General features: G+C 37.7%; 8 protein-coding genes across 21 annotated transcripts; 5 read left to right on the top strand and 3 right to left on the bottom strand.

Annotated features, from left to right (window-relative positions):
• The first annotated feature begins 7,058 nt into the window (after positions 1-7,058).
• Positions 7,059-40,643, top strand: LOC134534822 (solute carrier family 35 member E2A-like). Of its 2 annotated transcripts, XM_063373435.1 has the most exons (10): positions 7,059-7,510; positions 8,383-8,681; positions 14,633-14,768; positions 17,386-17,501; positions 20,718-20,850; positions 21,677-21,730; positions 22,651-22,854; positions 25,527-25,686; positions 26,605-26,635; positions 40,060-40,643. In XM_063373435.1, coding segments are annotated over exons 2-10 (1,098 nt in total). In that variant the 5' UTR covers positions 7,059-7,510; positions 8,383-8,419; the 3' UTR covers positions 40,062-40,643. The 2 variants fall into 2 exon arrangements, with proteins under 2 accessions (XP_063229505.1, XP_063229504.1); XM_063373434.1 differs by lacking the exon at positions 26,605-26,635.
• An 8,501-nt stretch (positions 40,644-49,144) lies between these two features.
• Positions 49,145-61,182, top strand: LOC134534820 (small ribosomal subunit protein mS22). Its single transcript, XM_063373431.1, has 7 exons — positions 49,145-49,541; positions 53,771-53,928; positions 55,335-55,499; positions 55,883-56,026; positions 56,433-56,662; positions 58,204-58,306; positions 60,729-61,182. The coding sequence occupies exons 1-7, from the start codon at positions 49,322-49,324 to the stop codon at positions 60,849-60,851; spliced, it is 1,143 nt and encodes a 380-aa protein (XP_063229501.1). The 5' UTR covers positions 49,145-49,321; the 3' UTR covers positions 60,852-61,182.
• A 1,937-nt stretch (positions 61,183-63,119) lies between these two features.
• On the bottom strand, positions 63,120-92,812 carry LOC134534819 (phosphatidylinositol N-acetylglucosaminyltransferase subunit A). Of its 2 annotated transcripts, none has more exons than XM_063373429.1 (11): positions 92,649-92,812; positions 91,813-91,969; positions 91,077-91,256; positions 89,919-90,037; positions 89,063-89,178; positions 87,979-88,070; positions 73,023-73,228; positions 69,153-69,238; positions 65,776-65,959; positions 64,920-65,010; positions 63,120-63,430 (listed from the first exon to the last, which is right to left on the bottom strand). In XM_063373429.1, exons 1-11 carry the CDS (start codon positions 92,663-92,665, stop codon positions 63,341-63,343), a joined length of 1,338 nt encoding a protein of 445 aa, XP_063229499.1. In that variant the 5' UTR covers positions 92,666-92,812; the 3' UTR covers positions 63,120-63,340. The 2 variants fall into 2 exon arrangements, with proteins under 2 accessions (XP_063229499.1, XP_063229500.1); XM_063373430.1 differs by lacking the exon at positions 92,649-92,812 and adding an exon at positions 92,219-92,625.
• Positions 92,813-93,041: 229 nt separating this feature from the next.
• On the top strand, positions 93,042-106,843 carry LOC134534821 (general transcription factor IIF subunit 2). Of its 2 annotated transcripts, none has more exons than XM_063373432.1 (8): positions 93,042-93,329; positions 98,215-98,321; positions 99,994-100,067; positions 101,699-101,850; positions 101,937-102,026; positions 102,993-103,117; positions 104,304-104,447; positions 105,283-106,839. In XM_063373432.1, exons 2-8 carry the CDS (start codon positions 98,247-98,249, stop codon positions 105,421-105,423), a joined length of 801 nt encoding a protein of 266 aa, XP_063229502.1. In that variant the 5' UTR covers positions 93,042-93,329; positions 98,215-98,246; the 3' UTR covers positions 105,424-106,839. The 2 variants fall into 2 exon arrangements, with proteins under 2 accessions (XP_063229502.1, XP_063229503.1); XM_063373433.1 differs by having other exon boundaries at positions 93,050-93,329; positions 98,233-98,321; positions 105,283-106,843.
• A 16,270-nt stretch (positions 106,844-123,113) lies between these two features.
• On the bottom strand, positions 123,114-175,961 carry LOC134534818 (protein suppressor of sable). Of its 6 annotated transcripts, none has more exons than XM_063373424.1 (13): positions 175,615-175,961; positions 160,001-160,484; positions 159,558-159,732; positions 158,893-159,182; positions 157,670-157,903; positions 143,016-143,241; positions 141,751-142,018; positions 139,966-140,600; positions 137,312-137,424; positions 135,740-135,853; positions 131,016-131,323; positions 125,491-126,031; positions 123,114-124,219 (listed from the first exon to the last, which is right to left on the bottom strand). In XM_063373424.1, the coding sequence occupies exons 1-13, from the start codon at positions 175,671-175,673 to the stop codon at positions 123,611-123,613; spliced, it is 4,056 nt and encodes a 1,351-aa protein (XP_063229494.1). In that variant the 5' UTR covers positions 175,674-175,961; the 3' UTR covers positions 123,114-123,610. The 6 variants fall into 6 exon arrangements, with proteins under 6 accessions (XP_063229494.1, XP_063229498.1, XP_063229492.1 ...); XM_063373428.1 differs by having other exon boundaries at positions 174,447-175,708; XM_063373422.1 differs by having other exon boundaries at positions 175,016-175,708.
• A 9,115-nt stretch (positions 175,962-185,076) lies between these two features.
• On the top strand, positions 185,077-200,648 carry LOC134534817 (vacuolar protein sorting-associated protein 26B-like). Its single transcript, XM_063373421.1, has 7 exons — positions 185,077-185,252; positions 185,434-185,577; positions 188,869-189,101; positions 191,258-191,422; positions 192,974-193,080; positions 194,335-194,546; positions 196,761-200,648. Exons 1-7 carry the CDS (start codon positions 185,250-185,252, stop codon positions 196,977-196,979), a joined length of 1,083 nt encoding a protein of 360 aa, XP_063229491.1. The 5' UTR covers positions 185,077-185,249; the 3' UTR covers positions 196,980-200,648.
• An 8,614-nt stretch (positions 200,649-209,262) lies between these two features.
• LOC134534816 (uncharacterized) lies at positions 209,263-220,829 on the bottom strand. 3 transcript variants are annotated; one of them, XM_063373418.1, is made up of 4 exons: positions 220,693-220,829; positions 217,730-217,833; positions 215,248-215,431; positions 209,263-209,979 (listed from the first exon to the last, which is right to left on the bottom strand). In XM_063373418.1, exons 1-4 carry the CDS (start codon positions 220,757-220,759, stop codon positions 209,696-209,698), a joined length of 639 nt encoding a protein of 212 aa, XP_063229488.1. In that variant the 5' UTR covers positions 220,760-220,829; the 3' UTR covers positions 209,263-209,695. The 3 variants fall into 3 exon arrangements, with proteins under 3 accessions (XP_063229488.1, XP_063229489.1, XP_063229490.1); XM_063373419.1 differs by having other exon boundaries at positions 215,248-215,413; XM_063373420.1 differs by lacking the exon at positions 220,693-220,829 and adding an exon at positions 220,339-220,686.
• A 248-nt stretch (positions 220,830-221,077) lies between these two features.
• Positions 221,078-269,163, top strand: LOC134534815 (inner nuclear membrane protein Man1). 4 transcript variants are annotated; one of them, XM_063373415.1, is made up of 11 exons: positions 221,078-222,273; positions 225,482-225,629; positions 230,913-231,103; positions 234,676-234,713; positions 240,851-241,018; positions 243,341-243,584; positions 246,927-247,121; positions 249,812-249,962; positions 255,388-255,528; positions 256,410-256,591; positions 265,802-269,163. In XM_063373415.1, the coding sequence occupies exons 1-11, from the start codon at positions 221,181-221,183 to the stop codon at positions 265,936-265,938; spliced, it is 2,688 nt and encodes an 895-aa protein (XP_063229485.1). In that variant the 5' UTR covers positions 221,078-221,180; the 3' UTR covers positions 265,939-269,163. The 4 variants fall into 4 exon arrangements, with proteins under 4 accessions (XP_063229485.1, XP_063229486.1, XP_063229483.1 ...); XM_063373416.1 differs by having other exon boundaries at positions 221,121-222,273; positions 225,464-225,629; positions 265,802-269,157; XM_063373413.1 differs by having other exon boundaries at positions 221,124-222,273; positions 225,464-225,629; positions 240,851-241,072.
• The last annotated feature ends 19,195 nt before the right edge of the window (positions 269,164-288,358 follow it).

The raw sequence follows: 288,358 nt of genomic DNA, 5'->3' as shown, positions 1-288,358 counted from the left end.
GGAAGGAGGACGCTGTACAGTGTCAACCAGAGGGGGACAGCCCCGCCAGCCCCCGTCGTCACCCTAGCGGACCTGCAGAACGAGGTGCCCCCGGAGTACAGGGACATGTTCAATGGGGTACTGGCACAACAAGCGCAGGTGTTCGCCGCCGCGGACATGCTGCGGCGGACCACAGTCACTCAACACGCCATCCCGACACGACCACACGAGCCCCGCTTTGTCAAGCCCTTCGGGTTCGGACCCAGAGAACGAGAGGCGATCCAGACCCAGATCGCGGAGATGTTGCGGGACGGGGTAATCGAACCGAGTGAGTCGCCGTACAATTGCTTGGTGGTAATGGCCAAGAAGAAGGACGGCTCACTCCGGTTCTGCGTAAACTTCAAGCCCATTAACACAGTCACCATCCCCGCCCCTCCACCGATCATCAACATCACTGACGCACTAGCGGGACTGGGGGAGGCAGGCATATTCACCTCACTGGACCTCAAGTCAGGGTACTGGCAGGTACCCGTTCGCCCCGAGGATCGACCGAAGACCGCCTTTACCGCGCCCGACGGCCGCAGGTTCCAGTTCTGCGCCATGCCGTTCGGGCTGATGGACGCCCCCGCGACTTTTCAGACCATGATGGTGCGCGACCTGGATGGGTTCGTGGGCAAGTTTGCCGCGGCCTACCTGGATGACGTCATCATCTGGTCGCTGACGTGGGAGGACCATGCGCATCACCTCGCCATGGTCCTCGAACGGCTGGCCCGCCACGGCCTGACCTGCGCGCCCCGCAAGTTCCATGTCGGCGCGGTGGAGCTTGCCTACCTGGGGCACCTGGTGAGCGCGGACAGGTGCCGGCCTCTGCCAACCCAGCTCGATCTGATCGAGTCCAAGCCTCCCCCACGTACCCTGAAGCAGTTGCAACAGCTGGTGGGGCTGCTCAACTGGCTCAGGAGCTTCATACCCGACTTTGCCATCGTCATCGCCCCCCTGACCGACCTTCTGTCGCCCAAGTACCGGTTCCGGTGGACCCCGGAGGCCGACCACGCCCTGAACGCCGTCAAGCGTCTGTTCCGGGAATGTCACACCCTGGCTCGCCTACAACCTGCAGAGCACATCTACCTGCAGACCGACGCCAGCCAGGAAGGCATGGACGCGGTCCTGTATCAGCTGGGTCCCGACGGGGAGCGGCGCGTCGTGGAATACGCCAGTTCCAAATTTGGGCCGGCGGCGCGCCGCTACCACGTAAACGAGCAGGAGTGTCTGGCGGTCGTGTGGGCCGTGGGACGCTACCGGCACCACCTCGAGGGTCGACCCTTCACATTGCGGACCGACAGCCAGTGCCTAAAGTGGCTGGATTCGGTGCAGGGGCGGAAGTCCAAGTTCACCCGGTGGGCTCTCACCTTACAAACCTTTGACTTCCATGTAGAACACGTGCCGGGTCGGGAGAATCAACTGGCCGACGAGTTGTCCCGCCATCCCGACCCGTGCACGGAGTTCGAGGACGAGGGGACGTGGGAGGAGTTGTTGCCGCCACCCGGAACTTCCCATGAGCAGTCCGAGGGGGGGGAGACAGCCGCCCTGTACGCCATCCAACACACCGCTACACCGGAATTCCCCCAGCCCGACAATCTGGCCCGCCTCGTCCAGGTCGTGCGTCGCGCACAACTGACGGACGCGACGGTGCTCGCCGACGTGGCAGCGTGCGCGGCCGGGCACCGCTCCTTCCAGCGGTGTCTGGACGGCGAACTGCAGACACGCGCCCCTGGTGACATGGAGAGCTGGCGCACATACGTGCCCGCCGCCGCCCGTCCGGCGGTAATGCACTTCTACCACGATCACGATCTGGCGGGGCATCCCGGGGTGGAACAGACCCAGGAGGCGCTGCGACACACCTTCCACTGGCCCGGGGTAGCGCGAGACGTCCGGGAGTACGTCCGGGGCTGTCAGCCGTGCCAACAACGCAAGGCCCGGAGGGCCGACGGGGTAGAACAACAACAGCCCCGCAGGCCCCAGACACCCTTCCACACGCTGGCGTTGGACGTCATGGGACCGTACCCGAGGACACCCAGGGGGAAGCGCTTCCTGGTGGTAGTCACCGACCTATTCACGCGATGGGTAGAGGCGTTTCCGGCGTCGAACGTCCGGGCGCGGACGATCACCAACCTGTTGGAGGGGGAGGTCTACTCCCGGTACGGCTTCCCGAAAGTCCTCCTGACGGACAACGGCAGTCAATTCATGGGCAAGCAATGGCGGGTGGACTGTCGCCGTTGGGGCATCACCCACCATACTACCCCCACGTACCATCCTCGCGCCAACCCTACGGAGAGGAGAAATCAGGACATCAAGGCCCAGCTCCGGCTACGCCTGGGGGATGACCACACTAAGTGGGACGTTCACTTTCCCAAGATCTTGTATTGCCTGAGGCGGCGCGTCAACGCCGTTACCGGCCACTCTCCCGCGGAGCTCGTACAGGGGCAAAACCTGACACTCCCGGGAGAGTGCCGAGTAGCCAACACAGCCACCGAGGACTGGTGGGGAGAGGAGCGGCGGCCCCAGATCGAGGCCATGCGAGAGCAGGCGCGGGAGAGACAGGCCCAGTTCCTCGCCCGCAAAACACCCGCCACCACGCACGCCCCTGTCCCCCTCACACCCGGACAGTGGGTATACGTTCGCCAACACCACCTTTCGGCGGGGGCAAAGAACTTCTGCGCCGGGCTGGCCCCGAAGTGGTCCCTGCCGCGGCAGGTGCTGTGGAAGACGGGGCCGTCCACCTACGCCGTGCGTACCCCGAGCGGACGTCCGGCCAAGGTACATCGGGACGATTTAAGACTGGTAACCACCCCCCCCGACACACCAACCGACGGGACGAGGGGGCGTCACACGAGGGGCCCCGATTCTGCCCCACCCACGGACGTCAACATCCCGACGAGTCCAGTCGCCGTACCCACTGACGTCAACATCCAGACGAGTCCAGTCGCCGTACCCACTGACGTCAACCTCCCGACGAGTCCTGACTCCCGTAACCACCCCGCTACTGACCCCGCCGACATGGGCGAGACCGCACCCATCGTGAGTCACCCGGACGACGAGGCCTACGTACCGGAAGCGGACGAGGAGGACGAGCCGTGGTGGCCACTGGACCTAAACCTGAGCACGTCGACATTCCGTGTAGTGATTGAGGAGCCGGAGGCCGAGACAGGGGACCAGGAGGTAGTGGAGAGGAGGTATCCCCGCCGGAGGCGGCGTCCGGTGCAGCCCACGTGCTGTACAGGAGAACCGTCGGCAGGGGGAGAAAGAGGCGGGACAGCTGGCCCGCAAGCTAGGGCAGACAGGGACACGAGGGGCAGAGGCGAACAGGCCGATACAGGGACGGCCCGGCCCCAGAGGGACCGACGGGCCCCTCCGCACCTAGGTGACTACGTCACCGGCGACCAGGTCAGCAGGGGGGCAAATCGCAACCGGGGGGCCGGGGCCCCCACTCGCACCCACCGGCCCGAGACTGGGCCCCCAGACCCCCGTGGCCGCCTAGGCCGCGCTCGCCAGGCCCCTACACACCTCCGGGACTACTTCCTGGGGACAATGTCAGCACTCACCGGGGGCACACAGCCAGGGACACCCAGCCTCCACAGGGGGGGACCCATATTCATCTGGAGGGACCACACCTTGCCCCAGTGCCATACTCATAGCTTAGCCAGACCCGTGTGCGAACCAGTGCAACGTCAGAGTGCTACGACCCAACGTGTGTAAGGTGTTGAGGCACATAGCGGCCTCGTCGAGGGGGGGGCATTTGACGCCGCCGCCAGTGCTCCCTCTGAGAGCACAGGCCGTTATGTGTCCTCAACACCTGATAAGTGCCGCGCCCCGAACGCGCCCGCGCGCGCAACGTAGTGCAGTGCCCCGAACGGCGTGACGTCAGTCACGGCCTCCTACGTGTGCAAAGCGCCCGGCCGGGTGTGGCACTGCGCAAGGGTATTGTTTCTCAGGCATTTTATAATATAAACAAAAACTAAGAAATCTAAACCATTTAATAATTAATGTTAATTAAATGATCATATGTTACAAGGGTATAATTCACAAAACTGGCCGAAGTCATCTTCCCGCGCTCCGCAGTTTTCCCGCAGAATTTCCCCCCTCCCTGGCCCCGGCGGCCAGGGAGGTTAGTCAGTCGCCATCCAGCACTCGCCCGGGCCGGCAGCCCACGCACGGGGAGCCTTCAATTTTCGCGCCAACACTATGTAACTGCAATAGGTAAATATAGTCCAAACGTTTTATATCAGCTCCCCGGTCGGCCCAAATCGGCCGTTAGCAACCTCACGCGGTCTTTTAATAACATGTATATCCCATCAGGGATTTTTATATTTTACGTAAGCAATTAGGTGACCCGTCGTGGCACCTGCGCCTCACGCTATTACGTCCCACCTCGGGACATAGGTCTTGGCCCACGCAGGGCGGCACTGCGCCAAACGCGACCACAAACATTCGGACGAGCCATCAACTGGGACTTGCCACGGCCACGTGTACGATATCGTTCCAGATTCTCACGTGTCCGTACCCAGCTTAACGTGGCCTTCGCCACCCCGCGGACTATCCGCTCATGCATATCCTCCTGTGCGGGACTAATCGCAGCAATTCAGTGTAACGTGTTTCAATAAGTAAATATTCTCCTGTGCGGGACTAATCGCAGTAATTCAGTGTAATGTGTTTTAATAAGTAAATATTCGCCTGTGCGGGACTACTCGCAGTAATTCAGTGTAACGTGTTTTAATAAGTAATCATTCTCCCGTGCGGGACTAATCGCAATCACTCAGTGTCATATGTTTTCTTAATTAATCTGCGGGACCGATCGTCCTCACGCTTCACGCCACGTCCGTATACTCTCGCAGAGACCCTAGCAGGTTCAGGTGCGCGGAGCTTAGGTCGACGATGAAGCGGCCAGTCACGTGAAGGTGTGACCTGTAGAGTGTGCGACGTAATAAATAACCAAAAGAACTCGTGTGTTTCATTAATAAGGCGTCCTGGGAGGCCATAACAGCCCGGGGAGTCCTTTGTCGCCGCATCCCTGCCTACCGCCACGAGGCCAGGAACCCCCCCCCCCCCCCCCTTGAGATTCAAAATTAACCTACCAGCTTAAATTTACGTAAATTCAGATTAGGCAACGGGGACGGCGTTAGACGAACAACATTTTATAAACTGTTAAAACTTATTTTGGTTTTCAGAACGCAAAGCAAAACAAATGTCATAATTGATAGGGACGACATTTCACTATGGCGAAGAAATTATTTAAGCAAAATTCGTTGTTACCGACAACAAGGACGCAAAATATACTATTTAGATGAAACGTGGGTGAATGAAGGGCATACTACAAACAAGTCTTGGAAAGATTCTACAGTTAAGAAGAGAGAAACTTTTCTCTCAGGACTGTCAACAGGACTAAAAAATCCAACAGGTAAGGGGCAGCACCTTATATTGCTTCATATTGTTAGCGACAGTGGTTTTGTGGAAAACTGTGAGTTAATTCTTCATTCAAAGTAATCCGGCGATTATCATGAAGAGATGAATGTTGACATTTTCCGGGATTGGTTTGAAAAAAAAAAACATTGTCATAATTAGAACAGAACAGTGTCGTTGTTATGGACAATGCATCATATCACAGTGTAAAGTGTGATTGTGTGCCAAATCATTCATGGAGAAAACAAAATATTATCGAGTGGTTACAGTCAAAAAAATATATCCTTCAGTGCAACGTCTGTGAAAGTGGAGTTGCTGAATTTAGTTCATACAGTACGTTCATCTTTTACTGCATATGTGATTGACAACATCGCCGAGAAAACGGAGCACACTGTACTTAGGCTACCGCCGTATCATTGCAACTTGAATCCAATCGAACTCGTGAGGAGTCAGATTAAAGGTTACGTGGCACGTAATAACAGAACATTCAAGCTAAGCGAGGTACGTGATTTGGTAGCCACAGCTTTGTCTCAGATTACTCCAGAGAAGTGGAACGACTGTATTCGGCACGTAATGAAAGAAGAGGAAAGAATGTGGGAATTGGATGGTATCAGTGATATTGTCGTTGACAGTGTTATAGTTCCTCTCGGTGTCAGTGACGACAGTAGTGACGAAGATAGTGGTGGTAGGTCTGATTCAAGTCTGGGAGCGATAGCACCACTGCCAGATGGTGATTAGGTGAGTACCAAATTGTAACACTATCATATTGTTGTCTTACGTTTCAGTGCTATTTTATCGATTATTCAAAAAATAAACATTGTTTGCTTTTGTGTCCTGAACGTTAAGGGCACCATTTTCCTGTTATATTACTTCTCCGATATTTTACTAGCACCGACTGTACTGAAGTGTGTGTTGCAACTAGTGCTTGGCGCGCAAGATGAATTCAGCCTATCACTTGCTGATGCGGCGCAGTGATACGACGGTGTTTGTTTATTTCAAAACTCAGCTAAGCGTGAACGGAGAATAGTTAAATTATTTAGCCTGCGTGCCTAGTAACATGGTGGTGCTGCTGACCCATGCAAGCTAGTCTGGTCAATTTTAACAAATTAGTACCAGCAAAGTCACTAGGACTACTCTAGGTAATGACACTTAAACTGCATTAGCTACTACTTAATATTTGGAATTTATTTTCCCCTGTTCTCTTCCATTTTGTAACCTCTTTACTACGTCCTCAGTTAGTTTCTCCATCCTGGCTTTTTTTTCTAGAGCCCATTATTGCATTTTCTATTTTCCCCTTTAAAACATTAACTCCTCTATACCTAATTATTAATTACCTTCGACTGTGTGTGGGACCACTCAGCAGACTCTGCAGACATACATGTGCTAAGCAATGGCGTATGTCCAAAAGCCTACATCAAGTCTCTCTTCTACCGCTTTACACTTTATTATTAATTTCTCGTGCACCTCCGTTCCCACGTACGTTTGAGTTGAGTCTAACGTTTTGGAATACTTTTTGTTACTTATATGCGTTAATATGTAGGTTCCCGATCATGTGTTTGTAGGAACCAAAATGAATTTTTTAACTTTTCATTAACTCTATAGTAGAATATTATCTTTGTCTCAGCGTTATCAATTACTCATTGGTTATCAAAACGCTTACGTTGATATTTTTTGCGTTTACTTTCTTCAAAATAGTAATAACCAAATTCAAAAGAATCGCAGTGTGTTCTGTACAAAGCAGAGTGATTTAATATTACTTTGTGTTGCCATATCCGTATTTATAACCTTTAAAAGCAGTTAAGGGGATTTGTTTTCAAGAGTACAGTACAACACAATTCACGTGTGAGATCTGTCACTGTACAGAAGTTCGGCAATGGGCTGTTCTCCCACGCCACGGTTAAATACGAAGTTGAGATGGAGGTTCAGTTATCAGTGATGCGTTGGCAGAGTATAAGTACCAGTGGCAGTGGCTGTTCAATTGGTCTTAGTTCGTCATGCAGTAGGTTAGGTGTATTCGACAGTGCAGGAAATTCGCACAGGTGCCACGTATAGGCTCTGAGATTTCTTCAGGATGGTAGGTTGCAGATTCTGCCGTTTTAATACTCTTTTAAACAAATGTTTTTTTTTGTTATATGTACTAAATACTTGACAGTAATCTCTTAAGTAGTTTTAGGAATATTTTTCATTATCTTTCAATATTTACTTGAAATGGAACACAAATCGGTGTAGAAAACAGTTTTGGCTCCGGCCGTAACATACTGACATTGAAGTCCCTGTATTAAAAAAAAAAAAAATCTGTTGGATAACTCTACATTCCTAAGGATCTCTGGAGGACTACATGATCAAGTTGCAGCTAGTATCAAGGAAAAAAGGAATATTGTTACTAATTGCATATCCAGTTTATATCCGTTTTTTAATCAAATATATTTTGGTTGTGGTACAGTTTTGCATTACAAACACATTCAACTAGGTACTTATAATATTTTACTTTAAAAATTAAAAAAAATATCATTGGATATGTTACTCGGAACAATTCCTACCGTGGGGCAATGTTCCTTATTGTGTATCCAGTTCATATCATAGCTTTATACAGTATATCTTCAAGATTAAAAAAATATTTTGGTACTTGTACATTTTCAAATCACAAACACATTCAACTGTGTACTATATTTCAATTTTTTTACATTTAAATACAATTGGTTATGTATCACTGAACGATTGCACCCCGAAACAATGTTCCTCGAAGTTTTATACCTATTTTCGAAATCAAAGATATATATTTGGTAGCTATACAGCTTTGCATCACAAACACATCCAATTCCTTTCTTTGCTTTAATGTTTCATGTTGAGATACAAGTAGGTGCGCATCAAGGAGCAATTAGCGTTCCAGACTGTTGCGTCTTGCCGTAGTGCTCATGCTCGTGTGTGCTGGCCCGCATGTGGCAGGCGATGGCGTAGGGGCAGCCTGGGGCAACGAGCTGAGATGGCCGACGGCCCTCTGGCGTCGTACCTCGGGGGCACGGAGCACGTGTCGGGCACGGACTCCGAGGAGGAGAAGCTCCACGGCAGGGTCGCGGACGGCAGGCCGCTCAAGCCCGACCCGGACAGTGTGCCTCCTTCCAAAGAGGGGCTGCTGAACGTGCGTGCCATGTTCTTCCTGGTGCTGTGGTACCTCTTCAGCGGGTGCACCCTCTTCCTTAACAAGTACATTCTGTCCTTCATGAACGGCGACCCTACTATACTAGGTATGTTGGATACTTTCAGGCTATTTACGAGTGGCGTTCTAAAACTGAACAATGTTTGTCTCTAGATATTTTGAACTCGTTTTATAACACCGATCATATCTTAGCTATTTTTATATGTAGTCATCGTACAAATTTAAACACTTGTCATAGCATACTACCAGCTTGTCTATGCCCTGTGCTTAGTCGGTTATCGCCAAATTGTTGAACCAGTCATTTAACTTCCTCTTTCAGTTCGTTGTCACTTCCATCGTGGTTCCCAGCCAAAATGTCTTTCAATTGAGGGAGCTTGGAGCCAACATTTGCCAACATTCGAGGAACCCACACTGGCACACACTTTTCTGTAGCCCAAATCACCTTTTATTAATTTCATAAAGAAATGTTGGTGAAATTTCAGGAAAGTTTGAATTGAGTCTGTCTATAGAGAAACGTCTATCCTTTTGAATTTTTTATTCTTTAATCCTGGATTTGAGTTCATCAGTCACAACCGATGGTTGGTCCGAGCGTTCTTCATCATGAATATTCTTTCGCCCGCCATTAAACATGATGCACCATTTTTTAACTGAAGCTTCGTTCATCACATAACCATAATCTTCAGGTATCTGTCTGTACATTTCTATAGAGTGGGCTTTTTTTCGCATTCATAAAGCATATAACACTACAAACCTCACACTTTGTGGGATCTAAAATTTTGTCACAGATTTCAGAGTCACACTATAAATAGCAAACCACTAATGTGGCTCGCTTAGCGTCAGACTGGCGCGAATAAATGGGAAGGTCCATCATGTATTTGTAAGGGGGTGTTGGGAGAACTGCGTGGCTCGTTACATCAAAACATTTTTTACTTTTAGAATGATCCTCATATAAACCTCAAGATGAACGTATTTGCAAAACAGGATTCTTTACGTATGGCTAGTGATGGGAAAAAGCGGTGTTATTTTATGCCAATTTCGTTTCAATAAACAGCAATTGTGGTGTTTTGTGTTTTTATAGGAAAACATTTTTTAAAATGATATTTTAAAAAAATAAAATTTTTTACGACTGGTACTTATGACATTTTCTTCAAAAGTTTAAAACACCTTTCAAATTCATTTTTTAACTGTGCTTCCACTTTCTCCCCCAATTTTGGAACATATTTTCTCTCCTAAGGGAACTGGCTGTCGGAAGATCTCCCCCACCCTTTACATTTTTATTAATCCAACCACGTAATTGGGTATTATCTAATTTCTGGAGTGGTATGTTGGCAGATATAAAAGCCTCGGTTTTATCCAAAATAAATGTTTCTCTGTCCTCTCGTACTTTTTCCCCGACTTCTGCGACTTCTTTTAGTGTTGCAAGACGTTTGCTGCCACTGCTTGTGCCCTCTGCACCTAACCTAACTTTCATATGATGCTTGCTAGCAACATGTTTGACAACAGTGTCCCTTCTCTCGTAATCAACTCGGCAATTGCACCATTTGCAGAACAAAATGTTGTTAGAAACGTACAGCCATTCCGATTTAAATTCCGTTGCCCGCGATAAGCAAGATGCTTTAAATTTTGGCATCGCTATATTGGGCCTAGCAGTAAATAAGTCGAAACCTACAAGGATTCTTGTTTTACTTAAACTGCCTGCCCGTGTAAACTTTTGCAAAAGTATAGAATATTAATGAACACAGCAAATTAACACACGTCACGCGTTGTTTTGCTAACGAAAAATTGGTACGTTGGTACTGACGTGTACATTGCTGTACTCGCTGCTAGCGCATTCAATTGTCTTCCATTGTAATCTGGTGTCAACGAAAACAAACGAATATCGAGTTCAGAATTCGGGATGGCGTAATAAATGTTTACAAAAACATTATATAACATTTTTTCGGTACCAGGTATTCGAAAAGAACTAATTAAGCAGCGGAGTAAAGCAATGAAAAATTTAATCAACGGAAAAATTATGTTGTATTCTATTGTGAAGCGAAGGGCAAGGAGTAAGGACTGCTGTGTGTAAACATGGAGGCTGCCGGCTGAATAAGTACTGCAATGGGTAATTTTCTGAATTGATACGCGTAATGTTTCTGGCAAATGGAAAACACTAAAAGACAGCTAAGGTGTTTTAAAATAAGTGGTATTTCCAACCTAATGTGTGAACATCGTATTTTGTGACATCGCGCACATAATCTTTTATAAAGTCGCAAATAATTCATATTTTAACCTTTTTTTTTTTTCCAGAGATTTTCTGAATTTTGTGTTTTATAGTTATAAAAATCTTTTTTCACATTTTTTCGCGAAAATTCGCGGAAAAATCGTTACACCATTTTTTCCCATCTCTACGTATGGCTCTCCAATAGTTTTGGAGAGTATTCATCAGCATATTAAGGTAAGTATTAATGACTTACTTTTAAGTGGTAGTTATGTAGTTACTTACATACAAACCATTTTTTGGATATTGCCATATTTTATTTGAAGACCTCTGTGAACTGGAATTTGCTTGAAAATTTTAATGAATTAAGTTTTTAGATATGGCTAATTTTTCTGTGTTTATGATTAAGGTAATTCTTAAATATATCAGCTTATGGAATAATTATACATTGACATATATATTTACATATATACACAAACACACACACAGATATTATATATGTAAGAAGTACATATATAGAGGTAAGAATCAACTTGCAGATATTTGATGTGCTTTGATAAATTTGTGAATGCTATTGAACTATAATAATTAGCTAAACAAATAGACCATGTTTAAAAATTATGTTGAACCATTTTTCTCAATACTTTTTTGATATTAAGTTATGCCTCACTGCAAACTCAGAGGTAGTAACAAATAAAAAAAGGTTTAGTTTTACATCATGTGAGTTGTGAACTCAATAAATGAAAAAAATAAAATAATAACCTTGCTGATAATATGAAACTACAAAAGCAAGTTAGAAGCATGCATTAGGTGTAATTTAAATAGGACATAGTGACTTGTTTACATTCTGCCGTTTGCTTGTTCCTAGTAAAGAAATACCAGATTCCTCTGTTCTTATGAGATGTATTTGGTTTGTCATGTTTTAAACTCTGAGAACTTGACTCAGCATCATTATGCTAAGTATACATTTAAGGCAATGAACCAGGCATAACTTAATTTTAAATAGTATGTTAGCATTTACCTGTTTTTACATCTTTAACGAACACAACAGAGGTTAAGCCTATCCAGCATCCAAGGACAAAGGTAGACTTCATGAATGTACCGTGGCTCGTTTTCATAGATTTTGTGTATATAATATTTTTTCCTGTTACCAAAAAATTGCTAAAATAAATTTGTGGTTCAGTTAGCATTTTGTACACCACTGCAAATTACGCACAAATCATCATAAAAACGACGTGAAAGGTTGAAGACTTTATTATTTTTCCGTTTGGTTACAGAAATACCAAATGGATGCTAAGTTAAAAAAAATTGAACATTAGCAGGACTGCCAACATTTACCTTTTTTTTTTAATTAATGTTTGCTATCATTTGTAAAACATTAAACTCAAAACATTTTTGTCAATCATAAACTTTTCTGTATTTTGATAGTCACAGTTAATTGTGGAATTTTGTCAACCACCACTGTTTGAAGTTACAATGAAATTAATTTTCCGTGCTCCATACCATGACTGTGTGTATTTCTACTGTCGAGCTACCAAGGCTTGTTTAGTTAATGAGGAAATTTTATTTTTAATTTCTTTGGAATGAAATTTTTAAAAATGCATTGTGTTCCATGTTAGTATGAATATACGGATAAGTTAAAAAAAAGACGAAACATTAAAAGTTGGTATTAAAAAAACGAAGCACTTGGAACAACCACAATACACAAAACAGAGTGCATGTAATTTCACAAATTTAACATAACATAGTATTCAAGTATAACATTTTTAAAAAAATCATGTGAGATTTGTTGTTCATTTTATTTTAAAGCTATGCATGATGACTTCCTCAGCTGTTACGTGACACATGAAATGTTGTGTAACTAATCTTAATCTCACAAATTTTTTTAACCAATGTTCTGGAATTGGAATGAAGTTGGGAATTGAGGTTAGAATCCACATCAGCATCTGAATTGATGAAATGGAGATTTTTTACATGTATAATATAAAATTGAATAAATGGTATTTTTTATTACTAATACCTAATAATAATACTTTATTCTTATTCTGTTTTATTTTCAAAACATGTTATTTTACAGTAGTTCATTTATATTAGTATACCATTAGCACCGTACTGAATGCGGTCAATGATGTTAACATCATTGTAATTTGTGTCTAGGTACCGAGAAAAAAAAATTGTTGCCAATAGTACCATTTGGTTAGAAGTAATAGTACATATACATATCAGACATTAATAAATAAGTCCTCCTCAATCATTGTGTGTTTATTAGCCTGTATGTTTTGATAGTATGTGTAAACTAAGGTGCTCTTATTATTTTGATGTACAGTCAGTAGACTTCCGACAATCTGACACATTTGGGACTTGGCAGGTGCTGAATTACTGAAAAAAGTCGATTTCTGGCAGTATCTCCTGCTATCGGCCTATCGCTAAACACTATGTTGTGGAGCAAATACATCTGTAAGATGGTGATTAGCAGGAAACATTGTACCGAACTATGCAACACACTATAAAATGGGAATTGCTTTCCTGTCGACGTCTGCTGAGTTATGAATTCTGCTGAAGAAACAAGAAGTGCACTGATCACTTCTGAGCAATCCCGAACCGCCCCAAATGCTCTGGACTAATCCCGGGCTGTGCCGAATGCTCCCTTGGCAACGTGCACATTCTTACTTGTGCAGCAGAAACCTTAATTGCAAAACTCAGGTGTCGCAAATGGCGCACCAGAACAGCATGAGGCACGAAACAACTCTACAACAGAGAACGTTGAATTTTTTTTATTTAAAAAAGAACTTCAATCAGACATGAAGATGAATGCAAGTTGAAAGTTAGCCGATGCTAGTGTTTTGTTTTTGCGTGTTGCATAGTTAATTAATGGGTTTTTGATAATTTCTTCATTTAACTTTTTGCAGTTTGAATTTCTTCCTTTCATGCATAGTTAATGAACTCGGCCTTGAGGCGACGGACCTCCATTAGAATAATGAGTGCGAAACCATTGGGTACTGACATTGTGGGATCAAACCCACGATCCTTGCCGCATGAGCTTGACGTGTTGGCGATCACTGCCACTGAGGGACCTCTCGTGGACATTTTGGACACTACAGTCCGCATACTGTCTGATGCCTCTACCACTCGCCTGCTATCTCACAGTGGGGTGATCGCTTGCCAGTGTGTTTCGTGCCAACACACAGTGTATGTGTCACTTTGACCTTCTCTAGTAGGCTTCTGCGAATCCTGTTTTCTCATTCTAATCAAATTTTGACTCTAATATTGAATTATCCACATGTGTTTAATATGTTTCGAATAAAATTTAAACATTAAGTAAAGCTGGAGTAAAAAATTAGTATTGTGTAAAATGCAAGAAAATAAAAAACTGGCTATTGATTTTTTTTTTAAACCAGTATTTTTTTTTTTTAAGTTTGAAAATTGTTTTGTAGATCAGTATATACATGAAAATATTGTTGTTTTGTTTCCAAATCAAATTTATGTAATATGTTGCATATATAAAAAATATATATATGTACTATTTGCAGGAAACAAATCCAAATTTCTCTTTTTTTTAATTTATTTATTAAAAAAGGCAGCTTCAGTAGTGTTACACTCTTTTCTTTTAACATTTTTATGAATGTGTCCCACTTGCTATAGCTTTTTTGGTGATGTATAGGAAAAAAAGTTTTTATGTGAAATGTTGAATAGAATATTAAATTATTTACAGAAATGTAATATTTTTGGAATGGCCACGGAGCCCTAGTCTGTAGTAGAGGCTGTCTTGTGTGTGGCGGTGCCTGCGTGCATGTGTGCGTGTGCCGTGTACACAGGTGTATGTGCACGTGTGTTGGCAGGAGCCTTCCAGATGTTGATGACGACGCTGTGTGGGTTTGTTCAGATGCACTACCCCTGCGGCATGTACAAGCCATCCCAGAGGCTGGCCCGGCCGCCCGGCTTCTACCGCCACATGATCCTCGTGGGCTGCACCAGGTGGGGGCCCGGTGGGCCTGACACTTGAGTCTTTCAATCAGGGGCGTAGCCGGGAGGGGGGGGGGGTTTAAGGGTTCAAACACCCCCCCCCCCTCCCCAGCACCAAATCTTTAAATAGTTTCTTATTCATCACTCAAACAAATTTCATATTAAAATTAATACAATTTTTACCATTACAATATTTAAATTTAAGCACCGAAAACTGCTAAAATAGCACTATTTTACACCTTAAAATCCAAATTTTCACGGGGGAGAACCCCCGGACCCACCGCTTTAATACGGGTGGTGGGGGGGGGGGGGGGGGGGGCATGCTTCTTAACACCCCCCATACACAAATCCTGGCTACGCCACTGCTTTCAATGACCACGGCCAGTTTAAAGTGCTGGGGAAAAAATAACTGGAATACTTATTTAATAAATTAAAAATTTATGCTAGTAAATTTTTTTTATTAATTTTTCTTACTATCAACATTGATATGACATTTAGTTTTTGTTTACAGAATTCTTATGAAATTAATATTTAAGATGCACACAATCGTAATGTAAAAAATAATCACATCCCCATTGGCTAATGTGTTTTAAACAAATTTCAGACAAATTGAAAAGGGGAAAATAACTCTTAGCATATGTTATAAAAAAAAAGTTGAAAATTTCATCAGTGATTTTTGTTTCTGTGCTATATCACCACTTCCTTAACATTATTTTTTAGAAATTTAATCATATTTGTTGTAGAAATTTTTACATACAATAACCATAAATAAAATAACTATATTTATAAATATATATAATTATATATACTTACATAAAAAAATTATAAATATATGTACACCCCAATGTGCAACTCACTGACTTACTCATCCATACAAATACAACCCACTTCCAGACAAGCTAAAAACTCAAAACGTTTGACAGTAGGTAGAGCTTGTCTCGTAACTGATGGGAAAATTCCGATAAGTTATAATTTCTAATTTTTAAACCCCAGGAAAGAAAAAAAAAATCATAAAAAATCTACCAAGCCAGGCCATTGTAGTATAATTACAGAAGAATTGTCATGGCACAAACATTGTTAGAGATTATAGAAAATCATTAAATTAAAAATTTTTGCAACACAATTTTTACACGCTTGTTTTCAGATCGGACCAATGTTTGTTTATTTGTAAGCCATGGCCACAATAATATGTCAACACAGAAAAAAAATTGCTCTCTTGTGTGATTGATATATTTATGTTTGTTGCGGTAAGGTATTGAAAAACAGGGAAGTCCTCATGTTTCAAGCTGTATGTTTTTGCTTCTGCCATGTCTTACAAATCTACCATGCATTTTTCTATGATGATTACGTTGCTACTGAAAGCATGCATGGATTAAAGTTAAGGTTAATTTTACAAGCTATAAATGAAGATGTTGGCCATTTAGTACACTAAAATGTTAAACAATTCACAGCCGATTGCATGTTTCACGTAAATGTGCAACCTTAAGTGAAATTTAAAACAGTTTTTGAAAAAATACCTCTTGAATGATTTACGTTTTTGTGGTTAAAAGAAAATGATTTAGTGACAAGTATCAAGGTTGAACAAAATTAGGGCATTCCCATTTAAGAGTCATCATTTTTTTATAAGAATTATGTTAGCTACATTTAAAATACTGTGAACCTGTTTGAACTTATTAACTGGGGAAAAACAACTCTCGCTACTTTTACGCATCTTGAAATGTTTGAAACAAATTACAAATGATAATAAACAGTGTAGGACTTAAAATAAATGCTATTAAGTTCATTTATAAATGCTGTTTTCCATTTTCACTTATCCATTCTTAAAATTTCCAGTGTTGAAATTTTTTATAATTTCCACATGAGGATGAAAAGCAAGGAACTGTATATTAGTATAAACAATGGATCAACCATCATGTGGGGGTTTTAAGGCGAAGATACCAAACAGCAAAATAGAGATGAGCTTAAAACGCACTTTGGAAAATATGGATTGGACAGTTGTATCAGATTTTGTGAGATCTAAAATTTCAGTCCTATGCCTTATCACAACTACGTCTGTAATACCTTAGTTACAGCCCACTTAGATTTTCTAATTTTTTCTCAAGTGTTTCAATTGTTTTCCTCGCATAACTTATGGTTGCCCTATCAAAATTAATGAGATTTGCAATTGCTGTCCCAATATGATTTATCGTAGCATCATCGGTTATAACAAGTTATAAAATTAGATTTTGTATTTTTTTTTTTTTTTTTTTTTTTTAATTAATCTTGAAATTGTTTCAATGCTTATGCAGCACCTATAATCTTCAAAATTAGCATTTTTAGGCAGTGGAATGTGTGGGTATTTGTGGCAAATATGATGACAGTTTGTCCTATAAATGTGTAAATAAAATTTTTTTAATTATTTTAATAAATATGTAAAACACAGAATATGAATTTCCTAATAAATATACAGTTAGTCTTCTTTTATATATGCAACCAAACACACACACATGTATATATAAAATTGTGTTTGTATTTGAAAGTTTGATGGAAAAAGAGGAAACCCCATTGAAATTACGCAGTTAATTGAGTGAAATGTGTGGAGTGTCGGCCGGAAGTTGTGCTGTGCTGCAACTGTGCGTGTACTGTGCAGATTCATGACGGTGTTCCTGGGGCTGGTCGCGCTCAACTACGTGGCTGTCAGCTTCACGGAGACCATCAAGAGCTCCGCCCCTATTTTCACCGTGCTCATATCCAGATATGTCTTAGGTGAGCCAATTGTGATTTACGGTTAGTTCGAAAACCTCAAAGAAAACAAAACTAATAAAGGTAAAATACCCGCAGACTTATACAGTTTTTATGAGATTATTATGAAAGTTACAAATAAATATGTAAGAAGAATGATAAGTAATAAACACCAATATATACCTATAAATTATATTTTCTAACTATAGTTACTGAAGTTGTTTTAGTATGCTGTTCTAAGTGTAATAATTGCTTTTTAAGAATTTTTTTGCGTTGTCTATTATTGTGTCTATTTCTTCTGTGTGATCTTGAATTTTAAGTTTCTTAAGTGTCCAAGTAAATTACGATATCATTGCACTAGCCCAGAGCTTCTGCTGGTTGATAACTTAAATCCTTGACTCAACACTAAAAAATCCTGAAAAATTATGGAAACTTAAAAAATATATCATGTAGAAAATCCTAGAACTTTAAACTGAAATCATTGTCACCTAAATAAAATAATCATACACCAAAATTTTAACCAGAAGGTGTACCAATAATGCACTCACCTTTGTCACTGGGTTGGCCACAGTAAAAAGGGACATACAAGGTATGGCTATTAAATAACCGGTCTGAAGTCATTACACTTTTTATTCATCACAAATTACAGCAGAAGTTGTATTGCTTTCAATGTACTCCCCTTGGTGATCCCTACACCGCTCCATACAATGTTTCCATTGTTAAAAGCAGTGCTGGAAGTCCTCTTCTGTCAGCAGGTTGAGAACCTCTGTCTACTTTCAAATCTTGTCCCCTTCAGCGCCGACTTGACCTTGGGAAATAGGAAAAAGTCACAGGGGGCAAGGTTGGGCAAGTACAGTGGATGTTCCAACATGGTGATGCCGTATTTTGCAAGGAACGCAATCACAGACAAGGCAGAATGGGCTGGTGCATTGTCTTGGTGAAGGATGCAAGACTTTGTCTTCCACAAATCGGGTCTTCGTCTCACATGCTCACGTAGGGCCATCAGAACCTCAATGTAGAAATTTTGATTGACCATCTGACCTTCGGGTACCCAGTGAACGTACACAATGCCATGAATGTCCAAAAAGACAATCATTATTGCTTTGAATTTGGATTTGCTCATCCTGGCTTTTTTTTTTGCCTTGGCGAGCTTGGGCTCTTCCAATGCATGGATTGCCTCTTTGTTTCGGGATCGTAATTAAAAAAAACACGATTCATCACAAGTAATCACCTTGTCTAACAAATGTGGATTAGTGGCGATGCTGTTTTGGATGTCGGAACAAATGTTTTGTCTTGATTCCTTTTGCTCGGGAGTGATGAGGAGTTTCGTCACCATTTTTGCGCAAACCTACCGCATGTTAAATGATTCTTGCAAAATCTGTCAAACACTTTCTTTGTCAATTCCTGTCATTTCAGCAAGCCCTCGGATGCTCAGACGACGCTCAGCGCGGATTAATTTACCAATTTGTTCAATGTTTTCGTCCGTTTTTGACGTTGAGTGCTGTCCTGGGCGCCGATCGTCTTCGGTCGTTTTACGCCCTTCTTTAAACCATTTAAACCACTCAAAAACTTGTGTGCAGGATAAACATTCATTCCCGTAGACTTCTTTCAACATTGCATAAGCTTCTGTGGCAGTTTTCCCTTGTTTAACAAGAAACTTGAGGTTAACCCGTTCCTCCGTCTGACCACTTGGCATTTTTCCGACGCGTCACTAGTGCGTAGACTAATTCAATCAACTGCTACAGTCATACTGAGCGACCTGCTGGCTTGTCTAGCGAGCTCAGGGTGGGGGAAGGACCATCAGACACAGTCATGTTCAAACATGTCGCGGCACGCTCGCAGTTTGCTGGGAGCAGCATCAGTTCGATTATTTAATAGCCACACCTCGTAGTTGCATATTTTAATATTTAATATTAGATCAGGAAAGATATTAAAAATTGGTATATCAGGCTTTAAAATTATTGTAGACAAATTGCATTGAGGACTTAACAAAACCTTTGGTGTAATACACATGCTCAGACTTAAAAATCGTAAAATTAGTATGAACAAACACGTCTTACAGTAGTATGAAAACTTGCAGCATCGCTGAAGCTTCGTGGAGGTGCTTTGTTCATGTTTTGTGGGGTGCGGTTCTTGGCAGCTATTTAAATATTTACAAGTATGCTTATGCGATGATTGTATTGTACGATTCTCAAGTATTGTACGACTGCCCACAGGCAATGTTGAAAGCTGAGGTGTCCATTTCTTGTACATATTATGGAAGTTTAGCTCCAGCTAGAGTAATTGATTCGTGAGACATATTCAAGGAGTTCATGTTAATTTCTTGGCCTTATTCTTTTATTTTCATATATTTTTATTCAATCAGACTTACGTATGTAATCACGATGTTTCATAATTGGCAGCTCGTGTTTGGTGTGCTATAGAGCCTTAAGTAATCTTGTATCATGGTATACTTAGTCTTTGGTGTTACATTTTGTGAATACATTGTAAATAATTTGAGTCGTAACATAACAAGGACATATATTTACATTAGTGATGCACGTAGGTGCAATGGACATGGCCTAGAGAGAGTTTGTAACATAGGGCTTACTGAAGGTGTTCACTTGGTGCACATTTTTATTCTGTTCTATTGTAACGAATTTTGTTCAAGGTGGTTTTGAAACTTGTAATTTATTTTTGCAAGACATTGTCTCTTTTTGAATATGAGACCTTACTTTTTCTACTATGTTTAAGAAAGTGGAATATTAAAAGAGATCATTTTTGGATTCTTTGTATTCTCTTTATAGTATTTTGCTGCCCTTCTTACAGATGGGGGGGCTTTACTAGGAAGCAAGCTGTTGTGATTAATATCCAAGCAGAACATGTACAGGACACTCTTGGCTATGGGCTTAGGCCCTTGCGTGTTTTGTCATACAGGGTGTAAGGAATGGGCTTGTTGAGACCTGATATCTGTCGGGTTGTGAATGGGCACTTGATCATCTCCCCTCCCTCCTCCACTATGGTCTCAAATTATCATTAAAAAAAAGGTCAAATTTTTTTTCCTCTGCATTAAAATATACATATAGTTGTATGTACAGATGAGTTGCAGTTCACAAAACAATAATTGAAATACAAAAGTTACATTTCCCTGCAACAAGTAATGTGTTTTAATCCTGTGATGGTTTCCGTGACTTGCATCAGTCGGGACTTAATTTTTTTGACAAAATAGTTGAGTGCATACTGTCTGTAATGTTTCAACAGGTGAAGCGACAGGGCTGTACGTGAACCTGTCTCTGATACCGGTCATGACGGGCCTTGCGTTGTGCTCCGCCAACGAACTAAGCTTCAACGTCATTGGCTTCGTCGCTGCCATGGCTACCAACTTCACAGAATGGTATGACTTTTTTGTTTATTCGCTCTAAATTCATAAACACAGTACAGTGCAGCTTGGATAGGTTTTCTGGGCTAGTTATAGTTTCATAATGACAGTTCTTAGTTTTGAATTCAGTATTATGCGGCAAGGTGTAGAATTAAAATCTGTAGGTAAACATATATATCGTTGCTTAACAAACAATACCGCCTGACATTTTTAACGAAATTGACTTTTGGTTCCAATGCATTCTAATGGACGTTTTGCATTCACTGATACAATGTTTACGGCAAAAATCCTAGATATAGCAGCATTATTGCACAAAAATTGAACCGCCTAAATACACAAAACACTAACGGCAGTATGCTCCATGCTAAAGTAATATGAGGACTGTAGTTGGTTGCCCTTGCTTTATAATAAAGAATGTATTCAAAATGTTTTAAAATAAAATTAGCATTACATTAAATAATACAAGTTTAAAAAAAAAAAAAGTTTTTGAACCTTTTGTATAAAGTTACTGAAATAGTAATTAGGCAATATTGTTAAGTAAGAGATGCTAGTATATGGATTGTTTTAATTTATGGTTTAAGTAATATTTATTTAAATATTATAAATAATAGCTGTAACACTTAACTATATGAATCAGTTTAGGATAGCTTCTCTTCATTGCTGTCTTCTTTAGTATAATAATAGCTAATAGGTGATGTGCTACAATTTAAACAGTTCAGTATATATACCATGTGCTTTACTTTCAATATTAATTGCATAAATTGAGGCTTACCTAATAAATGTTTCAGATATGTAGTATGTGTTTGTGTTAATGCCTCATGAACTGTGTGCTTTGTTTCAGTTTTCAGAACGTTTACTCCAAAATGCTTATCAGTGGTGATAAGTTCAAATACACGTGAGTGGCCTACATTAATGAATTTTTTTTTTTTTTACTGCACCTATTTGAAAATGTTTGTGAGAATGAGATTTTTTTTTGTAATAAGTCTTTGCATATCTGTGCATGTGTGAATGGGATTCCATTAAACATAAACGTCAGCTATTTCAAAGGTATATTTATTTGTGTCTTCAGTATTGCACTTACACAGATATGTTCAGAAAAAGACACTTTGTGTGTCAAGTCACTCTCGAGAGTATGTTACTGCTTGTATGCATATATGCATATAATTTACGTGCTAAAAAATTTAATGGATTGAATGTTTCTTCAAAACTTAAATTTCTGTGTTTTAGCAGATATGTTATTTTATACCTGACTAGAGATGTGAATGAAAAAGTTTTTTCTGGAAAAAATATAACACATTTTTTTCTGAATAATTTATATTCTTTCCCGTTACCGACATAAATGTACATAATTTATTAAGATGGTGTGATATATGTTATACAATAATTTATTTTCTGCAGATTGGTAGTTACTGTTTGAACAATTTTTGTACGTATCAGTAAGTAGAGAGTAGCACGGGTAGTACCCAACGCTCAAATGTTAAATTAGCCATTAGGTGATAAAGAAAAAAAAATTTTTAATTTCATTCAATTCGTATAAGATTTCTGTAAAAGTATATGTTGTTGGGAAATGTTCCAGTTTTGCAGAAAATTTCCACCAAAATTCTTTTCCAAAAAAAATATATCTCTATTCCTCACTGTTAAGATCTATATTTAAATTCAGAGCATTCTTAAAAGAATGGAGTTTGAGATTCGGATTTGAGAAAATGTGGATTTCACCCAATAAAGTGGATGATGCGTGACAAGGTGTTAAGATTGTCCGTACTCGTAGGTGACGCGTGGTGCCGGTACCAAAGTGTGCGGGTGTTGTGGCGACAGGCCGGCAGAGCTGCAGTTCTACACCAGCATCGCGTCCATCGTGGTCCAGATCCCGGCCTCGTTGTTCCTGGTGGACTTCATCAACATGCTCGCGGTCGCCAGCCCCGACATGTTCTGCGCGCTCGTCCTGAACGGCGTCTTCTTCCACTTCCAGAGCATCACCGCGTACGTCCTCATGGACTACATCAGTCCGGTCACGCACAGGTGTGTTCAGTAGGGGTCAGCGAAGATTCAAAAAAAATACTTTATGTTTAATTCAACATTTCAAATCAAATAAATGATTTTTGATCTATCGTTACAAACAGATACACCAAGTAAGTGGAACTCACTTTCAGAAAAATAAAATAAAATAAAAGGTAATGCGTATAAAACTAGAAGATTTTGTTAGAAATTTGGATTATATATATATATATATAATATATAATATATATGTATGTATATATATATATATATATATATATATATATATATATATATATATTAGAAATAATCTGTGATTACTATTGATATGTATCAGTTTAATCAACAAGACATTTTTCAAACTTAAAATTTTACTGGTTTAAGAGAATGCATTGTCAGTTTTTATATTTTCTTGCAATTTACACCACTCTATTATGGTTTCATTTTACTGTACTTTGCATAATTATTTTTTTTTATTCCAGTGAAGTGTGTGGGAAAAAAAAGTTTCACTGCATGTTTGAATCCTGTTTGAAAAATATTCAATCTTCAAAAATGATTTGATATTAAATACAAAATTAGATTTTAAAAATTAAAGGATCCGCAGAGGTTGTCTAACGGGAGGGGTATGCGTACACCCTAACTCGGCCGTCTGCTCATATGCATTGCAGTACTGCCAGGTATTTAGGACTTATTGTTGATTTATATACATACTGAAATGTAAATCTTATTTACACTTTTCTGAAAATATTTAGTGTATTTTATCAGTGTTTTTTCACTATAAATATTGTGTATGTAGCCAGTTGGTTGCAAATATAATTCTATAATTTTTATTCTCTTTGTGTATATGGTGAAACTATTTTGGTAACGTGAATGGTTAAAAGTTTTTTCACAATAGTGGAAGGGATGCAAGAAGTAAGCGTTGATTTTTAGTTTTAGGAATTTGTACTTCATTGGGTATCCTTTACATATGTTTTATTGAATGCATAAATGTGAATATAGGTTGGTGTACGTGGATGTTGACAGCACTGGCACTGATCAGATGTATGCGAGTGTCATGTAAGGTTGCATTTCTGAGTGACGTACAGCAATGAATGACAGCACAGCGACTATGCAGTAAAATAAATTGCCACATTTCCCTCGCAGAAAGATAACTTAAAGAGTCTGTGGCTGCAATGCTGAATGATGGGAAAGGTATATGGAGCAGCCGAACAGACAGCTGGCTGTTGCAGAATGGTCTGACTTATTCTTCTTGTTGGTGTTGGGGTGTGTTTTATTTTTCTTGAACCATCTCTCTTAATCTGCCCTACATTTTGGTTTTATTGCAGTTCACTGTAAAATCTCGAAAAATCATATTGCTCAGTAGATTGCAGTGTGGTATGCCTGCGCTAGCGATTGTTCCCTTGTGATTGCTGGCAGACTGCTGTTTAGCCAAGCAATTCAGGATGTGTGTGCTTCAGCACTGGATGACTATTATGATTGGACCTGGCAGTGGACATGTATGTGAAATAAGCCCCGCCAACCCCGAAACACAGACAATGCTACACAATTTCAACACATAGTTTGTCTGGAAAGCTTTTCCCGAAAAGTATATGACCCTATTCATAGCTCATTGTCTTATTGTTTCTTCCTGAACCATATGTAAACATGTCAAGACTCTGGCTGTGGTCATATGACTTGGGGCCGTAAAAATTAACATCTTGCTATAGATTCTATAAAAATATTTTTTGCGAATTTACATATGAAATGCTAACTTTGCTATTTTCCAACATAAATGCTGATTTTCTAAATAGCTGCTTTTTATTTAAAGCCAAATTAGTACAAAATGTTATTCATTTGTAAAGTATCATTCATAAAATGCCACATTAGCTGCTACATATTTGTTGAAGGTTTCAAAATGGTTGTAAAAATATATTGTTCCACACTTAAAAAGAAAAACAACCCAATCTTGTAGACTTTTTGACATGACTCACCTTACATTTGTACTTTTCAGTTTGTCTGAGACAAATGTGCTTGTATTATTACATTATTTTAATGTATATTTATCACTTACACATAACATCATTTCAGTTAGTACACAAACACAACATAACCACCAGCTTTTCAGCATATTATTTTGTCCCATGGTCTCATTGTCGGGGTTTAATATTTTTTCAATTATTTTTCGCTTTTATCAGAGCCGTTTCTGTTTTGTGCTGCCATCTGCGCTTTATGGTGACAATCATTGTTTACAATTCAGGCAGTGAACAGGCGGTGGGTGGAGAAAGAACGTAATTGAAAAATTAATAAAATTATCACGCTTGGCATTAAACAGCACGAAGTATTGCCATGTGGATTTCTAAGGCCGGGTTTATAAACTTCGCAAGAAACGCAATAACGCAAGTAATGCATATTATAAGTGCATTTGCAATATGAGAACATATGAATTTGCTTGTTACCTAGGTTATATGTTTACACATCACTGGCAAGTACTGATAGACTTACTCACTTTTTTTTATACAAAACTAAAATAGTTTTTTTTAAATTGCGACTTTTATAATGTAAATACATATTAAATTTTAAATAAGTTGCATTAAAAATGCTAATTTCACAATAATAGATGTAACGTTTAAAACAGTAGATACTAATTTGTCCAGCCCCTGCGTATTTCTGACTGTGGAAGCAGCGAGCGTTGCTGGAGGTGGACGTGTGTTCCGCAGCGTTGCCAACACGGTGAAGAGGGCGTTCCTCATCTGGCTGTCGGTGCTGCTGTTCGGCAACCCGGTGACGCTGCTGAGCGGCCTGGGCACCAGCGTGGTCATCCTGGGGGTGCTGGCGTACAACAAGGCCCAGGAGTTCGACCGCCTCAAAGTCAGCAAGGTGCGAGTCAGGCTGCAGGGCAGCTCAATTAGAGTGGCGTTCTGGCGAGTTCTTTCTACAATTCATTCTTCCCACATATATCGCCGTCAGCAATCATGTTTTCTGTTCATTTTATTATTTTTTTGGTAATTCTTGTTAAGCGTTATTCAAGTATTTTTATATATACACCTCGTATCAAACATGGAAAAATTGATTACTGACAAATTTAGTGCTACATGATGATAAATTTACTTGCCAATCCTAAGTTTGACTGCATTGTTTTTTTCATTCAATATCAATCCGTGGGGTGTGGTTTGTATTTTGGTAATAACTTTAACAAGTAGGTACGTAAATTTTTCTCATGTCGCTGTGATTTCTTTTTGCACGTTTAAATTATTGTAAACAAGTAGTGCTGGAAATCACTTGTAGCATTTTATTCTTACTCTTCGAGAATATTAACAACCTCGAGTTAAGCTGGTGGGCTTGCGATCTGGATAAATAATCTAATTAATATCTATATAAACAATTGTAGATTGATATTTTTTTAATACTTGATCACAATGAAATGATTAATGTTGTGGTGTTTATGCTGCAACAATTTAATCTGAGGTTTGTTAAAATTGAGTTTAAATTTTTACAGTAAAATCCTGAAATATATGTTTGGAATATCACTGATTGTTAGATCAGATGCCACACAACAGCAATTGTCATGTAAGATGACTTTTCAGCAATATTTTCGAGTGTTACAAACATTTTTGTATTTTCAAAAAAAAAAAAAATAGTTATAAATTTTATTTCAACGTAGATAATTTTAATTATATCATTTGAATTCCATATTTTTTTATACACTTATTATAGTCTCCATTAAATACTTGTGCATGTATCCCTTCATTTATTTTTTTTTTTTTGTTAAAAATGCATATTTATGTTTTTTTGCAGTTATCAAGTCATGACACCTTTAAACTTTCATGTAAGCAAAATTGCATCTTATAGCTTGATTTAGTCCCAAGTGTGGTCTTTTGTCCTGTGTTTACTTTCTGAGCTAGCTCTTAGAGCTTCCTTCTCTTCATTTTGGAGTCGCAGAGTTTGTACAGTTTTGCTTCGTGTCCATTTGTGATACCAGGTGGTATAATAATTTTTATTGTGGTTGGAGTGTGTGTTGCTAATTGCAGTAAAACCTCATCAATGCAAAACAATTTTTAATACAAAAAAATTGGTCACAGTTTTATGAAATAAAAGAATTGCACTCAAATTACTATTTAATTTTTTTTTGCATGATGTTGAAATGCTTTGTTAACATGTTTTTATTATATTAACCTGCATAATTTTTGCATTACTCATGCCAAACTAAATTTGGTCTCAAAAAATATTGACGACCATTCTAAAATAATTGCTCTATGTGTTAATTTCTTTGAAATTGGTTGTTACAAATGGTATGTAATATGTATTTTTTTTAGTCATCACACTCAGAAATCATTTCGACCCAACAACATAACTTTTCTCCGAAATCTCACAACAGGACTAAAGAATTCTAGCAAGCCTGCCAATCTGGTATTTAGCAAGCCCTTACAACTTCCCATATTCTGCTTTAAAAACACACTTAAGTCCTTAGTCTGCTCAAGCAGAAACTGAAGAACTATGCAAGGTAATGGCTTCTTTAAATGAGGTTTTACTGTAACGTGTTTGCGTTAAGACATAACTTCCATGCATTTATTTGTTGAACACACAGGTACCCACTAGCATGGTAACTGTAGTAATGATTTTTATCTTGGCATAGCGAACACATTTGTACTGCGAAATAGACTGGCTTGTTAGCCTCTTTTGTAGGTAATATTAGCGTAGATGCAGATATGCTTGACAGTGTTTAAGGATTATGTCATTGGCTACAAGGGTCTTCTTTTGGATAATGGTACATTTTCTGCAGAAGTGGGTGACTTCATTGAGTTTCTCATCTGTATATTCTGCTGTATTGTGTACATTTACATTGTACATCCCTATAACATTCTGTACTGGTTTAAAGTGGATGCACATGTCTGTAACAATCTTGCAGAGTGCAGTACGAGAGTGGGGCCCTAAGTAGTACTACACATCCAGCTTCAAAACTTTAAAGTTTAAACATCAAAGTTTTTTATATTGCAGTTTTAAATAAAATTTTGATACTTTGTTGGTAGATAAATTTTTAATTATACTATTTTTTAATATTTTATAAGCATTTTAATGTCAGAAAATTAAGTTCATGGTTTTTTTATTGGTACAGACAAGAGTTAACAGTGAATTATGATAAGACTGAAATAACACTAAGTTTGTCATTTCACCACATAAAACAAAAAATTACAGAAAATGAATTTAATCAGTATTATAACAAAGATTACCTCAATCACAAAAATTTAATTTTTTAATGTACCTATTTACTTAAATTAATATAATAATATATGTATATAATGTAAAAGCCATATGGAAATAAAAAAATATATATTTTATTACTTTTGTGATGTTGCATCTAGAATTCATTAATTTTTACATTACTAATGTTGGTACTTTTTTCAAACACAAATGATTTTACTGATTAATTTTTATTTTTAAAAGTAACTACACTAGAGTCCTGTTATAGCGAGGTGTCACGGTTCCGGGTTTGATCCTTGCTATAACTGTGTCCTTGCTATAACCGAATTGGACAAATTTTGGCCCCCAAAAAATAAAAATTAACCGAAAATAACATAAAAATTGTGTTTAAACCTGTATAATTGGAAAATAACAGGTTATATTAACAAAATCTTAATTTCTGTGAGCAGATGTGTGAATTCTCTTTTAAACAATACCCCATAAGTACGGATGCGATCACCGATTGCGTCAAAATAACCAGAATAGAATACCCTACCACGCCACGTAATTATAGCATCTCAGCCCGCGGCCGACGCAGTATTGTCCTGCTATCTATTGTCGACGCGGGCTGTCTGCTGGCGGCCATGTTGGTTCGGGATGTTGCTAACAGGTGGTGCTAGTGTAGCGCGACGATTTAATTCCTTACAAAAAAGCAGGAGTGCGGCAACGCACGTACGCCTCTAACGAAATAGTCGCTGGAAAACTATACTTTTTTCATTTAAAAAAACCTGTCAACTTGTTTTAGAAAATAAATTTGGGATTAAACTCAAACCATCACCACCCCTTTCCCGGACAGATACCCCAACAACTGACCGAAACAAAAGTTACAAGAAAACTGTCCTAGCGATTCGGAAATAAATACGGTAGTGCCTACTAGAGGTGTAAAAGTAACGAAAAAATGTGTACCCGTATGTATTCATTACTATAACAATTAGTACTCGTTACTATCGTTACGTTACTCGTTACTTCTGACACCGCATAACATGCTATGTTATGTTGCAGCAACGAATCCAGTTGTATTGCGTACGGTATGCGTACAGTATGACGTTCCGTAAATAATAATAAATAGAATATAAACAATTAACAATATTTGATAATTAATAGTTTTTGTTAACCAAGAAACAATTAAATCCCATTAGAGCGGTTTTTTAATATTATCTCTTTTAATAACAACCAAAAAAAAAATGTGAAAATACGCGATTATAAAAACAAAAACATACATATTTCTAATTTGTAAAAAATACTTTCTTACGTTGTTTCTGTTCCAATCTCAAACTTTGTCTACACACACAATACCTTTAATAAACAGTAAAAAAAACTTGGACGACAAATTTCCAAATTATTTTTTACTTAATAAACAAACCTCGTTCTTTGTAACGTAAATTCATCTAATATGCGCGCGCATGCGTAAAACATACGAAACATGCGAGTAACGAGATGCAGCCGTGTGTAACGTTTCGTTACTCGTTACTAGATGGCGCACCCATTACTCAGTACCGAATACACACGGTTTGCTACAGATCTAGTGCAGACGGAAGTTTGATGAAAGAAAGGACGGGATTCTATTTTTAAAGCCATGCACTTAGGTGGCGACTGCAAGGCTGAATAATGTGACATGCGTCAACGGCAAGATATCTAGTGGCGATCGAGAGGGGTGGAGATAAAGCAGACAAATAACAAAAGCGCGCTTCAAGCGATAACGCCGTAAATTCCTCAAAAATACCTCGTTATAGCCGTGTTCTCGCTATTACCGTGCTCGCTATAACGAGATTCTACTGTATGTCCTTGATATGCCTATTAAAAATATTTTTGATGAAATAATAATAATAATAAAAACAACAAACATATTAGTGTCATATTTGTTGAATAATATGGTACTTACTAACTAGGGCTGTCTGGTTGTGATTTTGATGGACCGGTTTGGTTCCAGTTTCAGTTATTATAGAGCAGGAAAAAAAATTAGTGCTACACCGAATATGAATGAGGTTAACAATTCAAAAACACAGAAAAGAGGCATATGCTCTGTGCTTTAGCCTAAAACTTTAAAGTACTTTTAAGCTTACCTCAAACCTTGCAATAAGTAGATTATATGTTGATGCTATCAAAATCCTGATGGCGAAGATACATTATAATTTTCTGGTTCAGCATTTTTGGCATTCATTATTAGGTATATGTACATATTTATTTTGTTACAGTTCAAATGTAATTTGTTCTTTATAGTCTACAGTACTTTGTTTTATAATGCAATATTTTTCACTTGCATGGTTTAATTATTATATTGTAATTAGCATTTAATATATGAACAGCCAGAAGTCGTAATATTCCAGCGGGCAAGAAACAGAGCCACCTATATATGAAAGGGGCTGAAAAACTCCATATTGTTTCAACTGTTTGTGACACAACAGTTTGTTTAGTTGTTATTTGAATTTTCATTTTTACTATAGCAGAGATCACACGGAAATATGCATGTAGTAGCTAGTCGCTATGAACTTCAGGAAATCTATTTAAATATACTATGCCTTAAAGATGGCAAAAATTAACTGAACGAAATTATTGTTGGAACTAAGAAGGTTTCTTTCGGTTCCTATCTCTCCCCAAATTCATTGCAACTATACTCATATGACATTGTAACTATATCTTACAACATACATTTTTCGTGCGTTATTACATCGTGCGACATTGGTAACATTGAAAGTTTGTGTTTGTTTACCTTTATCGCATGATAAAAGTATTGTTACGCGAAGTAATATAAACAAAACAAAAATACCCGGAACTGAATTCGATGATTTCAAAAGTCGGTTCCAGGTTGGGTTTTTTAAAGGAACTGAAACGGACAAATCAGGGAATCGCACAGGCTACTATTAACAATAAATAAACAGAATTTAATGAAACAAGACCAGTAACACCAAAAATCTCCTTTATCAGAAATCATATCAGCCTGAAAATAAAACCATAAAATCTAGGCTCTATTTATTGGATAAAATTTGTTTCTATCTTAAAAAAAAGTTTGAATTACTAATAATACTATTCCGAGTGAAAAGAGGATCGAAAAGTATAACCCAATTAATAAAATACAATTTTATTTGTTACTACTACAGTATTTACCCACGAATGGGTCACAGTTTTTATGCCGATTTTTTGTTTAGTGAAATGTATTTCTACCCATATGCAAAATTTTCATTTTGTGTTGAAAATAAAGTAAAATTGCACTGTTAAGGTTGACTACGGTATATGCTTAAATAACTAGCCTGTGTTGGTTTTTAATAATAGGTCACAATAAATATAAATTGTTTAATTAAAATATATCTGCAGTGAGTTTAAATCATCCTGAATTGCTCCATGAAGCTACGTGTGCCGCCTCTTGTGTGGCTACCCAGACGGCGCCCGTCCGGGCAGTCTCTGGGCAAGAGGGGAATCTAAAAATAAACCAGCCAGAAAGAAAGAGAGTGTGAAAGAGGGACAGAGAGTGTGTGTGTGTGTGTGTGTGTTTGAGTGCCTGTGGCCATGCAGCAATGTTTACAGTATTCCCTCCCTATCTCATTGTTGTTAACTGACACCGTTATTATGTCTATCTCGACAGGTTTTTGTGACTCAACTGTGTTTAAATATATTTTTTGCGTGAGATTTCCTACGCTTTCTACTGCAACATTTCATTCATGACAAAACTGCTGTAAAGGGCGTGCTTGTTTTTATTGAAGAAACTGAAAAAAATTTAGCCTTGCAGTCTTTTCTCTCTTGAGGAAAACGGGAAGGAAAACATGGGTTTAAAAATAGCAGTCTTTTCCTTTGTATTTTATGTGAGATAGTGGGGGATGGGGAGGAAGAGTCATAAAGTATGAAGAGGGAGAATAGGAAAGACATCAGTGCCATTTATTACGCGGCAATAAGCTGAGGCAGTTATATGGTGCAACTCATACTCGAGGGCAACCCTTAATGGTAAAAATAATAAATTTTTTGCCCAAAATTAAGGGTGATACCTATATGAAGGGGCGACCCTTCTGCTGGTAAATACGGTATTTACACTATTAATTAGATTATAACACTTGAAATGTCTGTCCACAAATTAATCACTCTTTCGTTTCGTCCACAGTTTACTCTCCGCTCTTGAACTTGGCTTGAAAGCGGCTCTCCCTACTGTTCGTCTCTTAACCTCGCACTTCTGTCCCCACACATTGCCTCGCACTACTCTCTCGTCCGTCGCACACAACACAGTTTCTGATGTTTTCCTCCCCAATGCAACAATCTTCACACAAAGCCTGTCACTCAACATCTTCTTTTGCTGATCAAGAGGTCACTCGCGTTCTTCACTTCACTGCCTCGGAGACTGGTGTCGTTTTTATACCTCTCAGCCCCCTTCAATGCTCTCATCCCTTTGAAGTGTGGCTTCAGGATTGACTTGACACCTGAAGCTCCCAGAAGAGTGGCGTTCTAGTTATGCCACTTCACACAGGTGGGATGCTGGGAACGTGCCGAACCCTTCAAAGTCGCAGAGAGTCCTCCGGTTTCAATAAGAAAGTGCTGTGGAAAGGGTTAGCCGGGGAGAGGGGGTAGGTGGGTAGCATGGCGCTGTGGCTAATCTGATTAGTTGTGCTTCGGTAATGATTAATGGACTGCGCCCCACCCGCGGGCTAACTGGCCAGCTGGTTGGCTAGCCGGGCTGCTGGCCAGCTGGCCTGCCTTGTGGCCTCACCTCTAGAGTACTAGTAACAATATTTTTTTTAAAAAAACCTGTGTCTTGAGTTGTTCAAACTCTAGAACATGGATGTCAGAGATACATAGGAGATTTCACAGTTTTCACATGTTTTTTCACCTATCTCATTTTGTGTACACTCTGAAATGTATTGTTCTGTATATTTCAAAAAATGTTCCCTTAATTTATAAAGAAAAATGCTCACCTGACTTATAAGCTAGCATTTCAGAAATTGCAAGGAGAAAAAACACACACAGAAACCCACATGTCTCTTTTATCCTGCATGTAGGAAATTTTCCTTGATTTTACAATGTTTTTAATGTTCTTTTCATAAATAACAAATTTGTAAAGAACAAATTGATGAGCTGCAAGTTTTTTTATTTCGCTGGGAATATATTTCCGCATTTGGTTTATTTACTTACCATAGCTGTAGGCACAGTCAAAGAATACCGTACTGGCAAACATAATGTATTGATAAAAGTTTTTTTTTTTTTTCCCTAACAAAATAGTTGTCCTAAAATGTAAGTTCTAAAATATGTCCATAAACGATTGTGTGTTAAACATGTGAAGTGCATACTACTTTTTGATTGTACAATCTCTTACTCTTGTTGACTATTTACAGTTCTTCCTACTCAAATTTTTATGACTATGTTAGAATCGAACACATGCGTGAATTGTTACTAGTGATTAATTATAGGGACAGTATGGAAGACAAGTTAGTGGTTGATGTTGTCGAGAAGTGCGGCACTCAGTCTGCAAGTAAATAAGGGTACGCTGAGAAGTTTTTATGCTAATTTTAAATCAATGGTCCTTAAGTATGCCAAAGAAAAGCGTAATGAAGTTACGGTGTTTCAGAAAATACTTTGCGCGATTGGAAGATGATGGATGATAAGTTAAAAATGAAAATCATGGCAGAAAGCTATTCAAAGACTTAAATATGGCTAATATTCAGAAATTAACAAGAGAAGTGATCCAGTTAAGAGCTTTTGAATTGGCAAAAAAATTAATGTTCCACTGTAGGGATTCAAAGCAAGTATTGGCTGGTGGCAGCGCATGATGAGGCGAAATGGTTTTGCATTGAGAACATCGCTTGCTCAACGCTTACCAAACGACTGTGAGGAAGGCTTGATTGCTTATCAGCATTTAATATTAAAAGTGATAAAAGAAAACTACCTTTTAAGCCAAGTTAGAAATGCTGATGATTTTCCTATCTGCTTCGACATGCCAACCAACTGCTCAGTAAATGAGGAGAGTGCAATACTGGATACAAAAAAAATTAAGGGTGACTAATGCTAAGTGTTTTAGCTGGTGGTTCGAAACTGCAACCATTTGTGATTCTACGAAGGAAACTGCCGAAGGAGTTGTAGTTGTTTGTCAAGAAGGGCTGGATGTCAGATGTCAAGAGTGGTTGGTAAAAGTCTGGAATAGGAGAACTGGTGCAGTGCTTCGCAAAAAAGGAATGTTATTACTGGATTCATTCAGGGGACATCCGAGACGGTTTAGAATAAGATTAAGGAGCTTTACAGTGATTTGTGTTGTTATTCCAGGTGGGATGACCAGCCAATTGCAAGTATTGGATGTTGTTAATAAGCCCTTTAAAGATAATCTTCTCAGCTGTACCCTGAATGGTTGCTTAGTGGAACTCACTCACTGACACCTACAGGTAAAATCCAGAAGCCATAAGTGAGTGAATGCTGGAGTGAATATTAGCAGCTTGGAGATCCATCAGTTCAGAATCCATTGTGAGATGATCTTAGAAGTGTTGTGTTACCAATAATCCTGATGGTTCAGGAGATGACATTTTGTAGGTAATTGAAGCCATCAGAGAAGAAAGTGCATCCAGCAGTGAAGAGTACGACCTGCAGTGATGGCAATAATGATAGTGTCTGCGATTGAGTTGTTACCAAGTTTTGCGTTCAAAAATTAAATTTAAAGAAATAGTTTTGTAATTTTGGTGTGTGTAACTTCAAAATAATTTGTGTGTAAATTATGTTTGAAGATGTGTTATAATGTAACCAGCAGGTTCCCAAGTTGTACATTATATTATTTGTAAGTACATGTTTTAAAATATTTTTAGCTCTACTAATTTTTTTTTACTGAATTTTAAACTGAAAAACATTACATCGACTTAAATGCAAGTTGACTTAGATTCGGGATAGTACAGTATTACATTTTGTCACCAATACTTTATTTAGTCTTATGCACATGGTTCTCACCTACTAAAACTTCCTCAAAATAACTTGGGTTGTCATTGTTCTATTGAAAAAGAAATTGCATCTGATAGTTTGTGTGAGTTCCCAATTTTTTTTATTATGGTCTTAAATATATTGAGGGCGTACCGGTGTTACGTTTTGAATTAGTGGTGGAAATAGTGGGCGCCACCACGTGAGTGGGCACGTGGACCCGGCTAGAGGCTCTTACTCAGGGCGTTACGTGGCGAGATATTAGCCCTCCTGATCTCGAATTCAACACCTGTCCCTAACCGAGCCTGCTCTCAGCGTCGGGCACGCTTCTACTTAACCGCAGTGGGCTCTCAGGGCGTCCCACACGCCGCTGACTGGGTTAAGGACCCACGTGGCCCCCCGAACACAAAGACACGTGACTCAATTAAGTTGGTTTTATTTACTTCTACGTTACACGTCCTCATACAATCCTTCCTTGATACTGTTAAAAACGCCCGAAGCATGAATCGGTTTAGTTGAGGAGGCGGACCACACACGTGGCGGCCTCAAACTTTTACGTAAAACACAGGTGGTTAAAAACTCCTGAGAGTATAGAAATTACTAATTAAACAGCCCCACCGACCGAGAGAGGCCCCGAGGATGAAAAGAAAACTATTTGAATTATTTAAATTAACATAACTACTTATCTGTGAGACAACGGTGATGTCCTTGGGGTGTCTGCAGAGACGTCCGCTCTCAGCCGGCTGAAGAAGGAGACTGGGCTGAAACAAGGGCTTGCGGCAGGAAACATGGCGCCCTTCGCGCCCAACACAATTACCGTTAACATCTTAGCTATTGCGTGCTCCGGGTTATTATAGAAAATATCATGAACTCTTTATAAAATTAACATACACACATCCACGAGCAGACCGTCTGTAATAATTACTTACGTGGTAAATTAGTTTGAATAAAGTTATGAGTTAGTTCCGTCGTCGCCCGCTAGGGAGCGTCCTTGTCCGTGCTTGCACGTACTTTATTACACAAAATAGTATATTAATAAAACAAAAGACACTCACTGACTCGTCGTGACACTATTTTAGGGGCGAAAAGAAAGGTTAACAATATTATTAAATTACATTCAGGGGTGCGGCGCACTGCAGCTAAGCGCCCTCTTGCCGGGCGACCAACACACGCACGCACGCACTCGCTAGCGGGAGGTTTGAATATGAACAGAGGGTGGAGGTGTTTGGGCAGTGGCATATCGGGCTCAAAGGGGCCGCAGGCCCGGACGACGTCAATATATAACTTGAATGTTGATGCGCTTGCATGTACAGATCCCTAACAGCTTGTCTACTAGTCACATAATATTTGAGGCTTATGCTTGCTTGTTTTAGCCTTTTACCTTTTAGCATATAAAATTTGTTATAATTTGATTTTTCTTTTCTTCTGTCATTTTTTGACTAAAAATTTAATGTATTTGTACTTCTTAAATTATTATTTATTGTACATGCAGTTGTTGCTAGGTAATTAATTTTTTTTAGCAGCATTTAATAGTTTCTACTACACTTTTTCTTTCATTGACATAATTTTGTGTTGCTTTCAGATATTTTTAGCTTCCATCATTCTTCTAAGAAGTCCATGCCACTTTAAAGATGATTTTATGTTTAATTTCATTAGTGTTTCTATTTCTTTTTTTATATATGGTTTTGTGTAATCGTATATTATATTTATTAGGTTCTGCATCATTTGTGGTTATTTTATTAGTTTTATTTTATTAAGTCATTTTAATCTTAATTATTACTTATTTGAAACTTATTGGCTAGGTTTTAGATGTCTATAAATGTATTTTGTTATTTTAATTGCAATATATTCAGAACCCTAATTCGCCCTCCCCCTCGTGTTGTTGACGTTCGGGAGGCTTCACTCGCAGGCTGGCCAACCCAAGGAAACTAATTGCGCTCGTAGGTAAAGGGGGAGGTACTGAATGTAAACAATACCCGAAAACTAGGGTGAGCTGCTAACATACTAAACGACTTTACAGACACAGCCTGGTTAAAAACCAACAACTATAAGATGTTCAGTTCATAGAAAAGGTCACACAAATAAGTAGACCTAGAATAGGGACAATTAAAGATGCAGAATTATTATTATTCTTTACTCTGTCTTCTAAAAAAATTAAAAAAAGGACTCTAGCTATTAAAGCGGACAGCTTATTCTTTCTCCTGAAGTTCACCACAATCGTTATAAAAGTGAGGAAAATTTAAATCATAGACTGAGGAACAAAGGATATTATATTTAACCAGAATAAAGACTAACTGATGACTTAGTTGCCTGTAAACATTACAGGCGTGACCAACAAAAATGACAAAACAGAAAACTTACTATCTGATACAAAGGCAAACTGACATTTTCAATTTTAATTACGTAAGAGATGTTAATAAACCACTCGTGCCTAGTGACACACAAAAAAAACAACTGACTAAAGGTACTAATTAGTAAGTGATACTCTTTCTGTAACGTAAAATTGATATCGCACCACGGAAATTACTCAAGCTAGCCAGCATACAGCTTTGATTATTATTTAAAAATACTTTTTTTTAACTTTGACTACCAAAAATGTGCAATTAGTTAGGGTTAAATCATGCTCTGCTACTAGATGCACCCTCCCCTTCGTGTTCTCTTAGTTACCCTACAATGGTACTATAGAAAAGAAAAGAAAAAACTGGAAACAGGTGAGGAAAGAAATGACTTAAGTTAAACAACAGAGGTGAACAACAGGGTGAGCACATAAAATTTTATTATTAACACACACACACACACACACACACACACACACAGAGAGAGAGAGAGAGAGAGAGAGCAGGGAAGGTGTGTTAATGTGGATCCTAAGTATAACTAACAAATATAAACACTAAATTTGCTGGTTACTGAGTTGCTATTTTACTCTAGATATTATTCTTGTTTTGGTAATCAGAGGCAGAGTCAGAAGCAGAGGCAGAGAATATCATGAGTTACATGATAACTTTCGCATATTTCAATTTCAAATAATCATAATAATAATACATTTTGTTATGACTTAATAATAATTAATGAAACACAAGTAAATTTGTGAATAATTTTTATTTAGACAATAAATACCATACGTTTAAATGCCTGGCCGGGGTTATTTTTGGTAAATATGATTATTTTTACATGTTTCATTATTCCATAGAACAATTGGTTTTAGAATATTTACAATATTGGTGTCGATTGCATAGAGCTCATCTTTGGCGAAGTGTTTGATGTGGAGAAAGTCCAGAACTGCTGATTGAATAACTTACGCAATATGGATAAAATTTACGTATTTATAGTAGTATTATATGGCTGCTGGCGCTCTGGGAACATAGTTTGGGGCCATCCCGCCGAAGTGACAGCACCCACGCTGCAACAAAGTAATTTAGATGGCTAAGAAGAGGTAGTGGGTAGCTGGGGGCTGAATCCCAACTTGATTGAAGAAAGGAAAGACTTGACCGCGGTAAAGTGGGATCCCACACTGCGAACACAAAGGTTACGCAATGGAGGCAGATTTAGTGAGTTAAATGAGCAAAGGGAAATCGGGAAATAGTAAAGAAGATAAAAAAAAAAAAAATTGGCGCTGGAGTTTCACTTACCATAGAAGGGAAGGCCCGACGATCAGCACATGTAGTTGGTGCAACTGCAGTCGCAGAAGAAACACATGTCTAGCAACCCAAACTAAAGTTTCTACCACACTACCACAGTTTCCGATTGCACTCCTCATACAGAGGGAAACTATCTTGAATCTGGGGCGACTTCATCCCAGTATCACCCAGATTGTTGGATAATTTGGCTCCAGACTGACAGACAAGTCGTGAGAGCCCAGAAGTTCAGACGACAGTCGGGTGTAGACTCTCTCTGGACAAGGGGTAGACCGCATAATTGAAGGGGCCAGAAGGACCATCGTAGCTGAAAAATAAAAGGGCAGGGCTCTAATGGAGGTTGGGAGGAGAAAAACTCATCCGATTGGCCAGTATGTCAAGGAGGGAAGTGGACATAAAAGGAAATTTAAAAAAAAAGTGGTCATTCCCATGTTTAGTAGACGATGGTGCAGACAGATAGTGCTCCAAGGTGTGCTGGTGAGGCATACAGCCGCTCTGGCGGGTCGTACAGAAGTTACCTGCACTTAGTGAGCCAGACATTCCAGAGATGGCATCTAAGTGGTCGCCTGAGAGCTGACACGAGGTGTGGCTTGAGCCCACGGGAGGGGAAATGAAGTTCAGGTTAGACAATAAGGTCAGTGCTCAGTGCTCAGTGCGCCTGGTTCTAGGAAGCACTGCGAAAAGCACAGGTTGCAAGGGGTACGGGAGAAAGCTCTGGCTTAGGGAAAACTGGCCCCTCTGGCGTGTCCTGGCGATGGCGAACAAGATCTGCACGCCTGACTGAAAGTCGCCGACTTCAGCCGACATCTTGAATAGCTCGTGTTCCCAGACGAGTCTGACAAGAGCAGTAACTCTGAGAAGGAGTCTCGGCCAGAGCACGGTGGGCGAGAGATGTTACATCTGAAGATGTGCCCATGAGCAAGGGGAAAATCAATGATCCTTGCTGACCTTACAAGCGACTGCCATATCATGCGCCTAAGGCACTGGAACACAAACGAAAATCAGACCGGCAAAGTTTAAGTTCGATAGTAGAGTAAGGAAAGAAATTTATATTAGCTAGGTAAATCAGATAAATAAAGTATAAAATTAAGGTGAAACCTGAATTGTGCCAAGAGGTTACTGATTTGCGTCACACTAATAAATGTAATAAACGTAATAAACAAGCTGGATCACCATGACTTTGAATGCTTGTAAAACACACAATTCGCTGATACTTCTTAAATTCTTATATTTGATTTTCAATTTAAATATAATGAGGATTATGCCATATTACAACACATTTTTATAACAGAGTAGCATTTTTTCTGTTTCTTTTATTCCTTTGCTCCACGAAACATTGTTGATTGTTTACTTGACTTATAAGGACTTCCATCTCACATTAATTAAGTACTAATTTTTTTGCGAGTTATTTCAGACACATTGGTATTTTTTACTTCTGCCTTTCTTTGTAACAGTTATGAGTGTTCACTTGCAAGGATGTACAATTCTGTTTGTTTTGTTTCAGGAGTCTGGCAATATTTTGACCAAAGCACCAATCAAAGTTAGAAAAGTTTAACAGTATTTGAGCTACGAAGAACAGAAAAAACATTCCTCATGAGGAAAGTGACTCTAAAGCTTCTGAACCTGTATATTGTGTGTACATATTGAGACTGGGAGGGGGGCTACGGGATTTGGTATTTGTGTGAAAAATGTGTGTTTCTGCACTTGTACAGCCATGGTCAGAAAAAGGTGCTTTTGAAGCAGGAAATATATATATATTTTTTTTAAGTCCCACTCAAGTGTGTTCCACTGGTGTTGCTACATGCTGGAGGAGTTAAAACGACCTTGGAGGAAGCAGTTTACACATCACAGTGTAAACTCTCACTATGCTAATATTTTAGTTTACAAGTTTTAAATTATTACTGACCAAATGCCACTTATACCAGATGACCATAGTCTTATACATTTTTTATAAAAATTTATTAAGATACTATTACAGTTATGGATGTATCACTTGATACAAAAGACAGCAAAGTTTTTAACTTAAGTGTGAGTAAGTAAGTGACTTTGTATATAGTGCCATGTGTTATGAAACATTTCAGCAACAATTTCCGTTATGTTTCTTCTCAGCGAGTCCCAATCAGAGGTGAGGTATGCATATTGGAAGCAACTTAACATTACAACACTGTGCAAACATTTACTTAGCATGCTTGAAGCTAGGTTTTGTGCCAAGATGTAGCTTGATACGAGAAAAAATCAAAATGGTGTGGCGTGATCTCACAAAAATAAAAAAAATGTGAGTTTTTTATTCAAAACTTTGACTGCAATTAATAAATCAATAGAGTTAAATGTTACCTGCACTGTATATATATATATATCTATCTTAATATATATATATATATATATATATATATATATATCTTAATATATATATATATATATCTTAATATATATATATATATATATATCTTAATATATATATATCTTAATATATATATATATATATATATATATATATATATTCTTTCCCCAATTTGGTTTTCGCAGACGTGGATTTTAGTTACCTACACTGTATAAACAAACTAAAGGGGTGTGGGGGTTGTAACAAATAAGCTGCAATCCAAATGTGTGCATTTTTACTATAAAAATATGTGGTGTGTGTTGAAGGATTAAGTTGATTTCTTGTATTCATTCCATCACTTCTTGATTATTTAACACAAAGATGTGGTTATCATTTTTCAACCCTTGACAACTTGGCTGTCATACTGACTTTCACCTTTCAACTAATAAAGAGATAAACACTTGGTTGTTGTCACTCGCGATCAAGAGGAACCACGAATAAAAGATCATGTTATTCTGGCATAGTTCATAATGATTGTCAAAGGCTAGAAAAGTTAGTATGTATATTGCTATTGATTTATTTTCTTTCTAATTTACACTTTGGATGCTATTTTATTTAATAATTTTCAACATAAATGTGGTTTTAGGTAATTTCCTAAAAAAAAAATTTGAGCAAATTAATCCAAATTATCATTCATCTGTAAAAAAAAAAAATAGTGTTATAAATTGCCACATAACAGTTATATAATTTTGAAAGTATATGTATAATTTAATTATTTTAATTTATGTCTGTAGCTTAAGACTATTCAGTATTTCAGTTAATACACAAACACAACATGTCCACCATCTTTGCCACAGTTTCTTCTGATCTCGCAGGTGAAAGGTGAATGGTTGGCTAATAAAATAAAAACAGGCTGCACTCCCGTGCAGTTTGCTTTAGTGTGAAGTGAACCACATCCGTACTACAGGTAGGTTCTTAATGTTCCCCCAAATGTTGCACTTGAACCATGTAGTGATTTTATGGTAGTTGTACTCTACACTAGTTTTAATGACCAGCATGGTCCATGATAATTGCCATGTCTCTATGATGCAGCGAAGTTACATGTATCCAAAATAACTTCCAAATATAAGCCCCACCAAGTAATCAAGTTGATTTACCTATTTATTATTCTAAGTAATAATGTTGCCATCATATTCATCTACAAATTTTTTTTATGTAAAATAAGCATTTTTAATTTTTTTTTTTTTTTGTTTCGATCTAGAAAGCATTTTTTAAAAACTTATATAAAGGGTTTATTTGTAGGTATTTGTATGCATATATGAATATTTAGTGTACAAAAATTTAGAATTTAAATATTAATAATTTGCATTAAAACTGCAATAGATCATAATTTTGGAAAAAATACATGCTTGTTTTTCCAGCTCCTAATGATTGTGTGTTATTTCACGGGCTGAACATTGCATATGAACTAAGCGGTTCTTTCATTTAGCGGAACGTTCCTGAGATGATCCTAATTTACTGTATTTCCACCACTTACTTTTTCTGACCATTGCCGTACATAATAGAAATGAAATATACTTTTTATGAATATTTAATTTATTGATACTTTTGATTTTTAAACTTGTGAATTTGTAAATATAAAATGTTGTAATATATGTTTTTGTTCCTCAGTATACATATTATATTATTGACTATTCACGTAAGGTGAGAAACCTGTGATAAATTTTTCTACTAATTACAGTTTTTTTTTGTTTTTATGTTGTGTGCCCCAGACTTTTATTGTTGAAATCTCAATTTTTATCATATACCATTTATTCAAATAAAGTACATTAAGTTTAAATTTTTATGCTTATAAAATAATAACTGCTCAAAGTTAAAATATATATATATATATAGAACGCTCGACACCTGACAGGCAAAGACGAAAAATACTCGCTAACGCGTGAGATAGTAAAAAAGAGAGGTCAAAAAAATGGTTCCGTCTCAAACTTGCACTCTCTAGTCATGACGGAGAGACCCGAGAATTGCCGAAGACCCTTCGTTTGTGTTAAGTTCACACGTAGGCTCGCACGCACACTATCACTTTTACATTTATTACGCTTTGCTACTTTCTCTCCAATATTTCTCGCTCATGTTTACAAATACGAAGATGGACTTGGGAACCTTTTTTTATGTATTTTTTGATTCTCCGCAACTTTTGTTTGAAACTTTTTTCGCTTAAACGCCTAGATTCAGAGAAAAACTGAGTCAAACCAAATTTTAACCCTTTTCTCCAAAAACTTCACGTCCGATTTCAAAGAAATTAACACCATTCGTTTCAGCGTCCTCGAATTACCCTTATATCAAGTTTTCAGGTCTGCTGGTAAAAAATGCTTACTTTGCCTCTTATTGACTGGCCTAATAAGGATATGCATCACATGATCTGTGGTAGTTAAAAATAAATTCACATTAAAAAAATACTTTGTTCAAAATCTATCAAATATAAATACACAAAATGTTCTTTTAATAATTATTGCAATGGAGAAGATTATTTTTATTTGGACGTACACCCTTGCTGGTTAAACTGTATGTTATTGAGGTTTCTCTATGCCATAGAGTGTAAACGACGACGGTATATGTAAAAAAAAAACATGATTTTATTGTTTCTTGTTACATGATAAATAAGCTGTCCATTGTTATACAAAATATAGCTTTGGGAATTAATGTTAGGATATTTTATTCCTTTGAAGTTTTAAAAATATTTAATTCTTTTTTGATTTACAAGACCAAAATTTTTTTTTAAAAAAAATTATTAATACATTGAACATTACAAACAATGGGACAGTAGGTAGATGGTCGCACCGAAACTACCAGCAGATGACTTGTCCTCACAACTCTTCAAGAGCAGGAGCATCGAGGACATGACCCGAGTGACCTGAGGGCATCTTGCCCCCTCGAGCAAACCAACCACCTGCCAAACTGTTTCCAGCAAGCAAAACTTACAAGCAGCCCCGGTACACAACAGGCTATGTACACAACTGTGCATGACACCTATGACTATGTGAACATTTGAATTGTCCATCAACTTGATCTGGTGGCTAGGGTGTCTGGCTGGTGGGCCAAGGGGCACAGGTTAAATTCCCAACCAGAGAGAGGATTTTTAAAACCTTCTGCCTGGGTTCAGGACTGGGTGTTTGTTATGTCCGTTTCACCTTCATTCCATGGAAGGCAATGGTAAACTATCACTATCATCAGGGGTGCCCACAAGGGGGGGGTAACTACGCAGACTGCGTCATTAAAATTTCAGGGGGGGGGAGTGGTTAAAAGACGAGAAAAATGTATATATTATTTACATAATGATAGCTTACAATGTGAAAATACGTTTCTGGTGCTTTGATAATTGAAAGGGATCTTGTAAATCAAATTGGCAACCCCGCACTTTCCTCAACAAAAGCAGTTTGGTATCTGTCGGTTCAGGATGGAAATATTACCTGATATGACCAAATTTATTATTAGAAAATCAGTTTTAATTAATGCAAAATGTGATAAAATATAATACTAAAAAAGTATAATATTATAAAATAATTGAGAAAATGGCATAAAAAATTTCCGGGGGGGGGGGGTACCTCTGCTATCATCCTGCCCTCGCAAGCATAGGGACGTCACTCCTGTCACCATTGTGGCATTGCATGTAGTCACGATACCCATGGGTAAAACAACTCATCATATTCAAATTAATACACAGTGTTGATGCGTGTGTCAATAGGTATATTACATGCTGTACTTAAATAGTATTACAACATTACAGTTATTTTGTTTTTGGTATTTAATGATAATTCTTCAAAAAAATTACTAAACCAATATAGCTTTTTTTTTTTTTTTTAATATTCTGGTTTGTAAGTCATTTGTAATAATAAACCCTTAACCAGTACAAAAAATTGTGCCGCAGCTTATTCACATAGGTTCACTCCAGGTTGCAGGAGTTAAGGGTGCTTTCTGCCTGAGCACACATTCGGTGTGCAAAGCTTCAGTAAAAACAATGTGATTTGAAAACTATTCTATACAGGATGAGCACAAAAGAAGTATACAAATTCAAAAATTCATAAAATCTAAACGGTACAACATACGGGCTTCAAACCTAATATAGTTCATAGAGAATCTCTGGAAGTTTTTTTTGACGTACAGACGCACTTCTTTTGTTGCATACTGCCGCCGCCAGACAGTACTAGCGAAGAAATTGGCTCCTACACCGCAACAGAAGAGCTGGTGTGTCCTGCAGTTAGCAAAAACGGGGTGTGTAACCGCTGTGCAACGAACATTTCGCACACATATTCGTCAAGAACCACCCACCAGAGTATCCATATCAACCTGGTACAAAAACTGTGAAGAGAACGGATGGATTTGCATAGGCAAGAGTCCTGGTCGCCCTCCTGTTCCAGAGCAAGCTGTGGATCGTGTTCGAACTGCATTCCTGCGAAGCCCACAAAAATCAACACATTGCACAAGTCGTGAGCTGCAGATCCCACAAACAACAATTTCCAAAATCTTACGTAAACGCTTGCGCATGAAACCTTACAGATTGCAGATGGTCCAGGCACTCACACCCGCCGATTAGCAGCACGATGGAATTCTGCATCAAAATGTTAGCAAGAATGAAGAATGACTAAAACCTATCAAAGAGGTTAATTTTTAGCGATGAAGCAACTTTTCACACAAACGATAGAGTTAATCATCACAATGTTCGTGTTGGGGGAACACAACACCCCCATGAAACCATCGCACATGAACGAGATTCGGCAAAGGTCAATGTCTTCTGCGCAGTGTCGAGGGAGAAGATTTCAAGCCCCTTCTGTTTCTTGGAGAAGACTGGCACAGGCACTACATACCTCGACATGCTTTCTTTGTTGTTGCTGCCTCAATTGCAAGATGACTCCGACAACTTTACCTTTCAACAAGATGGTGCACCTCCACACTTCCACCTGGCTGTACGGGAACACATCAACACACATCTGCCTGGGCGATGGCTCGGTCGAGCAGGTGCTGGTGATGACGTGTGGTGCAGGTTGCCACCACGATCACCAGACCTAACCCCTTGTGATTTCTTCTTGTGGTGTTTGTCCCGCCCCTAAACAATCCTTGCCACAGCTAAGACAGTGAATTGCAGTTGCGGCAGAGTCCATCACTACCGACATGTTGTGCAGGGTGTGGGATGAGTTCGAATATCGTCTCGACGTTTGCCGTGTGACAAGAGGAGCACACATCGAGTCCTTGTAATATGTTAAAAAAACTTCCAGAGATTCTCTATGAACTATATAAGGTTCGAAGCTTGTATGTTGTACCGTTTAGATTTTATGAATTTTTTATTTTGTATACTTCTTTTGTGCTCACCCTGTATATCTAGTATGGTCTGTTTACAAAAAGCTTTAAGAATTCAAAGCTTTAAGAATTCACTGAAGATCAAAAAGAACTTTTGTTTAAGATTACATTTTTTTAAATGTACTTCTAGAAGAGTATAAATGGCTAAAAGGTGTGTGTTTTTAGGTGTAAAACAACTGGCGCAGATTTTTGAAAGGACTTGAGGGACTTGCATTACACTTTCTTTATTTCTCCACCATATAATGGTAGGTCACCGTTCAAATTTCATAGTTGTCCTACAGAAGATGAGACTATGTGCCAGTTTAGAACCTTGCGCTTAGAGGTGCCTTAAGTAAAATAAAAATCTGAAAAAAAAAATGTTGGTTGTGCGCAATAGGTCTGAATTTAATATGGCTATGTTTCCGGCTCTGGAGATGTGGCAGATGTCTCCAGGGGGTTGTTAGCTTGGCCCAGTGCCAGTTCTGAGAGAGAGCAGCATCCCTTTATGGAGGCGAGTGCATAGACAGTTCGGCCCGTGTATACGCCGAGAACTCTAGTGACGGTAAACGTGACACGAACCCCTCTACCTCTATGTGAATTTAAGTGACTTAAGTATTGTTCGGAATCTCAGGGTAGGTTCGACCTTGTGGCTGGAGGCAGTGGTTCGACACAGTAGGGCCCCCCGAGCTGTTTCGGCCACTCTGGACACCTGAAAAGAACAAGAAAATACAGGCTGATTTCTTATTAATTTATTCAGGCACAGCCCTATACATAGTGCTGTCCGTCCTGGCCGTAACGGTTGTCCCGAAACGAGTCGTTACACGCGCGACCACTTACTCAGTGGCGGCTCACGATTTTACTACCCGGTAAGGTCATTCACTTTGGACACGATGCGATGATTACAAAAACAAACCCTAACATAACACACTAGAATCCTGAGCAAGATTACACTTAACAATTATAATTACTTAGTACACTGGCCTAAGAACGCATAGGCCCGTAACTCCGGCGACGCTACATGAATCTTAGGACTGTCCCAGAAATTGACGCGTTAGTAAGATTGTTACGTGTTGCCTACTGGCTGCCCTATGCGGGCTGAAACTAATTAGCCGATTGGCTAGGATATCGCGTGAAGCGCCGACATACCATCTCGCAGTTCGTACATAGTACTTACGTATCACATCGAACGCTCGTCCTGGAGCACTGAATAATTAGGTGACATACCACTCGGTCAGTCGAGGCCGACCACGGGACTGGAAGAAAAGGTTTACGGAATTATACAACTATTGGAAACTTAATATCAGTGAAAATAAGAAATGCTGGTCCCGTGTCGCGCGGAGGGTGCCGGCCTCTGTAAGCTCCGGAAAGATACTGCCGCTCTCACCTCGTGCGACCCCCCTCCCAAGCCAACCACCCGTGCAAAACGCGTGATTTTCGCGGGAAACTGAACCGGCCAGGTTTTTGACAAGGCGCACGGTGAAACAAAATTTTGGAAAATATAAAATGCTAACAATGAAAATAAAGTGGAAAAATACATAAACATTTGTTGTAATTCGGCGGAGGGATATGCCACAACTGGCCGGTCTCCACCGATGTGGCACTAATTGCCTGGCGTTCGCCATGTTGCACTTCCTATACTCCGGTGCTCGCCCGAGCGCGTTCGGTGCACACGCTTACGTGAGACGATGAGGCATAACGGTCTATGCGACATAGAGGAGCATTGGCGGTCGGCGTCAAACGAAAGAAACAACTTGACGCCGTCCCCGCTGCCTGATTCCTGAATTAATAAATTTAGAATGTGGATTTTTTTTTAACTCGAGGGCGGGGGTCTTTGCCTCGTGGCTGCAGGCAGGGACGCGCCGACAAAGGACCCGCCACCCAGGACGCCGTGATGATTAAGAGAAAACACTTGAGTAAAACTGAATTTATTAACATGTCACATGGTACATGGTGCTGTCACGCAACTGGCAGTATCATCGTCTACCTTTTAATCTCCGCACACGCAGCCCTTGAATGGCTTTTTAGTTTTTTTCTGTCATATAATTACGTGGGCACTATGTTTTGATAGCGATACGCCGCACCCGGCCGGGCGCGTCACACAACACCGCAAGCCAGGATTACTTCCAGTCGTTTTGCGCACTGCCCTAACTCACTCTACACGACATGCGCGGGCGTGTTCGTTGGACACGTCCTAGTCGGGTGTTGAGGAGACACAACGGCCTGCGCGACCAGAGGGAGCACCGACGGGCGGCGTCAAACTCATGGGCTCACGTGTTCGGACCTGTGAACACGCCCCTACAATTGCGGAACACTGCATTTGTCTTCCCAAACCAATTCTGGGAAATGAATCAATAAAAAGGGCTTCAGATAATTTTGAAGGTACCTAGTGTTGGTTTTCATTTTTGCTGTGATGCATTGCATGTGCTATGCTGAGGTAATTGAGACCCTAAAATAACACTTTAGCCCAAAACGAAAGTCCAGTCTCTGCCAGTACCGTAAATAACCCCGTCAGCAGTGCGCCACGCGAGACAAGACTTTAACATGGGAAATTAGTTCTCCCACTCAAAAAAGAAACAATTTTAAAAAGGGAATGAACTATTCTTCAACTGTGGCCTCATATGGCCTGAAGCAATGGCCCCAGAGATGCCACTGCCATGCACACTTCGGTAAGTGATGTCATGCATAACAAACTTTTTTTTAAATCTTTCAGTGATTCTGTATGGATTAAAAATTACATTAAATACCGTAGTTACTTACGCCGTCCGTTCTCCTTACAGAATAAACCTTAACCGGTTGATACTAGAAGTGCAATATCAAGTTTGAACCACAAAATTTATTCTACATATGTATCAAAGCTTTTATTTTTTTTTTTCATGAAAATTGAAACTTTGTTCATAATCTGCACCATGTTGTTTTTACGCCCAAAGCATTGGCTGAAGTGTTTTGTTTACATTGTGGACATTATGACTGTATTTTATATAAGTGACTGTTTAATAAGTGACTTTCTTATTCATACAAACCATTTCCGTAATATTTTGGGCGTTATAATATGGCGATACCAAAGTGAACAAACTAATGCGTTAAAGTATGTTTACTGACAATTTATAACTACATGGATAAAAAGTTCATGTATAATCAGCTACTGGCTAAAATGAATAATCGTGGAAGCCATTGCCGTATTTATTTAAAGTTTTTTTTCGTAATGGCTGTTTATTTATTAAAAATGTTTAGTAAAGTTTTTAATGTATTACCATTACAGGAGCGTCACCTTTTATATCGTCTTAGAACCAATATTAGTTGTTTAAGATTGCTTTGCACCCCATCATGTCAAGGTAAGTTAAGAGACTAGTGGATTTGAATTTCGTACGGAAATCTTACTTAATCTATTGCGAGGAAAGAATATAGGCTTGTAATAGGAATATCGATTAGGATGTAGGATACCCCCAACCCCTTACCTAACTGTTAACATCTCCCCCTTAAGCTGATATTTTTCTCGGCCCGTCCTTACTAAGAATGAGTTTTACCTTATTCCGTTCGACTCCACTCCCTCTAAACACTTCCAGGCCCCCTTCCCCCACATCATTCTGTGGGCCCCGTTGTTGGAAGTCATACTTCCCCCCCCCACCCTCCGTTTTTACTAACAAAGATAAAAAAAATATTTTGGCCTTTATGTATATTGTTTTAGTTATATTAATTTTTAACCTTATCACAGTTATTTTTCAAACACAATTTAAAATTAGTTTTAAGTCAGTGTTTAGATTGTCAACTAAATTTATTCTGAATAATGGCAAATAAATGAGTGTAAGTGTTGTGCACTGTCAACGTGAGTCACATCGGATGGTGGTGGTTTTGTTACTTACAGTTGTAGATTCAAACACGTTCTGTATGCACAGCATATTCAGAATCATATTACTCTGGTGTAATATTGCATCGGTATCTAACTAAAATTAGGCCTAACTAGGGTATATTTAAAATTGTCTAATTTTGTTTTAATTTTTTTCCTTTCCTTTTTGGGCTCCCGAGATCCATGGGCCCCGTTGCCTTAGCAACGATAGCACCGGCACACCGGCCATGTGGGGGCCCTGCACACTTCTCTGTAATCAGTTTTCCAGCTTCCCAGAACCCCTCTACCCAGTGACCGCTTTAGACAGCCTTACCAGTTTTCATACCTTCCCCCTCCTGTGCAGTGTTGCCGATCCAAAAATTTTTGAGTCACTAGGCTCAATATCAAGTCACTAGAAAGTTGCTAAAACTGATACTATTACGAAGGGCGGATCCAGGATATTTTTCTGGGAGGGACACAAGAGGCCAGTCAGTAATTGTCTGAAAAAAGGGGGGGAGGGGGGAGGAAATGCGTGTAAAAAAAAATTAATAAAAATTTGTTGTAATTAAATTTTTATTAAATAACGTATAATGTGCAACAGCATACATATAAAAATGCTAACATATAGTTAAGCATGTTATCATAAAGTACCCTATATTATCATCATTGTAACAAAAGGTAGCAAGTTTTTAAATCAGATTAAACAATAGATGTAAGTTATTCATAGTCGTCTCTTAATAAATCAAATAATTCTTAAGTCCCATGCTCATCTGACAGCGACAGCCGTAGTTGAGGTAGAGGGTTGAACGTCGCTCATAAGCTGATGTTGCAGTTCAACGGATTTAGCACCCTGCGCTGTACCTTTTCCAACTCTTTTATTTCCGTCATCATTTACGGGTCCCAAATTACCGCTGTATACACCATCATTGGCCGCACCAACTTTCTGTTACCTTCTTTCCTGTTCTTTTTAAGGTTGTGTCATTAAGACCTTACGACAAGCTGTACCAGCTTTTCTCATCCTTGGATGCTGTGCTCTTGTCCTAACCAAACATATACTTTGTTTAATACTTTGGTAAAAGTTTCGTATATTGTATCCAAGTCTATCCCTTGATCCTAATGGCATGATCTTGAATACATTGATCCTGTGGTACATGATACTTGCTGTTATAATTCACTAGAGCTAATGATACTGGATACTACAAAAATTGTGATGAAACAGTCAACTATGATCTTATTATCAGATCAAATAAAAATCCAACAATTAATTTTTTTTACTTCCTAACATTAATGTATTATATTATTTTTGTGATGTCCAGGATCTTTCAACATACTATATGAAAACAGCAAGCATCATGGTACAACTGGATGAATTGTACAGGATCATGCTATCAGATTTAAGGGATAAACTTGGATACGTGATACGGAACAATTACCAATACTTTTATTTTCCTCGTAAACCTAACAACCTTGTCTTATTATATTTACGTCAATTACATTTGCCCTCGACCAGCCCTTTAACTTCTCCGGATCACCCTGCAGGCCTGCCTCTTTCCCCACGGTTTCATACATTACGCAGTCATCCACAAATATTTTCAATCAAAGAAGAATATGTAATTCTAAAATTGAGCTAACTTCAGCCCAGGAGAGTTAAGAGAATAAATATAATGCAGGTTGCTTCAGGACTTAGAAAGAGACCCATTACAAAATTTCCTGGATTGAGAGTCTATACTTGCAAGAGGACAAAAGCCTACAAGAAATCTGCGCAACAGGAGCAACAGACATAGAATACAATACATGACAGACCTACAGACTAAAAATGTTACAAGCAGTCTAACAACTCACAAGAGGCACCCACACGTGCAAGAAAGAACTCTGTGCTTCAAGAAATCAAATACAAGTTGCAGAGTACAACTTTTAGCCTGACAGAGCAATCTCGTTAACTCTAAAACAGTAGATTAAGGTATGAACTTAGTGTGTGTTTGACTCGACTCACTGAGGCGCAGAAAACTGTAAAGCTCTTTGTAATTGTGTTGTGCACAATTCATGGCGAGCAAAAATTACTCCTAGCAGGACAAACTTTAGTCTCATGTGCAAGAACAACCAAGCTTGCTTGATGAACCTAACAGAAGAAAAAAAGCATTTCCAAGTTGCTAAGGGAAAAAGATAAATACATTACAAAAAATTTCAACACTTACATTATGTAGATACTCTGTCCTCACACAGCAAATTTACCTCACCCCTATGGTCATCTGAAATTTTCAGTAGACTTGACTTTTACATGATATTAGGTTGAGCTCTGGCAAATGAAGAAAGGCGCTAGTCGTAATGGAAAAAAAAAAAACTCTGTGCATACACGAAGGTTGACAAGTGATGCCAAAACAACAAACAGGAGGAGGTATACTTCCTGCTTTGGGTGGAACAGTCCCACTTTCAGGCCGTCTGCCCTGCTGTCCCCAGCGAGAGCAAATGGCAACGGCGTGGCGGGCAACGTAAGAGAGAACGAGTTCCACGCCTCTCCACTCCCACTCTAATCCACTCCTCTCTCCTTTCCCTTCACTCCCCTTCTAATTTCTTCACTGAGTGAACATTACCTACAATGTTTTGTTTTAGTCGGACAGAGTGTGTGATTGTAACATTACAGAAATGCCTAAACACAGGTGTACCTTCAATATTACTTTGTAAAAACAGTATCCATTTATATAAAACAATGGAGTAGTACAGCAGACGTTACGTGTGAAAATTGTCGTACTGATTTTATTTTTGGACATGGTGGTGCCAGCGATATTGAGAAACATTTAAAACTTGAAAAACACAAGCATATCGATGAAGCTGCTGCTTTTAAATTGAATAAAAGTATCTACGTAGGATGAAGTATAGAATGTGATTGATTTGCTGATTATGCAAGGATTTGTTAGGAGCAGCCAAGATACGGAAGTGTTCAATGAGTTTTCGCGTATTTCCAACTAAGTCACGGCAAAAAATCACAAGCTGGAATGCTGAGAATGTCGCTGCTGAAGACAAGTTCTGGCTCTTATACTAAGTGTCACGCATCTGCGAGCCTGACCGTGGTGGTCAGGAGGTGTGTCTGTCTCATTCAGGATCACCAGTGATTGTAAGGATGAAGAAAGAGTGAAAACAGGCTTTTGATACACCACCTTACCATCTGCAGCATAAAGAACAATTAGCTAGCACCGCAAAGCTCGCAGCTGTGTGGCCTGCAGTAAAGTTTAAACTTGAGGCACCTACTTCCTCATCATCAAAACACCAATGCTGTAAAACATTTAGAAACATAAAATATCACAACATATGAATGTCTTATTGTTTCAAAAATTCAACATGGCTGTAAACATATACTTCTATGATCATGCTTCTGTCTCAGTAATACAATAATATAATAATGCCATTTCACAGCGTAAGAAAATACCCCAGGAAGTGAAAAAAATGTGCTCCTTTTTTTATATAATTACCCTTTTATTGAATGGGAAAATAATTGCAATGCTAGTAATTATTGTAGTGTCAGAATAATGTTTTTCAGTTTTCAGGTGAAAAAAGTTTTTCTTCTATAAAACTTATAAATTGCTGTTTTTATGAAGAACAAACATCATAGCTATAATGTCAAAAATTGTTTGTACATATTTTGAAATAAAAATACCTAAGTTTTGTTGTTTGGTGAGTACCGTCAATGGTGAGGTTGCTGCAGCAGTTCGTGAGCGGGAGATGAAATCGTTGGGGTTGCAGACAGAGATCCAGCGCCCCTGTTCATCAGCCCCGAGGTACAGACGCTCCTGAAGCAGCTCACCCGGGTGGATCTCGGCAAAGTGTTCAGGAAGAGGAGGAACGAGCGGAAGCTGGCACCGCCGCAGTACAAGTTCCTCACCGACGACCAGCTCAAACAAGTGAGCCAGTTGTGAAGCACGCCTCACTTGCTCCTGCTTGAATTCTAATGATGGCATTGCATCGCTATTATTCAGTCTGATGGGTTGGAGAATTTATTTATTCTTGTTTTCTCTTTGTAACAATGCTTGGCTTATGAGGCAAGAATTATTGTCGTTTCCATTTCACTTATACCAAGGTCTGTGCATAGCCAAGGGAAGATACCAGGTTTTTTTTTTTTTATCTGCTCCTCAAAATTCAGGAACGTAGGGCATATTAAAGAACTAAACCAGCGTTACCAAGTGTGAAGAAATTCACATTGACAGTAGGGAAATCTAGGTGGCCAAATGGTTGCTTGAAAATACCAGGTACAAACATGAGCAAAAACTGTGGAACACTGACTGGACTTGGTGGCGCAACATTAAAATTTCAGGCTTGCAATTAGTAGGATCCTAGTCTGTCTATCCTCATAACTGTTTTTTTTATGGTTTTCCTGGATCACTTCAGGCATATAATGGGATGGTTTTCAACATGGCTGATTTCCATGTTTTGTATGGTGTACGTCAGCCTCTATAGTGTGTCTCATGCTTAATTTTGCAGTATGCAGTAAAAAGTGCCCACAGTTGTCAGATTTATACTACCCGGCTGTTTTGCGTAAAAAAAAAAAATCATCTTTGGTATATCATTCTTAATTATGATAAGTTTTAATATTTTTAAAGAATTTTATTGAATGTTGATGTATTTCAGAGACACTAAAATAGTCTCTATTGACAGTATTATTATGTTGTGTTGTTATTCTGAAAGAAAAAATAAATATGTAATTCAATGCCAAACAAATTATAATTTCACAGGAGAAACTATTTTTAGCAGTCGGTCACTATTAATAACACGTCACACCATTAAATTATGTGCAATGCTCTAACAGAGCCTAAATTTCGTAATATTAAATTATGTAAAAAAAAAATGTGTTGAAAAAAATGGTTGAAACCAAGATTGTCTTTCAGTTACATTTCTTTAGAGGTAAAAATTTACTGTAATCAAATAATCTAGCTGTTGACATAATATAACAAGTAGGAAGTGTATTTCCAAGTATGTTCGATTCAAATTTTCCTTTAAAAAATACAATGTTTCAGATACATTAAAAAAAAATTATGATTACCTACATTATAAATATGGGTCTAAAACTGCCCTCCAGTGTAGATCTGGCAACTGAGCACGAACCGAACAAAGAGAGAGTGCTTGTGGCAGAAGTTTTGCATTGGAAAGAGAGGGTAAATGCCCATTTAAATGCGCACTGCAGACTAAGGTTGAGACCCACAGCGTCAGCGAGATGTAAAACCAGATCAGATAGAAGAATGAAATGCAAAGCACTGCCACCCTGGGGGAATGAACCTCTGGCCGAGGGCCGTGTGATGTGCTGTGAGCGCAGGCAGTGAAGGAAGCCCGAGAGAAGGTGGACCGCAAGCTGCAGATGCCTCCGGTCGTGAAGAGCAGCGGTGAGGTCGACGAGGTGTTGTCGCTGGACCCCGAGCTGAAGGGCTACTGCGACACTGCCTTCGTCTTCACGGACATATCCTTCGGCGTGTCCAGCAGGGCAAGTTTCACACGTATGCTACACAAGTTTCATGTCTGAGGTAGGAGATGTTGGAATTGGTCAGGGAAAGTCTGTGAATTTACTTGAAATCCTGGAAAAGTCATGGGAATTTCCTAGCGACAGTAAATTGAGGGGATATTGTCATGCTCCAGTCTGCCTTTAACCAGACTGTGAAATAATATTTTTTTCTTTTATTTTGTGTTTTAGAGCTGACACACACACACTTGAAGTAGCTAATTAAAATTAATTACAATCTTAAGAGAGTGTTGAACATTTTGCTTCCAGATTGAGAGATTATGCTTGTATTTATAATAAATTATTTTTCTCATTTTAATATGACAATAATGCAAAACCTAATGTATGTTATTCTTTTTTCCTTGCAGGATCGCCTAGTTGTGGTGCGGGACCCCGATGGGACATTACGCAAGGCTTCGCGGGAACAAAGGTCACGAATGAATCAACTTTACTTCCCGGTGGGCGGGAGGCAAATGAAGATGCCCAGAATGTTCGAGGAACAGTACCTGAAGGTGTGTTTACAGACTGTAAAATCTGTATCCCCAGTGTAGGATATGGAAGCACTGTTAAATGGCTGTTTTAATTATCATATATGAGCATTTTTCTCAAAATTATTTGAAATTGCATGTTGATAAGCAAGGTTTTTCCACTTTCACACTTGTGGTGAAAATTTATTTTCCAATTTTAATTACTAAAAGGCTGAACTTGTCTCTATATACAAACTGAAAAACTACACTAATTAAGTTAGTATGTATTAAACGAGTAATTCATTTATTGTGATTGATGTCCAGTTGCTCTTTAAAACGGTACCTAGATTTCTGTGAATTTTATTAGTACATGTATTCTAGTACTTGCAGTGCCTGCTATTTGCACCGACCTCTGTGCCCCGCGGTAACCGGACGTGTGGGTTGTTGCCAGTCGCTACTGGAGCAGCACGAGTATGAGTTCGTGCTGGACCGTGCGTGCATCCAGCTGGAGCCGGACGACTCCGAGTTCCACCGCATTGCCGCCACCGCCTACGACCACGTGGACGATCACTGCCAGTACGACGCCCTCCGCTCCACCAGGCACTTTGGGCCCTTGGCGTTCCACCTGGCTTTCCACCGCCGCATCGACAACCTGTTGCTGGACACCATTCAGGCCGGACGGTACAAGTCGTCTTCCTTCCGTGATAAACACTTAAATAGAATACAGATTTTCTTTTATGTGTTAGTCATTAGATATATTTCACAAAAATACATAGTGGGGTTTTGTCATATGAGCTGCAATTAGTGTGAATGAAACCTTTTTATAATTTAATTTAGGGCCGGCCCATATTTTTTCTTCTTTCTGAATATACCTGAGATCTGTTTAAGTTACGTAATTGATATTGTACGTTAATATTTGTGTTAATATCTGTTATAAGTTTCCTACGTATGGAGTAATTATATTCAGACGGAATCACGCCTTGTTTCTGTTCATTTCTAATATCATTGTGAAAACTTAAAGATCCACCCAGCACTTTGGTAATTCATAAATATGGGACATACAGCTAAATTATGTTAAGACATTTTTCAAGGAAAATAGTTCAAAATGAGTTGCTACATAAAAACGAATTTCACTCGAATGACGTACAGTGGAACCTCATTATTACGAGTACCGGATACTACGAGACCTTCGTTGTTACGACAGTTTTGTAATGCGCCGTCAGTTTGACTACGTAAACCATACTAAATTAAACCGGTTATTATTACGAGTGCCTCCTTGTTGGTCCTTTCGTAAGTACGAATGATTTGAATGGCATCTTCATAAAAGGAAAAACGCCGTCAGTTGAAAAAATAACGTTCATGCATTAAATACAGATAGCTGCATGGCTATGCGGGTGCCAGACGGACTGGGTCTTTGGCAGGTATAAGCAATGATCAGGGGAGGAAGGACTGGTGACAAACATGCACTCTCTCTTTCCCTCCCTCTCTCTCTCTTGACGGCACCAGTTGCTTCCCCTCCTAAGTTTGTGGAGGGGTAAATCTAAAAATAGACCAGTCAACACACTTCCTTTCTTCCTTCCCTCATTTCTTTTTCTTTTTTTTACAGCTTCACATAACTTTCTCACTATGACCATGAACGGTGCCGGTCTTTGTATCAGGCCATTTCATTCGCAATTAAATCAAAAACCGTTGTAAATACAAAAAATTCCATAGAGACACTTTCTATTCGTAATTTAATTTGCTACAACATTTACTATACACGTTTTTTTCACTATAATGCACCGTTTTCAAGTTACGGTGTGAAATTAAGACTGTGTGGACGGTCCAGAATCTCCTTGACTTTATTTTTTTTACATTCGGTTATTACGAGTACTTGTTACAAGAATTTTTGCCGCTGATGTCAGCTCTCTTAGTAACGAGGTTCCACTGTACTTAGTTTTTGCACTATTTGTACAGGTATCTTTCTCTCTGAAAATTGGGCTGTATGTTATATGGACAGTTTGATACATATTGCTTTGTTATTTTTATTTTATCACAACTCACTACAAATCCTTGTTTCTAGTAATAAATTCATGGATGAAGTAGTTATAGTGTCTTTGCTTTTAGTTGACAACTCTAGTTTTCAGTGTTTTGCCTAACAATAATTCTTCATCTTTAAAGCATGTATGCTTTATTGTCATTTGGTATTACATACTTGATACACATTTGTTTCTTTTCTCCAGACTTGACGAATCAGCTGCCTTGGTCAAGCTTTTCCACATCCTCCACCCGAAGGAAAAGTCTCAAATGGATGCTCATGGACAACACGACGTAGAGGTTGTCAAGGTACGTGTCGGCTTGGAATGCCGTGTCGCACAAGAATGTATTAAAGATGTGCTGTGCTATGAAGGAATGTTCAGTGTCATTCAGTTTGCATGCGGTGCTGAAAAGAAGGGTGCAAATGGCACAAAAAGAAATTAAGAGCGAGTCTTTCAGTACTTACCAGTGATGTGTAAACATCTTACCTCAGTAACGAGCAAATACTTGTGTTCTCATGTTGCAAATGAACTTGCAGTACAAAACTCGGACACAATATTTAGCGTAGAATTCTTTAAAAATAATGTAGAGCGTGAGAAATATAATGTTTGCTTTTCAAGCACCAAAAGTTCTAGATGTAAATAACACACCTACTTTCTGCAACTGCCGCTAGAATTCACTGCCTGAATCGTAAATATTCCATGCCACCATCACTCGCAGATAGCAGCACGAAACAGACTGAAATTTTAAACTATTTGAAATGGCTCCGATAAAAGCGAAAAAGTCTTGGGGAAAAAAAACCCTAAACCCCGACTTAAAACATGATTTTTGACAAATTTTATTAAAATACTGCCCATCTTGTTAAAATTCATTAAACAGTTTAATAATATAAAGTTTCCTCACATTAAAAAAGGAAATAATATTTTCCAATGATGAAATATGAACAATGTACCTTGAGGTTTGTACCTTGAGGTTAATGAGTGCGCACTGTACCACAAATATTATTATACAGTGGAACCTCGTTACTACTAGAGCTGACAACGGCGGCAAAAATTCTTAAACAATAAGTACTCGTTATAACCGAATATAAAAAATTACAGTCAAGTTAGATTCTGGACTGACCAAAAACAGTCTGGATTTCACACCGTAACTTGAAAACGGTGCACTATAGTGAAAAAACGTGTTGAATTAAAAGTTGTAGCAAATTAAATTACGAATAGAAAATGTCTCTGTGGAATTTTTTGTATCTACAAAGGTTTTTGATTTAATCGCGAATGAAATGGCTTGATACAAAGACCGGCACCGTTCACAGTCACTGAGGAAAGGTATGTGAAGAGGTGGGGGAAAAAAAGGAACGAAGGAAGGAAGGAAGGAAGAAAGAAAGGAAGGGTGCTGGCTGATCTATTTTTAGACTTACCCTTCCACTGACTTAGGAGGGGAAGCAATTGGAGCCGTCAAGAGAAAGAGAGAGCACATTTTGTTTGTCACCAGTCCTTCCTCCCCTGACCGTGGTTTATACCTGCTAAAGAACCCAGTACGTCTGGCGCCCACGCCCACGTAGCCACGCAGCTGTCTGTATTTATTGCGTGCACGTTATTTTTTCAACTGAAGGTGTTTTTCCTTTTTTGAAGATGCCGTTCAAATCACTCGTACTTACGAAAGGGCCAACAAGGAGGCACTCGTAAAAACCGGTTTAATTTAGTATGATTTACGTAGTCAAACTGACGGTGCATTACAAAACTGTCGTAACAACAAAGGTCTCGTAGTATCCCGTACTCGTAATAATGAGGTTCCGCTGTTACTCAGAAAGGAGAATATTTATTATAATCTTTCTAATGCCAGTTTTTTTGGTTATTTTAAAACTAGAGATTACATTTTATTAGATTATTTTATTTCATCAAATATATTATGGGGTAGTTTCACTATCATAAAGTTTCATTTGGCACACCAATACATTTGGTGTGTACCCTGTTTACAAAAGTGACTATATACAGGTTTATGATGCTACAAATGGGTCTGCCATCTTTGTGTCAATTTCCGTTCGTTGACTTGCATTCCATTTTCATGAAATTACTCGTACCAAATGCTGTATACCAAGAGCTATGATGTTTACACATCAAAATATAGAATTATGACATTTCCATATATCTTCCCTTTGTTTTTCCAGACTTAGATTGAGTTTTTCATAAATCATTTTTTACAGCATGGGTGTTGATCGGGGAAGGTGGGTGGGGAGGGTGGTCAGCTCCTCCTTAGAATAAAAAAAAACCTTCTAGGAGGGAGCTTGCTTGTGCTTGCAAAATCGTTACTGTGAAGCATTATTCCATGGGCCCTACCTGGGAATCCTATGGATTTTCGCCCAAGTCTGTTTTCGTAGTGAGCACAGATGGTTGTGCGTTTATAATTAATTACAATAAAAGTACATTAAATATTACAGTTAATTCACCTGTCAACTAAGAGGATTCATAAATAAAGAGCTTAGATTGTATAAATAATTGCATTGAACTTAACAGAAAATTTACAGTTGTACTTGCATGTTGCATATTAATGGAAAGTTTTGTGATCATGTGATTCACAGCTAAGATCACAATCGAGATGTGTTACTGTATTAGAAAAAGAATAACCAAACAATTAATAACCTTAATTATGATGGGAGCAATTGGAATGTTTTTAGAGGTTTACTATGTGTTGGACATTTTCATACAGTAAGCAATTTTTTTGTTTGTTTCAGATGTACATACAAGCAGACGCAGTGAGAAAGAGCAGTCTAGAACTAGCATTGCAGACGTATTTGGATTTAGAAGAGCAGCGACAAAGTGTTAAGGAAAGCATTCAGAGAGCTCATGGCACGTAGATCCCCAGAATGTTTGTGTGAAAAGATTGGACTGTTGCAATTGTTCTTGACCTCTCAAATTCAAACTGTAGTGTTCAAAAGCTACCTACTTCACCAAAGCTCTGTTGGTTATGTGCCACGCACCAGTGGAATACATACCTTTTGTGAGCCTGAATTATAATTCATGGTTTATTTTTTTAATTGAATGTTCTGGACTGTGTTAATTGAAAACATGAAAATAAGGATAGCTCTTATCCATATAAGTAATGTTCCCACCCCCCAAAAAATATGTAATCAGTGTTGTAAGCCTAGTTTGCAGGAAGCAATAAAACAGAAGACTAATTTTTTTTAACTAGTTTTAGCAATTCAAAGTCTGAAAGAGGGAGAATTTCTTTGTCGTTAATTTCAGTGCAAAATGTTACTGTAAATCCCTTGTTACGACCCCCTTATGGTTCCTGGAAATAGAGTCTAGATGGGGGGGGGGGGGGGGGGGGGGGAGGAGGAGGAGGAGGAGGAGGTCATAATAAACATTTTTTAGCACCTAGTCTGTGTTTGGCCTTCTCTGACATAAATTTACAAGTTTTCAGAATTAAATATAAATTCATTTTAATAGCAGATATCTTCCGAAAAGATACACAAGAAAACCGTATCGGACCACAAACTGTCACGAAAACAAGTGAATATAACGGCACAACTGGAATTCTTAATGAGAGCTAAGTCCATTTGACATTGCTTTTATAAGGAAAAGGAAAGAATTTTCATTAAAATTTTAATTTATCAGATGTGGGTAATAACTCTATACCTGGCCGGAGAAGTCAAGGAGGTTTAAGTGTGCGAGCGTGAGAAAGATGGGATTGAAGGGGAGGATGAATCGGAGTCAGCTGCTGCCTTACCCTGGTGATACAGTTAATATTGCAGTGCATCTCTCGTGACTAATATGAGGTGCTGAGAGCTTGAAATTACTGACTTCTGGCAAAGTAACATTTCGGCATTAATGTTGCTTTTAGAATTTTACAATGAGTACATGACAAGTATAAGATGAAAATAAAACCTCAAGGAGCAATCTCCAGTTCTGAAGTGAAACCTCAACAGATAATTATCAAGAAAGTGACAGCTGTGGTGGATGATCATTTGTGTATTTAAAGAAAAAAATCCCACTACTATACACAGGTGAAAATTAATTTAAAATTAACTTCACACAACTATTCTAAAAAATCCTTGCTTGTGGTCTGGTAATTTTTTATGGCAGCTTTTTCACCACACACTCTTTGTCGAAAAAAAAAAAATTCCACGGTTGCAGTAACAGCGCCGTCTAGACCTTGCCAGCTTTTAGGATCTCCTTCATTGTAGAAAAGTCTTCAAGATACTCTTTGTGTATACTTGACTTGTGCTGGATTGTGACCGGCATCATCATCCGCTCAATGAACTCAAACATGGAGTCTGGGGCAAGTTGTTGCTTGTTTTCTCATCACATGGCAGTGTGCAGTCAGAAGAGCACACAGGCACGTAATCAAGGGACTCAGCTGGAACTCTGTCCGCTGTCAGTGGCTCGCCCGGGTCCTCAGGGTTGGAGGCAGCTACGGGGTTGCTCGAATTTCCTGATATTGCAGAGCTTCACCTTATTTGCTGTCCACTTTGGATCACAGTAGGACAGTGAGACGTTCCTTGCTCCTCATTTCACCCTTTCACTCCAAGTGTGTGCTCTTGCTTCAAGTTATATAACATCTCCAATTCGTCAGCATTGTACACATCTTGAGGCTGGTAGCGACTAAGGATGTTTCATCATCATCATCATCATCATCATCATCATCATCATCATCATCATCATCATCATCATCATCATCATCATCATCATCATTTCTTGTATTATTTTTAAACAATTCGCAGGCTGTCAAAAATTATTCACAAAATCAAGTATAAAGAGAAACAAAATCGTAGTCCATAAAATGTGCACATCGCCACCAATTATTTACCAAATCAAACCAAAAAGTTACCAAATCTGAATTCAAAAGGTGCAAATCCAAGTCATGATAAGAGAAGCAAACAGAGAGGGTAGTGTGTCTAAGAGCAACCAATATAACAATGGCTGTCAGGCAGGCAGCCGGCCGGCAGGAATACATACCTGGACCACAGAACCATTATCTATGGAAGGAGGGAGAAGAGGATAGCCAGGGGGAGGGGGTGTTTGCTGCACCAATGCATTACAGTGCTCGCTCCTTCAAACAATTTTTTCTTCTTTTTAATAAAAATTGTTCACGGTTTTTCAATTTGGAATCGTAATAGGAGGTGTTTTTGTAACAATTGGGTTTTATTGTAGAAAATGAAAATCTGACATTAACAAAGTTCAGTCTTTGTAAATTAACACTTCACACCCAAAATGCATGCACTGTGTGCATGCTGGTCTGAGTGAACAAATCTGGTAGTCCGCAGAAAGCTTTGGTATTGTGTACGTGGTACGTGGTGGAAGCACCAAACTTTGGTTAATTGCTGTCACTCAACATACGTGAGCACTATCTTCTGGAGTTGCGATCAGCAGCCTCCGGCCTCGTGTGAGCTAATGCAGTGCTGCTGCCAACATAATTTCTAGCAATGTCAATGTTCTGAAAAAAAAAAAATCACAAATATAAGGTCTCTGTATTATTACTATCCCATACAACTTAAAACTAGTATGTACTTAAAAGCCCCTGCATTTCTATTAATGGACCAGATATATGTTGCCACAAGTACACGTTGATGATGGCTGAACACCAAAGATGTTTTTAATATTTAGAATTGTTATTGTATTTAAATCTACTCTTTGAAGGCAGATTGATTATAGAATGAAATTAAGTAAACTTAAAGAACATTTTATATATGAAAGCATGCTAATTGCTAAAACAATAAACTACTACAATATTATATATTATATGTAACAACTTAATATGGGATTCAAAACCTAATTTAATGTCATTTGTTAATGTTTTGTACACAACTCAGTAATCATAGTAAAAATTATAAGTGAAAAATAATCATAAAAGGTATTAAAAAACCAAAATGGTTGCAAGTTGGCAGTAAAAAAACAAACCTAAGGATTAGTGATGTCAGTTCTTTCTCTCTCTTTCCCCCCCCCCCCCCCCCCCCCCCCAACACCACCCACCCACCCACACACACACACACACACACACACGCGCGCGCGCGGTTTTTGATTATAAGATAACCTCTACACAATTTACAATCACACCAAACATACAGTATGTCCTAATAAATGGTGTGTTTTGTTTGTGGTAAGATTAGGGTACAGTGGAATGCTGATAAGTTATGTTAAACAAATAGTCACCTATCCCCTAGGTAGCACAGTTGCTTCATGTCTCAGATGGCTAAAGTAGCACTGCCCTGACAATTGTTTTTCGCTTCAGTAATAAATTTAGACACACCAATTAAAAAAACTGCTTTAAAATTTAAATATTTGTTAAAATATATTAAATAATAAAGAAATTAATAGCGCAGGAACAACTCACCAAAGCTATTGCAGACTATGTTTTTATTATAATGGGCAGGTTCACTAAGGTCTGTTAAGAGTACATTAACACATGATTGTGTGTTGGCAATGTACGATAGTGTTTCACCAGAAGTACATTGTAACTATGTACTAGGTATTAGTACTTCAAAGTAAAGCTATATGCTTAGGATTAAAAATAAAATAAAAATAGTTTGGCTCCATCTAAATGTTTTGTTGCTTGCCAGTTTCTTGTTAATAGTCAAATGCAGACTTTTCAATCGTAGCAATTTTGATTAACTCACTGGTTGTTTCTGTATACACAATTTTATACACTATTTTACTCTAAGCATATCAATTGTGTAAATGAATTAATTGTTCATTAACAGAATGCCAGAGTCTTGACCAAGTATGAAACAAGAGTTTAGATCTGATTTTTTTTTACTTTTAGAGGGTCTCAATGCTTAATTATTTGGCTGTCACGGTTTGCACAGACAGACTGATTACACTGAAACATTCCGAGTAACCCATCAGTGTTGGTAAAATCAAGGCTTGACTGTATAGCAATGCAATGGATTAAACGTAAATGACTGTTCAGAGAGCATGATATTTACCTGTCGTGGCACAAGCCAGTCAAAGAATCGCAGTAAGAGGTAACACAGCGAGACGACCAACAGGAATGGTGTTGCCCCACTCGATAGATAACTGCAAGAAAGAAGCATGTCACCATATCAACACTTATAATCGTCAAAACATTTTATTTTATGATACAAAAAACAAAATTCAGGGATAAAAAAAAAGCAGTGGTAATGATATGAAACAACAGCTTTAAGTAAAAATTTTGCAGGTTAGTCAAATGGAATAATATTTTCCATTGCCTAGCCATGACTCTGCAAGCCAGCTCAAGCCTGTTTGAGAGAAATACATGGAAATCATAATATTAAAAATACATACCTAATTTACAGCATTATCTCAGATTTATTTTATAATGCCAAAACTTGCAGTACACGTGTATTACGTATTTAATTTAATGACTAGACAAACTAAAGGTCCTGGTTTACGAGTATTGTTGAAAAAATTCATGGCACAGCATTACTATTATTTCACTGCAGCAGTTTGCGTAAAATAATCTGATAATTTTCTCCTGGCAATTAGATGCCCTGGGCCATTTTATTAATACTATACTATAATAGCGTAAAAGAGATAGGATGGATACTATTTATGCCTCGGTGTGCCAATAATTGGAATATCCATTAATATAAATAAAATTTAACAAAAAAAATTATGTAGTTAATCCTAATGTGGCATTATATTTTCCTAATTAACTAAATAATAAAGTTTCAAGTTAGTTTGCAAGTAAAATTTACAAGAAAAAATCCTGAATTTTTTTTCTGTTTCTATGAATTATCATGATAGTAAATAAACCTGTTTGATGGTATTTTTATGCCAACAAACTATTTCATCACTCACTTTTTTAGTTGCATTCCAAGCGTTTTGCCCTGCTCCCGCGAGACACAGTTGTAGACAACTTCCGTGCGCTGAGTGACGTTCTTCCAGCTGTAGAGAGACTTCACCCTGCGATGACACTCGTGAGGGGGAACTGCTCTGCCTGCCTTCAGGTCAGCAATGGCAGTTTCCAGCCCCTGCATCAGTGCTGCCAACATCATCACACCACACTTACATTCCAATTTTTTCTGTACTTTCAGCACTTATTACACTCTCTCTGAACAGCTAGCACTGCTTCTTTAATTTTTGTTTTATTTGTTTGTAATCTCCAGGTCAGCGGCGCATCCAAATGGGGATCAACCATTTTGATAGAAAAAAGTTAGAAAAATCAATACACCAAATAAGATATCTACTAGTTTTTATACCACCTTCAACCAAGGTTTCTATGGGCTTTAAAATTTTCTAGAAAAACATGGTAGTATCCAGTGGCGGATCTAGGATTTTGGTTTGGGAGGGGCTTGACCCAGCTGAGGCTAGGCTTTATAATAGCAAACACTAAAATAGTGGACCCAGATGCTTTTGGAGGGGGCTACTGGTAGTATCCCTTTAGTAATAGCCATTTTCAAATGCACCCCAATGTGAGGTGCTTTTTATGCTTGCCACAACCAAAATTGATGGCCCATAGGCTAGCTTGAGTACGGAGTGAAAGTGTAAGCAAATCATTGTGACAGTCCTATACAAATTGACAATGAATGCATTTGATAGGTTTGAATAGAGTGAAAATTAAAGGCTACAATTTGATTTGATTCCAATTAAAAAGAACTGTTAAATTCATATGTGGCTAGGTGTGGGTGAGAGAGAGAGACAGAGAGCACAAGTGCTAGTGTGTGAGTGCACTAGAGAGAGAGAGAGAGATAGTGAGTGAATGCGTGCATGTGTGTGTGCGCTAGTGCGTGTGTGTATGAAGGGGGCGCACACGCTTGTATCTGGTCGTTGTTCACTGTGTATTATCCACCAGAAATATGTTGTCGTGGGTTGTTAGGTTTTAGGAGTCTTTGCTGTGAGTATGCAACCAGATGTTTTCTACGAGATCCATCCAAGTTTTTTTCTCTCTCTTAGCCACCTGTTTTGAACAAAACTTATCACAGGAGCTGGCATGCCGTGTTTCTGCCCTCTGATCTGAAAACTGTCAACTTTAACACCAGCGCAATCTTTTGATTTTTACCGACACATATTTATCCTAATCAGTACTCCGTCAGTTTCAATCTATTTTGAATGACCTGTTGGGCACTCTTCTCCGTAAAATACTTTAGCTGATAATATGGGTGTTTAGCTAGACTCAACAATGATCCGTTCGTCTGCCAACAAGCCGAGCGATTCACAATCATTTGCACGTCCGTCAAATACTTTTTTATTTTAATTCTGCCAACAGACCAAAAATATTGAATTCTAATGAAAATTTATCTTGTATAGATAAATTATATTACAATCATCAAAGTTAGCACTTAATAAATAATTCAATTCAATTTTTTAGCTCTGATGTTATTTAAATATTTTCAGTTCTTAAAAATATATTCAAACTTTATGTTAATAACATGTAATGGAAGCAACTAAACAAATAAATATACTTAAAAACTGTGCTGTATAAGACAGGAAAGGTCACCCAATAGCAATAGGTATCTTGCTAACATTTTGGATGTTATTTCATCCGGCCATCAAAAGTTAAGGCCAGCATTACAATAGCCCGTCGCCCCCGTCAGTCAATTAGGTACATGACCTACAGCCATTAAGATGACCCAGAATATTCCATCCGTCCGCCTGTCCGTCAAAACCTTGGTTTACTTAATACTTTTGACGAACGGGTGATATTATAACCTCCAAATGTATACATTTTCAGGTTCCAACAAGATGTTTTAAATTCAGTAACAGTTCAGTATAAAGTACTTTAATTATAAAGTATCAAAAAATCTGTTTTTCAGATACGTTGAAAAGAGATTTCACTGTATTCCTGAAAATGCACTTCCTGTGTTTTATAGAAATCAAAAAATGTTTTTAGCTGTCATCTGAGTTATTCACTGAATGATTCAACAATTAGTTCCACTCCAGTGTAGAGTTTTTTTTAAATTAAAAACATCCCCAGAAAGGCAGTGTTATTACTTGATAACGCCTCAACACACCCTCAAAATCTGCAAGACGGAAACATCATTGTGAATATTTTACTGTGAATGTGAAAAGTTTGGTGCAGCCTTTAAATCAAGGAGTTATTGCCTGCTTCAAAAACCATTACCAAGCATTTTTTTTATGAGATTAATGCTACATGATACTAGTACAAACAAATCAATCTGTGTTCCTTAAATCTTAAAAATCATCAACATGAAGCACGTCGTGTACTGGTACGCCCAATCGTGCGTAAAATAAATTCCCAACTCTAGAAAGATGCTCTAATAAAATTTTGACTGAATTTTACCTAAAGAATGAAAATGAAACTGATGACCAAACTCTTTACAGAGTGATTGAAAAAATACAAGGGTTGTGAAGTGATCAACCCAGAAGAAATAGATAAATGAGTAAACAGTGACGAGTCTGAACTAGAGTTCATTGAACGAGACCTTGTCAACATGGTTTTGCCCCAAGTAGGCCCATCAAATTTGATACTTTATAATTAAAGTTCTTTATACTATAAGGATGAGGACGTAGCAGAAAACAGCTATGACGGCACTAACAATAAGATCTTCAATGCCTTGGAAGTAGGTTTATGACTGTTATATTTTTTGTCAAGCTATTGCTTGGATAAAATAGGGTTTAATGTGGTATGTTCTGATATTTTTAGGTTGCCCTGTGATTTGTAATACCTTAGAATTTTAGGCTAAGTACTAAACTTTGAAAGTAAAAAAATTAGTAGGTTTTTTTAAATATTTTTAGGCCGTTTTACGGTGTGTGGAAAGATCACAGAGAGGAAGCCAGGTCTGCTAATGTCTTACTCATGAAATGATGGTGTGACATTGCTACTTGAAAAAGCTGCAAGAAGAAAAAGCAGAGGAAAGACAAGTGTTTTTCTTTTTAAACAATCAAACAATTTACACTACTCTATGTAAATATAATTAAAAATAGATTGTATATGTATTTTGCATATGTACTATAGTGCGTGTTTTGTTAACAAATATTAAACTGAAAATGCCTTAATTTCTATCCTTAAATCTTTAAAAGATTATGTTTTAATTACTATCCAAAATTGTGTTTATCAGAACAGAAACCATCTTCGCCCGCTTTGCTTAGGTTAAGAGAGGTTCTACAGTACTAAATAAATAATATAAAAAAAGAAATTTTAAAAACCAAACGAGAGGCTTCAAACGAAGAGAGAGAGAGGTGCACCACGCCACTTGCCACTTGGAGGTACTCACAGGGCACTTCCGGGTCAGTGAGGTAGATGAGGTCAGGGGGAAGGACTTCCGGGATGCCTCCGACCCGCGTGCTCACCACCTGCAGGCTGGCGACACAGACCACGGCTTGAAGGACATTACCCTGCTACAGCTGTTCGACTAGCATTTCTACTGCGAATGAACTGAGCTGTGATCGCCTCGCGAGGCCACACATCATGAATAAGAGAGTGCTGGTGAGTGAATATATTGTCTCATCAATACATATATGGGTCATGAGAGACGGCGAACGGTATTAACATGCTAATGGACAATGACAAGATCATATGGTGAATTGCGATAAAACCAAAATAACACCTGAAAGCACGTAAAAACATAGCATAACTCCGAAATTCAAGTTAATACACCACAAAGCACCAAAATGCAATTAAAATCATAAAACTAATCACGCATTTTCAACCAAAACTGAACTAATGACAAATACATAATCTTTAAAAATTAAATTCATGAAAGTAACTTATTTAGCATGACATTTGTACCACAATTTAATGAAGTCTTATTAGTTATTCATTTTCACATTACAACTGTAAAGCTTGTCTAGCTTTGGAACATTGGGATAGTTGGCCAGAACCTGGCATGGACTGGGGTTTACGTGAATGGAGCAGTTTAGGTAATCAAGGTAAATGGTATCAGGTACACAGACATTTTATTCAAACATAAAATCATAACATTAGGTTACTGATGAAGTTAAGTTAATACCATTTAAGCAAGGCAAGATACTAAAACCAAAAAACAATGATTATAGACCAAACGGGCTTGTTAATAACAAGCTTCGAAGGTAAGCCGGCTACACCGTAAGCGATCCCATTATACAACGAGCTGTTGACGCGAAGCAAAGGCAGTGGCAAGTATGCAGTTAAATCCAAACATTTTTACATTTTTCAAACTGCTGCAAGGTGCAGTTACAATTAAAAAATAACAGAAAGATGTTATATTCATTACGTTGTACAAAACTACTGCGAAGTGCAGTTACGATTAAGGAAATACTTTACATGATTACGTTTGTCAGAACTACTGCAAAGTGCAGTTACAATTACAGGGGAATTTACATTAATGAGAATTAATCAAATACGTGCGACGACGTCTCAGAGGGAGACAGTTACCAATAAAAAACCACGTTGACAGTGAAGTTACATTAATGCGTTAATTCAAACTAAACAATTTTCAAGGTGGTGGCCGAAAAGGAATTTAGACAAACCAATTTAAGAATAAATGACTCTACATTAAGGTAAGGGCCACCGCCTCACACACAACTCAAACCAACTTACATTTTCCCCTGAGGTCGCACACCCACGTAGTTCTAAACTGAACCTAACCGACTACATGCTCGTAGATTACAACAGCTGACAACCGAGCCTGACTAAAATCAAGAAAGAGGCTCCTGACCAATTTGCAGCTCCTTTTATAACATCGCACCGCAGCGCGCGCATGCGCCAATCAAGGAGGGAGGGGGTGAACAAGTAGACATAGAACAACCACTAGGAGGGGGGGGGGAAAGGAGGGAGAAAGAGGAGGGGAGCGGAGTGCCGGAGGCCGATGCGGCGCGCACAGTTCAAACTGCTACACAACTTTGGAACATTTTTCAAACATAGGAACACTTAACATATTTTTTTTTTGTTCCGTAAAGTTAGACATGCTTATTACAAATCATTATACTGAAAATGTCCATCACGTATCAGTCAAAATGAGACTGTTTTGGAGAAATTAATTACATAGAAAATTTAAGTGTCATATTTGTTCAGTAATATGCTATTTATTTTAATAAACAGATTTCAAAAAATAAAAACAATAACACAGAAATCTGCTGTATTAAAAATGAATACTAGCTTGAAAATAAATATATAAATCTTATCTCTAATAATAGAGAAATGGTGGAATGAATGGGTACGGTTATGGAAGTACCCTAAGAAAACACCCACATCATGGCCAAGTCCACTATGTTTCTTCCACGAGCAAAAAATTGAGTTCGACTCCACTGGAATCAACTGGGAACTAAACCCGACATGCCTTGGTAGGAGGCCAGTGATCTGAACATCAAACCAACCATGGCCCTTTGTAAGTAAGAAATTTCGTCTAACATAAATAGGTAAACCTTTTGTCATTAGTGTAAGAATGGACTGTAATATAAAAATTACAAAAACTAACCCCATGAAAAGTAATGGGTTGAGTGTGGTTCCTACTAATTCTATAGTGTGGCTAATAGCATCACCGCGAAAGGTGATTGATTTAAAGTAAGGCACTGATTCCATTTTTTCAGTTCACACTCTCCTCAACAGTGGTACTAACTCTTAGGACAACTTTGTTGTCACAAAAATTGAAATGACAACACATATCTGTAAGTACTGACAAAGAAGAACATTAATGAGGAGGGATTAACAATGGAAACTGGTACTGTGTCCAAGTTTAAGATAATACATAAAGCTCGAGATAACATATAAATACATTAGATGTGTTCGTAGGAAATATTGAAGTCTTAGGTAGGTTTCAATTTATTTAATTTATAATCATGGTATAAATTATTGTAATGAAAACACATGCAGGTAAATATCGTGAACATCAACATACAGTAAAACCCCCTTGTTATGGCCCCTCTTGGACTGAGTGACTCCCCCCACCTCCACCACTATATGTCAAAATATGCCATTTATCACACCAAGTCCATTTTCAGTCGTTTCTAACATGAGACAAGTTTTCAAACTGAAATATAAATTTATTTTAGTAGTGAAAGTCTTCTGATAAGGAAAAATTCCCAAGAAAAGCATATTGGACCACCTACTGTCACCAAACAAAACATAAACATGGCAATGCATGGAGCAACTGTATTTTTTAACGTGCCCTAAGTGAATTTGACACTGATTTCATAAGGAATATGAAATAAATTTTAATATAAATGTGGGCCTTAACTATAAGCCATGCCAGGGAGGTCACTTTGTTATCACTCCTACAAGCAGGGAAGACATGGAATGTTTGGAAGTATGAGGAGGGGAACGCAGGAGAGGAAAGATGGCAGCCAGGGTGTTCACTGATTGGGAAATAAGAGGTGTTGGGTTTTTGTTATAACGCTATGAAGTGACCCTTTTTGTCAACCAATGAGTTGAATTTTTCAATCTACTACATTGTCTCACTTAGGGCACGTCAAAAGATACAGTTGCTCCATGCATTGCTGTGTTTATGTTTTGTGATCATTACTATGTGTATTTTTTTTTTTTAATTTCTTGTTTATTATTTTATTTTTGTACTATGATGTCTATATTTGGACTTAAGGGGTGGATTCAAAGTCTCTTTGTGATTAAAATTCGAGATTCAGATTCTATAAAATTGGAATTCAGCCCATAGTTTTAGACTATCACAGGGTTCCTGCAGACAGGAAAAAATCAAGGTATTGAAAAGGTGTCTTCAAAACCAGTAATTTTTGATCAATAACGTTTTACTTCAACGTACTATTAAAATGTTAAAACCAGTCAGTACTTAAATCACAAACTCATGTACCTGTTATCATCATTAATTAAATGTAAAAACAATTACTGAAACACCTTTAATAATTTAAAGCACAATCAAATGTCACGGTCATTCACCTGGTCACAATCAATAATACATTGTTTCAAATTTTGATAAAATATAATGGTTTCATATTACAGACTTGAAGCGCTGGTCGCATAGCATTGATGGAAATGATACACAAACTGTGTATGGGAAAAGATTTAACTTGGGGTGTATTTCTAGAGTAATATATTTATGTCATCTTGAAAAACTGATGACCTAACACAACAGAGACAGGGAAAACAGGACAAGCTCCGTGTGATGATGTGAGGGTGCACAGGAGAGAGCACGCACCCGCAGGAAGCGGCCTCGACGATGGCCATGCAGTAGGCCTCGGTGAGCGACGTGTTGAGGAAGATGTGGCCCTGCGCCAGCACGCCGCGCACCTCCGAGTGCTCCAGGGCTCCCAGCAGCACCACGCGGTCCTGCAGCTGGCCTTGCTCACGCACCTCCTCCAGCAGGCCGCGCTTCGGCCCGTCCCCGCCCACCAGGAACTGCACCTGCGCGCGCCAACTCCCTTCGCTGACCGTGGTCGACAGGATCTCTCACTCTTACGGCTTCGTTACAGTCCCGTGAGGACACAAAATAATATTGCGGTTGCCCTTCGAACATTCGCCAAAATAAGTTTCATTCAATTTGTTCCCACATTTCACCAAAAAAAAAAGGTACTGAAAATAATCTAAAATTTAATATAGAACTGAATGCAAAACTACGTACTTGCTGTTCTTATTCATCACTGTAATCAATTTTTTTATGCTGCAGTGCATCATTAAAGGTATGAAGTTGTAAATTTTCCTATTGCAGGGTGTCTACCAAATCCCAAAAGCAAAATTCAGTGACTTTTTGGGGACTTTTTGGGACCTTTTAAAAAAATTTTATGACCAAAAATTTTAATATATATTATGCATTAGACTCTTTTGAAATAGTGTAACAAAAATTTTTCAAAATTTTATGCACTATCATCTAACCTAAATATTCTATATTAGGCTATTTACCGACACTAAAAACAGTTTATACCCTTTTCTTGAGTTTTTTTCAATTCATTCTCTATTTCTAATAATTCTCCTTTTTTCTCTTCAAGCAATTTTTCCTTTTTCATTTCGAGTAATTTGATTTCATGTCCAGCTCTTTTTCTTGCATTTAACACCTCATCCTGTTCGTTATGTTTCCTACTTAGGTCTTCCTTCCATCTTGCTGAGGCATTGCGAAATTACAAAATCATTTTTTTTTTTTAATCTGATGCGCAAGAGAAGAAATGCCATCTGAAAAACCAAATGAATCAATAATCAAAATAGTTAAGTAAAACATATTAGGTAATTGTACTGCAATATAACACAATCTGAATTGTAAGTACTCCCACCCTAGCCCAAAACAAATTAGTCCAAAGTTAAAATACTCACCGGAAGTGAAAAGATATGATCATGAACCAGTGTTTGCGCTACAAGAGATTTCTCTTGAAGATTTTCAACCAAAAAATCTTTGTTAAAAGAGAAACTTCTCTCTACTGCTGCATTTCCATGGAAACAAATCAAGAAGCATTGGAAAAATAGGATTAATTGAACATGTGCATCTTGCATAAATGAGTTGATCAAATTAAAAATGAACTTGTCAAGGCTTTCCTTTTTCCAGTTGAAACATTTTGCAGCTTTCAAAAACCTTGTGAACTCTCTAAGAATAATCTCTCCATCAGCAGGTGCCAACTGATTGTGTGAGATGAGTTCCTGAATGGCAACCTTAGCTCTAAGAACTCTAACCGAGTCTCTAACCATTACTGAAGGAGACAAGCAAGTTGAGCCCAATACAATCCTCTTTCTCAGAGGACTCTTTTCATCAAGTTTGGCATACAATGAGAACAAAAATTTCCTGCAGTCAGCCTTAAATTTCAGGGAGTCAAGATCCTTTGCCTTTTTGGAGACTGAAGGTGGCACCAAAACCTATCTGTATGGAATCAGTATTTCGTAAGATATTCTCATTCTTGAACTTCTTCAACTGAGAAGCGTTTGAAATTTTATCCATCACACTTTGCTTGAAAACCCTTCTCTCTATGTTTTTCATCATAAGAAATAATTCTTGGTGAATGAAAGGAAGAAGAGGATAATTTCTCTAGAAATTTGTCAGAAATTCTTCAAGCTGAAAAATGCAGTTTAGCTTCCAGAACTGAATCTTCTAACAAAAATGTTTTCACAATGCCAAGGTTCTGGGTGTTGGGAGGGTTTTTCTCCATCTCTTTGTCTGTTAGGTATTTTTTTCAGAAATGGAATCATTTCCAGGCATCTCTTGATTACAGATGAGTTTTCAGTCCACCGCACAGCACAAAATTTTTTTGGAAATACTCTGGAACCAGTAATCTGAGAATAAACAGCACGCTGAGATGGATAATTCTAAGTTGATACAATGCTCTAAGAAACTGATTAAGTTGCCAACCAACCTTTGTATGTGCCATTTTGTAGGCACCATTAACTATGTGCAATGAACAAGTACCAATATTCAAAGGTTCCTTTTCAGTATCAACCGTGTAAACAGTTACCCGTTTACAGGTTGATTTTATTATCTCATGTTTATTGTAAATTAATTATTATATTTAAATATGTATTTGTATTATAAGTTGTACCAGCAATCACACTAATAGGGATAGCTAAGGCCAGCCAGCATGTTTAGTCTTTGGAAATTGCAGCAGTTTAATAATTTATTGTCTTCATTTAATTATTCTTTGGACGCCTATTCCTTTTTCTTCAAGCTTTACATGAGTTAAACACAGGTTTAATTACCGTACATTGGATTTTACTACAACTACTGAGTATTTCTTGCTGCTAGTTGCGAGCTCGCTGGTTGCTACAACAATCCTGGGAAGTTGAGGTTGAAAAGGAAGGAATAGAGAGGATTCTAAGACGCCATGTTCGAGAGAAGACGTTTCCCTTGCGATGTGTCGCCAAAAACCTGGTGCCCGCAAAGGAAACAAGAAGATTGTGTCCGCTACAATAGTTAGATACTACAGTGTTAACAGAGTATTCAGATAGGAGAATTCTGAGTTCATCTACCTCAGAATACAGGGTATACGCCTTAACACGACATACGAGGCGTTTCGCGAGTGCTTTCAGCATCGCTACTTCTACATCTGATTCCTGCCATCTCGTGGTGAGAACTTTCCTTGTACCACGTTTTTCAGGACCATTTTGGTGTCGCCGATCCAGTCACTGAGTCGTAGCCTACGGCAGTCGTAGTGGATTAGAACTCTATTGCAGCATCCCTTTCTACAAGTTCCTGCGACCAATCACCAATCTACCCGGAAGTCCAGTGAGGCCGAAGAACATGATCTACCACAATTAGAGCTAGTAGGTACAGGTAGTTTCAAACCTTGAGAATTCAGTAATGACGGTGTAGTATCAAAACTGGACCCGAATTCTTTCATTTCTGGCTTTCTGTATTTGGTAGGTTATTTAAAAGCTGGTACAACGTTAGGAGAATCTGAACCTAATCTTTCTAGTCATACTTATTTAGATCATGAGTTTTCAGTTCAAGTGTTATACATATCTATGTGTTTGAACGTTAATAACAATAATATACATTAATAATTTGAGATTGCGTTAAAATTATTAAATGTTATTAGTTTTGGTACTAACCATACACGGGTACAGCCAACCACCATACTTTGACAGCCAGTTAACATACATTACCCTTAACATACACTACTTCGTAATATCATCTGTAATTACTCAAATATAAGTAACTGTGACGTGTTAGCTGTGTCAAACGCAGTTGTAATAGTCATAGACAGGCACACGTTCGCGTCACAACCGTACTCTTCATGTAACTTTTGAGATCAGAAATCAACTTCAGATTTACATTCGGTCCATCAGTAGATAGTTGAATTAAACAGTCCAGGGAAAGTTTGGCTTCACCAACACACACTAGCACTTTTTCAAGCAAATCTACAGTCGTACAGCGCTCAAGAAAAGCAGATGTTAGGTATCGAGTACATGATATACTGTTTTCTGAATCCCAATATTTAACAACAATGTCCATTTGCTGTTTTTGGCAAATATCATCCAGACTTTCATCAATAGATAGTGCAAAAAAGGGCTTTTCTGTACACTATCAGACAATAATGAAGCAAAATAAGGCCCAAGGCCATACGTGACACTATATGCTACTTTGTCTTTTTGTAATTTCATTTTTGAAGCTATAGTACTATCGGGAAACATAAGTGGAAAAAGGTCCACTGCAGCTGCTCCCGAGCGGGTTGAAGCATGCGTGCATACGCATAGAACAGACCACACTATCTCTGCTTTTGTTGAACTATCACTTACAAGAAAAGTGGAGAGCTTTTGTTCTTGATATCTCTCTCCTGGGATAGTACTACAAGATGTAAGCTGTGAACTGGTGCTAGGTGCTGGCTGAGATGAATCATAACTTGGCATGCTGGGCCCAGGCTCTGATGAACTAGTGGTGGGCCTAACCAGGGTCGCAGGTACCATTGTACAAAAAGAGAGCATTTGCTGCCTGCCCGACTTGTGAACATTAAGAAACTCACAATTTTGTTTTTCCCCCTTTTTTGTGGCATTTAAGGGGCCCGCCTCGTGGCCGATTTTTTCACCGCTCGGGCTCAAGAGTTGTAGTTTTTCCTCCAAGCAGGGTGGCGAGTCGAAGAAACACTGCGCAGTGAGGAGGGCAGCTGGGGAGTGGGGGGGACACAGCTCCGGCCACCTTCCTCTTCCCTTCTTCCTTGACGCGACCTTGAACGCAACGCGGGAGGAGGGGAAAAGACAGACGCAGAGAATGAGAGAATGATAGCAGGCCGTGGTGATAAGGAACGTGTAGCTGGCGACCGCTCGCTTCCCTGTCCACAGCAATGCATATTTGTGTCCTGAATAATCCACACGCTAGGCTATCCCGTACAAGACGCACAGTATAAGCCTATATTACGCCAACAGTTTCCCAAATTATAATGCTCTATCTGCTTATTATAGAAACACAAGTCTTGCAATTTTTAAGATCGATATAATATTACCTAAAAGTACAGACCTATTAAATTACTGGTAACTGAATGATAAAATTTTCTAGCTCTGCTTGAACCAATAAACATGCCCAGTTTAATACATTTTCCTGTCATTAAACTTTAGCGTAGATTTAACTTATATCGGTTTAAAAAAAAACCTTGTTCTAAAGGGGAGTATGTGCAAGTAAAAAAGGTAAACATAATTTCTGATGAAAAAGAATTTTTGGAATTGGTTTTTAAATGACTTTGAAGAAAGCATTTTTTTTTTTAATTTAGTTGATAACCTAATCTGGAACATATGTTTCGTACGTTGGCGTTTCAACTTCTTACACTTCAGAATTTAATCCTCCAGTTATTGTTTGTGAAGGTTAGGACCGCATATTCTTCATTTAAATTAAGCCCATTACACAGCTGCCAAATTTATGCTATACCTTCAATTATACCCATGGGGATAAAAATGAGCAAAAGTTTATCTAGCAGAAGAGAAGAAATAATTAGTTACTCCATTCACACGATACCTAGAATACTAACAGAAAACCTAACAACGCATTTGCCGACAAATCATGCTTTTTGGGCTAGGATAGACATGTTATTGTCCATTCAACCAATTACTGAAAATATATAAAAAATCTCACGGTGTATTTAAAAATAATGTAACCTGGTGGATGAACTTGGTATTTAATCTTCCTGACTTCACTTGCAAAAAATAAAACAAATTTGTGCGGTATTAAAAAAAACCGAGCAATTGTAAAATTAATGAAGTTTGCTCAAATGTAGTTTATTTATTATATATTCATAAGATAACATAAATAAGACAGCTCATTCAACTAATTCACAATATTAAATGTGCTATTTGTATTGTACTAATTCCAAATGGTCCCGATTCACATATTTTATACGTACGTACATACTGATTGGTTACTAACTTATTCTACTACTTAAAATAAATTGTAATTAACAATTTTCGTTAACAAGTGAGACAAATAAACACGCTCAGTTTAATGTAGTAGTTCGCATAGTAAACTGAAATCTGAAGTGAAGGAAAACCATCGCATTTTCGTTTAGACTAACAGGTGTGGGGTTTCTATGATTTGCTAAGTTTATTCAGTAATAATATATGGAGAATAATTTCCTAATAAATTTAGATAATTAATTATTTGTTAAAACTACTTGTATTAAACAATCAAACCAAATGACTAAGCTATAAATTTAATGTTATTATAACAATAGGATAAACAAATAAAATGTTTTAGTAGGTATTTGCTGTAAGCATATTTTTTGAATCAGTAATATTTTATCGAAAAAAAATTATATTCCATTACCTAAGTTGAAAAATAGCGCGCTTTATAGACGCACAACAAAGTCAATGGGAACTTTTGTAGGAGATTATGTATTATCAGTAGAGCAATGCTGTAACTATTTTAGTTTACCAAATATATTTCAGAATACTCCAATACCATAAAATTTAATTTGGGAAACTAATACGTTTCCTAATGTTTGCATAAGTTAATATATACAGGTTTATGTTCTTACACGCGGGTCAATCATCTTGGCAACATTGGCTCGTGGGTAAAGCAGAAAAAATCGAACACGTTCTAGTACGGTTTTAGCTAATATTTTCGGTATGAAAACCTTTATTCCCAGTTACAAACCCCTTGAAAGGTTGCTGAAATGCTACCCACACGGGAGCAGGCGCGCTAACAGAAAATTTTTATGGAAACTGCTAAGGGAATGGGCATCGTAGTGGTCGCAATCATAAATGTATATATATACATTTGATATGTAAATATGTGTATGCATTTACATATATACATATAAAGTGTGTGTGCATATAAAACTAGATTTCTTATTGTTAATTTTTTTTTCACATGTATTGTACAACTGTGGAGTTGTTTAAAAACCAGTGATTTTAAACAAGGGACCTTACAGTACAATAAGTTCAAATTAAATTTAAATCTACCAAATTTAGACCAAAGTATCACTCACTTAGATTTACTACACCTCTAATTTACGTCATAAACAGTAGGAAATCAGTCATGGCATATCTCATTTTTATGATTCATGCTTTGCCCAAATTTATGTTTCATAATGTATGTGGCAGTATTGTTTTGTTGTTTACTACATATTTGACACTCTACAGGTCCCATTTCTGTATGGTTCTAACTGCTACAACGACAAATATAATATGTGGTTACGCTAGATAAATTGTAATTATTTCGTATGCTTTAGCCCGAATCAAAAGGAAAGGAACTTGTGTGTCACTGTCATATTAAAACTTACTTAAGCTTTTCCTATTCAGAATTAAAGTAGTTCAATATTGCTGTATGCAAATTTACTTGCTTACGCAATCCTCCAACATACACTGACTGAATTTCTTCATGGTACTTACAGGCATAGTTTTTTACTGTAACAATATGTAAAGCAATTTCGGTTGCGGACAATCCATTTATACAGAGAGCCAAGATGTTAAACATCAAAAATTACAACTCGATCACAAAACATACCACTCAGTCACACACTTCTTGATAGAGGTGCCTCACGACAGAGGTGTAAGATAGCATAGTTCGAGATTCTCAGCCTGTACCTAATTATTAAGAGCACATCAAACTCGGCATATAGACAGATTTACTTGGAAACAATAAAATAATAATTCAGAATCTAAATTACAAAACATTTCACAGTATTAACTTACGTGACATAGCGTTAGCCTAATAACACTCTCTCCGAGCGACTGGCTCGGCTCGCCGGGCGCAGAGATGCACGACACAGGGCAAAGCACTCAAGGTCAAAATATCTAACGCGCATTATCTGTTTTGTAAAATGGCTGGCAGAAGATAAAAACAAAAATAATATACAGAATGAAGCACCCAGTGAAATACATTTTTTTAAATATAAACATTAATGTTTATTTTCTTATGAATAAAGTACGATTTTTACGATTTTTAGAAGTTGAATAAATGCTCTTAAGTTAGATGAAGTCATTATATTATTTTCAGCGAGAGCATTTTGAAACATTAGGCAGCGCAAGGAGCCCCGATATATTTGTATGCAACTTCGTCATATTTTTTGAATAGCCTACTATGTCACAATAAGTGAAAAAAATAATGGAAATAAGAATGCAATTCGACGATATTATAAGGGTTATATATTTACTAGCTGCAGTACCCGGCTTTGCCCGGGCTGAACACCGGGTGATATATTGTCCGCGAGTTACAGCAAAATGAATAGCGATATGTCCAGTGTGTTGGACATTAAGAAATGATACATAATTACTGTTTGTGTATCTGTGACCTATGATTTTCTGTTTACCCATGGCGATCGGTTGAAAGGTTTAGAAGTTGATGCGCTACAGCGCCATCTAGCGGCGAGTTACAAAAAAAATGGATAGCATAAAAACCTTCTTCATGATAAAAACACTTCGATTTGCCAAATTTCATGGCGATCGGTCAAACGGTGTAAGAGTTTATCGACGTCATACATGCCAACATCCAATTATATATATTCTTATATTTCAAAATTTTAGGGCTTTCACTTTTGCGGAAAGTGGATGTTCAGGACCTCGAATGGTTTGGAACACTCCATCTCGAAAGAAATGATATTTGAAATTCCTGCAATTTTCGAAATTTTGGGGCTTTGTCCCCAGAGGGGGAGTGGTGATTTTGAGGACCCTGAATGGCTGAGAAACAATAAAAATCGAAAGAGAATGATATTTGAATTTTTTTAAATTTTGGGGTTTTGACCCCTGAGGGGGGTGGGTGTGTTGTTGAGGACCACGAATGGCTCGTAAACACTCCAAATCGAAAGAGAATAGGCTTTTGGAAATTTTCCGAAATTTTTTAATTATTGGGTCTTTGACTCCTTGTGGGGGGAGGGTAGTTTGAGGACCCCGAATGGCTTGGAAACACTCCAAATAGTAAAAAAGTATTCTTAAATTTAAGAAATATTTCGAAATTTTGGGGTTTTGCATCCCCCCCCCACTCCCTCAAAATTGGGTGGGAAGTCGACTTTGGGTAAAAGTTCCACCATGCCCCGGACACTTTAGTTCGTAATGACTTAATTTTAATACAATTTCCTCCAATTTTTCGAAATTTTGTGGCTTTCACTTTTGTGGAAGGGAGAGGGGGGGGGGGGGGGGGTGGAGGTTCAAGACCTCGAATGTTTCGAAGCACTCCATCTCGAAAGAATAGATATTTGAAATTCCTAAAATTATCGAAATTTTGGGGCTTTTTCCTAGAGGGGGGGCGGGGTGTTCGAGGACCCTGAATGACTCGAAAACACTTAAAATCTAAAAGAAAAAGATTTTTTAAAAAATTTAAACTTTCGAAATTTTGGGGCTTTAACCACCTGGGGGGGGGGGGGGGGGGTGATGTTGAGGACCCCGAATGGCTCGGGAACACTCCAAAACGAAAGAGATATAAAGGAATATAAGAATGTAGGCATTTACTGTACTCCTATCTACCATAATAACAATATTGACAAATAGAAAAACTTATTACCTACCTATTAATAATTTTCTAAATAAATTAATAAATAACTCTATGTTTAAGAATTTACGTACATACATAATATTAAACTTCAAACTATACAAATATAAATATTAGTAGGCCCTACCAACCTATGAATAAATTTCGAAGAAATTTATAAGTTTACGAATTTATATACCTACTTAATATTAAACTTCAACCTATCCACACAATAAAAACCTAAGAATATTAGTGTAATTAATTTTTTTTATTTGTCATAATACCTAAAATACGTATGTTTCCAAAATAAAACAAAGTATAAATAATGACCAATTTGACAAAAAAAAATTGTACAACTCGAATGACATTGAAAACATACACGTGAAATTTAAAAGAATTATGAGTGCCCTAGGTAGGGAGAAAAAATATAGAAGAAATTAAATTTAATAAATGGGTGCGTGTACTTAGGTACGCGCATGAGAAGTTATACTTCTTTGGCATCATTAAAAAATAGTTTTTAATTGCATGCAAAAATATTGCGTGGAGTCCCTCCGCGCGGAAGAAGTGAAACTTCATAATGTGGAAATGAAAATAGGAAGGGGTAGAAATAGATTTTTAGTGAAATCATATTATATCAAATCAAAATAAAAAAAATAAAGGAAATAAATGTGTAACGATTCATAGATTGATCTTCAGAGAGAGAGAGAGAGAGAGAGAGAGAGAGAGAGAGAGAGAGAGAGAGAGAGAAAGAGATACATATTGAATGACTATAAAACTTACTTTTTTATGAGAGCAGATTTTCATGAAATAAATCATGAAATCATTCAACGATAAAAGCTGTTTATTTAACTAAGCGGACGGGTTCGCCCGAAGGAGAAAATTGACGCGGCAAGACCTCGTGGACATAGAGAAATGACACACACTCACTATTTATGTGTTTATGAAACATGATTTTTTTCTGCAATTTAAATTGTAATATACAAAAACGGTATTGAAAATTGAAACAAATATGGTGACACTACAAACTGTCAAGATATTTATTTTTTTCTTACTCTCTACTTAGTTCCTTACAATAGAAAAACGTAACGTAATGGCTTGAAAGCTATTGCACGGCAGGCATAGAGGAATGACACTAACAGTTTGTATATCTATGACACACATTACATAAAATTAAGATATATTTTTTTAACACGTTTAATTATTTTTTTTTTTAGACAAAATATAGCCTATGTCCATCCCCAGGATATAATCTATCTCCTTGCCAAATTTCATTACGATCCGTTCAGCCGTTCAGCCGGGAAAAGGTAACAAACAAACAGACAGACAGACAGACAGACAGAGTTACTTTCGCATTTATAATATTAGTATTGATGAGAATATTTTAAGGAAAAAATATTAACTAAATATTTTTGACAAAAATATTTTTTTTTGTGAAGACGCGTCGTTGTAGATGGAAAAGAAAGGTCCATTTACAGTTCAAAAATTTTCATTACAAAATTTTAAGTTTTCCGTACCATGAAACAAATAGGGTCGGCGTTACATTCTACATCAGCATACAGTATGTGCGAAAGATTCATCCTTGGATCGTCTTTCATCAGATACACATTCCTAAAATAATTTCATTTCTAGTGATGCATTATTTTTAATTGCACGTTTCCTTTGAATAAGCACAGCAAGTTTAAAAGGAATGTTGCCTCAAATTTACATATATACGTATTACAAAAATTTAACGAACGATTGTTTCGTCAATAGGCCCTACACGTGTTATTATTACATTATAGGAAAGTTTCACAACAAATGCTGATAATCCTTCGATTGTTTAATATTAGTTATATAGAATACGTTATACATAAAACATGTAAAAACGACAGTGTTCATGAATATCATAAATAGAAAAAACCTGATATACGACAACGGGCCGGTTTTATTAAAGCTTTAAAATTGGTATTATCATTAATATCGATATTAAAGAAGGTAACATAAAAAAATCAATTTTAAAATTTGAGATATTTGCTAAATATTTTCATTGCAGGGTTTTAGGTGGTAAATGTTTTTTTGTATAATTCCAAAGCAAAATTTAGGATTGCAGTTAGCGTAGCATCGGTAGGCAACACGTAGTTCATAGTCAGCAGTTCGGAGTCGCCAGTCAAAATTACATAACATGACCAAGGGAGTATTTGATTAAACCACATCATCGCGAAAGATTTTCTGATAGGTGAAAATATTTTGGCAGCTGGCGGTCTGGCAAGTTGTTTCGGGCCGAAGCCCGGCCTAGCCTCACCACCTCCACCTCCTAGGACTGAACCCGTGAGGGTATTCCAGGAGCACTAACTTTTCTTCTTTCATCCTGATGTCACCTGGTCTTAATGGCATCAGGATGTTTGGCCTCGGATGTTCATATGCCATGTTTTTGAATGGTTAAACACCATTCGTTTGCCTCAACCAGAAACAACTTATCCATTCTGTTTGAGCCGCCGTGCCTGCAGCCAGAATATAGCTTTGTCAATTTTATAAAATACTTTGTCAGTTGCATCCATGCAGATTTTAAACACGACGGCTGATGTTAAAACTCTTCAGTCATTCCGCGTGGGATCTCTTGTATGCCATTGCTCCGGCACGGTCTGGCAGTCCGAAATGAAGTTAGATGATATCCCACTGCTCGACTGGCGACTGCTGGACTGCTGTCTGTGGAACAGTTTATCTCCGACTGCCGCCTGCCGGTTGCAAGTTGTCAAACTGCGGACTGCGCATTGTGAATAAGGTCCTAGATGCCGAAACGTCCGGCGTCGCCTCTTCGTAAGCAAAAGAAACTAAAAATTGAACATTTATATCCAAATGGTTTTATTCTGCGGGCTATAATGTCAGGCATGCAGTCCGACTGCCGGGCTCGGGTGCTTGATGAGAATGTGACGTGAGACGAGTGGAACGGTATGTGCACAGACGATAACTTTTTTCCGCAATGCGTAACACGCCAGCGCACAGAGAGGTTTAAGTGACACGAGATATTAGTATAAACACAGCGTCGTTTTTTTCTTATTTTAGCGGCGGCTACACATTACACGTCTCTTAGTAACCTGTGGAATTCGTCAAGGTTTTACAATTAGCAGCGGCGATAATGCAATATGATACTTTTTTTGAACCGCTCTCACGGAGTTCCGTTTGTCAACTGTGAGTCTGAGCTTAGCGAGATTGACACGTGTACGTCTCCGAACGCATACACTTCCAACTTCCAGAACCGCACGTATGTTGCTAGACTCCGACGTTTATGGTTTGAATCACCGGAAAAAAACATAGAAGTGTGTACTAATCGTACGGCCATTAATAACATGCAACAAATGCTATTTATGACTTATTATTCTTGTTTTCTGTATAAAAATTTTCAAATGTGTAGAGGTGTTCCCACTACAAACTATCACAGTCAGCCATGGACAGCCGGCAAAATACTATTTGTTTTAATTGTGACTATAATGACAAGCTTCTATGTCCAAATTAAACTTACACTGTCTGAAATACTGCAATATTTATGCATGTTTGCACACACCGAACAGTTTGTAGCTAATTGCTTTGGGCACCAAATTCTGCTTACCAAATAAGAACCCCCCCCCCCCCCCTCCAAAAAAAAAGGCTCTTCTTATTCTTACGTTCATTCACAATTGAAGTTAAAAAAAATACTTTTTTAAATGTTACGTGAAATTCTTTATTTCAACTTGGCGTTTTTAAAATGGTTAAATGCATATTTTGGTTAAAAGTGTTGATTGCATATAAATTTATACCATTAAAAATATTAATGGCCACATATAAAATAAAATTAATAAATACGTAACTAACAAAGCCATATAAAATCGATTTGAATATATCACTTGTATAATGAAATATTACTTATGCCCAACGATTTGGCGTTTACTTCCTTTAATGGTTTTGTTCTTCTTCCGAGGTGCATTCTGTCGTAACCTTGCCTTATGACCCCGCCTGCAGTCACGCTGAATTCTAATGTCGTTCGGCCTCAACACAACTAACTGTGGAATACGCGTGTACTCAGCCCGGTCTGGTGTCCACAGGCCCGCCCTAGCCGGGGTGAGTATTCAGTCCGGGCAAGCGAAGCACAACTGAAAGAGGACAGGAAGAAAGGCAGCGCGGAGACCCCCCTTCATCCTGCCTCGTCATCCAAGGTCAAGCGGCCGTGGCGGCGCCACATACCGGGAAGAACATTCGCGCAGCACACGTCGTAGAAATCACGGTTTTTCTCAAAATTTTCCGTTGTGACCTAGTGCAAATTATATACGCAGCGAAAGAGAAAGGATTGGTGCACGATCCAAAAGTGGTTTTACGCAATAGTAATGAAAACTGTGAGCTTGGCGTGCCTCTGAAAATACGCTAATTAGGCTTATTCAGTATGAATTTACTAATCGACTATATGTCTGAGACATCTTAAACAACTTTAGGATCATGCCCGGTACCTTAATCTCTTTTATATCCGAAATCGGTAATCGCATGTCAAATAGTTTCGATAAAAACAACTAATTGTTAAACCTCTGCAGCTCACTTTGCACTGCATGTAGGCGGGCCCCTTAATTGCCATAAGTTTAATTTAATAAGTGAGAAACATCCACATATTTTTTGCATAGAGTACAAAAGGCCGAAAACGTATCCTTACCAGCTCTTAGCCACAATTTCCATTCCTCTTCATCCAACCAAGTGTTTTGAAAATGACACTTTCCTGGCATTTTTAACACTGATAAAACATTGCAAAATACCTGCTATAGGTGTGCTAAATATGTCTAACACAGCTTTTTTAACTATTAAAACTTCACATGCAAACACTCAATGCTAATAAAAAATATAACATAAAAACGTTGAAAACACAGTTTTTGTAAACACACGTCCAGAAAATACTTCTAAATCTTATAGAAACACTTGATACTTTTTATCGGTAATCTTTTAGGCAGAAAACTTCAATTAACCAATACATTATATTGTATATCCTTTTGCTGCAAGCATAAAAAAGTTACAGATTAACTGCATAGCCATCATGTATAACACACGCTCGTGACGCCATATTGTCAACAAAACGATACACTACCCATCATGCCGCGTAAAGCGAGACACTTGCATGATGAAACATAATTGATGTTTACTTTCTTTGATTATGGTATTTGTTTACATAAAGAGGGTTAGTTTTCGCTGAAAAGTTGAAAAAAGAATGAAAATTTTAATATAAAATTAAGCTTTAAGGTATGTTAAAAGAAAAAAATACAAAACAAGCACCCGTAGTTGTAAACTGGAAATTATTATTTCTATTACGAATAAAAACGTGACCCATATGGCCACTATCGTGACTTATCCGTGACATCCGTGACCATGTGATCAATTCCGTGACTTTTTTGTGACAACCTGTATTGGAAATTATGATTTTTCTACGGTAAACATTTCACCATCAAATTTGGTACTTGGTATAGAGGAACTGAATTTATTGTAATAAATGATTAAACACTCTACGATCCTGTGCCACCAGTAGAGCAACCACATCACACATCAACCTGAATCACTTAAAAAAAAAAAGAGAGAGAGAGAGAGAGAGAGAGAGAGAGAGAGAGAGAGAGAATTTATAGAAAAATAAAACACCAAAATGCTAAAATTTGACTTATTAAACTCTAGTGGCTCAGTACATATAATAAGATGATGTCCATCCTAGAGCAAAAAAGAATAAGTGACATCCATACACCTCTATCAATTATTCTAGAAGCAAAACTAAAGAATCACCTGGACCATGTGCGCATCACAACTGATTTACCTCCGGGTATCTCGGGCAGATGTCGGCAATGATCTGGGCCATCAGGTCCACACCCTTGCGATACACCAAGCGGCTGACTATCACTACCGTTACTGGGAACACCAAACATGGGTAACAAATTGGTTTCTGCCATCAAAATACAAAAAATATATACATATATTTTAACATACGCAGGACAAATAAACAACAAGACTCCACAACATAGATAAAAGTTTATGTGCTGAATCCTCTTATAAATGAAATAACACCTTATTGCTAGAACTTGACAATAACTTCCGATGGCCAAAATCCAAAATTAACGTATACTTTAATTAAATATACCAATTATTAATTTTATTTATTACAACGGAAGATTAAATTCATAAATATTTTTTTTTTTACTTATACATGGACATTTACAGTTTTTCCTAGTTTACATTTATTCAGAGAATTGTTCCTTGACTTAATACATATGACCAAAGTGGGTTTTCAAGGAAATTCCCTCCGACCCCAAGCTCAGCCAGGAAGCTGACGACATGCTACCTGCACCTGCTCTCGAGCCAAGAGGCTGTTTTGCTTCTACTGGTGCATGCTGTTCATTCTTACCATCGATCATTTTGAAATGTAGGACCAAATAAATATTTCCTTGTATTAAATCCTGTTTCCCTAAACAACCAGTAATATTGCTGATTAATGGATGATTTTGACCTGTCGTCTTGTATTTTTCAACATAATAATGGCACACAGAACCTAATTTGGGCACATTCATGGAATGGTGTAGCTGTCATTACGGCGGTAATTATTCATGGCATGGTGTAGCTGTCATTACAGCAGTAATTATTCAGGTAATGGTGTAGCTGTTATTACAGCAGAAATTATTCATGTAAAAATACCTTGTTATAATTATCAGATTGCCATTAAGTTATTAAAGCTTATAAATATATGACTTATGCCCTAACATGTCATAAATGTGGGTAGAACAGCTCAACATTGAAACCACAGTAAAAAAAAAAATTGTAACTAAATATGTAGGAGACTAATTCTCTTTAACCAGTTCTATCAGCTAGCAAAATAAATGTTTGGTACAGTCCACTGTTGTACTCACTCATGTCCGCGCTCCTCTGTGAAGGATCAGGTGTGAAGACTGCTGTGTCAACAGCATTTGGAATGACAGATACACGTTTGTGCGGCACTCTTGCACGTAGCACCGTGTTCTCTTTGCTGTGCCGTGCAAACAATCGAGAGGGTGGGGAAAAAAAATTAAAAATATTTAGCCTTAACATGAAAATACAGCTGAAAATCAAGTTTTCAATTGTGTCTACGCAAGCTAACAAAATGCAAGGCAAAAAAATTTGAGAAAGTGAACACTCTAAATGTAGCTTAATGCAAGTCGGACTTGAACGACGGTAATTCTGACACTGTTAAAGAAAAATAAGTTGTTCATCAGGTAAGAACGCTGGTACGTAGGTAAGCATTCCTCATGCAAAGTCTCAAAAAACACCTCAAAAATAAGAACATAATCACTTCACTTTAGAAATGAACCGTTGAATAGTAATCACTGCCAAAGAACTTGGAAGGAAAGAACAGGTTCATATTCTGTAAAGTTAGCAGCTCATCAAGAAAGGTAGTTCCTTTACTTAATGAATTACAAAACATTCCATGATTGAAGATGGCACTAAAAATTGGTTTTATTTTCTTTTATATTCTTTAGAATAAGATTTAGCAAAATAGCAACGTTTTATATTTCCAAAAAAGTAACATTTTCACACTTGCTCTATGTATGACTATAAGTCTGCCATTCAGACCTGAGGCATAAGGATAAAGAAATTATAACGTAGGCAGGAACTCCATAACAGTTCACTTAAGAGTGATCCAAGCTCTACCGTCCACTTCCATACTTCACTTACTTTTGCGCTACACTTCTCTACAGCATCGCTTGAGAGGCAGATGCCAGAACTCACCACGTGTGGGAGACACAGATACAGTGGTTGCAGTCCGCCAACGAGATCTCCAGGAACTTGTTTGTGATTATAGCTGATGTGTCCGCGAACCCAAACAGGGAGTGATCAGTGAATACAGTCTGCAAAATAAAAACGGGTTCCCAACATTACAACAGAGAACATACCAACCAAGGACACAACACACTATACTTCCCTTTCTGCTATCAAGTCATGAATCATTTATTGTGACCAAACAAAATTTATATTTACCTGTAGGCCCCAGAAACATATGCATAACGCCTACTGAGATAGTAGTTACAAGAAATTTTATCCGATGATCGGGGACAAAGCAACAAATTTCTAAATAATAAATATATTCCCGTAAAGAATAAACATTTATTTCAGAAAAAATGTTAGAAACTCATTAATAAATATTTCAACAATGTTTATGAAATACTGTACTTTCTGGTATATAAGACAATATATATAAGTTTTCAATAAAAATAATTCTGAAATAAATCTGCAACTTCACATAGGACGATAGATCACTTGGTCTTGGGCATTATAATAGCACAACTTTGCTTCGCCCCGTGCAATATAAAAAATTTTCTGGTGACATGTTATCTGGAATATATGTGAGTGCAGAAAAGCTATAAAAAAAATTATTTTGTACTGCTCACACACTAGATAAAATTCTGACAACCGTGAATGACAATCAGGGAGGATGGTGAGGTCCCTATCATAAAGACAAGAGAAGCGATAGTGTCAGGAACCAATTGCGTAAAAAACAAGACAAGGGCGATTAGTTTTAAAACCATAAAGTACAGCACGACAAATACAGAAAAACGAGTCAGATCGTTATGAATACAGGTCATTCCTTCTCCATCCAAAAGTGACATAGGAACTGTCACATTAGACAACCTGTCCTGTAAGACAAGTAGCAGCTTAAATGTCTTCAAAACTTGCACGAAATACTCAATTTTAATATGTGCAAAATACATTAACCCTTTTAACGCTGTGTTGAAAAAAATCAAGTGGCTGTAACACAGAGTTAGCTAACGTAAGATGCAGACCCTTAAATATTAATTTAAAATAGGTATATGAAGAGGATACCCAACGAATACTGTCACCACACTCCGACCAATAGGAACATTCCCTGCAAGCGACAGGCCTTAGTACCTTCAGCTGCAGCAAGCGTCCAATCACCATGGCCTCGTGTCCCAGCGCAGAAAACGCAGAGTGGCCGTGGACGATCGTGATCCTCTCGCGGATGAAGATGTGACGGATGAGCGGCAGGGAACAGATCATGGTGGGGAGAACGCACTGATTGTAGAACACCATCACCGGCAGATAGAAAACCTGCAAGTCCATCCCAAGCAGTTCTAGCACGTGGGAGACGAGAGCAAACAACACAAATGGTTACGAGAGCAAACAACACAAATGGTTACAAACAAGTATATTTCTTATACATATGACACTTCCACTTGAAGGATAGTGTTGTTATATAAAAAAAAATGCATTTCAATGTAAACTAAACATTACTCAGTTGATTAAACAAAAAGAAATTCAGTTTCTAAATAAATAAATTTTATTTTAAGAAGAAAAACTTTATGCTTTGTGGAATATAGGTATTACTGCAGTACTTATGTTCTCAAACTGAAAAACTTAATAAAATGCCATCTTTCTCAGCTGTATGGATACTAAAGTAACCTCAATTTTGATTTGAGGAAGCAAACAATTTTATTTTCATTATTTTCATAATAAAATATAATAAAAAAAACTGGAAGCTACAAATTTTTTTTATTTAACAGAGATTACTGACGTGACCAGTACACAAACACTCGGTCACTTATTAATTGCTGTGCGAACTTGGCCTGTCGGGAATGTTCACAGGCTGCATCGCAGCGGGAGCCACCTTCAGTCCGTTAGTCATGTAGCGCACCCCGACGCGGTCGCCGTACGAGTGCGTGAGGACCACCACCTTGTGGCCCCGCAGGATGAGGCACTGCGACAGGTTGAAGATGTGCTCCTCCACGCCGCCCATGTTCGGGTAGAAGAAGTCCGACGCCATGCTGCAACAAGCACTTCCGGTGACCGGTACCGGCTGCCGGCCAGGGGCAACACGGGGACACACTTCGTACAAAGAATAACCCCGAGACAGGGTTGTAATACCGAACTTAAATAATTTGAACTATAGTTGAACTATAGCTGTTTCTGAAAACATCTTTGAAGGACCCTTTAGCCTAAATTATTATTGCAGAGTGCTTCTTCAAGGGTTTCAGCCATCTTCTGACTTTTAAAATAGTTATAAGGATCCTTACAGCATTGCTAATGCAGACTTTCATGGCACACATCAATATCACAGACTTGTCTATCTCTACAAATTTGAAGATGTCAGTTATGTAGTCAGCAAATCTGTCCACCCTTTTTGTTATTATATTATTGTCAGTCAATAAACTTTTATGCGTAAGTTACGAAACGGAAAATGCCAGAAACTAGATTGTCAAAAATCTGTAAATGTAAACACTCCTAAAGCGTATTTATTTCTGATACATCAGGCTGTTTCAGCATTGAAAAACGTCTATGTATCATTTCATGGAATGTAACTGATCGTATCCCCAACTGGGAATTAAACCCGTGTCATTTGAACAATCAGTAAGGCGGGTACTTGCATAGAAGGGGGTTTCTTCTGAAAAAACTAAAATCAACAAACGAAATGACTGACGTTTTAAAACAATAAATTAGATTTACCATATACTATGTGGCATCGTGATGGATGAAATAAATTTAAAAAAGTCATCTGATAATGAAGTGTAAATAAAGACTAAAAATTCACCCCACGGAATAATTAATGCAATAAAAAGCTAACTTCCATTTGAGATTGAAAGATTACATCTCGTACCTTACCTAGCGGGAAATGTTCGAACTAAAGCTAAAAAAAAAAGTCCCGTAAATACCATAGTTATACTTACATTATAAAACATAAACATAGACTATAAAAATAATATTAATAAAACAAAAGGAATCTAAAAATGTAATTATTAAACATAAATAAAACTCTTTATTTTGTGATTCTGGTATTACAGGTTTCCAATCTATGGTCTTAACGAACTAACTACTAGTGTACTGTTCTACCAAATTTCGTCTCTGTGCTAACTACAAAGCTCCTGTCATTCGTTTACTTGTTTATATCTGCGTTTTGGTTATGCGAAACGTAAGAACGTATCATTGACGTAATTTTTAACAAGGCATTATTTTTTAGTAACCAATACTTTTCTATTTTATGAGTTTTATTCAGAATGTGCTGCTTGCCAGTAATAAATACACATAATTTAAATACTGAGAATAAGACCACAGTTGTTTCAGTCGTTACGTGACTGATACCTTGAAGGTCCCAGTTCAATACCAGGCACCAGGCCACGTCATACACGGGTGAGTTATGGAAGGGGATGCTTGGATAGTGAAACGACCAGGGAATAATGTTTGTTACTTTATTTTCTTTGCTCATTATTCCACTGTACCCTATGTGATAGGAGGTTGACATGAGAGAACAAATAGATGCCTGCTTCATCGAATTTGAAAATGCATTTGATAAGGTATCACATCTAAAGTTGATACAGAACGTGGTGAAGTCAATGGGGAACTTTATTACCAACAGAAAACAAGTGCTGAAATAAAGGAATTAATTGTCAGAGGAAGGTAAGGTAATACTCGGATATCGGAGCTTTTTAGAACGAAAATAAAAACATAAAATATGGTTTTCACACACTACACACGTCCCTAAATTTACCCTGAAGGGATGATTTCTCAATTCCTACTGGTTCGTAAAATATAACATTTAAAGCTTACATTACAATACCTGTTTTTTCACACTGCCACCACCATTCATTGTTTACCAGTGATCCTGTATATCTTTGTTTAGCACAAATGTAGCCAAATATGGCGAATTAAAATTACACTAATTCCTCCGTTTCATGTATTGAGGTTTATTCCTGGATCCTGAAGGCTTTATCCTGTGGTATATGATACTTGCTGTTTTAGTTCAGTACGTCAAAAGATCTTGATGGCTTGAGCCTGTGGAACATGATGCTAGCCGTTTTAATTCAGTACGTCGGAAGATCCTGTGCGTAAAAAAAAATATTGTCACATAATAATTAATTATGATCATAAGTCAAATAAAAAGGATTAATTTTTTTCATACTTCAATCGTAATTCTTTCTTATAATGCAATTTCTTTCATGTGCAGGTTCTTCCGATGTATGAACTAAAACAGCAAGCAAATGTACCACAGGATCAAACCAACAGGGCCATGCCATCAGAAGCTTTTGATGCACCGAATTAAAACAACAAGCATCATGTACCACAGGATCAAACCAACAGGATCATTTCATCAGGATCAAGCCTTCAAGATTCAGGGATAAACTGGGATATATGAAACACCAGCCATATCAAACACAGAATATACAATGGCTGTAATCAAAGAATTCCTTGGATTGCTGCAAAATTCAACATGTCAGCTACTTCAGTGCACAGCACGTATTCCTCAGGAAATGAATGACGTTAACAATTCTATTCAGATTTTTGCCTCCTTTTAGACTCGTCCTTCACAACGTGATTCAAAATAGTACATACTTTACTTAAATGCAATGTAATAAAACAAGCATTTCGTAATGAAATTACTTATTCTAAGAAAACAACAATTATGAAATATAAGCATTAAAAATTCCTTACAATTGCAATACAGTCATTATTTAAACAAATTTCATTATTACATCATCATTTACATTGATTAAAGTTCTCCAAAAAATAATTTAAAAACCATACAGGTAAACAATGAATGTTGGTGATTGCATGAAGACATGGGTATTGTATTATAAGCTGTAAAATGTTATTTTTTTCACAAAAAATAGGAATTAAGAAACCTTCCTTTCAGGGTTAATTCAGGAACGCCTCAAGTATATGGAAAACATATATTCGTATCTTTTGCAGGTAAACAACAATTATGGCGGCAGCGTAAAAGCACGGGTATTGTAATGTAAAATATAAAAATTATATTTTTTCACAAACTAGTTGGAATTACGAAATCATCCCTTTCGGAGTAAATTTAGGGACGTGTAGTGTGTTAAAAACACGTTTTCCTATTTTTTTTCTTTCCGTTCAAAAAAGTAGTGATATCTGAGTATTATTGAAGCGGTAGAGTTATCTTGGGTGCCACAGGGGAGTGTTTTGGGACCATTACTCGTAAAGATCATGATCGGTGATATAGGAGAAGACTTAATGGAGGACATGCGTCTCTTTGGGGACGACTAGTGGGAAGAAATGGAGCGAAGATTAATTTTGGCAATACCAAGGGTAGTTTGATTAACAAAGTAAACTTTGGTGAATAAGAGGTTCTACTGCTGGAGGTGAAAAGAAGTAGGTGATTAAAAAAGTTACAAATATCTTGGGATGGCTCTGCAAAGGGAATCTGGGGTGGGGGAGCAAGTGGGGAAAGTGGTATTGAAGAGCAGGCAGGCTCCAGGTGGGGAATACGCAGTGTGCTGAAAGGAAGGCTTACACAACCTTTGTGAACCACATGCTGGAGTATGCTGCTGCGGTGTAGGATCCACACGCTGCGATACTCGAGAAGGAACCAGCAGCTAGGGTGAAGGACACGTTATGGATAAGAGGAAGGCAGGGGCGTAGGAACCGGGGGGGGGAGGGGACAGGGGGGACGTGTCCCCCTGAACTTTTTGGGTGGAGGGGACTGTCCCCCCCAACTTTCTCTACCGTGATATTTTTATTTTATAATATTATTCTGCCCAACTTTATTTGTAATTTCTTCACTCATCAAATTTTATCTTAAGGAAACAAAAATAATTTTAACATCGATGTTTCAATGGTTAGAAACAAAAATTGCTTAAAAAGCACTATTTTGCACTTTTAAAATCAAAATTTTCCGGTGGTGGATCTCCCGTCTTAGTAAGAGGGGAATGGGTTTACATGACATCAAAATCATTATTTGTCCCCCTAACTTTATGAACACAGCTACGCCAATGGAGGAAGGACTGCAAAGGGGGAGTATGTAATAAGCCGGTCAGAGAAAATGAGGGAAATGGGGTGGAAGAGTTTTAAAGATGGAAGGTGGGCAGAGAGGTTGGTGAGGACTTACCGAATGCAAAGTGGGGTGGGAGGGTGGGGAAAGCTGGGGAACGGAATACCTAGAAGCAGGAAGCATGCACTCCAGAAATTTCTTAAAGAGTGAGAACAAGAACAGAGAGGGCAAAGAACTCGCTGGTTATGAGAACAATAGGGGATGGAATAGTTTGGATGAGTGAGTATTGGCAAGTAGTGTGATGCACTTTAGAAGGAGAGTTGGAAAAAAGTAGGAAGGTCTGCTTGCCACCAGGCTTGTGCCTAACTGCAGCAACATGATTAATTAATCAAGTGTACATAAGGTCTAGAGATAATGATTTATTAATTCTTATATATCTACTCATCTGAGGTGTTATATCGAAAACTTGTCATACATTAAGTCTTATAATAGGAATTACAAATAATATGTTTAGATGGCTCATCTGAAAATTGGTAACAGCATTTATTGTTTTTTTTATATGTACATAGAAATAGAAATGTCTTGTGGCAAAGTGGCTTTATATACAGAAAACAAATAGTACCTATGGGTAGATTTTTTTTTCTAATATTGCTAGTGCAGCACTGATATCAAGGTTTAATTTGCTTTATAAAGTTATACTGTAGAGAACAATTAATATTTATTTAGGAAAATAAGACTGTGAAGAATAAGTATTTAGTATTGATAAAATTGTGATTGGTTGTTTGTGAAAGCTGTTGACCATTAGATTAAAAAGTATTGAGAATGAACAACATGGGCTCAATGTCAACTTATTATCTAGTGACAGTCGTCAATGGACTAGCATGAATCAACTGAAATTTTGTTTAAAGTAGAAAGAATCACTTAATGTAACATGAAAAATGATTTGCTGTTCAAACGGCTCTTGAGTTGGCATGCTTTGAAGGTGGACCATAGCCCAACATAATAAAATAATAAAACCATTTAGGTAACTGGCAACTTTGCAAATTACTTGATAATTGTCCAAGTAGGTATCTCTGTTATGAAAAAGTATAGACATAAAGGTGTATGTTGATAGAGTCCTGAAAACACGGGCAGTACTTAATTGATTTTTCCTCTTTTTTAACCCTCGCTTGGATTTGCAAAACTCAAACACACTCTTAGCACTAAATCCGTACTGGGTTTTGAGAAATTGAGCAAAGATAGTTTCAAGTCAGAACTTGAGGGGGGAAAGTACAAAATTATTCACAATTAATGCGTGGAAAATGTAAATTTTTGAAAATTGAAGTAATTAAAAACTAGACAAATAATAAAAAATAAAAAATTTAGATTGCTGCACTGAATTGGTATGTACGGTATACAGAATTCAAATATGATGCTACAGGCTTATGCAGTAGGTAATTCATCGATGTGTAGAACTTGCAGAGTAGGACCAATGAACTCCACAAAATGCACAGCCCAACAACAGGCAAAAATTTGTGGCACCGCTAACAACTAATTGTTTAGAGCCACGTATCCATCATGTGGCTGATAGGGTCTCAAGTCTCCACGGCATCAGTAGTGGTTGTTCAGAATCAAGAAAGTCGTAAATTTATTGTAAATGTAATGTGCGCCTTGTAAATTTTTTTTTTGTGTGTTGAATCAGTGAGTTTGACTAAATATTTGTAATAGTCTAGGTAAGTGGTGGCTAACGTTTATACAGTGAGCACCTCTTTAAACATTTTTAGAAATTTTGGGGCCAATTCGAGTCGTATATTCAACAACCTACCACTCGTTACTCCCCCTCACCTTATGTCCCCCTGATTTCATGTGGCAGGAAATGTGGTTTTAAAGAACTTCTAACTGAACTGAATTGAAACAAAATCTCCACTTGGTATTGTGCTTACACCTGATGGTCAGGAGTCCTCCCTTACTTCACTGTTCCCCTCCCTTAAGCATTCTTCTTAAGTCCTTTGCATCCCTCACTGCCAGTATTTCTCTCTCAACACCATTCTACTCTCTCCCTGTCCTCACCAGGAATAGTGTCTCCCTCTTTCCTTTCCTTTCCTTTCCTTTCCTTTCCTTTCCTTTCCTTTCCTTTCGTCTCCACTCCCTCTGGAGCTTCCACTCGTTATTTCCCCTCTGCCCCCCTCCTAGCTCCCAACAGGCCTGCCAACCTTCATACCCTGCTCCTCCCCTATAGCGTTGTGTGACTAAACATAAACAAGCCAATCTGTGTAGCAGTGATGAACATATGTATGCACACAGACTATTTACGGTCTGCAGAAAGAGCGCCAGACATGTCTGCTCCCGTTCCCCACGGAGACAAGGACCTGGACTTGTCAAACGCAAGTCGGGGCGTGTGGCTTGTGAAGGTAAGTGCGGTGTTGCATACTGCAGCATTTTGCATGCCAAAGCTTTGCCAAGGAACAGTTCGTGCGAGTCCCTAATTTCCTCTGTACTACTTAAGGGCCCTGCACACGCACTTTGTGAGTGTTTCACAATGCTTTTTAGCTACTAAGAGACTTTTTTTTTAGTTTTGTTTATTTGTCGATTGTGAAACGTGGGATTTTTTAAAGTTAAAATTTTTGAGATACCTAGTAATAGTTTTAGATATTCATGTATATCTTGTCATTAAAAATCTTTTAAAAGTATTCTTAAAAACTTGTTCATTTAAATTTATGTAAAACAGTACGAACCATGCAAGGTTTTGTGGGTTTGAAACAATTATGAATTGTGCAGTGGTAATGAAACTGTTGTTTTTAGTTTTGATCCGGAAATTATTAATAGGGACTAGAAAAAATAATCATTGGTTCAGTGACCTCCAAGACGGACTCCTGTTCGTTGGCTGCTCACATGAGAAATATGTAAACTGCATTGCCCATGATTCAAATGTTTATTTTGTTGTGGATTGCTCATTGGCTCGAAGCCCAGGCCCACAAGCAGGCCAAAGGTAAATTGTTTTAATGTAAGCCTATAACGAAATTAAATGTGAGTTTTTTTTTTGTCTCTAGTGTGGTTGTTTCCATTGACAGCTTGCTGTATGCCTTTGGTGCTTTTTTACCTTGTCACTGTCTGTCTCATAGTGAGTGAAGTGCATGGTTTTTGCTAAGGATTGGATCCTCAAATACCACAAAATCCGTAGTATTCGAGGGATTCAATGTTGAGGATAAAGATTTGAAGAAAAATATTATATGGAAATAAAGTGAATTAAAAAGTTCAATACTGATAACCTCTGAAGTTTACAAGGTCAAAATGTTTCTTCATGCCTACCCAGTTACCATCCCCCTACATATTGCTCTTTTTTAACATATAATTATATAAATAAAATTGATTCTGGAAACTTAGTTTGTGAAACAAACATTAAAGGTTTGAATGTTTCATCACCGTAGTTAATATTTTTAATTTGTTGTACATTATTTTATTTTTGACCATTGAGACCTAGATTTGGATTCGAGGGGTATATTCAAGATATTCTTTGGGAATAGAATTCGAGATTCGGATTCAAGAAAATTGGGATTTGACTCATCGCTAATTTTTATACAGCTTCCTTATAATGAATGAGTTTTATAAATGCGCCGTACCTCCAGTTAATGTATGAGCATCATCACGCTTCAGGATTCCGCAGTTAACTCTGTCCTGTCAATGTTTTCGTTATATTTAATGCGGCCAGTGTTCTTTGAGTAGTTATTTAAGGCAATATTTTCATTTGGTATATGTTAGTGCAGTTATTATTATTATTATTATTATTTTTTAGTTTGTAGAAGGCTGTGTATTTATTCTGGTCTACTATTAAATTTAAATTTTATTTTGATATTATGAAAATCATCAGTTGACTTTGAAAGGAAATATTATCTGTAAGTACATAGTTATTTTGTTGTATTTTATAATTTTCTTAATGAGGAACATTATACATTTTCTATAAATAAATTCTTAAAATTTTTTGTATTAAATTATGTAAATGTATTTTAGTAAATTTATTCAAGTTGGTGTGTTCTTAATTTAAACACTATTACATTGACCACTCATACCTGCAAATTGTTTCAGGTTCCAAAGTATATTGCAAACAGGTGGGAAAAAGCACCAGGCAACATTGAAGTTGGAAAACTAAAAATAACTAAGTGAGTATTTTGGTTTAAAGTTTTGATGTAATTCTGCCAAAATAAAATTTTACCTATATAATATGTAATATTTTTTTTAATGTCATTCTTTTAGGTACCGTAACATTATGATTTACATCTAATTTTAAATTGTATTGTAGCAACATAAACTTATTAGTTATGTAGCTTCTCTGAAATATTCATAAGGTTGAGCTTGAGCATGATAAAAAGAGTAGATGTTTTGTAAACCAAATGGCTAAAGATAAATCATGACATCCTTTACTTTTAGTAATATTTATATAAGTGGTTTGTGCGAATCTAGAGACCCTAAACAATTCGGTCTCTTAACCATGATCAATTATTTATTCTTACTTAAGTATAATCATTTAGTAGTTTTTAAAACATCCTCACTCTGAAATGATGCTCTTGGCCATCAGGAATCGGAAAGATTCACTATCATTACTTAGATAGACCTTGAAATGAATGGTTAAAGGTTTTATTTTAACTAGATAGCTCTCTTTTCTTTTACTATGGCTTATTGCAGGAAAGAATTTAAATTTAAAAAATTACTTTCTGAATGTAGTACCTAAGTTACTTTTAGTAATTATCGAATTCCAAGCAAAATGACAGAAAGTGTTTCACAAAATGATTATAATTATGAATGAATTTGACATGAGGTAATTTGAGATAAAAAAGGACATAGCAACGTAAGTGGAGCGACTACGGAATGCAAAGTTGTGGGAGTCGGGAGTACCCGGAGAAAATCCACTCGCTAATGGCAATGCACCATGTTTCCCTCTTGTGAAAAATCAAGGTTGGATCATGCCAAGAAAAACTACCATGGCCTCTTGTTAAAAGTATTTTGTGAAGTATAAGCACGTGTGTATAAATTAAATAGCCCAGTAATGCTTTTGAAAAAATATATGTATAATATTTTTGTTTATTATTACTTACTTTGTCCTACAAACCATATTAGTATAAGTACAGCTTTTATATAAAAGGAACCATGCATGACACTAAGAAATCAGATTGTAAAGTTGCATTAAATCTAGCTAGATGGTGGTTAACTCAGTGCATTGCATATGGCAGCACAGGGTACAAGGTGTTTGGTTCTATTTACATAACCAAACTTTATAGATTTCTATGGACTTGGTGTAGGTAACTCAAAAAATAAATATATAAGGTCGCTTGATTTCTTCTATATAAAAGCCGCCCATGTGGTGACTTGCTCCACATATTCTTACATCTGAGCAATTGAATATTTGTATATCACAGAATATGAGATAGTAATAGTTTTAGATATTCATATATATCTTAAGTCATTAAAAATTTTTAAAAGTATTCTTAAAAACTTGTTCATTTAAATTTATGTAAAACAGTATGAACCATACAAGGTTTTGTAGGTCTGAAACAATTATGAATTGTGCAGTGGTAATGAAACTGTTGTTTTTAGTTTTGATCCTGAAATTATTAATAGGGACTAGAAAAAATAATAATTGTTTCAGTGACCTTCAAGACAGACTCCTGTTCGTTGGCTGCTCACATGAGAAATATGTAAACTGCATTGCCCGTGATTCATATTCTATAAAAGAATTTTGTAGTCACACCGTTTGCCGTTAGGTTATTTTTCACTCTCTCACCTGTGTTAACAGGTCGCCGGGCCAGAAGGCGTCCGTGTCGCTCACGCTGTCGGAGTCGGTGCTGTGTCTGAAAGAACCGGGCGAGGAGAGCATCCCCAAGGACCACAGGCTCGATGTCTCCACCGTCACCCACCAGACCCTCGGGGTGTTTTCCCACGTGACCCGTGAGTCGAGCTGTCCCGCCCGGGGAGGCACGCCGCCCGCCCTCGGGAGACACGTGCAGTTGCCCGCTTCGTGTGTTGTGTTGCAGCCGCGTTCAACCCCGAGTCGGTGGTCCCGGAGTCCGAGAAGCTGGCCATGGAAGGGCGTATCGTCCAGAAGCTGGAGTGTCGACCCTACGGTGAGGAACTCTTAACTGGATAGCTCGACAGTGGTTGTGCGGGGACAGAGTTTTGGTTTTGTTCTGCAAAGGGACTATTGGAGTAATGGAGGCAGTAGTTTGAAGTATGATGCTTAATACTTCGTTATAGTGACAAACTTACCTAGTTTTGTTAGAAAAAAATTTGTATGTTGTAATTTTCATATTAAAATAAACATTCAGTTGTGTTAGTTTTAATTTAAAATACAGACTGCATTGATGTTGAGCGGCCTCAGCAAGCTATCATTGATTATGCCGGAATGCCAAGCCTCCCAAAATAACTTTGCTGAAGTAGAACGCTCTCTTTGGCCAGTTGCAGAATCCAGTACGGAAAAATTTGAAAGAAAATCACATCATTTCAGTTACAGAAAACTCATAGCACTGTTAGTGACTAGTGCAGATGTATTCATACTATCTCTTAAGGAATATTGTCTGTGTGTGCTAGGGTGTAGTGTCTGAAAAAATGTGTGGGAATAAATTCCAAAAAAAAAAAGCCTTGTTATCATTGGAGTGTTACACCAGAGACCAATACCAGACAGCTCTACGCTAAAAACACAGGTGAGAGAGTGAAAAATAGCCTAACGGCAAAAGGTGCAACTGCAAAATACTTTTATAGAAAATTGTTAAACTATAATTTCAATTATCTGGTATGAAACATTATTAACTTCTCTCTAAGAAATTTTAAGCAATGAAAGTTTATTTTACCCGAAAAATCTGCAAAGTTAAAAAAAAATGTTTTGCTAAGAGAAAATAATTTTCGTTATGATGTTGGTCCCATATATTTTAAACAGCTACATTTTTCACACTGGACATCCCATCTGCCATCTTTTGGACTGAAGGGTCAGCAACGCTGGGTTTTTTACTGGGAAATGTTGGAGCTGTTGGTACTTGTACCAACCTTGTAAGAGATGAAGGTAGGAGCTGGCTCACAGACGGTGGCTGTTGCAGCGGACAACTGCTACATGAAGCTGAAGCTGGAGTCCATCAAGAAGGCCTCGCTGCCCAACAGGCAGGTCAAGCAGCTGGACAGAATAGTGCAGAACTACAAGCCCGTGTCGGACCACAAGCACAACGTGAGTGGGCTGCATGTACTTGTCCACACTTGGGATTTGTGAAACGTGACGGCCGTATCCTCCCGCTGCCTCGGTTCGTTGTTTCAACCTACACCTGTCTCTCAGTTCATGTGATATTCACCCTACAGCAGGGTCAAGCCGATGAATACATACTAATCTTCCTTCACCTCCCTTGGTCTAGCCCCGCCCAGATGGAAAGATAGCGAGAGGTGTCATCCATCTGGAGTAAACAGAAGAGTTCTTTGTGCCAAAGGTCCCAACACCCCTTATCCCCTCACTTGGTTACAAAGATGATCATTTAAAATAAAAGTATACCTGTGCCTGTGGAAGAATAACACAGGCTCAGTATACTTTTAAAATTTATCTGTCAAAAAAAAAAACACATGGTTGTCTATTACGAATGGTTAATTGCTACCATTTTGCAGCCCTACATCACTTTATACTCAAAAATCAACAAATGTGTGTGTGTATCCACTTTTAACTTTAGTGTGTTGCTACTGACATGTTAGTTTTTCTTAATTGTCATTCTTATTTAATCTTACGCAATTTTTATTGGTGTGCCCAAATTAAATATTGACTCAGAATTAAATTGGCTGTAGACAAAGTGCTTCTCTAGCCATCTAGTGAGATGTAAAGCAACTGAGCTAACTAGTTCAATCATAAGTAGGGCAATCAATAAGTCATATTGAACAAATTAAAAACATACCATTTTTATTATGGCACACTGAATCTTTGGTATGATTATAAATGATGTTATAGTCTTATGGTTAACCAAGAACCAATAAAGTACAACTGTTGCATCACTAGTGGAAGTTAAAAAATGATAAATAATTTTTTTGGGGGTGTGGGAAATTCAAGTACTTTAATAAATCCTATACTGTGAGCCTATATGAATCATGCAACCTGACTAATTTTTGAATTTCTACTTTTGAAAGATGTCAACATTGAAGCTCATTCCGGTTAACATCTTAGTTTTACTAATAAATGATCCTATCTCCCTTCTGAACCTTCATGATAGCTTTGTGTGCAATTGGAGTATGAAGTAATTTTTAAAAACAACTGGCCACAATGATTTCAGTCTGAATTAGTGATTTTGACGGTATGCTGGAAGATATTTAATTTTATTAACAAGTGTAGGTGCAGAAAACTTGCTGTGGGTTCAAAATCATTTTTTGTGCTCTCATAGATTGAGTATGAAGAGAAGAAGAAATCTGAGGGGAAGAAAGCTCGCGATGACAAGGATGCAGTCTTGGAGATGCTATTTGCTGCCTTTGAGAAGCATCAGTATTACAACATCAAGGATCTGGTTATGATAACCAACCAGCCAATTGTAAGTTTTGTACATTAGTCAGTGAACATTGTCTCTTGTGTTCATTATTTAAAATTCTATCACCCTTCACAACTAACTACATAGTAGCAAATTATTTTATTATTAATTACTTTGACAAATTTAAACTGGAGTCAGTGTGTACAAAAATGAGAATTATATTGTTTCTCTTTTTCAGCTACTCTATTGGTTGTTATGAAATGCGTAACTTTGGAGTTTAAGAAGCACAAGCTTAAAAATGTTCGTGGAAGTCACCACATATTTTTAGTGAGAGAATTGAAACTCAAGTAAAAGTTAGCAGTGTGGCACCTATGCTAGTTGCTTTATCTAGTTGCTCTTGTGTGTTACCTCCCAATTAAAAACAAACTCGTGAGGATTGAGGCGAGTTCACGCTAGATTATGAACCCAGCGTTTGCTGTCGACAGATCTAATTTCCTAACATGATTTTGAATCATTACTTAAAAGGGCATTATGACGCTACACCAAAATCTAGTGTTCTAAAATTGGTCTTAAAATAAAACCGTAAAATCTTGTTTCCAACAATTTTAAACATTGTTGGTGTACGACCTGGCTGATACAGTACACCGAAGCTCCTCTTGTTCGACTGCTGGCAGTTTGAATTTGGCACTTTCTACAGAAGAAACTGGCTAAAAAAAAAAAAAAAAAAAAAAAAAGTATCCAGTGTGGAGCAATAATTAAACTAAGCTCTTTTCCAAAACAGCATTTGTGAGTGGCTTAAAAAAAACGAAAACGAAATATTTTTTTAGCTGTAAAATGAATATTGCACTGGTGGTTGGTCGTGTTGGCGGCAGCTGGTGTTGAGTTTGTGTGTGCGCAGGTGTACCTGAAAGAAATCCTGAAGGAAGTGTGCAACTACAACCTGAAGGCACCTTTCAAGAACACGTGGGAGCTGAAGCCAGAGTACCGCCACTACAAGCAGACTCCGGCCGCCTCCACCAGCTCGGCCACCGACAAGTGAAGTCGGCGCGACATACGTGTTTGTACGGCTGTGACACCCGTGCTCAATCACCGTGGTCATGCATCACTGCTAGGGACAAGATTATGGGATGAACTGCGATAAAATCCAAGTAACGCCGGAAAGTGTGTCAATAACACCATTTAACACCAAGGTGCAACTAAAATCATGAAATAAATCAGCATTTGTAATAAAAGAATAATTAACTCTTAAACACAAAAACCAAATTTTTAATATAGTAAATTCATGTAATTTATTTAGCATGATGTTTGGTCCAAAATGTATGTAATAAAATTGGGGAAGGGATTTGAGTTTCAACTGTCATTATTATTATTACCATATTTATGCAGACGATATGCCAAGGGTCGCCCACCATACATCTGTCTACAGTAGAGTACAGCTTATTGGTGCGTTAAAAATACAGCGCTGGTGATGAATGTCAATCCTCTTTTTGTCTGCTTTCTGTGCTACGTTATTACTGTAGGAGGGAGTGAGGCAGCGGCATCCACTTCTTCCCCTTACCCCTACTAATAAAATCAACACCACTAGATGGCACTTACGGAATGCAGACATACAAACCCGTTGGTTTATGCCAGCCCAGCAAGTCGCATAATTCGCCGGCACCATTCTTCGTGCTTTTCACTGCTCAGATATTTTAACTAAACAATTTATACTTACTTGTAAACTACGTATTAAAAATCAACACAGGATAGTTATTTACACACATACTCAAGAGACTCCACAATTATAAAAATTTTTTTTACCCAAATTTATAAATTCAAATAAATCGCACGACACTTTTTTAAACTAAAAACCAGCACAAAATATGCTACCCATATGCGGATAAATACATTAACTCATTTTGCAAACACGCAAATACTTGTTTATTTATTTCTATCATTCCGAGTAGTTAAATATGCAATATATATCAATTAAAAAATAATTTATTTATTAATTTGTGACATGCCCACTAACGGTGGTAAAATTTAATTGTCATTTATGAATAAATAGCATTCCTAAAAAATAAAACCTAAATCTCGTGTTTTAAAAAAAGAAATCAGCCAAATATTTAAACCATATAATCTTGTCCCTAAGTGATGGCAATAGTCGATTGGGTCTTATCATTGGGTTATTCTTTTGAAACCTACATTTCATGTGGTATATGTTTTGTTTGGAATTGTATCGTTAGGAGCAACAACTGAATTTGCATTGGTTTCATGACTGTTCAGGTAATTTTTTACCAACAATTGTTCACTATAAATAAAACAAGTTTTTATGAAAGAACAACTTTTGATTTTATTTAGTGTGTGATCTTTTTAAAATACCCTCCCATTGTTAACACATGGTACTTTGAATAATGATTTGATGTGTGGAGACAGTGTCTGATCTAGATGGCGGCCGTATTATGTTTTGTGTTTGTGCATGTTGCAAATACCATTTTTCTATTCTGCGCTAGGGATGAGTCGGTACCGGTTCTCAGCATTTTAACCGGCACCGGGAACCGCAGATAAAATGTCGGTACCGGTACCGGCAGTATAGCTAAACCCTTTACGAAAATAGTCCTTCACTACAACTTAACTGCAGCATGAAATGGCTCAACTCACGTCCAATTCACGTATGAATTATTTTTTTGGACTTCTGTGGAATAATATTCATCTCTAACTATAAAATAAATTACACGTGATAATATTTAATATTCTCGTCACATCTGTAAACAAAGTACGTTTTACAATGAAAATATAACAGTTGCAGAGATATGAGAATAGAAGACGCCATGTTTGTTTCAATTTGTTTTTAAAATAGGCAGTTAATTGAGTCGTTGACACATAAGTATGGGTGACTGGTGTATAAAGAACAATTTAAAGTGCAAATTCCATAGAATATTTGTTTAATAGAATTAATGATTGATTTAAATTATTCCATAATAATTTTTTGGCATTCTTAAAATTTTATGTTTTTTGTGCAGTGCTTTTGAGTGTAAGTTCACTGCATCTGCAGCCATCTAGCGAAATGGATAGTAACTTTCTCTTTTAGACAAACGGGATTGCTTTGAAAGTGGCACGTCTTTGTTTTTAGTGTTAATAGCGTTGACAAAGATCTCGCGGCCCAAGATAAACATATTGTTTTTAAAGTTTATTTTATTTATTATTATTTTTTAGTAAAGTGGTGTATGGATTTGTAGATGTATTTTATTTGACTGGTCAAACGAAATGCTTGTTGATAAAGTATAATTATTCTGGCCAAATAGAGCAAATTGGGTAAGAAATGGCATCATAAGTGTGGCAGTAATTTACAGTTGACTGTGCAAACAAACTGAATTCAATGTAGGCAATAATTTAGATGGATAATTTTTTATTTTAATTCTTTGAAGTTCACAATCATTGTATTTATTTCCATTATTGTAATATTTTCTTTTTATTCCTATGTTTTAAAGGAGGTTGTATGTAGATTTCTTGAGGTAATTACTAGATTAATATAGTACATTTTAGTTTTATTAAGTGTTCTCTATATTATTTCGAATTTATTTTTTTTATTAATGCATATTACATTTGTAATAGGTTGGTGTGTTTACTGTAGCTTGAAAACTATACTAAACCTTTTAATTTGCTTTGATAGCCTCTTTAAAGACTGAAACATTATGCCAATGCATTTCTTTGTAAGCATACAATAAAAAACATTGCGGACAGAACAATACAAACAAATTATTATTTTCAGTGTTATAAACAGTAAATTGTTTAAGATGTAAGTCTGGATACATGCTTTTTAGTGCTTTTTTTGTAGCCAAAACAATAAATAGTTTATTACTTAAAACACCTCATAAATAATGTGTGAATAATATTTATTTTATTGTTTAAGTCAGAACCGAGGACCGAGAATCGAGAACCGATTTTTAAGAACCGGTACCAAACCGGGAAAAAACAGGAATTGACCCATCACTATTCTGCACATTGTATTATGAAGTTGTGTGGATTAACTTCAATCTTGTGCAATGAATATACAGTAGTCTCCTGCTAATGTGGATTAGATGGGTACGAACTTGACAAAATTTGCCTTAAAAAAATACAACCTACAAATGTGCATTTTGATTTCTGTGTCTGCACTTTCTCATTTCAGCCAACTGAGGATGTCAAAAATTAACAAACCTTGTCCAGATTAACCACATGTATGGATGAGTGGTGTCCAGATCACCACGACTGAGTAAAGTTTAAGTCAAACCGTAGTGTGGTGCAGAGGAAGCATCTGTGTGCTGATAAGTTGGCATTTATTGAAACTTTGCAAATTTTTGGACCAGGAAATAAATAATTTTTTTAATAAGTATATTTTAAAGCCATGAATAATTATTGGAGCCCCCACACTAAAACTGAAATGTGCGGAGGCATACAGTCAAACCTCTCTGCAAAGACCCCTCACGGTTCCCAGGAATAGGGTCGTAATAAAGGGGGGGTCGTAATAGATGTTTTCCGAAATTTTCAGTTGATTTCAACCCCCCCCCCCCCCCCCCCCCCCTTTATTTCCCCCAAACCGCTACTCGCTAAGAAACCAGCCGTACAATGGCAGGATGCTGTCACTCACAATGCTAGATGGCTTTGCTTTAAACCCACTTCAACCTTCATGACTAGTCCGTTGCCCTACAGGTCACCTCTAAAGAAAATATGTCAATAGACAGTTTATTTTTACTGGTTAGTTAACATGTACGTTTTCTGCTTGCCGTAGTTAAATGCACTAGAACACCGATGTCACGAACCCTGGATTTAACGAAGCAGTGATTTTACGAATACATTCTCGGGAACCATCAAAAAATTGGACATTTTGACCAAAATGTGAAAATCAGAAGAAGAAAAATTAAAAAAAAAAAAAAAAAAAATGAAAGATCATTAAAATCTGTTAATTTTAACACACAGCGTATTTTTGGGTCGGCTTTAACCCTTATCCGGAGACGTGGGGTCTCCGTCACCCCAGCAAAACTTTAACTTGCTGCCATCTATATGCAGTTCAAGGCACTTGCTTGTGGTACCATCTACCTTTCGCTTGGATATCACATAGTCTCCTCCTGCAGTGTCAGATTTGTTTACGCTGTCTGGCGCTAGATATCAGGTCGCAAAGATAACTTGGGGTCGAAGTGGCACCACGTCACCAGTTATGTTTCAATCTCAGAAGTGATAAAAACGCTTCTAAACGAACATGTGTATGTGTGGGCGATCCAGATTATGACGAAACTATTTCTAAGTGGTTGAAAGATAATTTTAGTGACTTAAGTGATCAAAGTGTGTGTGGAAAAGCAATGTGTGATGATTGCAGAGCAAACAAATGTGACTTTTCGTACAAATTTAATTTTTTCAAACAATGTTCGGCTAATATATTTTATGTAAAAATGGCATTTTCAAAATATATAAGTATGCGTGTGCTTTCTAGTTAGCTCGATTATATATATTGTTGTGGTTTAAGCATTGGTTATGCAAGGAAAATATTTGGAGGGGAAAAAAGTAATTTCTTTTTTTGGGAAAATTTATCTGTTGTAGATTTTATGAAAAAGTCTTATTATTCATAGAAGTTTCTAGATTTTGTTTTGTCACTATATCTATATTGAATAGCAAATAAAACTTTTAGGCTACCATCTGCTTATTTTTTTTTTAAAAAAGCAATTATTACAAATAGACATTTTTAGATTTATTTGAGCAAGCACCAATGGAAAAAATTGAATTTTATAATTGGTAAATATTTATTTACTAATTTATTTTTTAATTTAATTAATAAGTATAAAAATGCATTAAATAATTTTACATGGAACAAAAATAATTTCTAATCAGTTAACTTCTACAAAACATTTTGGGGTCTGAGGGGCACCACGTCATCAGATATGTCAAATATTTTCACGTCTCCGGCTAAGGGTTAATACTTCTAATAATGTTCATGTAAGAATAACAAAAAAATAATGGGACATTTCCTTTAAAAATACGGCAGCAGTAGCTTGTGCAACGTAAGTGGGAGCGCGAGAATATCGTCTAGACAGGCTGGCGGCAGCACAGGCGGCGGATGCATGACGTCATACGACTTACCTCACCTTCCCTTGTCCAGACTTCAAGTTTCATCCCTCCCAGGCATACAAAGCATCGTGTCTCCTTTGAATATATATACTGTATAGAAGTCGCGAGTGGATAGGATTTACTCTACGTTTTTCAGAAGCTTATGATGAGCAGCTTGGGAACTTCACCGCTGCAGTGCGCTGCCGTAACGCCCTGTATCGTCTTAATTGTTATTTACACGTTAGAGCGCAGCACGGTCGCCCGCTGTCATTCCCCCGCACCCCCCACCTATCATTCACTGCAGCTCAAGGTCGTTCAACAGGAGGGGGAAGGGGTGTTTGAAGAGTTCGACACTTGTCCGCTAGGGACCACCACAAGTCGATGCCCTAGAGATGGTGGCGATTGCGGCGGTGAATTAACCAACTACCTCAAAACCGTATTAGAAATTTTAACCTGGGCTGGCGACTTCTATACAGTATATATATTGTCGCGGGTTGAAATTTCGCAGGGTTGTTGAAATCAAATTTAGGGACTTTACTGACGGGACTCTGGGCTGGCTGCTCTGTTCACTCGTCAGCGCAAGTGGCGTGACCATGTAATTGGGGCACGGGGCCGGCGCGGCGCGCTGCGGGCTTGCAGAATTTTGTTTGTTTGTTTGGCCGCGCGCTGGCGCAGCCACGGGCCGCAGTTACTGGGGCGCGCTGTCGTAACAAGCCGCGCGGTGTGGCCTGCACATTGGGGTAGAGGGGGGGTAGTCTTCCCAGATGTTCTAGTTAGTTGTTTAGTAAATTTGACTTCAATAACGAGCTTTTGTTATGGTAGGCGCGGCAGGGCGCGCGAATTTAAGCGCAAGTGATTGGTGACTCGGGGCTCACTCAGGCGGAGGCTATGCGTCTCACCTGTGGTCACGAGTTGTTAGTTCGTTCGTGATGTAGGAATTCAAGCTTTCGGGCGGAGGCTATGGCCAACGCCAGAGGCCACGAGCCGTTTAATTCGTAATGTAGTTTAAGTTAGGTCATAATGTAGTCATCTTCAAGCTTTCGGGCGGAGGCAATGGCCCTCGTCACTAGTCGTTTAGTTATAATTTTTAAAATGTAATGTTCGTTCGGGAGTTCAAGGGCAGGAGAGGCCCCTACGTTAGTTTTAAGTAATCGATCAAGAAAGGCTTTTCGGAAAATGTGAGTATGGACTTATCTTGGTTTTAATTTTAAGTATTAATTATGATTTGAGGTATTCGGAAGGACTAGGGAAGTGTTTAGTGAAGTTCTCTCATTTTCTCTCTTGTGTAAGGTCGTTCAATCGTTAAGGAAGTAAAGAAGAGTATTGTTTTAAATTTTAATCCCGATGTGTAAATGTTCGTCAATAATGATGTTGATTATTTGACTTTAAGAATAAAATAATTTTAATTTAGTATTATGTTATTTTGCAAAATCTCCTTAGTTCAGCTCTCACCAGACATCCTGTACGGGATGACGAACCTATGATCCTAGGTACAGTAAAGTATTTTATGAAGTTAAGACTAGTTGATGCCAAGCGAGTTGTTTCTATGTAAAGAGCTACGATTCTCGCCCCCCCCCTCTGAAGGTGGATCGTGACAGAAATGGCGGTGGCACCGGCTAGGTGCACGTGACAGAAATGGTGGAGGCGCCGGGTAGGTTCTATTTCTGGAGAGAGAGAGAGGTAGATTTTTATGTTTATTATTAAGTTAGTTTCAGCTTCTGATAGCAGGTTATTAAGAGTTTACTTGAGGAGAGGATTACGGAATTTTAGTCTATAGTGGAGGAAGTCTTTGAGATTTTTTTTTTGACGTAACAGATGATTATTTGAGTATACTTGTAAGGATAAAGTTTATAGTGATAAGTTGTTTTAAGTCGTTGAGTTTATCGGGGATTTTTACGTGAGGAGAATACGTTATAATTTAAATACTTAATAAAGATAATGCAAGTGGTTTAGTTTTATTAAAGTTAATTTAAGATTGTAGGTTAAGAGAATTATAATTTAAAATAAAAATTTTTTGTCGTAAATAGGAATTATTTTCAAGTGAAGTTTGTTTTGTTGTCGTGCGCGTAGGAGACGAGACGTACGAATTAAATCAGTCGAGGGAAGGATAAACGTTAGAAAGGAATTAAAGAGAAAACGAGAGTTTATGTAAAAGAGAGTTATAGAATTTATAGTGATGTTTTGTTTTAATTAGAAAAATGTTGAGAGTTGTTTCAGAACGACACGTCAGTGGACGTGGCAGAATGAACACGTGACGGGGAGGTGCTGAGACCTAGCGGAGAACGGAGGAACCGCAAGCGAGGGTTGGCGCACCTGATGGAATTCGGTGACGTCACGGGCTCATACGGAGACGTGGACGGCCGTGACCTTGTTTTGATCAGCTGTACGGTAACTTAGCGATAAGAAAATAGATTATTGGTTAAATAAATTTAAATTTAAGTGTGTTTTAGAAGAAGAGGAACTTTCAGTATGTAAGTAATTTATTTTAAGAAGTGTATGATGTATAGGCTAGAAGTGTTTCGTTGTAAGTTGTTTATGTTTTTGTTAGTTAAATTCTACCTCGGTTTTAAAAATATTTTTTTGGGATTTGTAAACATTATTAAGGAGGTACACTATAAAATCGATAAGCATTGAGAAAACTGGGAAGGCTAGATTTTGTGTGTAGAGGGAATTTACTCCAAAAGAACAGAGAGACAAAATTAATGTTTTCATTGGGACCCTAAGGTGAGGCGTTGTGTCCCTGGGAAGAAAGGGAATTGTAGCGCAGACCATAGGAGATGGGCTGACTACGGAATTAAGGGTCAGGAGAATCCTGAGAGTTGTGAGTAGTTTGGGGCAGGAGTTCCCCATGGTAGTACCGAAGTGGCTATCCTGTATGGGATAGGGTACCATTTCAATGAAGTTTGTTGGTGGGGTTAGAATCCCTTGTTGTGTAGTGGGCCTATAGCAGATAGGCACTACAGTGAATTTGGTTATTTTGTGAGGTAAATTCCCTGGAGGTTAAGTAAGATTGGATTCAGTTAGGAAGGAGGGAAATGAGAAACATTGCTGTAGAGAGTTAGTGTACTTGCCTAATGTGAAATTGAATTTTACTAAATTAATTTAGGAGAAAGTTTTGTTCGGTAAATAAATAATAATGGAAGATAGCTAGATAATTAATTAATTTTTTTTGAGTAAGGTGTTTTAAGTAATGAAATAAAATAAGGTGAAGTAATTTGAATAATTGGGGAGGAGTTTCTTTAAGAGTTTAGATAATTGTTTTTGAATTTATTGAGATATTCAGCCAGTGAAGTTTGAGTGTGAGAGATACAGTGAGATTTCAAGGAAATTGGTTGTTTATTAATTAGGACGAATGAGATTTTATGATTAAGAGTCAGTAAGCCTAGTTAAAAATTTACGACATGATATTTGTTGACAGTTTACAGTTATTAAGGAGAAAACAGAGTAATCTATTTATTTTTATTTTAATGGTTTGAAGATAAGATTATGAATTTTTTTTGGAAGTTTCTTTGGCATGTTGGAATAATTTTTTTTGATTTTTAGAATTTACAGAGAAAATTTAATTGATTTACATTAGTTTGGAAGTATGGAGGTTTAGTGTTCGATTAGCCCTAACTTGATGGTCGGATCCCAAAAGAATGCCGTAAAACCGATAGCCATTTGAGAGGAATGCGGTAGGCGCTTGTGTAGAGAGGGGTTGTGGGAAAACTCCTTGGGACTGATGGCAGATCAGGGGCCCTAAATAGTGTGTGATGCTGTAAAACCAGTGCAGAGAAAGCCTGGTATGCTTAAATTTTTGGGCACAGGTTATGTAAACCTGGGGTTCCATGGGATTTAGTCATGTTAGCTGCTGTGAGACATTAAGATTTCCAGGCTCCATAGTAAATTCAATGTAAATTTTTGTTTTCTTAAAATAATAAATTTGTTTTTAATTTTTTTTGAGATATTTGATTTGTAACAGTGAATACAGACCCCGAGGAATAAGAGTTGTCATGCTGTGAGAGGAGAAGGTGGTAGGCCTAAAAGGGTACAGGCACCACAGAGGTTATTTGTATTGCATAATTTAAATATAAGGAAACTTGAGAATTTGAAATTTTGTTGTTGGGTTGGACACCCATAAGAAGAGTATAGGCAGACTTTTTATTGTTATGAGATGTCTAATTTAATTGAAAAGAAGAAAGTTTAAAGATGCAAGGTAACATTATTATTGTAATAATTGAAAGAGATTAAGAGGTAGAGAGAAATAGGCAGTTTTTGTTTGTAAGTACTAAAGTTTACATATAGAAATTTAGTAACTAAGAATGAATAATAAGTTAAGTCTAGTGTAAAAGTTTTTTTTAAGTTTGTTAAGTTAAGAGTCACAAGTAAATTTTTTTTTAGAGAGAATGTCTTTGATAGGAAGTATTAGAAACTTATGGGAATTTTAGGGTAACATAAATAATGTAGGTAATGAATAATAAATAGATGGTAGGTCTTAAGTTAGGATTAACATTTGAAGCAGAATTTAATTAAGAAGAAGGAAAATAAATAGGCCTAATGAAAAGAACAAAAAAGGATTTTATGGTAAAGCATTTTTTTTAAGTAATAAACAATGAATAATAATGTTGTTTCAGGGTTATGTGTACTAATAATACAATTTTTTTTTTAGGACCAAAGAACAGGAATTATGTAATTTAAATTAACATGTATTTTTGAAACTGTTACAGATTCCTTAAGATGAGCTGAGCAGCAGTCCAGTTTACAAGATGACAAGAGTTCGAGAGACAAGATACAAGATCACTGAAACAAGAGCCAAGACTGAAGATTCAAGAGAAGAGAAAGCTGGCAGCCATGGACTTACAAGTGGAGATTAATAAGGTCATGTAAAGTTTTATTTTTTTTTATGGAAGACAGTAACTGGAGTTTTTTTTTGTTATAAACATTATTTACAGAACTTTTTAGGTTATAGTAATGTAATGGAACTAGTGAGTTGTGGTAGCTGTCAAAAAGAACTAATACCTTAAGTTTAATTTTTAAAGTTAATTTTCTTAATTTACAGAGGGATTAGTAGTTTTTTTTTAAAACCTTATTTAGGTTGGAATTTCAATACAATAGCTTATTATAAATGTGTACGAACAGTTCAAGTTCACAGTACTGATAGGTAGGTCAGATGATCTTATTGATTTTGATGATTTGTTGTTTTGAGTTGATTTTTAAGTGTTGTGAATTAGACAATGAAATAGTTTTGAAAACTTAAATTATTTCAAGCTAAGAAATAGTAAAGTTAATTGTAACTCAAAGGACACCAGAATTTAATTTTTTTTTAATTAGTAATGTTTGAAAATTTTATACTTTACAAGAAAGGTTATAAACAAACAGATCGGATGGAACAAGGATGCAGTAAATCACAATTTCATTTAGAATTATTGATTAGCTTTTGAGGTTATGAAGTAAAAGTAATTATAATTTAAAAGTTTGAATAAAAAAATGTTTTTTTTTTATTTGTTTGAAATAGAAAGTTTAAAAGTTAATTAGTCATGATCTAGGTGGGTGATGGGGTGGGAATTGGCCACTCTTTTTCCCTATAACCTCCCTAACATGGCCTTCTATTACAACTAACAGAAATAAAGAAGAAGAAAAATGAAGAATTATTAGTTAGAATGTTTCTTTCATGAAGATACCTGATGAACTTTTACTGTTTGGAAGAATAGAAGCAAGGTTAGTCAGATATTTTTACTCAGAAGAAGAAGAAGATAAAGCAGTTTTATGACTCGACAAGCCAGAGATTGGTGTTTCCCCTCTGCGCTTCTATTGACTACGTTGTTTACTCTCATGGGATAGCTGGTTCGGCACCATGGAGAGAGATTGGTGGGCATTGTGGTTGCCCCCAGAAGAAAAGAAGAGTAGAAGAGGTTATGGGTGGGTCATGTGAACTGACCTTCAACCCAGTTACTTCGTGGGGACTATTTGCTGTATAGAGAAGATCAAGACTCAAGAGTTAGGGAAAATCATTGGAGGTCATGTTTCCCTTCCTTAAGTTTTTCCTATCAAATTATTTGCCTGATTAGATTATGCTAAGGGTGGGATACTTTATGTTAGCAGTTGAATTAATTAATTTTATTTTTTTGTGTGTTTGCATCCTTGCCCATCGATTGCAGTTTAGTAGTTAGTTTTGTATTTGTCAGGCGTGATGGTAATGCCTGTTGATGATGTTTCAGAATTGTAATCTGTTCGTGATGAGGATGGCACAACTCCGAAGCAGATGTGGGGAGAAGTTGTGAGCTGCCCTGGAAGCCAGTCCAGTAGCTGTTGGAGTTGAGTGGTGTTTGCTGATGGCCAGCCCAGGGAGCTACTCTTCTCGACAACACTGACTTCGAGGAGTTGCACCAACCTTCACGAGATAAGAGTTTAATTAATTTGAAACACTGATAATTTTGTAAGGACACTTAATTTTTTTTGAAGAACGAAAGAAGTATGGTAATAAACGGAAACCGAAAAAAAAAAAATAATAATAATTATCAAGAATTTGCACATTGTTTAACGAATACTGAGAAACTAAGAACAGTAATTTAATTTGTAAAGAGAGCTTCACTAACAGAACAATTTTTTTAGAATTGAGAACTCGAGCCTCTGAAGGTTCCTGTGAGAACAAACCAGATAAAAGTTTTACATTTAATTTTATGAATACTTGTTGTTTTAAAATAAATCTTATGCAGAATCTAGATGTATGTTCAGACAGCAAGGAACTAAGAAAATTATTATTTTTGTGAAATGAGGAATTTATAGTTATGGTTTAATGGAAAAAGACAATTTGTAATTTTGAGGTAGCTCGATGGGGCTCGAGCTCTGTGAGGGGAGGGTTATGTCGCGGGTTGAAATTTTGCAGGGTTGTTGAAATCAAATTTAGGGACTTTACTGACGGGACTCTGGGCTGGCTGCTCTGTTCACTCGTCAGCGCAAGTGGCGTGACCATGTAATTGGGGCACGGGGCCGGCGCGGCGCGCTGCGGGCTTGCAGAATTTTGTTTGTTTGTTTGGCCGCGCGCTGGCGCAGCCACGGGCCGCAGTTACTGGGGCGCGCTGTCGTAACAAGCCGCGCGGTGTGGCCTGCACATTGGGGTAGAGGGGGGGTAGTCTTCCCAGATGTTCTAGTTAGTTGTTTAGTAAATTTGACTTCAATAACGAGCTTTTGTTATGGTAGGCGCGGCAGGGCGCGCGAATTTAAGCGCAAGTGATTGGTGACTCGGGGCTCACTCAGGCGGAGGCTATGCGTCTCACCTGTGGTCACGAGTTGTTAGTTCGTTCGTGATGTAGGAATTCAAGCTTTCGGGCGGAGGCTATGGCCAACGCCAGAGGCCACGAGCCGTTTAATTCGTAATGTAGTTTAAGTTAGGTCATAATGTAGTCATCTTCAAGCTTTCGGGCGGAGGCAATGGCCCTCGTCACTAGTCGTTTAGTTATAATTTTTAAAATGTAATGTTCGTTCGGGAGTTCAAGGGCAGGAGAGGCCCCTACGTTAGTTTTAAGTAATCGATCAAGAAAGGCTTTTCGGAAAATGTGAGTATGGACTTATCTTGGTTTTAATTTTAAGTATTAATTATGATTTGAGGTATTCGGAAGGACTAGGGAAGTGTTTAGTGAAGTTCTCTCATTTTCTCTCTTGTGTAAGGTCGTTCAATCGTTAAGGAAGTAAAGAAGAGTATTGTTTTAAATTTTAATCCCGATGTGTAAATGTTCGTCAATAATGATGTTGATTATTTGACTTTAAGAATAAAATAATTTTAATTTAGTATTATGTTATTTTGCAAAATCTCCTTAGTTCAGCTCTCACCAGACATCCTGTACGGGATGACGAACCTATGATCCTAGGTACAGTAAAGTATTTTATGAAGTTAAGACTAGTTGATGCCAAGCGAGTTGTTTCTATGTAAAGAGCTACGATTCTCGCCCCCCCCCCCTCTGAAGGTGGATCGTGACAGAAATGGCGGTGGCACCGGCTAGGTGCACGTGACAATATATTCAAAGGTGTCTCTCTCCCCCTCCTCCCACATCATCCTTTGGCATGTGAAACTGTCAAAATCCTTCCTCCCCTTCTCCAAACTGCGTGCAACGAAAGCAAGGTTTGTATAGTCCATTTCTGGTAAAATGAAAAATTTTTAAGGGCCCCCGCGACAGCCATTTACCGTTGTTTTGATACAATTTGTTTGTTAGTTACACAACATTATTTCTGCTGGAAAATCACTGAAACTTCAAAATTTCTTTAATGGAAAAATTTAGCAGGGCCGTAAAAGTATTCATTTTTACCGCTAATGAACTATACCCGCCCTTTCTGCCGGACAACATTCTCGGCGCATGACAAATACATCGTGTGCCACGCACAGCCACGAAAAACCTAGGCGATTTCCAAACTACACTAGATATCCAACTGGAGTCTGTTTACGAAAAGCATTTAAGAATTTGTTAATGCCCAACTGGTTCTATTGAGATAAAATGGCTAAAAGGAATGTTTTCGAAGTTTTAGGTGTAAAAATACCGTTACAAATTTCTTGAAAGTATCAGAGGGAAATGCATTACACCTTTATCTTTATTTTTCCGCCATATGTTACGGTCACCGCTCAAATTTCACAGTTATCTGACGGGAACGAGATGACTGCGCGCCAGTTCAGAGCCTTGCATTTAGAGATTTTACCGCGCTAGAACTACCATTGAGCGTCGCTCTTATCATCCCGCTTCACTAACACACACGCTGACCAGACGGCGCCCTAAAGCTGATTAGAGGAACGCAGTAGCGGATCCAGAGGGGGGGCTAAGGGGCTCAAACCCCCTCCAAAAGCATCTGGGCCCACTAATGTTTTAGTGTTTGCCTTGATAAAGCCTAGCCGCAGCTGGGTCAAGCCCCTCCCAAACCAAAATCCTGGATCCACCACTGAGAGGAAGCATGTAGAAATGCAAGGCAGGAAATTTTTCCAGCTTATCAACCAGGACCCGGGCAAGTCTTGACTATCAAGCTTTTCACATTAAAATATGAGAGACTTGTATTGTGTAATTTCGGTGTTATTTAGCGGTTTTTCTTAAAAATCTTTTTTTCGCATTTTCCATATAAATTTGCGGAAAATTTCGCGATTTCGCGATTCACCATATAATCGTGGCCCTAGTTATTGCTCGCGCGAGAGGCGAGACGTGGAATGTTAGAAGAAAGATAAATGCGAGGGAGACAGACGGCAGCCAGTGTGTTTCCTGTGCGTGGAATAAGAGGCGTAGCCTTTTTTATGCTGGGTGAAGCGACCTTTTTCTATCAACCCACGGGGAAAAGATAATTGCTTGAGCTGTCAAAATAAACATCGCTGCGGCAGTTAAAACAAGTCGAGGCGGGCGTGCATCCAGTCGGTCGCTGTGTATTGTCAACCGATAGTAATCAAAATCAAGAGAAATCCAGCAGGTAGCTTTGCCTTAACTGCATACCACACTAGACACTCGCAAAAAGCTAAACGTAAACACGTTGCCACAAAAACCTTTATATGCACCCTGCCGGCAAAGGGACGTGGATGGGGGTTGTTGAGCGCTGACAGCGGTCGACAGGAAGCACTCGGCAAGAGAAACGCAGTAACACGCTACTCACCACAAGAAACTTATTTTCTGTCTGATTTTCTTTGGATTTTCGGCAATTTTTTCACGGTTCCTCGAAATCGGGTTGTAATAGAGGTGGTCGCAATAAATAAGGTCGCAACAAAAAGGTTTTACTGTATGTATAAATAAGGGTCTGTGCTACCTAGGTGTTAGGTTACTTGTTTGTGGTTGAATGCTGGTAAGTCATATTCATATCGAACAAATAAACACACCATTTATTATGACAATGTAGCTTTGGTGAGACTGTAAATTGACTAGAGTTAATCTAGAACTGAGAACAGGGCCAGTTTTCAAGAACTGATTTACTATTACTAACAACGTAAATTCAAAAGGTGTTTAGAAAAATTAGGTACTTATGTATGTTGATGGTTGAAGTGTAAACCAGACCTCCGAATCTTTATAAAGACATGAAATAATTCAAAATACCTTACCTACTTATGCAAAAACTTTACAGTAAACATGTAATGATCTCATTTTAAGTGTTCTACCCATATGAGGATTTTTTTTTATTAAATACTGTACTTACCTTTGTGTTGATTTCATAAATGGTTATACAATTTATAATTCGCAAAAAAAATAATTGCTACACTACATGTAATTGCAACAGTACTTCATAAACTTGCTATGCATCATGAATAGAGACAAGATTATATAGTGAATTGCAAAAAGCATGTAAATAGACTAACACTTAAGTGAGTTCATACACCATACTATATAGCATCAAAATGCATTATTTAATGGAATTAAGCAGTATTTAATGTTTAAAATTCAAACGTCATATTTCCAGACACAATCTGTACTGAACTGCATGGACCAGAAAATGATTTCATTTCTCTAATTGTGCATCTTTTGTTCTATCACTTCTAACTACAAATGCCAGTGATTTATTTTTGTTCTGAATGTAGCTATTTTAGACAAATTTACTACAAATTACTTTATCATTAAAATGCAGTATAAATATTACACTATGTAGTTGATGGAATAAATATATAAAAAAAATTTGTAAAAATAAAAACACAATTTCAGTTTTAAAAACCAAATCGGACTAAAAATAAAGCCATAAAATCTTGTCTCTAATTATGAATCCTTACACCTTTTTATCACTGCCATTTACTACAACAATAAATTTGTGCATTCCCACTTTAAAAATTCCAACGTTAAAATTAAAATAAAGTGGCTGAGCCAACCCACATAACGTCAGAAGATAAAGAGTTTTCGTGGTTTAAGCAGCATTAAAAAATACAGTAAAACCTTTTTGTTGCGACCCGATTTCGAGGAACCGTAAAAAAATTGCCGAAAATCCGAAGAAAATTGGACAGAAAATAAGTTTCTTGTGGTGAGTAGCGTGTTACTGCGTTTCTCTTGCCGAGTGCTGTACTGGCGTAGGTAGCGCATATCTAAAAATAGATACCACTTCCTGTCGACCGCTGTCAGCGCTTGACAACCCCCATTCCACATCCCTTTGCCGGCAGGGTGCAGATAGAGGTTTTTGTGGCAACTTGTTTACACAGCGACCGACTGGATGCAAGCCCCCCTCACTTGTTTTAACTGCCGTAGCGATGTTTATTTTGACAGCTCAAGCAATTATCTTTTCCCGTGGGTTGACAGAAAAAGGTCGCTTCACCCAGCATAAAAAAAAAAGCTACGCCACTTATTCCCCACGCAGGAAACACACAGGCTGCCGTCTGTCTCCCCCGCATTTATCTTTCTTCTAACATTCTACGTCTCGCCTCTTGCGCTAGCAATAACGAAGCGACCACGCGTTGGGCCATAGGTTGGTGACAGCAGCTTGATTTTATTCGATATGTTCCTTTTCATAGGACCCTTGCTATTAAAATACATTTATATTTAAGTTCGAAAGCTTGTAAATTCCTTGCCAGAGATGACTGAAATCGAACTTGGTGTGAAAAGAGACATATTTTGACCCCTTCCTCACCGCTTTAGTACACCATTCATAATAGCCCAATTTTACGGGAGAAGGGAGGGTGAAATGAGCATTTTATCACTGAAGGTTTTTCAAAGGAAGCGAAGTTGGGGTGTTACAAGGGAGGACACTAGATGGTTTGTGTGGCTGGGAGGGATGAGCTAGCCTTGAAGAATGTGAACAAGGGGAGGGAGGGGTGAGCTTATGCGTCATGAAGCCGCTGCCGCCAGCCAGCCGGGCGAGCTGAGCTTCGTGTGCGCCCACTCGCGTTGCAGAACCTACAGCTGCCATATTTTTAAAGGAAATGTCCCATTATTTTTTTTTGTTATTCTTACATGAACATTATTGGAAGTATTAAGCCAACACAAAAATACGCTGTGTGTTAAAATTAACAGATTTTAAGGTTTTTTTATTTTATTTATTTATTTATTTTTTCTTCACATTTTCGTCAAAAGTCCAATTTTTTGATGGTTCCCGAGAATGTATTCGTAAAATTACTGCTTCGTTAAATCCGGGGTTCGTGACATCGGGGTTCTAGTGTATTTAACTACGGCAAGCAGAAAACATACATGTAAACTAAACAGTAAAAATAAACTGTCTTTTCACATATTTTCTTTAGAGGTGGCCTGTAGGGCGACCGACTTGTCATGAAGGTTGAAGTGGGTTTAAAGCAAAGCCGTCTAGCATTGTGAGTGACAGCATCCTGCCATTGTATGGCTGGTTTCTTGGCGAGTAGTGGTTTGGGAAGGGGTCAGGGAGGGGGAAGGGGGGGGGGGTTGAAATGAACTGAACATTTCGGAAAACATATATTACGACCCCCCCTCTATTACGACCCTATTCCTGGGAACCATGAGGGGTCGTTTCAGAGAGGTTTGACTGTACTATATTTTTTTTTAAATACAACAGTTTAAAAACTAGAATCAAACTTAGTGTGTTTAGTTTGTACAAGGTAATAAATTATTTTAAGATCAGCTAGGGCAAGAATGACTTTTCTAAGGATTCCTATTCCAGAACAAAATTTTCATTGTAGCATGATAATCACAACTCTAAATGTTGATGTTTCTATTCTTACGTATTTTTAACTTTTAATGGATGAACTATGACAATATTGATCTTTTCAAATAAAACAAGACACCAATATAAAGTAAAAAAAATCTATTTAAGATATCACTCTGTACATTTTCAATTACGAAATTTTCAGTCGTGTACAAAGTGATCACTGGAAATACAAAACTCCTAAACAGTAATCATCCAACAACAATACCTACTTTTTTAAATAAAATTACAATTATTCAAATACTACTTTATAATACAACCATAATAGTTTTCTGAATAAAATTATTTCAGACACACATCCGTCAATAACAAGTGAAAGTAAGTATTTCCTCAGTTGCAAGGCACAATGGCAACCGTGTGTACATGTCGGGACACTGTTCCAGCAACTTAACCTTGCAAGCACAAGGTTCTTCCCATACGTAATGTACAAAACGATAAAAAAAAGTATAAACGCACACTGATATAACAAACTATGATCATGGTATAACTTAAAGTTATTTACATGGAATATTGCACATGCCTCGGTACGATCGGTAGGTGCTGCGAACGTCTGCCAGTAGTTCATGCGTGGGGGTGTGGCACTAGGCGGGGGTGGAGTGGTCCGCTCGCCTGCGGCGGTTGCTCGCGTTGCCCCGCCACCTGCGGCGGTTGCCGCGCATGGGGCCCGGCCTGCCCTGGTGCTCCCAGCCGTACATCCTGCGCAGGTCCACGTCCGCGTCGCCACCCTCGTTCTCGTCGTCGTCGTCCTCCTCGAAGCGCGGGGTGGGAGGGGGGCAGAAGCCCATCTGCGGGACGCCCAGGAAGCCCGGCGGCGCGACCCCTAGCAGGCCCGGCGTGGGGCCCGGCCGGGGCAGCATGGAGTCCGGCATCATGCCCGGCATCATCATGGGCGGCTGCGCGGGCATGGGCACGAACATGTCCGGCTGGACGGGAGGGAGCTGCTGTGGCGGCACCTGCTGCTGCTGCATCATCTGCGGCTGTGGTTGCTGCATCTGCTGCATCTGCTGCATGGGGTCCTGACACGGCACGGGCTGCTGCGTGGCGGCACGGGCTCTCCGGGGGTCCACGCGAGACGTCGCGATGACCGGTGCAGCAGGCGTCGGTGCTAACACCGTGGTGGATGTAGCCGCAGCGGGAGGTGGGGATGAAGGTAGCTTGAACAGCTTCCTTAGCCTGGGATCTCGAAACACCTGCAAGGATTAAAACCAATGGAAGTAAATACATATTCAACCATTTATGCCAAAATTATTCACTAAATCGGAAGCACAAATTCAACCTCTTAGAACAGCGCATAATAATTAGAGAATTAGAGGCACTGGAAAATAGTGTTTATAATGGCTGTTCATAGCGTTTATATTTTGCCATATAGCATTTATATAGCTTTAATTTTAATAGACGAAAATTCTTACACGATACTTCTCCCAGTTTATGCGGATGTTGCAAGCTTTGCACATAAGTATGTTAGTGTCACTAACATAGAAATGGTGCGACTTGTATTGCTCTGCACATGAATGCACGGTAACCGATTTTGTCCGTCCCATAATGGTAAAAAAATTTTAAAAAAATTTTTAAATCCAACTGCATTGCACGCAAACGCGATACAGAAAACCGACTTTAATAACCTTAATTTTATTGTGAATAGCAGCACAATATTTTATTTTCACAGATTACCGTTTGTTTTTCGGGTTAGGAAATTAAGAAAACACTAGGTACGTTCAACAAATGAGCGACAAAAGCATAGAGCTACATTACTACCATATTTTTTTCCCGTTAAGTGCTAACGAATTTGACCTAAGTAGATTTTCATAATTTTTTTTTGTAGTTGCCAAATATAAGCTGCGTGTGTTGTAAACTTAAATTAATGCATTCTTATATTTTAGTTGTTATAATTTAACAGTAAATAATTTGATTGCTTGTGTTAATATCACGCACGCACACATTGGCAAAAATGGCCGCTTCAATGATTTCACTTTTTTTCCTGTGAAAATTTCATGCACGTAAATAAACGTCTCTAATCGTTTACATTTGTTTGGGTCGTACGTTACGTTTGTTGTTAAAGTTTCCGCGCGAGCTTGTAAGTATTTAAATTGTGTTTCGTGTTATTTACAAGATTCATAGATCGTTTTGATTGTTTACATGGCTCGCCATTGTCACAGTTTATTAGGTAATCTTCAAACACGGTAAGAAGGTGCATTAAAATAAAGAATGGTCTTTATTGTATGAGGTTAGGCCGTTAATAATAAGGAATGGTTTATTTAAAAATATTAGGAAAACCTAAAATTTACTATAAATGTTAATATTACTTGAAATTTTAATAATTACGTACTTCTAAAAATAGGATTTTAGCGTTTATTCGTCGGTAAACCATTTTGTCGCTTTTATTCGCACCTATATCGTTTTTACGATTTCCCAGTGCCTCTAATAATAATGCATAAGAGGTGAAACATTTACAAGTTCACACCTGTGGATCAGAAGGGTTTATCTTGAGCTTGGAGTAGTCCGGCCTGGGGATGGTGACCGTCGTGACCTTGTAGGGGATCGGCGGGTGAGAGGTGAGGGACGCGTCGATCTCCGTGGCGGGCATGTGCATGGGCACGGGCTTGAACGGCAGCCCCAGCACCTTCCGCAGGTCCACGTCGGACGACAGGCGCAGGTCCGTGTCCCCGTAGTCGTAGGAGGAGGACTGCCTGAGGTCCACGTCGCCCGCGGGAGCCGCCCGCAAGTCCACGTCGCCTGCCATCCGCAGGTCCACGTCCGCCCGCCCCGCCGAGCCGACGCCCAGCGTCTGTGACGGGGAGGTGATGGCGTTGGCGTACACGTTGGGGGCCTCCACCACGCTGCTGCGGCGCGGCCGGTCGTCCGTCGGCCTGGTCGAGCGTGGGTCGGCCCGCCGCCCGTCCGCCGACGAGGGAGACAGCAGTCCCTGGGGCTTGCTCGCTGCGGACCGGCTGCGAGGGTCTCGCAGCAAGCGCGGGTCTCGCACTGCACTCTGAGCGGCAGTTCTGCGACACAGTTACAGATCAACATTAAGTTTGAAAGCTCACACAACTAATCACAATACTCACAGTTTTTAAAATGGTTTTAATAAATACTCTATGGCTAGAGACCTGCAAAATTCGCGGATTCAATCAGTGATAGGCTAGAATTCTAACACATATAACTCTTAGATAATTTTGCTATTGGCTTACTGTTTATCTGGACAAATCTCAACCAGTTATAAACCCTCAACTAAAGAAGGATCGAATCACAGACAAACCAGCTGAGACGACTTACAAGTCGGCAGCCAATGAACTTGCGTTATTTGCCCGAGTGTACAGGGGTATGTGCAGTCTATCCTGAAGGCCATTGAAACCGCGAATTTTGCAGCTCTCTATCTATGGCTGTTACCGAAAAATAATAATGATGTTTCCTTTACCAACTCAGCCTTCAACCAAAGGATTCTTTAATGTTAAGGCTTCATTCGTAGAGAAAGTAAATAGCAGTGTTTATAAAAAAAAATAATTTATAAGCTAATACAACATCAGAGTATCAGCAAACAAATACATTTTCAGTAACTTACAATTGCCATACTATGTACCTTATTTCAGGCAATTTTCAATTTGTATGTGCTTCAATTTATGAACTGACAATAAATATAAACCAGAAAAAGTATAGACTAGTTCATCAGGGCAAGGTAGACACACAATGTGATACTGTTTTAATTGCTTCACAGAGACAGCTTATTAAAAATTCAAGTGCTCGATATTTGTACTACTTAAAAGTCTCCAATCTGTATTAATGTACAAATTTATAACAGCAGCCATTGTGATCTTTCCTTTTAATCTGCTCAATTCATTACCATTGCCAGAGAGGAGAGCTACAACCTCAGTAGCGTCTCACTTAACCAAGTTAATGTCCACAGCTACAACTTCAGATAAGCAAAATCTTGAATAATACAGAAATAATTTTAACATTATCATGGCCCAGTGGTATCATTTTTCAGAGTAACAGTTTTCCAGCTTTTATTCAGTGTGAATTCTTTCGTGTCACTGTATGATATGTTTAACCAGTAAAATTGCATCACTGAGGTTATAATTTTGTTAAGGCTTTTGACAATGGTTAGATCATTTTATAGGTTCTTAAACAAATGTTTAATCAGTCTTCGCTGGGAATGGCACTTAAGGTTTTGCTCGGGATGAAAATGGAACCTCAAACAAAGCTTCGTTGGTTGGGACTCAAGTGAATGTTTTGTCTGGTAACTAAAGGCCCGTCTACAATAGTCCGAACCTGTGTGTGGTCCGTGTCCTTATCCAAATGTGAGTGACGTCACATTGTCTCACCGAAAACTGCCCTGTCCACAATTGTGATGTCCGATGTCCGATGTCCGAATGTTAAGCCTGTGCGAATATCAGTTTTTTAGTTCGAATCGAATTCGAATACGAATACCAAATTATTCTCGAATACGAATATTGAGTTTGAATAATTGTAATGAGAATTGAAATCTCATAAAACATGTTATATCACATCACATTACAATATGATAACAGGTACATATTTACTGATACAATGTATGTAGAATCAAAAAACTGACAGTACTTAAAATTTTAAGGTTCTCCAATTTTATAATTAGTTCGTATTAAAAAGAGTCTTGTCACATCACTACATATTAGCTAATTTAAATTTTTGTGGAGAAACACAAGCTGCTCTACGTTTTCGGGGAGTAGACTCTCTCTCTGGCAACATGGACCTGAAACTTTGGAGGAATTTGTGAACCACCTCAACTCTCTGAGGCCATCAATAAAATTCACATATGAAAAAGAAACCAAAGGTAGCATTCCTTTCCTGGATGTACTAGTCAGCAGAAAAAACAACAGCCTGGAAACAAAAGTATACAGGAAACCTACGCACACAGGCCAATACCTTAATTTTGCATCCAACCATCCCAAAACAACAAAAACTGGCATAATTCACACACTAACCAACCGAGCTGAGATTATTTGTTCTGATGAGAAATCTATTGCGGTTGAACACAATCATATAAAAAAAGAACTCATAGCCAATGGTTACCCTGTCAACACCATCAAACAGCATTTGAAATCCAACAAAACACTCAAATCCACAGAAACTGAGAAACCTGCAGGAACCATAGTTATTCCATATGTTCAAGGGCTTTCAGAAAAAATAAGACGCCTAGGAAATAAATATGGACTTCAAACAGCATTCCGTTCTAAATCTACTATTAAAAGTATTGTTACCAAGGTGAAACCAGCCACAGAAAAATTACAAACTCACAACTGTGTGTATCAAATCCCCTGTGAATGTGGCCACATATACATAGGTGAAACCGGCAGAGCTCTATCCACCCGAATCAAAGAACACAAAAACAACTGCAAGAAGGGTGAAACCCTAAAATCCAGACTTGCTGAACATACATGGGAAAATAGCCACAAAATTCTCTGGGAAGACTCCACACCACTCATACAGGAATCCGATAAAATAAAAAGTAAAATCAAAGAATCAGCCTTCATTATTAGCAATAAAAATATTTTCAGCCAACAGAGCATTGAATTAAAAAATATGTGGATCCCTTTGATAAAGAGAGAAACATCCCTGCAGCACAAAACAATAGCCAATACTCAACCCACCATAACCAATCCGCTTTAACTACATGGTGCACAGCCAATGGGGAGACAGCTCGTCTGTCATTGGCTGAGCAAGATGTAGCCCTTTCTCTGATAAATACCCTCATTTTCCAGCCCCTTCTCAGTCGCACCTGTGTTTTCGTACCATGTGCGTCTCTGCCTGAGGACGGGAGCAGATAGCAGTTCCCGAAACGTCGCTTGTTTCTGTTTAGGTAAAACTATTGTATTTGTTTGTTTTTTCGTTTTGTCATGTTTTTTGTCTCGCTTCAACTGTTGTGCTGAATTATTTTGGGTTTCAATATTTTTGTGTTGTCATCATTTGTGGGGATTTTTTCGTTCTCTTAGTACATTTTTCTTTGTTTTTTCTTTGTTTGCTGACCATATTCCTGTTTCGGAATATTTTGTGGTGTTCATATCCTTGTTGACAACAGCAATTGTTTGCTTAATTTTGTGTGTTTTTTGTATCTTTTTTTGAGTATTTTTATTTTTATTTATTTATTTTATTTATTAGTTTTTCTTCAACAGAATAAAGTTCTTAGCAATGGCGTATGTCCAAAAACTTACATCAAGTCACTCTCTCTTCTACACGTCACAAAGTTGCCAGCTGTTGAGAAAAGTCTCTCACTGCACACTTGTGTGGCAGGTATAGGCAAGTACTTTCTTGCTACCACAGCTATGTTTCAGAAACAAGTGCACCCCTTCTCTGACCAGAAACTGAAAGGATATTCATTCTTTGGGATTAAGGGTGCTGCCAGATATTCGTTTACTTCTCCTTGGATAGTTTCTTCGTAGCTTGCAAGCGTAGACTGAGCTGCTGTTGAAGGTTTCACGTAGGCCCACAGAGATGACTTCTTAATAGGCATTTCACTTGTAGCCTCTCTTGTCTCATTTTTAGTTTCAGCTACTGTGTTCAGCTTACACAGCTTACATACCTCCCTGCACAAATTTTCAACCCATATTTTTTTTTTAATTTTCATCCTCAATTAGTGAATCTTTGAACTGTGGATCTACCATCATAGAAAACACATTTACTTCACAATCTTGGTACACCATGTAACGTGATCGCAAGCGTTTAAGTAAGTTCTTGGCAAGAGTTTTTTTTTTTTTTTGACGCGCGGGACAGGATAATTGCCTGAGCTGTCACTACGCGAGGAATTTGGGAGGGGTGGGAAGGGTATGAAGAGGTGGGGGGGGGAGGGTTGTTTGCCTCCTGCATCCGGTCGTTTACTGTGTATTATCCTATTGAAAAACATTGACGTAGCATGTTAGGCTTTTGGAGTCTTTGCTGTGAGTATGCGGCCAGATGTTTTCCACATGGTCTGTACAATTTTCTTTCTCTTCGCCGTCACGTTCGGAACGAAATTACAGTGCTGACAAACCATGTTTCACCCTCTAATCTGAAAACTGTCACCTATAACGTCCCGGTTGTATGGATTTTACAGACACGTATTTATCTTTATCAGTATGCTGACAGTTCAAATCTATTTTAAACGACCTGACGACATTCTCCTACATAAAATACGTTAGTTATCGCTCCGAATTACTATGTTCAAAGGGGCTTTACGTGGCCAGATGTAGTGGAATAACTCCACATACATAACTCTAAAACATTACGAAAATCCCGCGGAACCTTTGCCCCCGCCCAACGAGAGAAACCTCCGTGATCCCGAAATGTTTCCCGGTTTCAGTGATCCCACTCAGCCTTTTTTGTAAATGACTAAATATTCGTTTTTTCGAAGTGTTAGTATTCGAAATCGAATCGAATACGAATAATAAACTATTCGTTTTGATATTCGAAAATTCGAATATTCGCACAGGCCTACCGAATGTATTGATTTCTTAAGTTGCTACCAGAGCGCAGTAAATGTGCCAAACAAAATGTTTTTGTTTATTGTTTTGATGCTTTGTAGTTTGAGATTGAACTTTTGAAAGTTGTGGGAGTTCAATTTTATATATTTATTCAGTAAGGCAAAGTGGCAAATGTAAATGCTAAAAAATGAACTCATATCACAGCAATCGAACAGCACTAATTTAAAGGTTGTCTTGCTCTTCTTGAATTACAACACCTTCCATTTCCTTCAATAACAAAAACAAACACCACGTTTTCAAACGGGAACCGGAAATTCAAATATCGTGAGTGCTCTGTTCTTTAACTGTGTCCGAAGTACACAGGTTGGGACAAAAAGTTCAAATTGACGAATGTCTTCGGACCAGGTAGGTTCGGACCTTCGCCCACTTGACGCATGATGTCAGAGGGTCACGTGGACCAATCAGTGACGAGTGTCCTTCGGACACAGTTTAGGACATTGCTATTGTAGACTGGCCTTAACAGGTCAAATTCATATAGCAAATAAATGAAACTCACGGCTGCTCGGGACTGATCAGTTTCTGCTCTGGTGCGCTCGGGGCCGCAGGGTCCGACGACAAGCTAGGGGCTTCGCTGTTGTGCGACGGCACGGCCGCAGTCGCGGTGGTGAGAGACTGCGTGGCAGAGCTGCCGGCAGCGGAGGAGGCGTGCCGGATGCTCGACAGCAGCCTGGTGACCGACTCGCTGATGTCGATCTTGGACAAGTCTCCGAGGTTGAGGCCCCCTAGCGCAGGGGCGAGCGGTGCAGGAGAAGTGGCCGGGAGACTTGGCGCCCGTGCTGGGGCCGGCGCAGTCGAACATTGCTGCTGAAGGAAATTAGAAACCTCTCAGTTCACGTTTCATTTACGTACACCAATTTTGTAGATTTATGAGTATGGCAAATCAAAACATGATAAATGGTACACTGTAGTTAGACTGTAGCATAAGTATAAAGTTACTACAGATCGATGCTGTCCTCACCAATAATTAGTAGGGACAATACCAATAATTAAGGACCCCAGAAAATGATAAATAAAACTGGCTCATTTCGGTGTAAAAAAATGACAAAAGCGGTGCAAAAAACCGGTGTAAAAATTAGCAAGCGGTGCAAAAAATCGGGGTAAAAATAAGCAATTAGTAGAGACCCCAAAAAATTGTGAAAAAATTATGCCATTGGCGGTGTAAAAAAAAACTCATAGCCTTACTGCTTCCTTATTTGCCTGGCCAATTTTTGGGACATAAGTTTCTCTAAGAGTGTCGGCTGATGATGGCAAATCCCCTGCACCTAAAATGTATACATAACTTACAATATACAGTACACTCCATATTTAACGCGGTTGTCGGGGGACATAACTTTTACCCGCGTTGTTGCATAACCGCGATGTTTCGATGTGACCAAGGTCAAAAGGCATAAAAAACCGCCTATGTTCTAATAGGTCGGCAAGCACGCCTTTGTGCGGACTTTGCATCCGCAGTTTTCACTAAACACGGGTGAAAAAATAAAAATAATACATTTTAAAGATAAATATTAAATGTTGAATTGTTTTTATTTTTCCGCGTGCCGCGCACAGTTTGTCACACGGCCTACGAGCGCGCCACACGCCGCCATACACACGTGCGGCACACAAGCTGCTGCTGCCAGTCTCATGGTGTTAGCCACAGTATCTGCTTCGTCAGTGTCCGTAACAAAGTAAGTGCAGTGTGTGCGGTTACACACGATTCTGTGGTCAAAGTTTTCTAAAAAGAAAGGCCGTAGTGATACTTCAAACCGAATATGAATCGCAAAGTACCGAGTTTGATTGACAAAATAAAAATTCTAGATTTACTTACAGATAGCGTCTTTTGTAGAAGCAGGCCGCAGATACAGGAAAAAAAACGATTCTAGCATTCGTACAATAAAAAATAAAGAATCGTCTATCGTGTCAAGTGGTTAAACTTTATTATCCATGCTTACAGTAAATTATAAATGGTCACATGTGGGAAACAAAAATTGCGCCAATTTAATTTTAGCGCAATCAGTGACGCCGTATTAAAAACCGTGTTAAACTTTGTCTTTACTTATTTCACCAAACGCTGTGTCGAGTTGCTGAGTGTGTGTGGCTCGGATCGGCAAGTGTTATATTCCCCAGCCTCTGTTTAAAGGTCGGGAGACCGTTACACATAAACATTTCCGGGACTTGTTTACTACCTCACGGCAAAGGTGGTACAGTATGGTTCACGTAAGTATTGGACCACTGGGAATTCCTGGGCAAAGATTAAAAATACGCTAGCCGATTTACTTTACTATTTAATGTTAAAACATTATACCAAAGTAAAAAGATGAACTTGTATAATACAATGAATTACCCAATAATATTACGTCTGTAGGTTTAAGTTGTAACAAAACATTTATATACAGATGTCCAGTAAAGTACCAATTAAGATTCTGGAGTGGAATTTTAAACACCGGACTACCTGATTTGGCCTTGTACGCAGCGACGCTGCTCAGTCAAGTGACTCATGCTCTGCCTGTGTGCTGCGTGAACACATTCCCTCCCCCACTCCCCCTCGTGTTTCTGCCCGCTCTAATCTCTACCTCTCTCCATATTCTCGGCTCGCCTCTCCCTACCCCGCGCTTCCCGACAACCAAGCCTATCCAACATCAATCCCCAGCCGAGTCACGCTGGATGTCGCTGGACGGTGGGCTTTATCAGGTCCCCTGTCCAATGCTTCATTTGTGAGATAAAGCGACGTTAAGAACTAGTGTTTCAGAAAATATCACTGGGCTGGACTGGACCATAATTTGAAAACCCTACAAGATAGAGGAATAATGTACGGAGATATCTTGTTTAGAATTTTACTGCGGACATTTTCTACGCCTAGGCTTTTTTCTGCCCGATGCTTAGTTTGTTAGTTACAACGCAAAATTATTCTAATCGGCTGTCAACCATTTATTCCATTATTATTATTCATTTCTGACTGGGGGACATGGATTGACCCGCGATATACCCGATTCCGCGATCAATCGAGGCGCGATATACCGGGAGTTTACTGTACTTATAAATAGGTAGCATTTATAAGGTTATCGCTGAAAATATTAATGGGCTAATTTATTCAAAACAATTCTTAGCCAAACCTAACCTAACATTTTCTAGATTAGGTACTGCTGGATTACAGAGTCAAACCATCAATCAATCAGTCAAAAATATATTGTGGTGTGCTCACCATTTCACAATGCAATCCATCCTATTTATGTGTTTGTTAATCTGAGGTACTTGCATATTTATTTGAAGTAAAGGTAATCGATAATATTGTAGGCCTACATATGCTTATGAACTTTTATTAGAGGGGGGAAAACATTTCTAAATAAATAAGGCTAACCTTCAACATGGGTGTTACACCATTCCCTCATAGCTGGATGATCAGCTTTTTCCAAAGGAATGTTAACTTAAGTGCTTGTTTGCTTTATTCACGCTGTCGCCTATCGAGATTTGTTTAGACATGGTAGAATGCTTGACAAAATAATTGTCTTTTTTGTTTTGTTTTGTGTGTGTCATTTGCCACATGCTTTTTGCACGTGTCTGCGTGTACAATCAACCCGCACGTTGCAGAACTTGCACATCATAATTTTGTCCTGCTGATCAAAAATATAAAATCATCCGATTTTATCTCTCTTTCGCGATCAAACATTGTCGAAGTTTTCGGCATCTTAGCCACAAATTCAATTGTATCACAAAACTTACAAAATGTGAACGGTAGTTGTAAACACTCATAGATATGTGCACGCAAAAATGACTGCCATCTTAGCTCGATGCGATTAAATTAGGTTAGAAAAATCGACACCAGTGCGCCTTGCGGCAGAAACGACCATTATTCAAAACACGAAAACTGTGGAGTCAATTTGTTATGTTGGTAGTGCGCATATATCGATTGTTGACAATTTTTACATTTTGTTTTCATTTGCGATGGCAATATTTACTGTTTGAAAACAGAGTAATAAAAATACGTGAATTTTAGTAACGTGTCAAAACGAAGATAATATCACGGCACTAGTCTTTCAGTCTATGTTTATTTCACGCCTATGTTTATGATGGCGTAAATAAATAGAACTTACGACATAAGGACATTATTTTGTGTGAAAAAGCGTGAATTTCACGCGAAAATTCGTGAATTTTGCGACTATGTCAAAATCAAAGGAAAGTCGCAAAATTCGTTTAAAGTATCAAATTTTTGCTTTATTTCGTGAATTTCGCGCTTCACCATTTTTCGGGGTCTCTACCAATAATGAACAGCGATAAAACAGAAGTAACATCGAAAAGCCTGTCAATAACACTGAAATGCCAGTTAATACACCATATATGTAGCACCAAAATACCAAATAAGAAGGAAATTAAACAGTACAAATCAACTGAAACTTTATTCAAATTACAAAAAAAAAAGTTTTTAATGTTTCAATTGGTATATTGTTATTTCTGTACAAAGAATGTACCAAAGTTCAAAGATCAGTAAATTGAACCTAATTTGTTTGATTGTGTATTTCTTATTGTATCACTTTTGAACTGCATTCAAATGCTCAGGGATTACATTTTATTGTTCTGAATGTATCTGTTTTAGACAAACTATTACAAATTATTTTAGTGTCATGCATTTTAAAATGACAATATTTTGATGGAATAGGTATTTATAAAACTAAAAACACCACCAAAATCTTGTTTTAAAAGTAAATTTGGACTAGAAATAAAAACCATAAAATCTTATCCCTCCTAATTAATTTAAATGAAATTCTGAAAAACACTGATTCAGATCTCCAAAAAGATCTCACAGAATAAGACAGTACAGTATGATCACCAAAAATATTTGAGCAACCTAATTGATATTATCACATAGTGTCAACTTCTATCTAGAACCTAGAAGTAATCAATAATTCACCAGCCATTTCATTATTGGATTGTGCAGACAAATAAGAAAGTTTTTTTTTTAACTTCAGACATAACGGTGCAATATAGTGGGAGGGAGGACACAAATACCTTGCCATTTTCATTCATTTACTTTCTATTTGTAAATTTTGGTTCCAAATTTCCATTTTTCCTTTTCTCATCATACTAACTAAAATCAGCATTCACATCCAGTATTACACAAAATTTCAACACAAAACCTCTTACTTTCTGAGTACATAATTGCTAGTGTCAGAAAGTTTTCACATTTTACTTCCTAAAATTCTCTGCGCCACGAAACAAGAGCTATGACTGCTGTTCATTAGGTACCTGAGAGGAGAGGTTCTTCAGTACATCTGCGAGACTCGTCTCTTCCTCATCGCTCGAGTACCAGTTCTCTTCCTCCGCTTCCTCTTCCTTATTCTCGTTGTCCTCGCTCTGGTCCTGCAGCAAAGCCATCGACACTATCAGCACAACCCACCCGACACACCACGCAGCACCCAATCAACGATAATCAACTGTGATCACGTACCCGTAGCAGTGCTGGTCCACTACGATTCAAAATGTACGTTACATGCATCAAATTTATAACAAGGTAGTTATGTGTTATGAGTTTAAGCCCACCTCACTGGTCTGTCTGGTTTGTTTTGTTGTTTGTTTGGTAGAGATTTACATTGCACAGTTTGGCAGAGCCTCAAGGCCACGGAAAATTCGTGACATATTACCTACTTCAAAAAACCTAGTTACCAACTCAGTGCTGTAAATTTAAATTATGCCTAGTGTTGGACTCAACCTGCAAGCCTCACATGAGTGCTATAGAAAATGGTTGACCAAAAGCTGCTTCTTGTGTCTTAAATATAATGCAAGCCATAAAATTGTGCAAGATTGAAAAGTTTTCTATAAAATCAAATGTCAAGATCCTAGAACCCATGGGTAGAAAAATATATTTCCATATGTAATATGGTACAAATTTCATTAATTCAAACAGCCAAAGTTGTAGTCCCTTCACAGTTCTATTAACAAAGTTTTAATAAACAGTGAAACTTTGGAAATAAAACCTCAGGATTACCAAAAAACCTATTCTCATTAATTTGAAATACTTTCAAGGAATACATATATCCGAGAATGGTTTTCAGGTACGATAATTAAAAGATTTGTCATGAATGTTGTTTTCAATTAGTTAAAATTACTTCACATAACTCATCAAAAATTAATACAAAAACAAACTATGACCAGAATTTACACAAAGCATGGTTTTTATTTTCATTACAGAATTCAAAGATTGAAGTACATTTTTTATGTTGAAAAATTTAGTGCAGCTATTCAATGAATGCATATACTAATTTGTAATGAAAATGATAAACCCACAGTGTTAGTATTCTCTAGCCATGTTAATAACAAGAAGTCAAAAATTAAAATAAACATAATATGCACATGCAAACTTTGAGTAACATTTAGAATGCCTTGCTTTGAGATTAAAAAAACAGAAATTGAACCCAGCTAATTTTATCAAATTGAGGATGGTCTAGCAGTCAATAAAGGGTAAATAAAGATAGCTACACAATTAACAGAAACTTACACATGTACAAAGACACAAATAAAACAAAAAGAATTTTTTTCTTTGAATGCATACCAGCTTCCATGCAAAGGTTCTTATGTCCATTTTTCAAATTTAATGTCATAGCAAACACTTGAACTAAATAAATACAGTATAACTTTATTATAGAACTGCTCAAGTTAATGATCACATCAAGATAATTTACAGTTATTGGCAATTCTTTACAAAGTGGCTCCACTTTACCCGAACCGTGGGTTTTTCAAGCTAGTGGCAATGATACGGTTGCCTGCGCGAGCATCAGACACAGCGGTGTAGCAGTGTAGCGGTGTGACGCCGACACTCACTTGTGAGCTCTCAGCCTCCCTCTGCTGCTGCTGTATCCTCAGGAACAACTCGCGCTGCTTCTTCGGCAGGTGGACGGGAACACTCGCCCCGTCGCTGTCCGTGCCACTCTCCGCTGGGGGGAACAACACAGCTGTCACCTCACCTCACTTCATTATGCCTTACTGCACCCACTATGATAAACTGGAGTTAACCGGTCGCAAACAATTACCGCATGCACAAGTTGTCATCAAAACATGGTTCGTACTCTCTCGTGCAACCAAAAATTAAGGTGTTTTTACAGATCCCCTTTAATTCATTGCCTCAACCATTATCAAGAGGTAGAATACTATTTGTAAGATCGCAAAATCCATCAATAAAATAATAATGTTAAACAGTTAATGCACAAAAAATAATTCTGTTGGTTAGTTCAATTCTTACTGATAATCCGCTATTGTCCAAAATTAGCTTATTATTATTATTGTAGCCCAAACATTAAATCTGATCACTACTTGCATTTAAGTGATAGTTTCGAAGACAGCAAAACACATCTTTTTAATTTAAAAGTGAAATCCAAAAAAAAAAAAAAAAAAAAAACTACTTCAAAAGTAAACATTCCAATCACATGGTCCAAAATTCACCAATTGTGTTGTGCATGTGTAAAGCGATGTTTGCTGGCAAGTCGGAAACAAAAAATCTTTCAAATACATACCAGCTTTATCCATTACTTACACGTTATCAGTCTCAATTAAGGACTTTTAAGGGCCCTTATTCAATTAAAGACAAATTAAGGAACTTTTTAAAGATATTAGGTGGCGTACAAACCTGCTCAAAATTTACATGAAAAAAATAAACAGTAACAGACTAAACATCAAAATAACGTAAGCATACTTTATAAAATTTGCAATACGTTAATTGACATTTGCACACACATACATGTTTTTTTACTCATAATGCTGAAGTAAGTTTTTGAAGGATCTGCGACTACTCTAGCTAAATGGGTCCTAGGCAATGGGCTAGCACACTTCAGTAGCTACTGGACCACTTGTGGGTTACCTTATCCAAGTACATACATAGTTCTTGCATCGTTATCTCCCTGGAACATCTTTCCCGCCTTTGTGATCCATTAAATTTGCTTACCAATATCTACAAGCATGTGTAGTTTTGAGAAGAGATAAAAGCATTTGGTAAAATTGTTAATAACAACTTAAATGTAAAAAAAATTTCATCAACGAATTGTAATGCTTTTTATCATCACATCATCAATGATTGAAACCATTAAGAACTAGAGATGAGGCAAAAAAAAATCCTCCAATACCATCAAATCCTTAGTAGTTGAAGGATTTGATATTCAAGGAAAAAGATTTGAAGAAAAACATCAAACCAAATAAAGTAAATTAAAAATTCAACTCTGAAGTTTACTAAGTCAATTTTTTTTTTTTCATTATGCCTATCATGATACCATGCCTCAAGATATTGTACTTTTAACAAGTAATTTTATAGTATACATAAAATTACAATATGTATTGATTTTGGACCATAGTTAATATTTTTCATTTATCATACATTATTTTACTTTTAACCCTTGACACCTAGATGCAGATTTGAGGGGTATATTCAAGTTAATCTCTGGGATTCAAATTCGAGATTTGGATTTGATAAAATTGGGATTCGACCCATCACTACGAACTGAACCTAATTTTTTTTTTCTGCCTAGAGTCTGCATCTTCCCACCACTTGGCTGAGCAAAACGACAACTATCACCCTTTTGACACGTGTTGACAATTGCAATTGCCAGCAAAATGTAGATTCCCTCAACACCCTCTGCCTCTTCAAAGACATGGTTTCCACCAACCTTCTCAAAATACGCTTGAATGAATCCTAAACGGTCAAGTCTTGTCTCTGCTGCGTAAGGGGAGGGAGGCAGCACCTCATGCACAGCCAATCGGCACCATGCTATCACCTCAATGGTTACCTCTCCTGTCAGCCGGATACGAGATAAAAAAGGGCCCGTCGCTGTGCTGAACAGTTGCTTTATTTTGAGAGGTAAACTGCTATTGACCACCTGTTTATGAACGTGTCCCCTCCGTGTGTTTACTGGTGTGACCAAGATAAAACTGCAAGACAATCATATGCAGTTACGCATCCAGTTTCGTTTTCCCTTAACTCAGTTGGCACTACAGAGGCAACTGTCAAGAGTGTGTTAAGGGAGTCAACCTTATGCATGCTATGGCAGGGAACCCCTGCTTCATTAAAACCCCTAAACAAAACACAATGAGTTCTTAGCATCCACACCTCCTATGAAACGGGAGCACCCCTTGCAACTTGGCTGCCTTGATGCCATGTAGCCACCGAGACCCCGACGTCATATCAAACACAGGAACCCTCATTCTGAGGAAGGAAGCATCCAAATTGAGTAACAACCATAAGGTATCTCACAATTTTATAATAGACTGAGTTCTCATCAAGTTAATAAGTTTTTAAATAACTTATCTATCAACCAATTGTCTGTGTTTGCAAAATATAACCTAAAACCGTTCCAATTTTCTTTCAACAAACATAATTAGCATTCAGCTAAACATAAAGATTAGAAGCAGCATGCTGAAAGTATGAATATAAATAATGATTCATCTTTACCTAACAATCACAGTATAATAGTATGGAACAGCACCCTTACCTGTGTCCAAAGCTGGGATCTCCTGCTTGATGGACAACTGCGATTGCAGGAACTCTTGCTCAAGGAAATCCTTCCCGGCATCAGGGGACCCGCCGGCTCCCTGGTCATCCTCGGACTGCACGGATCCTTGGTCCGCCAGCAAGCCGGAGTACAGCTGCTCGGTGCCCGGCTCCTGCTTCACCACCGCACTCCCAAACTGGGGCTCCGTCCGGCCGTAGTTGAAGTCCGGCTCCTGCTTCACCGTGGTGCCCCCGAACTGGGACTCCACCCGGCCGTAGTTCGAGTCCGGCTCCTGCTTCACCGCAGTGCCCCCGATTCGGGAATCCACCTGGCCGTAGTTGAACTCAGGCTCCTCCCAGGGACTGTTGCTCCTGGCCTGCGCCTCGTCCTGCAACCGGCTGACAGCGGGGTCCTCCAGTCTCGCTTCCTCCAATTCCCCCTCCCGGACCCGCTCCTTCTCCAGCGCGTTCCTCATCCTGCGCTCCTCCCGCAGACTCCTCCTCAGCCTCTTCTCCTCTCTGGCATTCCTTTTCGATTCCTCCTTCAAGCGCCTCTTCAAGTGGCGCTCTTCCTTGTGGATTCTCCTCAGCTCTGCCTCCTCTCCAGATTCATCCCCACTCCGAACTCGAGATGACCTGCACACAATGTTACAACAGGCCTTTATAAAAACAATTACCTGAAAGCAAATTCAATACAAGCTTAACCCTTGCATTTTAAATTACGTACATGATTATCCTACTGCTCACAGTACCAGAACCCATTTCCTTACATTTAAACTTTCGAATGATTTGTATAATTTGTATAATTCATGTCAGAACCTAAATACACATAAGTAGCCAAAAATAAACAACCTCTTCACTAGTTTTGGAATAAATCAACTGGAAGAAATTATATTCCTGTGGTTGCTTACATAAGTAGCCAAGCTATGCTGGACATCATTGAAGATTAAGATACAAAGAATTTTATACCTCATATTTAATGAAAACTATGTTTACAAAATGTAAGGGAAAATAATTAAAAATGAATATTTTTATGTTGTCTCACAATACCTATATCAATACTTAAGAGTAGACTAAATCTAACTGAAGTAAAATTTTCCAATTTTATACTGAGGCTGGCAACAAGAACTATAATTTTATTATTTGTTTTTAAGTAGCTGTACAAATATATATATTTTTTTTAAAACTGGCAAACAATATTTATTTAAATGAAAAACCAGTAAGTTCATTACGAAGATTTCTTTCTTAATGAAAACACACAACAATAATATAAATTATTCAACATAACGCAGCTATAAATTAAAACCATTGAAACAAAAAAATGCTATACTAAACGGCATTACCAGTAATTATATTTTAATCCCAGTCTGACTTACAAGGCTACGTCAGCTACTCATTACCATCGATTTCGTCCGGATTCACAGTATATGTAGGGCTTCCTATGCCTTTTGTGAAAATAAAACATAAATACAATACATTATGCATTATTTCGGTTCATTTGTCAAGTGAGTATCATAAAAACTGAAAAGCCAAAGATAAAACCTGCAATCCTCGCATTACGAATCCAAACTCTTGACGCAGCACCAACCACTGTTCGGAAATTACGCTAACATTAAAGACTCATTGGCCGAACTGCAACAAAAATTTAATTTCCTATAGCTTTCATTTCTAGTCAAGCCCTACATATACTCAGAATGAGCACAAAATCGGTGATGACGAGTAGCCGAACTCCTATTGTTGGTTTACTTTAGTTGAGCAATAATTCTGTTACAATATGAAAGCTCACCCAGGTTGCTGACTGGAACCGTCGCGCTTTCTCTTCGACTTCTTCTCGGAACTCCGGCGAGACTTTCCGCCGCCCTCCTCATCCAGTGTGCCGGCCCGCAGCACCTCGGGCTCTTGCTCCGCCCCCCCTTCGCCCTCCTCGTCGATGTGCAGGTTGCGGGACTGGTCCGAGGCATCGTCCTGGTCCCACTTGTATGCCTTGCCCGCGTTCGAGAAGGCAGAGTCGGACTTGGGTGACGATGGCATGGGAGTCTGGCAGCCGTCTTGCTCTGCCATCAAACACGGAACACAGTTCACGCCTGTATGTCTGCTGTGATCTGTGCAGCTGGCGCACATGTCAACTATACATGGTCACGACTTCTTCACTTTTTACCTGCTCAGTCTGAGTTCTTCCCTTGTAGATATACAAGGGAGGGAGAGAGCACCGGGTTAAAGCCAGCAAGTAGCATATCTATTATTACTTGCACAATATTGTCTTTAATCTGTCTGTTTGCAGGCTGATTGAAAATAGTGTGATTAAATTCATGAGCATGCATGTGCATATATGCATGTGCTGGATAATATAATTAACAAAAGTGAACTGCTCTCCTTCCAACTCCCAAGTGGATCATCTTTCACTAGAGGACTGCAAGAATTAAGCAAATATTTAATATTCATGAAAAATTTTATAATTGATTCAACATTCCAAATCATATCAATTTTTTTATTATTATTTATTACTAGTAAATCATGCACAAAGTGGGTCTCATTCACAAATTATTAAATAAAAAAAGATAACATGACTTAAAAAGACTTAGGATAAATTTGGATTTGTGTTCTACAACATTATGCATTCTTTTTTTATATCTAACAAATATACTGTGATTAGGATAAAAAATTATTAAAATTTCTCTATTTTTATGTGTACCGTCAGTCGGACGAAAAAAAAAACATTTTTCAAACTTAAAATTTTACTTGTTTAAGAAAAAGTATTGCCAAAATTTTTTACACTTCTCTATTATGGCTTCATTAATTTTTTGTATTTCTTGGACTTCTGTAAAGTGTGAAAAAAATAAGTTTCCCTATACCTTTAGATTTGTTTAGAAAAATATTCAATATTCATGACTAATTTGACATTCAATTAAAAATCTATAGAAGCCTATCTTTCACACAATCGCTACAACAGTGACCTGGCCTTCCCCATCTTGCGGTAGAGTTCCAGCGTTGAGTAGCACATGCTGCTAACCAACCAATGAAATAAAAGTACGTGCTGGTCCCAACCCTCACCTTCATCGTCCGACGGCACAGGCGTCCCGTGAAGGCTCGGGGAATCTCGCCGGGACTTCTCCTCAGCCATAAGCTGCACAGGCAGAGGCACCTCTATCTCGAACAGCGAAGGGATCTTCCTCGAGTCTCCACCCTTCCGATTCTTCTTGAACATCATCGCATTGGCCCCTTCTCGTGACAACCGTGGAAAGTCCCCCAAAATTTCCTTGGGTGCAGTTTCCAAGTGCTACAACACAAAAAAATATAATTTTCTGTTAAAAGGTGGTCTTAAAGTTACGGACAAAAGAATGATAGTCTGTGAAAACAAACAAGACCTTATTACCAAAACTACACAGCACACAGTCATGAACACCCCTTCTAAGACTGTGTTTCCTCAACTATGTAACAACTAAAACTATAAATTACTACTCACAACACAAAACTACTACGCATATTTTTTTATTTAATTATTTTTCCCGTTCACTGCTTCTGTCAGTTAACCTTTGATGTTTTCTGTTTCCTACCTTCTTGCTCCAACCTCTCAATTATGAGGCCGACAGCAATGGCTTTTTTAATACGGGGATCATTAAAATATAAAAAAGAATTTTTTAAGCATATTTATTGGAGCTTTATGAAAATACAAATGAAATGCCTAATTTTTTTACATAGTTTCCTTCAACATAACTACATTGTCTCTGTAGAATAAGTAGCATTTTGATCCCTTCAAGAAAAAAATAAAATGGTTGCGCCAACAGCTAATAGTGCAGGTACTGTTCAATTGCAGTGTTGTCTTCAAATTCGCCCCTCCTAATGCCTCCTTCAGTGGACCAAACATGTGGTAGTCACATGGGGACAAGTCTGGACTGTATGGTGTTGTTCAAGAGGTTGCCAGTGTAATTTAGTGAGTTTATCACGAGTTAAGAGCTGCTGTATGTGGCCGTGTGTTGTGCAGAAAGAGGACATTGCAAATCAATTGTCTGCGTTTTAAGTTGTGATAAGCAGTCTTGGCCTCATCAAGCAGCTGGCAGTAGTAGGCCACATTTATCATCCGTCTCTCATGTAGGAAGTCAAGCAGCGATAGACCCTTTGTGTCCCAAAACACAGTAGCCAAAACTTTTCCGGCTGATAGAAGAGTCTTCGCTTTGATCGGTGGGTGCCCCTCTCTCCAAATTTCCTCCACTCCATACTTGTTCTCTAGGGTATAGTGATGGATACTCGTCACAGGTCACGATACGGTTCAGAAAAACCTCTCCTTCTTACTGAAAATAGTTCAGAAGTCCCTGACAGATGTCTTAACATACATTCTTTTGTGCCTCTGAGAAGACGTGGAACCCACGTGCCAATATTTTTCTGTATCCAAGTGTGTTCAATACGATGGTACGAACACTTCCAACACTTATACAAACCTCAGAGGCAATTTCGGTAACAGCAAAGCGGCAATCGCCTTCCAAAAGCTCAAGCATGGCATGAATATTGTCTTCATCTACGCCGGACGCTGTTTATGGCTTTGATTTTCCACTTTATCACATCACTTGGGTTTTACTCAGAGTAGCATTACCGAACTGTGCTTCTATTCTCTTCACAATTTCACCCCAGTTCACACATTCACTGGCGAGAAAACGAATAACAACGCATTGTGCAACTAAAGCTGCTACTATCATAATGATACTGACATGTCAGACGTGAGTGTGAGGGCCGTGTGCATGCCTATCCCCTCTACATTCACCTGCCATGGTTTCCAGACACGCTGCACCACTAATATCACTGCTTGAGTTGAATGAAAAAAATTCCTGTTTATATTTTAATGACCTTCGTACCTACCAAACCTTAAGATTTTTTTTTTTTTTTTTGCAAAATCTTTCCAACAAAAGAGGCAACTAGTTGTGCAATTTAATTTTTAATCACAGAAACAATAATTATAAATTTTGTGTGGGTTTCAATACGCTCTTTACATAATGCAATGAAATAATGGGAAGATGGTATACAAAATATGGTGAAGCTTGTTCAACCATCACAGCCAGGCAGTGGCTAGAAGATCTGTGTAGTCCAGTCATCTTAGTAAGTTCACCTCGGAATTTGAGATACCCAGCTATAAACGCGTATAAACTTGTATTTTGACATCCTAAAAGTTGTCTCAAAACCTACATAAGGTACGGTGTACGTGACTATTAAAATATAAGGTCAATGGTCACAAAAATTGATTTTTTGCACATTTGTTTGCAAATACTATCTTGTTTCCTATGGGTTTTTCACTATTTGTATTTATTATCAATATTGTAGAGGATTAAATTGCCTACAACTTTTGTTTCAAAATATTTTTTATACGTTGAATCGTTTTCGAGATAGAGCGGAGAGCGCGCGGTTAGAGCATCATTTAAGGTCAACCGATAGTCCCAGTCAAAAACACGCCATATAAAGTTTATTAATTATTGATAAATACATAATTATTAATAATTTTTATTTCTCATTAACTATTACATTATATTTAATAAATATTTTACTCGTATCTATTTTTAATTAAGTATCAATTTATTTAATAACAATTACCTGCCCGTGTAGTTATAGAATTTTTAAGGAAAATACTTCAATTATATTTCAATTCTAACGCAATTTATATCAATAACTTCTTACATAAATAAAAAAAGAAAGAAATTCTTAATTAATGTTTTTATTAAAAAATATAATTCCATACATTTATGATTGTGGAAATTAAAACAAAATTGAATAAAAATTACAAGAACTACAACTTATAATTTTAATTATCTTCTTATCTTTCGACCGCTGTAGTATTTCAAAGGCCTCTTCTTTATCGTCTTCAACAACTTTTGTCTCCAGGTCTTCCATGATTTTGGGGTCAAAGGTTCTGTCTTCATTGACATCGCTCTGATATGGTAAAGCATTGAGACAAGCTTGCCCATTACACTAGCCACAAGCTAAAGAGCACTGCAACCCCGATTTCCTGCATCCACATCGCAAACCACAACCACTCTTGCAGTTGCAGAATATTGTGTCCGGAACTATATTGGGTCCTTATTTCCAGGTATAATTCCCAAGTATAATTTTTAACGTTATGAAAGGATTTAAGAGTTTACGTATTTTAAAGAAGATGTACTTAATTATTTTCTATTTAAAATGTAATTAGTGGGAATGAGAGTATAATTAAAATGTAATTAAAGTTTGTCCCTTAATAAATTTTTTTTTAATTTTAGGAATTGGTTATGTTTTATTAAATATATATTTAATTAATGAAAAAATTATTATATATAATGTAATAGTTAATAAGAAATGGAAATTATTAATAATTATGTATTTATCAATAATTAATAAACATTATATGGTGTGTTTTTGACCGGGATTACTGGTTGACAAATGATGCTCTAACCGCGCACTCTCCGCCCTTATCTCGAAAACAATTCAACGTATAAAAAATGTTTTGAAACAAACGTAGGGAATTTATTCCTCTACAATATTGATAATAAATACAAATAGTGCCGCCGCCCGTCTCTCTGTGGGAGCTGAGGGGGAATATCTAGCGGGTTGCAGTGACGTGTATGTGGATTGAATGTCCGGTGGGCGCCAGGCTAGCCTGAACTAGACCATGAGATGAATCGTGGGTTCTTTCTGCCCCAGCGTGGTCCGCTAGATAAGTCGGCTTACGATGACGACGAACTTACTGTGTTGGTGCTGGATACGCCCTAAGCAATATAGGGGGTTGCATGCCTGGCTGATGGGATTACAAGAACACTGAAATTACACACGGGGACGTTTCTGAGTAACTTTATTAGTCGTTACTCACGAATGACAAGTTACGTTGGTACACGGTACAAGTTCCGGGTTACCCAATGAAAACACTAATTAATTATTACGCTACGATCTAACTCCGCGGCAGTCTTGCGGGTTAAAAGTTCACTGGAGGCGGCCAGTGCCGTATGTTACCATGGGGGGTCGCGTGATGGCGTTACGAAGCTTGGCGTTACAAATTATTCGCTCGTGATACCGGCAGGCATTTGCACGACATGTTAATTAAAAAGTTCACTGGAGACGGCCAGTACCGCAAGTGGAGCCAGTGGCGCAGTTGCACTCGATGCTCTTTAAGCCGGTCGGGATAGTCCCGGATCCGCGGAAAAAGGGCTCGGGGACACGTGGGCAGCTAATAAAAGGAAGTTTTGGGGTAATTACTCACATGGCAGAATGAGTGATCGTTGAATTCAAAGATGATGGCCGCTCACGGAACGTTAGTTGCGCCCCGGGCCTGAGCTTGGAGAAGACTGCCGGAAGATGGCCGCCGCGCGGGGTAGCTTCCGGGCTACCCCCACCACCCCGCGCCGCGCGCCAAGACACTTATATCACCTTACAACTATAAGTTTAAGTAAAAAAATCGTTCCAGGTACTTAATTACAAATTAGTATCTGGAAACTAATTGCTGAGGGCTTGATATATGACAAACTAGCAAGTAACTGTTTGAAAATATAAGTCAGTGGACGACTGTTGTTTACACGTAATTACACTGATGCGCATTGATTAACTAAGTAATTAAAGTGTTGGTGGTGATTGAAATTAACGGGACTGATCATTGTACTTATATTATGTTTATAAGTTATGCATCGAATTAGGTCCCGTGGCGGAGCTCTCACTTGACTCGTCCGGGGTTTGGAGAGGATGCGCTCCGAAAGGGCAACCTGCCACTGATCGGGTGAAACCGGCTTAAGGGTAGCGTCGGTACGACGTCAAACGCCCCCCCCTAGAGAAGCCCGGTTTTGCCGATTAGTCTCCGACGTCACTTGGTATCTTCAGCCAAATACAGCACTTGAACGTGTGCTGCATAGATATGGCGGCGCATGGGGACGCCGCCCCAATCCCTGCGATGTCAGCTGGGCCGGGAGGCGGCGTCGCGATGAACGAAGCGTTGGCGCACGGGGACGCTGCCTCAGTCCCTGCGAAGGCAGCGGGGCCGGGAGGCAACATCGCGGCGCATGGGGACGCCGCCCCAATCCCTGCGATGTCAGCTGGGCCGGGAGGCGGCGTCGCGATGAACGAAGCGGTGGCGCACGGGGACGCTGCCTCAGTCCCTGCGAAGGCAGCGGGGCCGGGAGGCAGCATCGCGGCGCATGGGGACGCCGCCCCAATCCCTGCGATGTCAGCTGGGCCGGGAGGCGGCGTCGCGATGAACGAAGCGTTGGCGCACGGGGACGCTGCCTCAGTCCCTGCGAAGGCAGCGGGGCCGGGAGGCAGCATCGCGGCGCATGGGGACGCCGCCCCAATCCCTGCGATGTCAGCTGGGCCGGGAGGCGGCGTCGCGATGAACGAAGCGGTGGCGCACGGGGACGCTGCCTCAGTCCCTGCGAAGGCAGCGGGGCCGGGAGGCAGCATCGCGGCGCATGGGGACGCCGCCCCAATCCCTGCGATGTCAGCTGGGCCGGGAGGCGGCGTCGCGATGAACGAAGCGTTGGCGCACGGGGACGCTGCCTCAGTCCCTGCGAAGGCAGCGGGGCCGGGAGGCAGCATCGCGGCGCATGGGGACGCCGCCCCAATCCCTGCGATGTCAGCTGGGCCGGGAGGCGGCGTCGCGATGAACGAAGCGGTGGCGCACGGGGACGCTGCCTCAGTCCCTGCGAAGGCAGCGGGGCCGGGAGGCAGCATCGCGGCGCATGGGGACGCCGCCCCAATCCCTGCGATGTCAGCTGGGCCGGGAGGCGGCGTCGCGATGAACGAAGCGGTGGCGCACGGGGACGCTGCCTCAGTCCCTGCGAAGGCAGCGGGGCCGGGAGGCAGCATCGCGGCGCATGGGGACGCCGCCCCAATCCCTGCGATGTCAGCTGGGCCGGGAGGCGGCGTCGCGACGCACGGCTCGCTGTCGTCTAGCACATAGTCCTGGAGCCACGTCGGCGGGTGGCGCTCCCGTCGTGGCCTTCCCGTAGCAATGCTTAGTGGCTCGTCTGGTTCCGTGATGACGGGGTTCGCGTCGGACATGTTCCCGTCAAGGTCCCTGAGCTCCGACGGCGTCGCCTCCGTAATTCGACACTGGCCTGACCAATCCCGGTCCGTTCCCCCTTGTAGGGCCACGTCGTGGGCGATGGAGCTCTCCCGGTTTGGGGAGTGTTCACGTCCGGCGGGTTCGCTGCGGGGCGACGCGACAGTGGCTGCCGGGTCGGGCGGCGGCGTTGCGGCGCCTGGCTCGCCGTCGTCGAGCACATAGTCCTGGAGCCACGTCGGAGGGTGGCGCTCCCGTCGTGGCCTATTCGTGCTCCGGCTGGAATCCCCGTCGGGGCCCATGAAGACCGTGGCCGGGTCGGATGGGGGGGTCCCGGGCGTTGGCGTCCCGGGGCCGGACGTGCCGAGCCGATTGTCCGTGCTGGTTCCCGGGCCGTCGCTTGGGCGTGTCACGCGGACTTCGCCTGTGGGACTCGTCATATTCCCGTCGGGGGCGCGGTCGGGGACACAGCCCCGACGCCGAGCAGGGCGGCGTCGTCTTCGGCGGGGGCGGTCTACTCTCTCGCCAGGCGACCCCTCGCCCCTCTGAGACGCGGGCCCAGCTCCGTGGCCTTCTTCGCCTGCCGTCGTGGGGGCGAAGCAGAGCCTCTTGGGGCGCGTGGTGCCCCGTTGAGCCCCTTGAGGGGTAACGGCCTGGTCCGGGGTTCCATTTGGGTTGGGGTGGGGCTCGTCCGCGGGGCCCATCCCATGCGGCGTCGGGCTCATGGTGGCCGGAGTTGTTTCATCGTCGTCTCGGGGTTCCACTGGGCCGTCGTCATCCGCTCCATCGGGCGGCGGGGCACCCGGTACGGCCGCTAGCCGGAGGTCGTCTCGATGAATTTTCCGGACATGGCGACCACCCAGGTTGATCCGGTACGAGGTCGCTCCCACGCGGCGTTGGACAACGTAGGGCCCCCGCCAACGGGGTGCGAGTCCGGCGCAGTAATTCCGCGGGGCGGTGGACAGCGGGTGGACCCGCACGAACACCAGGTCTCCCGTCCGTAGAGGGGGTGGTGCCCTGGTGGTCTGGGGGGTGATATGTTGGGTATACTGTTCCTGCTGTTGCCGGGCGGCATCATGTTCAGCTGTGCGCCGTTGGTCGCGTTCTCCCCCTCGCTCCTCGGGGTGGGGGACGCCGTGGGTGGCCCACTCGCCGGGCAGAGGGAGGTTGTGGCCCTGTACCATCTCCGCAGGTGTCATGCCGGTGGCGGCGTTCACGCGCCTCCGGACGCAGAAGAGCGCGTCGGCGACGTGGCTGTCCCACTGAGCATGATCGTCCCCGAGGCGGAGTCGTAGCTGGATCTTGAGCTCTTGGTTCCGGCGCTCAGTGGGGTTCGCCCTTGGATGGTAGGAGGGCGTCGTGTGGTGGTCGATGTGGGCCTCACGACACCAGTCCCTCCAACGTGCACCCAGGAACTGGCTGCCGTTGTCCGTCAGTGCGGATTGGGGGTAGCCCCAACGAGGAAGGAACTCGCGGGTCAGTAGGCCGATGATGGTTGCCGCCCGGGAGTTGCCGCAGGGGTAGGCCTCGGTCCACCTGGTGAACATGTCCGTGATGACGATCAGGAACCGTTTGCCACGTGGTGAGCGCGGGTAGGGCCCCATCACGTCGAGGGCGATGGTCTGGAATGGCGTCGACGGTAGGCGGGGTTGTTGTTGTTGCACCCCGTCCCCACGCCGAGCCTTGCGCTGCTGGCAGACCTCGCACCCCTTGATGTATTCACGGACGTCCCGAGCTACCCCGGGCCAGTGGTAGTACTGCCCGATGGCCCGGTGGGTCTGATCTGCCCCCGGATGTCCCGCGAGGTCGTGGTCATGGTGAAACAGCAACACGGCCTCGCGGGCCTCCGGTGGCACGTAGGTCCTCCATGTTCCCGTCGGGTCGGGAGACCTATTCATTATCCTGTCCCCTTGGAGGAGCCAGGTCGTCTGCCCCACTCTCTCGGCCGATTGCCGACGGCGGTGGGCATCAGGAGATCGCTGTTGGGCCTCTAAGACGCGGCGGTCTACGTCGGCGGCCGTGTTCGGAGGCGCGTCGTCCGTGGCCTCGCCTACGATGTTCTGAGCGTAGGCGGGTTGTTGGGCGCCTCGTGCCGTGGCGTAGTCTGGGGGCAGGACGTCTTCCCAGTCGTGGTCATCCACCACCCCTTCGCTGGTGTCGGGTTCACGGGAGAGCAGGTCGGGGAGCTGGTTCTCGACGCCGGGCACGTGCTCAACGACGAAGTCGAAGGACTGTAGGAGCAGTGCCCAGCGGATCAGTTTCCCCTTCCGCCCCTGCATGGTATGCAGCCAGGTGAGGCAGCGGTTGTCCGTGCGGAGCGTAAACGGACGGCCCTCCAGGTGTGGGCGGTACTTCTTAATCGCCCACACGACGGCGAGACATTCCTGTTCGTTGCTGTGGTAGCGTGTTTCGGCTGCCCCAAACTTAGCGCTAGCATAGTCCACTATTTGCCGCTCCCCTTGGTCGTCGACCTGGAACAGTACAGCGCCGGTTCCGAGGGCGCTGGCGTCGGTCTGTAGGACCAAGGGCCGGTCAGGGTCTATGCGCGCTAGTGTGTGGCATCGGGTGAACTCCTGTTTTATCTCGTCGAAGGCCAGTTGGGCGGGCGGGGTCCATCGATAACGAGTCTGGGGCGACAACAAGTCTGTAAGCGGCGCGATCCGTTGCGAAAAATTAGGTATATAGTTTCGCAGCCAGTTGATAAGACCGACGAATTGCTGTAGCCGTTTGCGCGTGCGTGGCACTTCCGCTTCAGCTATCTGCCGGAGATGACCCGGTTGTGGCCTGTTGCCGTCCTCGCTAACTATGTGTCCCAGAAAATCGACTTCGGTCGCCCCAATGTGGCACTTTGCGGGATTAGCGGTCAAGTGATTGGTGGCCAGTCTCTCCATCACCAGCGCCAGATGTCGACAGTGGTCCTCCCACGACTCCGAGAACACGATGACGTCATCTAAGTATGCCAGGGCGAACTCCCCGATGTAGCCCTCCAGGACCCTGGTCATCATGGTCTGGAAGGTGGCTGGGGCGCACTTCAGTCCGAAGGGCATGGCTCGGAACTGGAATCGGCGTCCGTCGGGTACCGTGAACGCCGTTTTTTCCCGGTCCTCGCGCCGTATCGGCACCTGCCAGTAACCGGACTTTAAGTCTAGCGTGCTGAATACACACGCTTTCCCCAGTCCGGCCACGGCGGCCTCGACGCTGATTTGAGGGGGCGGGGCACTAACAGTGACGGCGTTCAGGGGGCGGAAGTCGACGCAGAACCGGTTCGTACCGTCCTTCTTGGAGGCCAGAACGACACAGGAGTTGTAGGCACTGTGTGATGGCTCGATAACGCCGCTCAGTAGCATCTCAGTGACTTGTTCTCGGATGGCTCGCTGTTCGTGGAAACCATAACCTCGTGGTGGGTCGTACACTGGTTGATCAGAGGTGGTCGGGATACGGTGTTCTGCCACCGTGGTGCGTCTCAACGGGCCTGTTGTCATGAAGACGCCCGGTCGTCCCGACAGCACTCGGTTTATGTCGGCCTGGTGTTGTGGAGGGACATTATGACGGATGTCGGCTAACGTCGTGATGGTGCCTTCCGGCACGGGCGTCTGTCCCATAGCGTAAGCCACGTAGCGTTCCGTCCGGCCCAGGTTGAGTCGGGCATGACGTAGCTCAAGCACGGCGTCCTGGTCAATTAACCACGGCATGCCCAGCACGACCTCCTCGTTCAGATCCTGCACTACAATGGCCTTTACCCTGGTGTCGAGCTCCCGTAGGCTTACCTTGATATCCGCGCGGCCGATCATCCGTCCGGTGTGGGCGGTGGTGGCCAGGCGTAGTTCGCCCTGCTCCGGGTGCATTGTGCCAGGCGGCACCAACACAGTAAGTTCGTCGTCATCGTAAGCCGACTTATCTAGCGGACCACGCTGGGGCAGAAAGAACCCACGATTCATCTCATGGTCTAGTTCAGGCTAGCCTGGCGCCCACCGGACATTCAATCCACATACACGTCACTGCAACCCGCTAGATATTCCCCCTCAGCTCCCACAGAGAGACGGGCGGCGGCAAATGGCGCCCAACGTGGGGCAGTTGCACTCGATGCTCTTTAAGCCGGTCGGGATAGTCCCGGATCCGCGGAAAAAGGGCTCGGGGACACGTGGGCAGCTAATAAAAGGAAGTTTTGGGGTAATTACTCACATGGCAGAATGAGTGATCGTTGAATTCAAAGATGATGGCCGCTCACGGAACGTTAGTTGCGCCCCGGGCCTGAGCTTGGAGAAGACTGCCGGAAGATGGCCGCCGCGCGGGGTAGCTTCCGGGCTACCCCCACCACCCCGCGCCGCGCGCCAAGACACTTATATCACCTTACAACTATAAGTTTAAGTAAAAAAATCGTTCCAGGTACTTAATTACAAATTAGTATCTGGAAACTAATTGCTGAGGGCTTGATATATGACAAACTAGCAAGTAACTGTTTGAAAATATAAGTCAGTGGACGACTGTTGTTTACACGTAATTACACTGATGCGCATTGATTAACTAAGTAATTAAAGTGTTGGTGGTGATTGAAATTAACGGGACTGATCATTGTACTTATATTATGTTTATAAGTTATGCATCGAATTAGGTCCCGTGGCGGAGCTCTCACTTGACTCGTCCGGGGTTTGGAGAGGATGCGCTCCGAAAGGGCAACCTGCCACTGATCGGGTGAAACCGGCTTAAGGGTAGCGTCGGTACGACGTCAATAGTAAAAAACCCACAGGAAATGAGATATTTGCAAAAAAAAAAATGCAAGATATTGATTTTTGTGACCTTTGACCTTAGATTTTAATAGTCACGTACACCCTACCATATGTAGGTTTTGAGACAACTTTTAGGATGTCAAAATACAAGTTTATACGAGTTTATAGCTGGGTATCTCAAATTCCGAGATACTTACCTAATTTTGACTAAGATGACTGGACTATGTGATGATGATTCAAGAAAAGTATGTGACATTTTTACATAAGTCCACATACAGAACTCTCATTCAACTCTAAAATACAATTACACACACTTTAAATTCAACACATTATTTGTACAGAGTAAAACTGTTAACACTTAAGTGCTTACTGTCACATTTCATTTATAGTAAAAAAAAAAATCACAATGACATTAATTGAATATGTAGGAACTAATAATGTCAATAATACCAACAACACACACAGCCGAATAACCAACCTATAAAAGCATGGACAAAGTAAAATAAAGCTTAGCACTCAGGCAGATGTGCAACACTAAAAATTTCTCTCTGCATTCATATTATGCAAAACATAAGAGGTTAGCTACAAGCACAGAATGTAAAGAGTCTTAATCAAATATCTATTTTTACCATAAAGCAGAAAAATCTCTATATAAAAAAAATTACAAATTCACACTCAAACAAAACATGCTACACTTCACGAGCGTTCTTATTACCTAATCTACCAATTGCTTTGAAATCTGTGACACTCAATGCCTGATCTTTTTTAAGACCTCTATATTCTCCATGAAGAATGCATTTCTTCTCTTGAGCGAAAGTTTCCAGCAGCTTAACAACATGATGTTTAGCATGAGGACAATGAACCAAGATTATCTATTTTCCAACTTTAATGTGGAAGTCCACGACACCATAAACTTTTCAGCAGCTTACCAGCCTATGCATTGCACGTTGCATTATATTTGCAACTTTTTGCATGGACTTTGTCGATCTAGGAGTAGTTTAGTTTATATGGTTGGTGGATTGCCAACCTACAGGTACAGGTAATATTCTCCAAATATATTTTCCTGGGAGCTTATTTTTTATGCTAATATCACAATACTATCCCCACCCTTTTTGTTCACTGTACACTTTCCTTTCCCCGTCACCCAATAAAAAAATTTTTATTTTATTTTCTGAACAATTTTTTAAACTGTTATCTGAATAAATCTTCATACACATAAATACTTTGCCAAAACTATGTAACTGCAAGGCTTTCCTTCACCCGGAGCAGAAATTATAATTAGAGCCCCCTTCTAACACAGTACCAGCCTCCCTGCACCCTGTAACTGCTAAAAATTTGTATTTTTAATGTGTTTAATCAAAAATTTTCTCCAGGTTCAAAATAAAATATGAATATGACAGTTGTATAAATACATATAGCATTAAATAATTATTATATATCCATATATTATATATCCATAATTAATATGAAGGTTTAGAATTAAATATGAATATGCCAGTTGTATAAAGTCATATAGCATTTTATAATAAACAGAATTTAATTACAATCCATATTCAGCTGAGCAAAATGAATTAATGCTGCATTTTAGAAAAACAATAAGCCAATTCAATTTAAACTATTTGTTTCTTAAAAGTTGTTTTGCAAGAAAAAAGTGAAATTAAAAAAGATCATTCACAAAAATTGTTAGCATGTTCTAATGTCATTAATGTTTTTGATGTTTACATCATTGGTGTCTAAACTTGTTTGATATAGCACTCTATGATCTCTAGCTTGTGGTAATCTTTGTGTCCTCTCGCAGTCAGTGAATTCTACATTTGCTTTTGTCTGCTTCACATATTCTAATCTTTGGCTACTTCTACAGTTCTTATTCTAAAATTTTCCTTCCATCACTAAATTAACCAATGCTGGATGTTCAAATATACATGTCCAATCGTCAAATGTTACCATAAAAATCTGCATTTGCCAACAACTTCTAGCACTGTCTGCTTGATTTTTAATAACTGTATGACAGAATTCTTGGCAATCATTTGGTACAACACATTTAAACAATATTAATAATTTAACCAACTTTAGCAAGATGCCTTTATCAAAAGTTGTATCCTCATGTGAATACCTAATATACATGGTAACTATACTTATGCTAATGTGACAGAATACTGCTCTAAAGAGATAGTGAATCACAGAGTTTTGAATCCAAATGAAACTACATAGTTGAATTGCACATTAACTTTAGAAAGTTCCATAAAGTGATTACCTGAATAAAAAACAGTCATTCATACTATATAAAGTTCATAAACTAAGTGAGTGCAAGACATCAATAATACATTTTATATAATGTGTTGCCAACATACTGTCACCACTCACCACCTATGGCTAGCTCAAAATTAGGTGATGAGTGTACATACAGGTTGGTAGCAGGTCAGGACGTAATTTATACGCTATGTTCAATCTATTAAATGTTTTTATTTTATTCAAGTAAAAATCACATAGGTATTCCGTACAACAGAACACAAAAAAAATTTTAAACTGTACATCCAGAAGGGCGGAAACACGGAGACTCTTATTATGAATTACATTAAATTGCCCAGATAAGTTGCGGACAACAACAGCTGGACAAAACCCTTTGTCGCCTCGCTGTGGGCTTTGCCTGCAACTATGGTCAAAAAAAAATCTAATAAAAATGTCCGGAAAAAAAAAGGTCATTAGGTGTCGCCCAGACCGTAGCCGCAAAGTGATACTTTAATAAGAGAACATTATTATGTTACACAAGCCATCGCCCGACCACAACCTCTCGTCACGGTGCTCGGACAATGACTAAATTACAGCCTTCCTTCCTTTTGTGCGGGCAGTGTCCTGGGCTCGCTGACGTAATTTTCAGCCAATCATGGCGCATAGCAACAGAATCATCCCCGAAATGCTTATTTCTGTTCCCACGACGCAGCGATTTTCTCTCTCTCATACACTCCTATGACTGTGACTCAAACGCCTAGCGTGTGAAACAAAGGCTCGGTCGTGGAAATAACAAAGGAGAATTACGTCAGCTTGCCTTCCCACACAAAGAAGCCAGCAAAAAAAAATTACTTCAAAAATAAACTTATGCATTTTAAAAATAAAAACAATAAACCTGCTGAATTACGTTCACAATAACTTCTAAAAGGAAAAACTTTACATCTAACTTGAAAATTGACAAAATATTTATAACAAATTATTATTACTGGATTGCGTGGGGAAGGCTGTAATCTGGGTTGTTACAATACCCATTCACTGCACCATGTTGTGGACATTGTTGACTCACAACTGCCGACCAAATACACCTTTAGGCACCACTCACACTATGCTGGTGGATGGCAGAGTTTGGCTTGACTATGGAATTTTAAATCTCATGTTTCCTACTCTGTGATAAAATTCAATACTTCACAAACCAACAAAATGCCACACATAACATAACAAAAACAAGACGACAGACAAAAAGAGAAAGAGAAGATAATAGCAGGAAAAGGAAAAGAATATAATGTCTAGACCACTCTCGCTTTACAAACCAACACAATCTTATGAATAGTACTTTGCTGGCAAGCAAGTTGTCGTTTTAATTATGAAGTAACCTAAACCCAATGAATATATAAATTGTTTTAATTTTTTATTTTCACAAATACATTTATACAGAATTTCAGTGCCTGTTGATATCACTGCAGCAATTGAAATTGAAATTAGGTTGTCAGTCATGAAGACAGACACATTTCACTAAAATTCAGAAAATTAAAATTTTTTACAATTAACATAGAGGAAGAGAACATACAGATTTATATTAACAGAATTGTAATTTAAAAACAGATTTTTTTTTAATTTCAAAAACACGAACTCTTTCCTTTCACTGGCCAGAACAAAGCCTAGGGTCGGGATGAAAACGAGAGTGGACCGACCGCAGTAAACTACGCTACGAGTAGCAAAAGGTAAACAAATGGCGGGCGATGCAATACCTTTCCACTGACCTTCAGCAGGACAGCGCGCATGGTCTCTGAGAGGTGTCCGTGGCTGAACTTACAGCGGTCCCCGGCAAAGCACTTCAGCCCCATGTGGTAGAACTTGCAGGGGAAGTCGTTGTGCATGTAGAGGCACTTGTCCTTCTTGGCACAGCAGTTATTCAGGTAGAACTTGCACAGCTCCAGCTTGCGAGGATGGTGTACCTCATGGGAGTAGGGGCAGTCGTCTCCCTGCGAGCAAGGACAGTGTTTTGTTGTGCACAGCCGCCATACATCTCACATCTCTAACTTAGCCAGTACGTCACGATGGACTGGAGGCTGTTTTCATGATATACGTATTTCACAAACGCGTGTGATTCGAGGGGCTCCGGGCAATAGTGGTAAAGAGTCAACAATTTGGCAGCTTCGAGTACACTAGATATTTCACCTCTGAAACATTCAAATTATTATTTGGTACGCTAACTTCAAATGTACAAAATTTTTAACTTGCACTATTATGTTCCAAAGCCCCTCATTTACTTTTATAAAGGTTCCTACAAGGTGGAAATTTTTACCAATCAGATAAAGATGAAAGATGTTCTTAGAGTGATCTAGTTTGTTTTTAAATACCAAAAATTTTCATTAAAATACAAGTCAACATATGTAGTTGTATTAACATTATGGGGATAAACAGGGGCACAACAACTAAATTTCCAGGGGGGGGGGGGGGGGGGGAGGGGGGAAATATACCTTTTTATAATGTATCATCGATCCCCCCTATTGAAGCGGGAGGTCCGGGGATACTCCCCTGGGAAAATTTGTATTTCAAGGAGGAAAATGGTGCTATTTAAGCAGTATTATTATCTAAAAATTGATTACACAGCACTTTCTTTGCCCCCACTACAAGGTTTCAGAGGGGGGGCAAATACCCTTGCCCTCCCCCTTGTTGTTGCGCCCCTGGGGATAAACCTGTATTGAACTAAAAGTACCAATTACTAATACATAACAATTTGATTACTGCATTAATAAATATTTTAAAAAGCTGTGAGTAAAGAACTGTGTGTTAGTTCTATAAGAGAGGCTCTGATACTTCACTTCTTATGCAAAAATTATAGAACTTCTGAAAGAAGTTCAAAAAGACTTGCTTCAAATTTAAATACTTGACTATAAAGTTTAAAGCTGCCACAAGCTCTATGCTACCAAGGACGGTAAGAAATCGAAAATAGCCAGTTATGGTTTACCTTTTGGCATTTTCCTTGCAAGAAGAACACGCACATGTTGTCTCGGCCTTGCTCCTGGTTGCCGCGCATCATGCGCTTGTTGGGCAGCCGCTTTCCCTTCACCGGGTCCCTGCGGACAGGCCGCCTGGTGGGCGCGGCTCCCCGGCCGCGCATGGGCCGCCGCTTGAAGCCGCGGCCCACTCCGCGCCTGGGCGGGCTGCCCTCGCGCCGCCTGTGCGGGGAGAAGTCCCGCCGCTCCTCGCCCTCCGAGTCCTCCTCCCCGTACGAGTCGTACGGCTCGTCGTATCCCCCTGCACGCAGTCGCCAGTGTCGTTAGGTCACCTTGCTCATTTTCACACACCATAACTAAAACTATACAGAAACATCAGCAACTATGACCAGCATATAATAATAGAAGTCGCATTAAAAAATATTCAGCAATGCTCGTGATCTCCTAAAACTATCATCTATTCTTTAAAGCAGTATGAACATACACATACTAATATTAATGTTGCCAACACCAGCAAAGTTTGCGAAGAAATTGACAACGTAAAAGTGGAAAATTAAATTGCAATGGCAAAATATTTGATTGAATGGAAAGAGGGAAAAAAAAACTCTTGCAAAGATAAGAAGTGTTCTATGTTTCAAAACTCTTAATTGATGACCTGTTCGCAAAACCCACTTACCACCTCTTTCATGGTACTGGTACTCATGATAGTCCTGTGCAGGAGACCCACTGCCCTTCATCATGGGAGACGCTCCTCTGACATACAACATTTCCTCATCATCTCCCTCATTCATGTCCACGTCATCACTCCTTCCTGCTTCCTCATGATCTTTCTTGTGGGTCTTCTTCTGTTTCTGCAAGCAAAATGACACATTTGTGCATTGTACGTAGAGAATATAACACTAGCTACTTATGGTAAACATATTCACTATAAAATTTAGCTTCATACGAAAAAGACCAGACACTTTTACTGGATGACCTAGGTGAATGAACACCAAACGTCTTTAGCACTACTGAACCGTGAGCATGCCGAAAGATGGTCACCAAACACGATGCCAGAAAACTCTCTTAAATAATAAAATAATAGGTTCACAAACACAATTTCATAGCAGCAATAGGTACCTTCACGTCTGTCTCCTCATCACTTTTGTACTTCTTTTTCCTCTTCTTCTTCTTGTCCTTCCTGTCGTCCATCTCGTCGTCTTTGGCGGCGCCCCTGCCCGGGTCGGGGGCCTCCGGCCGCGGCTCCGCCCTGACCTGGGACTTCTCCTTCTCCATGGCCGCCCTGATGGCCTTCTCCACGTTGCCCGCCCAGTCGTCCTCCGGCTCGTCCAGCTCCACGGGCCGGCCGCCGCGCGGGAGGGGCAGCCGCAGCCGCTTGCACGCCGGGGGGTCGGGCAGCAGGGGCTCCCGGCGCCTCGGCAAGGGCAGCTCCCGCGTCCTCGGCGTCATCGACGCGTCTATCACCGGTGGCTCCAGCCTCGCGGGGGCAGCCTTCACAGCGGCATCTGGTTTCTGTGCCGGCGCTTTGGTAGCTGTGTCTGCCACTTCATCATCCTCAATTTCTCCGTCTTCAATCTCCCCATCCTCCAGGTCCAAAGCCATTCTAGAAATAAAACATGCCACAAAATGTTCAACTGTCCAAAAAAGAAAAATGATTACAGTAACACTGTCAAATTTCTCATATAAAAGCATTTTTATATATATCATGTGTTCCAAATGTTAGTGACAAAGCAAAACTCTTTAACTGACAAGTATTAAAATTTCAAGTAAATTATAAACCTTACATACAACATGTTATACTGCTAAAACTATACTTCAACACATGCATGCAATAAAGATATAACCAAAAAAATTAGGCCTACAAAAATAGATGAGGGAATATATGTAATATGATATGTATAACATAACGCCAAAACTAAGCTTAATATAGATTTAACGATGCAGATTATCATTTAGATACAGGAAAATTAACTATTAGTATGAACTATGACACAAAATAACTTGGACTGCATTACTGACACTTGAAACCTCCCATCTTTATTCTAGATTGTTAAAATGAACCAAAAGCTTTCATCGAATTTCATGTTTCAGAATTAATTTTCAATATGAACTATAGTTTGTTATCCTTAGGCATATTTTTTTGGGGAAAACCAAATTAATACCTAATAGTATGTACCATAATATCCTAGAACACTGATCTTATTATGTCAAAAAAATCACATTAAGTAATTTGTTAGGTTGTCATTTGTTTTCACATAAAACATTTTACAGAAATTACTGTTTATGATAGAATATCTTATGTTAATATAATGTATGTAACTCTAACCTCCATGGTTAAAACAATGATATTCTATTGTTTCTACAAACTTGTTCTTTAAAATATAATTATAAAATTTTAACTTTTCTGTTAGCTATTTCCTATGCTTTTTTTTTTCAGTTTTTTTTCAACTAGTCTTAAGGTAATACTGATTTTTAAATTTATTATATAAGTTTTCAAAGAAAATATTTAGTTACTGTGCTTTGCAAAAAGAAAATGTACTTCATAGATAACATAACACAAATAAAGTATTTTATTGAAAATTAGCTTTCTGAATAATGTTACCGCACGTGACACTAGAGATGGATAGTATCAATAATAGAGAGGAGCAGTGGCAAATTCTTGACTTATTCAGCAGTTATTTCTTTCTCGACCTTTACTGAGCTATTATAAATGCTATTAATCAAATTACCTGTTCACTTCTAACTAAAGAATATATTTATTGGAAGGTTTTTTTTAATTTATCAAGTGAGTTCATTGCCTATTTGTTAATTTGTTGTTCATACACAATTTTAACCCTTTTAACAGGAAAAAACTTTTAAAATACATTATTAGCTAGTACCTACTGATTTCATGTGATCATTAACATAAATTTATTATTTTATTTGGGAATGGGGGAGCATGTGCTACCAGTGTCTCCCCTTTAGATACAGTATGCCCTTAGAAAGGCATCTGTATAAAGTTTTATATTATTTTGTACTGTAGGTAATCTTGAGTGCTAACATAAAGCTTGATACCAATTCCTAGCCAATACTATAATGCAAAGAGAATGCTTGACGCTTAAGTAAGTGAATGAACCTAATTTTACTGAGACCATGTACAAAAAAAGAGAGGAGGGAGAAGGTCATACGAGCAAAAGAACCACTACTTTTGAGCTATGGGTAAAAGCCACTACTTTGCCCGAAGTAGACTGCACCTCTCAAAGAGGAAGGGGGAAAGCCACAAAACAATGAAAAATTGATTCTCTTTTGGTTTGAAGTGTTATCGAGCCATTCAGGGACATCAAACCTCACCCCCCTCCACCTCTCCGGCAATAATATTATTTGCCCTAGATTTTTAAAAGTTGGGATAATTTAATAAAGGTGATTCTGACTTGCTTCTGAGGCCTTCTGGTAGGTACCATTGAACCCCCAAACTTTTCTGAACTTTAAAAATTTATTTTGTGGCGCAGTTCAAGGAATTCATAAAAAAAATGCATTACACATGAACTAAAAAATAAAAAAATATATATTTACATTTAAGTAATTTGTTCAGCAGCAATAAAATGAACTACAACTCTGAATAATGTAATTTCTTTAATAAGTTTAAAATAAGAACCAAGTAATAAATAAAACAATAATTTTTAATAAAAAAAAAGGTGTGGGGTGTTTGATATCAGTTGTCTTAAACTATCTATCATGAATGACTATTCATTAGGACAGTCATTATGAAAATGAAAGAAGAGAGCATCCCATGCTTTTTTATTCATTAGGATTAATTGTTTTATTTATTACATGATTCTGATTTTAAGCTTATTAAAAATAATTATATTATACAGAGTTGTAGTTGATTTTATCGCTGTTGAACAAATTACTTTAATATAAATATTATTTTTTTTAGTTTTTAGTTCATACAACAAAAAGTGTTTTTTAAAGTTTTTTTAAATAAAATTGTATTCATGTTTATTTTCTGGACAGCGTTAATAAATAGAACTGGTGTATTAGCACTTTTATAAACAAAAAATCGGTCACACAATATTTACAGTCGTATAAGCAAGTGCTGGAAATATTTTTCTTTTTCCCCACATTCCGACCAACAGAGACGTGTAGATGACGGGAAAGAATGCTCGCACAATTAGTGCCTTGTGCGTAGACAAAGAGACATATGATTCGCCCTTATCAGTTAACGGGGCGATAGAAAGAAAGAAAGAAAGAAAGAAAGAAAGAGAGAGAGAGAGAAAATCGACATTTGTGTCACGTCGCTTTTTATCACGCGCTCCGATAAATAGACGCGGTAACGTGACTACTGAAACACGCTTGTTTTCTTCGTAGATTTAAAAAAAAAAATAACTTGATCTACCTTTTGATACATTTATATTGACACATTTACCGTTCGTATGATTACTATTGGTTTTGAGATTTTATAAAGAAACTTCAAAGAGGCCCTTAGACCGTCCTACGAACCGGAAGCGGAGACGGATCACAAACGGAGACTGATCTCACGAAACGGAGTAGCTACAATGGCACGCATGCGGACACCGACCCGTACGGACTAGCTCTGCAATGCCCCGCTCTTCAGTTTACGTAACTAAAATTTTAATTTGTTCTCTTAATATTTAGTCTATATCATGCTTAGTTTTTAATATTCAAATCTTTGATGTAATTGCAGAAAAGTGGTTAAGTGTAAGAGAAGGCGTACCGCCTTAACTTCGCCACCAATAAAGACGATAAACAAACAAACAAACAAACATAATAGGAGCTAAGTATATATGCGCTGCGGTCGCCATATAATTTTTACATTTTAAATACGTTAAAAACTGTTTCAAGTACATTACTATTAGCGTTCTATAATCTGTAAAGTTTTCCAATTCAATTAATTTTTCGCAACCATTAAATTCAACTGCAATTTGTTACGGTTCCGTACACTGTGTAAGCGGTAAAAGTATAGTGAAACGTAAATATCTTGAGATTCCGTGGTCCGTTTCCGTTTTTACGTTCCCGCGTTAACGCGCAACTGGCCAAATGACAGTAGCTCCACGTGAAGTTTTCCGGCGGGTGCACACGGCGGAGAAATCAAGGCCGACAGCTGCGCGGTGAAAACTTTGTGCAGCTGGTGGACCCCAGCAGCAGGCGGGCAGGCGGGCGATCAATGGACCAACCGCCGACCTGGCAACAGCGCGCGGCGCCGACCGACCCGGCTGGCAGCTGGGCTCGCTACGTGCCGTCACGTACGACTGAGGCAGCGTCGCATTTCAGCATTCCACTATCCCGCACCCGCTCTGCAGACTCGAACAACGTTCCGGGAATCTCACTGACACCACATTCACAGTAGAAAGTATTCCAACTGAGTTTCAATAAATGTTTTAAAAATGTATGTTCATTTGTTCGTTGTAAAAAACAATTATTCTAATTAAAAATAAAAAGCTGTTAGAACAGATAAATACCACTCAATCTGTAAACGTATTTCGTCCACAAGACGCTTTTCACCACGTAAATCTTAGTCTTGTGTCACATTATACGTTTCTTCAAGAGAGTTCTTTTTTCTTTCTTTTCTAAATAATCTTTCGGCCGCCTTTCTTAGAATGCGCAACGCATGTCCCTCAAGAACGCACCAAGTAAATACATCAAAATTGAACACGTAAACAAATGGTATAGAATAAACTGTCAACCGCTAAGAGTTCTCAGGCTTTATCATCGTCATCAACATGGCACGAATTCTACTGATCGTGACTCGTGAGATAAGGAACGTCCAGCAATCGAGTTATAAGCCAAAAGACGCTGTTTCGAGTTCCACTAGTATTGGCAGGAAATCCGTTCCTTGTAATAGAAAGTAGTTAATAGTTCACCGACCTATTTATTATTTTTTTTTTTAACGGCCCGTCGGATTCGGAGGAAGATGACGCGAATGCACACACACAGTTGTCTCTTAAAGATCAGAAGAACTTACAGCATCGTATATTTTTTTTTTTATTTCTCACACAAAAACCATATGAAATTGTTATCAAACACTATCCTAAGAACAATCAGTGGCAGAAGGACGCGTGGACCATTCATAGTACTTTCGAGAATCGTCAAAAGAGGCCCTTATTGGCCTCTCTTAAGCTTCACAAATTTCACGACACAGACTATACCGTTGGACTAACGCCACTACTTTTGACTACGAAAACCGGTTTCTCCACGGCATGGAGTCTGCCAGGCCAAGAGAAAGCGCGACACAAATCAGAAAAACAGGGAGTATACACAACGTTTTAATGTCATATTGATTTCTGGCCTCTCGGCAGAAAAAAAACCCTCAAAACGTGCAAATAGCTGTTGTGTGTTATTGTACGCGTAAGTACTAAATTACTTCTATTAAACTTACGTTTACAAATAATTCTTCATTCCCCAAATAACTGTATATATACACACTATTCAAGAAAAGGTGAACGTTTTGACAGCTAAATACTGATAAAATAAACAAAAAAAATATCAATACATGACAAACTAGTAAGGTGATACATTAATAGTTTTCTGTATTACTTTACTATAATCCACTGTCGAAGTGTGAGAGATGTTACTATACCTGTCCAGAGTCTCGCCTTATCTTAAACATAGTGTAATGCCATTAAAAAGTGGCAGACAATGAGGAAAAAAGGACTTCAGGGGCTGAAGACATAAATTTTATAATTGCAACTTACATCGGCTAGAATGAGGGTTTAAAAAAACGCAGCGGCAAATAAGTAAAATTAATGTCCTGTGTGTGTTTTTTTTTTTTTTTTTTTTTTCATTGTTACTAAGCACACAAAAATTCAGACTAAATTTGATGTATCCTGCAAGACATCATATATATATATAAATACAGTAATGTTTTCGCAATAGTACTAGTACGTGCTTTCACTATGCATCTTAAAACTAAGATAAATTCGTACCGTTGGTCGTCCTTACGTCCAGTCGACGAATAGATTTCAGGTGTAATCATGTGTAAGCCTGTTGATTTGAAGACAGTCAGCTCTATCTAATCGCGCAGAGCGAGATAATCAGCGAAGCAACGGCAGTAGAAGTTTGAAACTGGCAACAGGCTCGCTCTAGAAATAAAAGCAGGCTGTTTTTGTGAGCTCGCGGCCTTGCGAAATACAGCACACCGCACGTCTGGCATTATCAGCCACGCAGGGGGGAGGGAGTCCGTGTCTTATTTCCTTATTTGTAAGGTTTCTGTTCAGTGTTTGAGCTGTTACCCTCCAAACCATCCTGCTCCTTTTCCCGTCGTATACAAGCCGAATTGAAATGGAGATTTCCGCGAAAAACTGTGAGAAAAAATGGATCCACGCCCCCTTATCCAAACTTTTTTTTTTCAAGCTTCTAATTGCACCACTGAACATAATTCGAAGAATCGCAAATTTTTGTATGAACTACGTGTATTGATGTGTGTGTTTGTTGAAGCTGTTTATTTTTTTAATTCAAAACGTTCCCTTTTTTTTTTTTTTTTTTTTTTTTTTTTTTTTTTTTTTTTTGTCATTCTGAAAGCATTCAAAACCGTTTAGTTTGACAAACTTGAACAGAAAGCTACTTGTACCTATTTGCAGAAACACCAAATACTATAATTCAAGAGTAAATTTGTGAATAATGCTTTTAAACGTTTAGCAGGTATACAATGACGATACGACTACTCAGATATACTATCTAAAATATTATTTCATCAATGCAAACAATGATTGCAACAATAAAAATAATATTTATCATAATTATTTGAAAAAGGTTTATCATCTATACAACAAACAGTTTTTAGTTCTCATATAATAAACTCATTAGAGTGAAATGATAATCTACCACTTACTGAACATACTTGTACAAAATTATCAATATTAATTAAATTAAACAATAACACCAGATACTCTACAGCCGTACTTCCCCGCCCTTTTTTTCCCCCTTATCGAAAAACGATAGGACCGCCTTGAGAATAGGTACACTTTTTAAAGCACAATGTTTGGGGGGGGGGGGGGGGGGTTTACCGTGCTTTAACAAAGTAAACTATAAAAATCTGTAAAAAAAAAAAAAAAAGGAGAGAGATAAAGAGAGAGAGAGAGAAATCCTTGCTATAGAAATTTGGTGATAGTACACAGAAACTAGCCCGCCGAGAGAAACTAAGGGCCCAGGCACAAATAAATTTGTTCCTTAATGTACAACTTGTCAATACTAAAAAACTAAAGGCTAAAAGTTAACGTGGCCATAATTGTAAACGTAATCTGAAAAAAAAAATTGTTTAGCTTGTAACGTTTCTAATGGATTTTATTAGCAATAGAACTGCAATTGTTGTCTTGCTGTCAGGGAATCCACCAGTACAAAAATTATACATTTTGGAACTAAACCGGTCCTTGGAGCTCGGGCCCCGGGACGGCCTTGCATAGAACATTGTGTGTGTGTTGAGTGTGTATTGCGTGTATTGTGTGTGTATTGTGTGTGTTTTGAGTGTGTGTGTGTGTGTACCCAAGTAGTTTGCGTGCTTTGTAGACAAAACGCGATTAGACAGGGAAAAGGAGGGGGGGGGGGGGGCAAAATCCCAAGGTCATGGTTCCTGGTTCCTGGTTTATTTCGATGGCCCTGACATAACGTTAGTAATTACGGCGAAGCACGCAGGTCTGTTTTATTTTTCATTCGTGGCATCGCAGTCATTAGAGCGTCCGCTCGCCTATTTGGGGCTAACTTTAAAAGCAATGCGATGCATGCTCGTATGCTGCTCTAAACATTGTATTGTACCGGAATTCTCACACCTAAAAAAATGACCGCGAAAACAATCGCGCTAACCAATTTCGACCTTCACACAAATACGATTTGCAGATAAAAACGCGAGAACGATTCTAGTTTTCAGACGAAAGCCAGCTGAATGCTGAGCGCAGAAAGATGCCTTTCATAAGTTGAGCACGAAGCAGTGTGTTTAGAAAGCTGTCGCTCGTTATGGCAACCATAACGTTAAAGAGGCCTCGTGATCCCGATTCTTTGTTGGGCATCGAATCACGGGCCCGCTTAAGAGAGCCCCAGGCGACGGAATGGCGACACTGTTTAGAATTGAGGCTGTAAGTGTAGGAAAAAATAAATTAAAACATTAGATAGTATTTTTTTTTTACTTTTCTTATTTTTGTGAGGCAGCGCTTGGGGCTCGAACCCGCGCTATTTTGATCGCAAATATGTTACTATAATTCAGGGATTAGGGTGAAAAATATTTGTGAGAAACGGGAAATGCTGGTTTGAAACGCTGTGGATGCAGTTCCGATTGTAGCCGAAGCTCTGCTCATCTTTCGGCGGCCCAGGCAGCTCCAGCAATACAGAAACGGGAATGTCAAGGACGAGTGAGAGCGGCTACGTCAGCGTTGGTGATTTATTCTTTATCATTTTCAAGCCGAACGGCCAAGGGTTCCGATCCCTGCCCCTGGCGCGACTCTAGAAAATATTTGTACCGCGAATCGGCATAATAGTACTAGAAGTTGCGTCGCTTCTGTACGTAACGCTGGTCTCACGAACGTTTATGCCGCCGCGGCCGAAACTTCCGCACAGTTTTATTGGCTGAATATTCTTTCGGCAGTTTTTCTTAGAGTGCACCATACAGGTTTATCAACAATTCGGCAAGTAAATGTATCAAAATGGAACATGTAAACATTAATTCTGAAATAAATCGCTCAGTAGAAAACTGACAAACGCTCCGATTCAACAGCAGAATGTGATAACCGGCCTAACTTTTCCAATGTGTGACTCAAGCACCTACTCCAGAATAGTATCGCCGCGATGAATTTCGGGCGAAATGTACCAATGAAGTCTATCCAGCAAATATATTCAAAGTTTCTCAATGCGGAGTACATACGTTACAATATGAAATAAAGACATGAAAATACCTTCCAAAAACGCATTAATAATATTCCCTTCTCCACCCCCACCCCCCTCATTTTTTTTAAAAAGTCGTACGTTCACTATAGTTCTCAATATGATTGCCTCCGTGCTCCGTTTCAGTGTCCAGATAAGAACTCAGTCCCAACTTGTTACCTTATATACATTATTACTTTATATAAAAAAATTGTACAAGCGAGTCATTGTTATTTAAACTAATTCGGTATCCGTTACGGCGGTAAAGGTCACTCTAGCTAAGTGTTTACTTGCGGTAATATGTCATCACGTTGTAAAATGTGTAAAGCAGACTACTGGTACGATAAATTTCGTTCAGTTATTGACATGAAAGACTGTCATATGTATCTTCCCAAATGTTACTATTACTTGGAATGCCTTCAGTGACTCATAATCAAAGCCATTTGTATAGTACTGTGAGGGTTACTGAAATTAATACATTCTATACTTCACTTTCCGTGCAGTTGAAAGCATTTTTTTTTCTCCCATCATTCAAATTATCAGCTATCGGTCACAAATTCAATGGCAAAAGCCATTATTCATTACTACAAAAGGGCCTATCCAGAAAAATGCAAAAAAAAAAAAAAACTTGTATTGAAACGTGTAAAAGAAAAAAAACCTTCGAATAGTCTCGTTCTGAGTCGCATGATATTTTTCTGTAACATCTCTAAAGGCAATATTCCAAGACATTCGGGTAAGGTAGCGAATAAATGCTACCTTGTTGGGATACAACCATAACCTAACTCGCAGACATAGGTGTGCCCAGACATTTCCATTAGGGGGGGGGGGGGGGCGCCTGCTAAATTTTTAAATCAGAAGCTGAATTTAGAATTTTAAATAGCCTAAATACATTCACTCATTGACTTGTTTATATTTTTGTGCAGTATCAACGAGATATGTTTGCTAGTTAATATTTATATCCGTATAATTTTAACAATCTTGAAAATATGTTTTTTTCCATAGACAATGTATAAAGTGTACTTACACATTTCCCCCCCTCGAATTTCCAATAGCTTGGTCCAGATCTACCTTGAAATGAACTTATTTTTAGTGAATGCAAACACAGCAATTCAGACAACAGAACTTTAACAAAACTCTTAAAATTTTTTTTTTGCTTGGCCATTTTAAGGGACCTCATGTTTTAAATAAACTAAGGCGGCTGTATTTCCAGAACGATAAAATGTTTAAAAATATTGTTAATTAGCATGCTGCAACACTGAAACACAGTTTGAGTGTCACAGTGCCAGGAATATACGAATATTAACGAAGGCATTAAAGAAAATGCCGATCTGAGTGATTACATTAGGGGGGGCCATGGCCCACCTGCCCCCCCCCCCTCCCAAGTAGGCACGCCTATGCTCGCAGACCGTATTCCAGAACGTGAATCTGGTATATCACATTCTTAAATATTACTACTTTCAACCTAAACCCTGCAAATCATTTTGCGGGAAAAAAAAACTGAACGGAAATGTGACGATAAAAAAAATTTTCACATTGTTTCCTCACTTCACCTCTCAAACGTTTTTCGCCAATGGATATTGTACCTAATTAATTTCATAACTAATGCAAGGTTTCAATATACACAGGTGAAGCTCACGAATATAGCTTACCTAGTTTGAGTTGTCACAGTTATGTTGCCATACATTAACTACTAGCTGCCCGACCCGGCTTCGCACGGCTATACTAATGGGAAAAAATTAAGCCGCATCTCCCGTTTACAGTAATGGTAAATAAAAAAAATTCAGTGAAAATTTATTACAATCCTGTATAATGTACGGGAGAGAAAATGAATAGCACCGATTGTTTCCCGACTCGTGCACGCAACGTACAACTGATGTACCCGTACTTCGCTACGGCAGGCAGTCTACAGGCAGATCACTCTTGCGCCGCTCATTATAAATGCCCCTCCTTGTGGGTACGCCACTGCCGCGCGATGCCCGTTGCCATGGAGACGCAGAAGGCATGAACAATGCAAAATCCTGTTCTCATTCAGACAAAGTACCCACTGTTGCCTGGTTTTAACCACCCATGGGATCTAATTTTCGGAAAATGTCATCCTGTGTAACATAAGGAACATTACTGTGAAGTTTCAAGTCTGTAAAATATATATACTTGAAAAAAAAAGGGCAATAAAAAAACAAATTAAACACAGAGAGAGGGAAAAAAACAATAAGTATTTAAATACTAATTGAACTCTTATGAGGGTACTGATTGCTTCGTTGTTAATATCACACGGGTGGTTTTTACTTGTATGGGAAAATTAAGAATGATAAGGCATCTAGTGCGTGGCAACAATGTTAATAGGCAATAGGAAATAAACTTCTAGCGCCTGCGGCATGTCAACACACACTTCGTACGTGTACTGCATCTTGTATCTAACCCCCTCCAAGGCATTTGATTCTAAATTGGACTTTTAGTAAGGATCTCTAATGTTATTGATAATATAATATAGCCTATAGCCTTCCTCGATAAATGTACTATCCAACACTGAAAGAATTTTTCAAATCGGACCAGTGGTTCCTGAGATTAGCGCATTCAAACAAACAAACTCTTCAGCTTTATAATATTAGTATAGATTACTGGATCCGCAACTTTGCTACATTCGCACGTATATTTACAAGAAAAGAGATGTAGACCGGGTTTATAAACTACGCAACACGCATCGACCAACCTCCTGCGTTTCGGCCTTCCATATTTGAAGTGAAGGGTTCCGAAAATCTTTGAAGACTCGAAACCAACCCAAATAACCAGCTGGATACGTGATTCGCGCAATGAAAAAAATTTAAACATATCATTAAAAATTTTCTCCTGTTTTACCACTTAAAAGTTGTAGGGTTGGTGGCGACTTGCGTAATTTACAAACCCGGCCTTAGGCTGGATTCACAATAGCGCATAGAAAGGTCGTGTGCATGGGAGATGTCGTGAGCATAGAAGGGAAATGAATATATTTTCTGTTACGGACGCATGGCACAACAATCAATGGGAGAAGTGCAGGAAGCCAATGTTTATTTTTATCAATCATATTGTTGCAAGAAATGTCGAGATATTAAATGCTCAGCTGCTTTCAAAATTAATTATTGCTATTACTTAAGTCACTAGCAAAAATTGTAAATAAAAAATGTGTCGTCTTTAGAATGTTTTAATTTAAAAAAAAATTATATAACTTATATTTTTTTAAATGTTGAAAAACTCAGCTCACAAATTGCTGGTCAGATGTCATGGGATAATAATTTGGTAGTTGATATAGTTACTTACACTGCCAACAGATTTCATTGGCTGAAATTAATAGTAAGATTTCAATCGTGAACCGATTTCGCACAAGTCGTATTCACAGTCGTGTGCGTGGCCTGCTACGCACTCGCTTATGTATTTTTTTATTTGTGAACCCAGCCTTAGTTCTGGAAACAACCAAGAACGTTGCACAAACGCATTAGAGCAAGACTGTCACTACATACAGCACAAGCAGATTGATCTGGTTTTTTTTTTTTTGTGATGTGCAACAATATATTGTCTGCCAGCTTCATGTAAGCCAAAGGCAAAAAAATACTATCCCCATTACTTAAGGTACACATTTTCCAACTCAGCAATTTTAAAATCTAAATACTGTAAACGTTACAATGACCAAACTATGTGTGACATGTGCGAATCGCATTAACTTGCGAAGTTTCCAATTCTCTTAGCTGTACACTCCGTGGTAAACTCACGCAACTCAACCGAGCCTTTCGACGGCTTTTTTTTTCCTCCTAATTTATTCCTAAATGGAAACTTAGTGTAACTCTCGGAACAATTTTGTTTTTCAAAAAACACGATTTTAATTTTACTTTATAGCTTTTAAAACTTCTAATTTCAATAAACGTGTCTACTTTATTTCAGTTCACCATGCGACCGCCCTGTTACGCATGGGCGTTATTACATGTCCAAGGAAACTCATTGTCCTGGTCACATCTGGCATCAAAAAGCTGTCGATTTCCTCTCTCGCCCTCAACGGGTGGAATGAATGAGATGAATTTGAATGTTATGATCGTCGATCTATGTCGTTTCCCCAGACCCGCAAAAAAAAAAAAAAAAAAAAAGAGGCGCTTGTCCGTGGACCAAGCCAGCGCGCAGACGCTCCCAGATGGAAATTTTCCACTCATCTCACATCTCACAGGCGGGCTGGAGTCAAGTTCTCTCTCAAATGTTATCTCCAATGTGTGTACGTGCGTTCATATCACTGGATCAACTTTACTCGAACCCAACCCAAATAACCAGTTCTAATGCTAACTAGACATGCATATCATGTGTGTTATTACGATGGCATTTGCTGGGCACTAATAAGATAATTGCCACAAAACATTCATTGAATTACGGTCAGTTAAACAAATTACTTCCTTGGGCTATTTAGAAATCTTCTGTGTCGATTAATATTGTCATTGGCATAGATTTTCATAATGTATAAATTGTTTTCTTTTATTTTCAAAAAAGGCCTTATATAAATCACAGTTTAAATTGAATGCATACTGCAAATTTACAGCAGCACAAACCGGAGTTTAAATTCTCACAATTAAACCCTTTTTAAGAGATAGTATCGGATTCTGAGGTATTGGCTGCTTGTTTTGCAGTAATCAACAAAATTAATTATATTATCAAGCGAAAAGATTCAACGCAAAATTAAACCTAACTTGTTCATCTCAATAGTCGCAATTTCAATACTTCTGGAGTCTTCCAAAACAAAATAAAATCTTATTTAGATAAAATGAATGCTTCAAATAATTTACACGATTTTTTTACAGTTGTTAGAAAACACGCATCGAAAATAATTGACAGTATTTGTAGAAGAAAAGTATTGAGGATTTCTCACATATTTTACAAGCTAAAAAAAAAAAAAAAAGAGAGACACTGCCACGAAAGCAGCTTTCCTCGCTATTTAGGCGACGATATCGATCGCAAGATTTGAATAACGGATCAGGAGTTCGATGCCATGCTCGCTCCTGTAACTATGCAAATTTCTTCCCGTAATTTTTTTTTGTGAAAAAATCCTCCCCTTACTCTCTATATTTAGTTGTTCCGTCTATATTAAATACACAAATGTTACTACAAACTATGCAAATAATTAATTATAAATAAATTTTTTAAATAATTTTCAGAACTCTTATGAGTTCAGATGAACATTAGAATTAATATTTAAGAAACAATACTCTTCAATGTAAACATCGCCTTGTAGATTCTTAGTTTTAGAACTTTGTTATTTTTCCATACTACGAGCTCATTAGCCTTGGTTATACCAGTTCAATAGTAGTGTGTCACGGCTATTAATATTACGGCAATACCCAACATAACTTAGTATATTTAGGAAACTAAATAGGAATTACAAAATGGTCCATTAGAAATAAACTGCAACACAAAAAAAAGTTTTAAAATAAACTGATTAAAACAACAATATAATTGTGTGTTTTTTTCAGTCATTGTCGCCAAGTAGGCCTACTTTTCTTATGCATAATGAAATTACACAAAAAAAACTATTGTTTCGGGATGGTTTGTGTGGTAACAAGTACCTACATTAAATGTACGGGCATTTAGGAAAATGGGTAGTTGGTTCTTGGTTATTACCGATGCATATCTAGTACTCGTATATTAGTGAAACATTAAAGAACGCCGCGAAGAAATCAAAGTTTCAAGTTTCAAGAAATTAGAAACTTACCTAGTGCAATATTGAAGCGATGGAAAATCTTGCAATTAGTGTCGTCCTGGTCGTCCCAGTTAATTATGTAGGGTGTAATGTATTTTATTCATGAGGGATCACTAAAACCAATCATTTGGTTTGCAGATTCCTTATTAATATAAAGTCGAGTTTTATGGTTTCAACTGCTAATAAAATTTTCTTTCCAAAATATTCATACGGTAACTAAAGTAAAGTAATTAAATACGTTCTACAAAGTGTAACAAAAAAAAATTATATTTCCTAAAATAACCAGGTAATTAGATCTAAAATAAACTGATTTGCCTTATCCAAGTGCGATGTATGAGGCGGGCGAGTCGCACCGTAGGTTAGCGTCGATACTTGCAACGGTTTCTCTTTATCGGTACCATGACGTGCATGCCACGCGCCGCCACCACCCAACAAACAGAATAATAGTTATCGGGACCCAACGTCTGGCATGGTTGGGAGAAAAAATCAATTATCCCAAACGGCGACTACGTATTCGGTACTGCCGCTCAATATCTGCGACGAAGCAATGACAACTCGGTCAACCTTCAAAAAGACATTACCTAGCACGTGCATGCATGTTCCACCTTCCGAGATAAAAATAATTCACATAAGCCTTGGGGAGTTCCATGACGTTGACGCGCGCTCTGACATTGCGTAACCGTTCTAAACTACACAAGATGGCGACCTAACACAATCGCAAGGTTAACGAAACGTTCGCAGCGCTTCCATATCGTGTGAACCTAATTCAATAGTTAGGTCATGCTATAATAAATTCACACATTCGAAAACATATTTGAATAAAATAAGAAACCCTACACCATAAGGCAGAAGCATTGATTAGTGATGTAAAAAGCCTGGAAAAAAATTGGTACGTATGACCGCATTAAAATTATGCAATAAAATATACATTAACAACCAAACATGCATATTAAAACAAATCAAAATTGTGGCTGACGCCATCTTGGAGCTTAATTCACTTTTAACCAATGCTGTCTAGTACCGTTAAAATTACCTTAACTTTGTGCACCAACAAATGCCTTCGCTATCTCGAAAATCCCCCTAATACTAAATATGAATAATCCTATAAAAACAGTCGGAATACAAATACGCTAATAAAAACTCATGTCGCCCTGCTGTTAACAGGGAACGATCATCAAACCTTTGGTCATCTCCAGATAAAATACTTTCCGACGGGGGATTCACACTGTCGAGGGCCATTTTCAACACAAAAGATTTTGTGGGTGTCCGATTTCTGTGCCTCAGTAAAGTCTAACCAATAGTCACTGATTGTGAATTATCACTAGTAATAATTTAAAAGGAAATAATTAATGTATTAAGACTACGCATTATTATCGTATCATGGATCTTCCTTTCGGCTTCTGTTGTCTGCTACTCAAACCCAAGCAACGTATTTCAACTATTCACGTCTTGCACACGAATGGCTGCCTTAGCTGCTTTCGAGCTGGGGGCTGCAACGATATCTGGCGGAGCTTTCCTTCATACCACTCCGCTTCCCTGGGCCAGCTGGTGTAATCCGCAAAACTGACGAAAAAACCCGAACGTAGCCGAAGGTCTACGGAACGAAATAACTGAATACTACAATCCATTTCAAAAACATTTCCATTAAATTAGTTTGAAAATAAAGAATATCATTTATATTTTCAAACAAAATGCAGGTATTAAATCTTAAAACATTATTTTTTTCATTAAAAGTTAATAATATCGTAATTTATACACTTAAATAGCTACTTTTAACAAGTAAACAAATTAGCGTTAGCAATATTATGAACATACACTGCTCGAGAATTCTATATCCGTTTCATTTGCTTCACCTTTTACGTAAACGACTTTCAAGTGACCTCAACCATAATGCGTCACACAACTGTAGCCTCGCACAAGGTCTACAGAAATTCAAAGAGGGACCCTGTAAATTCAGAAATATATTTAATATATTTTAACGTGAAGAAAATAAATTATTTTTAGAAGCGTATTTGTTTTATTTAATGAGTTACGCACAACTCACGGAATTATTTTATTTACAAAATTACATAATTTTGCTTACTTCGTTGAATCCGAAATAACATTTTTAGGCAGTAAATATGACAAATAAGGAATAATTTTAATTTCAATGTCACTTTGTAGTAAAATTTTATAAATAAATAGTGCGTGACTCAGTAGTTAGAATATATGCTGACTTAGTTTTCTGAGACGATGGTTCAAGGAAGATGACGTACGATTGATAGACATTCGCTAATGAGATAATCCGTTACATCCAATCGCCGCCTCGTGATAACTAATTAATTAAATCTTGATACGTAATCTTTCTTTCTGGAGACAATGTGTATACAATTTAATTCCTCGTCCTACAAAATAAGGACTTTCACTATATGAATGCGCAAGTACCTGGACTTTCTATTCTTATCAGCTTCATTAATAACCTCATAGATATGATCAAAACCCATAATGCGGAAGTCAATGATATGCTTTTATAGAATCACTACGTATTGTCCTTCCTTGACAAGCCTTTATCGTAGCCCCCGCAGGACCCGTCGAAAGTCCAATAGTCAAGTTTTTAGCCTATCACTTGGAAAAGGTAGAGGAGGCACCAGTTGAGTTTCGAGTGTTTTTTTAATGCTAAAAATACTATTAAAAAAACACCACATCACGATAACGTCCGCAACAGAAAAAAAAACCAACGTTATAATCTCGTGAACGGCGTGTCTGTTTGACAAAAATTTTTTTTGTAATGGTTTGTGTGGAAATATGAAGGGGAGGTAAATATTAGTTCTCATTAGGTTAGTGGAGGTGATTTTTAATGTCCCCCTGCCTCAAAATAATTTCCGGAAATCAGGTTATTTTTAGGTTTCATTTCAACAGCTTGAGTCAACGGTAGGTAAGGTAACAATCGCAATAAGCAAATGTAATAATCACAATAATCTACCTGTAATGAATATAGTGTATATATGCGTGCCTATTCCATATGATTGAATATTCAGTTATTCGCGTATGCGGTTGTGTTTTATGCATACAAATGGGTTATTTAATTATTTACATATATGTGTGTAGTTGGTCCATAACCGACATTAACTACTGTAAGTAGTTTGACGAAACCTTTATATACACTGTAAAAAAAATTTCTTGTTAGTATTCGCTAAAACTTCTGTACATTTAGCAAGGTATTTGTGGGAGTGAGAGCAAATGCGAGTGATTTGGAACACATCATTAATGTCGTAAAATACCACATCTCAGGTACCTACATATAAAAGGTAGTGAAGGAAGTTCATTGAGGAAGGGATAGAAGATATGACAGGTAGTGTGATATGTCTACGTACAATATTTTTGACGTGACGTCTAATAAATCGATGAACGCAGGTTGCACGCACGAAAAAGTGTCCCGTTGCGCACATTGTCCCGTTACACTGTGTCCCGTTACGCTCATTGTACGCTTGCGCCGATTTCGTCAATGTTTTGTTATGACGTCACATTAAACTATCGTCCGTAAACCGACTTCACAGACAACCAATTTTTTTTTATGTCCTCGCGTTTTTTTTTTAAATTTGTTATACGACTTGTTGAATAAAGAATGGGAAATTAATTGGAAAACAATGGGGCAAGGGAATTAAGAAGGAAGCTGAAAGTTAAGAGAGAACAGCCGGGGGAAAGCACATATGCAAGTGTATAATTTAGTTAAGTTAAAATAAATGGTTTATTATTATTTTTTACAATGATTACGTATTAATTCTTGATTTTTGTGCAGTTTTGTGACTTGTTGGAAATATTTATGGGTGGTACCGGTATTTAATATCATGTCACTGCTAACATTTCGGGAACTTAAACTGATTATCATTAAAAGTAAAATTATGACCGTACCTACTTTGAAATTAAACTTTTAAATTATCAAATAAAAATTCTTCCCGCTTAAAAAAAAAAAAAAAAAAAAAACTGTGCACGGAATCACCCATAGACGAAATATGAAATTGGAGCCGCGCTTATGTGCCGTAAATCATTTGTGGTCCCAATATTAGGTACAAAAAATGCTGCCTCAAAAGGTTGCGCGCTGTGCTAAGAATTGTTTACAACCAAGATGTGTTTGTTTTTCAAAGCTTCTAGTATATATGTGATCGAAGCCTAAAAGTAAGAATAAAAATTTAACATTGATTTTACTATAAAAGTTTTATTGATATCTAATAAGTTTAATTGAGAAATTCAATATCTAAATAGATATATTATATGTCACCATATTGGGATTTAAATATTAGCATCATTTTTCGATACAGATGTATCGTTTAATGTTATGGCTCGACAAATCAAAGGACAGCTTTAGAACCCTATTAAGAAAAATATGCATGGCCTAGTATAAACAATACAACAAATGAAGCTACTTATGTACAATAAAAATAGAATATAATCCCGGGTGTTATATGCAGAAAGTTGTTGCGACCAAATAATACAGTGTGGAAAAACTTGTACCTTGTGTTAATATTAAGGACTAGATTTCAAAATAAAATGCAATAAGTTATAGGTCTGCGGCCACTGTAATTTTGCGAGGCATGTTAATTTCAGCTATATATCAGTCTTAGACTGTTTTGGAAAACAAACTTAATCTACACAATGTTTTTGGCTTCTAATATAAACAATCTATATGGCTAGCCTACAGATAACATCAAGATGGATAGCATGAAACAATTTTAAAAGCAGATTATAGAAAAAGCGGATGGTTTAAATGTGTAAGAGGGTTTTTCCAAAAAGACCTGGGGACGTAGGAAGGGACACATATGAATCTTGGGAGAGTGCATGACTAGAGGATTTTGAATGGTATGGAATACCTTCCAGTTAAAAAGGAATTACAAAAATTGAAGAAAAAGAACAAAAAAATTTTACTTCAAATATTTTTGACATCTTAAAAAATCTTTATCAAAGCTATGAAGTAGCTTATTGGCTGTGAAAGACCTAACTAGAGGGGGGCAGACAGTGCTTGAGCCCCAAGTGCCATATTTGGGGAGGGTGCTAAACTGGCAGAGTTATTTTTACTTAAGATATTTATTTAAATATCTTAATGTTAGAACACAAAACAATGTTGGAGAGTGGATGAATTGATTATACCACATGTATACAGCAAAATTGATCCCAACCACTGGTGCTTCCTCTGGGTACACAAGCCATTATGCCTCATCAACACATCAGCAATGTTTGTGCCACGAACATGCTCCAGCGCGATGCAGTGCATCGAGAGTAGGGATGTGAATGGCTTGCACCACTATCCGTGACAGTCAAGTGTATGTGTTCTTCCACCGATAGTAAATTGTATGTATCTCTCTACCGATTAATAACGGTTGAAAATTACTGGACACAATTGAGATACAGCTTGATGTAACCAAACTCTTTTTAATAAAGAAAGAAGTATTGTTCACCAAGCATTTAGGGTTTGAAACCTAGTCTGAGTCGTCTTCTACTCTTTGTGTGTGGGGACCCCTGGCGGCGTGGCACCTTTTGGGCTGTCGCTATCGTCCACTGCCCAGCGGCCAGGCTGGATGCGTAATGTTGGGGCTAGACATGCTTACATTCATGGGATTATCGCCGCCATCAACCATCACTGTCGTAAGCATTTAAACAGTTGCACCAGCTCCACGGCCAAAACCTTCACTTTCAATTTTGTGTCTGTAGCTTGCACATTTTTTTTTTGTTTTTTCTTGTATACCCGACCACGAGACACAGTGTAGACTTTATCTCTCTGGAACTTTCGCAGTAGGCTGTGTATTGGCCATGTGTAACACATGCATACAGGGTCCCTCTGCCCAGACTTCAAATAGGAAGCTGCAATTCCTCAGGCACAATCTCGTATCGAACATTCAGTGCTCTGTGTTACTATAAAACTGTGAAATTGGTGTATAACTTGTGTTTGGGCTTCGCGTGTGGAACCACAACTTGTAACTTTGATTAGCTGTTTAAACCCAGCTTGTGTGTGTGGTTTGTGTGTTCAGTGTCATTTCTTAAAATGTAAACTGTGTTCTAACTTAAGACATCGACTACTCCATATCGTATCTTTAGTACTTTTTTTTTGTGTCACATGACAGCATGGCTCCATTTTAAGAGGTGTTTAACACATGTCTCTAGTCCAGTGGTTCTTAACCTTTTAGTTATGAGGGACCATTTTACCAAATGTATGTCTTGCCGGGGACCACCTAGTTGGTTTTCCTAAAAACCTAAATTAAGGGTTGTTTGATAAAGAAAACAACCACAATTTTATAATTAGCACTCATTTCTTAATTATTTGGCAAAAATCTAAATTTACAGATTTTAATTTAATGTGATTTTAGTGGCTGCATACTCTTTACTAACTTCTGAATTCTTGGTTCAGTGCTACTCAAAGCTAAACGCATGTCGGCAGTGGCATCCAACCGATTTCGATGCTTGTTTTTAATAATCAGAAGCGTCGAAAATCCCTGCTCGCATAGATACGTCGATGAAAATAAAGTTAGGTAACGTATAGCAATGTCTCGAAGCTTTGGAAAAGAAATTGCTTCTTGGTTCCAATAATCTTCAAGATTTATTCCTGATTCGAATGTATCTTTTAAGTTCGTATCGTGTTGCATTTCAATCACTTCTTCTTGAATTTCATCAGAGACTTCGGAAACGTTGACAATGAAAGGATTCCGGATCAGTTTCTGAATACTTTTGTCCTCACAGTCAGGAAAATAGCGATTGAATTCACTTTTTAAATTAGTCAAATGGATCATCATGTTCTTCTGAATTTCTTCTTTAATATCTGCACCTAGTCCGTCAATAATTTGGTTGAGCGTATCAAAAGCAGAAAAGGTTTTTCTTTCGACCTTATTGATCCATAGCTCGATTTTAGCAATAAATGCCCTGATTTTATCTTCATATGCAAATATGTTGCTCATGCCTTGCAACTTCAAATTTCCTGACCCTTGCAGTTGAAGGTTCGATTTATTTATTTGCGCAAAAAAGTCGACCAAATATGCAAAACGTAGGCTACCTTATATTCGGGCTCGCAGAACTGATCTAGCAACTCTTTGTTTTCCTTGTTAGTTAAGAATACTTGTACTTCCTCTCTTAGTTCGTACAGCCTCCACAGCATGTTTCCTTTGGAAAGCCAACGAACTTCTGTGTGGAAAAGCAGAGTTTCGTGTTCAGAGTTCATGTCAGAACACAACTGTTTGAATAGACGAGTATTGAGTGCGCTCTTTTTAATGAAGTTAACTACTTTTATAGCAGTTTTCAGAGCCATAGTGAAACATTCCGGGAGCGTTTTGGCAGCCAATGCTTGACGGTAAATAACGCAGTGCGTCGTAATTGAGGAGGGATTTTTGGTTTTTATCAATGCTGCAAGACCAGAGCGAGAACCAAGCATAGCAGGAGCACCGTCAGTACAAAACCCGGCAAGCCTTTCCCACATAAGTCCATGTTCCTCCATATATTGACTTATAGCATTCATAACATCTGCACCTTGCGACGTCGTTTTAAGTTCATGAGAAAATAATAACTCTTCTTTAAACATTTTATTGTCCTCCAAAAATCGAATAAATACAAGTAATTGACAGCATTGCGAAACATCGGTAGACTCATCACATTGTAATGCAAAATAAGGGCTGTTTTTAATCTTGTCAATAACTTGGTCTTCAATATCAGTTGACATTTTTTGAATGTGTGACTTAACTGTGTCATTAGAAAGCGGTATTTCACGAATTTTCTTTTGAGCTTCTGCGCCTAAAAGCTCCTCTGCAACTTTGAGCATACAGGGCTTTATTAAAGATTCGCCGATTGTGTGTGCTTTTTTCGATTTCGCAATCAATTTTGAAACTTCAAATGATGCAGATAATGTTTTTTCAGATGTTGAATAATTTGTTCCACTGGGTCCAAGTTTCATTGTTTTAAGATTTGTTAGTTTGCCTTCAAAGAATTCTCGCGAATGGTTACAGAACTTCGGATGCACGGTCTTCAAATGACGTTCCAACTTTGCCGGTTTTAAAGCGTCGTTAGAAAGAACAGTTGCACATAAAACACATTGCGGTCTAGTTTCTCCATTAATTTCTATTGAAGTAAATCCCAGCTTAATATAGTCGTCGTCATATTTTCTTTTTGGTGGCATTTTCCTGAAAATAAAGTTTTAGTGATAATACAGACAGGTATAATCTTATGTATACCTTATGTATTACATGTAGCCTATACCTTATCTTATGGATAATTAAAATGTGTTGTTTTGACAAGCTTTTATTTGTGAGGTCTATGGCCAGCTGTGGGAATGACGGTAAAAGTATCTACTACTCAAGATGTATCAAATGAGCCCAAATACGTCGGTATTATTAAGTAGGTACCTATACTTACATATACATCATAATCTGCTCAATTATACCAAACAATTGCATTGTCACCGAAATGACATTATTATGTATTCCCGACTTTGCCTCTCAATTGGTTGAGAATAACTGCTTTGAAATATTAAGTTGTAATGGTACGATTCCACCAAAATACTGTGCAGCACAGTGCAGCACACCGGTGGAATCGTACCTTAAGGTTTAACCCGAAAAAACAAACAATGCAAGTCAAATAAGGCTCGTTTTTAATTGCTCACTAAAACGGTTAACCTAACCTACAAAAGTACTGAAATGTGCATTATTTTCCGTTTTATAAAAATGATTAAAAACAACAGTAGGTACCTAATAAGAAACCTAGCAGATTTACAATGTGACGAAAATAAAGTAAAATTAGTAATCCGCAATTAGTTAGTTGTGTGGCATACCTAAACCAAAGAAATAGATAATATTTATTTTACTTACCTACGTAGTATTTATATCTGGAGTAGTTATTTACTATAACTACCTTCGTGCACTAAGGAAATTTGCTTTTTGCTGACGAACTTTAAAAATTAAACCAAGTACTGTAGTAGGTAGGTACTCGTCACTCTCTCAAGGCCACGTTACAAATCCCTACCGCTCATTACATCGTCGACGCTACAAGTGACGATCGGCAACCCGCGCCGATAAAACAAAGAACGAATGGAACGAAACCGCCACCCCCCGCCCTCTTGCACCGCATTTCGCCTTCGGACTCGTGCCACGCGCGGCTCGCGTTGTTTCGACTCTACTCATTACGCCACATATTATTAGGATGGCTTCGCGGACCACTTGGAATGCCTCCAGGGACCACCAGTGGTCCGCGGACCACCGGTTAAGAACCACTGCTCTAGTCAGTTATGCCTGTAGGCTATCGGGGAAGTGAGGCGAGTTGATGCTGACAGACAGGAGTCCGTACGCCGGGACGAGCCTATGGTTCTCATGCAATACAGGCTAGGTGTCAGGACAGCACCATGTAAAAGAGCTGTTTTAATTTGTAAAAAATCTAACAACATACCAGATCATCTTTTACTCATTTGAGAACGTGTCGCAAATGGCCTACAGCTTGAGGGTTGGGGGAGCCTCCTGCTGGGAAGGATCTGCTGTCTCTAGCCACGTGGCCGAAAACCTACCCCTGCACTCCGCACACAAATCAGCATCAAATCAACTAGGGAGATAGCCAGACCCTAGTAAAAATATTTATAAACCCTTATTTTTCGCATACTATTAAACTTGTGATACATAAAAAATAAAATGACTACAAATATATCTATTTATTTATCATCTATGTTGAATAAAAAAATAATAATTTGGAACAGTGGAATGAATATGTGGTTGCAATATGAGGTATTGTTGGGAAAGGTTTTGGTTTGGATGGCTTGGAAGAAAAAAAAGTGCCAAAATGAGCTCTTACCCCTGGGTAGACACTAATATAGTTACGTCCCTGTTTTTTGTTCTTTCTACAGTTTTTGTAATTCAAGGGTATTTTAAGGAATATAGAGGGGTGATCGCCCCTATCACTGTACCACAGAACTGTCACCATGTAGAGATTAGTGGAGAAGAGGCAAAGGCACAATGACTGCTTGGGAGGATCCTAAAATGGCACAGGGGAAAGAGGCTGGAGGCTAAAATGTACATTGAATTGGAAAGTTTGATGCCGGAGAATGAGTCTGCAGTATGGGACAGCAGCAAGTTAGTTAATGGGCCTGCAATGGGTTGGTGCGGAGCAAGGGATGGGCCCCGGTTGTTTGTGATTGTTACAGATCTTAGTTTGAGCATGCTGCATGATAGGAAGTGTATATACTGGCTGGCTGGTGTGCTGAGTGGTGAGGGATGATATAGGATGGAGCAAATTGGGGGAAAAAGCTACAGAGGGAGGTTATTTGAAAAACGGAGACCTTATGTGGACACTTTAAAGGTTATGCACTGAGTGGAAGGTGGTAGAAGCAGAATAGGTTCGTGAGTTAAGAAGGTTTTTGCAGTTAATTTAATTGAGGTGAAACATCCTTGCTAAAGCGTTGATGTTTATTACATCCATTAGACCTTTTTGTGTGTCCAAGTTAACATTAAGATAATGGAGAAATCATTCAATACATACAAAATCTTTTCACAAAAACGGTTTTGGTACTCGTTACCATTTTTTTACTCAAATTATTTTGTTTGTAATTTTTGGTTATTTTTCTAAATGTAAGAAAATAAATGTGTTTTTTTTAAATTTTTAAAATAAAAGGAATTTATTTAACGGAAGATAGTGTGGTATGTGTAGTTTGGTACGCCATATTGTAAGAACTTGTGACCGAAAGAATTTTTTGAGGGTGGTAAACTATTTCAGTAGGTATGCTGAAAATAAGGGTAAATAAATCTTCTGCATGAAAATATCGGCATTGTTAATGATAAAAGGCTATATTTTTATGTGAGGAAATTATACCTTAGCATCAAAATGGTAAGTATCAGATTTATATATTATGTAAACAAACCATTGACCCTGCTTTAAATATTTTTTTGCAGTTATCAAATGTGTTATTTACCTTAGAAATGTAATTTGGTTTTGGATACAATGTTCTTCTTGACAAGTATTAATAACCTTTAAACGTTCGATTTTAATCATTGATTTTTCTTGACAGAGTTTCTTCGGATTTGGCCAAAGTGCTGAAATTGACATCGTTTTAGATGGCACGGAAAATAGAAAAATGGCAGATATTAAGTCCGAAGATGGAAAAAAAGAACGTCATTTGTTGTATTACGACGGTGAAACTGTTTCCGGAAAGGTAAGGTAAAATATTGGGTTACATAATAACTCATTTGTAGGTTGGAGAGTGATGGGTGGCGGACTTGTCTGCACAAATGATTACGATAAAAACTACGTCAAATGAGTCGCAATGCTCAAACAACAACGGAACGATGGTTGAGGTATACTTATGATGACCAAAGTAGGCACGAGAAATAGTTGGAGACTTTGGTCAAGGGTCCAGAATGCTATGGCTGTGCTCTGCCATCATCAGTGTTATAAGGGTGGCCACCCACTTGATCGGGAATATTCTAAACATTTTACGAGCATAATTTTCTTGCTATTAGAGTAATTTGGGAAAAACCACTGAATTTTCATAACCCATCGGGAATTACCCACTTGTCTAGCAAGTTGGAAAGAGCAGAGTTGAATACTACATGCTTTGCCTTCAAACTTCTCTTTTGATGCTACATTTGACCATTTTTTTTACTACCTTGTGCTCTGCACTGGTGGTGACAGGATGATAAAGCTGATTACACTACCTGCGGTAGGGCTTCTTTTTTGTTTTTAGTTTTTGCTCACTGTAAACAACTGTAGACTCAACACAGTTTTAAAGGTAAATATAAAGTTTAGCGGTATTTGCGAAAAAAAAAAAGTTAAAAATCCGAAAATATTTTTATTATATTCTCCTTCACTTCCTCTTTTCATTAAACTCGGCGGAGATAAAAAAATTCCAAATACTTTAGGAGATATCGCCGTTCTTATTTTGCAATACAAGACCTGTGCTATCATTCGACCGTCACAATTTTTTTATTTTGCAGTGTGTTCGTGAATGCCTAATTAATTAAAATGGTCGATTAAGTCAGGTCAGTTACATTATAAATACTTTCAAACTAAGTGGACATTAAAAATAATGTGAATTAATTTTAATGGTTGTTTAGTTTTAAAGTATTTATAATGTAACTGACCTGACCAAACAAACCGGGATAAAGGATGAACAGTAGGAACTCGCGTAATTTTTTTTACTTATTACTTGCACAACAATATCCATATCAAATAAAACATTAAAATTTGAAATGTTAAAAACTCACATAAGTTAGAGGTGGGTACAATTCCTTTGCCATTAGTAGAAAATGATGTAGTCGTTCACCTACGTTGCGAAAAAAAAAAAATTCATACTTGTAAACAAGAAACGATAGAAATGCGGCATGAATGCACAGGTATTGTGATGAAAATTAAAAAAATCGATATCTCCTAAAGTAATTGGAGTTTCGTATCTCCGCCGGGTTTAATGAAAAGAGGAAGTGAAAGAGAATAGAATAAAAGTATTTTCGGAATTTTTAAATTTTTTTAACAAATATCGCTCAACTATGAAAATTAAAAAATTCGATATCTCCTAAAGTATTTGGAATTTCTTATCTCCGTCTGGTTTATTGAAAAGAGGAAGTTAAAGAGCATATAATAAAAGTATTTAGGGATTTTTAACATTTTTTTTTCGCAAATACTGCTAAACTACATATTTACCTTTTTAAAAATATGTCTATACCTTGGTATTTGATATGAGATAGAATAAGTAAAGGAACTCAGTTTATGGAAAACCTTAAAATTAGTCTTACACTGAAGACTATATGCTGTTAAATGATGCTGGGGCTATTTTGTTGTTTTTCATTTTCTGTTATTGCTAAAATCTACAAAGATTTTAAGCCAGTTGTGCCTTGTCATATCAAATTATGACTTGAGACACTGCTAACAAGTCTTCAATGGCAACAGTAGACTTGAAGTCTAGAATAGCACATCTCACTTTTAGCAAATTCTACCTACAAAATGTTATTCAATGTAGAATCAAGATTTTTAGTTATTATTTTTTGTTGATTTCATAGAGAAAATTCTGAAAATGTTTTTGAATACTATTGTCCCAGAAAAACAGTTAAGTTTTATAGTGATTACTAACCTAAACTAACCAACCGTTCACACCAATTTACAGTATTTTTAGTGGAGGTAACATAATTTAACAAACCATGCATACAATATAAAAGTATTTTAAATGAAGATAACCTAATGTGACAAACCATTCACAATATTTTACATTATTTTTAATGTAGCTAATATATCCTATCCAGCTGGTTTAAATGGTAAAGACTGGTAAACCTTTTGAAATATCATAATTCTGTATTACATAAATACAAAACAAACTCAAATAGCATTTTCGGAGGTTTTTTTTTTTTTTTTTATTTAGAAAACTAACATTTTTATTTACACCTGTGCTAAAACTTTGTTCAGTGAATATACTAAGTGTACACTGGCCTTAGTCTGAGTTAAGCAACTTAAAAGGTTAGAAATTTGTAGCAGACAGACAGAAATGTTTTCTTGTTTCTTAAATTGTTATGACCTATGTTGACTTCTTGGAAGTGCTGATTAGTGTACAAGTTACATCAATTTGCAGTTATTAAATAAAAAGATTGAAATTAATATGTTTGTTAAATTGTTTTTGCAGAATAGTCATGATAGTGGGCAGAACTACCTGTAGTGCTTGGTCATTTAGTGGGTATGTTGTAGGTGGTTGCAGAAAAGCATAAATAGAACATTTGTACCTAATCTTTTCGGTATGCAGTGAAAGTACTTAAATCCGGCATTTTTGGAATTAAGGTAATGCTGGATTAGCGATTTTTCAGGATTATTGAAAGTCAGTGTAGTTTTAACGGAAATACGGAAGAAAAAATAATATACAGTACAGTGGTATTTAAAAAAAGTTGTAGGAAGAAAAAATACTGTTCTTCTTAAAAAACTCATTACAGAAATATACCTGTGAAATGTAACTCGCTAGAAAACACGAAACATTGTACTGAAATGAAAACGGACAGTAATGATAAACTCTGAGCGAACTAAAAATGCTGGCTGCACAGTGATGCATTCTGGCGACCAACGATAGCAGTCGGAATCCATCCAGAAAAATTTTGAACGCAACTGGCTTTGATAGGTTCCGGAAGCATAAAGACCTTTCACTGTGTATTTTTAGTCGGACATTAACTGACATGTTCCAGGACATTATCACCAGGAGGAAAAACTGATAATTTCACCCTGGTGACTACAAATGGTGTAATATTTTCACTAAGCCATGAAGGTTTGCTTGAACAGTTGCCCAAAGCTATCTCATGTGGTTTGTCGAGCCCAAAAAAAAAAATAAATAAATTCAAACCTTCACTGTGGGCTGTGTGTAATATTTAAAAATAACAGAGTGTGATCCCCCATGCTGCGATGTGCTCCGGTAGTTAAAGCGTGCCAGGCCCGCGTCTGTAACCAGCATGGACCGCAGGTTGCCGCTTGCCTGCAGGTGAACGTGACCCTGAAGAAACCGGGCTCGAAGCTGGAGCACCAGGGCATCAAGATAGAGTTCTTTGGCCAGATCGAGCTGTACTACGACCGCGGCAACCACCACGAGTTCACTTCGCTGGTGAAGGAGCTGGCCCGGCCGGGCGAGCTGTCGCAGAACATATCCTATCCGTTCGAGTTCCTCAACGTGGAGAAGCCCTTCGAGTCGTACACAGGATCCAACGTTAGGCTGAGGTGTGCTTACATGTACTCCAATAAATGAAGGGAGAAAAAAAAAAGGTCATACCATATACTGTAATAGTACGTGGCACAGTGGTAAAGCCTGTGTCACACGGTATAAGGTTTCATTCAGGGCTCCGCTAGAAGCTTCCAACAAAACTGCTAGCCAAGCCTTCATGCTAGCAGGTATGGAAGTTCCTTTGGAAGAAACTATCACACTTGAATTGTGACTGGTGTAGGCATAGCTTGTGCGGATGGTTTTGTATGGTAAATACTTTTTTGATTGTTTAAACATGGATGTTTCTGATGATTGTCGCATAATGTTTGTAATTGTTCACAGCATTTCAAATTAATAATCAAGAACTCTTCAATCCCTTCAAAATAAATGACCATTTTTAACAATAGGGGCATATTACCATTTCATTCTGATTGGATGAAATTTCCACCTTTTTAGAAACCTTCCACTGAAATATGAACACAATCTATTACAAAAACTTCCATGCAAATGGCCAGTGATCTGCTAATTTTTCCTGAGAACCATCCATACCAGCTGCAATGAAAGACCTTCCAAGGAAACTTCGATCGTGTGATAGGGGCTTTGGATACTGGTTTCTTCATCCCAGAGGACCCAGATTCGAATCCTGGATCATCCATTATGATCTCTTTTATTTTTCGTGGTTTCCCCTAAATCTCTCCAAGCAAATTCTTGGCTGAGTCTTTACAGTATCTTCCCCAATATACCTGGTTTGTAGCGAGTGTTTATTGAACATGATTGTCAGTGGCATGTCTGTTTTTGTGAACTACATGTGTGAAATAACAGAGGAAAATGAAACTGACGTTGAAATATGGGTTTGTATTCCTTATTGCCAGAATAACCTATACCTAGTTATTCGGTTACTGCTATTATTACATAATTTTATTTCTGGACCATTGCAAATATTTTTTATTTTTTTTTTGCCAGGAAACCAATGTGTGGGAAAAACCTAATTTTTGGAAATCTATATTCCTCCATTTTAGGAGCAGGTGAAAGTTTTCAAACCATTTTGAATGATTTTAGATGTTTTACCCCTCCATAGCTCTTCATGTGTTGTGTAGTTTTTTTAAAGTAATTATTGAAAGAAGCGCAATGTTGTTACCAGTAAACCTCAACATCATTGTAAATTACCTTGTTAAAAATGAGAACTGATTTTTTTTTTTTAAAAATGGGGTACCAGTACCACCAGTGTACTCCAAAGATCTACTTCTAAAATCTACTTCTAAAATCATGCAGAGGAGTTCAGCTGATAATCTTGTGCCTTGCAGATAATCATTACATGCAAGGCTCAGACCTCAAACCTCTTGGACTACTGTAGGCTTAGTGCAGGACTAATATCTTAGTTTAGTCATCTGGCCATTAAAAAAAAACAACTCATGTTTGAGGGTCTGCAATCATACAGTACAAATTGGTAGCTGAGATGTATGTTAATTGTTGGTATACTTAAGGAGTGAATAACTTAAATGAATTAAAAAACTTTTTGCGGTATTGAGAAAATTAGTTTTCCTACTGTCAAGTTTAATGAAACATTACAGCAACTGGATCTAGATTGAAGATAAACATGATCATGTACACTGTTAGGGTACAGACTCGCCTACAGATATGTTGCTTCTGTATATTTACCAGGAAATCAAAATTTTTTTAATCATAAAGTAGTTTTGTCTTAAGGATTTGACAGGCTGCGTATATGACAGACACTTAAAAAATATGTTAGGAGTGTGCAATATGGTTAATTTCATGGAAACATTAGGGTTATAGAGTTTAATAATTGGATCGTAGGGTGTGGGTACCGAGTTAGTTTGCTGAAGACCGCTTTCAGATAACTCACTTTGGTTTTGGATGGTTTGTCAATTTTGAATGACCAGTTAATGGAATGAAATGTGATTACAAAAGGGAAATGAAAGAGTTTTGCAGGGAGGGGGAGCGAGGTAAAGAGAGTAAATTTAGACACCAGAGTGAGGAGATTGTTTTTTTTGAAAGAAGGAGAATATGCTGGGAAATGGTAGATATGTGGGAAACCTGAGGATCGGTATCATTGAAGGGTGAATCAAATTGGCTTGGCACGAGCGGTGGCAAATTGGTAACAGAAGTCTGTAGGAGCTGAGCAAAGCGTCATCTCCTTGTGGTGGTCTCGCAGGTACTTCCTGCGCGTCACACTGGTGCGCAGGCTGTCGGACATAGTGAAGGAGATGGATCTGGTGGTCCACACGCTGTCCTGCTACCCTGAAATGAACAACAGCATCAAGATGGAGGTCGGGATAGAGGACTGCCTGCACATAGAGTTCGAGTACAACAAGTCCAAGTGAGTTACTCCACGCACTACACTCGGGGGCAATCACAGCACGCACTTGGCGTTCGTGGCCTTGGCTGTAATGTTGCGAGAGCTGAGTTGATCTCTTGTTTACATTAGCATTTTGTAAACAACCTCGTGTAGTTGTCAGTGCTTGTAAACAAACCTCATGTGTGTTGCTTTGAAATGGCCGTTGGGAAATGGGTACAACTGGTAATACCGTAGACTCCCGATTATCTGGGTGCGGGTTGTCTGATGTGCTGATTAACCATGCCATATTTCACTTTCTTAGACCATAAAAAAACAAAAATAATTTTTAACTTATTTCCGCGCGCGCACAATGGCAACGACACTTGTGTAGCATTAAATACAGTGCAATGAATTAGTAATGCAACAAATTAATAATGTGGCAAATTAATAATGGGGCAAATCAATAAACAATATTTCGCTTCTCCCCAATACTATTAGTTTCCTTCATTGCATAATTATTTCCCACGTTGCCCAAGTATTCAGCAAACGTTTACATTCCGCCATCCTGCACGTCAACAGCATCTCTGGAGAGAAAAGCCAGAAGCTTTCAGGACTAGTTTATCTCGCGCCACTAGGATGCGCTAGTGGCAAATCATGGCAGAGATGCATGTAGTAAACAACAGTGTCAGGAATTACGTTAAGAGATTAAATAATCTTTCTAATAATAGAAAATATTAAGTTTGTGCTTTTTAATTCTTATTAGAACTGAAATATCACTCTTATATCAATAACATTATTATTTTGTAACTCTGAAATGTTGGTAGTGCTTACATAGGAAAAAAAAAATTGTTATGCTCAAGCCCTATTATGTAAACAATGCAGTGCATGAATTTTAAAATTTAATTTTAGTTTGTTTAGTCTCTAAATGTTATTCAACATTTATTTAAATGTACTTATGACAGGACAATTTTAATTCATTTATAGTATCTGCAGCCTTGTTAATGTAAATGATTTGTTTAACTGCTATATGTTTAGTTTTCAGGTTGCGAGTTTTATTCATTACCAAAATTTAAAAAAAAAACTTGCCCAGCACAAAAAAAAACACTGAAAACTTGTCAATTTTTAAAACTTTTTTATTATTTAATATTTTAATAAACATATGCATTACCCTACATGTACTCATACATGTAGGGTAATATTTGCACTACATATGGTATGTAAGTTTTTTGATTATATTGGAAATTTATTGTGTGTCTTTGTGCTAAAAAAAAATGTTATGTTGTCTGTGTTAAAGGCGGTGATCTTGTTGATACATGACAGTTTAATATAAGTTTTAAAGTTATTTCTGAGTAACTGAAAAGGATTATGAAATAAATTACAGGTCATATTCAACCAGGCAAAGGAGGCAGTTGTGTAAGCGTAGCAGTTGGTACAGTTTACAAGCAAAGTGTTGAATTTTGATCCTCACTGTTGTAATTGAATTGATACAATTCTTTCAAAGATATATCTAAATTTTGGTTAGTACTCTATAAGGATTTGACATTTATGTTTTGTGTTGTAAATTTCTGTATCATGTTTCCATTTCTTTTGCAGATATCATTTAAAAGATGTGATTGTTGGAAAAATATACTTTTTACTAGTAAGGATAAAAATTAAACACATGGAAATTGCAATTATCAAGAGAGAAACTACAGGATCAGGTAAGGTGGTTTAACAATGTTTGAGGTTTTTTTTTCCCTCTTATACAGCGTGTATGATACACATTATCTCTAGTATTGTACTAGAATCACTTACCTTTATACATTCAAAATTAAAGATCTTCATTACTGTACTTCATAATTTATACAACAGAGCGATCAGCATTGATGAACACATAAAAAAATATATATATATTGCTCACTCTAAAATAGATGTAAAATTTCTGTCTTTCCGAAACATGCCACTTCTGTAATTATAAATTTCAAACTGCCCGATTAATGATTTAATTTTCAAATATTAAGAAAGCTTCTGATGTGTTTAGTGCTGTTTGTTGCTTGGAAAAACTAAACTATATCTTTTATTTTAAGTTTTATCTTACTCAAGTTTTACAGTTACTTGCACTGTACATCACTTCTGGTTTTAATAATGTTGCTTTCGTACATTTTTCAAGAGTTTCTTGTGTAATAAAATGAATAAAAAATTAAACGGTTCAAATGTTAATAAAAATATACTTTGTCAGTAATACCTTATTACCTTATTAGTTCTACAATGTCTGGCCATTTAAAAAATTCAGGGTGAGAAATTTTTATTTGTAATGTATAGATCTAAAATAAAGGTCTCTTAGCTGTGCTTTGGTTAGTTATTCATTAGTAATGCCTCTTCCTATATCTGCTAGGAAAATTTGTATGTATATTTGTTGTATACTTTACTCTACACACAGTGGTTTAAAATAAAAAGTACTGCAATACCCTGGCAGTAAGATAGTGAGTTGTCTTAACTCTGAGACTAAGACTGTTGCGATTAAATTAGCAGTTCTGATAATAAGATAACATTTGAACATTATGTGCTTTGAGGTCGTATAGTGGGAGGTTTTGGCTGCACATAGAGCATAAAAATAATATACCATGACATCATTATACAAATTACAAAATACTTTGCAGCTAGCTTCATTACTACACCCAATCAATTTTGTTTCCAAATACTCGTAGTTTGAAAATGGTAGCAGTGGGGGGTGGGGTTGTGAAAGAAAAAAAAATACTACAAAGTGAAAAGTTTGTATTTGAAGCATGTGGGTGTTGTGCGTTGCTAATAGATGCTATGGAATCTTGTTTTGAACCCTTGTTGATAATTACACTTTTGAGTTGGGGGCTTGCGTTTGTTTATCCTTTTAAGTCTTTATTTCTTTAACGAGTTTCAGTTGTATCTTCTGCAAATGTTTTTGAATGTGCGCCGAAAACGATCTTTCTCGGCGGCAGGCCCCAACACCTTCACGGAGAACGAGACCATCGCCAAGTACGAGATAATGGACGGGGCCCCTGTGAAGGGCGAGAGCATCCCCATCAGGGTGTTCCTGGCGGGGTACGACCTCACCCCCACGATGCGCGACATCAACAAGAAGTTCTCGGTCAGGTACTACCTGAACCTGGTGCTGATGGACGAGGAGGACCGACGATATTTCAAGCAACAGGTCAGTCAGGGGGTAGAGTGTCGGGATGTATCTCTTGTGATTCCGCAGTTTCGTAATTCATTTTGTCATGGATTATATTTGAAATACAGTGAAGTCCCGCTAATCCGAACTAATCGGGCCCGAGACGTGTTTGGATCACCATATTTTCGGGTTAGCAGAATATTTACAGTAATGCAACAGCATGTGGTAAATACATCTCTGTGTGCTTAGTTATAATGTAAAACAGCCTATAACATTTTTTTACAAGAACAAAATGACTAAATATGTTAGTTCTAATTGGGCCAAGACAGCTAAATTTATTTGTAAAATGCCAAATATTAATTTTAAAAAAAATATTTATCATCACCCTAAAATTGTTCAGATTAGTTGGATTTTTGGATTGGTAGGGTTCGGATCTGTGGGACTCAACTGTAATTTTCTTGAGCTGCCAAACTAAAAAAAACTGGTCTAAAACATTAACTGCTAAAAAAAGACCAATTTTTTTCCATTGTTTGCATTTTTTAAAATGACGAGCTCATGATTATTCGGGCATAGATTATTCAGTTTCTGAGTTCATAGATTAGTCATTACTATTTATCAGAGAAAAAAATTCAAAATTTTCAACTAGGAATATGTGTTCGATATTATGTGTGCCCAACATAAATTTATATAAATGCAAAGGTTTGTACTTGAAGTGCTAAACAAATTTGAATTGAAAACAATATTATAAAATGGTATTGTTATTGAGTACAAAATTTCTTGTAATTCTAAACTACTCTAAATTTGAGTAAAATTCTAATTTTAGACCAGCTTGATTTGTAAATAATTAATAAAAAAATTAATTAATCATTTATATGCAGGTTGTATTTTTATAAAAGCTGTTTTATTTTTATTAAAACTTCAGTATTCAACACTTGGATGAAATGTTTAATATTTTTTCCACCAACATAGTGTCATTTTTATTGTGATACAGGCTGTATTTTTAAGTAAACTACCTACTTGTTATTTAAATGCCTGGAACATTTTTTATGAAAAAAAATTAACTTGTATGCATGTATTATAATGATAAAATGACAAAAAAACATGTTGTAAACATACGTGTTCAATGGAGCAATAATTGTAAACAATTTAGTCATCTTTGTTCGTACATTTTGTCACACACTTCATGCTAAGTTTTTTGAATTTTGAACAAGTTTTCAGTGAGTTCAGTTAAGATTACTTTAAATTAATATTTTTTTTTCCTGATGCATTTCAATTTGCATTTCGATGTTGCATATTTTGTTGACTCACATTTTGGCATTATAGCAGTTTTATTGCTTCTGACCATGATATTTTTATATATTTTATTTGGATGCAATATCTCCACAACAGTGACAGACCAGGGATATTGAGAAAGAAATTAGCCACGGTCTCTTGCAGCGGTTCCCAAAAGGTGTTCCGTGGCAGGGTCACAGGGGTTCCGTGAGTCAGGACGAAAGTCATACAGAGCAGCTACAATTATTGTCAAATAACTTTCTTTGAAGGAGTTGAGGTTCCGCCAAAAGAAAAGTCGATCATAGGGTTATCTGGACCGAAAATAAATTGGGAACTGCTGGTCTATTGTAAACCTGAACTCTCAATGATCCGTCCCATTTTACAGTTTCCCATCCGTCCATCAATCACATATGACCTCAAGCCAATCAAAAGGGCCGAAAAATTTCACCTGTTCATCCGTCAAAGGCTTAACCAGGCTATAACTTTCGCCGGATGGTATTACAACCTCCGAAATGCTTGCAAGGTGTTACCGCCAACCTTGGAAGGTTTTGAATTTTGTTTGTCTTCTTCTATTAAATATTTTTAACTGAAGTTTGAACACATTTTAATGTTAGATGGTTGATACAATAATTAAATGAAAAAAAAAAACAAGTTTAAAATATTGCATATGGTAAAACTGAAAATATTGTGAAATATTTTAAGGTTTACAAGAGATTATCATGATGATTTTCAATTTAATTTACTTGCACAAGAGAATTTTTCAACTACCATAGAAGTCTTTTAGTCTGTCGGCAGCATCAAAGTGGGAAAGTGTTTGATGGACGTGCATCATCGTGAATCGCTCGGGGCTCGATGACGGACGGACGGGCGGTCGGATGCAACGGGTCGTTGAGAGTCCAGCTTCAGGAACCATCTCGGACATTGTTCTGGCCGGAGCGGGATCGGAGCCCGCGTGTGACGAGTGCCCGGGCCGTGTCGCAGGAGATCACGCTGTGGCGCAAGGGGGAGAAGACCCGCAAGACGCTGCAGACGTCGTCCGCCACCTCGCCGCAGATGCAGCACATGATGCAGCAGCTCGACGGGGACCGGGACCGGGACCGGGACCGCGAGGAGGACAGGGCCCCGGGGCAGCCCGTCGAGGACATGACGCGCGAGGATGAGGGGCAGGCGGCCGGCGGGGAGGTGATAGGCGGCGAGTGACGCCCGTCCCTGTACGCACGATAGTCCACGCTCCATTCCCGCGGGTCACGCCTCGTGATCGTTCTTACGAAATAGCCGGAGGGAGGATTATTTTCAAAGGTGTGTCGTCACCTTTTTTTTTTTTTCATTTTGTGCAAAAGGATTTTTTTCGTACGGTGTGCACGATGTGTCGGCCATCTTGCTGCTGTCTGTGCACCTGTTTTTTGTGTACAGAATTGCCTGCGGTGTTAAATTAATTCCGCACGGCAGATTTTAAGTACGGTAGTGTGTGTCTGTGAGGTGATGCCGTCTATGGAAAATCGGCAGAGAGACGTGTTTGGTACCGGTTTGCAGTATTGTTTTGTGCAAACGGTTGTGGTAATTTACACTTAAGTAAAATTGTTTCCAAGTAAATGCTTTATTTGTGTTGTTTGTTTTGAAATATCTAATAATTATAGTGATTGTTACCAAATATATCTCGAAAGATTTTGTAATTTATCAAGGACTTAATTTCTCAGTATGTTATAAATCAGTTAAATTTAAAAATAATTATTCCGACTTAAAAAGTAAATTGCATGAATTATTTTGTATATTTATGTTTTAAAACACTTGGATTGTAGTGAAGCGTCTAAAAATTATCTTATATTATAAAATGGTTTTGTCTTGATTCGATGTTACATAAATGCAGTGAACGAACATGTTATAGTGTTCTAACTGGACGATATCTTGCCTCCATGTCATGAACTTAAAAATTTTTTTGTTGAACTTCATGTCTGTACATAACATAAATTTCATACTAAACATAATGACAACATTATCCATTGGTCATCACACAAATTATAAAAAACTAATATAACTTAAAAGTTTATATATTATAATTTAATAAATGAATACACAAATAGAATTATCATTTATTTCTTGATGGGAAATAATTTTGGTGTAGTCATTTTGTTGCAGAGTTGTAGTTTTTGTTCATTAACAGGTAGCCAGTTTTATTCAACACCCATCAGATTTTTTTTTATTTAGCAGTAAACTCTTCTGTATGTATACTGAAATTTTTTATCTATTAATGTAAGGTTGTACTCTTGTTATAACGGAGGGAATAAGTGCTCATATTTATGGAATAAAATGTGCCTACTTGCCACTGTTTGTCACTTCACTGTAAGCAGAAGTAGGCAGACTTTCATACTGTTGGAATATAAACATATGTAACAAGCATTATGTATATTCTAGAGACAGGATTTTATGGTTTAATTTTTGGAATTTGCTGTGTTTAAGTTTTATTTTCTTTAAATATAAATTTAGTGTTTTTATAAACCTTGCAACATAAATAGCCAAGCCAAAATATTTCTTAATAGTGTATCTCTAAAAGCTATGACATTAAATGAAATTCAGACATTTTTTCATGAAATAGTTTCTAATATAAATGTTTGTTATATTTACTTACAAGCAACAGTAATTGGTAATGATGTATGTGTTAAGTATGACCAGGAAGAATCTGTTACAGAGAAGTGCATGTATTACAGTTCCCTTTTAGTATGTAGTGCATACTAAAAATTTCGCATTGATCAAAATTCTTATAATTCAAGGATAACAATTTTGTAGTTATTGTTTCTTTGATTTTACTTTATTTTGTTATTTACTATATATAATGTTATTTGGATTTTGTTTCAGTTTTTCATAAAATCTTGTCTGTTGCTTACTTGGAAGGTGCCACTCGTATGAAGAATTTCTCTTGGAACTGTTTTGGTAAATCTGCGAGTTTAAAAAATTTAACACTGCAAAGTAGATTACACAGAATAAAAGTATGTTAGTTGTTTCAAATCCTAGAGATGTTAACCTGCAACAAAATTGAATACCTCTGTGTCAGTTTTACTGTGTTGATCACAAATTGGGTTTCCCCACAGTCAAACTAAAGCAATTTTTACATCTCATTAATTTTTCCCCGTAAAATATTCTTTATGAACATTATTATAAAACACTGTAATAATATTATAAATTAATTTTATATGATGCAGTGATACAGCGTTGATTCTTCATCGTAAAAATAAACCGGAGATGTTGGACAGCTGATTTAATTTGAAAAATTGACATCTCATGTACTCTGACTTGTAATTGTAGGCAAAAGTGCAGAAATGAAACACATAATTTGCATGAACATGTCTTGCTTGTTTAACCAGCTTGCTCAGGCTTTAAAGAGACAATGTTGAACTATGTGTTGTGGTCTCATGTAGCCTGAGGAAGCACAGTGCGATGCTCATTGGCGCAAAAGTGGGATGTCGTTTTCTCTGCACGTCTTTCCACAAGTAGAGTCTGTGACGGTGCTACTGTCCATTTTTAAAATTAAAAATGCCCTACACAAGTTTTTTTGGATAATATTGCTAGGGTTGTGCAAATATTCAGTAGCATAATGAACGTTACAAAAATAAATAGAGAAAACTTATATTTTATTTTAATAAAGACAGAAATAATAATATTTTTTTTTTGAGAAATGCAATATTTGAGGGCCTAATGACAATTCATTTAGTTTGTATAATATTAATATTTAGTTAACAATTTAAGAGTGTAAGAGAAAAAAAATCAGTATTTTAAAATTAAAATTTCTTTAAAAGAGCACTCATCATTCAATTTCTATAACACTTAGTTTTCTAGTACAGGCCATTTCACAAAGGTTTACAAACCAAATTTTACACTTATTAATGTAGCCATACAATGGGTATTGTTATTTTTGAAATTGGTAATTTTTAAAAAATAATAGACAAGTATTTTTTGAAGATATGATCCAAGATCTCTAATTTAAGAAATTGCATTATTGCATAATAGCATCCAATTAAGTTATTAAGCACTATTACATAGTTTGAATAGAGTTCTGTATGTTAGAGCAGCAAAAAGATAAGATCCCCCCCCCCCCCCTGCCCTTTCATCTCATGTTACTGCATGTTGATAATTTTTTTCAGTGTCTAGATTCAAGAAATGAAGTCATGATGTAAGCAATTATTGTTGGTAGAAATGGGTGCAAACTTTTTAAAATATAATTTCAAAAGAAAAAGTTGATTTTTATTAAGTTGTTTTTTAGTGAGATTTTTAGTTTTTAAGGAAGAATTTAGTTCCAGTAGTGTTCAAATGATCAGATGTACTAATAATATTGTGTATGTTTGATTGTGGAGTAGGTATGTAATGTACATTGAACCTCTTATGTATGTGTGTTTGTTTTTGTAGCATTTAATTTTTTTGAGCAACTGTTTCTAACGTAGGTACCTGTCTGCATCCATTTGTAAAAAAGAAAAGAAAAAGACATTTCAACTCCAGGTAACAATTTTGTAAAGTTAGTGTGTAATATCAATCCATATTCGCCATTTGTATAAAATTGTTTTTCTTTTTTTATACCGATATTTCTCCGTGTATAATTGTATATTTGAAAACGGACCCAGTTATTTTTGTTTACATTGTTTGTGAATATATATATTTCATTATGTATATAGTTACGTGTAACTTGTTTATGATTTGGGCCACCATTATATATTTTTTAAAGCAAATTGAAGGCCATGTGTTTGTGAACGGGAGAAGACTCGTCCCATATGCTGCAGACTACAAACTTATATATTTGTACATGCCATCATGCAATCTTTATTTTTCTTTGAGTGTATCATATCTTTACTAAATATTGTATAGTAAATATTTGTTTTAAAATGGTTTTCTTTGTTACTTAAAGATTGACCAGTTAAATTAAAAAGTAATCCTAGCTGCTGCCAATACACATAATTATGAACATTCATGCAATCTATATATATATTTTTTAAAGTAAAAATAATTTGTGCTAACAAAATCTTAACACACTAAAAACTGCTTTGGTTGACGTGCAAAGATTCTGTTAAATCAAACATAACATTAAAAACACTGAATAGTGAACATTTACATTTCTTCTCAAATAATTAAATGAAAACTACATCAGTAGGCCTATTTTAAACTTACCTAATAATTCACACATTGTTAACTACCTACCAGATACATATTGTGCAAAGGAAAAAAAAAAAAAATGTATTGTAGAACTGAACAGATTCACATTTTGCCAATAAAACTGTTGCCACAGATTCTGAACTTAATACACGGGAATACACATTTTAGGTAAAAAAAATTAAGCTAAAACAAGTAAAAAAATATAATCTCTATGTTAATATGATTTATTTTCATATGGTGAAAATCTCAAACAAACATGTTTTAAATTTTTTTTTAGACCTATGGTACATCATGTTTAACTATAGATTAAAACTACTCTTTTAAACCCACCCTCTTGAAGTTTCTTCACACATACTGCAATTTCCCTACATATTCGCTTTGCACGGTTTATTAATTTTTTTTGCAGATCCTATATTGATTACCATGAAAAATAATTATTTGTATTTTCCTTTAAAAATTTAAATATTTCTGCGTACGGAATTTTACCATTAATAATTGTAGCTGACCTAACCTAACCAACCTTTCACTTTAGTGTTATTTATGTAATATGTGAACAAATTTTTTTAGTTGAATGCTAAATTTTACTATTTGAATTAGAGAATAACGTGTTTTCTCGTATAATCGTCGCACATTTTATTCTAAAATAAAGTTTGAAAAGTAGGGGTGCGTCAATTATGCGAATTTTTTTTTTGTTAGGTAAAGTTATTCATAAAAACAAAACCCGTTAATGGAAAGTACGTTTATTTAAAAAAAGGTGGAGTATACAAGAGCACGCCAAACAATTTATATTAATAATTCATTAAACAAAAACCTTTCTTCAACTTTAAATAGAAAAACCAAAACTCTTAACGTGAACGCAAGCCACTTGAATCTGACGTGAACTAACGTGTTGTAGTACACACTTGCCACGAAAGAATGCGGGCTATCAAATGTAGTTAACTCGGCACCTGACAGAGAGCGTGCGCTGCATCCAATCGGCGAGATATCGATATTCGACTACGTGCGCGCGCTCTATACGGGAAGCAACAAAACCAAACATGAATGATGCGCTGGCTACATTTTCATAAGCGGTACGCTGTGGTAACGCAGACAATCAGATAAAGGAAATACCTTTTAAAAAAGAAAATTTACACGTCAGACAACTTTGTATTTCCGTTATTAAATAAATAAGTGGTAATGAACGAAATTAAATTTTAGATTATACCTACACCGCGGCGACGCAGACGATCAGATAAAGGAAATCACGTTTAAAAACGCTTTTATAAGAAAATTTACACGTCAAACAACTTCATATTTTTCCGTTAATTTATTAAGTAAGTGGTAATGACAGAATAAATATTAGATTTATATTTATACTTTAAAATACATCGTTTTATACGGAAAAGATACCAACACCAAGCGCTCGGCATCTACTAGCGGGACCAAAAACATCATGCGACGTTTATGCGAGAAGTTTTTTTGTCCCAATTTTGACAACCTAAAATATGGTTGCGACAATTACGCGCGTGCGACCTTTATGTGATAAAACACGGTAATTTGATATTCATATTAGATTCAAATTAATATATATATAAGCCTGTATTATATATATATATATATATATATATATATATATATATATATATATATATATATATATATATATATATATATATATATATATAAAAGGGATGGGTTGAGTACACATTTTTATCGATTCCGATACCAGTACCGATTTCTAAATTTCGATTCTCGATTCCGAGTCATTCCAGTTTTCGATTCCTGGTAATTCTGGTCACATAATTAAAACTACTTAAGAATTGAATGCATTACATAATGATAATAACATGTATAAAGGATAATTATAAACTTAGGATGAAATGTTGAGGGTTGTTTTTTTTTTTTTTTTTTAATTACCAGTGAAGAAGCATCTTCACATAAAGTTTGTTTGTTAGTAAGTACTAGGCTGTGCACAAAGAAGTTCAACATTTAGACAGGGTTATTTAACAGGCGATAACGCTGATAACATAACATCTTTGTTCAAAACGGGTTCAAAGGTAGCACTATTTTTTTCTGTGGTACCTTTTGACTTAGTTGGTAACAGTGCTGTAAACAAAAGTTTGTTTTTCTTCAAAGACTTATTTTTTCTGGTAGTAATGTGTGCCGGGATTTCAAATGCTTCATTAAATTGGTTGTAGATTTATAAGTACCGCTCCGTGAAATTTGCGCACTACCATGATATTTGTCATTTTCACTATTGATGCGAAAATGTTCCCAAACTTTAGACATGTTGATACAATATCAGACCATTCGCATTGTAATTTGAAACGACAGTCGGCGAACATTTTTTTACTAACAAACTAGCAAAACACTTGAAAATAGTTTTAGCAAAACAATATTTGTGCCAAATAAATAGCATAAATGCGAAACAATTCACAGTAACCTCAATAGCACGATGGTGAATTACGCCGTAATTCACCGTTGTGCTATTGAGGTTACTGTGAATCGTTTCGTATTTATGCTATTTATTTGGCACAAATATTGTTTTGCTAAAACTATTTTCAAGTGTTTTTCTAGTAATTATTACGGTTTTCCTTTGCAAGAAATAAACACGAGCCTCTGTTGGCGGTATGGCCAGAGAATTCTTTATTATTGATTGTTGCTTTCATTATACAATTTGTCCCGTACGCAACGAATCGATATGTTTCGACTTGACTTTATATTTTATGGCCACCAGAGATTTTGTGGAGGCCATCATCCTTGAATGGCTCACAACTAAAATGGTGACGACACGTGATGTGATCTCGTTTCATAACCGTCACTTTCTTCACAAAAAGCAATGGACTTTTATTAACTGCAAATAAAATTAATAACCCTTTTTACAATTTATTTACGTCTAATACATGAGTGAGGAATAATGTTCTTCGATCGTGGAGTTTTAATTAAAGGTTAAACATGCCCGGTAACATTGTTTTTATTTATTTTTATTCGTATAAAATTAATATTTAATAATAATGAGCATTATTAGGAATTTTATGCGCATACGGCAGGTAAGATATATTAAAATAAGTAAGTAAAGTTCAGACGAAAATATATTACTACTGTATTTTCTTAACTTCACAGATTCCTAACCTACCTTGCCCTTTTTTAGTACCCGATACTGAGTACCCAAATTTTTTAATAATCGGTGGTATCGAGGAATCGGAGAATCGAATCGACCCATCCCTTATATATATATATATATCATACAGGCTTATATTATGCAATAAATAATTGATACCATTTACATACATAGCCATACATTGGCTCATTCTAGAAAACATTTAACTAAATTAGCACTGATTACAGAATCCCTAGATTTTTAATAAGAAACATTCTTAATTTTTAAATGAATGTCTTTTAGTGCCACAAAAAACACCACAAGTGCTAAAATGTCTCAGATTGAATGCTAGTGGCAGGTACACACAGGTACTTAGCAGCAGAAAGACAGTTTCTGTTGTGCAGAAAAAATTTATTTGCATTAACATCTCTAAAACTGATACAGTATTCACAACTGCACAATTGTGTTTTAGTCAACACAAAACAAATATTCTGTTTTCAGTTCATAAACAGGAAATAACCCCCATTTTTTATCTCTTATTTTTTAGCGTGTTTTCATTTGTTTGTTGAGGACCCGTTGCTCGATTTGACATGAATTTACTAATGGAGGCTGGAAAATTTAATTATTAAATATGTAATTATTTAAAATAAGATAATTTAATGTTAGTTACTATGAAATATATTGGTTCACAAAATACAAAGTTTAAAACAAGAATTTTTAATGTGCAAGATTACGAGACTTTGTACATGTTAACAATTCAAGAACGGGAATTCCAATACCAATTAACATGTGTGGTGGCTAAAATTTACGGTACCAAACATTTATACAGAAATTTGTTTCATGGTATCTTTGCACTGGACATAGTAAAAGTAATTTACGTGATGAGCTCTAAAGTATTTTTTTTTTTTTAAATTCAATTTTGAATAATTAATTTAAAAATGTCTGTCACAATATTACGAATGTTTCTTTGGAGTTCAAGCTTTTGTATTATCTGTTATTTGTAGTTGCAGAATGCTCTAAATAAATCAAGTATTTGTTATCTAATTTTAGATTATATTCAAGAATGTTATTAAAACACAGGATGTTTAAAATTGATACGTGTAGCTGGTGCACATAGCTAAGAATTGATGAGAGTTCAAAGTATGTAGTAGTACGGAAAGTGAAAAGGGTACTGGTGAATTTTTAGGTTATGACGGACTCTTTCATTTTCAGTAATATCAGCCAAGAGTTAACAAGTTTGTTGTGAATATGCAGAAATACAGATTTAACTAATTGTTTGCCTGCAAAGTCGGCATCTGCTGATTGGTATTAGCACAGATCTAATATAAAGTTCCACTACCAATATTACTAACTTACTTTATTCTAGCGCAATGGTTTGTCGAAAAATAAATTACTGACCTTGAGGTTAACTAAAACGCCAACATGAAAATTACATGTAATATAGTCATCTATATAAATACACAGTTATGATTATTTTTCTTAACTACAATTACATGGTGAACATTCAAACATTGTTAATAACAAACATAACTAGGTGTTATAGCTATCATTGTGTACCTTTAATCATTATATTTTTTCATGGTAAGATTTCTGAATATTTTATTGGCTTTTTTTTTTTAATTGTAAAATCTTGCTCACCTTGCTGTAGATTTGTTTTACTAGAAGCTGCATTGTAAATTCTGGGGTTCTAGTGTAAATGTTTTTGGGAGGCATTGCAAAATTATATTGGTCAATACACAGCTTTCGATATTTTGGATGTGGTTGAGAAGGTAAATTCTAATTAGGACCCTATTGTGTGCCGCAAATCAGTAAGCTCTTAGCAATATTCAAGGTTTTACCTTAATTTAATTTTTTGTAACTGATTTACCTAGCTAATTAAAATTTCTTTCTTAGTGTACTCTCCAATTTAAACTTTGCTGGACTGGTTTCAGTTTGTGTTACCCAGCATGATGCTACTGATCCAGCAGTCCCAAGTTAATTCAGCAAGTCTCATCATTTTCTCTTTGCTCCTGATCACGGGATTGGACCGTGACTCCGGGCGAGACTCCTTCTCGGAGTTACTGCTCTCGTCAGCGCCTACTGGAGCACGAGCCTTGTAAGATGTCGTCTGAACTAGGCAACTCTGGTGAGGCCTGCAGATCCATTTCACCACCGCCAGAGCACGTTGAAGAGGCTAAGAACGTCAAGTTCCCACTACGCCAGCTCTTCCTCCTGCACCCTCTTGCCCACCTTGTTTTTCGCTGGTGTTCCTGGAACCAGGTGTCTAAGAGCACTGACTCGTTGACTGTCTCTAAATCCAGTTTCTCCGCTGGTGGAACAAAGCCACGCCCCCAAGTGCGCTGCTAGCGCCTCTCGTGCACGACCTGTCGGTGGTCTGTAGTACTAACACTGGGTTGGTTCTTCCCCTTCCCGCCAGGTGGCGACTGCAGCCAGAGCCAGCGCCCACTTTTGCCATCAGCTGGCAGTTTTGGGAACCAGGCTCAGGTATTTTTTTTTTTTGTGAGTCCCTACTATGTAAGGAGCTATGGCCAATATCTTCTCCCATCTCCTCAGCATAGCTCCGCCCCTTTTGGCACCATGGAAGGCACCTTAAATATACGAGCTCCAGCTGGCTCGTTGCTGTTACCTTCCAGTGCGCAAACAAGCTAGTCAAAAACTCGAGCCCCATGACACGGAATTCATGGTTGTACCAAGATAGAGACCAGTCAGTGCCTGTGGTGAGATGTAGTCGCTTTGGCTTGGGAATACTATCCCCTTGTTGTCTTTCCTGTCTCGTAGCGAGCGATTTAGCAATTCCATTCCGCAGTAGTAATTTATTTCGGTACCGCATGTCTGCCTCGGCTGAGCTAACTTGATCTTCATATTCAGTACTCCCAACCAAATTGTTAGTGATTCGCTTTTTTGTTATTTTGGCCTTCTCTTTTCTTTCATGTCTGGACTCACTACGCTTGGTGTCGCTCTTTGCGTAATGTGGGTTCAACTGTAATCCCACCCTCCACCAGAATTTAATCATGGAGAGACCGGCAGACTTACATGTCCGCCGATGCAGGAGCTCTCACAGCATGGTCATTGGTTGGACAGCCCCTCAACTTGATGTCGCCTGCCGACTGGTTAGGCCTTCACTACGTTGTTTTTCCATCATAAATTTCACAGCTGGCAAGGAGATAATTTTACAAGAAAAGGTAAGGAAAGTCATTCTAGCACCTATGTATTTGGTTAAGTTATTATAGAAATAAAGACTTTTAATGTCACTGCGGCCGGCCGACAGCTTTATTAAATATAATTTTTCCAGCTGTTTGTAATTTTCACTTCGTAACTCCCGTGTGTAATGTCAAGTTTAGTTTTATTGCCAACTCAGGGCAATTTTTCTGTTCAAGATTATTTAAACTCGTGCAATGTGCTAGCTGTAAAACTGCAGCAAGTTGTCACTGACATAATTACCTCTCCCAGTGGGTTACCTCTAAAGAACTACTATTCCTGTACTGTATGTTCTCTTAAAATATCATAAAGCCAGTTAGTCCAAGATCCACTGGAACTCTGCAGCCAATGTTTGTAGGAGTTAAGCTAATTTATTTGACACACACTCCACTCTGACTTCAGGTTTTCTGCATATAACTGTGTTTGCTTTACATGGATCAGCACATGCTTCCAGACCTTTTTGTTATCAACGATAAGTTAAAAATATTTACACCCAGAGTGTCACAATTGTAAGCTAAAACACTAATAAAGGCCAAGGAATTACTTTGTCTAAATGCCGTACCACGATGTGGAGGGAGATGAATAGGAGAAAGAGGAAGGTTACCAAAGAAAAAATTGCTAATGCGTGGAATGATATGAGATTAGCGAAGAAGCAAGGTTGATTAGAGGGTTTTTTCTTACCTGGATTTATTTCGGTTTAAATATACAAAAAAAAAAACTTAGGTAGTTTGTCATTTCAAGTACAAGTACGTATGTTTTTTTTTTTGGGACAGCCTGTACTAAGATGTAGCACTGTTAGTGAATTGTAGCCATAATTTTCCAGTGTTAGGCTGCTTGCTGTTTCCTTTGCAACCAGGACCTGGGGGTTAGTAATTGTATTCCCCCCCCCCCCCCCCCCTTCCCACCAAAAAAAAATTAATGTATAACTTTTCAAAAACCACAATTAAAAAAAAAAAAAAAAACTATCTAAACATCTAAAGACTGTCAACATTTCTGTAGTCATAACTGTAAATGTAATCTCTACATATCACAGTGCTACCAAGTATTATGGATTTTCTGTAATTAATACTGATTTTTTATTATGTATTACAAATAATATAAACTTAATTACATGTTGGCTGCATATATATGACAAAATAATTTTGATACAATGAATTTTTTTTTTACATAATTCAGATTATTGCTTGTGTTACAGAAATAAATTCAGACCACAAGGAGAGTCAATAATGTAATCATTCAAATGTTGCAGTACGTAACAAATATAGTTTTCTTTTTTTAAAAAAGTAAAATGGCTTTTAGGAATGTGGTTTTTAAACGATGTAACGGATGGTTTAGCTCATTACTGTCTAAGCTTTAGTATTAGGTGTACCCTTTATCACATTTGCATTACGTGAGTTTTGTTGCTGCCATAAATGTAATTTCTGATAGGTGTGCCTGGAAGTTGGTAGCACTGACATCACATGATTTGTAATGTTTCACTTGAATTCTATTATTAATAATGGTCTTGTATTTATTTATTTATCCTTCTACTGGGGTAAAACAAAGTATTAAAAAATTGGTTGTCTGTAAAGTCGGTTTACGGACGATAGTTTAACGTGACAATGTCATAACAAAACATTGATGAAATGATTCAATTTTATTCATAAAAGTATGCAATCATTTTTATTTTAATAATAAAAGAATAAATACTGGAGATTATACTAGTAATCTGATTTTTAAAATGCAAGAATAATTAACCTTTATTGCCAAAATTGTTGTTGTAATAAGCAATGAAAACCACATTAACTTTTCACTTTATAAACAGTCGACGAAACAGTTCACATGTAGATGACTTGTAATTAATTTTAAAAACTGGCGTTTAGCTATAAAGTTTAAATATAATTATGAACAAGTTTTCATATAAATAAACTGTAATCAAATATCAATCATCAATTATATGAATCACCATAATATTTTAGTCAATTGTAACCTAACCTATTATTACTGCACTCGCAGACAGCGTAACGGAACAATGTGCGTAACGAGACACTTTTTCGTGCGTGCAGCCGGCGTTCATCGATTTATTAGACGTCACGTCAAAAAAAAATCTCGAAACTCAAGAAGCCCTGGTGCCTGGGCCTGGAGATTCTACCCCCTTACCCCTCCCTCTTGACTGCCCTGCTTACAACCCACCCTGTACTGCTTGAGAATAACACACAAAGCTGATTGTCCTGTCAATGCCAACATGTTGCTTGTGCTATTATTATTTTCATATTTAAATACACACGTACTCATTAGTGTGGTACGAGTGAATTATCAGTACATATCACATTGATAACATGAGGGGGGAGGGGGAGAAGTTGTCCACAAACAGTGTTTTATGGATTGTTTCTCGCACAACACAAAATGTTCAGCTAAGCCCTTCTTATCACATGTGCCTTGGCAATCTGCAGCAACCACTTCGAGAGTCCCGATTATTGAACACGAAAATCTGGGCTTGTATTAAATATACTAACTTCACACATCAGTCGTCTTCTCCAGATGAACTGTAGTCGATGCCTAAAGGATTAAGTTGTTTGCACTCTGTGTTTGTGTCCTTGCCTGTTTCCTTTAAGATTGAGTCGAACGTGAGTGGCTGGTCTGCCATTTCTGCATTCACGCCCCCACTGTCGACTGAAACTGTGTCTGTCTGGAGCTCCAATGCAGGTTGGTTCCCCTCGAGGTCTAAAACCGGTATCCTGATTTCGTCGTACTTCTTGGGAACCCCGTCCACGCCTGTCGCTGCGTCAGAGGTCAGCGGTGATGCACCTGGATACAGAACATCCCGCTGTTCAACAAACTGAATGGCTGAATCTACAACCAGGAATGTTGCACCAGTAAGGAAAAACAGTGAAACCCCATTATTAAGGACAGGATTATATGGTGAATTACGGTAAAACCGAAATAACACCAAAAAGAATGTCAAAACACAGCAATGCAAGTTAATACACTATATAGCACCAAATGCAAATTGTCATGGAATTAAGTAGCATTGAAGAAAAACTTAATTAGAATCATAAAAAAAGTAATCTTTTTATGTTTGGAATTCAAGTATTGTCATTTTTAAACAAACAACTGTACCAAAGTGCACAGATCAGAAAATTTAATTTTTTTTTTATTGGGCATCTCTTATTAAATCACTTTTAAACCACAAATGCTCATTAATTTAGTTTTATTGTTCACAATGTATCTGTTTTAGACCAATTTATTTCAAATTATTTTATTGTAAAAATGCAGCATATAAATTTTACCACTATTTCGGTGGAGTAAGTATTACAAAACAGCTTTTATAAAAATAAAAACAATACCACCAAAATCTTTTGTTGTAAACAAAAAATTTCACTAGAAACAAAACCATAAGATCTTGTCTCTACTCATAAAGTACCCAACTTTAAAGGATTAATTTTGATTTTCCTACAAAAAGTTTTAAAATTAGATACAGTTCCGGTTAAAGTTCTTTCTTTATCGAGTACAAAAACATTGGACTTTTTCAGTGTTTCACAATGAGATTTAACTGTAGACTATCACAACCTCAGATAAGCAAAATCTGATAACACTTGCATAATTAGAATATAATCATGTTTTTTGGTAGGTTCAGCGGTATCATTTATCCAGATTTTTTTTGTGTCAAATTTTTCACGTTACTCTATGATTCGCTTAATCAGTACTGAGGTTAATTTTATTAAGGCTTTTGACAATGGTTAGATCATATCCTAAGTGTTTGAGCTAACAAACCTCTGCTAACTGAAGCTTGGTTAGTTGAGGCACTACTGTAATACCTAGATAGTTGATTAGCTTGTTTGTCTCAAAGAGTTTCATGTTGACACGGCCTCGGACTGAGTGAGTGAGTGAGTGAGTGAGTGAGTGAGTGAGTGAGTGAGTGAGTGAGTGAGTGAGTGAGTGCCAACCAGGTGTTAGTAAACTTGAGGGATGTGGAGACCGAGCCCATGACCCTCCCCACACGAAAGCGAAGTGTTTGCGTTCATCTCCAGACACCGAGGACTAAAAATACATCACTGTGTAGTTGAGACATTTTGAATAAAGTAATATACTTTAAGCACATACAAACCATAGAAAAATTTTAAGCTAATAATTATTATTATGCCAAACCATGGTGGAAATTGTTTGGGTTGAAAATAAGAGGTACTGGATGAGTTTGAGAGGAGCATAACACACTGTGATTTCATAACTGACCAAAACGTTAAAGACTGGTGGAGCAACTTGCAATGCAGGAAACGCTGTGGTCGGATGAGAAATGCCGGAAGGGCCTGTGTTCCGTGCAGACCCGGCAGAAGGCGAGAAACTGGACTAAATGTCATTAAGTGTAAAGTCTTTAATCCAGCATTCTATGGTTCGGCGCACACTGTAATCCTGCACCACTTGAACAGCTAGCGTACAGATTGTTTCTTGGGTGGATTCCGGCTGTTGACTTTGGCATCCAATTTGCACTCCCAGCATTTTTAGTTAGCTTAAAGTTTATCATTACTGTTTTCATTTCAGCAATTTTTTTTTCATTTTTTTTTTACCAGGTTACATTTCACTTTTTCACACTTGGTATTACCATGACGTCGGCCGGGCCTACGCCCTCCCTAAGCCCGATGTGCCTCACGCCGTCACCACCCCTCTCCTCCCACCACCACCCTCTATTCAAACCTCCCGCTCGTGCGTGCGTGTGTGCATGTGTTTCTAGCCCGGCAAGAGGGCGCTTAGAAGCAGTGCGGCGACCCCCTAAAGTGTTAAGTTTTAATGTGAATTGTAAAACCTTTTTCATTCATTTTTTTGCCCCAGTGTTTTGTTGCAGTTTACTCATGTATTTCTTTAATTTAAATATTACGTTACTTAAAAAACTACAGACGTTGCCCGGGTGGACTCGAATAGGCACGGACTTGGACGAGGGTAGGAATGTTTTTATATAAATTCTCAATAACTACGTAAATATAATGTACTTTAAATTGCCAGTAGTTTTTATATATTTTTTAATGTTAATATATGATTTACTTAACTTTCGCCGGGGCACGGTATCGCAGAATGTAATAACGGTAATTGTGTTGGCGCGGGGGCGCCATGTTAGTCGAGACGAGCCAGCTCTCGTCCAGTTCATCTTCATCACCGACCGAGAGCAGACGCGCCAACACCCCGGGGATCTCAACCGTTGTAAACCACCGATCAAGTAATTCTGCATCTTTAATTATTTTTAAACCTTTTCGTCTGTCAATCCTCGGGGCAGCTCTAGGTCGGCGGACTGTATTAATAATTAATTATCTCATTCGAGTTTTTATACATTGTGTACTAAGCATACTTTATCGCATGGCCACGTGGGTGGACCATGCATTCACTTAAGTCGGTTCGTGCCTCAGGCTTTTTAACCGTTTAAAGTGTAACGTGCATAGAGGGAGGCGTGTTCGTGGAATTAAATCTGGATATAAGTAAAACCTGAGTGCTTTATTTAACCACGTGGTGAGTGAGCCTACTTAGCCTAGGAGTGTGGCGTGCCCGACGCCTAGAGCGGGCCAGGTCTGGATCTATATAGGGTAGAAAGGGCTGGTAACTCGTCCCCACCTGGGCTACGTCACGCCCTGAGAGCGAGACAGCCGGGTCCACGTGCCCTTACACGTGGTGGCGCCCATTCATAACACCTTAAAGTCACCAGGAACGTGCGCGCAGCCCTCAACCATTAAAACTACATTGATGTTCGATAATCTGTAGTCCCAACCGTGCTGAATACAAAACATTCTCTGTACTCATTGTCATTACGCTTACTGCAGTGTAATGACTGCAACTTATGAATTCTACCGTGCAAAATACAAGCATATAGACCAAACATATTAAAAACATTAGGCATTAAAATTTATTGCCAGCACTCTTTCATGATCATGTAACACACACCATCTTTGGTTGCTCTACTTCTTCTGGATTGCCATCACTGATGACGTGGCGTGTAAAGGTATAACACAAAGTCAGGTTTTTTGGTAACGAAATGTGGAAAATACATAAATCTTACACCTCCATACAACATGAGAAACAATGAGGAAATATATGATTTGAGTCAACATAAGTATTAAGTAAGACAAATAGCAGGTTTAATTTTCTTCAAACTTACATAAACCTTTAGTTTTAGATATTGGAAAATATGGTAATGGACTTTCAGCTCGTTGCAGGACAGAAGATATAAACTGAAGGAATATGTAAGTGAGTAATGGGACACACTGTGTTCTTACTCAAACAAATGCCTTGGTAAAATGATGGCCGCGGGCTAAATACTCTACCATTCAAGTAGGTTATTGAAACATAAAAAAGTTTTTCATTAAAAACATGAATAAAGTAACTACATGCTTGGAGTCTGTGTGTCGGAAGGGGGTAGCTCCTTAAAAATAAATAAAAAAGATGAGCTAGTCAAGAGTAACATTCCACTGATGTGGATTCTCCCTACTACCATAGCTAAGGGCATGGTCCCCAAAGCGACGCCTCGCGGAAGGCAGCTATTGTTTTCTTCTAGCGGGGGCAGGTCAGGGGCGCAGTTCTGCCAAGTTTGAAGGATTTTACGTAATTATTACAGTTTAGTCAGTTATAAAATCACATAATGTTATTTACGACAGAAACAGAGAAAATACGTCTGAATTTCTTGGGCATCAGAGTTTCAATAAATGTAGCTCATGTAACAAGAAGGTAACTTTATTGTAAAGTAATTTAAATATATATAAATCCTGAAACTTATTTTAGGATTTTAAATATTAAGTTCTTTCCAAAACTGTACAATTTTAAATTATTTAACGGATAAGTTGGTTAGTTACTGTACAGGAGCAAGTGCTAATTTTTTTTTGTGGTATTTGGCATAAACTTTTTTAACTTTATTTTATGTGGGTTATGTTGTACGAGTGATGGGTAGGGACAAGCTTATACGGTGGATTGCAATAAAACCGAAATAACACTGCAAAGTATGTCACTACAACATACTGAAATATAACTAAAAACATGAAATCAATCAGAAATATGACAAGACAAAACTTATCTCAAATTACAAAAATGGTATCTATTATTAAGGTGAATTCATTTCATGTAATTTATTAACCATGAATTTTGTAACAAAATGAATTAACTAAATGGACTGCAAAAATTATTGTTACATTGTTTCATCGTGCTTCTATTCTTAGTATGCTAACACATTTTTACATTACTGGCATTCACACATTTTTCAACACAAAAATTTACTGATTAATTAAAATTTTTCTGAGTAGTTATTTCTTTAGAAATGCTTATTCCTAATGATTTTATTGTATAAGTGCATCACGTGTCAGTCTAAACGAGACTATTTTGATAAAATATATTTAAGAAATATTTTAGTTTCATATTTGTTGAATAGGTAATACACTTTTTTTTATGATTAAAGACAATGTATGAAAATAAAAACATAGGGTTGCTGCAAGCTTTCAATTCCAAAATTCCCTGATGTTTACAGTTTTTCCAGATCCGACACAAATTATCCTGCGGCTCATATAGTGTTACCCCTTGGGTAAAAAGACGTATGTGCTTTCAAATGTCTTACCTCAGCAAAATAAATGTCATTTTAGACAGATACACGTGTTTGAATACAATTGTAATAGATTCACCTAAAGCTATCGCATGTAGGCTATTGAACTTGTAGGTAAGCATCCGGAAATTAGTTCAATCCCCTCCCCCCCCTTTTTTTGTGTTTACAGTAAAAAGACTAAGTTTTCAGAAATAGGAAAATCAACAAAAATTTTTCGTGATACGTAAACGTTTGAGGGGCCTGAACATTGGCGGGAATGGTGTTTTTCAGTATATCATTTTGCTGTCAGAAAAAAAAAAAAATTACAGAAATCGTTAGTGCTTTCCCTGACTTTTCCAGGTGTGTCCTGAACATTTTAATTTCCCAGAATTCTCGCTATTTTCCATCTTCTACGCCTGCAGCGACCCTGAGACCGCAACACAGGTATCTCCTGCATGAGGTCTTCTCCCTGACGACGGGGGGTGCACGGCAGGTGCTGATGGCAGCACTGAGGGCGACGCGAGACTCACGCGAGTGCCTCCGCTGGTAGGGCTGCACCGGCGACGCCGGCGGCGCGGCGGCCGGGCCCAGCTTGCGCAGCTTCCTCGCGAAGCTCTTGTACTCCCTCTCCAGGTGCAGCAGCCTCCTGCGGTACTCGCCCACCTTGCCGTCCGTGTAGCAAGGCACCTGCGAGTGCTGGAACAGCCCCGGCAGCTCTTCCCTCCTCAACTTTTACTGATCCCAGCGCCAGGCCGCAGCCGGCATTCGGTGCATCACCGTTATATCACTTTATGTGAGCGAGTTTTCTTTTCAATTAAATTTTAAAAGAAATTTTTCTACTAAAATCTCGGGGAACAGTAGAATTTAACAAGTCAGATGCTTACAAATACTTATTTAAGTAATAATTTTGCTTAAAAAAAAAAAAAAAAAACTTAACATTTTAAATTTTGGATTTTATTTAATTGGTTTTGATTCCTTTTTTTTTTTTTTTTTAAGTCAATTGTGTGATGCTTTCGTTAATAGAATATATACATACACATACACACACACACACACACACACACACACACACACACACACACACACACACACACACACATATATATATATATATATGTTATTTAAGTTATTTAATACATGAAACAAACATGTCAAGTCTGTATGAAAGACATGCTTACAGTAAGTAACATGTGTGTAAACCGGCATTAAATCCAGATTTCTTGCAAACACAATTCCTGTTGCTTCTGTAATGTTGGGCTGGATTTGGGAGGAAAACACATTTATTCTAGTCCGCGCTACAATCCTTCCAAATAAAACTCTCTGTAACATTTTGCATCTAAGTTGTTGTAATTTTCTTAATCTGTCTTCACTAATTTTTTTTTTATATTTTATTTCAATCTCCTTGAAGGAAGGGGTATTGACCCCACGGAAAACACACCCCCCCCCCCCTCCCGGCTACGTCTCTGCCCAGCGTTACCCGGGCTTAACGCAGTGTGCAGAGACTTCAATTAGAGATCTAGTGCAGGTTCTCAAAATCTCAGCGAGATTGATTTCTTCTTGTTTTGAATGTCATGATAGCTACGCAAGTAGACTTTCCTTTGCCTCGAGGCATCAGCTCCCCCCTTTCCACCTTAAAAAAATGCAAATAACTTACCAGCCATGATTTGTTTTTAAATTTGTGTATGTTATATGTAAAATTTTAAGTAAGCATTTTATCAGACCCTGTGTAACCACCAGTGTTTAAAGTGTACGTTTAATTTCACGGCCTTTGTGCAAGAACACCACGCAAACTCACTCTGAGTAATACAGACCACCACTGAATACATAATTATTGATAATGAATAAAATTAAAATATTAGTAGTTTGTGTGCAAAATTTCAAGCTTGGAGTGAATCTGTAAATTTTATTTAGATGGATCAAACATTTTTTTTTAAAAATATATTTAGAACCTTTTATTGCAAAGCTCGAGGGTACACAATAATTTTTGACTGTCTGGTCGGAATGTCTGGAGATGTAATTTCCCTCTAATTTTGAATGTCAGTCTGCAAAATTTAATCAAGAAAAACCAAAATTCTGTATCAAGGGGCGGGAAAGAGTAAATAGGGTAATTTTATGAAAACTCTCATATACAGTGAGATACCTTCCCCTTGTTTTGAAAGTCAAATGTTCAAAATTTTATCAAGCTTGGAGAACTGTAGATATATATTAAAAAAAAAAAAAAAAAAAAAAAAAAAAAAAAAAAAAAAAAAAAAAAAAAAACTTAAAACTAACACACACACATACACTTATTTATACCGTCGCTTGCATTTAATTGTTTGATACTTAAACATTCACAAATTTACTTCATTGCATTTTTGTGTACATTTTAAATAATAAGTACTAAATGTTATACCTTTAGAGTGGATTAAAATCTTATAATTCAGATTTTTACTTGAACATATTGCTTTAATGTAGAACTAACATAATTTCAGATTCTATTTGCGAAGTGAGGGGCCACGTGACAACTGTGTCACTCCCTTTATACGTCCTTGGACAGCTTGCAAGTTTTCCCATTTTCACCCTGGGGACTGGCTTATCGAAAAATTGCTAACTGTTCATTTTGGGGGTCTTTAAAAAGCACTGATTTCTGCTTGCCCGGTGATTGGCTACCCCGACTTTGGAGCCTTGGTTGACGTGAGGTCGGTATACGGGCTGCCTACCGAGATGATCTGGGTTTGATTCCCGTTGCATCCTTGGATTCATGCACATGGTGCGCATTGCCAGAAGGCTCAATTTAACTATGCATTGTAAGGCCTCATTCTCCACCATATTCCTTGCAATGGGGTCTATCTACCACTTTCTGGTACCAATATGGATGCCTCTGCACCCTAGAGTTCACTTACAAAAACTATAATTTTTGCTGTAATTAATTATTTTGACAATAAAATAGCTCAGATAATAATTTTGGTAAATTTTTTAGATTGGGCATAACTTTTTAAATGTGTAACTGTGAATACTGGTTGCGGTACGTACTGTCAAGCAAGATTCCATCTCTTCTTTTATCAACGGTAGCCATTTCCTAATTTCAGCTGCAGTCTTCAGGTGTTCCAGTCTCGGTCTCCTTTCCTTTTCGACTTCTGAAAATTGTTCCAAATGATTGCATCACTACAGACAGGTCACCAGCTATTGTTAGCACCATACTTATCAGGAGCATATGCAGAATTTAAAATTCTTTAATTTTGTTGGTGGAAATGACAGATTTTTAAAATTTTGAAGGAGACATGGATTTATCCCCTCCCCCCTCATCACCCCTTCCGGCAAACTTGCCTGATACCAAACTATAGCCTCATGATTTGTATTTCCTTTCATTTACCTATTTGTGAAATGTTATGAATTTTTAAAGTGTCGACTATTATATACCTGCTAATATTTTGTTAAGCATAATTTATTGTTGAATAGTGTCCAACTATTATATTTATCTGTTGTTTACATTGTGGATGCACAGTAAGCAGTGGCGTAGCCAGGATTTGCGTATGGGGGGTGTTAAGAAGCATGCGCCCCCCCCCCCCCCCCCGTATTAAAGCGGGGGGTCCGGGGGTCCTCCCCCGGGAAAATTTGGATTTTAAGGTGTAAAATAGTGATATTTTAGCAGTTTTCGGTACTTAAATTTAAATATTGTAATGGTAAAAATTTTATTAATTTTAATATGAAATTTGTTTGAGTGATGAATAAGAAATTAATTAAAGATTTGGTGCTAAGGGGGGGGTTCGAACCCCTAAAACCCCCCCCTGGCTACGCCCCTGACAGTAAGTCATTTATTACTATTCAAATCTCTCATTTAAACTAACGAAAATTTGTATACTGGCACACAAGTGGGATGTTAAGAACACAAATTTTTTGTTTTATGAAAGGGATCTTTCAGTATAGCTCGGACAGGTTGCTCAATGAGATAACCTCTACACTGTTCGGCAAACCACTGTATGTAGTGGACCTTATGGTCTGGATGCCTTACAAAACTCCCGAAGTGCACAGTCCTCCCCCAGGTGGCTGGCTGTCATTTTCTCCTCCAGTGATTATAGCTTTATTTTTAAATAATTAACAATTTAAAAAAAATATATTACCTAGGCTGATAAAACATATCCAGATTAAAAAAAAATTAAAAAATATATGTAATTTGAACATGTTTTCAAAAACACTTACAACACTATTTACACACAAACACACACACAGAAGTAGCCTTTGGTGATGCTGCTTCTCACACAGTTGAAATTGCAGGTTTACTTATTTGAGTTATACTTGCAATGGGCTTTCACCCAATGGCAAACAGTCCTCCCCTTTTATCACATAATCCCCCTCCTCTCCAGAGTCATCTTAAGTCCCTTGCATTATTGTATTTCTCCCCCTCAGCACTCCTTCCTCCAGCCCATTCCACTACCTCCCTGACGTTACTAGGAAGGTGTGCCTTCCGCCATTCCCTCGGGAGCTTCCACCCGTGATCCCTCTGCCTCTATTGCCTATCCCTGTGCACCCTAGTTCCTAGCTGTCCCCAGCTCCCCTCTCCACATTTATCACCTTTAATAGACTGACTAACCTTTTCTCCCTCCTGTGTAATGTTTCCCACCCTAACTCCTTAAATATATCAAATGGTCAATGCATTTCCCTCTCTTGCCCTTCCCTGATACTCCACATACACATCACCAAAAATAACTACTGCCTTCACTGTTAGTTTGCAAATTTTTCCCCCAACTTCTATAAAAATAAAAGGGAGGGGGGGAGTTGTGTATATCACTCCCCCCCCCCACATTGAGCAAGGGCTTCGATCACATGCCTTCTTGTAAAATGGGGTCAAATTGTACTTTAAATTTCGAATCTCGGTGGAGTAGCTTCAGCATTGGCAATTGTAGTTTATAGCCAGTGCTGTCACATATTATAAAATTTAAAGAAACTGAAAAATTAAAAATAGAAATATAAAACAAAGTCGCTTCCTGCTGTCTGTCCCTATGTATGCTTAGATCTTTAAAACTAAGCAAAAGATTTTAATGAGTTTTTTTTTATCGAGTGATTCAAGAGGAAGGTTTATGTATAATACATGCATAATGTAGTAGAGAAACACTGATAATTTAAGAGATTTCTAATGTGATGTTGTAAATAAACACATTTTTTTGCACTTACATTGCAAACGTGGGCTGAACCCTACGAGATAGATCAAAATAATGTACTACAGTATTGTACACCTTAAAAAGGTCTACAAAAAAGTCCGCAATGGTATATGTCTATCTCTTAGGGATAACCCACAATCAGTGGCGTAGCCAGGATTTGTGTAAGGGGGGTGTTAAGAAGCAATGCCTCCCCCCGTATTAAAGCGGGGGTTCCGGAGGTCCTTCCCCGGGAAAATTTGGATTATAAGGTGTAAAATAGTGCTATTTTAGCAGTTTTCGGTACTTATTTAAATATTGTAATGGTAACATTTTTATTAATTTTAATATGAAATTTGTTTGAGTGATGAATAAGAAATTAATTAAAGATTTGGTGCTAAGAGGGGGGGGCGGGGGGTTGAACCCCTAACCCCCCCCCCCTCCCTGGCTATGCCCCTGCCCACAATAACCATTTTTATCCTTTACTTTTTGCGAGAAATAATGTACCGGAGATGTATTGATTCCCCGAATTCCTCTGATACCATCGGATTTACCGTTCCAATTTAAACGCCTAAAATTTCCGGTAAATATATCTTTTGCAATGACCATTAATAAATCGCACTGTCAAACTTCAACGTTGCAGGCTTAGATTTCAGCGTTGAGTGTTTTTCACATGGCCAATTATATGTCGCTCTTTCAAGAGTAACCTCTAAAGAAACATGTTTGTATTAAAAAAGCTGTGAACGTTGTATATATAGACATTCTGTAGTATATTTAGTATCAGCATTGCACCCGTGCGAAGCCGGGGCGAGTCGCTAGTTAAAAATAAACGAAAGTGTACATAACTGTTGATCACTTCACCTTTACGAACGTTATGCAACCACCACCTATTGAGTTGACCGTAATTTTTCTCATGATTCCTAGCCATTAAACCATTAATTTAACTATCCAACTTCTTCCCTGACGCACATTCTATTGTCAAATACCCCTATCGCTTTACCACCCCCCCCCCCCCCCCCCCCCCCCCGCCCATTGCCGTTTCAGCATAGATAAATGTCCAATTAGAAATCTTTGCCAAGAAAACTTTCAAAATATACTAATGCAGACTATAACACATGCATTTTTGCTTATATTTATCTTTAAAATTGTTTACTACAGAGTAGAGTTCAGCATTTATTTTCATATTGTTCCATGAACTAACACTTTTTTTCTTATAAGTTGGAACTCTATGATCACCCTATGAGCATGTGCATCATCCAACGACCTAGAGATAAATACATTGCGTGTGTCTTCGAAGGCGTGTGTGTAGTGTAGTATCTTTGGCGTGCAACTGTTGTAAACGGCGGAAAATGGCGGCTGTGAATGTGTTGTCGGACCGTGAATTACGGCGAAGACTTAAAGAATACGGCGTGAATATTGGGCCTGTTACGGACACAACAAGAAAGCTATATGAAAAGAAGCTGGAGAAACTAATCTCGGAAGAGAAAAAGCCAAGTGAGGATCTAGGGTCGGTGAAGGCGACAAGATCGCGAAGAAGCTTGTCGCGCGGGAGCTCAGTTGCTTCCGTAGGTGAGAAAGTTTTGGACCGGTCAAAATCTTCTAGTGCTTCTGCTGACGAGCTTTCAGACGGTGAGTTACGCTCGAAGCTTTTGGAACATGGCGTGGCCGTTGGTCCTGTGACGCCGACGACCAAAGGGGTGTACGTGAGAAAATTACAGAAGCTCGTTGATGAACCAGGGCGAGGGCAGATAAACGGTCCTTGTACATCCGGTAAGACCACCAATCGCCCCAGTCTGTCGCGATTCAGTTCCGAAGAGAGCGATGCTGACGAACCTGCCAGTAAAGCAATGCCTCCCCCTAGCTTCATGTCTCGGTTCCAGACCAAGAACCAGAGCAGGGTGGTGTTGGATGCCAGTAGGGTGTCTCCACAGCCGGATATGACAGACACCAGTGCAGAACCGTCATGGAAGCGGGGGTCACTGTACCCCGACTTGAGTGGCCACAGTACTCTGACCAAAACTGGAGGGATTCTGTCTTCGAGGACAAGTACGTTGGGCAGGACCAGTTCCCGCTTCTCCAGTGGTATCTCGTCTCCGCGACATGAACATTCCAGGAGTGACGGTTTTGACACAGGATCCGACTCAGATGTCCCAGGACCTTCGTACAGTTCTAGCAGGAAACCTGACTATGGATCACAGATTAGTCCACCACGGTCTTCATTTTTAGACAACTTCTCATCATTTACTTCAAGATTCTCATCTACGTTTAGCAAAGGAGGTGCAGATACTGGTTATAGCTCTGCAAAGGATAGACTCTCAACAGCAAGAAGGTTTGGTGTAGACGATGCTTCATCGAGGTCCGTTGGCTCTAGAGATGCAGGAAATTCAGGCTATGCATCGGCGTACACACAGAAGATATCTTCTCAATTGAACAGCCCTCTTGGTAAGATTAAATTTATTTCAAATTCATATATTTTCTATCTGTGGCATTTGCTTCTAAATTACCTTAGTCCACCATCCAGGCAAGCTTCTTAAGGGAGTGTGATAGTCACAATTTAAAATTTGTAATTTTATCGCTCTTAACTCATTTACTATCAATTGGTTAAAAGTATGCTTTCTTTATGATAGAGGGAACATATTTAGTTACATCAGACTGTTAGATATAGAGACTATTGTTAATGAGTTATTTATTAGAGTAGCTTTTTCGAAAGAAGGTAATTGAACTCTGTAATTGGGGGTTATAATATAGGGGAAGGCGCATCTCAGAAAGAAAATAAAAATCTGAAAATACAATATTTTACTTGTTGATATATTTTCTTATTGTTATGTATAATGCAAAACTATAATTTATTTCATTACCTGAGCATTATTTCTTAGTAGCATGTTTATAAAAGAATTTGATTTACACAATGTTTATTTGGAACAAGATGTTTGCATACTGTGAGCAGTTGTAAGCCAGGTAAATATTGAGGATGGTCCAATCAAAACAAAAGCATGTAAAATTTGAAAAATAATTTTTTTTTTTGTAAATGTTTCTTAAAAAACTGCATTTCCTCACAAACTCTATGTAGTTTACCAGAAATCATTGTTTTAATGGTTAGGTTCAGTACAAAAATTCAGTTGTGTTTATAGGTTTATGATTGGTATAAAGTTATTGTAAACATTACCTGTAATGTAAAAAATTGACATAAATTTGTGTTGTGCTTCAGTAGTGTAGCAGAGATTGTTTTCCTTTAAGAGATATTCCTGATCATATTGTCACCACCCTATTGTTTACTAGCTGCAACTTCATCCTGTGGTTCTGCAGAGATTCATATGAACATAGTGTAAACGAGGCTGTGTTAAAAAACAACGGGTTTTTAATGTCAGTACGTTACGGCAGAGGCCAAGCTGTTTTCGTCCCTAATAGGATTTCCATTTCAAGTGAATTTTTTTAAATTAGGGTAGAAAACAGTCTTTTTCCTGGCTGTAATGTACTTACATTAAACATCTCTGTCTTTTTAAAAACAGTCTCTGCTACACTATATTGCTAAGTATCTCCGGAGAAGGATCAAGTTGCAGCTAGTATCAAGTAAACAGTAGGGTGGCGAAAACAGGATCAGGGATAGTTCTCTTTGGAAAACAGTCTCGTCTAAGCTATTAAAGCACAACACAAATTTACATCACTATATTTACATTATAAAAACGTATAATAGAAGAACAGACAAACGATGAAACCGTTCGAAATGTAGTTTAAGTATCCCATTCGAAGTATTATTAATAATAATAATAATATAGTATTGTGTTAAATTAATTTTTTTTAAGTTTTAATAACAAATGGTAGCATTTATTATCAGATACCTTATGTTATTTTTACCTGTAAGCAATTTAATTCTGTGTTGAATTGTTAATGTTATCCTTCCATTTGTACCATATTTGAGTGTGAATGTGAAGCTTAATGTTCACAAACATGTGCTCATACTGGAATAATTTGAAAGTATATTTCATACAATTTTGAGCAGTTTAATGTGAAGGTTTGTAAACATTTTGATTAAATTAATAGAACATTCTTGAAGGTGTATAAGGTTCAATGAGTTTCAGGTTCTGTTTTTTTAAAATCTTTGGTTCAGAAAGTATCATGTCTGAATGTTTATGCAGGAATATTGAAATAATAATCCAGGAAATAATCTAGGAAAAGGGTATATAAAAAAAACTAATAAAAACACATTTTATTCTGGACAGTTTTCTAATTGTTCTGTAAAATGGTATTGAGACAGTAATTAGTTTACCTGTAGTTTTCATGCTTTAATGTTTTGTTAGGTTAGCCACATGTCAAATAATGTAAAAAGTGTGAACAGTTGGTCAAGTTTGATGAGCTACATTAATTATGTATCACTTAGACATTAAATATTTTTTATTATTGTAGCTGACATATCAGATAAACCTAGCTTTTAGCAAGAATCAGCAACACGTGTGAAAATCGAACCTTACTCATTTTTGTAACTTCCTACAGTCTCTCACAACATGCACATTTTAAACAACATGCGAATGTCATGTTCTAAGTATTCAACATGGAGAAAACAGTATCCATCCATGAACCTGCAAACGGGAAAATAAATTATATCAGATAAATAAATAATACAATTATTTCTTTTCCATTTTACAAAATAATTAGAAAATGTCAGGAAGTAAAATAAATGCATTTTCCAATGCACCCCTGTCATAGATGATTACCAGTATTAATTTTATTTGTGAATGCATAATACATAATAGTACATTTTAAAGTGGTTTTACAAATTTTTTCTAGGTTGGTCGGTTTTTAATAGGAAGGCAAGGTTTTTGTAGGGCTTAGTGATTAAAACTTAGTAAAAGGATTGGTTAGGTGAGCCACTTTTAAAGTACGGTAAAATTGTTGAAAATAAATTTAAATTCTTGCAAAAGTTAATTTTTCTTCCCACTGGACCTTGAAAAAAGTGAAAATGTGAAGCTATTTTAATGAATAGTTTTCCTGTACTTCATTTCTCTCTCCACTGTCAAGTTTTTTTAGAATCTAGTGGGAATTGAAAAACATCCTCTGGTGAGTCAGTCGTAAGACAATAAATATGTAGTACTAAAAAAAGTATCTGAAAAGAAAAGAAAAAAAAAATACCTCAAAGCCTCAATTACATACGAGTGAGTTCACTATCTACTCTCCTGCAAATCCACTCTTGATTATGCTCATTAATAGAACTCTCCACTCGCTTCGCTTCAACGAGAGAAGTTGAAGACTTTGGATGTTACCGAATACCTACCTAAAGGATCATTCATGCTTAAAGGTTCCTTGAAAAGTATATCTTACCAGCCATTTTTTGTTGACCTTCCAAATAGTTGCCTGGATTTTTACGGAATCACTAATGCAGTCCTTCGAAAAATGACGATTCACTTGTGTCCTACCACGCATCTTAGTGGGTTTGTAACACTATTGTTTAATAAAAAAAAAGTCTCTCTATCAGTACTCACCAGTAACCTTGGTAACAATTTCATGTGTTCTTTGTGTGGTTGATGTTGCATATAAACTTACAATGTGAAACTCGGACGCAGTTCAATGTTTTCAACATTCACCGTAATGGTGATGGGAAATAAGCTGTAGTAAGTAGCAGAAAATGGCGTTGCAGCTGAGATGCGGGTTCCAGGCGCCTCCACCGGCAGGTACTCTACGGGGAGCGGCAGCCACTACCACCACTCGACCCCCGTCAGCGTGAACGACGTGAAGGAGCGGGACGTCGGCGAGGACTCCAGGGGCGTGCTGGGGTCGCCCAACGGCCTCCACGGCACTCGCAGGTCAGCGTGGCTCCGCGAGCTACCAGAAACCTGGACTGGACTGGTTGAAGGCTCTACGGAACATGCCCACAAGTTTCAAATACAAATTTTTTTTTTGCCTTTTACCTTTGCAAACCAAAATTTTAAATACCTAGGGACAAGATTTTATGATTTTATTTTTAGGACGGTTTTGTTTTTAAAACAGAACATTGCTGCGTTACTGTCTTAATAAAATAATAAAAAAAAAGAAGGAAAAAAAAAAAGGAATTTTCAACAAGAATGAATATTTTGCCCCTTCAAAATATTTTAGTCTCATTTCGACTGACACCTAATGCTCTTATACAGTAAAATCATTAGTAATAAAAATGTTTAGAACAGAACTTCTCAGAAAATTAAAAATAAAAATAAATTGGCAAAATTTTGTGTGTTTAATACATGTAAAGTCATTTATGTAAAAATGTGTTACTAATGTAACAAATGCAAGATCAATCAATATTACATTATTTTTTTTTACAATCCATTTATGTCATACATACTTGTACAAAATTAATGCTAAATTTATTACATTCAATGAATTTACATTTTTGAGTTCCATTATATTAAATGCTGAATAATGTCATGTTTTCTTTAGTTACATTGCTATGCTAAATGGTGTTTTAACTTGCGTTTCGGGGTTTATATTTGTATTGACTTGCTTTGTGGTTTGGTTTTATTGCAATTCACAGTTTAATCTTATATTATAAATACCCCTATTTGTTACTCAAATATACAATCAGTTGGCTTAAAATAAGAGTGTAGCTGCAAATTCGTAATTGTGTTTATACTTTATCTTAGGTTTACAATTTTTAATTATAATAACAATTTCAAGTCGTATATTATTTTTTGAGTTTATTAAAAAAATTAACCACTAATTAGCCAAACAGATTAGAACATTTGTGCGTATCTTTGGTGGTTGCGTGCAATACTTTCTTCGGATCCGTCATATTGTAGAGTATTAGTCATATCCTTGTTTCTTCTGTCATGATGTGTGATTTGTAACGGGGAAACTTAAGTGATGTTCCTTCAAAGATTTTAAAAATTATGGTTTGGTTGCTTAAAAACAAGCAATTAAAGGCTTAGCCAAAGTATGGATAGCAAAAGAGTGGATTATTTGTGTTCTTCAAAAATTTTAAAAATTACGTTTTGGTTGCTTAAAAACACGCAATTAAAGGCTCAGTCAAAGTATAGATAGCATAAGAGTGGATTTTTTGTGTACAAAATTACAGTTTTGCTATCATTAGGGTGAAATGATACCTAACTTTGTTCATTATTCAATATAAATCACCCAGTCCATTAGCATTTTATTAATCTTGGCTACCTATATAGCAAACGTTTTATGAAATGTGAAATGGCAAAACATTATTGTTAGAGCCACGGAAATTTCGTGGATTCATTTAGTCGCAAGCTAGAATGCAAACCTCCACACTGTCGCACTGTGTTAGTGTTTGGACCGCAGTTATCTGTACACGCCCCTCTACGACCGTGAGCCAACGATGACCAGCTAGGAGAGAAGTAAGCGAATCAGGTAGTGCCAAATAACAAGGATAAAAATGTCCTCGCTAAGAAATCAACCAATGGGAAAGTAAACATGGGTCGAGCACACCTATAACTTTGAATTCTATCCTGAGGCCAGAGGAATCCGCGAAATTTCCGGGACTCTAATTATTGTGGAACCTAATTACATGTAATGTAAACAGCAGACGTAGTAGGTAAATAAAAATTGGAAAAAAAAAAAAAGCACCTAGAAAAGGATTGTTGACATGCTTGTAAGGAAAACAATTGACGTGTGTAGAAAAAAATATTTGTGCAAATTGCACTAATTATGTTCTTATTTATGTTGGTAACTATTGGCGTATTGTTTGGTTATTTTTATTTGTCTTAGTAGTAATGCAGTGTTAAAATTGTTAGCCACAGATGTAGGCTCATAATGGTTGAGTGGTCAGATTGCTTATTTCCTAGTAACTGTGAGCTAGTGGGGTTTTCTCATGGTACTTCTGTTTCTGTCGGTGCTCCATTCTCATTTCATTACCCTTCATTGTCTCATGTGACCTCGAAGTAGAAGTGTTAAGCTCTGATTAAGTCATTCGTTAGATAGCCACAGATATATCTTTTTTTTTTTACATAGTACATTAAAGGATCACAACTTTAAAATTCATAATTGGATGTGTGTTATAAAACACCCCAATTGCACTATAAGGATGAACCAATCTAACTGGTGGTTCAAATGATCTTTATTCAAGCTTGCATTTACCAAATTTAGGATTTCATGTAATACAAGTGTTATAAATGCTTTTTTTTTTCTTCTGGCATCGCAATTTTTTCCTATGTAAAAATTATTTGAAATACTTATGGTTTTAGTTATGTCTAATAAGGGCTTTTATTTCATCATACAGTAGACTCCCAACTATTCGGGATAATCACTTGTAAGCGGTCGACTAATAATTGAAAACAAAGAAAAAAAACCTTATATTTTTTTATTCTCGAATATATTAGGCATCTGCGAGCAGAAGATTTTCACTTCGAGTCGAGCTCGAGCGAGTTTGCTAAAATACTCGCGAGTATCGAGTCGAGTTTGAGTTTTTTTTTTTAAGTTTATTGCACATAAATTTACTGTGATGGAGTAATAAAATGTGAGAACTTTTGAGAAAAATATGGAAATAAAAAAAGAAACCATTATCATTGTTAGCCTACTAAATTAAAAAATTCGATATTCCTAAAGTATTTGGAATTTCTTATCTCCGCCGGTTGATTTGAAAAGAGGAAGTGAAAGAGCATAGAATAAAAGTATTTTCAGATTTTTAGCATTTTTTTTTTCGCATATACCGTTACTCTACATATTTACCAAATTGTTTAACCTCAAAATTAGTGTCAAATATCTGTAACTTGTCATTAAGTTTAATCAATTTAAAGTAATAAAAATAGAAGCATTTTACTTAATTCAATTTACACTTGCAAAAAAAACTTACGCACAATAAACCTACATGGAAATTAAAGTCTTTTTCAATGTCCTGTAGTCTGAAATATGTTTACTCATGTCATCAAATGTAGAGCTGTACTGAAGAAGCCGATTTTGCCAATATTTAGTTGAATCGGCATTTCTGCCAACTTCCAATACTCTTGTTAATTTTCGACCGATATTACTGAAAAACGAAAGAGACTGCCATAACCTAAAAATCCACGAGTACCCTTTTCACTTTTCGTAGTAGTACTACATTCTTTCAGATCACATTATTTCTTAGCAACATGTGCCAACCGTACATATCAAGATTTAACATCCTTTTTTTTCAATAATGTTCTTTAATTTTAATATGTCCTAAATAAATACATTACCATCACGGTAAATACACATCTCGGTTATTACGGCAACTATAGTGCAAATGTGGTAACTATCATGCTTCTGCAGTAGTTATGGTATCTACAAAGAATCTTTAGTTCTTTTTATGGTAATTATCTTAAGATAACTATTGGAATTGTACTGTAGTTATGGTACATCATCCATATTTCTTCGTAAGTTGTTGTTCATTTGTATTTTCTTCATATTTATATTTACGTGCGCCATTACTGGCAGGAATTTTCATAAAAATGTTAAACGGGACTTTATATCACACATTTAATGGTGTAAATGATGAGACCCCGGACAATTTAAATGCTTTTTACAGTAAAATGCGGGAAATGTTTCCGCATAAGGCGGGAAATACTTCCGCATAAAGGAGGAAAGTGATACATTAATGCTATGCGGAAAATTATAGAAGTAAAAAAAATTAATCACGGAAATTCGTAAATCCCGGGTACGTAAAAATGATGTGTTCATGTATACGGTCGATCATGTTACATTATAAAGTAAAGGATAATAGTGTTGTAAGACTTTTATTCCGATATAATGAGAGTTTTTTTTCTATAGGTACAGTGCAAGAAAAGCTCGCTCGAATTTCGAGTTGTTGAAAAGCCACGAGCTCGAGTTCGAGTATTACTAAAAAACTCGACTCGAAACTCGAATTTCGAGTACTCGCAGGTGTCTAGAATATATCTAGACAAACAGTGTAACAGTCGCCCATTGAAGTAACGCTGTAATTTGTTCCAGTAAAACAGCACAGTAAATGCAGTTTTTCAATACGATAGTATTTTAATTTTAATTCAAATAATTTTTTTTCCAATCAGGTTAGTGTGCTTTGCAGACACGACCATTTTAATCTACACTACTCTTAAAATATTAAATAACATTTTGAGATTAAACCACCTAAAATTAAATTTAATAATTCACGTACTGCTTTGTTTAGAAAATAAGTCTTTGGCATAACATTCCTATGAAGGCGTTACCAACATTTCTGAGTTACGAAATATGTAATACCTAATGTTTTTGATATAGGAGATATGTCAGTTGTAATAATATTTTTAAAGGATAATCTTAACGCTTTTCTATTAGAAAGATTATTTTACCTGTTAACATAACTCCCGACACTTACTTACTAGATGCGTTTCTGTCATGATTTGCAACTAACGCATCCTAGATGTGAGGTAAACTAGCACTGAAAGCTTCTGGCTTCTCTCTCCAGAGCTTCTGCTGACCCGCCTGACATGCAGGATGGCGGAATATAAACATTGGTTGAAACTATGCCGTCATCGGAAATAAATATACAACAAAGGAAGCGAATATCTATCGAGGAAAGAGCAAAATATTGTTTGATGTTTCATCAATAATTATATGCATTATTAATTTGTTGCATTACTGATTTATTGCATTGGATTTAATTTTAATACAAGAGCACGGATATAAAAAATCAAACAATCAAACAGTCAAAATTGTTTTTATGGTTTAGGGAAGTGAAATATACCACGGTTAACCTGAAAACCGTATAATCCGCACCTGGATAATCGGTAGTCTATTGAAATTACTTTCTGTATGAAATGCGATCTTCAGTTCATTATTAAACAATATACATGAGACAGCAACTACATGAGCTGCTATCTTGTGGTAACAGCACCAACTATTTAATTGCAGGGTCACGATTGATTGTATTGATTTCAAAATGTCCCAACGCATCAATAGAATGCACCTAACATTTCTTTGATGCTGTTGCAGTATTTTGCAAATGTATGAACTTCGGTTCATGCATGTGAAGGTCGCATAGCTGCAGAATTTTTTGGCGCAACTATTAGACGGTTGATCCTCGGGTCATTTTTGGGGCCGAGTCCGTGTGATCTTGGACTGAAGGGCATCAGAATGCAACTGGCAAATTATTTTTTTTCACCCTTGTGTGTCGGCAGCTTTGCATTCACGAGGAAGCCGCGCGAGCTGTCGATGGAGTTCAAGACGGAGGACGTGATGAGGACGTGGTACAACTCGCAGGCCGTGTCGATGGTGCTGCTGTGCCTGGCGCTGCTGTTCTTCGTGGCGCTGGCAGTCGTCTACGTCAGCGTGCACTCGCGCGACGGCGACAGCTTCTTCGACCAGGAAGGTGCGAGCAGGAGTGTTGTCACATGTTAGCTTTCTGCTAAATAGAAAGGCTTTGAATCGTAGTAAGGCTCAGTCTCACTCCATGTTGATTATTTTTTTTTAATCTTGTCAGTACAATTATTTAAGTGTGCTATTTCTGAAATTCCAACACGATACTTCCCTTGCATTGTGTCACGCTTTCATATACACGGATGTATGAGTTATAATTTTGCTTATAACTTGATGTGTTACTAGGTTGATTAAGCAGGACACAGATGTTTTAGTAGATATCTGCGAGTACTCGAAATTCGAGTTTCGAGTCGAGTTTTTTAGTAATACTCGAACTCGAGCTCGTGGCTTTTCAACAACTCGAAATTCGAGCGAGCTTTTATTGCACTGTACCTTTAGAAAAAAAAAGACTCATTATATCGGAATAAAAGTCTTACAACACATTATCCTTTACTTTATAATGTAACATGATCGACCGTATACATGAACACGTCATTTTTACATACCCAGGATTTACGAATTTCAGTGAATAATTTTTTTTAGTTCTATAATTTTCCGCATAGCATTAATGTATCACTTTCCCGCTTTATGCGGAAGCATTTCCCGCATTTTACTGTATAAAGGTTTAAATTGTCCGGGGTCTCATAATTTACGCCATTAAATGTGTGATATAAAGTCCCGTTTAAAATTTTTATGAAAGTTCCTGCCTTAGTAATGGCGCACGTAAATATAAATATGAAGAAAAGACAAATGAACAACAACTTACGAAGAAATATGGATGGTGTACCATAACTACAGTACAAACCCAATAGTTATCTTAAGATAATTACCATAAAAAGAATTAAAGATTCTTTGTAGATACCATAACTACTACAGAAGCATGATAGTTACCACATTTGCACTATAGTTGCCGTAATAACCGAGATGTGTATTTACCGTGATGGTAATGTATTTATTTAGGACATATTAAAATTAAAGAACATTATTGAAAAAAAAAAAGGATGTTAAATCTTGATATGTACGGTTGGCACATGTTGCTAAGAAATAATGCGATCTGAAAGAATGCAGTACTACTACGAAAAGTGAAAAGGGTACTCATGGATTTTTAGGTTATGGCAGTCTCTTTCGTTTTTCAGTAATATGGTCCGAAAATTAACAAGCATATCGGAAGTCAGCAGAAATGCCGATTCAACTAAATATTGGCAAAATCGGCTTCTTCAGTACAGCTCTACATTTGATGACATGAGTAAACATATTTCAGACTACAGGATATTGAAAAAGACTTTAAATTCCATGTAAGTTTATTGTGCGTATGTTTTTTTTGGAAGTGTAAATTGAATTAAGTAAAATGCTTCTATTTTTATTACTTTCAATTGATTAAACTTTAAAATTACAAGTTACAGATATTTGACACTAATTTTGAGGTTAAACAATTTTACTAAAGCTTTCCAGCCACACAGGTTGCCAGTGAGAGACGCTTCTCTTCAGCTGTAAACACCATCTCCAATCGTAGAGCTAATTTAACTCCTGAACGTGCAGAACAAATTATTTTTCTGCATGATAGATTGAAGAACAGAATTTAATACTCTATGACAATCTCGCTCAGAATTTTTGTGCCGAAAAGTGGAAATTTTGAAACAATGTGAATGTACTTTTCAAACAACATGATTTTTGGTGCTCAGTTTGTTGAAGCTCAGTAAGGACTCCAGAAAAATTGACAAGGATGAAATTATTCCAAAGATATGTTACATTTACACAAACATATACTTGTAAACTGTGGTTATGTTAGTTGGATGATATCAGTTACTAATGAACCAATAGAAAAAGGTTAGATTCAATGGCAAAAATGTTTTTTTTCCTAGCAGTGCAAATTATTAATGCACTCTGTAAATAGTTACCCAAAATTAATGAGCCCACTTCATTTTAATACTTTATTCAAACATTATACCTACTAAGTTTAAGGTAAAAATAATTTCCCAAAAGTGTAACTGTACCACAAAAGCTCAAGCTTCAAGAACTTTCAAGTAGGCTCGCTCGAGCTTGGCTCAAAGTAAAATTCTTAGGCTCGCAGACCTGTAATGTAGGTCTATCTATTTAGTAGTCTAACAATGATAATGGTTTCTTTTTTTATTTCCATATTTTTCTCAAAAGTTCTCACATTTTATTACTCCGTCACAGTAAATTTATGTGCAATAAACTTAAAAAAAAAAAAAAAAAAAAAAACCTTGAACTCGACTTCTTACTCGCGAGTATTTTAGCAAGCTCGCTCGAGCTCGACTCGAAGTGAAAATCCTCTGCTCGTAGACCCCTATGTTTTAGTTATTTGATGTTATTTTATGCACTACATTTATTATTTCATTATACCATTAACTTTATGTAATTGATATTAGAGCAATGAATCGTGTTGAGTTCAATCGGACATGCACCGCTGTAAATACGTGCCGGTGAAGCTGAGATGTCAGAACGACATGTCCCGTTCAGGATGCACTGCGACCGCGCCCAGCGGCGTCGACGTGGCGTTAGCATCAGATGACGACCAGGGATCAAAGCACCTGTCTCGATCTGTTTCCTCTTATTTTAAACCTCGAGGAGTGTTTGCCGTCTGAAGTGTCTTGCAGTTCTGCGGCTTGCTGCCCTGGTTTGAGGACTGTCGGCGGGGCTGCTCTTACGATACAGTCTGCTGCCTTGCACTTGCTGCGACAAGACTCCCTGCAGGTGGTTTGCACCTCGAATAATGTCTGTGGCGTAAGCCTCTCATAACATTTTGTTGTTCTGTTACAAATATTTTCAACAGATAATGACTAGGTGTAATAATGGGTGTAAAATGTTGTGCTAGTTTTCTTCATAGTTACCACTTTCACGACCTTTTTACATCCATTTGATTAATTTTGATGAATAGAATATCAATTGAAAATATTGACAGACCATTTAAATAAAAGGGAGGCAGCATGTTAAAATTTCAGTAATTAGCCCTTCGAAGTTATGATAAGAAATAGAAAATGTGAAACAAACCTTAAGGGATATTCACTTACCTGAATAAAACGTAATGCAGTAAAACCATGCTAAAATGTTTCTCATGTGACTTAGTTATACTATTAACAAGGAAAACTTCTGTAAAATGTTAACATTTCATATATTTTGCTGCAAAAACTTTTCAAACTTATTATTTTATTTAAAAAAAAAAACTTTCCTAATGTTATTTTTTATGAGTCATATTATGTGTAATAATTGCGATGAGAGTACAGCTTCTAAAAGTGTATGATTTACAAAGCAGTAGTCATTAATCATTGTTTTTTTCATTTATACAGTCAGCTCACAAATCCTATTCCAAACAGTATGTAGTAGAGCTTAGGGCTCAAATGGTCCATCCTGTTGTCACACCTATGATTTTATGGGTGACTCTGAATGTTGTACATCCTTGTTCTAGTTGTTGATGTAACATTTGTGTTAATTGGTACTTTATTAAATAACGTGTAACCATGTGCTACATTTTATATTTAATTATGTAATCATAAGTCCATATTTTCATGGATTTTTGGACTGTGACTGATTTTGGTTAATATTTTCTAAAATATGTTTTTACAGGTAATAGCTATCCTGTGTGCAAAGATGACAACAGTGTGGTAAGTAATTAGTCTTTTAATAATTTAATAAATTACTTTAGATTGCTAGTAAAATTTAAAATTCTTAAATACTATTGTGTACAAATAGTTTTCATTAACATTAATATACTGTGTAATATGTAACCAGCATTAATCAATAAAATATTCTAGTCAAAAGGTAAACTTCAATAAGAATAATAATTCTGAACTATTGTTACAATCTATGTACTGAATGATGTCAACTATGAAGAGTCGGTTGCGGACTTAAGAATACAAAATCGTGCATTTTTATCACTTAATTATGTATTTCACAATACTTGCAAGCTTTTCAAATGTAAAGTTTCAGAAAATGTATGTATATGTAGACTTCTTAAGTGTTATTTTTAGGTTAAAGTCCTTTTTGAATTTCCATAATTTCATTCAGATAGAAATTAAGATTGGTAATTAGAATTGGAATGGAGCCCTGAATCGAGGGAAATTGTGGAATCGGAGTCGAAGAAATGTGGAATTGACTTATCCTTAGTTATATGGTTAATTGTTTATTTTTATTCATTTATTGGCTGTTAATATTTTTATCTGTTGGGTTACTATCTAAATGTAGGTAAAAATTTACTAGCTTATATAATTTTGTAAAGTCCAACAAACATCTCATAATGGCTGACTTCCTGACCAGTTTTCTCGCCGCCAAGCAATAATGTTTGGTAATTACTGTGCATTTTGATGTTGCATGAAGACATATGTATAAATATTTCACAGCATGCTCAAAAGTTTAAGATAATTTAATCGTATTCATTACTGCAGTAAAATTATTATTTCTTTTACATCTGAACACTGGTATAGATTTACGTTCTCTTTTGATAGTATAAGCTCTAGCAGAATGAATATGTTTATATTTTAAAAATGTAATTTTTTGCTTTCAGTTAATACAATGTCTTCGCTTTTGAGAGTCATGGCTTCAAGATTCATAATTTTCAAGTTGATTAATGCATGCATACATATATAGTTCTGTTGAAAAATTTAAATTGTGCAACAGATTATTTTCTGTTGCAAGTGTAGAGAAATCAGCCATTAAAACTTCAGTGAAGTATAGATTTGCTTCATGTAGTAAGTAGTAATACGGATTTCGTTAATTGCCAGCAAGTGAAAAATTTAGACGTATGGAGGGTGATGTAAAGAACTGTACATCAGCATTGTTGATATCGTTATAGATGACATACATTCCTAGTAAATATATGTAGTGTTAATTTCTTAATTTATTTATGTATCTTTTCTTTTATTACTGAACTTTGAAAACACAATTTTTGTCTTTCATATCCTTGAAATGTTATAAAATTTATAAATCATATATTTATTTGTGGTAACCCTGGCAGGGCATAGAAGGTGCACTTGTATACTAATAATGTAATTACAGTAGAACCTCGATGATACGTTCCCGTTTCATACATTTTCCCGTGTCATACGCCGATTAATTTCGGTCCCGCCGAAAGTACTATATTTACAATGGTTTACTTTCCCGGAACATACACTTATAAAACCATTAATTTCCCGTTTCATACGTTTTTACGAAGCGGAAAAGTCCTAAAATCCACAAAAATTTTTTATATTCCTCCTTATAAACTCAGTTTTAATGCTTTTATTTTGAAAAAGATCATTGTTTACATTTGCAAACGTAAGAAAATAACTATCACACCATAGATATGGATAGTATCAGGAAGACTGTGCACTTTGCTAGTAGCATCTATGGCCAGCACCAAGCGAGACTAGTGGCGCAAACAAGAAATGATCATGAAAATGGTGCACGTGCTTTACCAAGGCACGGATCTCATATTTTGTGCAGTCGTTTATCTTTGAACTGAATATACCCGTTTGTTATTGTTTTTTTACGATTGGATTGTTTTGAATTTTACGTTTCTCAAGTTAAAATTTTATTGAAAATTGTTCTGTTGCATAAAGTTGTTTGTAAAATGTAATAAACAAGCAAAAATTTCTGATTTTTTTTTTTACAATAGCCTAATTTTTTTAATTTCTAATTTAGTCTTGGTGACTTTTCCCCCCCTCCAAGAAAGGACTTCATAACATTTTTTAAGGCCACTGTTTCTCATGTCAGCTTTACTTGATTATGGACTGTATTTTACATTTCTGGTGGTTTTATTATATGTATAATATAATGATGAATTCATATCTTTCATTAATATAATGCAATTATTTACACATATATATATTTATGTTTAATCTGGCACTGTGCTGATATGCTAGATTGGAAAAAAATTTCGTTATTGCCATTCCCTTTTCATACACTTTCCCGCATCATACACCATTTTTGTGCCCTCCGTTGAAAAGTGTATGACAGGGGTTTTACTGTATTTTGGGGTCAAAAACAGAAAATAAAACCTTTAAAAATTCCTAAATTCTTGCATAGGCATGGATATTGCTTTTGCCGAAAGTTAATGTTACTTATCATTTATATCTGGAAGTGATTTTTCTGGTATCCTGTAATGTTATAGAGCAGTAAATAGACTTACCATTATCCAGATAAAAATCTATATAAATAAAAATATAAATGTTTGTTTGAAATCTTAAATCTCCGAAAGTTCTTCACCAATTGATTTGAAATGCTGGGACATTTCATTAAAATACGCACATGTTTTATATACTTAAGTCACACCTGTATCAGGTAAAAAGATTGATAAAAATATAGATCGGTAAAATATATAAATTAATATTTATATGTTAGTCTTCTGTTTTTTGAAGATATAGTTAGGAAGATGTATACAGGGAGATAGAGAGAGGGTGATATACAGATATATAGAGAGACTAGCTGCCCGACCCGGCTTCGCACGGCTATACTAATGGAAATAAATTAAGCCACATCTCCCATTTACAGTAATGGTAAATAAAAAAAAATTCAGTGAAAATTTATTACAATGCTGTATAATGTACCGGAGAGAAAATGAATAGCACCGATGGTTTCCCGATCGTGCACGCAATGTACAACTGATGTACCCGTACTTCGCTATGGCAGTCTACAGGCAGATCACTTTTGCGCCGCTCATTATACATGCCCCTCCTTGTGGGCCAGTTGCCATGGAGACGCAGAACGCATGAACAATGCAAAATCCTGTTCTCATGCAGACAAAGTACCCACTGTTGCCTGGTTTTAACCACCCATGGGATCTAATTTTCGGAAAATGTCATCCTGCGTAACATAATGAACTTTACTGTGAAGTTTCAAGTCTGTAAAATATATAGTATACTTGAAAAAAAGGGCAATTTTTGATATTTAAATTACCCGCAAAATTTCAACGGTGATGAGGACTGCACTAACAATGAAATAGTCGTTGCCATAGAGACGAATGAAGCATCAACAAAGCAACAGCTGTTGCCATGGTGATTTCCTACCAAAAACTGGAAATTTTTATATATGTATAACGCCCCCGAAACTCCCCTTGGGATAAGATTTCCGCAGAATCCGTTCTTAGTGAGCGTCTACATCACAAAATGAGTAACTATGCTAAATTTCAAGTCAATCGGGTTTATAGTTTTAGAGATATAGTGATGAGTGATAGAGGTAGATACAAGTCCTTGTCAGAATTGTAACGGGAGAGGAAAATTATTGATGGTCCGAAAAATAAAAATAAATTAAAAATAATAAAAATAATTCTAGTAAAAGAAAAAAAAAACAAATTGAACACAGAGAGGGAAAAAAAAACAATAGTTTAGGTTTGCGATTTAAAGTGATAAAAAGTATTTAAATACTAATTGAACTCTTATGAGGGTACTGATTGCTTTGTTGTTAATATCACACGGGTGTTTTTTACTTGTATGGGATAATTAAGAATGATAAGGCATCTAGTGCGTGGCAACAATGTTAATAGGCAATAGGAAATAAACTTCTAGCGCCTGCGGCATTGTCAACACACACTTCGTACGTGTACTGCATGTTGTATCTAACACCCTCCAACGCATTTGATTCTAAATTGGACTTTTAGTAAGGATCCCTAATGTTATTGATAATATAATATAGCCTATAGCCCTCCTCGATAAATGTACTATCCAACACTGAAAGAATTTTTCAAATCGGACCAGTAGTTCCTGATATTAGTGCGTTCAAACAAACAAACAAACTCTTCAGCTTTATAATATTAGTTTAGATATAGAGATGTAGGGAGAAGTGGATATGGAAATGGATTGTGATTTTTGTATGTATAGAGGAATATATTGATTAGTGTTGGGCCGATTCCTAAAATATACCGATTCCGATTCCATTTTCGATTCTTAAATTAAAGGGTCGATTCTTCGAATCCGATTCCTTAATTTTTATATAATGACGTTCAACAGAGTAATATACTCAGGAAAAAAAGGTTGTTTATGATTTTAAAAATGTAATTGCGTTATGTTTCATTTTCTGTGCAGAAATTAACATTGTTAAAAATGTTAAAAAACATGTTCATTACCCTCAAGTTACGCTACCTTGAATTTCTAGCACAATTTGGCCTTTTAACCTTGCATATAGTTAGACGAAACACATGTTCAAACACTGCCAATAATCAAAGATGTCTTATGATTTAAATTGGAAATAATGCTATAACTGAACTAACTTTAGATACCTTACATTATCAACTCAGTTTATTTATTGTAAAAAAAGATGGTTTGTACAGTTAGGTTAAGAATTTTATTTTCAAGCACAACTAAACAATTTATCCAAATAATGACAATATAACCTCGTTTTTACATATTTCAAGGACTAGGACGAAAAAAAATAAAGAGGGAAATGTAAAAATAAAACTTTATTATCTCATTACGATGGAAACGATAAGAAACAAATATGCACCACACTAAAATAAATTGTCAGAGATGCCTACTTTTTAATATATTAACTAGAACTTAATTATCTCACTTGGTGAAAAGAATAAATCCATCCAGTCTTGCAGTTCTTCACAACCGTAAAGAGAAAATAAATTTTTGGTTCTTGAGTACGAAAGATCTGTGCATTTTTAAGCATCTCAAAATTTCCACATTTTATGGTGAGATTTTCTTACGCAAAATATTTAAACTCATCAAATAACTGTGTGTTAACATTTAATTCATTTCAGAAAATTATCGGAAACAATTCTGTTAAACTAACACAACTACTATCAAAATATTGTTTATGTTTAGTAAAAAAAATTTACGAACGTTTCAGCAGCAATGTTTGGAAATACAGTTTCGCCAACTGCCTTTCCAAAATATTTCTAATGTAAAACCAGCATCGCTGAACACGCACAAGAACGCCGATTCACAGCAATTTGGTTATAATGCTTTTAAACTTATTTTAATATGGTCACAGTAATCCACTGTGAATTTTGGTAAAATCTCATTAAAAAATTATTTAATTTATAATTCTTTAATGTTTAAAGTGTAGAGATGTGAAACATCTTAATTTTCACGTTCACGTTACCAAAGATTTGGTTCATGGCCGTATGGTTTACCATGGCAGGTAGCACAAACAAAAAATTAGGTTGTTTACAATGGTAAACGTAGCTGCCATGATTAAATAGTTAACATTTAGTAAATAAAATTTACTTTATTTTCTTTAAACATTTATGGTTTTGTCTAATTATTTTTTTAAGTTTTACTATTAAATGCAGTGCTGCTGCAACGTAATTTCCGAAAATGCTTTCGCTTTTAAGTGGGACAGTAGATACGACATTTGTACTGAAGGGAAAATAAATACGTTAATCACCGAAATTGATAAATCTCAGTTCCGTAAAAAAATCTTATTATGTAGTTTAAAAATTATATTAGCATACATTTTAATATTTTCTTACGTTGCGTAGGAGATGTATTTTGCAAACTTATAAACAATGCAGGAATCGGTCATGGTCGATTCCAAAACCATTGTATTCTGAATCCCATGATTATAGTGGAATCGGTGGAACCAACCGATTCCGGAATTGGAATCGACCCATCACTAATATTGATATTAATTGAGAGAGCTAGATTCTTTGTGTATGTGTACCTACTTCGAAAAAATTACAAAAAAGTTGAAAGAGGAATATCAACACATGCTGGGCATTAGCTAGTAAGGAATAAAATCACAGTCATGCAAAATTCAAATCTTGTTCTCTCCCAAGTGCCAACAAAAAAAAACAACAAAAAAACAACTGATCTTCTTCCAGACACCGTGCATCCAGAAAGAGAACCTGCGCAGTGCAGTGCAGCTATCACGCCTGTTGTTGGAAGAGCTGTCGAGACGTGCGGTCGGCGCGCAGTGCCGGTGGAAGTCTGAGCCTCCCGTCATGTCTCAGGAGGAAGCCGTCCTCTGGCTGGACAAGAACCATCTCTCCGTGAGTGCTTCCACTGTCTTGGATGGGGTTGCCAGTATCCCAAAAAATATTAAGGTATTCGTGAACATTTTGATATTCTGTTTGACACGTCAAAACAAATAATTGTTTTGATTGTTCATCACCCATAGATACAGTAAGTAAAATTCATTCACAAAATAAAAAAAATTAAAGAAACTTGAATGAAGCTTAGAAGATTTAAATTTGATTTTTGCAACATTTACTAAAAATACTTTTTATGTGTGACGAATAATCTGTGACTGTAATTAAAACTGATTAAAAAATATATATTTTATTTATTAGTTGGATTAACAAAAAATTCCCAGACTTAAAAATAAAAGTTATAGAAATAAAAAATGAAGTGGCACGGATGTAAGAAACTGGACATATAGAGCTGGGCCGATCACCTATTTTGCCGATCATGCCGATGCCGATCATCTGCTGCCGATCTTGCCGATCTTCTGAGCCGATTAGAGCCTTTCAAGTACCTCTGATTACACGTTGCTTTTGACGGATCACTATAAGCGGTGAAGTATTCCCAGACAAAACTACTTTTCATTGACATGATTACTTAAAAATCACGACATAAATTTCACGGACTAGCGATTATACAGGTAAGCCCGGAAGGTCTTGTCAAGCTTCTCAGACACCAGCGTGCAGCTGGGTTTAGGCCAAGGTCATGTGACGTAACATCTCCCGAGGCTTACTGCGCCTTGGCAGCAGATGGATAAAAATAGTAAACTCCCCATTATTCGTGTTCATTGGGACCCGCCGATGCCCGGATAATTGAAATTCTGTAAAAAAAAATAAATAATAAACCCGGATAATCGGTTAACGGTAAGGGCCGCCTTCGAATTGTTGTCTCGGCTTAAAAAAATACGGCACTGCCTAGCCATTAGTTCACTGTCATTTACAGCAGCCGAAGAGAGAAAGATAAGATCGTGCTGACCTTGTACACATAAATTTTGGGTAGCTCCCCACCCCCCTCCACCCCTTCGACCAGCCGAATGCCAGACAGACACGTCACTCGCCAGGCGCCTGCCGTGCGTTGGCGGGCGGAAAGTAACTCAGCAGCACGTGAAACAACATTCGAACAAACGGGAGACCGGAAGCAGAAGTCAGGACATCTCCCTCAAGTTTAAAGAGTGACAAATGTGACAGTTGAAAAGGGGGGGGGGGGGGGGCGACACAAAGGGTCGGTACAAACAGCGTTGCAGATTTTGGCGGCCCACGTGATGGCTTGCATTGTTTGCCGGCCGCCGGCCCGCGTGACGTTAATTTTAAGCGCTGACAATTTTAGCTTCTCTTTTTTTTCTGCACTTTTAAATCGTCCCGGATTATCCGATTCCCGTATTAGCGCGTCACGGAGTAACGAGGTTCTACTGTGGGAAACAAAACTCTTCATCAACCAGGTTTTTATACAAAAGAAAGTTAAGCTCTATTTCCCGCTAAACAGGATAAGAATATTAATTTCGCTAAACAAAACTTTCAATAGGCCATATTTAGCGAGAAAAAACTAAATAGATGAATTCCCGAAGAGTAGTTGTTTACTAACCACAAAACTACTAGCGCCATTAATCCGTACGAATTCCGTCGCACGACGCGCGTCACTCTAATCTCTGGCGTAACATAACCAACCTAAACAACAGTCGCCATTCGCCATTCCGGTAATATTAACCGTAAATGGTAAACCAATACATAGTTTTCGGTTCGTAAATGATAAATGACTTTGCAAATAGTATAATGGAAAATTATTTTACCGAAAGTACCGTAAATATACGTGGAAATTGATACTTAGGTATGTAACTGTTCAATGTTTATAAAACTTACGGTATTTGTTTACTTTATTGGTATATTTTTTTCGTGTGTGGTTAGTTTGAAATTATTAAATCCTATTATTTTTCGATGAATAATCAAATTTTCTTCCCGAAAAGTACCGTAAACAAACATGGAAAGTTGTTAGGTATAGGTAATTATTCAATGTTATAAGTTTGCAGTAGGAGACCAATGATCGGCTCAAATAATCGGCTACGTTTTGCCGATCATTATGATCGGCAAAATTAACAAAATCGGCCGATTATTACGATCGGGGATCGGCATCGGCCCGGCTCTATGGACATACATCCCAGAGGTTATGGTTCGAAACCTGGCTTTCATGAATTCCCAAATTTTTTCTAGGTCTGTCTTTACTTTTAAATTTCCTGGTGAGTTTTTTTGTGTGTTTACATCTGAAAATGACCTCATTGACAAGTAAAATGAAATAAATACATATACAGAGCCGCTAACAGTTTAGCAGAGAAGTGCAGCGGTATCGCTTGCTTGCAGGACCCACGTGAACTGGATACCATGCTGAAGAACGTGAAGATACTGTACCTGTCGAACCCCCAGTGGGGGGTGGACATAGTTCCCGCCGGCAAGGTGGAGCACCCCGGGATGGACCAGTTGGCGGACCAGCGGAGCCTGCTGACTCTGGGAGGCCTGGTGGTGCGTGACCCACAGCTGCCCCTCGGATGTTACCTCTGGCAGAAGCTGTCCGTCCTAGTCTTCTACGCCGTCATCCTTGCTGGGGGTGAGTTGTCGATAACGTGTTCCCCCCCGAGCAGCCACGAGCAATGAACGTAGCGCGCATGATTAGGTAAAAGTTTTTTGAGTTCGGCTAGAAATTACTGTATTTACCCGAATCTAAGACGACCTCGAATCCAAGACGACCCCCAAACCACAGCCTCATGTTTTCAGGAAAAATATTTTTTATTGTATTAAACACATGCCTACAAATTAGATATAAAATTGAAAATGTGAATGTTACAAAGGATTCCAACCACCACTTTTGAAATACTGTTAACAGTTTATGTACAAACAGAAATAAATACCTATATGGCTGGTACTGTAACTGTTGGAAACTGTTAAGAGTTTCATTATGCTGATGCATGTTTTTGTACAATAAACTAGTCTATAAGATGGGCGCCATCTTGTGCTATAGAACATTCCAAAAACATAGGTCGTAACATGTGCAGCCAATAACTACTGCACAACCCAAAAACATTGACCCCAAAATAGGTATGTTTACCTAAAAATCAGTGTATCTGAATCTAAGGCGACCCCTTTGTTTTGAATTATAAATTATGGTAAACAATGTCGTCTTAGATTCAGGTATATACGGTAATGCTTCTTTTAGTGACAGTAACATTAAATTTGGAATATTACTGCAAAAAAATGCATAGAATAATATTTGTATTACTGTGGATTTTCTGATAAAAATGGACATTGACAAATTTTGGTAAAACATTTTGCTGCAGTGCACAGTACATGTTTCAATTGTAATGGTGGAAGGTTGTACTTGTATGTCGTATCTATAGAGCTGAAATGGAATCATTGAAATTACATAGTTGCGGATAAATGCTACAAACATGTTTATTGGTGACAAATTGCTTTACTATCACGAACCAATGAACTTCTGTAATACCGTAATTTTTTTCATTTTTGTTTTTAAGTATTTGTAAGCCATGACCATAGACTAATATAACGTGAATAAAGTAAAAAGAAGCTATCTTTTGTGAGTGGTATTTTGATTGCTGCAAGAAGATGTACAAGAACATTAAGTTATAATTATTTTGAGCTGTATGTTTTGTGCAGCATGTGCCATATTTTACACAACCAACATTTAAATATGTGATTTTTATATTTTTACTGAAAGAATGTGTGAGTGCAAGTTAAGGTTGTGGGTGCAAGTTAAGGGTGCCATCTGGTCGGGGTGTATGTGTCACGGGAAAACTGTGAAATTTAAGCGGTGTCTGTAACATTATATGGCGGAGAAATGAAGATCAAGGTGTAATGCAAGTCCCTTAAGTGCTTCCATGAATATGTACCGGTTTTTTTTACGTCTACAAATTACTCCGAAAGCATTCCTTTTAGCCATTTTCACTCTTCTGAAAACACTGTTTAAAAACTTAATCAGAAATCAAAAGTACTTTTCGTTTAGCCCTCGGTGAACTCTTAAATACCTTTTGCAATTACTGTAGATCCTACTCTGATATCGTGAGTAGTTTTGAAATCCCGTCGTTCTTCCTGGCCCGGGCAGGTGGTGCCCTTAAGGTTAATTTTAATACAAGTTTGGAATCAATATCTTGGAAGTTTGGCACACTAAAATGTTAAACAATTCACATCCGGCTGCATTTTCCATGTAAATGTGTAACCATGCGTGATGTTTCAAGCAGTGTTCAAACAAATCAAATAAATGATTTTGGTTTTGGTTGTTAAAGAAGGTGACTTAGTGCTCGCATAGCAAGGCTGAATGCAACCTCTGTCAATTCACGTAATAAATAATCATTTAGTCACAACGTATGCAGAAATTTTTAAGTTTTTTAATTACTGGGATTATTCTGTTGAGGGCAGAATTGTGGTGTTCAAAGAATTGTATTACCTGCAATTAGAATGAAAAGTTAGTTCAGGAATATTAATAATATTGTTAAATTGTTTGATTTGTTGGTTGGGTTATGTTAATTTTGTTAAAATTGTGTAAAATCATTTAAACTTTTTTATTTAGGTTAGCTATGTTGGATGATCAAGGAATTTTATTTGTAAAAACATTCAATTTTCAGATATTTTTCTTCAAGGAGTAGTCTTCATTTTAGGAAATTATTCTTACACCTGAACACTCAAATCTATCTAGGGTCCTAGCCCTAACTTTGTCATGCACTTGATCAATTGAGACACTAAAATTATTGTTTTATTTCTTATCTATAGTAGAATGAACATGAATTAAGGTTAATGTTTTAAAATATTCATATGAACAAAATAGTTGGTGCCCATGAAAGGGCATTGGAAATTAAGATGCATCTTTTTTCATAAGTTGTTGTGTTAGCTTCATTAAAAATACTTTATAACTGTTTGACCTTTAGACCTGTGTGAATATTTGAATACGAATACGATTAATAAACTTATCGGATAGTTTCAAAGGCTTATAAATCAAGTCACAATTGATTTAACACCATGTGATACAGTAGCAGCTTACTTGCTGTACATATGTATGATAAAGTAGATGTTGCCACTCAAGAATGAAAATATATGTATAGTAAATGTAAATGATTGTTTAAGATTCCAAATGAAATTTGCTAAATTTTTTTTTAAATTTTGCTGAACTAAAATACAATTTACTTGGCTGCCGTTAACAATGAAAACTCATGAATAACTAGGGTTTAAATATGTAAATATGAAATCATTTAATCACCAATTTGGAAATACAGCATTAAAAATTTTTTAAACGTTTTTCATAAAATAAATTGCAATTGTTTCATGGTATTTTGTGATTCGTGAAGATTTTCTGGATCAATATATGTAGTAGCAGGTTGTAGAAAATAAGGCAAATAGAAACTGAAATGAAAGGTTGGTTAGGTTAAGTTAGTTTAACTACATAATAAGAAAAAAAAATTTATAATTTGCATATTTCAAAAATTATTTTCCTTATAATTATTGTCTCTGATTTGACTTAACCAATCGTTCTCTTTAGTATTATTTTATCTGAATTTTCCAAAAGTTTATTACATGACGTGAAAAAATTTTTTTTAGTAGTATTATAATTCTCATTCTTACTCTTCATATTCAATATTTGTATTCACGAATAATTTGATATTCATATTGTGTATATTCAAATTTAAAAAAAACTGGTATTCGCACAGGCCTACTCATCTGTACCTATCTGTATGATATGATTTATTTGTAAATTGGCTATATTTTCCCGTTAGAATTATAAGATTATAAATAACTATTAAAGTGAGCGTGTGTGTTAAATGCCGTTAAGTGAGAAGAGCCAACTCGACTTGAGGTGTGTGTGTGAGTGAGCATGTCCGGAGTGTGCTTGTGTGCTAAGGGAGGATTGGGGTGAAGGTTATCGGTTGTCCTGCCTGATCGCCAGGGGCGGGGGCGGTGTACGGGGGCAAGGTGGCCGGGACGTGGTACCTGGCCCGCCAGCGGGACCGCCAGAGGGCAGTGCACGACATGGTGCAGCGCGTCCTCACGCTGCTGGAGGCCAACCACCAGCCCGGGAGCCACGGCTTCCTCGCCATCAACCACGTGCGCGACCAGCTCATCCACCCCTGGGACCGCGACAGTGAGTGGTCGTTCGCTGCTGCTGCTGCTTTTGCTGGGCGGGATATCCCTAATTTTGTTTTTGTGTCAGATTTCGAATGCTTTCTGCTGCGACATTTCATTAATGGACAAAACTGCTGTAAAAGGGTTGTGCTTGTTTTTATCGAAAAAACTGACAGAAAAAAAAATTGACAAGGAAAGAGTCTGCGGTCTTCTCTCGGGGAAGAGGACGGTGAAGGGGGAAAATAAAGTATTCTTTTCCTTCGTACTTTGGTTAGATACAGTAGAACCCTGTTATAATGTTCCTGCATATAATGTTTTCCTGCTTATAATGTCATATTTTTAATGTCCCAATATTTCCCCCATAAGGACAATGTATTTATTTCCTGCTTATAACGTTCATAAATAGTGTAATTTCCTGCTAATAATGTTTGCTTTCTAACATTCAATAAATGGGGAAAAAATGTTTTTAAAACCAAATTATTCCGACACTTATGATAAAAATTTTCTTTTATGTATGGTTATGTTTACGATCACTGCCATACAATACATGAAGTTTGTTAAAATACAATTTTATGCAATATACTGAAGGTACACAATGTTTATAGTCACGTGTCAGTTGGCGCCCTTAGTCAACTCTTCTCTTCCTTGCCATTCCAGTGGTTATTCCGATGCACGTACATAGTCCTACGATATTTAAGTTGCCAACCATAGTTAAAAGTGTTTTCTATTGCTTACAAATAATATTTTTTTCCATTCATATGTAGGAATCCCAAAATTAAACATTTTCAGGTGGCGAAGGAGTAGACGTTCTCACTCTTAATGTTGTCATCATGAATCGTGAGACAATTTTACAAAAAAATGTGGCAGTGTATCTTTAAAGACAAAAAAAAATTTAACCATGAAACAAGACGAAGTTGAAAAATTGTTGGCTTGTTTCAGAAAATTCATGTATCAAGTATACTATATTTGGTTTTAACATTAAAGTTGTTTACATAGCTTGGTGAGTCCATTGGTACAAAGCTCGAACATTGTTAAGTGCTAAATTGAGATTTCCTGCTTATAATGTTTTTTTCTTGTGCTCCCTTGAAAAAACATTATAACAGGGTACTACTGTAGTGCAAAGGTGATGGGTGAGGGGGAAGGATGAGCCATATAAAGGATGAAGAGGGGAAAGACAGAAGACAACAGTGCTGACACTTATATAGCGCGACCCATATTTGAGGGCGACTCTTACTGTGAAAATGTTAGATTTTTTTAAACCAAAATTAAGGGTGCGATTGATACGCAGGGGCAACCCTTCTGCGAATAAATACGGTGTATCACCTAGAACGATATTGAATAAAAGAGGCAAAAGAGTACCACTTGTGGAACACCAAAGCATGCTACATGTATTTTGGAATTAAAGGTGTTAGTCGAAACATAAAAATTTCTAACACAATTCATACTTTGATAACAGTGTAAAAAATTTGTGGAATTTTGTAACCTCCTATAGTTCCAGATCTCATCCCTTTTTCTGCATGAATTTTTTTCCCCGCCTAAAATTTTCCCCAACCAAGATTACACATTTTGTCTAGCTCTTATTACAACATTTCTAAAGGGAGAAGAAATTTTCAATCTTATGATTAAAGTAGACCGGTGCGAATATAAATTTTTAGTTTGAATCAAATACAAATAGCAAATTATTTGCGAATACGAACATTGAATTCGAATAGTAATAATGATTATAAAAATCCCACAAAATTTTTTTTTCCTGCATCATGTAACAACTTCTGGAAAATTATTCTAATACTTAAGTGAAAGGTTGGTTAGGTTAATTCAACTGTAATATTTTAATGGAAAATGTCTCTTAAAATATTTAAGTTATGAAATAAAAAATTGTGTTTTTAAATTAAATAGGAATTTTTATTTAAGTATATTATTTGTTACTTTGCCAGATAGAATGATGAGACAGGGCAGAAATGTTATAGTATGGGACAAGGAAAACTCGGTAAATGGGCTGAAGTAAGATTTTGAGAACCCTAAAACCTTCAAGATACAGGAAGGTTCTGCACCACTTGGGTACAGACTCAGATGAAACATGCTGGGGGGGGGGGGGGGGGGGGGGATAACACACGACTCATCGCTCAACGTGTTGTCTGCTGGAACAGGTACATGCCATGCTATGTTAAGAGTTTTCCCGTTTATTAAGTTCAAAAAATTATTCCCTTTAACACTTCCATATATCCCTATGTTAATATTTCCCTTTCATAACGTTTGTCTTTATATATGCTTCCCGCATATAACGTTCAGCATTTGTGGGAAAAAATAAAATAATATGGTTTATCTTTAAGGTTAATTTTAAAAATTTACATATTTCCAAACGTTTAATACCTTATTGGTCCGAATATGAGGCGGCCATTTTTACAGAAACGAGAGATGCTAAAATTGGAAGACGCCTTATTTTCGCACCCTAGACGTCAGCACCGCTAACATTAGTTCCAAGCTGAAAGCTACAGTAGAAACATTGTTAAACAAAATGTTGACAATTTTTTATATTAACTAAAACATCGTTACCTCACACGGGGAAAACGATAAATCCACCCAATATTGCAGTAATTCAATTGTGGGTGGTGACGGCTTTTATAGACATATGATCAAAGGGCTGTACTGTTGCTGTGCTACCACCCTCGCGTGACTGGTGAATGCAAGGCTGTGTGTGAACGCTTGCAGAGCTGGACTGGGTATGGGAGGAGGCCGTCAAGTTCATAGAGAACAAGGAGTCACGGGTGCGCTGCGAGGTCCAGCACGTCGCCGGGGAGGAGTTCCGAGTGTGGCGGTGGCTGCCCCCTTACGGCCGTGGCACCCCGACCTCCACTTCCAGGTGGGTCGAAAACTCACCCCCGAGTGTTTCGTAATGCGATCTCTTCATGAAAGATGGTTCGTGCCACGTATGGTGCAGCACGATCCCTAACTGGATTTTTATTCTAGGGTTGAAAATAGTGATGGGCTGAATTCCAATTTTCTAAAATCCAAATCTCAAATTTGAATTCCAAAAGAGTACATAGAATCCACCCTTCGAAACCAAATCTACTGGTCAAGGGCAAGAAATTAAAATACGTAGTATATGTACAAGAAATAAATATAAATAAAATATGATGAAACAGTCAACCCCTTAAATATTTTTCACTAAGTTACCTTAATAATACATAGTGTAATTTTATTTATATAATTATATGTCAAATGTCAATATCTGGGAAATTGTAATAGGATAAGTATGAAAAAAAAATGGAACTAGTAAATTCCAGACGTCAGTGCTATGATTTTGATTTTACATTTCGTGCAGTATTTTACTTACAATTTTTTCCAATACTTTCCTTACAATCTTTTTCCTTGAATCACAAATCTTTTAATTAATAGAGATGTGAAGGTTCATCCCTAATATTTACATTAGGGATGGGATTTTCGAATCTTGGATTCGTCGAATATACCGAATCCTATGGATTCGAGGATTCGTAGGATCCGAGGTGGGATTCGAGGTGGGATTCGAGGTGGGTTTTTAAGAGTTTTAGGTAGTAATTGATAATTGTAGTGCTGGGCGAAGTTTGAAAATTTCGAACCGAACCGAACCCTTACGTTCGGTTCGGTTCGAAACCTCTTAAAATATATTCGAAAAACCGAACGTTCGTTTAAAAAAAAAATATGTTTTTCTAATTTTCTAACCCCCATTTGAGACCATTCACAAAACAGCTCAACAAAATTCTATTACTTGTAATATTCCGACTTTTATCGCATAATCGTCGCCTCAACAGTTTCAAGCGCAGAAAAAATAAAAATAAAATTATTAATCGTCGCATAACTCGCATAGCATTTTTTCATATGGGCGCGCTTTGTTTTTTGATTACTTTAGAGAATTTTGTATGCATTTGTCGTACTACGTAATATAAACTATCGTACAAATGCCAAAGGTATTGTATATTATACCTTTAACTATAGTGCGTGTATGAGAAGTGTTGTAAAATCACCAAAGATTGCGTACCCCATACGTTAAACTAAAGCGCATGTACGAGAACTCTCGTATTTCGGCTAAACTAACGTGATCAAGTTAACACAAGACAAATGCGGTAGGAAATGATTACGTAAATTACGTATTTTAAATTACTGGGATGTATTTATTTTCTTTGGCCTTTTTGGTTATAACAGTCAGGTAATGAAAATATTAATTTAATCTTGTGTATTAAAAGTACTGGTCCAGTAAATGTTACAGTACGGTACTAAGTTGACTAGCGTAGTCGCGGCAGCCATCATTATTTCTCGTGTTTTCTTTTTTCCGACGCCTTTTTCTATAACCACACTTTTTACGTTACGTTTACAATATTATTGTTCTTGAGGTGATTTGCGATGAGCAGGCTAACGTCGTTTAAGTTTTCCAAATGGAGAAAAGATAATGACGACCCGGATGACCCAGAACCACCCCAAAAAAACCGTCTAAAGTTTCTTCTAACGAGCAGCATTCTTCCAAGAAAACAGCAACTGCAGACAGCGGGTTTTGTAATGTAGATAGGTAACTTAATTCACATTCGCCTTTTTTTGATGTCCTATTAAAAAGTTTTACTTATTAAAAATGTTAGGTTATGTCTACCACAAAAATATGTAGATAGGTAACTTAATTCACATTCGTCTTTTTTTTTTATGCCCTATTAAAAAGTTTTACTTATTAAAAATGTTAGGTTATGTCTACCACAAAAATATGTTATGTGGCCTTATGCTGAATGTTCGTTATCTTTATAATATTTTTTTTAAATGAAGGTTAGTGTACACTTAAAAAGGAATATAGTCTTTTTGAAATTTAGATGTAACTTATTCACGAATTAAAAGTTGGTATATATTTAAGCTAAGCTATATAATGTTTTAATTTTTCATATGGCTGGAGAATCTTTCTTTCTCACCACTCAGTTAAAGACCAAAATGCTGGAACTTCTTCATGAATTAAAAGTTGGTATATATATATATATATATATATATATATAAGCTAAGCTATATAATGTTTTAATTTTACATATGGCTGGAGAACCTTTCTTTCTCACCACTCAGTTAAAGACCAAAATGCTGGTCATCGGTTCATTTTAATTGAAAACAATTATTTCTGTATGAGGTTCGGTTCAGCTCGGTTCGAAACCAGAGAACTGACGTTCGTCCAGCTCTAGAAAATTGTAGGTATACATAAACTATATTATAAAGGTAACGGAAATGGCACAAACATAAGATAAACAATGCATTTTGTCAATTAGCATAACTACTCTATCATTTCCAACTTTCAATAATATAACATTGCAGAAAAAAACGTAACTTTTTTTAAATGGTGTCTGTTATACAAACGTATTTTATTGAAAACATAGGAAGGATTAATTTAACAGAGAATTAGACAGATGCAAACTTACTTGTGTGGTTTTTGAGGTCATTTGTCTCTATTTTATATCAGGTGTATACACTATGCACTTATTTTATAATTTTATAAATACACATGTGATTTTTTTTTTTTTAATACATAGGCCTATGTAATTTTTTAAAATAAATGTGTGATTTTTTTTAATAACATGTGGTGAAGTTTAGTGTGGGACTGGGATTCGAGATTCGATGACAAACACTGAGGATTCAAACAAGGATTCGGATTCGACCAAAATGTGGATTCGTCCCATCCCTAATTTACATGTTAAGGATTTTAGGCCTGTACCAACATCAGCTTTTTAGTTTTAATCAATACAAATACTAAATTGTTTGCAAGTACGAATATAGAATTTGAACATTTAAGAGAGAATTATAATTTTACAAAAAAAAATTCTCATTGTGTAACACACATGTAGAGAAAGAAAAAGGTAAATATGGAGTGTAGTACTTTCTGGGAAAATAGACATTTATTCCTGACGTGAAAGGTGGGTTGCATAGTCAGCTGCAAAAATTATCTGAACATTTTTGTTATAATAATTACCATTTTAGAAAAAAATATGTTACTGTGCAAGTTTTCACTTCAGTTTTTTATTTACCTTATTTACTACCACCAGCTACTCTAAATAATATTCCAGAAAATTTTTTAGAACAGCAAAACACCGCAAAATCATATCAATTTCACGGAAAATTTTTGTGTTAACTATTGTATTTCCAAAGTGGTGATAAAATGAGCTAATATTTATATTATCAATTTCAAATCTAGTTATTCATGTTCTTTTGTTGCTTACGCAGCCCAGAAAAATGTATAATAGTACAGCAATACTACAATATATTTTCTGTTAATTTTCTTTCAAATTCACACCATTATTTACATTTACTTATTTAGTTTCTGAGTTGCAACATCCGTTTCATTATGTATTCGTACAGCAAGTAAGTTTCCACTGTAGTCCATGGTGGTAGATCAGTTGTGAATATCAGTTCATACTCATTATATCGATTTATACACTAAAGTGTTCACTTCTTTTAATGGCCATCACAAAGGAGTGTTTGTGTTTTGTGTTGTGGTCCTTTTTGACTTTTTAAAATGTTTTCCAACTATAAGTATATGTTACAAAGCAAATATAAATAATTTTTTTCCCCGAAGTTTTAAAGTATCCTGTTTTTATAATTGTCACACAATTTTTGCCGCTTCTGTTTTATGTGACATTATAGAAATAAATCCACTAATTTTTTCCTGAGCATTGTTCATGTTTTTGATTATAGTCCTGTTAAAACATTTAAACTGGTTATTTATATACATAACACAAATTACTTAACCTAAACAGCGGTCATTTGTAAATGACAAAACTCATGAGTAGGGATGGTGATTTTTAGTTTTTGCTAAATAGATGCTAAAATATATTTTTTCTGCTATAAAATGCTAAATCTAGACTATTCCGAGATAAATGCGAAATCAAGGTAAAAAACGTAGATTCGTCTTCACTCTACACAATTTATTTACCGATTGTATTTTGTTTCAGTTCAGTATCAAAAGAAACCATCATTTTATGGCGTATTCAGCACAAGTATCTTATTGTCACGTCATTCACAACTACTATTGTTCGTAAATATTGAATGTAGAATGGCCATCCGTGCCTCGCGATTGTAAACAAAGCAAAGAACAACTAGCTGGAAGATTGTCCGTCATCTTGCAGAGTACAAGTTTTTAGGCCACCATATTGCGACATCTCTGCTTCGTTGCACTAACAATTGTAAGTCCCATTTTCTGGCTGTGTTTCACGTGAAAGGCACGTTCTTGTGTAGTCTGTGGAATGTTGCGTGTTTACAAATACGTGCATACTCATGAATGTGTTGTATACTGTTATTTCTCGTGGTAAAAATGGGACGAAACGTCATTTCCATTCGCAATCGCATAAATGAATACAAAAGTGAACAGTTATAGGAAAGTGATACGAATATTTTAATGCGCAATTTTAATTTATGTAATCGCCATCTGGAATGGAAAAAAAAAGATTTACTTGAAAAGCACATTAAATCTGAGTGACATCAGACTGCAAAAAAAAAAAAAATTCACTGAGAAGTCGGTTGAAGAAAAAAAGTCGGTAAAACAGCAAGCAACGGTTTCTTTTTTAAAAATATACTTTTCTTCAGTAATGTAAAATGAGAGAATTGGCTAAATTGTGTTTTTTAAATGCTATAAATCACCATCTCTACTCATGAGTCATGAGGGGTGGTGTGTCTAATACTTGGTACCAATTTAATATTAATTATTTCGAAGTTTAGTATTTGAAGTTGCATCGAATATGAATAATAAAATATTTGTATTCGAAAATTGGAATATTCACACTACACGATAAAAATTATTTTATTTTATCAAAAATTATCCTTTAAATACTAAACAATCAATCTTAACAGCATTGTAGCTAGTGGCAAATACATACATACATTTCTGTGATGGCCAATGTAGGGCTTAATAATGTAGTCCTTTTTAACTACACGTGCCAGTATTTGAATTTCTCTTTCTCAGATATTTTTCTTCAAATCTTTTGAATACTGAGAATATTTTTGGTATTTGAGGATTTCATTCGTCCAATCCTAGTTGAAAAGCAGAATTACAAATGGTTGTTGTGCATAATGTAGAAAACTGCAGGAAGTATTTAGGCTATGAGCTGCGATGAATTCCTTTCAATTTAACGTAGGGCTGCCGACAGATTCTTTTTACAATTCTGGCAAACAGAGATTGTTCATGGACTGTTTAATCGAGAGAGACGTCTCAACTGGGCGGGCCGTAGAGTAGTTTGTGTGAGCCTGGCGCGGGGGAGAGGAGCTCGTAACGCCACGGTGAGCGGCGTGTGTTGCAGCTCCCCGGACCACGGGCAGGCCCTGAAGCAGAACAAGGTTTGGCAAGGGCAGGCGTTCGAGACCATGGAAGGCAGCCCCAACTCCCTGCTCTGCAGCCCCACCCCCTGCCTCAAGATCAGGCACATGTTCGACATCGAGATGTGAGTCTGCTCCCCGTGACACGACGCGGTCAAGCTTGCTTCGTGTTCATTTGCTTGTTGTATCACTGTTCTATCCAGACTTGTTTTTAACAAGTTTCCTCATCTTTAATGCTTATTTTGCTAATTAAACACATTTTAACTAAGCATTAAACTTTTTAATTGGGACAAGATGTAATGATTTTATTTTTAGATCCATTTTTTTTTTTAAAAACAGAGTTTGGTGGTATATTTATACATTATGTTTATTTATTAATATTATGTATTAATAAATTTCTTAGTTCCTTTCTCACCAAAATAGTCTTATTTTGAATGTGCAATAAAACATGGTATAGAACAGAGTTTTACTGTTTAGAGTAAGTATAGGACAAGATGTTTACATGGGTGCTGTTTTGAGTTGTGGATGGTAAAATTTAAAAAATTTTTGTTGGAAAATTCTCTGGAAAAATAAAACCACAGGTTTTTTGGAAAATTTTTCTTTTCCCATTACCAACATAAATTTACATAAATGAATATAGTTAATAAATTTTATTATAAAATTTATTTTCTGTAGATTGGTACATACTGTTTACAACAATTTTTTGTTCCTAGCAGTACTCAGGTTTCAAATGTTAACAAATACCAGTGCAGTGATGTTCTTTTCCCATGAACACATTTAGAGTTGTAGTGGGAAAATTAGAACAGAGTGATGTCAACAGTCAACATGGCTAAGCAAGCTACTGCCATTTGGTGGTATTTTGTGTGGCATGAAAGATAAAATTTTTTTTTTGTTTGTTTAATTTGTGTAAAAAAATTTGATGAAATTTATTTGCGTGTTTCTTTAAAAGTATAAGTCGCTGGAAAATTTTCTGGTTTGCCTAACATGTCCAGCGCTGTGTGTTTAGAGAGTTTGGCGAGGAGTGGCCAGTGCGCATCAGGGACGCTATCTTGGAGAAGTGTGAGGGCGTGAACATCCTCCACATATCGGTGGACCGCCAGTCTCGGGAGGGCTGCGTCTACGTCAAGTGCAGGTCCCCTCAGGACGCCGGCAGGGCGTACCAACTGCTGCATGGCTCCTGGTTTGATGGTGAGCACTAGCCTAGTGCTTCTAGTAGTGATGTATCAATCTGATCGTTAAAGTATTGGAATTGGCAGATATTCTCAATTTTCTCGATTTCCAATATGATTGTTGCTAGGCTTGTACAAAGCTTTAAATAAGCGAATCAGTCTAAGATCTTTTTAATATGTATTTGATTTAGCTTTGCCAAGAAATTTGCTATTAGTTTTATTTATAGAGGATCAGTTTTGATGCAAAGCTTCGCACCTGATGTAAAGCTTCACATTTGTTGCAAAGCTTTAAAATAATGTGAAGCCAAATATTTGCTCATGAAATTATTAGTTTTTTTTTTTGTATTGTATGTTTTGCTTGAATGAAGTTAGTTACTCAAACACAAAATGTGGCGCTCCGTTTACTTTTATGAATGTGCAATGTTAATATTATGCATGGTTATTTTATAAATTTTATTGATTGATGTTATGCATAGGGTCCAGTTGGTTAATCACCTAATCAGTTCCAATATTACAAACATTAAACAATATTTTTTTACTTCGATCTTGTATTTTGCATAATAGGTGTAGAACAGCTTCGCTGAGAACTATACAGTAGACTCAGATTATCCAGGTGCAGGTTATTTGGTTTTCTGGTTAACCATGTATTATTTCACTTTCATAAACCATAAAATCAAAAATAATATTTGACTTTTTATTTCCATGCATGCACAATGGCATCAGCACTTGTGTGGCATTAAAACAATGCAATGAATTAGTAGTGCAACAAATTAATGTGACGAATCAACAAGCAATATTTTGCTTTTCCTCAATACAGTAGAATACCGGTACAACATACCTGACTAAAACGTATTTTTTTTCACTTTCACATATTTTTTTTTCAAATCCCTGCCAGAAATCATATACGTATTTACAATGCAAAATTGTTTCATTTTAAAGTATTGTAATTTTCACTATAATGTTTAAATATCACTTGTAGTGTGGCAAGGATACTCAAAAAATTTACTTAAACTGGTAAATAAATATCCAGCTAAATTATAAATGTTATGGAACAAACAAACAAAAACTATTTAAACAACTACAACGTAACCTCTAACTTCAAAGAAACATCAAAACAAACGTCTGTGTTCAACACATACAACTCAACAGCATTTGATACAAAGGAAGTTAAGTGGAAAGTTTCACGCTAATGCATCGTTTGAAGTCCATGCCAGGTTGTAATTTTTTTGAATTCAGTTTCATGTTACGTTTTTTTAGACGCCGCATTGTATTAGTGCTAATAAAATTAATGGTCCTGGAAATAAAATAATGCATGATACACAGAGAAAACCAAATACTTGATTAAACAAATTGTGCACGCCGATGACTGACATATAATTCAGTTTTAAATTCAACATTGTTACTATAAAGAAATGTAAATAATTTACTCTTTATAGTAGTGTTGGGCCGATTCCTAAAATATACCGATTCCGATTCCATTTTCGATTCTTAAATTGAAGGGTCGATTCTTCGAATCCGATTCAGATTCCTTAATTTTTATCTGACAATGTTCAACAGAGTAATATACTCAGAAAAAAAGGTTGTTTATGATTTTAAAAATGTAATTGCATTGTGTTTCATTTTCTGTGCAGAAATTAACATTATATACAACTTATATAATGTTAAAAAGTATTTTCATTACCATCAAGTTACGCTACCTTGAATTTCTAGCACAATTTGGCCTTTTAACCTTGCATATGGTTAGACAAAACACGTGTTCAAACACTGCCAATAATCAAAGATGTCTTATGGTTATGACGTAAAATGTAAATAATGTTATAACTTAACCAACTTTAGATACCTTACATTATAAACTCAATTAATTGCAAAAAAAGAGGTTTGTACGGTAAGGTTAAGAATTTTATTTTCAAGCACAACTAAATAATGATACAAATAAAATGACAATATAACCTCGTTTATACATATTTCAATGGATCAGGGCGAAAAAAAAATAAAACTTTATTATCTCATTATGATGGATATAACAAGAAACAAATATGCACCACACTAAAATAAAATGTCAGAGATGCTTACGTTTTAATATATTACCTAGAACTTAATTATCTCACTTGGTGAAAAGAATAAATCCATCCAATCTTGTAGTTCTTCACAACCATAAAGAGAAAATAAATTTTCGGTTCTTGAGTAAGAAAGTTCTGTGCATGTTTTAGCATCTCAAAATTTCCACATTTTATGGTGAGATTTTCTTACACAAAATATTTCAACTCTTCAAAAAATCGCGTGTTAACATTTGATTCATTTCAGAAATTTATCGGAAACAATTCTGTTAAACTAACACTACTACTTTCAAAAGATTGTTTATGTTTGGTAATAAAAATTTACGAACGTTTCAGCAGCAATGTTTGGAAATTCAGGTTAGCCAACTGCCTTTCCAAAATATATCTAATGTAAAACGAGCATCGCCGGACGCACAAGAACTCCAATTTATAGCAATTTGGTTATATTGCTTTTAAACTTATTTTAATATGGTCGCAGAAATTCACTGTGAATTTGGGTTAAATTTCATTCAAAAATTATTTCATTTTAATTCTTAAAAGTTTAAGTGCAGAGATGTGAAACATCTTAATTTTCGCGTTCACGTCACCAAAGATTTGGTTCATGTCCGTATGGTTTACCATGGCAGGTAGCACAAACAAAAAATTAGGTTGTTTACAATGGCAAATGTAGCTGCCATGATCAAATAGTTAACGTTTACATTTACGTTTACAACGTTTATTTTACTTTCTGTTTACATTTACATAATTTTCTTTAAACATTTATAGTTTGGTCTAATTATTTTCGAAGGTTTACTATTAAATGCAGTGCTGCTGCAACGTAATTTCCGAAAAATGTTTTCGCTTAAAGCGGGAAAGTGGATACTGCATTTTGTACTGTAGGGAAAATGGCGGTGCAAGTAAATAAATACTTTAATCACCGTAATTTGTAAATCAGTTCCGTAAAAAAAGATTGTATTATGTAGTTTAAAAATTATATTTGCATACATTTTAATATTTTCTTACGTTGCGTAGGAGATGTATTTTGCAAACTTAAAAACAATGCATGAATCGGTCATGGTCGATTCCAAAACCATTGTATTCTGAATCCCACGATTATACTGGAATCGGTGGAACCGACCGATTCCGGAATCGGAATCGACCCATCACTACTTTATAGCGCTCTATTTTACTGGAATGAATTAGGGTGTTGCTTTGAGGGATGGGTGTTCACAGTGTTTGTTTAGATAGTCGGAATAAAAAAATTTCAAGTTTTTTTTTGACATTGCTTTAACTGTTATTTTCGTTTATCTGTTGACCGCTGGCCAGTTTTTACCCCGGATAATTGAGTCTACTGTATTTACGATTCGATTTGACTTTGCAAATATTTTAAACATTCAATTTCGTATTCACTTTGCATCAAAATACTAGTATTCACACGGGCCAAATTGTTGCCAACAGATGACATGCCAAAATGATACCCATCCATTCAGGTGTCACCCATATTTTCTGTTTACCTATTGTCCTGTAGTTGTCTACTCAAATGTTTCTGTAATTTAAGGCTTGTCTTGAATGTTGAGTTTGTTAATTAGTCAAAGAAAGGCATAGTATGTAATGTGTTACGCATATTTTATGTGGTAAAATTACTTTTTTTCATCTACCATAAATTTTTACTATAATTCTATTAAGGTAATGACTTATTACTTAAAAATATAGTATTTCTGGAGACTTGCACACTGTGATTATGTACCAAAAAAAATTTAATTGAATTGGTTTTTTATAGGTTATCATTAGGGATGGTGATTTTTCGTTTTTGCAAAATAGATGCGAAAATATGCTAAATTATATTTTTTCCGCTATAAAATGCGAAATCTAGACTATTCCGAGATAAAGGGGAAATCAAGGTAAAAAACGTAGATTCGTCTTCACTTTACACAATTTATTTACAGATAGTATTTCATTTCAGTTCAGTATCAAAAGAAACCATTATTTTATGGCGTATTCAGCACAAGTATCTTATTGTCACGTCATTCTCAACACTATTTTTCGTAAATATTTAATGAAAAATGGCCATCCGTGCCTCGCGATTGTAAACAAAGCAAAGAACTAGCTGGAAGAGTGTCCGTCATCTTGCAGAGTACAAGTTTTTAGGTCATCATATTGCGATATCTCTGCTTCGCCGCGCACATTTTCTGTCTGTTTTTCACGTGAAAGCCGCGTTCTTGTGTAGTCTAAGGAAGGTGGTGTGTTTACAAATACGTGCATACTCGTGAATATGTTGTATAGTGTATACTGTTATTTCTCGTGGTAAAAATGGGACGAAAAGTAATTTCCATTCGCGATCGCATAAATGAATACAAAAATGAACAGTTCTACGAAAGTGATACGAATATTTTAATGTGCAATTTATGTAATCGCCGTCTGGAGTGGAAAAAAAAAGATGTACTTGAAAAGCACATTAAATCTGAGGGACGTCAGGCTGCAAAAAAAAGATTCACAGAGAAATCGGATGAAGAAAAAAAGTCGGTAAAACGGCAAGCAACGGTTTCTGGCATGATCGAAAACCAAAAGAAGGCAAAAATTGAAAAAACGAGTTTCAATAACATTATTTGTGTACTCTTCATCAACTATGGCCATGAACACAGCTAAAAAAATATTTATTGTAATTTTAAGTATTCAATTTATTGTACTCATAAGTGCTAAAAAGTTGTTTGGAAACCTGCCAAGATAGGCTATCTTTGTAGTTGTGTTACATCTTTATTTATGTGATTGTTAATAATTAATATGTGTATTATTTAATTCTTTTTAAAAATATACTTTTCTTCAGTAATGTAAAATGAGAGAATTGGCTAAATCTTGTTTTTAAAAATGCTACAAAATGCTAAATTTCAAATTCAAAATGATAAATGTTATTATTTTAAATGCTATAAATCACCATCTCTAGTTATCATTATCACAAATGTATAATTTATTGGATCAATTTGTTTTTTCATCCATATAGTCAATCGCTAACTTCTTGGGTGTTTCAATGCCTCAGTGCACTCTAATTGATGTTAGTCAGAGAAGTGATCTGGGCTTGAAAACTAAGTCCCTGCTCAACTGGTTTATTCTAGAAATTGTTTGGTTTAGTTCATTTTAAACTGCAAAGGCATCCACTTGATAAGTTATGGAATGAAAGGCTTTAATAAAAAAAAATTGCTTTGTCAGCAGCCATTTTAGAAACAATATGTATTCTCTTGATTTTTCTTAGTATAGCGGTTGAGCAAAGATGTTTTTATTAATGTTCAAATAAATAATTTTTGCCTTTGAAGTGATTTTCTGCCATTTATTTTTTTTAAATCGGCTTTTTTAAAAACTAACTATGCAGTACTAAATATTTGTTTACCCTATATCAGGATTAACAATGCAGTACTAAAACTTTGTATGGCTTTTATATGTGCTTTCTTTCTGTTTGGAAACTGTGCAGAGGCAAGAATTAGTTTTTTCTATTTAAAATTATTTAAAGAAAATGTAATTTTCAACATTTCAGACCGAATGTTTCTTTCATAGTAATACTTATTTACTTTAAAATATTGCAACTCTAATTGTGGTCCAGGTATTTGATGTAGTTTTAAAATAAATTTATTCATTACTACAGTCAAACCTCATTATTACAAATCTGAAGGGACCATATTTTAGCACTTTGTAATAACGAGGGTTTGTATTAACCAAACTATTGGGATATCATGACAAAAAAAATTGATTGAACTTTAAATGCCTATATTTACAATTATAAAGAAAATTATACACACCGTTGGTAGTATAAGCTGGCTTCACTACATGAATGACAATATGTAAACACTGAAGAAAACAAACACAATGCAACACTTACAGAATAAATCATAATACAAACTTCAATAAACTTGCATTCATGGCACATTATCAATCCAAACATTTGGTTTAAAAAAAACATCAATTCTGGTTTGCACTATCTTTTTCTTATAGGCATTGTTTACCACATTTAACTTTGGTCATATCTACTGCTGCCGACTCCCTACACATAGTTTTGCCAACAAGATTGTTGCGATCCTTAAACCGTTGTAGCCAACCATTGCTGAACTTGAAGTCTGAAATTCCTAACCTCAATGCTAGGTAGTCTGCCTTCTTCTGAATCATAGGTCCAGAAATTGGCAAGTTTGCTGCACACATTTCTTAAAACCACTGCAACAAAATAGCTTCCATTTCTTGATGTTTTGGGCCTTGCATTCTTTTTCTTGTTGATAATCTGCACGAACTCGCAAAAGCCGATTCAATCTTTTCACAATTTTTTAATATTGTCGACAACGACGATTGCGGGATGTTAAATTCTCTCGCCATTTCAGTTTTCGTTTTCTCTCCATTGTCTACTTCTTCGATAATTTTAACTTTAACTTGCAATGTAAGTTCGTTGCGTTTACGTTTCACAGTCATATTACAAAACAACTAACACTCAAAATTGAGGTTAAGATACACGTGCGTGAACAATAGAAAATATCAGAACTTTTTTCCATAGATTGTTTAAACTTCTACGTATGTACACTTCCGACTAATATTAATAAGGTATAGAGTTCTTTCCTTTTCGTTTTCCGTTTACAACATGGCATTATTTCTAATTTAGTTACTAACATCGCCACTAGAGTTGAACTTTTCATCTTGTTTTTCGACCATTTTGTGCTGTAGGATACATACATGTATCTTTGGAGAAGCATTTGTTTACATGACTGTTATGAAGACGATTTACTTTAGACTTCGGCGGTGAAATTCGTATTAACCGTTCACTTATACACGTTAACAGCTACTTGAGGGATCAAAACAACTTCGTAATTCATATTAACCGTATTTCGTATTAAAAGTACTGAATAACATAGGAAATCATACTTTATTTTCCGGGACTGTGAAAGTACTTCGCATAAATGGGAATTTCGTACTAAGCGGATTCGTATTAATGAGGTTTGACTGTACCATGTTAATGTTTGGAACATATTGACTGAAAAAAAAAAAAAAAAACATACCACCTACAATTTTTGTTAGTATGCATCAAGATTAGTACCTTAAAATTGAATTAACATGTGCATGAACAATTTGGAAAAAAAAAGTTATACCTTCTAGTTAAGCCACATATATTAGTATATACAGTAAAACCTCGTATTTACGTTCTCGTTATTTACGTTTTCCCGCAAATAACGTCATTTTATGTAGGTCCGTTTTATTGTACATTAACTTTCGTGTTGCATTTTCCCTGAAATTACACCGCTACGTAACCAAAAAACCCGGAATGTACGTTTCAAAACACGGTAAAAATGTAAATACTCGTCACGTTAGTCATAGATGTGAAAAGTTTGAAGTAGTTCGCCTATTGTCTGTAACCTTTCGTTTTGATGTATCGACAAGTTCTATGGTGCCTCTCCTCTACTAACGTTTTAATCTTTGCTGCCATAGAGAACTTTCGTAGCAGAACCACAAACGGTTTTATTTATGGTGTCATAGAGCACTCTCGTAGCAGAGCATAGTCCGAAGCGCTGAGCTATCGATACTACCGGAAAGCGCTCATACACAGTACGTATATTTAGTAGTGCTGCATTATGTACAGTACATATCTATGATGGCTTTCATTGTTTACATTAGTCAACGTCCGTTTTGGTTAGTACGTGTTTTTTTTATCGTTCACAATATTATTTATGGCAAGATTTTGATTGAAGATGGATAGGTATAAAGTTCCACGAAATACTTTATCTATTGAAGATAAAATTAAAATTATTGAGAAGTTTGACAAGCATGTGGGTACCCGAGTGGTTTTGGCCAAGGAACTGAATATTCCTGTTAGTACTTTAAACACAATAATTAAAAATAGGATTTCAGATTTCTTTAAAAGTGTTGAATTTATACTAGTATGTACACCTATAAAACTGTACTAGAGAAAATTTAATGTAGGCTTTATGTTGCATTGTTTTTTATATTTTATATTTAAGAAAATTATATTTTTGCAGTGCCCTAAATGTGTTGTAAACAACTATTGTTTGTCTTGTAGCACCAGTAAATGCTGATACATTTTTTTAAGCTAAAATTTAGCATTAACTGCCAATAAAAGTGCTTTCCCACAATTTACACTTTCCCGCAATTTACACTTTTTCCTTGGGGTTCCTTGAAAAGTGCAAATAAGGGGTTTTACTGTATAAACTTACGGTGTTTTATCGCACAATGGTCGCACGCGCGTAATAGTCGCAACCATATTTTAAGCTGTCAAAATTGGGATAAAAAAACTTCTTGCGTAAACGTCGCATGATGTTTTTGGTCCCACTAGTAAATGCCGAGCGCTTTGTGTAGGTATCTTATCCGTATGAAACAATGTATTTTAAAGTAGTAATCTAATATTTATTCCGTCATTACCACTTATTTATTTAATTAACGGAAATACGAAGTTGTTTGATGTGTAAATTTTCTTATAAAGACGTTTTTTAACGTTATTTCCTTCATCTGATTGTCTGCGTTGCCGCGGCGTACCGCTTATAAAAATGTAGCCAGCGCATCATTCATGTTTGGTTATGTTGCTTCCCGTATAGAGCGCGCGCACGTAGTCGAATATCGATATCTCGCCGAGTGCATACAACGCGCGCTCTCTGTCAGGTGCCGAGTTAACTACATTTGATAGCCCACATTCTTTCGTGGTAAGTGTGTACTACGACACGTTAGTTCACGTCAGATTCAAGTGGCTTGCGTTCACGTTAGTGTTTTGGTTTTTCTATTTAAAGTTGTAGAAAGGTTTTTATTTAAGGAATTATTAATATAGATTGTTTGGCGTGTTCTTGTATACTCCACCTTTTTTTAAATAAACATACTTTCCATGAACGGGTTTTGTTTTTATGAATACCTTTACCTAACAAAAAAATTTTTTTCCGCATATTTGTCGCACCCCTACTTTTCAAACTTGATTTTATAATAAAATGTACGACGATTATACGAGAAAACACGGTATTATAATAATTGAATCCTATGTGTTTCAGAATTAACATTAATTCTGTGTGATTATTGCTTACTGCTTTGGTTTACAATTTAATTTACAGATGGGTGTTATACTGTGTATTGAAGTGATGGGTGTTGTTTCGGGTTTATCACGATGTTTGGCCCCCGTGCTGTCGCTTGGACGTGGTAGTGACTGAGCAGTGCTCTCGGGCCCGCAGGAAAGCTGGTGACAGTGAAGTACTTGCGCGTGGAGCGCTACCACGACCGATTCCCTGATGCTGCCCGCGCCGTGACGCCGCTCAAGCCATCCAACAACAAGAAGCTGTCGCTGCAGAGTCGGCAGGAGAGCTTCTAACGTCTCCGTCCAGTTAGGAAACCTTTCACGTGTCTTGTCGTGTTCCGTGCATATCGGCCGAGTGGCTTCCGCCGTCATGCGGCGGACGTGCGGATTCGCCTGGCGTTCTCGGTACCGAGTTTCGCCAAGCATCGTGCAGTTTGACGACCGAAAACCTAGGGGACTTGTAAAATTCTTTATGTTGCGAACTCTTCTGCTTGCAAGTTTAGTGTGGTTACAAAATCTCGTGTTTCGGCAGTAAATAAATATTCTTTTCGAATCAAAGCGGCAAGGACCATGATTTTCTTCGCCTTCTAGTAGAACTCTTAGAAAATTTGTGGAAGGTGACATTTAGTACAAACGTGGTACCTGTTAAATAAATTGGCTTGCTCTTGGTTTGCAGGTGGTAATAGTAACAGGCATACAGTTTTTTTTCCAGGATGCATTCTTGTGATGGAACTGCCTGTTAGTTTATTGCGCGCATGCACTCTGCTCTCGAGTACTCTCGCGGGTGCTCGTCCAGTGAAATGTCGAAGCCAAGGGGATTTGACGGCTGCATTGTTTCTGTTAGTGTAGCAGATTGAGCGTTTATAGTAATGGTTGTGGTTACTTGTTTGTGTTTGGCTTTGACATTTGAACGTGTTCATGTTAGCGATAGTGTCAGTCAGTACAATTATTTTTTTTACTAGATTTCATTTGACATTTTGCATTTGGAACTACTTTACTTTGTGGCTTCAATTTTTTGTTTAGCTGGCGTAATTTCCGGCAAGTTTGTTGGCTTGCGGCACGTAGAACCGTAAATAGCAAAAGTGTACGATTGTTGTTATATTTAAGTGATGACACTTTTATTTGAATTTAACTTATGCTAAAGGAGGGTGACTTTTATAATTTGTTACGGTATTAAAATTGATAATAAATGACTGTGGCAATGTTAAGAAATGCTTTATCAACTATTTGGAGATTAGTAGTGGATAATTCCATACCAAATCAACCAATGGGTGTTGCTGACATATTTTATTTTTAATGGTACATTTTATATTTCTATATACATCTGGGAATGCAAAACAATTTTTTAAAATTTTTTATTGTTAGCACTTTTGCTTCTAGCAGCCATTTTGTTTATGCAATTTTCACAGGTTCGCGATAAGTTAAATTTGTTTATTAAGATAACAAATTAAAATAAAAACCATTTTATTCTAAATGAAACCATCTACAAATCATATTATGACCAAAAATTTGTTTATTTTAAGGAAATAACCTAACTAAAATTTAACTAAAAAATTGGGTTTTGATTTTAATAAATGGAAGAACATAGGGTATATTTTTCAAAGAAGGAATCTAAACACAACTTTAGTGTTTTTCTCTTTAAAGGTATAATAGAGCACAATACTTAAGACAATTTTGATACATTTTAAATGTCTCCTTTAGGTTTTACAAGCCATCAGATATTGCTATTTGTCCAAAATGCTGATTTTCAAATAGGTATATCATTAAAATGACTGAACAAAGAAATCTGAAATTTTGACATAATTCCCTTCTAGTAACTTGTAATTAACATTTGCAATTTCATCGTAGTGTTTTGATCAGAAGTATTTTATTTTTAATTTTAGAAATCCAAGAACTATGTAAATGATGCACATTGCAGCAGACGACACCTTAGAGTTAAAACACTGGAAAAACTGGGAAAAGGAGATTAATAAATTAATGTATTGTTTAAAAATAATAAACTTTAAAAAGTTCATAAAGACAATACCTTGATTCATTTTTTTTTAAAGTCAATAGTTTGATGCTTTCGTTAATGGAATACACACACACACACATTAATACATATATGTTAAAAGTCTGCTTGATCATTCAATCCATGTTAGGACACGAAAGAAACGAGTCTACAGGAAAATGATATCTGGCTCAACTCTGCAAACATGTTAAGATGCGAAAGGTGCAAGTGTCTGCAGGCCTACTGCAGTATACTGCTGCACATGTGTTCATTAGCTGTGCTTGTAAGAGGTTGAGAAGTTCGTGCTTTGTAATATAAGGTACTAAAGTGAAGTTCTTTGTTTGGAATTGTGTGCGTGTATTTTCTTTTATAATGTTAAAAAGTAAGTGAAAATGTGTTATTTTGTTGGTTTGTTTGTAAAAGAAGATTGCCATAAAACACATTATCATTTATCATCCATATATGTACTTAAGATATTCTTCAAGTTAGTGATCTACTTCAAATTGAGAAGACACTGATAAAGTCAAGAGTTAATCAAAGTATCATTTCGTTTGTCAATACCACAGAAATAAGTATATAGAAAATACTGTCACATTTTTGGAAAAGCCTGTAGTAATCCACTTCAGAGCCATGAACAGATGGTGAATAAAAGTTTAAGAGAAATTAAACTTGAATGTCTAGAGGAGCCCAAACAATCTACAGTTGATTTGATGCCAGGAAAATCACTTTGTTCATGTTACAACAAAGTATTTAGCTTTGAAGAAAATCCCTCAACAAGTGGCAATGACTTTGTTGCGAACTTAAAAAAGTAACTTTAAATGAAATAAACCATATTTGTTACAAATTTGATATTTTCCCAGCCACAAAAATGATCAAGCTAATTAAGCCCCAGCGGGTCCCCGCTTTCCAAAGATAAGAAGTGAAAATTGCTGATGCTGTAAAAAGAATACACACACAGAAATTGCTTGAATAAAAATAAAATATGTCAGCAACAAGGTATTTTATTTTTGGTTGACTTCATATGTATTGACCCTAGTAGATGTTACTTTTGTCATTTTTGAGCTTTAGTTCTTGCCCAAACCACTTTCCACCCTTTCTCCCACCTTGTAAAGCTGTTGTAATTTTTTTTTTTAGAATAGAAATTGAGATTCAGAATGTTTTTGATTTTTAAAATATGTTATTTAAAGCAGCTTTGCTTGGATATTGCCAGTTATATTTTTTAATTAATGATAATTTTTGAAAATGTATGCTTTTACTTATGGGGAAATACTATAAATTCGTTTAAAGAATTTGATTAGTTTTTAACACAATATGTAACTTAATTGGATGTGGAAGGAATAATAGTTTAATTTTATAATTTTAAAGTTTTTCTGTTTAATATAGTTCTTTAAATATCATTTGTGTGTTATGGATTGTGTTGATACTGTCTTGTACTTTTAAAGAAAAAAATAATTAAAAGCATTGTAACTATTCAAAATAATTATTGTGATATCACAGTTTTTTATAAATAAATTTTGATGTAAACTGCTTTGGTTTTGTTTTGTATTTTGGCTATTCCTTTTATTTTTTTTCCATATTACTAAAGCTCACCAATCTTTGAATTTATTATTAGATATTGTGGGTCGATTATAAAAATATGCCAATTCCAATTATAGTTTTCTTTCATTTCAAATTTGATTCTTTGATTTAGATTTAGATTCTATCGAGGTATATTCTCTTTATAATAATGCTTGTCAAACTATTCCTGATTTGAACACACGGATACAAAAACCTGTTTGTTATTTACAAACTGTAATTATAAATAAATGGCATTTATTTTTACTTACAACTGTTGCAAAATATAAACACTTTATAAAACTGGCACTCTAATTTCACGTAAGTAATTTTTATTTATTTTTATACTGTGATAAAATGTATTTGTTAATTGAATTGAAATAAGGTGAATACCTGTTAAAACAACTGAATTATTAAATATATATATATATATAGTTTCCTTGCTTGCATTAATGCATAATTAATTGATCCCTGTATGACCTGGTACAGGGTTTTCCCCCTGTGTTTATGCAGGTTTTACCTGGAATCAGATTTGATTGATTCTATAGGAATTTTGTTCAGTTAACATATATATATATATATATCTGAATTCCTATGTTAACTGAACAAAATTCCTATAGAATCAATCAAATCTGATTCCAGGTAAAACCTGCATAAACACAGGGGGAAAACCCTGTACCAGGTCATACAGGGATCAATTAATTATGCATTAATGCAAGCAAGGAAACTACTGGACAAGAGGGAAAAGGGTCTAGGTAAGAAGAGTTGGGTGGGGCAGAAAGAATCAAGCATGCAGGGGTTGGGCACTTGGGCCTTGTGGCCCCGCATTAGTATTGTTGGGCACATCTGGGTTGTATTTACCAGGGGTGCATGCATCCCCAGGAGCAGGCGACTTCACTCAGCTCAGCCCAGCCCAGCCCAGCCCAGCCCAGCCCAGCCCAGCCCAGCTTGCCAGGCAGCCACCTTAAAAAAAGAATTGGGCGACTGTAAATATTCCCTTCCCCTAGTGTCAGAGCCGTGGCTAGGTCAACGGAACAGCCTTGGTTCTAGCAATATTTATAGTGTCAGAAGGTGGTAGGCAAGCCATGCAAGCTGGTAAACCCACTGATTCGTCGGCAGCTCGAACTGCGGGCGCACGGGGTTTTAGGCGGCCTGACAAAGCTCCATCTTCCTTCTTGCCGTCAGGAGGCAATTACCTTTCAAGCTAGGGTGGGGTTAAGTCTTCCAGGCGAATGAAGTATCTTGCCATTTCAAACCCTCTTGTCCTCCAAATTCCCCAGGTCGGTTTCAGGTCGCGCTGCCTAGGACTTACCACTGGCTCCAACAAAGCCCCAACTTGAAGGCACCACTGTCTCTTCCTTCAGAGTTCCAATGCATTTCAGCTCTGTTGTGCGCGCAGCATTTCCTAGCTCCGCCAGTTCCAGCCCGCAGTTCTTCTACACTTCGTTACCAGGGCACATCGAGCTACCCTGCGGTGCCTTCGCCGATGAAACTGCTTCCAGCCGTGCATCGATCAGCGTCCAGGCTACCTTTCACCCCGATAGCTGTGAAAAAAACTCCACCAAGCTGGCTAGTGGTCCGTGGACTGCTATTGGTTATTCACAGTGACTCCAGCGAGATTGCAACTTTTGGGCTGGGATTCCCGTATCTGCCACCCTTGGGACGCGGTCGGTAGCAGATGGCACTGCCAAGTCGCTTCCAGGCAGTCCACAAATCACCAACGCACTGCCAGCCTTCGGTAACTCAAAGGGTCGGAGGGCACATCCTGGCCAATAGCCCGTAGGAGAGATGCACGCGCCCCGAGAGACCGCAACCGACACTGTGAACTGTTGAGCGACAAGCTGCATGGCTGTCTCAGCTACTGCAAGGGAAACTAGATGATGTAAGGTTCGTAGTGGTGAAGGCTTCCCGTGCAGTATGTAATGGAGTAGGGAATAAACATCAACGTATTACAGTACACGTAGTATTTATTAACATAACATGACACAGTTGGTAAATTAAATAGAGATTCATTTCTCAAACCCTTCAAAAAGATAATTCGTGATAGTGATATTGCCAGTAATTGGCTGCAGTGGAAGAAGAAATTTAAGTACTACCATGAAGCAGTTGGGCGGAGAGGGTTGGCCGGCATCCCGACAATTAGCACTGTTGATAAACTTAATGGATCATGATTCTGAGGACATTTACGAAAATTTTAAGTTTGGTACGGAAGAACAGCGAGATCTAAAAACAGTGGTTGAGCAAATTTGATGCTTATTTTTGCCCCGATGTAATCTTATGTACAAGTGGCATGTCTTCTTGAATTGCTCACAGAGGGGAGGCCAATCATCTGACTTGTATGTGGCAGAATTGAAGAAGAAATCGGAAAATTGTGAGTTTGGCACAATGCAAGATGACCTTATTAAGGATCGCATTGTATGTGGTATAGCAGACAGTGCGTTATGTCAGTGCTTACTAAAAGATCACGACCTAACATTAGTACCTGCAGGCAATTGACTTCTGCAGAACAGCAGAAATCACAGAAAAACATATGGAAACATTTCAAAATGAAGTAGCGGCAGTGCAAGAGCTATCCTACAAAAGTCGTCGTCCAGTGACAATCCAGCAGTGTGCGCAGGACAACTTAGTCTTCAAACACGGAAACCAGGAGCAGTGGTGTTTCAATGTTCTCGACGCGGAAAAAAAACATGATCAGGTGTGTCCAGCATATTGTGCAAACAATTGCTGTGACACTAATCACTTAGCCGATGAGATGTGTCGCTCTAAGAAGAAGACAATTAGAGAAGTGCTTGAAATGTCCTCGACTTCACCTTTCCCACCTGAAGACATGATTTTTGCTGAAGTTAAGTGCGTTGAATGTGTTGGTTCCGCCGAAACTCCTCCAGCATGTAGTGAACAGGAAAATTTTTGCACTTATTTGGTCTCGGGTAATGGGAATGAGGCAGGATGGATAACCAAGGTTAAGGTAATAAATTATAATTTTATTAAATTCAAGTTGGATACTGGAGCCCAGACTAACCTAATAGCGTAATACCACAGAACATTTTTGATTGGCTTAGAATCAGAGTTAGATAGGTTGATCAAAGAAAAATTATTGTCAAAGTTACAAAACTCACTAAATGGGTTAATTCCCTTGTGATTGCACACAAGGGTGATGATAGTATACAAATTTATTTAGACCCTCAGGATTTGAATGACACGCTGGTGATAGAGCACTATATTTTGCTGACACTGGAGTAAATCACTTCGCAGATGGCAGGTGAAAAGTATATTGGTGTTCAGGATGCTACATATGGGTTTTGGAAAATCAAATTGAATGAATGCAGCACAGATTACTGCACGTTCAATACTCCATGGGGAAAGTACAAATGTTTGCGTTTGCCATATGGTATATGTTCTGCTCCCAAGGTCTTCCACCACAAGTTTGGTTAAGTATTTGAAAGGTTTCCAGGGGTGATAACCTATGTTGATGATATCTGTTGGGGCAGTACCAAGCAGAATACTAATGGCAGTAATGAAGAGCGCTCAAGAAAATTTTGTTAAGATTTAATAAAAAAAGAAATGCAAAATAGGTTTTTAAGCAATTTCACTACATGACACATATTTTCACTGAAACTGGAATCAAACCTGACGATGACAAAATAATTGATATGCAAACCATGGATATTCCTTCTAATAAAAAGGAGGTAGAAAGGTTTTTGGATTTTGTAATGTATTTGTCAAAGTTTGTTCCAAATCTATAACAGGTTAGGGGAGACCCGGGCATGATGGATAGCCTAACTTGATGTGGCTCCATTCTTATGAAACTTTTAGTCATAGAGACTGATAAACTGCTTTATTTATTAACACAATACTTACAAAACTAAATACCACAAAACCATTTAAATGAAAAATGAGAAACTTATTTAATCCACGTAAAAATGAAAGTCAGAAAAAAATCCATCTTGCCCATTACCCCTGGGTAAGATGGATAATGCATTCGGGCAAGATGGATAGTTATTTTACCATGTCACTAAAATTGTCGAATGTTACAAAAACTGTCGCTAGCCTTCTACAATGTCATTCTTGGCATAAATCACAATAGTAGGCTCCAACACCTGTGTAGGATGTACACACTTCATGTGCCTAGTCTTGGCAGTCACCACACTGAATCCACTCTCCTTGTCCAGCAGAGGCTGCATATTTTTCTGTGCAAAAAAACCATCGAGTTTCACGTTCATTTTTTTCTTTTTCTACAAAAAGTTTTTTTTGGTTTTTTTTTTAATTTGCCTTATCAACTTTTTTAGAAGATGCCTTTTTGATTCGTTCTGTCTGTTGTAGACTCTTAAGATAAGAAATTTTTTAGATTTCCTTTTTTGGGGTGCTTGTAAGGATCTCGGATCGCTGACATTTTCTTTTGCGTTTGTCGTTCCGAGTTACATACGGCTTGAGCGGCCGCAACTGAAACGGGCTTGTTTTAGAGGAACATGACTTCATGTCTTCAAAGAACTGCTTGGGTGTGTTTGCAGATCTTGCAACTTGATTCTGGCAACCTGATCATATCAATTTTATCCTGGCAACTTCATCCTGGCAAATTGATCCTTGCTTGGAACTGGTTCGTCAAGAAGATGAGGACGATCTGTGACTTTCGCTGGTGCAAAATCTTCTTCTTCAAAAATGTTTCTGTTGAAAGGCCACAATCCAGTTGATGAAAATCCATGAACAGCATTTTTCGCAGATGCAGATTTTAGAAAAGCTGGAGTGACTAGTCTTGCGATGTCTAGTTGGTTCACAATTCTTCCAGGATGTGCTTTTTGGAATGTGTTTATTTCTTGCTCAAAGAATGTCTTGAAGGGTCCATAAACAGCTCTGTCAGTGGTTGAAGTTTGCCAGTGGTGTGAAGTAGAAAAGAGAGAAACACCACATTGTTCTTCTCAGCAAACTCTAACGCAGGATAGTATTTGTGAGAGATGTGATTGTCCATCAACAAGAGAACCTTATTCTCAGGACTTGGTCTCACCTGTTGGACGAAGTATTGCAGCCATTGTAAGAAAGCTGGCCCATTTATCCACTCATTATCTGTGCAGGTAGCAACAGACCCTGGTGGACTTCCATCAAGAAGTCGGTCAACCATTTTCTTTCTTGCAAATATTAAATATGGTGGAAGGAATTGGCCTGCAGCACTGCAGCATCCTACGATAGTGCTCAAAGTCCCTCGTTCTGAGCTAGAGATTACTCCCACCTGTTTTTTGCCAGTCGGGGCAGAATTTTGGGAGGTCTGATGGTTGTGGTCTGGATTCCTGTCTCGTCCACATTGAACAGTGTTGTTGCATTAATGTTTTGCTCCTCTAATACATCATAACATAAATAGTAAAACCGCAGTTTACTTGTGGCTTGTTGAACCTTCGAGCACGAACCACTGATGTTGGCTCAGGTGTTCTTAAAGTTATGTCTGCATGTCTATGTTTAAAACATTTGAACCAGTCATCTCCTGCGCAACCTTTTTTGAATGGATGTTGAATTTTGTTTGCTTCAGCGAATTCAAAAACTAGTTCCACAAATTATTTTTTTGTTAATCCTAAAAAAACAGAATCCACTTTTAAAATGTATTCTTTCAGTTCCAACTCTTGAACTTTAGTGAAAACCGGCTGATACCTCCCTAAAGACTTCACTGCAGTTCCTTTCTTCAGGTGCCGATGCAAGGTACCATAAGGCACATTGTAGATCTTTGAAGCATTTAGAATAGTTTCACCAGATTCTTGAACAGCTGCGAGGGTAGCTTCCATGTCCTTCTCTTCCCAGCTACCACGATCACTTTTCCTTTTATATGTGTACACCATCTGTAAAATATAAAGTTTCGAATAGGTAAACAATGCTGTGCAAGATGGTTTTAAATTTAATATAGCCACATCAGTATAAAAAAGGGTTCACATTTAGGGCCTACAAACTATTTATGTTCAATTATATAAACAAACTATTAATATTAATATGTATCGGCAGAATTATACTACATTATTAAAAATATTGATAAATCGTTGAAAGATATACCTAAATTGTGCCTTCACATTACACAAATTTGAGAAGTTAAAAAATCCAATATGACAGGAGTTGTTCTACCTTAACTTTTCATTATCCATCTTGCCCAGTAGCATCACTCGGGAACAAAAAATTTCACTAATAAAAACAATGCAAACGGGACTATTGCGACAAAAAGCATTTGAAAGCTTAATAACAAATGAATATTTTACTCAATATCTTTAAAATAAATAGTATAACACTGTGTCAAATATAAAAGCATTTTGATACATGAAAAATACAAACATTTACCTTGATATAATTAAAACTCGTCCCAGTCTTTTGCAAACACAGATATGATGGCGACAACTCTGCTTGTCAATACAGCAGGACAATATCTTTTTACAAAAAAATACTAGTGTTGCTATCTAGAGGAATACCTGAGAAATAAATGAAATCCATTTTGCCCGGGGTGTCCAACTTGCCCGGGTCTCCCCTACTGCTCCTCTCCGGATATTATTGAAGAAATATGTAGACTGGCATTGGGAGCTTGAACTAGTGGCTGCATTCCAAAAGCTAAAGGAATTTTTACGTAGCAGTCAAATTCTAAAGTATTATGATCTGCATAAACCTGTCACTTTGTCGGTGGATGCTTTCCAAGTTGGGTTAGGTGCAGTGTTACTTCAGGACGGTCATCCAGTAGCTTATAAATGTCAATCACACATACTGAATGACGATATGCCCAAATTGAAAAAGAAATGTTGGCTACTGTCTTTAGGGCGGAGCACTTCTATCAGAATATTTGCAACAAGCAAGTAATGATGGAAACAAAATAGGTATGTCTGGTTACAATCTTCAAGAAGCACTTGACCAGCCAGGTTGCATAGGACGAGACTTAGATTGTAACATTATACATTAAATGTAGTGTATAAACCAGGCTTACATATATCTGTACCTGATACTTTGTCTCGAGCACGTACCTACAACTCGTCATGGTCGAATAGAATGTGACGAACTTGAGATGGAGATAGAGCTACAAGTATGTTCAGCTGTGAGGTCCTCCAAGATCACAGACACCAAATTGTTAGAATTACAAAAAATATGCACAGTGAGGACTGTGAACTTCAGAATCTCAGTAAAATGCTTTCAGTAGATTGGCCTGTTAAAATCTCCAGACCTGAAACATTTCTGGACTTACAGGCAGGGCCGGAACTAAGGGGGGGCATGGGATGCATGTGCCCCGGGCGGCAAATATCGGGGGGCGGCAAAATATGAAAAGTGGTTCACTAAAACAAAATGAAACTAGTCATTAAAAAAAGTTTTGAAAGTGTACATATCGCAACCAATAAGTTAGCCAAGAAATTCTATTTAACTTGATTATGCATAATTTGTAAATATATTCGTACTTCAAATGCGTTACTTCACTCTAAGAAACAAGTATTACCATAATTCGTGGTCTGGAGTGAGTAAAACCACTGCAATGAAAGCTGGCATCTCAAGGACCCGTTGCGCGGGTGATCACTTGGCTGAGCAAGATGTAGCCCTTTCTCTGATAAATACCCTCATTTTTCCAGCCCCTACTCAGTCGCACCTGTGTTTTCGTACCATGTGCATCTCTGCCTGAGGACGGGAGCAGATAGCAGTTCCCGAAACGTCGCTTGTTTCTGTTTTGGAAAAACTATTGTGTTTGTTTCGTCTTTTCGTTTTATCGTGTTTTTGTCTCGTTTCAACCATTGTGCTGAATTTTTTTGGGTTCAATATTTTTGTGTCGTCATCATTTGTGGGTTTTTTTCGTTCTCTTAGTACATTTTTCTTTGTTTTTATTTGTTTGTTGACCATATTCCTGTTACGGAATATTTTGTGGTGTTTAATCCTGTTGACAACAGCAATTTTTTGCTTAATTTGTGCTTTTTGTCTTTTGGTTATTTTTACTTATTTATTCATTTTATTTTTTAGTTTTCTTCTACAGAAAAAGTGCTTAGCAATGGCGTATGTCAAAAAAACTTACATCAAGTAATGTTGGAAGTCATTGACAGATTAATTATGGAACTGAGTAACAGGTTTAAGGCTTTGGAGAACATTAACAAAAAGTTTGGATTTTTAAGTGGTGTTCAAATTCATAAAATGGAAGTAGAAGATTTAAATTCAAAGCAGCAGAATTAGGAAACACAGTGCCGATCTTAACAAAGAAGAATTCGTACCTATTTGAAATTGAAAGTTTCAAGCACCATGCATTAACAGTAGACTATGAATTAAAAGATGCTACAGCATCAACAATGTTGAGCCTTAGGCCCCTATATACAAAAATAAATTGGAGGAGGCACATCCTAACACTCTTACTGCTCTGAGAAAGTTTCTCACCATTCCAGTTACAATTGCGTCAGGTGAAAGAAGTTTTAGTAAACTTAAACTTATTAAAAGCTATTTGAGAAGCACGATGGGCCAGCAGAGATTAACAAATCTAAGTATTATATCTATTGAACACAAACGAGCTGCTTTGATCAATTTTGATGATATTATTAACACTTTTGCAGCTAATCATGCTCGAAAAATTAAATTTTGAATTGAATTTCTTTGTATGGTTATCAATACAATATTATACTTAATTCATAATCACATGTTCCTTTAGTAATTTTAGTACTTAATAAACTTATTGGTAAGACATTAATTTTCACTGTTGTGCAAACAATAAACAATAGTTTTATAAAAGTCTATTTCATTATAATAAAAAATGTAATTGTATTAGTTTTCCAATTAGTGTACTTGATAAATAAAAGTTCTCAATTATGTCTAAGTGAATGGTATCATTTCAACCACCGCTTCTAACGAAAAAGGGTATTTTATAATGTTAGTAAGGAGGGGGCGGCAAATTAAGCTTTGCACCCCCTAACGAATCTCCTAGTTCCGGCCATGCTTACAGGGAGGATCTTAGTTGTGTATATGGACTGGTTCTCAAGGGCAATAAGATAGTAATTCCCCCCCCCCCCCCCACATGTATGATACAAGAAATACTGGGTTGTATACATGCTGCTCATCAAGGTACGGAAAAGTGTTGCCGTCGGCCGGGGTCTCGGGTTCCAGTCCCGCGGCGAGTCTAAGGGGCTTGTGGTGTTTTATGGTGTGTTTTTCCGGGAGGACGCCAGGTTAGCTCGTACGTCTAACCAATGGGGTGGGTCGATCGGCCCCAGCGTGCTTCCCTAGACTCGGTGGCTGTATCTTAAGGGTGGTATTAACTGCTAGTAGACAATGGTGACACTCCCTGTTCAGCATAAGGTGGCTGGTGCCTAACTACAGATGTAATACACGCACTGGAACTGAAAACGTGTGGTACACGTATTTATTAACGGACATATTTGGGTAGCCTACACGATATTGCACGACACTACTCTTGGTTGATTATTTGAACATAATTATTGATACACGATATTACACGACACTACTCTTGATTAATTATGATTGTCTCTCCCTAAAACAGTCCGTTAGAGGGGGGAGTTCGTTGGTTGTCCTGGAGTCGGCCAGGTCCGTAAATTGACTGATATTAAGGCGGCCCTGTGGCCCGTGGCCTTAAGGCAGGAATTACGACGGCCGGGTTAAGCCCTGCACCGTAAAAACCGACACGGGGTCGCGTGGGGAATTGACGTTACAAAGGATTTGGTTCATGACTATATTTATCAGAGTGAAGAATCAGTGAGTTACTAAATTGAAGGTTCCCCACGGAACGAACACACGAACACATCCACCCCGGGCCGCGAGCTGATCTGGACTGCCAGAGGGGGTTGTCGCGCGGGGAGGGGGGAGGAAACAGTTCCGCCGCGCACCAAACCACGAGTGAAGAAAAGAAATTACCGTTATTCGGTTTTTAATTGAAAACTTACTTGTTAATTGTACATGACCCTCGTTTAAATATTAATGCTGACATTAGATGTATTATGAAATATTGATTAAAGCTTTAGTTTAAGAAATTGAACAAATATTATTTAAAAAGGTGAGTCAACTGAAAGACTACCGACTAGTTGGTAAAAACCACTGGTTACGTTCATGTTTGTGGGTTTGTTCTGGATATTGCTTCAGCAAATTGTTTCTTACTTAAATTAAGGCTCTAGGCGGCGATGAGAATTAAGGGCGTTCATTAAACACTGTGCCCGGAGGGGGCTAACACTCGTGCTCTAAGACGCACGTTTCTTATCACGTGTTAATTTAAGGGGATGGCTTGATAAGCTTACTCCGTGAATTATTATTGGTTGATTGCATCAGGTGCAGTTCCGTGTCAAAATTTATACACTGGGAGAACTTGCGTATCTACTCCGCCTTTGACCCGGGTTGAGTTTGTGAGGGGTGCGTTCCACCAGCGGGAGCCAATACTGGCGGGTCGAGGCCGGGCTTAACGGCCTCCGGTCGGTACGACGTCAGTGTATTCAGAGAGCACGTGGTTATGTTTGCTGGCCAGGCATCACATCTGATAGTGCAAAATTTGTAGCAAACTGTAACATGTGCAACATGTACCTATCAAAGATTTAAATGTAGACAGCTCCTTCTGCCGCACCCAGTTCCTGATCGACCGTGGCACAAGGTAGGAGTTTGTCGTAGCCCCGGATACCCCCCCGTGGTGCGGGTTGCGTAGTATTCTCAGGGAGGGTTCAGGCCTCGTGGCGGGGGAAATTAACACTATCCGAGCTACAATGATGTTTCGACAGTTTGACCACAAGTATTTATTGAGCCCTTCGCGTAATCTAGGTACATGGGCAATCCGCGGCACAACACCCGTCCCTCCGCGGAGTGAGGCTCGGCTGCACGTGTTTGGGGTTGGGCAGGCGCCAAGTGCGGACTGCACCCCCTGGTTCTTTATGCGACTGATGAACTGTCTCTGCCCCTTCTCTATGATAGTGAAAAACCAATTAAGTTGGAACGCCGTCGCCGGCGATGTGAAGTCCGTCCCGTTGCGGCACGCACGTGTCCGCCGATGCGCGAAATGTCCCGTCTCAACAAAACCAAGAAAATACTTATTTACAATTAAATTAGTTACAATGATGACCGATAGCGTAACGCCCGTGAACGTGAAAGTCCCGATCGCCCTGATCCAGTCTCACCAGTTCTGGATCACGTCTCGCTGCCGCACTCGTCACGCCGGCGCCGTGCGACCGCCTTCCTCGGCCGCCAGATGACTACTGCCCCCTCCTGCCGCGCGTCTGCCTCTCCGCCCGACCTCCCCCCTCTCCGCGACACGTGCAGCGCTCGGAGAGATTCCGGGTGTTGGCCTCGGCTTCGTCGCCCGGTTACAGCAGTTAACATTATACTTTAGAAAGACATATAATTATAATAACAAAAGTTCACGAAAAAAAATAATATATACAAACAATAAAAATGACACGTCCTTGAATATAAAATATGTTTCACACAATACACATTCACTGCACGGGGCAGGGGAGGATTAGGGGTTGGTGCAGCATAACGGACTTTATGAGCAGGGGAGACACCTGGGTCGACGTCAAGTTGATATATTTTTCCTGAATGATAAGGAATATTTACTTGTTGATTACTATTCCAAGTGGGTAAAGCTAAAAAAATCTTAAAAATCAAACAAGTGCTTGTGTAATAAAACATACGAAAGAAATTTTTGCCAGGTTAGGAGTTCCTTTTGAGGTTATGTCAGATGGTGGCAGTAATTTAATGTCTAGTGAGATTAAAACTTTTGCTAGCGAATGGAACTTCGTTCATAAAACCTTCTCACCACACTATACCCAGTCAAATAATATGTCTGAACGACATATCCAGATTGTTGAAAAAAACTCTGAAGAAAACTCTACTGAATGGGAAAGATGTAGTGTGGGTGGGAAACAGAAGTACCTTTAGGTTGGACTGGCTGGCAGCCCGTTGGGAAACGACGGAAGTCGCCCCGAACGAACCAGCACCGCCCGAACTAATGCGGACAGAAATGTCCAAAAGTTCCCGCTCACTTGCTTAGTTGTTTCTTTAAAATCCGCTCAACTCTTCTTCCGGAACCATCCCCTGTTTCCTGTAACCAACCTGCTTGATTATAATGCATGATCTTTTGCATCCCGCGTGTAAGATACCAGGCTTTTCCCTTTGTCTATGCAGGTTTTAAATTGGCACAACTTACCCAGTTTTAGTCTAGGATAGTCAGTAAGGGGAGTTAAGCCATGGCTGGCCAATCCCCTCCTAGCACATGATGCGTGCTACCCCTCCTGCATGGCTATAAGACCTGCACGATAAGCGCCTATAGGCTTCGGTACAAATGCACTTGTCTTCCTTACCTAGATCCCTCCCGAATACTTCTTAGTTTTTAGTTAGGTTAGGTAAAAAAACAAAATTGCTAAACAAGTAACACAATCAGTTAAAAAATGTTTATTGGCTTACATCTCCTCAATATATTTCTACACTATTGAATGATATATGAACAAGACACATTAAAAATAACCAAATGATAAGTTTAATGTAGCTTATTATCGTTGTATTGGCTCAGACACAACATAAACATTTTCAAATTATAGCAATTATCTACATTGGCACAACACAAAACTGCACATGCAGCAGTCTCTCTATAATGGTCCTTAGTTTAATAGAGAGAGAGAAAGAAATGAACAGTTGCTATTCTGATTAAAAAGGATTTATACTATAAAATTATTTAAATTTTTTACCATAAAAATATTAAAATTAAAATATTATTATTACTTTTTAATAATTGTTAAAAAATTTAAACTTAAATCACGCATTAAATAATTTCCAAAATCAGGCACAAAATAGGTATTTATTAATAGTATCAGTCTTTGATAAAAGTTGATTTTCACAAAAATAAATACTAAACATCAATGGCTTGTCATCGAAAAGCATAGCAACATCTGACTATTGAAGTAAAGTATAAGATTTAATTGCATGCTCTACTTTAGTAAAACTAAATTTGTAAAAATAAGTTTTATAAAAAAGTTATGAAAGAAAACTGAAGAAAAAACGGAGTCTTTTGGTGTTTTTATGATTATAACCTTAAAAACTACAATTTATTATTCAAAAGATGGTACATATAGCAAGTTAATTCTAAAATTTAGATAGTAGGTAATAGTTTTGCTGGATTAAACATCAGAAAAATACTGATTTTTTTTCCGTTTACTTAAAATATAATGATCAATATCTTGTTTAAGAGTAGCACATCTAAATTATCGTGAATGGATTATCTTAAGGGGACGTTTATTGTTTAGAACATTTTATATGTTAAGGACTCCATTACAGAATTAAACTCTCGGGAACTTTGAAATAAGAGAAATCTCATATAAATGATATGTTACATGACACTCCTAAAAAAATTCCTTGGTTATTTTTACTATCAGATATGGCGTTATTTAAATGGAGAAACTATTGCATGCAACATTAGATGTTAGCAAGTTTTCTCCTACAACCATTCTGAAAAGACCTGCATGCAGACAAGAAATCGCAACGATAATCTAGGCAATTCCCAGCTTTTCCTATTATCTTAACTGTGCGAACAGTAAGGTTAAACATTTTCACACAGTGAGAGGATGTTTGTGTTTTGAGTATGTTAAGTCGTATCATTAATTTAAATCTAATTTTAGTGTATATTAAAATCCTGAATATGTTGTGTATTCATATTGCACATTTTAAATTTTTTTTTTTTTTAACAATACATTTGAATCTCAATGGTTACCATTTAGTACATTTCTGGGCACTGTGGACTAGGCAGATGTAAAGTAAACCGGAAACATATTGCGGTTCCATAATCCATTTCCGTTTTTACGTTCCCGCATCATTGTGAAAAGCACCCAAATGACCTAACTTATCACTCTGTCAAATATTTGTTTCCAACTATATTTGACAATATAGTTGTAAGCATATCATTTGATGGAAAATGGCTTCTAATTTACCCTATCAATTAAATTTGGACCAATAACTTAAAACGTTTTTAATTATGTTTAATTATGTAACACAAGTTTAAAATTGTTTGAGCTATCTCAAAGTTTTCAATTTTAATCTCATTTAGAAATTAAGCAATGCTTCAAAGTGCTGGATGGAATTTTCGAAATTGCTATTCTATTTGTGCAATTGAAATTTTTTTAAACATAAATAAATCTAATTCTCACTAATTTTCGTTTATTAAAAAAATAAAAAGTAGATGATTTTTAAAGTTATGGAAAAAATGATTCTCAATTTACAATATTGTTTTTTGCACACGACATCCATAAGAACGTTATTTTAGTAATTCCACATTAAAAATTTATAGTTCTATCGCCGATGAGTTCTTCACCATTTTAAAATTCGTTGTGAAAGAAACGGATACCATTACCTACTGTTTTCGCTACACACGATTTTGATTGGCTGATTGCATTAAACATTTAATTAATTTTTGAACCCATTCTATATGTGAAATATTTTATGGAAACTCAAGTCATCTAACATGTCAAAAAACATGGTTGTGTTAGTGACGTTATCAGTGACACGAAAATTGATCAATGCATTTATGCTTCACTATCCATCTGCCACTTCTTGAATGCATGTACTTATATGTAAAATGGAGAACAATGAAATTGAATTTAACGGCTACGAAATATTAATTAATTAGAAAATTTATTGATATTAGAAAGTAACACTGTCAGGTTTTTATATATTGTTACGATTTATAATGTGGGGAGAACTGGTTTCATAAGGGAAAACCCAACTAAGTTTTATTGCATTTTTATTAATTACTAAAATTTACATTAATAATAAATAATTCTACTTAAAAATGTCCGACCACAAATTACTGGCCCTTAAAATTGTTTATTCTCAAGTCACTCAATGGCTGTCAAGTTCCGCAGTTCGCACTCCTCACTGGAGCTAGACTCAACAGTGGTTCGCCCCTTACCACGCGCCTGTCCACACACGCAGTTTCGCGCCACTCAGTCGCACTCTCTAGATCCCGTCGCTCCGCATCGCACCACTCTCGAGGAGGGTCTGTCACCCTCTTCGCCGATGTCGCACTTCCCTTCACTCGCGGAACTCCTAGAACTCTCGGAACTCGTCTAGGACTCTGTCACCGGTACTCGTCGCGAAACTCACGTGGCACCCGTCGCGGAAGTGCCGCAGAAGCCGGTGTCGCTGCTTAACAACCTGAGGGTCGTCTTTCCAGAACCGACGAGTGCGGCTGTGACAAGTCGCGTCATCCCGGGCCGACCCGACGCCCGAACAGTCCAGAAGGGCGGCGTTTGTTCGCGCCACTCCGCGCGGCGGCCCGCAGAATTCCCAAGGCCGCTCAGCGATAGATAACAGCGCCTAGGATGGACGATGCGCGGGGTGAGGAGGGAGCGACGACCTTTGTAATCCGGCCAGGCGCGCGTGGCATGCCTTACGTCAGCGGACGGCACGTGACGTCAGTGGCCGTGCGGGGCCGCCAGCCAGCTCCGAACCTGGCATCGCGGTCTGGTCTCTCGCGTTCGTAACAATATGTAATCAAACACAAAAAAAATGATGGAACCTTAAATGTTCTTCCTATACTGAAACAATCTTTAACTTATTTTAAAACAAACATGGTTACAACCGAAGCCAAATACTCGGCCTGTATTGGCGGCATAGAGTAATGTAAATGGAAGGGCCAAAAATCGCCATGCTAATTAATCCGTACGGGTCCGTGCCCGCATGGATGTCTTTGTAGACTTTCCATTTTGTGGGAATAATTGCCATTTACGTGATTCATCTCTGCTTCTGAGTCATTGTAGAATGGGCCTTAAAACAAGCGAGTTTCCTAGTGACTTAAGACCTTGATCATTTTTTTTACAATGTGCGCGACTTCACTCGACGAATGGAAAACAAAATGGAGCTAAGCAACAGTGCAGTGCCGTTGTTTTTACGTGAAAACTTCAGATTCATATAGTAGTCGCTTTTCGGGGGTGTGAAAGGAAAAACTGTCGAATTGTGTACAGCGTCGTCGTTCACCGTTTATGCCAAGTCCACTTTACGACGTTCCCGAAACCGATGCGGGGGTTTGGGCGCTTGGACATTATGTCCGCATTGGTTTTGGGGGGCGCTGGTTTTTTTTCGGGGGCAGCATTTGTCCTTTACTCCAGGTTGCCAGCCAGCCTATGCTAAGAATAAGAATGAGAAAGTGTACTTAGCCTAATAAGTAATTCTAATCGTGAACTGCTATTGTTTGCTCATTTGTGTTTTGGTAGGTTATTTAATTTAATTTATAGTAATGTATTGTGTTGGGTGCGTGTTTGTGACACTATTACGTAATTATAGCTGACATTCAAAATTTCATGCCTTCAGAAACACTACCGGTACTGAAGGCGAGGCCAGACAGGCGGGCTATGCTAATCGGACATAGAGAGTCAGCCCTAACACAAGCGGAGAGCCCCCGAAGGCCAATCATACACCTGAGTGCTTCGGGCCATTTGAATAAGCATCATGTTTGGTTACTGCATGGTAGGATAGTCTAGTTGTTGTGCATAGTATATTGCAATTAATTGTATGTATTTTGCCACAGTTTGACTATCGCAAAGTGTACGGTTATTTTAAGTGTTGAAACGAATGTTTTTACGAAAATATTATATTTGTGTTTGGAAGCAAAACCTAATGGGAAGATTTCTCTGACTACTTGACTGAGCTGGCGCGGGAAGGCCAACTAGTTTTGTTTGGGAGGAGTCACGCTGTGATTGGCCGGCCTGCTCAGCCAATCACGCGCGGCTACGGGTGCCGATGCGCGAGGATTGAATTTCGGGTGTTTATATTTCTGTTCTACGTCTGGATCATAATTTCCCAGAGAGGAAACATGTGGGTTTAAACTCTTTATGCATTCGTCATAAATAAAAGTTTGTGTGGTTTTAATGTCGAAGTCTTGCAAAGTCTCCGAATTAGTTTCGCGATGCAGTGCTTCTACTGGGCTTTATTGTGGGACATCTGTAACTATTCGAATGCATCTATTCTGAATTCGCTGCAGTTTTAATAAGTGAGCTTTAGCTGCAGTTGCACAGATAGGGGGTGCATAAATTATTACTGTGCGGATGAGAGCTTTGTGGAGCAGTAAACCAATTTGTACTGTGCTGCCGCGTCGCCGACTCATTACTGGGTATAGTGTGCTCATTCTACCCTGAGCTTGTCTGCTCTGGGTGTCAATATGGTGACGCCATAATAATTTCCTATCCACGTGGACGCCTAGGTATTTCACCACGTCTTTGTGGGGGATTAGCTCGTCAAATAGATTTATTTGCGACCTGCGATCTGGGGGCGGGAGGTTTGTGCGAGTAAACACAATCGCTTCTGACTTGATGGTTGTGTTTACTTTTAATTCGCCAAGTTGTGCACCACTGCTGGAATAACGACTTTCGACACAGTGCTTAGGAGGCTTATTTGTCTGTAGTTTTGGGGCAATGCTCTGTCTTTGCCCGGCTTGTGGAATACTATTACTTTAGCTTCCTTCCACTGGGAGTGGAAAATACTTAGTCCGAACATTGCGTTTATGCATTCAGCTAAAATATTCTAGGGCTTCGTCTGGGAGTTGTTTGAGGACAACAGCTTGTAATGCTGTCGTTACCAGAGCTTTTTCGCGGCTTCATTTTTTTCTGATAGCTCGCCTGATTTCCTGTGTTTGGGTTGGCAGAGGCTCAGAGACTGTGGGCTGTCGCAGTTTTACCCGAAGTTCGAGGTTAATCTGCGCTGTAAACTGCCTGTCGCAAGGCTGTATGTTGGGCTGGAAGACAGTTTCTAAGGCGTCTGCGAAAACTTGTGCGTTGTCGCAGGGCTGATAAACTAATCCATTATTGGTTTGGAGGGGCAGTTTTTTTTTCCAGATTTATTCAAAAATTGCCTTGTTGTAGGCGCTACTGTCCTGGATTTTGAATCACGCAATTTTTTCTTCCCATTGGCTGCTTCGCCATTAAAAAAATCTGATTAAATCAAACTTAATTTACGATATTGGCAATGATTAATAAACATACCTTGAACTACGTTCTCTTATTCGAAGTTCTCTGAAATATCACCTATTAAATCGTGAGTATTTATTAAAAAAAAATACAAAGTTATGAATCCACTAAATTAGTATTAGAAAGATCATATAAATGTAAGTTATTAAAATATTTTGAATTTCTAATTTGCAATAAAACATATCGGAATGAGTTTGGTTTTATTTGATGAAAGGATATTGCCATATTTAATCAATCTGTAGCTCTGATTTTTCACATAGGCACCCCTGCGAGAAAAGAGTAGAAGTGTGAAATATTTGAGAATTTTGTTTAAGTAATACTAAACAATTTAAGAATAAACTGATACATTCGAAAAATATAATAAGCTTACTTTTAATACACATTTTAAATAAAAATGCGATTGTTTAAAAAAATCTTAAAATAATGTAAGTAATAATAATAACGTAAAATTATTTAATTATTTAAAGCATAAATACAACCCAAATAAATAAAAGTGTAAGTGTAAACGATGGCATAAGCTTAATTAAACGAAATACGTGCGTGTTTATCTTATTTTTTAAATTTTGCTCTCTCATGTGATTTCGTCAAGGCAAAATATATCCTTGAACATACTAAACGGGAAATAAAATCAGATACTTAAGCTATACTAAAACTAAAAAATCACTTACGCATAACCACTTTAGAAAATGTAATTCTTAAGCGTTTTTGTTATGAATCAAAACTTTTGTACACTTGACAATTTATTTTGTCCATTTCTTATTAAAACGTTATGAAATTAAACACATAATTTTCTTAGAACGGTAAAATTTCAGCAATTGCACAAGTAAAGCCGCGGGTTATTAGCTGGTCTTCTATAAAAATACTAGTTTGGTGCTTATCAACAAATAAACAGCTATTCTATAACTAAATTAATATGTACGCGCAGTAATACGTCTACGTTTTTTTACAGTGCTAGCTTAACATGCAACGAATGCTTTCTATGTAAAATATTAATTAAATACGGCATAACCTAGCTTTTGAAGTTCAATGATTTCAGCGAAAAGTAATTAATTTTCATTGGAATGTGATTTCAATGCAGTTGTTGGTGCTGCAGTCACTTCGATAAGATTCTGATTGGTTTAAACCATTCAACATCAAAGAAAATTTTTAGTACATGTCCCAAATTAAAAAAAAAGGATTACATGTAACGACATTTCAGTGATTTAACTTGGCTTCGAATGTTCTTGTACATGTTTGATTTGAAGCAATCTTTTGG

Source organism: Bacillus rossius, chromosome 8 (genome assembly GCF_032445375.1).
Source record: "Bacillus rossius redtenbacheri isolate Brsri chromosome 8, Brsri_v3, whole genome shotgun sequence".
Lineage (NCBI taxonomy): Eukaryota > Metazoa > Arthropoda > Insecta > Phasmatodea > Bacillidae > Bacillus > Bacillus rossius.
The sequence above is the reverse complement of the archived record's forward strand: the minus strand, read 5'-3'. Positions and strand labels throughout refer to the sequence as shown.

What these genes read in the sequence shown, in the direction of transcription:
- LOC134534818 (XM_063373422.1), bottom strand. Translation starts at nt 175,083, where the DNA reads ATGGAACTCCCCAAGGCTTATGTGAATTATTTTTATCTCGGAAGGTGG. An exon ending in TGCAAGGAAAATGCCAAAAG is followed by an intron (nt 157,904 to 158,892) that starts GTAAACCATAAC and finishes CCTTGCTCGCAG; the next exon opens with GGAGACGACTGCCCCTACTC. An exon ending in GGTTCCAGTCAGCAACCTGG is followed by an intron (nt 140,601 to 141,750) that starts GTGAGCTTTCAT and finishes CATTGTGTGCAG; the next exon opens with GTCATCTCGAGTTCGGAGTG.
- LOC134534815 (XM_063373413.1), top strand. Translation starts at nt 221,181, where the DNA reads ATGGCGGCTGTGAATGTGTTGTCGGACCGTGAATTACGGCGAAGACTT. An exon ending in TCAATTGAACAGCCCTCTTG is followed by an intron (nt 222,274 to 225,463) that starts GTAAGATTAAAT and finishes ATGGCGTTGCAG; the next exon opens with CTGAGATGCGGGTTCCAGGC. An exon ending in CGCCGTCATCCTTGCTGGGG is followed by an intron (nt 243,585 to 246,926) that starts GTGAGTTGTCGA and finishes CCTGATCGCCAG; the next exon opens with GGGCGGGGGCGGTGTACGGG.
- LOC134534822 (XM_063373434.1), top strand. Translation starts at nt 8,420, where the DNA reads ATGGCCGACGGCCCTCTGGCGTCGTACCTCGGGGGCACGGAGCACGTG. An exon ending in CGGCGACCCTACTATACTAG is followed by an intron (nt 8,682 to 14,632) that starts GTATGTTGGATA and finishes GTGTGTTGGCAG; the next exon opens with GAGCCTTCCAGATGTTGATG. An exon ending in ATCCTCGTGGGCTGCACCAG is followed by an intron (nt 14,769 to 17,385) that starts GTGGGGGCCCGG and finishes TGTACTGTGCAG; the next exon opens with ATTCATGACGGTGTTCCTGG.
- LOC134534821 (XM_063373433.1), top strand. Translation starts at nt 98,247, where the DNA reads ATGTCTGCTCCCGTTCCCCACGGAGACAAGGACCTGGACTTGTCAAAC. An exon ending in GGAAAACTAAAAATAACTAA is followed by an intron (nt 100,068 to 101,698) that starts GTGAGTATTTTG and finishes CTGTGTTAACAG; the next exon opens with GTCGCCGGGCCAGAAGGCGT. An exon ending in GGTGTTTTCCCACGTGACCC is followed by an intron (nt 101,851 to 101,936) that starts GTGAGTCGAGCT and finishes GTTGTGTTGCAG; the next exon opens with CCGCGTTCAACCCCGAGTCG.
- LOC134534820 (XM_063373431.1), top strand. Translation starts at nt 49,322, where the DNA reads ATGGATAAAAAGTTCATGTATAATCAGCTACTGGCTAAAATGAATAAT. An exon ending in GACACCATTCAGGCCGGACG is followed by an intron (nt 56,663 to 58,203) that starts GTACAAGTCGTC and finishes TCTTTTCTCCAG; the next exon opens with ACTTGACGAATCAGCTGCCT. An exon ending in ACGACGTAGAGGTTGTCAAG is followed by an intron (nt 58,307 to 60,728) that starts GTACGTGTCGGC and finishes TGTTTGTTTCAG; the next exon opens with ATGTACATACAAGCAGACGC.
- LOC134534817 (XM_063373421.1), top strand. An exon ending in GTGAAACTGTTTCCGGAAAG is followed by an intron (nt 185,578 to 188,868) that starts GTAAGGTAAAAT and finishes GCTTGCCTGCAG; the next exon opens with GTGAACGTGACCCTGAAGAA. An exon ending in TTCGAGTACAACAAGTCCAA is followed by an intron (nt 191,423 to 192,973) that starts GTGAGTTACTCC and finishes TTTCTTTTGCAG; the next exon opens with ATATCATTTAAAAGATGTGA.
- LOC134534816 (XM_063373418.1), bottom strand. Translation starts at nt 220,759, where the DNA reads ATGGCTAGGAATCATGAGAAAAATTACGGTCAACTCAATAGGTGGTGG. An exon ending in GTTGCATAACGTTCGTAAAG is followed by an intron (nt 217,834 to 220,692) that starts GTGAAGTGATCA and finishes AACAATTTTCAG; the next exon opens with AAGTCGAAAAGGAAAGGAGA. An exon ending in CTACCAGCGGAGGCACTCGC is followed by an intron (nt 209,980 to 215,247) that starts GTGAGTCTCGCG and finishes TTCTGTATCCAG; the next exon opens with GTGCATCACCGCTGACCTCT.
- LOC134534819 (XM_063373429.1), bottom strand. An exon ending in ACAGAGGAGCGCGGACATGA is followed by an intron (nt 88,071 to 89,062) that starts GTGAGTACAACA and finishes TGGTGTTCCCAG; the next exon opens with TAACGGTAGTGATAGTCAGC. An exon ending in GTCGAGGCCGCTTCCTGCGG is followed by an intron (nt 69,239 to 73,022) that starts GTGCGTGCTCTC and finishes CTGTGTCGCCAG; the next exon opens with CCTGCAGGTGGTGAGCACGC.